At 53.3% G+C, this 243,292-nt stretch overlaps 8 protein-coding genes across 44 annotated transcripts; 5 read left to right on the top strand and 3 right to left on the bottom strand.

The window, feature by feature from the left end:
• Nucleotides 1–23,254: 23,254 nt before the first annotated feature.
• Nucleotides 23,255–49,773, bottom strand: NDUFA10 (NADH:ubiquinone oxidoreductase subunit A10). 2 transcript variants are annotated; one of them, XM_014889909.2, is made up of 10 exons: nt 49,598–49,773; nt 48,514–48,682; nt 47,885–48,100; nt 47,715–47,801; nt 46,664–46,785; nt 45,176–45,255; nt 42,144–42,198; nt 38,556–38,641; nt 33,029–33,137; nt 23,255–23,680 (listed from the first exon to the last, which is right to left on the bottom strand). In XM_014889909.2, exons 1-10 carry the CDS (start codon nt 49,697–49,699, stop codon nt 23,612–23,614), a joined length of 1,095 nt encoding a protein of 364 aa, XP_014745395.1. In that variant the 5' UTR covers nt 49,700–49,773; the 3' UTR covers nt 23,255–23,611. The 2 variants fall into 2 exon arrangements, with proteins under 2 accessions (XP_014745395.1, XP_088023698.1); XM_088167572.1 differs by having other exon boundaries at nt 49,568–49,736.
• A 1,496-nt stretch (nt 49,774–51,269) lies between these two features.
• Nucleotides 51,270–70,320, top strand: LOC106861476 (uncharacterized). The gene is made up of 10 exons (XM_014889878.2): nt 51,270–51,344; nt 54,116–54,303; nt 62,139–62,254; nt 64,568–64,657; nt 64,910–65,009; nt 65,117–65,259; nt 65,399–65,589; nt 65,911–66,020; nt 66,301–66,442; nt 66,814–70,320. The coding sequence occupies exons 1-10, from the start codon at nt 51,304–51,306 to the stop codon at nt 68,576–68,578; spliced, it is 2,886 nt and encodes a 961-aa protein (XP_014745364.2). The 5' UTR covers nt 51,270–51,303; the 3' UTR covers nt 68,579–70,320.
• A 1,241-nt stretch (nt 70,321–71,561) lies between these two features.
• Nucleotides 71,562–95,427, top strand: LOC106861475 (aryl hydrocarbon receptor-like). The gene is given in 12 exon segments (XM_088167493.1): nt 71,562–71,602; nt 71,780–71,967; nt 80,935–81,045; nt 84,438–84,526; nt 85,411–85,534; nt 85,778–85,908; nt 86,493–86,695; nt 86,776–86,885; nt 87,127–87,268; nt 87,626–89,183; nt 89,278–90,674; nt 91,082–95,427. Coding segments are annotated over 11 exon segments (2,853 nt in total). The 3' UTR covers nt 89,434–90,674; nt 91,082–95,427.
• A 5,642-nt stretch (nt 95,428–101,069) lies between these two features.
• Nucleotides 101,070–106,087, bottom strand: LOC148223104 (maestro heat-like repeat-containing protein family member 7). Its single transcript, XM_088167494.1, has 13 exons — nt 105,983–106,087; nt 105,651–105,799; nt 105,231–105,378; nt 104,813–105,000; nt 104,595–104,732; nt 104,203–104,317; nt 103,918–104,055; nt 102,660–102,836; nt 102,373–102,528; nt 102,112–102,213; nt 101,715–101,817; nt 101,583–101,639; nt 101,070–101,307 (listed from the first exon to the last, which is right to left on the bottom strand). The coding sequence occupies exons 1-13, from the start codon at nt 106,085–106,087 to the stop codon at nt 101,090–101,092; spliced, it is 1,794 nt and encodes a 597-aa protein (XP_088023620.1). The 3' UTR covers nt 101,070–101,089.
• A 27,408-nt stretch (nt 106,088–133,495) lies between these two features.
• COL18A1 (collagen type XVIII alpha 1 chain) lies at nt 133,496–152,820 on the top strand. Of its 2 annotated transcripts, none has more exons than XM_088167573.1 (42): nt 133,496–135,698; nt 139,127–139,671; nt 142,320–142,400; nt 142,491–142,550; nt 142,756–142,894; nt 142,983–143,086; nt 143,174–143,200; nt 143,279–143,449; nt 143,541–143,567; nt 143,658–143,720; nt 143,813–143,899; nt 144,042–144,095; nt 144,175–144,324; nt 144,446–144,508; nt 144,696–144,740; nt 145,636–145,776; nt 145,858–145,920; nt 146,033–146,059; nt 146,153–146,197; nt 146,319–146,381; nt 146,732–146,767; nt 146,838–146,927; nt 147,066–147,095; nt 147,205–147,231; nt 147,390–147,452; nt 147,595–147,669; nt 147,763–147,798; nt 147,910–147,963; nt 148,176–148,241; nt 148,430–148,501; nt 148,691–148,724; nt 148,855–148,917; nt 149,007–149,050; nt 149,145–149,267; nt 149,362–149,506; nt 149,660–149,733; nt 149,813–149,941; nt 150,132–150,167; nt 150,452–150,712; nt 150,796–150,993; nt 151,277–151,392; nt 151,475–152,820. In XM_088167573.1, exons 1-42 carry the CDS (start codon nt 133,640–133,642, stop codon nt 151,686–151,688), a joined length of 6,000 nt encoding a protein of 1,999 aa, XP_088023699.1. In that variant the 5' UTR covers nt 133,496–133,639; the 3' UTR covers nt 151,689–152,820. The 2 variants fall into 2 exon arrangements, with proteins under 2 accessions (XP_088023699.1, XP_088023700.1); XM_088167574.1 differs by having other exon boundaries at nt 133,498–135,008.
• On the bottom strand, nt 152,611–159,225 carry SLC19A1 (solute carrier family 19 member 1). Its single transcript, XM_014889890.2, has 6 exons — nt 159,064–159,225; nt 155,528–155,826; nt 154,062–154,809; nt 153,619–153,811; nt 153,393–153,534; nt 152,611–153,299 (listed from the first exon to the last, which is right to left on the bottom strand). The coding sequence occupies exons 2-6, from the start codon at nt 155,738–155,740 to the stop codon at nt 153,111–153,113; spliced, it is 1,485 nt and encodes a 494-aa protein (XP_014745376.2). The 5' UTR covers nt 155,741–155,826; nt 159,064–159,225; the 3' UTR covers nt 152,611–153,110.
• A 77-nt stretch (nt 159,226–159,302) lies between these two features.
• On the top strand, nt 159,303–213,691 carry PCBP3 (poly(rC) binding protein 3). 35 transcript variants are annotated; one of them, XM_088167596.1, is made up of 17 exons: nt 159,303–159,724; nt 163,795–163,885; nt 168,821–168,895; nt 170,049–170,155; nt 186,358–186,429; nt 186,707–186,730; nt 187,500–187,532; nt 187,979–188,095; nt 188,600–188,731; nt 189,003–189,131; nt 191,390–191,533; nt 193,905–193,946; nt 197,982–198,060; nt 198,652–198,711; nt 201,841–201,893; nt 204,579–204,748; nt 206,463–207,425. In XM_088167596.1, the coding sequence occupies exons 4-17, from the start codon at nt 170,090–170,092 to the stop codon at nt 206,497–206,499; spliced, it is 1,158 nt and encodes a 385-aa protein (XP_088023722.1). In that variant the 5' UTR covers nt 159,303–159,724; nt 163,795–163,885; nt 168,821–168,895; nt 170,049–170,089; the 3' UTR covers nt 206,500–207,425. The 35 variants fall into 35 exon arrangements, 34 of the variants coding, with proteins under 34 accessions (XP_088023722.1, XP_088023729.1, XP_088023721.1 ...); XM_088167603.1 differs by lacking the exon at nt 159,303–159,724 and adding an exon at nt 160,711–160,828 and having other exon boundaries at nt 170,049–170,160; XM_088167595.1 differs by lacking the exon at nt 159,303–159,724 and adding an exon at nt 160,724–160,828.
• Nucleotides 213,692–220,975: 7,284 nt separating this feature from the next.
• On the top strand, nt 220,976–242,983 carry COL6A1 (collagen type VI alpha 1 chain). Its single transcript, XM_014889889.2, has 35 exons — nt 220,976–221,213; nt 221,923–222,052; nt 223,660–223,860; nt 224,131–224,290; nt 224,426–224,548; nt 224,640–224,660; nt 224,849–224,869; nt 224,967–225,011; nt 225,305–225,358; nt 226,106–226,150; nt 226,255–226,281; nt 226,550–226,576; nt 226,672–226,716; nt 226,954–227,007; nt 227,531–227,593; nt 228,088–228,150; nt 228,312–228,365; nt 228,447–228,482; nt 228,639–228,701; nt 230,591–230,653; nt 233,879–233,941; nt 234,657–234,719; nt 234,830–234,880; nt 234,965–235,000; nt 235,553–235,615; nt 236,074–236,139; nt 236,501–236,536; nt 236,628–236,664; nt 237,417–237,425; nt 238,216–238,349; nt 240,143–240,252; nt 240,522–240,705; nt 240,907–241,081; nt 241,446–241,475; nt 242,238–242,983. Exons 1-35 carry the CDS (start codon nt 221,105–221,107, stop codon nt 242,846–242,848), a joined length of 3,072 nt encoding a protein of 1,023 aa, XP_014745375.1. The 5' UTR covers nt 220,976–221,104; the 3' UTR covers nt 242,849–242,983.
• Nucleotides 242,984–243,292: the final 309 nt, after the last annotated feature.

Below are 243,292 nucleotides of genomic sequence, written 5' to 3' on the forward strand. Positions count from 1 at the left end.
GGTCGCTGAGGATCCCACAAATCCCTGACTGGCTGGCTTGCTATCAGCTCAAAGGCATTTCAAGAACATTAGCACCAGTGCCAAAAATATCTGGGCTCGTCCCTGCGGCAAAACAGTGGCAGGGGCAGGAGGAGGATGAGATGTGATGGCAGTGTCTGAACAGGCAGAGGGATTGGGGGGGCAGAGATGTTCGGGGGCTGTTTTTTTGGGTGTCTCCCCCACTGGGAAGAGCAAACAAAAGAGTTTTAAAGTCTCCTGATAGCCAGAATTAACTCTGTCACCATGAGGACCCAATGGTTCATACGTGGACTCGAGGATCTTAAAGCTCTTTTCCCATCTTAATGATTCCACGTTTACCTCTCCAATGGATCTCAACACACAGCAGCAAAGCCAGCTGGAAACAAACCTTCAGCACACCCACTCCCCTACAAAAAACACTACAAAAATGCTTGCTGACATCATGCCCAACTCACTGGTGGTTTTCCTCTACTGGAATTTTTTTTTGCCATCTCCAGTCTCGCCGTATGGACTTTTCAAAATGAGAGGCTTTTGGGTTTTACTATTGAAATCATTGCCATGGAACAAAATTCAGTAATCAGAACAACATTCAGCAATTGTAACAAGAACCATACCTGCAAGCTTCGGTACAAATCAAGCTCCAGATGGACCTGGAATAAGAGATGTCATAACCCTCTTTCACAGCGTTCACCATTTTATTTTTGGATTTGATGTCTAAATTAAGCATTTAAAGGCCTCCATGCTGAGTCTTGGGGCTTTTTTCCCCCAAAGTCATATATCCTTGGGTATCCCATCCATACATCCCCCCCTAATATATCCTTGGGTCGAGATGGGTGCTCTGCTTCTGCTCCATGTGAGCACAGACCAGCTCTGACTGCTCTTGTCAAACACAGAAGCATTTCTGGGCACAGGGGAAAATGGATTTGAACTGGAGGGCAAGGATTATATGGGATATTGGGAAGGAATCTTTCCCTGTGAGGGTGGGCAGGCCCTGGCACAGGGTGCCCAGAGAAGCTGTGGCTGCCCCTGGATCTCTGGAAGTGTCCAAGGCCAGGCTGGCCAGGGTTTGGAGCAGTCTGGGATAATGGAAAGTGTCCCTGCACATGACAGGAGTTTGGGACAAGATGAGCGTTAAGGTCCCTTCCAGCCAAACCATTCTGTGATCTGACCCCTGAAATTCACACCAGCAGACCTCTGTCCTGATGGGCAAAGCCACCCTGTGACAGCTGCAGATCCTGGGAAGCAGCTTCTGGTCATGGCTGCCCTCCCTGCACACACAGAGCTGCAGATTGTGCAAGAGCTCCAAAAGCCGCGTGGGCCCTGCGGGGCCAGTGCCATGCTGAACCCATTAGCTGTGCTAGGAACAAATGAATGAACCCAAGCCAGTTTTGTTTGTGTGCTGAGGGCAGAGGAGCGAGGCACGGAGCAGCAGAGAGCGGTGACACCGCTGTCCCGAGTGGCACAGACCAGCCCCACACACCACCCAGAGGTGCCCCGAGCCAGACTTGCAGGCTGTGGCTGCTGGAGCGTGTTTATTTCAGCCCTGCTTCCCTGTGTGCGTGTTCCCAGCAGGAGGGGATGTAAACTGGCCCAGCCACGCCTGCCCAGCCCTCCATCCTCCGCCATGTGCCAAAACTCTTCTGCTCGCGCTCGTGCGAAGTCACATTTCTTGGCAGGGAGCTCGGCTCCTTCTCCCCTCTCCCTTCCCCCATGCTCCTGGTGAAATATGAAAACAGCCTGCCACCTGCCATTTGCCTGGCCTGCTTCTCTCTGTCTGCCAAAAATTAGCAACATGCCCCAAAGTATAATTGGAAACACTGCACCGCACTGCAGGGGTCCCATCGCTGTTGCATAGAAGAGGCTTGACAAAAAGCCAATTTAATTTCCAGATTCCCTGGGCTTCGTGTAGCTGCTAAGTGAGGAGGTAAAAAAAAAAAAAAAAAAAAAGGAAAAGAAAAAGAAATCCCTTTTATCAGGCCAATTCCTATTAGTAGATTCAGATCTTTTAACAAGCCATGCCGTAGGAATCAGCAAGCTGCCACTGCCAGCAGATTTAGGACATCATTTCTTGGAACTGGAGTCATGTGGGAGGTCAAGCGGTAGAAGCTGGCATTCCCAAACTTCAGAGCCAGGAGCTGGGTGTGCTGGGCGCAGCTGGAGGGGGCAGAGGGTTCACCAGGGCTCACTTCAACCACAAAGTCAGGGAAGGAAACTGCCCTGCTGCTCCTCCTCCCCAGCACAACTTGCACAAGTCCCAGGGGGATCCTCGCAGGAGGGATCTGGGGATGCCTCGCACACCTCTGCACTCAGGGCAGCTCTGACAGTGAAGCTCAGCACCACTGGTGCTGCCCAGGCCGCAGGCCAGCCCTGCAGAGCCAGCAGTTACCTCCTTTCTGCAGGAAAAGGGCAGGACAGGCCAACAAGAAAATATAGGGCATCTCATTCACACCATGCCTTGGCAGATTTGTGAAACCAAAAAGCAACATTTCACCCCAAAAGAGCTGTTTAGATTGTCAGGGTTGACTTGTCAGGCTCAGAAAAGAGCTGTGCCAAACCGGTTTATTATTATCTCCCTTCTCCAAAACACTCAGGGCCTGCTCCTTTGTTACAGGATGTCTGTATCCATGGAGCTGTGCTGAAATCCAGGTGCCTCGGGGACACCTGGACACACAGACACAGGGCACTCAGCCACTCTGCCAGCAATAAAGATGGATATTGGGAAGGAATTGTTCCCTGGGAGGGTGGGCAGGCCCTGGCACAGGGTGCCCAGAGAAGCTGTGGCTGCCCCTGGATCCCTGGAAGTGCCCAAGGCCAGGTTGGACATTGGAGCAACCTGGGACAGTGGAAGGTGTCCCTGCCCATGGCAGGGGGTGGAATGGGTGAGCTTTAAGGTCCCTTCCAACCCAAACCATTCTGAGATTCTGGGGAATGAATTGCCAGGCTGGAGCCAGAGCCTCACTGACCTCATGTTTCCCCTGGACTTGTGCTCCCTCCTCGACCTTACTCCAAACTGTACAGCTCACTTAGAGGATCCAAACGGGAACAATCCTTCCATCTGCTCTTAGAGAGAAAGTGCTTAAACCTGCACCACAGCACTGTTTAATACCTCCCCAAATCCTCCCTGGCCAGGTTGCTGGGAGAAGATGCACAAGGATGCTCAGACCAGGCACTCTGGGGACACTCAGCTATGGCTAAAGGCCCAAAATGGACACAGGGACAAATGGCATGGTTCTGGGGATGGAGCCTCCCAGCCCATCTCACAGAATCACAGCATCCTGAGTGGAAGACACCCACGAGGATCGTGGAGTCCAACCCCTGGCCCTGCACAGGGCCATGCCCAGAATCCCACTCTGTGCCTGAGAATGCTGTGTTTAGGACTGGGACTTGGATACCCAACCCCCCTCACGGATCTGCTGCCATCTGGGACTGCGGGCTGCCTTAATTTCAGCCTCAGAAGGGCAGGGAAAGAGGAGGCCCTGAGGAAACTCCACATTCCTTCTCATCAGGCTGATTACTGAATAGGCTTTAATAGATCAGGGAATGAAGAATTTGGTTAAGTCTAAATAACTGCTTTGAAATTCTTCAAAATTAGATTTCTTTTTTTTCTCTATAGCGAGCATGTTATGTACTAATAGGGAGATGACCCCACATTTCCAAAAACTAAAACAAAAAAAAGTCATCACAAAATCCACAGCTGCTCCCCATTTGCAATAAGCTGTTTGAAACAAAATAAACCAATACATTTTGCTCCAAGAAACACCCATTAGGCACTGGCAGCTTGCTTCCCTCATTCCTCTATCCCCAAACACTTGGAATGGAAGGAGGGGGAAACCTTGAAGTGATACATGTGTGAGAAGCCCTGAGAACAATAGCTGCTCCCCAGTTGACTCCAGAGCTGTTATTAAACGCAAGGTTCCTGTGCTGGAGGAACACAGCTGGAGCATCACCAGCACTAGGCTCTGAGAACTGCAGCAAAAGTCAGCACGGATCCACAGAGAGGTGGCATCACGGAGATTTCCCCTCCAAGACCAAAGTATCAGCAGGCTAATCCTCAGATCAGGGAGGGCAGGATTCTGCTTGGAGTCCAACGTCCCCACTGTGTTTTTAAACTGAATTTTGCTCACAACGAGGCGCAGTCAGCACCAAGTTTTGTCACAGTACAAAGTACAGCAGGTTTGTCACACCACGGTGTCTGGAAGCAGCAGTTCAGTCCCTGGACGTGTCCAGCAGGGTAGAGGAAAGTGAGAGTTGCTGTTTGCAACCAGCTCACAGATCTTGTCCCTCCTGAAAATGAGGAGAAGAATTGCAGGGTGCATCTTGCACGAGGGGTTGCTCCGAGGGTCCCTTTTCCTAGGCTTTGGAAAATGAAGTTTCTCGTGACACCCAGAGCTGCAAGTGTTTCCTCTGCTTCCCCAGGTATGGAGCTGGCCCACGGGAAGTAATGACACCAAAGGTTCCTCTGAGTTCAAAAGCTCAGAGATGCCTCTGAAGCTTTCAAGTGAAGCCTTCACCAAGGGACACCACCAGGGAGAACGAGCAGCCCAGCCCACTGTCTAAGAGAGCCTCACCCTGGGCAAAAAACAGAGATGAGGGAAGAGCTGAGGGAGGGCTGAACCACTCTGTTCAAAATCAGCTCTTCAGGCACCAGGGGCTCAGGAAAGAAGATGAAGGAAGGTTTCAAAGGCTGCCAGAGACACACCTGTACTCCCCAGCAGGCTGCACCTCTGTGCCCACATTAATCGCCTTTCAAAGGACACACAGAGGGGACATCTCACGGCATTAGCAGCAGACCTTCCCTGAGCTGTGCATCAAACACCTCTCAGCTGCCACCGGATTCGAGTGCCTGGTTCCCAGAGACCTCTGACAAACTCCCAGCCCTGCATTAACAACACCAAGCTCAGCAGCAGGATCTCTCCATCCAGCACAGCAATACTCTCACTCCAAGATTTCCCTGGAGCCACATTGTGCTGAGTGACCTCTTCTCCAACCTGATGTTCCCAGAAAGGTCGGGGAAGGGGACCTTAAAATATCAACCCCCTGCCATGGGGTGGGACACCTCCCACTATTCCAGGTTGCTCCAAATCCCATCCAACCTGGCCTTGGACACTTCCAGGGATGGGGCAAAGGATTGGGGAGCATGGGAGACTTCCGAGGAAGTTTCAGATGTGAGAAAGCATCCAGGTTCTCCACTGAGCACAGGGATGATAACACAGCTGTCCAGGAAACTTTTCATCCCAGCTGTTCTGGATTTGGGTCTTGTGCTGGTGCAGTCTGGCCTGTCCAACAGAGAGACCCAGACTTGCCATTCCTCTGCTGTTTGTCACAGTCAAGTGGAAGCATTTGAAATTTAGAGTAGGGATAAAATGATCCATCAGCATTCCTGCATAATGGCAGAGGGGAGCTCTGCCCCCCTCCCTTTCCACAGGCTCGAAGACCCAGTGGTCTGCAAACAGCCTGGTGACAACACTGCCAAGTAAAATACAGGGTATGAAGAACTAATTAAGGATTCGTTAAGAGAAGGTGTGCAGGAGGTGCTGATCTGGATCCAGGTGCACCCTTCCAGGGGGATAAGTCAACTGGAGCTTTCAGACCTTCCACAGGGAGACCAGAAATGAATAGTCCAATCAAACATGAGGATTTGGTGTCTCACAAACCCCTCTCCCTGCCAGCTGTGCTCCAGCCCCCCAGGTGCATCCCATCCTTTGCTGCTACACACAACCCTCACAAAAGCTTGTTGCAGTCTGTGCAGTCTGAGAGAGAGAGACCTGAAACGGCTGAAGCCAAGGTGTGAATAATACAAATCAGCTGCCAGGACCAGGCTGTAAATCACCTGAGAGCTCTGATGGAGCCCAAACTGGAAAATAGTCTGATTTTTGCTGCTTGGGTTGGATCAAAATCACTTAAAGTTGCAAATGCAACATCTGAAGGGAGCTTCAGGAGAACCCCTCGTCACTGCAAGGAGTTCATTTCTCTCAGGCAGAAATTCTTCCCTGCAGAGGTGCCCAGAGAAGCTGCTGCTGCCCATGGAAGTGTCCAAGGCCAGGTTGGACACTGGGGCTTGGAGCAGCCTTGGAAAGTGGAAGGTGTCCCCGTCCATGGCAGGGGGTGGCACAGGATAGGCTTTGAGGTCCCTTCCAACCCCAGCCATTCTGTGATTCTCTCATTTGGGTGAGGTTTGATTCCGTACAAGGTCTGCATGCAATTCTTCTCTTGTTGCCCCTGCCCTCGCTCCTGCAGCTGAGCTGTGACACATGAGAGGACTCTGTGCTTTCCCGGGTGGCTGTGCAGCACCTGGCGCAGGACTTGCCCTAAGCTGGAGAACCTTCAACTTGGAACTGTTCCAGGGACCCTGGGGCAGGGTGATGCTTCTGCTGATGGACACAACATGAAGAGGCTCAGAGCTGACTTTAGGTACCACAGGTACCTGTGCCCTGCCATCCTAACCCTGCTAGAAGGCAGAAATCCCAGGAGCTCTGCTTCCAGCAAGAGCAAGAACCTTTACCTCCAGCATCCCAGCAAAGCTGCTTTCACAGGCAGCCTCGCCAGGCCTTCTGCAACATTTCCTCCAGCCAGGCCTGTCCCCTGCCTTCCCCAGGAAGGAACATTTTGTTCGAAGACAGCTAATGACCCATTTACATGTGCCTATAAAACGATGTTGGGTTGTTTGTCCCTCCCCTCCCGCCTGCTGGCCTGCAGAGCCTGTCAGGACTAATCGCGTTGGCTTCTCCGTGGAGGGAGTTTTCCCTCTTCCCATGTGTTTTCTGTTCTGGGCATAGCATGGTTTCAACAGGTTTTTGAAGCTGTTGTTGTTGTTGTTGTTCCTGACAAGAGCTGCTGTTATGAAACGCATCCTCATGACCCTGCCAAGGCCCCAGCCAAGGCAGAACCAGCTCCCTCTGACGCAGGAGCAAATTGAGACCATTTGGTAGTGGGGGGCACTGGACATCTTATTCCATGTGCAAGGGAGCTGTGAGAAGGACTGAGCTTCTCCTCCCTCCCCTTCCCTTTCAGTACATTCATTTCTCCCTGCCGAAATGCACAGTTTCCCTTCCCTAATTGTATCCACATGCCATCAGGGGTGGACACGGAAAATCACCTGCCCATCATTCCCAGCAGAGACCTGAGACAAGTCCCGAGCCCTGGGGACACAGCGCTGTCCCTTGTGCCCTTTTTGCCGGCGATGAAGCTGCTGGGATGGCAGAGCAGCCGAGGTCACAGCCGGCGGCAGGGAGCCGGGAGGGATGCAGGGAGGTGCTGATGGAGCCAAGCTGTGCGGGAGAGCAGCCTGGGCAGGAGCTGCACGGCCCCACAGCCAGGGCCCCACGCTCCCTGCTCCCCCCAGGCCGCTCCCCACCGTGGCTCGTCCATCAGGGAGAGGTGCCAGCAGCAGCCGGGGAGCTGGGAGAGCTGGAGCACAGCTGTGCTCCCAGCGCCATCCCAGCGCCGCTGAGGCGGCAGGGGTACCCGGGCAGATCGGATTCCAGCCGGCAGGACAAAAGGGATGCTCCGGGAGGAGCACACTGCCAGCTGCAGGGAGGTGACCGCAAACCAGCCCTGCAGAAGGTGGCAGGGTCCATCAGCGGGCCCTGGCACGAGGGATGGCAGCACGGCCTCCTCTCCACCTCCTGCCACCTGGGACACCTCGGGGCATCGGCTGCCCCAGAAGAGAGGCTGCTCCCTGCGGGATTCCCTCACAGCCAGCACAGTGCATCACTGTGCCTTGGTCCAGCCCGCAGCACTGCAGAGCTCTGAGCTGCTCCTGGGCACCAAGGACTGGCCCTGAGGAGCCCTTGCAGCCCACAGGAGTGCAGCACTGGTTTGATTAGGGAGGAGACCACACTGTCCTGCCACTCCAGAAATGAAGAGCCATCCACTCAGGGGATGGCAGCAGCACCTTCACACCTCTTGGCCTTGCCTGCAGAAGACACCAGTGCAAAGGCTGGGTTGTAAATCATTTTCACACATTAATCCAACCGGTTTTGCCAGGGAAGAAGGGAAATAAGGGAGTACATGTATCATGCCTTTAAACACTGCATAATGGCTTCAGAGTGAAATGTAGTAACTTAAATTGGATTTTGGGAAGGAATTGTCCCCTGGGAGGGTGGGGAGGCACTGGCACTGCCCAGAGCAGCTGTGGCCGCCCCTGGATCCCTGGAAATGTCCAAGGCCAGGTTGCACATTGGGACTTGGAGCTCCGTGGGACAGTAGATGGTGTCCCTGCCCTAGGCAGGGGTGGAATGGGTTGGGCTTTCAAGTCCCTCACAACCCAAACCATTCTGTGGTTCTTTGTTTCTACGATAAAGGAGCTCCAGGAGCCCTTCCTTTCCAGGCAGGATCTGGATCTGCCTGTCCCTGCCTCATGCCAGGGACAGGAGCAGCTTTCCCTGGACAAAACTCTCCAAGGATGCCCGCTAGCACGGCTGCACTCCTCTCCCTCAGCCAGGAAGCCAGCCCAGTCTTTCAGGGGAAGGCTCACTAAGGAGCAGGCAGAGTTAAGTGACAAAGCAATCAGGCTTATCAAGGTCCAGCTCGGGGTTTGGGAGGAAATGCAGCCGCCAGAGCACATGCCAATATTGTTAATGCCTTTTGGGGCTGCATCTGAGGCTGGATTTGTTTTGGCAGCTGCAGAGCCTGATATAAAAACATGTCCTTGCTGCACAGACAGGTGGAGAGAGCCAAGGCTGCTGAGCAGGGCAGTACAGGGATGCTCCTGCTGCAGAGCCCAAGCCTCACCTGGCAGGAATCCACCTGGCTCCAGCCAATCCATTCACACCAACAGAGCAGCTGGACCCCGTTGTTTGTTTGTTTGTTTGTTCGACAGCTCCTTGGGGCTTCTCCTGCCGAATCTCCAGAATGGTGGGGTTTAGATGCCACAGGGCCACGTGGCTGTCATCAAACCATGTCAGCAGTTCAGCAAGGTGTGAGGAACTCTCCCAGAGCCAAACCTTCCTCGTAGCATCAGGATGGCTTCCTCAGCTCAGACATCCCCAAAACTCAGCAGGGATCAGGCAGTTCAAAGTGTGAGGTCTCTGTTTGTCAAGAACCATGCAAGTGAGTTTTTCCCCTTCTCCTGGTGCTTCTTCCACAAAAACACGGGTTTGGAGGGCTAAAATCAGAGCTAAGGGGGTCTCTCCTGGTTCTTGGGCAATGGGTGACAGTGCTTCCTTGATTAGTCAGTACAACGAAAGACTTGGGTTGATGACCAAATCTGAAATACATTTGCATCCTGCAGGCCAGAGAGGGGTGGGTCCAGTCCATGAGCCATCAGTGAAGGCATCCCAGAGGTGTCCTCCTCATCAGGATAATGGATCACAGGATGCTTTGCGTGCAAAGAGCTCTGAACCTTCCCTGATGCCACTTGAGGCCATTCCCTCTCCTCCTGTCCCTGCTCCCTAGGAGCAGAGCCCGACCCCCCCGGCTGTCCCCTCCTGTCAGGGAGTTGTGCAGAGCCACAAGGTCTCCCCTGAGCCTCCTTTTCTCCAGGCTGAGCCCCTTTCCCAGCCGCTGCCCATCGGCTTTGAGCATCCCGGGATTTCTTGTTTCGGCAGCGGAGCTGACATCGCACCCACCGCGCTGCCATTGGTCGCTCTCTCCGCGCTCCCCCCACTTTTCCTCCTGCCGCCCCCACTTCATTCCACATTTTTCACATTTCTGGGGATTGTTTTTCACCTCCCAGCGCTTTCTGGAGCGCGCCCAACAGAAATAAACGCAGCCTGACCATCGCTGGTGGGGCGAGGGGCAGGGGGTTACGCTCTCGGTAAATTTAGCCCCTCACTGACAGATTTATCTTCCTTAATCAGAACCAGGCGTCGTTAGCGAGGTTTGTTTTTGCAGACTGAACTTCCCCAAAGTCAGCGCGCACTCACCTCCCCCTCCCTCCCTCCCCAATTACATAAATGCTTTTAGTTAAGAGCTAATTTCCTGGAGTGTGTGCCAGTGCTCTCTCCGAGCAAACAAAGCAAAGACGACACTGAAAAGAGCCCGCGTTTGGCATTGAAAAGGAAGATTATCCTCACAAAAGGTGAGGAAGAGGGTCTATTGCCCCTTTCTCCTCCTTCACTTGCGCACGGGAGACAAAGCGCAGGTGGGGAGCACCTTCCCAGCCTGGAAACTCGGGATGGCCCTGGCAAACCAAGGCTTGGCTAGAAACTCAAACACGCCTCTCATTCGGCAGGAGGGCCTGCAGATCCATCAGCCGCTCCATTTCCACGCAGGCTGCCTTCTCCCGCCCTGTCCTCACCCCACATTCCCAGGCTGGCACCCAAGCATCCCGTCCTGCCGCAGCTCAGAGCTCCACCGTCCCCTCCTGGGAGCAGTCCTGGGGGCTGTGTGGCTGGACAGACTTTGTGGACATCTTCCCTGACGGGGCTTCTCCACGGTCTTGCTTTAACATTCCCCTTTCCTATTCTTTCCTGCCACGCCATTAATTAAGAACATTCCTCGCACGTGCCAGCCTGGAATGTGTTGTGATGACCATTTCTTGTCTTCTGTTTCAGCTTAAACAATTCTTTCTACAGAGTTCAGCCACTTTCCCAGCGATTAGGAGCCACGAGGGATTTTGGGAAGGAATTCCTCCCTGAGAGGGTGGGTAGGCCCTGGCACAGGGTGCCCAGTCCAAGGCCAGTTGGATGGGACATTAGGATTTGGAGCAGCCTGGGATAGTGGAAGGTGTCCCTGCCCATGGCAGGGATGGAATGAGATAAGTTTTAAGGTCCCTCCCAACCCAAACCATTCTGTGGTTCCATGTTTTTATGACAAAGGAGCTCCAGGAGCCCTCCTTCTTCGGGCAAGGTCTGGATCTGCCTGTCCCTGCCGCCTGCCATGGATGGAAGCAGCTTTCCCTGGACTAAGCTCTCAAAGGATGCCCACTCACAGCCCCAGCAGCCCGGGAGAAACCCCACACATCCCAGGGCAGGACAAATTTCAGTGGATTTGGGTTTCCATGATAATACCATGAACACTTTTCCCCCATTGATGTAATAACGATGAATCCTTCTGTTCCCTTGTAGGTAAGTCAGCCCCGAGGCATTGCTAAAGCACTGAGAACTGAGCTGGGCAGAAAGGAGCTAAATTCCCTCTGCTAAGAGAAATTGCAGGAGAGAGAGGCAGCAAGGCAGAGGGGAGGTGCACTGACACATTTTGTGGATGAGCACGGGCTGAGATGGAGTCCCGACCCCATGACATCACTGATCCACTTCTCTCCCCCCCACCTGGACACAGGTCCTGTTTTCCAGAGGGTGAGCTGGGAAAATAAATTTCTGTTTCTTTATTATTTTTTTTCCCCTTTTCCTTCAGATGAAAATTCCCCTCATTTCCCCTCGAAAGCGAGCACACGTGGGACTATTTTTACCCAGGTTTATTTTTAGCTCCTCTTGCCTGCGTTGCCTCTCACATGGCTGCAAGGGGAGGGATGGCAGCAGCTGCAAGGACATGTTCTCCCTCTACAACACAGCATGGCTGGGGACAAGCATGCCGGCAGTAATTACAGCACAGCCTCGGCAATCAATCACTCCTCCCAGCCCTGCTCGGGGTGCAGCCAGCGAGCTCCCATCCAACACTGCTGCCCCCCTTGATAGAGACACCCCCACCCAAGCACATCCCCATCCCGCTGGTGCTGCCCCAAGGGACCCAGTTGCTGCTGTCCCCCCTTCCTGCTGGATCCACAGCTCTGCCACTGGAAGGCAATGAGCGGCTGGAACAAGCTGAAAACCCTGGGATCTGGGTGGGAGCCGAGCCCTGGCCACAGCCACCAGCAGGGCAGGAACTGGGGCACTGCAGGGCCCCTCTGGGACAGAGTTTTCTGTGCCTGGCCCTGCCTTCCAAGTGGAACCTGGCAGACAGGCAGCCGGGGAAAGGGGGTTGGGGTGCTCAGGGGCTGCTGTGGCCAGGGAGAAGCCTGTGGGTGCTGGCCCAGGGGAGGCTGCAGGACGCTGGGCATGTTTGGTTGGGATGAGACACTACAGAGGTCTGGGTTGCACTCTTTAGGAATCCCAGCACAGCCCGAGGCCCCGTGTTTTTTCCCAGAGGGGAAACTCTGCTGCCCAGCAGCATGACTGAGCTGCCCCGTGGCCTGTGTGCTCCATCCAGCAGCAGCCAGGCCGGGAACAGCACGGGGACTGCACACATGGGGGGCACAGGTGAGGCACAGGAGGCTGCACAGGAGGTCCCACAGCTGCCTCTCTCTCACCCTGCCACCGGCTTCCACAGCATCTTCCCAAGACCTCTGCCGATTTCCAGAAGGGAAAGCACAGCCTCTCCATGGCATCAGCCCTCTCCATCCTGGATCACAGCGTGCCACGGTGCCCACGGTGCCAAGCTGGCTGTGCCAGGCTGCAGCAGGTCCCCCGTTACCTTGGCAATACTGCCAGGGTTCACATCTTCTGAATCCCAATTTATCCTGCTGCTTTATCTCCCCTCCACTCTCCACACCTCAGGAAAGGTCAGGGTGCAGCTCTGCCATCAGGGCTGTGGTCATATTGCATAAAGTCCTTGCTCAGGAGTAACAGCCTTGGATCTCCTGTCAGCACAGAGGGAAAGCTGGAATCAGGGAGCAGATACTGATAAATCCTCTGCTGTCTCTTCTCATTAGACTTAGTCACAGGCAAAAACCCAAAAGGCCTGAAACGCTTTTGTAAAGTGACGGGGATTTTTTTCTGGTCATTATATTCAAAGAAAAGCTCTCCGTGCAGAGGGGACAGCTGTGGATGCAGATCCTTGTCAGTGCTGGTCCCCCCGCCCACCTGGCCCTGCCCTGGGCATCCAGCCCATCCCAGTGTCCAGCACCAGCCACCTGAGGCCATGGTCCCTGCCCACCCATGTGCTGTTTCATGGAATCACAGCATCATTAGGGCTGCAAAAGACCTTCAAGATCCTTGAGCCTAACCCCAGCACCACCAAGGCCACCACCAAACCGTGTCCCCAAGTGCCACAGCCACATATCTTTCAAACATTTCCAGGGATGGGAGTCCACCACTGCTCTGGCCAGCCTGGCCCAGTGCCTGACCATGCTTTTGATAAAGGAATTTTTCCCTCATCTCCAATCTAAACCTCCCCTGGCCCAGCCTGAGGCCATTCCCTCTCCTCCTGCCCCCGTTCCCTGGGAGCAGAGCCCGACCCCCACCTGGCTGTTCCCCCCTGTCAGGGAGTTGTGCAGACCCACAAGGGCCCTCCTGAGCCTCCTTTTCTCCTGGTGGCCTCCATCCAACTTCTCCATAGCAACATCCAGACATTCAATATAGATCCCAAAACTGCCTTTGCTAAATGCCACCTCTCCCCACCACGAAGCAGAATTTTCAAGGAAAATCCCAGCTTGATTCCAGCCTGGGGGATTAATCATGCAATGGCAGCAGCTCACCTTTAGCTGATATTTCCAGGCTCCTTCCTACACTGACATTGTCCCTTGTGCACCCAATTCCTTTTAGCCCGTGGTGTGATAGGACACTAAGGGGCTCCTGTAGAGCTGGAGAGGGACTTTGGACAAGGGTCTGGAGTGACAGGACAATGGGGAATGGCCTCACAGAGGGCAGGGATAGATGGGATATTGGGAAGAAATTCCTCCCTGAACTAAACAGAGAGCTTAGTACTCGGAGCGATCCTTTATCCAAGCACTGAACCCTGTGGAATTGAGGAGCTGGGGCTTGGATTGCCATCCTGCCCTGCTCAGGGCTTTTCTCCTCACCATCCTTGATTTACAGGAGTGGCACTTTGGCTGAGGATGCCAGTGAGCTGATGTTGGGAGAGAGTTCTAGGAAAGGCAAATCCATTTATCAAAGTGCTCACGGCTCCTAGTTCAAGGCGGGTGAGGCACCAATAAATATCGAACAAAGAAAGGGCATCAGACTCCAAAGTAGCTTTATAAATAAAAGGCTATTAAAATATATATATATATATCTGCAGATTCTTGTGCCAACCTCTCCGGAGTCCCAGCCCAGCTCTGAATCACAGCTGAGAGTGCCTGGCTGGGTCTTCCTGAGCCGACATCCCAGAGGAGAAAGGTCCAAGGCACATTGCAGGCTGCACAGACGTGGGTCAGTGGGAAGGGAAGTGCTGTCTGGCAAAGGAACAAGCTGCTAATTTATTGAAATGCTTTGGAAAATAATTGCATTTGGAAGCCTTCAGCTGTCTTGGGTTTGTGCCTTCGTGCAGGACTGGAATTTCAAGAGATGGGACATAAAAGGGAGTGGAAAAGCAAAGAGAGCTTTGAAGCTGGGGCAGGAGAGCACTATCCAACGGAGTGAAATTCCCAGCTCCCACCCCGTGCAGGCAAAGCTCTGCAGCTCCCATGGACCAGCAGTTAGGGAACAAACCAGCCCTGTTTGTTTTCACAGAGGTGAGAAACACCTCCAAACCTGGAAGTACCTTCTGCTCCTTCAGACAGCTCCAGGGGTGGGGAACAGATCTAGCATGAAGAAAAGCAAAGGGCAGAGAGCAGCCCCAGGAAGGGCTGAGGAGGGAATGAGCACGGAATGAATACAATTCCAGCCCTGCCATCCCCAGGCCCTGCTCTGCCAGGGGCTTCCAGGCACTTTTACAGCACTTGCACCGAGGCAAGGGCAGGGGATGGACGGGACCACTGCTCCAGCAGCACAAAGAGGGGTTCAGTGCAGTTCCCGATGGAGCTGGCTGCCTTCCCTCCCTGCTCCCAGGGTCAGCTCACTGCCACCATCCCCACCTTCCTCCTGGGCCATCTCCCGGAGGGAGGGTGTCACACACAGCCAGAGCAATGGCTCTGCCTTGGAGGGATGCCCTGAAAATCGGCACATTGAGGGAAAAGCCTCTTTGGGGTCCTCTGGTGCCCAGTGCATGGGGCCATACTGGTTCCGGGACAGAGCTTGTATTCAGGCTCTGCAAACAACGGGCCTTTCAGAGGGAATGAAGGGACAGTAAATCCAGAAGTGATGAACAACAACAAAAAAAAAAGCATCTTTTCACACAATTTGCCTCGAGGACATGGCCAAGGGCAGAGACTTGTGGGATCAAACAACTGCTGAGCCAGCCCTGGGTATTGCTATTGTTCGAACCAAAAAAAAAAAAAAAAATTATGTTAAAGATGAGGAAAATTCACGGAGAGTTTCTGAGCAGCAGAAATCACTCAGGCTGCTGAAGGACCACACTGGAGAAGGCTTCCCAAGACAGGACACCTTTGCTGGAAACAGGTCCTTGGGAGCAGCCTGGATGAAGGTTGCAGGACAACCTGCAGCTTTCCCTCAGGTTCCTGGCACCAGCTGCTGAGCTAATAAAACCCCTTTGCTAGCCACAGTGGCAAACAGCTCTCTCACTGCCTTCCAGCCACTCCTGGGACATTTTCCTTACACCTGGCTTGACCCTCCTCTTCATCTCTGCACCCTGCAGTGCAGGGAGCTGCATCCACTGCTCAGACCACAGAATCATGGAGTATGGGTTGGGTTGGAAGGGACCTTAAAACTCATCTCAACCCATCCCCTGCTATAGGCAGGAACTTCCTCCACTGTCCTAGGGTGCTCCAAGCCCTGTCCAGCCTGTCCTGGACGCTTCCAGGGATGGAGATTCCACAGCTTCTCTGTGAACAGGGACTTGCCCTGGGAACTTGGAATAAAGCAGAGAAAGAGCTGCTACAGTAAAACACTACCTCCAAAAGCAAATATGCCAACAAAAGCCTTCAATTATTGAAGTTTCCCTATTAGCACTCACAGCATGTTTATTCTTCCCTTGGGTACCGGTGATGCAGACACAAGAGCACAGCCTAGGAATGATTTGGGATGCTGTTGGAGCTTTCCTTGCTGGATTGAGCCATCTCAGCACATTCCCAGCTTTTCGAGCTGCAGATATGGGGAAGAGAGTGAGGATGTCACATAACCCAACTCTGCAGCTCGGGTTTTTTGGTGTTCTGTTTCTTTTAAGCCAGTCCGATAAATGCTTTGAGAAGACACTTGGAAGCCATGGCTGCTCTCTCCAGGGAACTATCAGGCTGATTTCCTTTGACCAGAGCATGGTCCCAGGGTCAGGCTGTCAGCTACTATTAAGATTTGGACGTGCGTTACAGAATGGAGAGCACTTGGCTCTATTGCTGCTTATTAGATTTATTATGATAAATCTCATCATTAACCTGCTCCACTTGGCCCAGCTGAAGGTGATAAGGCTGGTGCTGCAGCCAGCCTAGGGGAATCCAAACCAAATGGCTTGCCCAGGAAGGGCAGCTCCATCATGGCCCTGCCAGGTCTCCCTGTTCCCATGTCCCAGTGGGAGGCACCTGCCTCAGATTTGGACCCAGGTGGATGGGTTTGGGTAATTAAAGCTCAGCCATGTGTCACTGCTTCACTTCTCCTCCTGCAGCCCCAGCGGGGCACGAGGCTGGGCTCCAGCACTGCTCCATGGGCATCACTGGGAGCAGAGGTGAAAGCTTTTTTCCCGTTTTTTTAAGGCTCACCCATGGATCAAGCTCCCTGTGACCCCTCCTGTGCCACATCCAGAGGTTGGAGCTCCACTGCAGGTGGTTTCCACAGGGTAACAGGGCTGCTGAGGACCCAGGCTGGGACTGAGCAATCCTGGCATGCCACAGCGGGGTCTGGGCTGGTGGCTTCCTCCCTGGAGATTTGGGCTAAAGGTTTGTCTGCTCCTCAGGCTCTAATATATCCAGAGCAAGGATTCACATACCCCATCACCATCATCATTTACAGAAACTGAGCAGCTCTTCAAACTCCTCTGAGGGCACATAGGTGTGCAGAGAGGCCCAGAGCAGCCACAGCTCCCTCCTCCTCTCCCAAAGGCATCCATGAGGACAGCCAGCCCTTCCCCAGGGCATGGGAGCATCCTGAGACCTCTGGCCGTGGCAGACGGGGGAGCAGTGCCGCAGCTCCCGTGGAATACTTCCCATCTTCCTCTGGTTGCAGGAGCTTATGAAGTCATCAAAGGGAATTAAGCTGCCCCTGTCTGAGGCATCCCAGAGAAGCTGCTGGAGTCATTCTGCTCTTCCAGAGCAGGGTGGAAAGGGCTTGGCACCATCAGACCAGGCAGAGCCTCTGCCTGGAAATCTAGCAGCAGCCAGGCCATGTGTGGTGGTAGCCTGTGCCACCTTTCCAGGCCCGGGCTGCACAGCCCCATCTCCATGGATCCTGCTGGGGATGGGAGATGGAAAGTAAACCCAAACAAGCATATTCTCCAAGGAATTTAGGGAGCTGGAGCAGGATGGGTCCTGCTGGGAAACACAGAGCACACTCAGGGGCAGCAGTGGCTCCCAAAAACCATCAGATCATCAGGTCTTAGCTGAAGGAGGCTACTGCCTTCTAGCAGCTGAGCTACATTTTCTCTCCAACAAGCTGGCTGAAGTTTCAGGCCCTGGATTAACTTGCCCACGGTATTTTTGGGAAGACCTTGGGATGGCAACGTGCATCTAAAGCCTTGGGTGCAGCACAATCCATCCCAGCAGAGAAGACTCTCTGGGTGGAGGCAGGGCTCTCCCAGGATGCCTCGGTAGTTTCCCATGCCCAGGGCTGTCCCTGGCAGGGCCGATGCCAGCCCCAGCACTCCTGCCTGTGTTGGGGCTGGTCCCAAACCACACACGGAGCTGCAGCCACAGACAGCAGGAGCGGCCGCCCTACTCCCTCGCAGGCACCCAGGGCTGCGGACGCAGTTCAAAGTTCCCCTCGGTACAAAAACAGGCTTTGAGGGTAATTTGTTGCAGCTTGAAAGCAGCTGAAGTTAATTACAGAGCAATGAAATATCGCACTTTAATGTTGCTTCATTCTCCTTGGCTGGGCCGCCGTGGAACGCTGCTCCATGCCCAGATCTGGAGTCGGGCACTCTCTCATCTCCAGGTGACATCCCAGTTAAGCCAGGGAGAGGCAGGCTGGGGATACACGACCCTCCGGAGCTCAGGACAAGGGGGACAAGGGGGGACGGAGCACGGGGCTGCACCTGGGGGCTCCCAGCAGGCTGGTTCTGGTCAGTGCATCCATAACCCAGCCAGGGCACCCCTGGAGCCCCCAGGCTGTGCCCTGAGCCCAGCTCCCGTTTGGGATGCAGGCCTGTTCTCTCCACACACAGGGCGCTCCCGCAGGGGCCGGTGCTGCTGCCTGGCCCAGCGGGCAGCCCGGGAAGCCCCTGGCTGCGGGCCAGCGCTGTCCAGGTGAGCTCCTGACTCACACGGCTCTGGAGCAAGAGCTGGAGCACCATGGCCCAGCGCAGTGCAGGTGTCTGCATCCCCTGCAGGCCTGGGAAAGGCTGCTGGGAGCATGGGGAGCAGCCCTGTCCTGCCTGGAGCTCGGGCTGGCTATGTCAGGCAGCCCATGAGCAGGAGCTGTCCTGCTCGCTGGTCACCCCAGAGAAGATGCCAAGTGTCCCCCTTGCCCTGGTGCGACTTGGGTGCTTTCTCCTGCTTGGAAATGACACGGAATAAAGCAACAGGGAATACCAGGGTGGACAAAGCACTTGCAAACAGAACCTGTGTAGCCCAGGCAAGGGACAGAGCTGGCCCAAGCATGGCTACAGCAACCACTACACGATACAGGGCACCCCAAAGCCACAAGGATGGGAATCTCAGCGTCCTTCTTAGTGCCAGCAGCCAAAATAGAGTTGAAAGCACAGATCTGAGAGCCCTTTGCACACACTAAAGAGCCTTGGCCGCCCCAGCCCCCCCAGAGACTGCAGCCCCTTTCTCAGTGCCGCCAGAGGAGCAGGCTACATTGCCACCTAATGGGATGCGCCGGGAAAGGCCGAGCATCCCGCTGGAAAACAGCGAGACCCTGGAGGCTCTGCAGGTGCCTCTCGCTCCGTGCACGGGCAGCTCTGCGACACGAACCAGAGGGGCAGGCAGGATGAGAGAGGGCTTCGTGTGCTCGGAGCCGTGCCAGGGCACAAGGCAGCCGCTGGTGACCCAGTGCTATCAGCACCCATATCTGTCTAGGCACACCAGGAAAAAGGCTTTAGCGGGTCCCAAAGTCGATTTCTCCTCGCTGCCTCCCGCAGCTCATAAAAGCTCCTGCCAGCAGAGCCCGTTGAACATTAAGCTCCTCGAGGAAGCAGATGTTGTCCAGTTCAAGCTGCCTCCTTGCCAAAATGCTGCATGCAGGTGGACACTGAAAGGAAAACCAGCTTCACAGGAGTTCCAGAGATGGAGGTGGGATCGAAAGCAACATGGCTAGGAGAAACAGGGGTGGTTGTGCCAAGAGAGCACAACCTCTCAGAGGGGCTGATGCAGCGTGCCCAACCCACGGCACTGAACACAGCCTTGCACCCTGCTCCTCTCCATCGCCACCTGGAGAGCACCATCTTCCATGGGACATCAATGGGAGCAGCAATTCAGCATGTCCTGAATTATTGCACTGACAAAGTCACAAAGGCACTGCCAGGAGGGTCTGCTCATGGCCCCGCTCCTGCCTGGAGCATCAGCTCACAACCCAGCCTGTGCCCAGGGAGCAGCAAGCAGAGCAGCAGCGTTGATGCTCGCTCACCTCCCTGCAGAGATCTCTTGGCTCATAACAAACACATCCGGGGGAAGACAGAAGGGACTGGAGACCCCTTAGAGCCGGTGTGGGGGCTTTGGTTTCCCTTCCTCACTAAAGGTATAGTCCTTGCCCATGCCAGCCTGACTTCCAGGACTGCTTCAGCTGCCCACTGAAGGCAAGGGAAATCTGATTTTTACCCATTTCCAAAGATAAAAGTGGAAATGAATTTCATCAAGTTCCTCCCTCCTTCAACCTTGAGTCGCTCCTGTAAGCAGAGAAACCAAAAACCAAAAAGCAGAAAATGGCTGTGTCCCAGTGGAAAATCCCAGGCCAGTTTCTGACACCCTCTACTTTTATCCCTCAAAACACCCAGAGGTGAAGAGAACATCTTGGAAGCTGCCATGGACCCTGCCAGGGCTGCACCGGTAATGCCTGCTTATCTTAGCACCATTTTGTGCTTTTTTTTTGTTTTTTTGCATGCATGCATCAACTGCTTTTAGACACCAGAAACTCTCCCGGGAGCTTTTTATTGAAGCATTTGGTTCCCAAGAAGGAAATTGCTTCGACAGTGAGCAGCAATGTTTGGAGCAGCCACATTCCCATAGGCAGGAGAGGAAGCAGAAAAGAGTAGACCTGTGCATCAGCAGCTGGATAAATTCCGTTTATCTGCAGAGGGGCCCCACTGTGCCACCCTGGCACTGCAGCATGGCCCCAGGAGCTGGTTCCTCAGCTGTGCTCCCTGCTCCAGGAGCAGACGGCAGGATGAGGAGCAGTGCCTGCCTCTCCCGGAGGGAACCCCGGCTGCCTTTGAAGGTGCTCAGCACCAAGCTAACTAAGACAAGGCTTTCTCAGGCACAGAAAACTGCAGTCTCATTTGTAGCTGCAGATTTCGCTTGGGAGGGTGCAGAGAACAGCAGGAGTGATCCCATCAGATAGCAGCAGCCAGGCTGGGCTCCAGCACCTGCAGAGGGATTACACGGCCCTGGGAGGCAACGCACCGGGCTGGGCCTCATCGGGAAGGAGTGTTTGGCAGAAAGCAGGGCTTAGAGCTGGGAACCAGAGCAAGCTCCATGGCATCCTGCCACCCACGGTGCCAGGTGTGAGAGCTCAGCAGGATCACAGGGAGCCATGTCGTCAGATGAGATCAGTGTTGGCCAACATGGATGGGAGCTCCCAGGGCCAGGCACTCCCAAGGAGCTTTGCCCAGTATCACACAACCATGAAATGGTTTGAGCTGGAAGCCTCCTTAAAGCTCAGACCCAATGCAGCTGCCATGGCCAGGGACACATCCCACTATCCCAGGCTGCTCCAAGTCTCGCCTGAGACACTTCCAGGAATGGGAAACCTGTGCCAGGGCCTCACCTCCCCCATGATGTCCTCTTCTGTCACCTTCATATCAAATGCAAGTCAACAGAAGGCTACCCAAAGGAGGAGAGTCCATCATTTTCCTTGATCTCCACACCTCCTTTTCCTCCAAGCCCTCCCTGAGCACAGATGACTTCTGGGGTTCTCCATACTCAGCTCACACTAAACCTGTGCAGACACGTTTTTGGGAAGCAGCCCGTCAGGTGACGTTGTGCCATCCCACCTCCCCTCTGCTTTGGTTGCTTCCACTCACTTCTGCACAACTGATTCATTTTGCTTTTGTGAACAGCACTGGAAGCCAGCTGGGATTTGTTGTGCACCTAAATTTCACTTGCTCAGCAGGCTCTTCCAGGGCAGGGATTTATTCCAACCTTTGTCTGTGATAAGGGAACAACAGAACTGAGGCAGCAGGGATAATATTGAAACCTCACTGCTGTTGTGTTGCCTAAAGAAGCTGTGACTGCCCCTCGGCCCCCTGAAGTGTTCCAGGCCAGGGTGGATACAGCTTGGAGACAACCTGGGATAGTGGAAGGTGTCCCTGCCCATGACAGGGGGTGGGACAGTATGGGCTTTAAAACGTCCCTTCCAGCTCAATGTCCCTTTCTGTGGTTCTGTAATTAAAACATCCAAGTTTCACTGTGAAGTAGGAAGAAGAAACTTGCTGGATCTCATAACTGCAGCCCTGGGCTTGATGTCACTGCTGAGGAGACAATTCCTCATGTAGCAGCTCAGTCATGCACAGGTATCTCCACAGCCTGGACGGCCCCAGCCAAGGGGGAACAAGTAATGGACATACTGGGAGAGCACAGACAAGCACCAGTCACTCACCTCCTCTCTTTCTCCTCTCCTGTGCAAAAGAGGTTATTGCTGAACGGGAGTGAGCACAGGCAAAGCTAGTGGTTTTGTCCATAAATGTGACCTCCAGGGAATCTGCCCTGGGAAAGCTGGCAGAGCCAAGCACGGGACATGACAGGCAAGAGGCAAACCCCAGGCAATAGGAATTTGGGATAACGGGACAGACTGCAGATGGTTTCACACATGCACCTACGCAGAAGCACGGAGAGGACTTGAGCTGTGTTATCTTCCCCAATCTAAGTAAGAACTGGAGATGGATTCATCCAACTGGCACAGCATAGCCTCCAAAACCCAAATCTTTACAGTTGGTTTGCTAGGAGATTTTTTTTTGAGTGTCGGAGTGGGAAGGAGGGAAGAGAAAAACAGCTAGCACTTCTTCCTACAGCAAGAGGAGAGAAAGTTATTTCCTTCACAGATTTAGCTTATAAACAGTTTTAAAGCAGAGTTAAAGACTGAATAAAATGAAAAAAACTGTGCTTGAGATGCATGTTGTCATGCCACAGGGCTCACCAGCATTGTTTTTCCTGACTGGAATGAAAGTCTTTTATATCCAAGGCTCAGCCCTCTGTGCTGCTGGAGTGGGTGGGGAAGGCTCCTAAAGCACCCCAGTTAGACCCCAGCATCCCACAGCAGGTTCCCCAGCTCCACCCATAGCACCAAACACCTCTCCAGATCTGGCATCGAGCTGCACACCCTGCCAAGCAAATTCCAGCACCTGGAGAAGTCGGCAGCACCGGGATGGAGCACACGTGTACAGAGCTGCACCCTCCAGAGGGATCCCAAAACCACAGCAGGTGCTCCTTTCATCCCCACAGCCCTCAGAGCTGGGAGATGGAGCTCTGGGCAGATGAGGGGAGGCTCATACTGCTCAGGATTTCACAGCACTGGCTGGGAGTCCTGAGGGATTCAAGCATCTCTTCCCAGAGGACACGTGGATGAGGCACAAAACACGGTAACAAAGAGCTACAGGATCAGCAAAAAGAGGCACGTTTCTGTCCCACTGCTCCTTCATCCAGTGTCTCATCAGGCCCCCAAGGCTCTCGTTAAGGGACTCTTTTCATCCTGGTTTTGATATGAGAAGAGGCACAAGCCCGACTGGGCTGCTTAACTCCAAGGCACTGCCCTGAATTCTGGAAGTGCCTGGCAGCACTTATCCTCAGTGACTGAAGCAGTGAGCCCCGTGCTGGAAATGCAAAATTAACTGCAGCCTAAATCTGGACAGTGGTGCTTGAACCAATGCCAAGGTACCTCATTTCTGTGACTAATACCAAATGAATCATTTCTTTTAAAAAAATCCCTCTAACTTGGGACTTTCAGGGACTTGCAAAAATGATAATTACACTTGTCTTTTATACCCAACAAACATTTGTCTCTATAGTGGAATCACAGCAAGAAGCTGTGAGTACAACTGCTGGCAATTATTTTGACTATTTTAAATAATTTTAAGCAGAGATTTTTGCCCTGTGAATTGAGATCACTTATTTCCATCTCTCAATGAACTTCTTATGCTTTGCTGAGGTCCAATCAGTGCCTTTCAGAACACGTTGGTGCTTCTAATGAGCCTCATAAAACACCACGCGTGACAGAGCAAGAAATTAACTTTGTGAGAGCCAAGAGGGTACAGGTTTAATTTCTCTTGAATCAGCAGAACAACAGTAATCCTGGATAATAACTGGCCACAGTCTTGAGGAAGAGAAAGTTCAGCTCTGATGTTGAGCCTGCCCCAGCTCACTTGGCTATCCCCCCCACTGACCATCCAACACCCCTGAGTTTCTCAGGGAAAAATAAATCAGAATGAAGTGGTTTTCCTTCCTCTGCTGGGGATAGGAAATGACTTATGCAGTGTTTCCTTGGTGCCATACAAGTGAGGTGGAACAGGCACACTGAACGTGGCTCCTCTTCCCTGAGGTGCTGTGGTCCATCCTGGCCAGGGCTCCAAGCAGGAATGGATTTCATTTCAGCCAGATCCACTTGTCCCCAACATCAGCGTTGTAGCCAGGCCTGTACTTGCGGCCAGGGAGCTAAAGAAAGCAGAAAGCTCAGTCAGAACTCTGGGCACTCCCCACAGGAAGTTCTGAAGTGCCTCATGGGATCTACAGAACATGAAATACTGTTTTTACATTGTAATGATAAAACTTACAGAAAAATCAGTCTCTCAGAAAAGACTGAGCTGTGCAGCTGAAGAAGGGACTGCAAAACCATGATAGAAAAACCGTAATATATGTAAGGAAACTAGGCCAACGATCTCAGCACCACATTCCACCTGGATTCATCCAGCTCCTCCCAGCCTGAGTGAGATGGCTCTCCTAACTGTATCATGGAGGAGAGGAACAGAATCTCATTCCAAAATAGGCACACACATTATCAAATATATGAAATACTTCATGCATGAGATACTGAGTTAATTACCACGTTAAATTAAACTGTTCAAATGAAACTGCAGATTTAGCCTTCAAGAGCTGAACTTAACTTCATTAAAGCAGAAGCAGTATCTGCCTGCCTTCATCAGCAAAGCCAGGGACCACTTTTTGATGGAAAAAGCCAAAGATTTTTGAAGCCTTTACCCAAATTTCAAGGGTAGCCTGGGACCTAAGCAGCACCCTTTGGAAGGTACTGACCATGACCTGGAATGCTAGAGATGGTGAGACCCTGGTTCTGAAAGCAGAATCCGTCTCCAGAACATCCATTGCTACCTCCAGAAATGAAAAATAAATGGGACAGAACACCTTTATGCTCCAATATTGGACTCCAGAAGCAATGCAGAAAAAAAAAAAAAAGCCAATGAGTTTGGTGAGAAAGGCTGAAGCCAGCAAAGATGCTGTAATAAAACTCTTCCTTTAAAAATAAGCTATCTGCTGGCAGCCTCTCCAAATAATTAAGCACAGATCATCTGGTCTGTCTATACACAAACACTGGTTTCACACAAGACCCCAGACTTGTCCTGAGGATTTTTCCTTTCCAAAAAAATATGTAAGAGGATCTCGTTGGGGTGAGCTGCCCCTGCAGAGAGAAGCAAGATGCAGTCTTGATAAAATCTGTACTCAGGCCACAAAAATGAGCCATTTAATAAAACAGTCTGAAGCCTGTTGTTTGGAGGAAGGGGAGTTGTGTTTATATTCACTTGAATGTCAAAAAACAGGACACTTCTTTCCCTAAAAATCAAGCTGACAAGAGGACCTGACCTCCTCCACGAGACAGTCCCCACTCTGCCTTGTCACAAACCATTTGTGATCAGTTTTTCTGAGGTTTTTCAATTAATGTCTTGTCTAAACATCAGCAGAAACCACACAGTCCTGTTGAGAGTTCCCCCCACTGAGCAAAGAGGAGATGGGAGATGAAAATAAATGATTACTATCTCTGCCCCAAAGATTTCCAGCAGTGAGCCAGGGAGGACATGAGACCTCCTGTGACCAGCCTGTGACACAAAAACAGCTCTCCCTGGTCCTCTCCAGGCAGCACATAATTGGCCCTTTGATACTTGAAGAGATTCCCAGATAAGTAGATTATTAAAGCAACGGGAGATCTCTGGGAAAATACAGCAGTTTACAGTTTTGTTTCTGGGTACATCTGCCCTCTTTAAAAAGCTACAATATCAACCCCAACTGAATTCAAATTCATCGTCCAAAACAAATTCCCTGTGTGCCTTTGGTTAAAGACATGCAAGACATCAAAGCAACTGTTATAATAAGTATTCATCCATAACTCCATCATTCACAGTGGGCCTTGGCAAAGGCAGGAGAGTTTGGGGATTTGTTACAGCTAAGCTTTCAAAATAGCCAAAAAGAAAGAAGGGAGGGGAAAAAAAAAAAAAAAGAAGGAAGCAGAGTAAACAAATCCCATATTACCTAGGAAGCAGGAGGATGGGAATTGATGTTGAGCTGCACAAGTGACACAGACCACTTCCCCAAAGCGTGCTCTTCAAATCCCACGTTTTCCTGCTGTAACTGCAGTAAAGGAGCTGGATGCTTTGGAACAGGAGTGGTAGAAGCACCAGGGAAGGTGTGGGGATGCAGGGCAAGGGGTAGGATGTACTGGTTCTGGTTAGGCTGGGGCTCCAAAGTACACCCAACTGAAATTCCCAGGCTGCTCTTGGCCAGCACAAGGGCAGGGATAGGAATCAGAGACCAGCCCTGAGGCTGCTGGGTTTCTCTAGGCTGGGCAGCCTGGCTGCAAGATATGATGGAAAGGAGATAGCAAAAAGCTCTATGGGACTTGCCAGCAGCTGAGACAACAGAGGGACTGAATATTCACCTTCTCTTGCAGTACAAGTTCCCTAGAAGCATCCCAGGCCAGGCTGGAGCACCCTGGAATAGTGAAAGGTGTCTCTGCCCATGGCAGGGGGGCTGAGATGAGCTTTAAGGTCCCTTCCAACCCAACATTCCGTGATGTTATGATCGAGAGATCCCACTAGGCAGCCTCAAGAGCTCCCCCACATCACAGCAGCAGCAGAGGCAAGGCTGAGCTCCTGACAGGTCACCAAGGAACAGATTTTTCCACCCCGTGAAAATCGAGTGAGAATGAAGACTTGGCCTGCTGCATTACACTGCACAGAGCCCAAAAGTTGGCAGCAAGGATTATTTCCAGGGGGAAGGAATAAAATCCACCACACAGAGCACAAAACTCCTGAAATGAGCTGTACCCAAAGGTAGAGCCAGCTCAAAGGCATCAAACTGCTCAACTTTAAAAGAGCATTAGGAAAAGAGACGAAAACAAGACCGTCTCATCAGTTAAATTAAGAACCTGCCACAGAAGTGCCTGTCAAAACTATAAACATGATGAAAAGCCCCAGAAAGTGGCAGAGGCTGTGGAGGAGCAACAAGAAGCTTGCTCTGGATCATTCTGCAGCAGGTAGAGCTCTGGAGAGCTCTAACCACCTGGAAAGGTTGTTGAGGAGCCTGCCTTGTTTTCCAGCCTTTGGGGAACAACCAGAATTGCTGTTCTTGCCTTCTATTGCTGCGCTGCTCTGTGCTGATAGCTGGGCTCCACAGCTCTAGGAGCTCTATAAATAGTCTGTTTGGAGCAGCACTGATCAAAGAGCACTTAAAAGCAGAGTCATTACTCTGGGAGCTCGGGCTCATTCATCAATATCCCGACCTCATCCTTCAGTGGCTGTTTGGAACAGCCACAATAATAGCCCCTTCCATCACTGCTGGGAGCAGATGACTGCTGCTTACAGAAATCCTTGCTTCCAAAGGGGTAGCAGTATTGTAGACACACGCTAAAATCTGAGAGAATCTAGGAACATGGAGCTGCAGATACTGGCAGGATTCTAGGAGGTTCTGGCTCCTGACTATTCCTCCTTTGGTTCCTCTCTGCAGCTGCACAAAAGGAGGCTGTAGCCAGGTGGGGTCGGGTCTCTCCTCCCAAGTGACAAGAGGAAACAGCCTCAAGATGCATAAGGGGACATTGGAATCGGGTATTAGAGAAAAAATCCTTCACAGAAAGAGCTTGGCACAGACTGCCCCGGAGTCCCCATCCCTGAAGGGATTTAAAAGTCATGTGGATGTGGCACCTGGGGACATGGGCTGGTAGTAGCCTTGGCACTGCTGGGTTTAAGTTGGGCTCAGTGATCCTCTCCAACCCCACTGATCCTGAGCCCTAGAGCAGCAGTTGAAGCAGGGAAGGAGAGCTGTTTTCCCCCCAAGCAAATATCTCAGGTGTGCATGGCTCAGTTCCCCAAGGCCTGGCATAGCCTCACTCCTGCCATCCCTCACTCCAATAAAACCCTCAATGCTGTCAACATCCACCACAGCCCAAAACACAAGAGCACCCAAATGTTTCACCAAACTGAGGCTAAAACAATTCCAGTTTGCTGGAATTGTTCAGTGGCTGCTGTCTTTCCCTTCATTCATTCATTAGAAAAACAGACAATAAAAATCCTTTGGAAAGAGAAGTGCCCATAAGAGGATGAGTTATCCACCAGAGAGTGCAGGGAAAAGCCAAGGAACTAATCCAAGCCACACAGCACAGTTAAACACCTCAAACTGACTCTACTTCACAGTGTAAGATCCATGGAGATGTTACCCCTCTATTAAATTATATTCCAATTAATTTTAATTTAACAAAGATCTACCCTGGGGATCACATCCCTCCACAGGTATGGGATTGAGAGGGGTTTGGGAAAGGGGGATGTGCTCCCACATAAAAAAAAAGTGTTTCCTTTCACAGGGACAGACTATAAATTGAAAATTGATTGCTTTAATGCCAGTGAGATTTGATTGTCTTTTTGATTTACAGAGGTACTCGGTGCCTGGGACAGCAGGGACCATCACCTAAAATAAAACAGACATAACCACCAAGCCCAGGACTGGAGACAGTTTCAAGGTCTGTCAGGCTCCTTCCCTACTATTTCTGGGATAGATATCCCTGCCAACTGTCCATGATACTTTTCAGGGGGAGCAGGGTGGAGAAGCTGCCTGTTCCTAAAGAGGGGCTCTCATACTCTCCCCATATGGACAGGATTGGTGAGAGCAGAGAAGTGGGAAGGTGGGAAGAGGAGCAGATCCAGGTATCCTTGAGCAACAACCGTCATTCCCAGGTTTTTGTTATTCCTCAGGTTTCCTTTGGTCTTACTGATAATACCTAGCCAGGCAACATCTTGTTACTTTAGAAAGGGCTAAAAATACTTTTGCAGAGATAAAACAGAAAACTACAAAACCTTAAATGAAGGCTTTTCTAATTTATTGTGTGTCTGCTCTCATTCCTTCCTGGATTCAAGAAGAGACAGGGCTGGGCATTACAGATGTCAAATACCTCCTTTAAAACAGAATTAGGAAAGGAGATCTTGATCCTAAAAAGAATGAAACCTTCATCAAGCCAGGAAAAAAAATGGCAGGAGAGAAAAAACAGAAGGTTCTATCAAAGGCAGCAGCTATGGCAACAATCGCAAACATGGAGAAGGAAAGATATCCTGCTCCCTCAAAGGCAAGAGTTGTTCCTGTTGTTGATCCAAACTCTGGCTTTCTGAAAGCTCAAGTATTCATTCTGGAGATTTTTATGTGAGGAGCTCCCTGCACTCTCAGCAGAGATGGGGAAATAAGGGCCCTGCCAGTCCCACAGCTGCCAAGAAGGGCCAGGGCTGCTCTCGGGCCCCTCAAACCTGGGGAGTCTTCCCTTAATGTCCTCCCTCTGGGGCTGGCTGTGATTTCCCACTGCAAACACAAGCTCTTCCAGCACTCTCGGTGTTGTGCTGTGCAACAGAGCTGACTCGTGCTGCAGGCTCACCTTCCACCCCTCAAAGTTACTGCCCTGCGACTATCTCAAACCTAGAGGCACAGCACACATTGGAGGATTTCCCCCCCTAAGGCTGCACCCTTACGAAAAAGAGTGAAGAAAAGCCTGGGAAAAGCGTGGGATTCCCCTCTCCTCTGCTTGCTGCTACACAGGACTGCAGGGCCCTGCCAGCCCCACATTCCCAAGTCCCAGGGCAGGACGGAGGAGGATGAGGAGCAGGGCAAAAAGATGAAGTTTGGCAAGGCAGCTGCGCTGTGGAAGGAGCTGGACTGCACCTCACAGGACTTTGATCTGCTCAAGCTTTCCTTGCCTCATGCTCAGAATGTCTGTATTCCAAAAGCAATCCTCCACCAAGGAAAACAGGGAGGAAAATAAAATGAGAGCCTTCTCTTACCTTTCCAGGCACAGGACAAGGAGGAATCGCCTCACACTGCCAGAGGGCAGGGATGGATGGAATATTGGGAAGGAATTGTTCCCTGGGAGGGTGGGCAGGCCCTGGCACAGGGTGCCCAGAGAAGCTGTGGCTGCCCCTGGATCCCTGGAAGTGTCCCAGGCTAGGTTGACATTGGGGCTTGGAGCAGCCTGGGATAGTGGAAGGTGTCGCTGCCCATGGCAGGGGGTGGAAATGAGACGAGCTTTAAGGTCCCTTTCAACTCAAAGCATTCTGTGATTCTTTGATTCTCTGAATTCCAACAAGCAGCTGCACTTTTATGTACACAGAAAAGCACACCAAAGAAGCCGTTTTTCCCCACTCCAGGAGATGCAGCAGGAGTGTGAAGTACATCAGCACATTATTTAAGTACACTGATTCCATTAAACAGAGCCATTTGTTTTCATCTTCACTGCAAACACATCTGCCTAAGTGCTCCAGCTTTGCAGGGCGAACACACAGAGTTTGGAGCATTATCCCTGGGGATTGTGTGCACTTGGAAGAAAGGCAGAGAGATACAGCAGTTGTTAAGGGGAAAAAAAAAAAAAAAAAGAAGGGTAGTCAAGACTTTACTAGTCTGACAGTTCCTAAAATAATGTTGCTTCCCTGAAGAATGAACATGCTTATCTCTGATCTACAGAACCTGACTGAAAGGTTGCTTCTCCCTTGCCAGAGAAGCGTCCTTAGAAGTTTCTGAATCCCTGAGCAGAAGTGCTGGACCCTGCCAGAGGACTTCATGGTGTAAGAAGGCTGCAGAAAGCCACCTCCTCACACATGAAAAGAGCCCTTACAGAAGAGATTTAGAGGATATACATTAAAAAAAAAAAGTGAGCTTCGAGTATTCAGAACTGTATGTGGCCACCTCATTATTCCATGGAAAAGAATACATACTAAAATCTTGAACTCTGAAGAGTGCTCCCTCCTCCTCCTCCGGGCTTCTAATGAATATTTTGAACAAAACCCAGCTTCTGCCTGGAATTTGTAAATCCCTGAAAACCACCATTATTAGGCAGCATGAATTGTGTGCATGGAGCTCTGAAAAGCACAGCAGTTTGCTGCCTATTGGAGAGATCAAGGATTTAGGAGTAGTTACAGGGGGAAAAAATTCCCCTACGCAAATCATTGTATTTATGTGGTAAACATCATTACACCAACTTTAAAAGCATGCATTTCCCACAAGGAAAAGTTAAACTTCTGTAATTATCCCATAATTAAGCCTTTACTTACAAGTCAGTCTAAACTTTACTTACAAGTGAGCCTAAACCCTTTATCTTCAAATGCCTAAGTGGCAGCACAGCTGTGACCATCCCTGCAGAGACATGGACAAGTCAGGGGCCTGTGATTCCCTCTTTATAGACCCAACAATCTCCCAGCCCGAATCTGGATGTCTGGAAGCTCATCTGCTCTCTGTGCCTGTGCTGGTTTGGTCTCTTGCTGGATCACCTCTGCACAGGAGCCTTGCCTGAGAAAAAAATTCAGCCCTTCATTTGCTAAACAAAGTTGGAAGGGGAAAAAAAAAAAACAATCCAGTTCTTCAAAGTTTCAGCACAAAGCATGCAATCCTCAGAACATAAAACAGCAGGTGGAGCTGGCTCTGTGCTTCTCCTTCCAGTGGCTGATGGAAAACAGGAAAACTCAGCATCTTTTGCATTGTGCACTATCCCTGTATATCCCCCACACCACTGAAGGCTGACAAGTATCCAAGCACTCAGAAGAGAGAAAAAGAATATTAATGCAGCCTAAATTTAACAGAATACTTCCTGAAACGAGCAATTCCTCCCTTTTCCAAAGGACATTATCACTTTCCACAGCACTTTCCTGAATCAGGGCCTACAAACAAGGCTGCAGAAGGGGAGATTATACTTTGGCAATATTTTTATTTGCTCAGCTTCAGCTGTCAACTAACTGGCATGGAGCAGAGCAATCCAAGAGCACAGCTTTCCTTCCCAGGTACCCATATTCCAACTCCTGAGCATCCCTCTGCTACATCTGCAAGGCAGGTCACTAATTTCTCCTGGCAGCCAGTTCCTGGATGAGCCAGGACATTCTGAGATTCCTGCCAGCACAAAGAGGAATGTGCTGCTGTACAGGCAGAGGAAAAAAGGCTTTCAGAAGTCTCACCCCTGGCTCTCGGCACACAGCACTGAGGTCACACCTAGCTGTGTGTCAGGCAGCCTCAGTAATTCCCAGTTCCACTGCAAAGGGACATCTCAGCCCAAAAAAAGCCCTCTCATCTCAGGGAAGAAAGGCACTGGCAGTGCAGATGGATGCTGTGTGCTAGAAACAAGGCAGGCAGCAGATCCTGCCCAAATCTGTGCTGCACAGCACAGGCAGCTCTCAGAGGGGAGGGCTCCAGAAATCCTGAACCCGAGCTTCAAGTTTTGGATTTAAGAATGTGACAGCAAGGAGGAGGAAATCCTGAGAGCAATTTCTCAGCTGGACTAGGGAGTTTTCAAACCCATTAGACAACCTCAGATGCTTTCTGCTGCTTTAACCTTTAGCTTTAACCCCTTTGACAAGCTGGAAAGGTCACATCTCAAATGAGGCAGAACAGTGTGAGCCCAGGAGCCTCTCCTCTACACAGCCAGCCAAGGAGGAACAAATTATGTGGAATATTCTGTCTATTCCAGAAGAAAACACTGGTAGTTCAGTTTCCAAACAAGTCCATAAATCTGTAGCTTACATTTTAATCTCAGTAAGAGACTGTATACTACAGGAAAAGAAAAATTATAGTGCTTAGATTATGCAAATCATGGTTTCTAACAATTTATATTGTATATTTCTCCCTTTGTCTTCAGGATTGCTTGAAAAATAATAAGATGCAGTGGTAGAGAAGATTTCCCAGCTGGAAAAAGAGGCTCACCTGTAACTTTGGCCATTCAGTATTAATTATCATCAGTTCCACAACTTCTCCAAGGAGCTTTTCCAATGCCTGGCCCTTAGGCAAGCCCTGTGTGGGGGGAGAGGCCCCCATGCCAGAGACCCACCGAGGAGCACCAGGGCAGAGCTCCGGGGATACTGGAAGCTGCTGTCTCCAGAAGCAGCAAGGCAGGAGCTAATTAAAACCCTGTGTGGGAGCCTGCATGAGGTGTGAGAGAGCGCTGGGCACAACAGGCTTTGGATGCATGCCCACGTGCAGAAACACTCTATTTAAAGCAACAGCACTTTGGGGAAGCGAGGCAGCATTCATTCCTCCTCAAAAAAAAACACCCCCTCCCTCAGCATTCGATAAGGAGTCACCATGGGTTTCCAATTTTCTTGTTTGACTTAAGGGATTATTTTAGATTTCAGAGGTCACAGACTCATCGGGGCATGAGAAACAGAAACAAATGAAAACCATTTATCCTTTAGTCCACATCTAAAGATCAAAAAAAAAAAAAAAAGGAAAAGAAAATCAGCTTATAAAACAAACCATTTGCTTCATTATTCCTCTCGAGGGGAAGCTGGACTTCAAAAAAGGTGGGGATTTGGGCAAAATGAAGAAGTTCCTACTAGCAATGGGCAGGAGGAGGGGCGGGCAGGGTGTCCCCAGCAGTGAAGAGCACCCTGGCCACCTCCCCTGGCTGTCTGCAATGGTGAGGAGCACCCTGGCCATGTCTCCCGGCTGTCCCCAGCGGCCAGGAGCACCCTGCGCGTGTTCCCCGGCTGTCCCCAGCGGCCAGGAGCACCCTGGCTGTGTCCCTCGGCTGTCCCCAGAGGCACTCACCGCCCGGTACTCATAGTAGATCTTGTCGAACTGGGAGCCGCCGATGGTGATCTCAGGGATGAAGCGTGGGATGGACACACAATCCAGCACTGCAGACTTGTCCTGCACACTGAGGGGAAAAGGAACACTCAGTTCACACCCTGCCCCGACAACAGCCAGGTGTTGTACCCACAGAAGTTGTGGCTTCCCCATCTCTGGAAATGTTCCGAGCCAAGCTGGATGCAGCTTGGATGGAGCAATGTGATCCAGTGGAAGGTGTCCCTGCCAACAGCAGGGGTTGGGACTGCGTGGGCTTTAACCTAAACCATTCCAGGATTCATAATCATCATTCTATGATTAAAGAATACTTTTCTGTTCAATAAAGCTTCCAGAGGTTTGGGATGTTTTGCAAACATTTATCCTTCTCCTCACAAATCTATGATGTATTGCCCCTCATCCTTGCCTGCAGTCTGCTCCTACTCCAACTTCCTGCTCCTCCATTTCCCCTCCCAGGTTCTTCCTCCTTGGAAATGTTCCATCATTCCTGGAACTCTTCTCCATAAATCCCCTCTGGCTTGTGTGCTTTCTATAAATGCAGTGTAAAAGCCAGTGGTTTTACTAAATGCCACACACCACCTTGCTAAATTCCCATCCTATATGGACCAGCACTGAGACAGTGAGAGGGTCTGGAAGGAGGCAGCACCTCCAGCATCCTGCCTGGGATGCAGCATCCTACATGGAGGAAGCTGCTGCAGCTCCAGTGATGGATCTCAGGATCCACCACCAATCCACTCTGCACAGTACCAGCACTTCAGATATCCCGAATTTAAAATGCCTGAGAAACTGCTAGAAAGCCTCTGGCTGCCTGGGGCTGTCCACAGGCCGACAGTGCCACCTGTACGTGGCTGGCAAAAACACATCCTCTCCCAGTCAGCACTGACCAAACCCTAAATTCAACACCAGAAACTCTGCATATTGGGTTGTTTTCAGTCAATTCCATTTCTCAACAAATACCGACATGCATATCAAGCACATGCCCTGAACCAAGTTCATAATCTTCAATTATTTTTACCCCCAAAACATAAATTTTGGGACCTTTCCTCCCAGCAATGAAGAGTTCCAACAAGTGAACTGGTTTGCTGACATACCCTGATATTCACACTGTAAATTACCCCACTACAGACAGATTTGTAAGGAAATCCAGTCGAAGTTTAGATGCTTCCTATAAATCGCAACATTATTTAACTTCAACAATATTAAATGTGTATTTCACATGCTGGAAGGCACAAAAGGGAGTCCAGGCACATATAAAGCTAACATTACACAAGGAAATCAGGTTTTGTGGTCACCCACTCTGCAGTGAATCCATTCCTTCCTGAATCTCAGCCAAGTGGCCATTTGGAGAGGACAACTCCCAGGCACAATTAATTTTAGTTAAGGGCCAAATGACAAACCTGCTGCTCCCAAAACTTCTTTGCACAAGAAAACAATGAAAGTTACCAATGGCTCCGCCGTGTTCTCTGCACCTTCAGAGATAATTTGGAATACTAAGCAAAAGCACACCCGAAGACACCTGCCAAAACAATGCCTGACCACATAACCATAGCCACTTACCAGGACTAATTCCCTGCTCAGCAGGAAGCATTTATAGGCACCTTTTATGTTTCTTCTGTTTTTTCTCTCTCCCCCAGCAGAAAATTAGCACTATTTATTCTTTTCTGACACTTTATCAGAATCTCCTGAAGGAGCTCTAGGCATACAGCACCTTTACCTTCCAGATTAGGTCATATTTGGAAAGGAACTGAGAGCATGTAAGTGACTGTCTGCGCCCAAGACTTGAGGAACATCAAATTTTAGCTCACATAACCTTCTTAACTATGCTTCTTCCACAGGAATCCCACATGGAAGTACCCTACAGAAATGGAAAACTCATCTCTTCTCCAAAAACACCTGTTACACATTAATTCATACACTTTATCCAGCACAACTGCACAAGCAGAAGGATGGGGACTAACACATTCCTGCTTCTTTTTAGAAGAGGAATTCCTGCTTCCCTCACAGGCAGCTCACAGCAGGACACACACCACCATCTTCAGTCTGATGAACCTTTCCAAGGGTGCAAAGTGGGGTAAGGGAAGGAGACTAGTTAGAAAAAAATAAACAAACCAGGCAACCCAACAAAAAAACCTGAGTTTGCATAGCCTGGGCTGCAATTTCTTAACACCCAATGTTGGCATAGTCACAAAAACTCAAGTGACAAGAGAGACCTAAAAGCATTCACTGGCCTAAAAGCCAACACCACAAAACAATTTCAGATAAGTTCCGTGTTGATAGATGAAATGAATATTCCTCCTTCTGCCAAAGGGAGTCAGATTCCCTCATTTGGCCAGGCAGAACACGTATGGCATGGCCAAAGTGAGGCTCAGCCCCTGCCTTGGTGAGCAAACATTCACCATCAAAAAACATTTTCCAAAATGTTCTGCAAGAAAAGGGGAGAAGGTGCAACAACAGCTTTTCAAAGCTAGCCAAGACACTGCAAAGAGGAAATCACAAAATAAGCATTTCAATTGCAGCAAAGAGATGGGGTGGACAGGGCTTGGAGCAACCTGGGATAGTGGAAGATGCCCCTGCCATGGCAGGCAGAGTGTGATGAGATGGGCTTTAAGGTCCCTTCCACCCAAATCTTTCTGGGAGTCTATGATTTTCTGATGATGAGAGAAGCAAGATACTAAAACACAGTACCAGAAGTTTTACAGTTAACAGTTCATGAGGTTTTTGGAGTCTCCACGACAGACGTTCCAAAGCCAGGTCCAAGATATCTCTTGCCAGCCCCTCTAGTCCTGCTGTTTGCAATGAGACATTAAAACAGGGACACTTCTTCCCTTTGCTAAGCAAAGTTACGCTGCAAAGCAGAGCTGCAGGGTCTCTGTCCCTCCCTCCCAGGTTCTGAAGGAGCTGCAGGGACAGACCAGATTTAGCTGTGCAGCTGTCTGATGCAACAAGCACAGCAAGTGCCCCCCTTGAGCTGACCAAGTAAGACAGGTAAGGTTACACAGCCTGCAGCTCTCCATCCCAAATGTGATTAATTTTGCAGTACGTGTGGACATACAAATGTCACCGGGAAGGGCCCAGATAAAAACATGCCTGAGACAGTGCAGTGGCAGCAGAGGAGCTCCCTGAGACACTTAAAAAGCCAGAATGGTTTCTGTTGGAGAGGAAGGGAAGATAAGAAGAACATCCTCTGGAAGACCCCTCCAGCTTCCAAGCCAAAAGGCAATCCTTTTTCACCATTTACCAGATCCCACAACCAGGCTGTCAGGGCAAGGGAGAGCACTTAAGGACAGGCAGGGAGATAAAAGGGATCATTATGCAGCTGATTGCCCATGGGTGCGGCTCACAGGTGTGATTAGATGGCTAATTTTCAGTCATCACTCAGAGGCCCTGCTGGGGTTTCCATGCATGAGACCCCACAGGTGTGCAATGAAGTTCTCCTCAGCCCTGCTCACCCATCCCGCTCCCCCAGTACAAGCTGAGTGTGGAAGGGAATAGCAGGGCTGACACAGCCCCGAGAGCTGGTAGGTCAGCAAAGAAAGCAACTGCAGGTGGAAAACCAAGCAGAGCAAAACTTGGATTGGGTACGAGGAGAAATTGCCTCACAGGAAGGGTGCTCAGGCATTGGAACAGGCAGTGGCACAATCACTGTCCCTGCAAGTGTTCCAGAGCCATGCGCGTGTGGCACCTTGGTGGTGGGCTTGGCAGTGCTGAGCGAACGGTGAGCTCCATCATCTCAGAGGGCTTTTCCAGCCCTAAGGGTCCTGAAGAGCTGCTGGAGCCTGCCAGGAACACCCAGGAGAGGGCAGCATGTGCCAGCACACAAGCACACACCAGGCACCTGCGGGAAAACCGCTTTCCAAAGGACAAACTCCAAACTCACGCAGGCACGGAACACCTGCACACCTGTGCGGACCACAGGCTCTTTGCTTCTTGGGCATTGGAAAAAGTGAGAAAAGCATCAGCTTAAGGTTCAGGAACTCACACCTGGGCTGGGGCATTGAATTCAGCATGCAATTCCAACATGGCCAGCCTGCAGCAGGCTCCCTGCGTTTCTGGAGTTACCATAGGGAAAGACCATGTCCAAACACACACATTTTTACAAAGAAGCTCTTCTCAAGTTGCCCCAGACATTGCCCAGGATTCCCTCACTCAAGGCATGAGCTCAAGATGGGCACAGGATGTGCTGTCACCCCTTTATCGATGCCCTGACAGCCTGGCACAAAGAAAAATTCAAAGGCAAACCCCAGGAGCTGGGCTCGATGTTCAATGTGAGTCTCTTACATGCAGTATATTTCATGATTCTGTGGTTTAAATAAGCAGTTTATTGCTTTCTGGGATCTTCAAACAGCGCCATGTTTTTGCCAAAAGAAGAAATTATTTCATATTACCTACAGTGACAAGAGCCTTGTGCAGGAGACTCTCTCACTCTCCTCCAGGGTTCAATGATATACTGAATCCTTAAAGCAATTTATTCTCTTCTAAAACCGTGAAACAGAATTTTCATACAGTATCTTTACACACTGCTGTAATTACAAGGCTTCCTTCAACTCCCTCCTACTCAGCACAATTAATAAACCTTTCCCAATACCTGCACTAGTGTGGAACTACAGGAAAACAAGCAACTTCTTTCCTCTTTCAAAGGAAGTCTGACTGTGATAATTTTTTAGGGCCTAAGTCACCAGATGTTATCCTCCAATTACTACAAAAAGCAACCTCATCTTTGATGCATAAAATGTACCCAAATCATGACTTGTTCTTCTCAGACATCACCCACCACTGCTCTTCTATCACTCCTCGATAGAATAACCATACAATAGGAGCATTATAGGAGGTATTTGAAGTAACAGCACAGAAAAGTAAAATGCAAGAAATATCACAAGTCTGTAAAAAAAAAAGTTTAACTTGCTACTCCAATGCCTGTAACAAAGACACAAATTTAGGGGCAGATAGTCAATTTAAAATTCTGTGTTTCTATTAACCTGTGAGACAACCAGAAAATAGTGAAAATAATGTAACTCTTAAATTTTGTTTTTAAAATGCAACTAAACTGAAATTTCCATCTGCACATTCAATCTGAAGTTGCAGCAAAATGGGAACCCTGTCTCACTTCTGGTATTTACAGCCTTACAAGTACAGCTATATTCTTTAGCTATATATCTTTGTATTTTATATAAAGAGAACTGACAAATTAAACATAGTGCACTTGCAAAGAATTAATAAAATGAAGTTAAATTCTATTCCAACAAGTCACTTTCCACTGTCTGAGTCTGATCTCTTCCAACTGGGCAGACAAGGATCTTTGACAAAAACCACTCTTAAATTTGTCTGGAGCCTCTAGTCTCATCAATCAGCAGCAAATATGCCACACCACCTTCCAATGCCAAGCACCAATATTACAAAATACAGCCCCACCTTTAAAAACTCATGGTTTTGACCATTTTCCCTGGGATTTGATGCCAAGAATTGCTCACTGGCTGGATGACATCACACTTACTGAAGTCTCAGGTGATGGAAAGAAACATCATCTTGCTCCACCCATGGCCCCTTGTCAAACTTCAGGTACTCGATGTCTTCAATTATCTGGAATCAGAAAAGAAAGTTCACTGAGGGGTGGTTTGAGCCAATGAAATAATCAAAATAGGTTATTAAACAAATGAGAAATGCTTCACTGCTAAAGCTGTAGTAACAAGGCAAATGTCTAGAGATAACATGATCATCTCCCAGTCCTATTTCTGAAAGATGTGGCCCTGGGGAGCACTGAGCACACACGTGGCAGATCTCCTAACCTCCTATGCTTTCAGCTTTAAATGGCAGGGAATAAACTGGCTGAGAGGTGCCTTGTTGCCATATTCTTACCTGATCCAAGACTTAAGCTTAACCTGCCACTGCAGCTGAAAAGCAAAGAAGGTACAACCTCACCCTGACAGAGAATTAAGAGGAAATGGAAAAAACTCTAAATTGCCTTTTTGTTACAAAAACAGAGCTTGGTCGGTTTTATGCCCAGAGAGGCTCGGTAACACATTCTCTGAGACAGGCAGGGCAGCAGGTGTGGCATCTGCCTCAGCACAGTGTGGTTCACAGCACAGAAACTTTAAAGGCACATTTCAGGCTGGAAAACTCAGGCCCTGCAGGAGCTGCGGCCATGAGTCCAAGGGCTCAGGATTTCAGCAGCCATCAGCACCCACCCATGCATGAAAGGAAAGGTAACGCTCACAGCTCAGAACCCTTCAAACAAGCAATGCCAGCTCAGCAAATCATTCCTTCAGCATCCCTAAACTTATTAACCCTGGGTTTTATTTACAGCCTGCCTCCACCAGAAAACAGATCTCTGCTGCTCCAGGAGGTAATTGCTTATCACACCTGGCTGCCTGGAGCTGAGGGAAACCTGCCCTGGTGTCAGAAGGATGCACTTCAGGTGCCTGATGAGGTGGAGACAGCACCTTGGAGCAACCTGGGAAGGAGTGGATTGTTACAGCTCCAAACATCCCTCTCCAGAGACCTTTTCCATAGGGAAAGGATAAAGCTGAGGTCACGACCAAATTCCTGATGGCACATTGTCAACCCACTGACAGGTGAGCACATGTCAGCAATGAAGTGACAGAATGCTAAACGAAAAATCCTTGTATTCTTTACATTCAATCCACTGCAATTATTCCCTGCAAACACTAATTTCCAGCCATTACCACTTAAAAAATGATAACCGAGTGCTAATACAAAGTAGCCTCGACTATAAAGATCCACTCTTACCGGAATTATGTTTTCATGGTGAGAAACAGTGGTTTGGACATCACTGAATAAACACTTTAGAGGCAAACTGCTGCAACATAACTCCAAGATGAGAGGAGTAAAGGTGTAAGGTAAGTTAGTTCAAACAGTCATTATTTCTTTCAATTATTTAATTGACAAGCTGAACAAAAGCAGTTCCTTCTCCAGTCCACTGCAAAGCTTTGGAAACTTTCTGCACCTGATAACAGCACTAATCACGGAGTTGCTACAATACAGCTCATAATGTGCTACAGGGGAAGAATCTGTATCCAAATTAGTTTTGCTCACTGTTATCATGATGTCAGAAGATCTCTCCCAGCAGCTCCTTAACAATGGCATCAGTTTCCCAACCAGGACAGAAGAACAACTTCTTAATTTACAAGGATGCCCTAGCATCCCCCAGGAATTAGCAGCAAACATCCAAGGCTTAAAAGAAATTAAACATACAGCTAACTTTGTATTCCCAGTTTTACCCTCGTGCTATGCAAGCGTGAAACATCCTAATGAAGCTCATTTCAGCACTCATTACCCCTTCAGCCACCACAACCAAAGTTAATTACAACAGGAAGCCCCAACTGACCTTTTTAGGACACGTAAAAAAATCATTTCTAAGCTGTGTATGTGTGCTCTGAGCAAACTAAAAGTTATTAAACTGTAAGGCATGAAAAAATTCAGCTCCCAAATCTCCAAGCAAACAGATTGGAGTGGGCTAATGAACACTGCTGCCTGTCAAGAGGACACACCTGTGCAAACACACACCTTACAAGCCAAAGCCCTCCTGCCAACCCTTCTTTCCAAATTTCTGCCGTGTCATCCCAAAGGGAAATTGAATCAGAATAGAAAATGGGAAAAAAACAACTGAATTCTTCCATGTACCAGTATCTACCACCAACATCTGACAATGACAACATCATGAGCTGGATAATACTACAGGGTCTTTTCCACTCTTAATCATTCTGTGGCATTATACTTTAACTTCCAAATGATAATCCTTCCCCTAGCCCAGATTTGTCCAAGCAAATTAAGGACTCCTCTGGTGCATCTGATGACCCTATTTAGAGCAATGACAAGATTGCTGACCTTGGCAGAGTCGCCTCTTGAACAATAAGAGCTTTAGATTGACTTTAAACCCCGATTTAAAGGATTAAAATCAAATCTCTAGCAATGGGGTTTACTACAAAAAGATCTATTGAGGAAATAACCTCCTTTATTCTGACCACTTGGAGATGTGTCCAGAGAAAAGGGCAGGGGAAAAACAGGCATTTAACCCCCATCCCAACTTTCCTTTAATTCACCAAGTACCCATCTTGAAACACCATGGCTCTCAACTCCTATCCATGCTTCTATGTTGTTGTGCAGAAAAAAACCCTAATTGCTCTAGATTCTCTATATGCATACCACAAGCTCAGCTTTTTCGTTCATCTCAGCCTGATTTTTTGTATATTTTTTCTATTTTTATCTGCTGTCACACTGAAGCCACCAGCCCCTTTTTAGGGGTATAAACCCACAATGCCCCACAGGTCTACTGGCTATTAATGATAACCTTTATTATCAAGTGCAGGAGCATCCAGAAATCTACCCACAACAGCAGAGGACCCAGAATGTGGCACATAACCCTGTTACAGAGGGAACCAAAAGGCCCAGAGACACATAGCAGTGCACCTATGGGGGGTATGGAGTGTTAATTTAAGGAGCAGGGAAGGCCTTATCAATATTTTCTGCTTCATACACTCATATAACCAGAACTTGGAAGGACACCTCGGGCAAAAAAGTAATTTTAGTCTAATTAAGGGTCCTTTAAATATTAAAATGCATGCTCTGAATATGCTAATAAGCTTAATGAGGTACAAGCTACTGCATGCATATATATATATACATATATATGTAACTCAACTCTCTGCCAAGATCACACATAACATAGGAGGAGAGGGAGTTTGGGCTGTGTCTAAGTGGGGTAGAGATTTCACCTCATTAGGATGAAGATCCAAAAAGCCCTTGGAGACACTGCCCTTAGGCAATTCTCCTCTCCCTCCTCCCAAGTGGGGATGATTCCTTGGCAAGTTTCCATACAGGATTATTATCATGCAGTTAACATCACATTACTGTTATTAACAGAGATCTATCCCTAGAACTGAAATGGACCCAAAAACCTGTCCAGAGTCTCAAAAACCTTGTTCCTCAGGGAACAGCAGCTAGAGAGAAAAATTAATGATGGTGAAGCAAAAGACTTCTGTCATCCCGCTAATAACCCTCCACGAGGAAGTTCACTGAAGTAAGGGAAATCTATTAAACTCACCCCCAGAAAAGTAAAACTTACCTTATCCACATCCTCAGCTGCAGTTGCTGAGTACTGCAGAACTTCACTGCTCTCGCTGCAAAGAACACAGAAATTGAACTCCCCTGATAAAAGTGTTCTACCCATCCTCCCCCAGCAAAACGGGACAGAAATTAAGTTAAAAGGCACAAACACCAAACCAGAATCATTGCAATTTTTTAGACTGCTTCCAGCTGTTGCAATAGAATTCCTGTTGCACCTGTGAGCTGCTTTTTTTGCTGGTGGAAAGTTGCTTTTAAAGGGCAAATGGCTTGGATATCTACATAACTTCAGTTGAAAAAAAACATTTAAAAACCACACATATGAATTTGTTCTCATTTAATTAATGTGGATACTTGCCCCTATTACAGCTGCCTGCCCAAATAAGTGAAATTTTTGGTCTAACCCAGAACTTCAGTAGATTTACTCAGGTTAAGCTAGCAGAATAAATACAAATGCAGGCAGCAGGATCTGTAAATGCAAAATGATTTTTAAAAGGTAATGTTTTCTGGTTACAAGATTGTTTGCTTCATCAGCCAGCAGCCTTCAGAAAAAAAGGCACTTGCAGAGCAGAGCCACAACAGGAGTTCCTACATGAACCTATTGTACTACACACACGTTCAGCCACATTCAGCAACAGCTGTTGGCAGCTGGAAAACCTGGAAGGCCCTGGAATAGCTGCCCAATGTGGACATTGTATCAAACATCACACAGTTAAGTTCAGGAGCATGGAGAAAAATTCCTAGAATCCAAGAGGGTTTGGGTGGGATAGGAGCTTAAAGCTCATCCTGTTCACCTCCTGCCACGGGCAGGGACACCTTCCTCTATCCCAGGTTGCTCCAAGCTCTGCAGAACCTGGCCTTGGACATTTCCAGGAATGGGGCAGGCACCTGGAATAAGAGATTCTCCTCAATGTCAGACCAAGGGAGAGGTTAGCCTTCAGCAGAACCTGACACCAGCAATTGCATTAAGGACGCCAATCAAATCACTTGATCCCATCTCTTGATTTGACTCTGCAGATTATCAGGGCTTCATTAAGAGAAAACAGCTGCTGAATGACTCTGCAGATTACCTGAGCTTTCCTTAAGAGAAAACAGCTGCTGAGTGGAAGCAGTGTTGGATATGAAAGAACACGATCAATCTTAAGACTCTGCTCCAGGAAAAGAGATAAATCAAACAGAATCCAAACACTGTCCATTCCAAATCACCAGGCAGTATCTGCCACAGCACCCAGCTCACAAATCACTACCAATAAAAACATTAAAGACATCCACAATAAGTCAACTAGAAAGAAAGCATCACTTTTAAAGCAAAAATCCACTATAAACTACTTTAGGCAGCATCAGGCTGCTCCAGTTAAACAGCACAAGGTAACAGTTTTGCCCAGTAACAAACTGCTTTTCAAGGAACAAGCAAACAAACTTCAACATGGAAAGCATGCAGGAGTTTGCTTAGCAGTCTGTACCAACTCCTTTTAGCTAGCCTGTTTGGACCAGATTTTGGGCATCCCCAGGAGTCAGGGAATCAAACTAGGCAGACTCAAAGGTAACAGCCAGGCGTGAACACAGCTCCCTGCACCACTGCCAACAAAGAAACAGTTAAAGGCAGCTGTGGCTTCTGCATCTATCCCTGATGGGAGCAACCCTGAGGGGCACAGAGCTGGATTCACACACTGCCAGCCCCTCGGAGCCAGGGGACAGAGACCCAGACCAGTGTGACAGGTTGTGACAGGAGCCCATCTGCTGCCAGGCTGCTGAGCAGAGTGGGTTGGCCTGACAGGGGCACTGATCAGGTACATAGGGAGAGCCAAGAGGTGAAATCCCAGCAGGATTCAGGATTTAGCCTGACTGACCACCACGAGATGTATGCGGGCTGGATGTGATGCAGAGAACAAGCAGCAGTTTGCCCTCAGGGGGATGACATTCCCAAGGCTTACCATTCCCTTCCAGGAGCCATGTACTGGCTGTGGGGACATACCGGGAGGCTGCTGGCCATCCCTGACACACACAACCCCTGCCTCCATGAGTGACAAGCTCGATATCGAGTTATCCACTTGAGTAGCTGGCAGGGCCATCACACTGATCCACCTGGGGAGATGAAGCAAGCACCAAGGGGGCACACGCAGGCTACAAAACACCTGGGAATCTACTCTGATTTCAATCAGCCTCCTGCACACACCAGAACTTACGTACTTAATTCATCTGATACGCTGAGAGTTTCCCTCCCGGAATTATAAGGGACCGTAATTCTGCTTTTAGATTTTTAGGAAGATGTTCATTTTCCTAGAGCTCTTTTGTAAGAATTGGGAGAGCTGGCAAGCTCGGTTTCATCCCAGGTTTATAGGGTTTAATTGGGCTTTTGCTTCCCAGATAGAGGAAGCCAGGGGAGCCCAGAGAGAGACCAGACACAGGGAATGGCTTCCCATTGCCAGAGAGCAGGGATGGATGGGATTTTGGGAAGGAATCCTTCCCTGTGAGGGTGGGCAGGCCCTGGCACAGCGTGCCCAGAGAAGCTGTGGCTGCCCCTGGATCCCTGGAAATGTCCAAGGCCAGCTGGATGAGGCTTGGAGCAGCCTGGGACAGTGGAAGGTGTCCCTGCCCATGGCAGGGGTGGCACTGGATGGGCTTTAAGGTCCCTCCAACCCAAACCATTCTGGGATTCTGTGACAACTGAAAGGACTTTCTGAGGAGAGAAAAGCCCTAAAGCTTTCCGAAAAGGCCAAAGAAAAGCTTGTATTGCATGTCTCTCTCCTCAGATCATGCAAACACACAGAGCCATAGCTGTGGCATTCTGCACATCACTCCTGAGCCCATTTTAATCCTGCAATGCTGGCATCAGGCTGCCGGGATGGCAGAGGCAACTACACTCAGACAGTTCTTATGCTGTGAATGCAACACCCCTTCATTAGGGCACAATAGTGTATCCTGTAGCACAAAGAGGATTTTTGCACGATTTGTTGATGTTGGCAGAGATTTTAAGGTTTGCACACATTTTTCCTCAAAGACCTAAGAGGCAAAACATTTTGCTTTGCTAACCTGATCTCTGGTAGGAAGGTCCTCTTGTAAGCATCCTCAATGCTCTGGAGATAGGAAGGAGACACCTTTTTCTCATACGGCTACAAACAAACAGAAAAAGTTGTTGAATTAACTTCCTTTATTTTCCCATTGGCATAGACTCAAAGGCCTCACTCTGGAATAAGCAGTCAAACACCCAAATGAACCACATGCCCATCAGTGGAAGTTTCAAAGAATTAAGGCATTTAGATTGTTTGGAATTCCTTATGTGCCATGAAATACCTAAAGCAGCCGTCAGCTTTCCAAGACTGATTAATCTCTGCTAACTCCACATTCCAGGCAGCTGTAACAGGAAAACAGGAGAAGACTGAGTCCACCTTCTCCATAAAGAAGCCAAATTTTCCACAGTTTCAGACAAGTGCATGGGCAAACACCCACTCCAAACTCCTGTGAAATTTAATGGATATCGTCCCTGCTGTTAACCAGCTTGCTTTCCACAAAGTGTACTTTCAATGCCACGCTTGCAAAATACCAGGAATTTCTCTGATCTACCATGTGTTCCCCAAACAAGCCCTACAGAGTTCAGCACTGCCACAAAAAGTCACAATTTGCTATGTCAGCAATTTCTGTCTAAAGGTTTCAAAAATGCCACTGATTTTCATGCTCACAAGGGCTAAGAACTCAGAAGCTCCCCCAATACAAGAACTTCTTAACTGAGAAGTTTTTTCTAATAAATCAAAGCTGTCTTTTAATCTATCAGGTTTTCCAGAGTTAAACTGCATTTCCCACAGCCTTTGAACAAGGCAAGAAAAACATCTTTTATTCCTCATAACAGATCTGCAGTTACATGCACACATCTAGATATCGAACAAAGGGAGAAAAAAAAAACAAATTACAAACCCTACTCAGATTAGTCATTCCCCAAAAGCACCCTACAGCTTTCCTGAGCCAAGACGAGTTCAATAACACAGTCATGCAGCAGTGATTTGCTGGATTTCAGGGAGTTCAGTGAACCTGCTGATGCCAGGTGACTGACACATGAACCCCAGCACAGGTGTGAGGAAGCAGTCAACTGGGAAGCAGGAGCCAGGGAGCCCAGCTGGGTTCCTGCCACTCAGGAGTAAGAAATGTCTCTAAGTGCATTACAAGCAGCACATCGCCTGTCCACCCCTCCTGAAGTAGCAGCTACAAAGCCTGGTATAAAATTGACCTGCTCTTAAAACAATTTCTCATTCCACAAATGACAACATATTGATGCAGTAACAAAAACAAAGCTGATTATTGCTTTTTTTTAAAGCAAGCATACCAGAATACCCAGAGAGTCACCACCACTACCCAGATCTCACACTTCAGAGGACAAGCACCTCCTCAGAAGCAGAATTCAGCAGCAAACCCCCCAGGACTGCCACACAAGGCATGATTACAGCAGACGTTAGCAGGCAGCAGTTGTGAGAGACAAGTAATAATAAAGGTAAGAGATAAATGGGCAATAATCAGAGGTCAAATTACCTTGCCTTTCTCTTGAATCCTCTTCTGCACCTCTGAGACAGGCATATCTACATAAATGACCAAGTGAGGTGGCAGCAACTCAGAAATGCTGATCTCCTTGATTTCTTTGTAGTGATCAAGGCCTGTGTAAAACACAAATAAATCACATTTCCACCTCTGTATTTGCAGTCTCTTCTTTTGGGCTCATAGTGCAAGTTTAGCTTATTCTGTAAACTTCCTGAATTCTGTTTGAGGAAAGGCCTACTCTATCTCCAGAGAAGTTCCATGCATCAAGATCTAAGAATCTAAATCCAATTACATCAAAGAGGGACTTTATTCCTGACTCATGTTTAGAGGAAACTCAGCTTTTCCTCCATCATTTAGAGACAGTAAGCAGCAGTAGCTCTGATGAAGATGTTTGTTCCCTAAGGATTGCAGTACAATCCAAATTGGGATTTTGTATTAAAATGTGAGCTGCTGGGCTTTGCTGCCTCAGCAATGCAGAGCAGGAAGACACACAGATCATTATAACCAGCTCTCCAAGTCACCCAGCAACTTACAGGAGGTGGTAAAAAACAAATACACACCTCTTAAATCCAACAGCAAAACCAGGAGGCAGTCAAGAAAACAGTTATCTCCACCTCAGGAGCAGCTACAAAAACAGATTTGTTCAGTGCACATAACCCCAAACCAAAGGACTCAGGTAGGGAGGAACATCCCCAAATCACCTGGTTCAACCACCCTGCTGAGAACTCCACCCACAACATTGTGAGTATATCCAGGGGGAAGATCTCAGGTGATTTGCTCCAGGGTTTGACTCCCTTCACAGTGAAAAAGGGCTTTTCCTTAAAAATCAAACATTTTGCATTTCAATTCGTACCCTTTATTTTTTGTCCTCTCACTGCCACTAAGACCAGACTGGCTCCACCCAGTAACACATGAATATAGAATATTTAAAGGAATCCCTCCTTCCAAGCAGGAATTCTTTTTTTGTTGTTTCTTTTTGAAAGTAAACTACCAGACTTCAGAAAGATTATGGCAAAACAGCTCCCTTTTGCTGGCAGAAACTCACATCTCCTGTGGACATATCCCTGCTTTAACATGGCATCCAGGAACACAAAGTCACTGTAGGGAGAGCGCTCCAGCACCACGCCTTGACCTGCAAGGGAGAACAGGCTCCAGGTTGGAACAAAAGAAGCTGCAAGGTCCCTTCCAGCCCCAAGCATTCCATGACTCCCCAACCTGTGCTGAGCAGGTGCTCCAAGGCATCAGCGTACTGCAGGACACGGTTCCCAAAGATCCAGGACTGCATGCGGTACGAGTGTCCGTCAGGAGACCTGGGGTCCGTGTAGAACTTCTCCAGGTTACAGAAACCATTGAACTTCTCAGGCAGCAGCTGCCCATCCCCCGAGATTCTGTTCTGGTAGTGGATGTCTGCCTCAGGAAAGTGCTTCATTCCTGACAAAGAGAAGCATCCCACAGCAGAAATAAGCTGTGCTCATTTGCAGCAAACACCTCCTCAGCTACTGAACACACACACAGCTGCTCCTGTTCCCAAACAGCCCTGACCCCTCTGGGCAATGAGTCCAATCTCTGAGCACTGCCATTGCCCAGGGAGAGCTGAGCTGTTCTCCAAGCACATCCACGTGGAAAATTCAAGCTCTCCAGGAGCACAGTCTGCACACCGACTGCTAGAACTGAAGCTTCACTAACAATAAATACCCATCCCAAACTTCACCAACATCACCCACAAACCCTCCCCACTCCCTCCAGCATGTCCCAATTCAGAACTGCTGCTCAGAACTCCCTCTGCACAAGAGTCCCCATCAGACTCTGTCAGCTCCCAGGGAAACAGTCTGAATGAGACATACCCAGCTTTTCTGCTAATTGCTGGGCCAGCTTGCCCTTCCCAGAGGACAGATTGCCCTCTACAGTGAAGACTTTGCTGTGCTCTGTGAACTTCTTGCTGGTCCTTTCCCCCAAGACATAGGCCAGCCACCCATACTGCAGGCTCTGCTCAGGGCTGGTGTGGATTCTTGCCTGGAGGAAAACACATGGAAATCAGCAGATTTGGAGGGGTTTTTAGCTGAAAACACAGCTTTTTCAGACATGCACACAGGACACACGCTTACACATCTAATACAAGGAATTTTTACTCAGCAACCTTAGCACTGTCATTTCAGCTTAGCAACTACAGCAGTGGTTAGCTTGGGAAGCTCTTCATGAAATTAAAGCTGAGAGGACAGAAAGCATGAAACGATTTTCAGTCTGAAAGCCAGACACACAACACACCCAGAGTTCCCAAGACAGACCTCACATTCAACTTTTGCTTGTATTTCGTGCAGTTTTGGGCACATTATAACACTAAACCCACTCTTAGGAGAGTTACACCTTTATTTCAATATGGCTTAGTGGGCAAAAGTCTGGACTTGGTAACCTTGGATGTCTTTTTCAGCCTTAACTATTCCACGATCTCTGAGAGGTGGCAAGAAGGACCCCCTGGACTGTGGGGCTGAAGGCAGGGCCTCTCTGAGCCCTGCTCAGGGCCTGCCACGGACCCGGCTAAACACTGTACAAACCTCACTCTGAGCGGTGCAGTGACCTGCCTTATACACAGGGGCGTTCATTTCTACTGAACATTCCTTTCCCCGCAGCACCACTGACCACAGCCACAACCGAAGGCCGTTGCACGCCACTCTCCCGCATTTGCTCCAGTCTGCCTCGCATTTCGCCACCTTTCCTAGATCCCTGCTGGGGATATCCCTTCCCAAGGGACAGCCCAGCCGCGGGGAAAGGCATCCCCGGCCCCAGGTTGTCTCAGCTCACCCACCCCTGGCAGGACAGAGCTCTGGACAGAGTCCTACCCAGCCTTCCCCGCTCACCCTGGGCAGGACGGAGCCCAGCCGGCAGCCCTAGCCCGCTCACCCCCAGCAGGATGGAGCGCAGCCCACTCACCCCGGGCAGGACGGAGGCCAGCGAGACGCTGCCCAGCCCGGAGCTCCCCCGCTGGCCCCGCGCGGCCGCGGCCCGGCCAAGCCGGGACACCCACAAGGACATGGCGGTGCCGGGCTGAGGGCGGCGGCGCCAGGTGATGACGTCAGGCGGAGAGGCGGTGCCCCGATGTGACGAAGGCGCTGCAAGGCCACGCCCCCTAGTCCCGCCCCTCACAGGAGGCCACGCCCACGGCCCGTGTGGGCTCTGGCGGGAGCGGGAACGGGAACAGCGGGGACAAGGACAGCGGGGACGGGGGACAACGCGGAGGACTGAGAACCACCGGCTTAGGAAGCAAGCGGGATAGGGACTAGCCCGGGTTAGGGACTAGGGGAGACCGGGAGCAGCCTGGTTGAGGAGCAGGCGGGATAGGGGAGAGCCGAGTTAGGAAGCAGGCGGGATAAGGGACAGCCTGGTTGAGGAGCAGGCGGGATAAGGCACAGACGGGATGCCGGCACTGTGTCTGCCCGCAGATCCCCGCAGGAGGGAGCCTGGGCTACGTCTGTTCCCAATACCTGCACATCAAGTTGTCTCAATTCCCTCCGCACACTGCTTCGGGTGCTTGACCAACATCTCCGAGCTTTTAGGCTTGGAACACATGCAGTAACCTCATTTAAAAGCACTGTTAAGTTACTGGGCCTGGAAAGGTCATAACCAAACGTTTCACACGTTTCCCATCACAGCGACATCAGCTCTGCTGACCTGCCACATTTGTAACACCATTAGCGGCTTCTGCTCTGCCCTCTGGCAAGAAGCAGTCAAGTTGCATTTCAAGGATTTTTCCCTGGAATTTGCAAACAGCTTGAAAAACCCAACCAAACAATCCACAAAGGATGCGTTGGGGTTTCCTTAACAGCTCTGTCTGCCAGACCCGTTGCGTGCTCCAAGCCCTGTCCATCCTGGGCTTGATTCCAGGGATGGGGAATCACAGCTTCCCTGGCCAGCCTGTGCCAGGGCGTCACCACAGCAGCTGGAGTTGGTTTTTGGGGAAGAGCAAAAGCTTTGGCCAGCATTAACTCGGGGAAAAGCAAAGTGAGAGGGAACAGGCTGGCTTTTCCTGAAGGGGCACCAGCGAGAATGTCAGGCTCTGGAATGGTGGCCCATGGGCACAGTGTTTCCCACAACCCATGTTCCCTGAGGATGGTGGCCCACGGATAAGTTTCCCAGGATTCCGTGTCACTTGTGCATAGGATGGTGGTTTAGAGTCATGGTATTTCCCAGGATTTGGTGACCCCTTGGGAATTTGGTGGCCCCTGGAAAGAATGGCTTGTGGACACGGTGTTTTCCAGGATTTAATATCCCCTGAGGATTGTGGCCCAGGTGCACGGCGTTTTCTAGGATTTGGTCTCCTCTGTGGATGGCGGCCCACGGGCACAGTGCTCCCTAGGATTCGGTGTGAGGATGGCCCTTGGGGCTCAGTGTTCCCAGGACTAGGGTGTCACCTGGCGACAGCGATCCACGGGCACAGCGTTTCCCAGGATTTAGCGTCCGCTGCGGAGCCTCTCCCACGGACGCGGCGTTGCCCAGGATTTGGTGTCCCGGGGGCGTGGCCAGTGTCCCCCGGGCGCGGTGGCCACCCAGGGGCGTGGCCGGGGCCAGTGCCCCGCAACTCCGCCCCGGGCGCGGTGCCGGCGGTGCCGCCGTTGCGGTGGGCGCTGCCGCTGCCCGGGATGTACGCCGGCAGGAAGAGGAAGAAGCCGGTGCCCAAGAGGTGGGTGCAGCGAGGGGGGCTCCCCCCGGTCACCCCGGGCAGGGCGAGCGAAAGCCGGGCAGCGGGAGCCCAGCTGGTTCTGGGGAAGCGCTTGGAGCCGCTCTGGTGCGAGCGCTGGGGGAGCGAAAGGGAGCAGAATGCTTGGGTTACTCGGTTTTAATCAGGGTTAATTGGAGCTAACGCTGTGTCGGCTCTGGCACGCTGGTGGGAGAACAGAAATCCCAAAGATGCTTGTCCTGCATCCCGATGAGGGAAGCTTGCCGGAGAGTTTGAGCTGAGCTGAGCAGCGATTTGCGGGCTGTGTTTTGGTGTCTAAGTCAAACATACGGCGATTAGTAATTACCAAAACATCTCGATTCCTTAATTATTAATCACCACGCCGCTCAGTAGCTGTTGCATAACATCCCCCTCGGTGTGTCCCCGGTGTGTCTTGCATCCCTCATGACTTCCCCAGCTCCCAAGTCCCACCAGCCTGTCTAACCTCAACTTTTCCAGGTGTAGAGGAACTAAAGGTGGATATCTGTTTCTGGGAGGCTGTGGAGGAGGACGTGGATTAGCTGAGTCCAAGTCCGGGATGAAGGAGGGAACATCAATGCTTTAAACCTGTAGTGAGATAACCTCGAGCCTCTCTTGGGTATTCATTTGATAGTGTTGTTCTGGAAACATGAAGAATAGTTGTTTTGCCACAAACCTGTCTCCTGTTCATCCTGGAGCGGTGATTCCAGCCCTCTGGCATACCAGCCTGAGGGTTTGGGCTGGATTGGTGTGGCTCAGGGTGCAGGAGAAGGTGTCTCTTTGGAGCAGAAGGGTCCTCATTCCCTTGGGCCAACCTTGGGAATGGGAAGAGAGTCTTTTTCTCTGTGATGGGTTAGATCTTGGAGCAGGATCCTGCTGGGAGAGGCCAGGCAGAGGAGGGCTGGTGGCAGTGGGATGTGCAGCCAGCCAGAGGGGATGGGGAGGATGGGCTGAGAGGCTTCTCCTGCTTCTTGCAGTTTGCTCAGGGCTTTTTACCTACTAAAGAAAGACTATGAACAAGAATTAGGAGAAAACAGATCAGGCAAATTCCACTGTCAGGAATAATCTCCCTTTGTACTTGCCAGCTTGCAGAAGGGATACACTTCCTATAGGGTTCCCGTTCAAAGAGCAGCTGGGGAAAAACAAACCCCAGCAACAGCAGCACAGCCTTGGAGCTGAGCTTTCCCTTGGCACAGGGGCCACCAGTTTCACCACGAAGCCCATGGCACAGTGTGCTTCATAACCACTGGGCCAAAGGGAAGGGAATTGAAACAGATTTTAAATGTCTAGAGCAAGCTTCACTGCTTCCATGAGGCATTTTCCTCACTGGCATCCCCCCTGTCAAGGCTGGCCATGGAGCACCCTGCATGCTGCAGCTGGGACATGCAGGAACAGAAGTGTTGGGGTGCCAGAAGACTTTAAAGGATATCTGAGGAATCTCAGATGAATTTTCTTCACTCTCTTTTTTTTTTTTTCTTTTACTCAAAGGAAAACTATTTTAATTTTTCTCCTTCCTGGTGCTTGACTGTGATTTTAAGAGTGTTTAAGCTTTGTAAAAGCCCTGTGGCCAGCATGTTTTACCCAGCTTGTGTGGACTAGTTTGGAGTTGGGTTCTGCCAGCCTCCCTGCGAGAGGGGATATCCCTCCTGATGCTGCTCTTACAACCTAGCAGGCTTGAGCTTTCCTGGGCAAATGCTGCAATTTTCTGTTCAGCCTTAAAAGACCCCTCAACCTCTCTCTGAGCTGCAAATTCATCAGGAATCTCAGTGCATCTCATTTAATGCTCATTTCCTCCTGTGTCACACATGTGAGCAGCCCTGCCAGATGAGATTGGAGAGTGGTGGTAGAGGGGAGAGCTTCAATTGCTGCTAAACACTGGCAGATCCTGTTATCCAAAGCTCCTTCCTGAAGCGAGGATGCCTGCAGAGAGGGAGTTTGTGGTTAGACAAATCACATCAAACCAAACGAGATGCCTGGTGGGGGATGCAGCCAAGTGAGATACAGAGCTGAGGGGGACTGAAGGGTTTGTTTTCAAGCTACGAAATTCAGACTGGCATTAAAAAATAAAGGACACAGGGTGACATCCAGGACTCGTTTGCAATTAACTGAGCTCTTACTGCTGTGCTGTGGTTTCAGCTGGGGTGGGTGAAATAACTGCAGCTCACAGAGACAGGATCTTGTTTAGGCTTCAAGCTGCTCTCCTGGACACTGTTCCTTCTTGCAGGCTGAGGGTTGCCTCCAGGGCCTAAGCTTGGCATCAATGCTGATTTAATTTGGAAATGCCCATCTGAAAGGGTCAGAAATCAGAATATTGGAAGAAAACAAAACTTTTTACATCTTTTTTTTTTTTTTTTAAGAGAGGCTCTTTTCAAAGTGTGGTGCCCTAAACCACCCTATGAGATATCCCTTTGTTTAAGTCATAGAATCCCAGAATGGTTTGGGTTGGAAGGGACCTTAAGCTCATCTCATTCTGCCCCATGGCTGCCCCATCCCTAGGAGTGTTCAGGGCCATGTTGGACAGGGCTTTGGAAACCTAGGATAGTGGAGGGCGTCCCTGCCCATGGCAGGGGGTGCAACAAGATGGGCTTTAGGGTCTCTTCCAAACCAAACCAGTCTGTGATTCTATGATTTCTAAGAGGAGCAAGGTGTGTGTGTAAAAATCTTAACCAATTCACTCTTGTGGCTGCACCAAAGCCAGGGCTGGGTTTGACAATGGACAATCCCAGTTTGATCAACCTCTCCCCTGCCTCTTCCAGCCCCAAACCACCCCCGCCCGAGGGTGTGAAGTCCAACCCCTCCAAGCGGCACCGGGACCGGCTGAACCAGGAGCTGCACACGCTGACGGGGCTGCTGCCGTTCCCCGAGGATGTGCGCTCCAGGCTGGATAAACTCTCCATCCTCCGCCTGACTGTGGGCTACCTGAAGGTGAAGAGCTACCTAATGGGTGAGTGACTGTGCTGGAAGGGGGGAAAAAGCCCCAGAGATCAATCCCCACTGCACAGTTTGTGTCCCACTCCAAGCTTTAGGATGAGAAGTTGTGTTTCCTGAAGGGAGCATGATGGTAAGTTGTGGGAACGGGCCCTTGGATGTGGATACTGGCAGGAAAATGTCACCATGGATGGAGGAAGCAGCTTGGGGGCCTGCCCAAGTGGCTGAGACCTCCTGCAAAGTTCCTCCATCTCATTAGCAGCCATCCTTTATGTCCAAAACCCTCCCTGTGTCACACTCCCAGTGCCCCACAGAGAAGATTAGAGAGATGGATAAAACAGTGTGTCTTGTTGAGTAGCAACATTGCCCTCATCTAACTGGAAATTAAATTAATAGTTGATAATATAATACATGTTACATGTTCCCTTTTATTGTATTTCATGTTTTGTATTTCCTTATTTATTCCATATTTGGTATTCTTATATTTATTCCATATTCCTTCTTCCTCCTTCCCTATTCTTCTTCGAGGCTTTAATATTATTATCATTATTATTACAATTACACTATGTTTCATGAATTATAACATTATGTATGGTGCAGAGCCCGGCTGGGGGGGGGTCACCACGTTCCCAGGACTCACCAGGACGTGTTCCCTCTCCAGTGACTTGGGCCTGATGGAATGGATAATGGACCCTGGGGAAGGCAGAGCATGTGAGGCAGGAAGGCAGCAGGAGCTTTTTATATTTAGAGTCTCCTATTGTGTCTTCTCCCCACCACAGACTGGATAAACTTGGCTCCCTTGGCTATTCCCTCATGCCCACTCCTCTGGGCTCTCTCAGGGCCCTCTCCAGCTGGGATGCTGGGCTCCAGGAGGAGACTTCTGTGCCAGACTCTCCAGATGGGACCTGTTCCTCCGAGCAGGAGCTGGTTCTCGCTGGATGTGCTCAGTGCTGGATGTGCTCAGTGTAGGCTTCCCTGCATGAGAGCTGATCTGGAAAAGCATTTGGCATTGCAGGGGTTCTGGAGGCCCGTTCTGCCAGGCCAATTATTCCCATCTGGCCACATGCCTGTGATTTCTTTCCCTTCCTTCCTTCCTGCCCTGAAGTTCATCTTGTTTGACTTCAGATCATCCCAGACTCATCAGGGTTGGCCTGGGTCCCAGGCGTGCCTGATGAAGACCCATGCCAGCTGCAGGTCACTGCAGCCTGCTGCTGGTGTGTCCTGTTGGGCATTTTGGGGGCACATGGTGGCACCCCTTGTGCTCTGCTTTCTGCCTCAGGTTTGCTGTCCTGTGCTTCGTGCAGGCTCCTCTCCTGCAGCAAGAGAGCATAGCATCACATGGTGAGCATCCCTGTCCTCTCCACATCCACAGCCCAAGCCCGGCCCTGTCTCCAGGCAGGAGAGAGATGGATGTTTTGACAGAGTGGTAATTGCCTTATCTCCAGGCAATTGAGAGACCAATTGCACAGTGGACTCAGGGTGATGCCCTGAGGCTCTTTTTCCCCTTATGCTGCATTTCTCCAGCCCTAGAGTGGAGCTTCCTGGTGTTGTTGGCATCTTGTCTGGCTGCTAACACCATCTGAGAAGAGGCTTCCAGCCTTCTCCACCTTCTCTGATATTTCTGAAGTGTGGGTGCTGTGTGCCTCTGGCTTAGGAACAGATCTTTTCAGTGGGGTGTAGGAAGCCAGGCATCAGGGTCTGGGGCAGTGTTTGGGGTGGCACAGAGCAGAGGACAACCACAGTGGGTTTGGGTGCTGGTGTCAGTGGATAGAGGAGAGGAACTTGTCATTTGCGTGGGATCCTGGCTTCCATTGCGGGGTGGTGACTCGCTTTGCATCATCCTTTGAATCTGCTTTGCTTTTAAATGTTCTTCTCTGTGTTTTAACGAGAAACCAGACTAATTAGGAGTTTGCTGGAAATGCCTAGAGAGGGAAGCTCTTGGAGCTTCCTCTGTTCTTCCACAGGCTGATTCAGGGTGTGCACATGTGTAACTCTCCTGTGCCTTGGGGCAAATGCTGCAGGTGTTGCACAGCTCTCTGCTGCCTGGGATCTCAGTCTTCCCTGTGCAAAATCAGGAGGCTCAGGGCTTGGTCTCCCCAAGCTTTGCCCATCAGGCCCAGCCTGTGAGCGGCACTGGATAAGCTCTGGTGCTATCACAGCCTGCCTTAAAGGCACTTCAAAGGTTTTGTCACTCGTAAACAGTGACTGAACCTCACTGCCAGGCTTGTGCTGAGCTCTGTCTGCAAACCAATTTGCAGTAGTTGCTGCTTGGACTTGTGTCTGACAGTCTCCCAGACAAATCTGGAGTGACTTTGCTGATCCCTGTCTCTTTGAGAGCAAGCGCCCAAGGAGAAAAGCTTGTGTCTATGTTGCCAACTGCTATGATGCTCTGGGCTCTCTGAGATGTGGCAGGAGCCCCACTTGCTGCAAAGAGGGAGATCTTATGGGAGCTTGGATGGCTCGAAGGGGAGCACTGTGGACTGTTTTCTAGAAGGCCCACTGGCCTCCACAGATTTTAGTGCTGAGTGGCTTGGAAAACCTCCAGCTAGCTGGGGAGCTGTGCTGGGGTTTGTTTCCTACAGTAACAAAGGAAGAAGATGTTGGGGTTGCAGATGTGACTCTGCCAAGGGTGAGCATGGAAATGGGGCTTAAAATGCTCTCTGAGGTGGAGAGGGTGTGATCAGGGAATGTGCTGCTATGCTTTCTTTCTAGGCCACCAGGGAGGGAGGTCTGCAAGAGAGAGGATCACAGAGTCCCAGAAGGAAGTTCATCCAGTGCCCCCCACCCAGTATGGGCAGGGACACCTCCCACTATCCCAGGGTGCTCCAAGCCCCAACGTCGAACCTGGCCTGGAACTATTCCAGGAATGGGGCACCCACAGCTACTCTAGTAATCTGTGCCAGGACCTACCCACCCTCACAGGGAAGGATTCTTTCCCAACATCCAGCCTAACCCAGTCTCTTTCAGAACTCATGGAAAACCCTGTCGTGGTGTGAGACCACGCTCTGGAGTCTGGCAAAGCTTGAGATCTCTAACAGCTCCTAGCAAACAGTGAACAGTGGCTACCTCCCCATCCAGCTGACCTGGCTGGGGCAGGGGCTAGGCTTAGGAGGTCTCACCACGTCCTTTCCCACCTCTGGTGCTAGTCTCACCAGTTCCCTCCCCAGTGCTCCTCTACAGCTGGCAGCAGGTCTCCTTGGGTAATCTCACTGCCACCTGTAGCCGTGGAAAGGGGTTTTAACCCTTTAAGTGTGGCAGAAATAAGATGCACAGCTACATGGTCGTCTTTCATGACAGGAAGAAAGAGACGAGTTTATTCAGAAACACACTTGGTTTTATAGCATGACTCGCAATTCCAAGCGTAGAGAAAAGGTGATTGGTTCAGAGAGAAGACACCCCATTGCCAGGGCCTGGTCACACACCACAACAGGTGTTCTATCTTGTTATTAATTCCTTTTTATTTTAACCAAATTATCACCCTGGGAGAAATTCTCCCTAGCCTTGAGCTGGACCAGCTTATCGGCTGGGAACAGAGCTGAAAAGCTCCAGCCTGGAATATTTTTCAGGCTGTAATTTTCTTACTTTCTCAATATGTCTCTCACACCACCAGCACTAAATTAGCTTTTTTATTCACCTCCTCGTTGTTTGTTGTTACCATGGGCCAGAGCTGCAGGGATCTGGGCCTGAAGTAACTGGGTCAGTGAAAGGAGTCAAGCTCAAATCTGTCCCTGGGCAAGATCCTGCAGGTCTATGTGGATGAAGGTTTGGAGCAGCAGGTTGGAGAGGCTGGCATGGATTTGGGGATGCCAGCACTCCCCAGGGCATTTCTGTGCTCCTTGGAAAATGCCAAGTGACTTTTCCCAATAGTAGTTAATCTGTGGGTTTGGCATTTGTCTGTTTCACTTGGATGGCACGAGCCTGCTCTGCTTGGCACCGTGCCTCTGTTAAACAGCTGAGGCAAAGGTTGGTGCTAATTTGACAGGGTTTGGGATCAGATCCAAGAGGAAAATGGTTGTGCGTGGCTTGGTGTTGCTGGAAGAGGTGGGAGCTCCTGGTTTTTGGATGCCAGGCACCTCTGGAGCCTGTTCAAAGAGAAGTGTTTGCCGTGGTCCAAGCTTGTCAACTCTCCCCGGTGTAGCCAAGTCTGTGAGAGGAGATCTGGCTCTGGGGTTACCAATAACCTTTAATTTTCAGTGCTAAATCCAGAGGCAAGGGATGTGTTTTAGCCTCCATGGCTGCCTTGCCATGTTTTTCTTTGGGAATGTGATGGGTAAAAAAGTGAAGAGATTAGATGACTTTGGTCTTTTTTCCTTCTTGCTGGAAGTTTTTCCTCTGTTGCAGGGCTTAGGAACCTCCTTGCAGAGGCAAGAAAGCCAACCCATAAGGGGATGCTCTTGGGGATGTATGGGGAACATCCTGATTCGTTGATGCTGGAAACTCTGCTGATCCTGCCTGGCATCTTCCCTGGCTGAGGGAAAGCCTGGCAGTCTTGGGGGATCACACCAGCAGCAGGAAACCTTCAGTGTTCTGGCTGATGTTGGGGTTCAGGAGAGAGCTGCATTTCCCCCTCCTGTCTTAAAAATACACACAGCCAGTACTTTGAAAATGTAAGTGATCGCCACACTGCTCCAACAGGTGCCTGGATCTTACCTGGTAACTGCAGACAGATTTTGCCATGGTCTTTTTCTTAGAATTATGGAATCATTAAGCCTGGAAAAGACCCTACAATCATCAAGTCCAACCATTAACCCAGCAATGCCAAGCCCAGCACTCACCCATGTCCCTAAGCACCACATCCACATGTTAATTCCCACTAATTATCCAAGATGTACTGCAGGAGACTGAAAAAGCTGGGCACAAACAGGAAAAGTGCATTGTCCTTTTACCCAGTTACTTCTGTGGTTGTGGGTATATTATAGCTTGGATACACGTTGGGCCTGTTTCCTTTAATCCCATTAATTCATGGTCTCAAGGGCTCCATTAGAAGGAGTGTGTTAAATGGGATGAATTAGCCAGCTTTTAATACAGTCCATCACCTGCTTCGTTCTGCCTGGCAACCAGTGGGGGGTCTCTTCCTCCTGCCAGCCACTGTTTCCAGTCCATCTTAGCCACTGGAGATGTGGCTTCAGCAGCCTGAGGGATCCATGGCTCCAGGTGGGATGACAGAAGGTGCCATCTCCCCATCTTGTCTCAAGTAAGGGGGATGTTTCAGGAGTGATCCCTCTCACGAGGTGTCTGTGTTGTAAATGGCCTGGGATATGATTTAAAATGTTGGATTTTCCTTTCCAAGTCAAAGAGTGCCTGGGACCTGTGGTAGTTGCATGGGTCTGGAGTCCTCTGCCTGGAAGTGCTTGGGTTTCTCTTGGTATTACTCCCAGTCCCAATGGTTCTTGGTAGTTTGAGTGAGGATGAGTTCAGAGACCTGTTTGGAGGGGGGAAGCCACAGGAACACCACGGCCTCTGACTGTGGATGGTGAGGACTGGGCTGGATGTGAGCACCAGCTGCTCCACACCACGAGTGTTTTGGTGGCAGACATCTCTGAGTTTCCTCCCCTCTCTCCACTCTCCAGACATTCTCCCCAGGTCAGGTGTGTCCCATGGGAAACAGATTCTGGAGGAATTTTGAGCTCAGCTGTATAGAAATGGACTGCTCTTTGTTTGAGAGAAGGGGAAGTGAGCACCTTTGGTGGGAGATTAAAAGCCCCTTGCTAAGATCAGTGGGAGAGGTGAAGAAATTTTGCTGGAAAGTGCAAAATGGATATTTCCTGCTGGACTCTGAAAGCCACCTCTCCCTGCCAATGGTGCTGGTGGACATTGGGAGAGAGCTGGAGACCAGATGCTCTCAGAATGTGCATGTTCTCAAAAAGTTCTGTGCCCTTTTGGATCTGTATTTTGGAAGAACTTGTTTCTTTCTGAAATCCCCTGACAGCCTGCCTCATTTCAGTGCTTTAGAGAGCAGTCAGCCCTTCAAAAGAAATTCAGTTTTAAATGAGAATCAATGTTTCATTTTGAAACTATTATGCTCCATGAAGTGCAAATTGAAGCCATGTGGTCCAGATGGGATGGTTTTCCTTGGGGATCACACCGCAATCATGTGAGGAGGCTTTTAGCTTAGTGTCTCCCTGTTGAATCTCATCTTTCCCAACCTTTCCCAGAGCCCTCATATCCCCTGAGCAGGCTGCTCTGACAGCAAAGGATGGAAAAGAGCAGAAGCTGTGTCTGGTGGAGAAGGTGGAGATGCTGCCTGAGCATCTCCAAGGAGTGCTGAAGGTTTGGGGGAGGAAGAAGTGTCCCAGCTCTGCCAGTGATGGACATGGAGGCTGGCTCTGCTCCAGAGCACCCTCTCCACTGCTATTTGTGTCACCTTATGCAAGACCTGCAGCTAATTACCCTAACCCTGCTGTATCCATGCCCTGGCTGCTGACAGCCTCCGTGGGTGGTTGCTTGTTGGCAGACAGGCTCCAGGTGTAAATGCATCCCAGGTATGCTTTGACTCCAAATTTGTTTTGGATTCAAACGTGCCAGTCCATCAGGGAAAATGCTTTTGCATGTTGATAGTTTGCTGCAGAGCAAAATGTCCCAGATCAGCAGTTGCATGTGAAACTTCTTTAGATTCCAAAATGTTTTGGCTTTGAACTAGTTGTTACCAGGGAAGAAACCAAACAAACCTTCAAAACATTTCAGTGGAGAAGTGAGAGCTTCTACCATGGAGAAAATTTAATGTATGGTCAGATGTAGGATGGTTTGAGGTTCTTCCTCATTTCCAACATTCAGAGGATCTTTTACCTTTGGATCCAGCACCACCTGACACCCAGGGGTGAGAGGGGGCAGGCAGTGCTCTCTGCTGGGATATGAATTGCACAGAATATGTGAGCTCTGTCAGACCTCAGGGAGCTGCAGGAGCTGGAGATGGTGGCAGAGGTGGGGTGGTTCCTACATGGGAGCTACTTTGAGCTTTTCTGTGATTTTTTTTTTTTTTTTTTTTTTGTGAGCTGGCACAAAAATTATGCCTTGAAAATCATCCTTTTGCTTGCAGCTGAGCTTGGATTGAGTTTTTTCAGTGATAATCAGCAGATAAAGGATCACACTGGGAATGTCCCTGGGAGCCTCTGCCCTCATTCCTGTTCCCTGAACAACCAGCTCTGTGGGAGTCCCGTGAAGCTCGAGGTCCCACGAGCAGGGCAGCAGGAGGTTTCATGTGGCTGCACCCAGGGGTGTTGCTTTGAAGGCACCCAGTGCTGAAGCATGAGGCAGTTCCTCAATCAGCCTGGGGAGGTCATGGTAGTGAGTGGGGGCCGAGAGCTCTCAGGTGTCACCGGGAGTGCCATGACCACCAGCTCTTAATCTACTTACAAGCAGTCAAAGATGGAAGGGAGAAAATTCATATGGGTGCTTTGATGGCATCTCAGGTGCTTTGGGAAGGTTTTCCTGTGTCTTTCTCCAACCCTGAAGGGCAGCAGAGCAGACAGATCACCCTAGTGGGGTGGCTGAAAGTCAACTCCAGCTCTGCCAGGCTCTAACCAGAAGCCTCCTGGCTGTGTTGGGTGGTGTTCCCCAGCCTGGGCAGCCCAGAAGCACTCAGTCTCCCTCTGTCCCTTGCATCTCTGCCTCACATCCTGGCAGGAGTGAGGTTCCCCAGGAATGGGATCAAGCAGGGGAAAGAATCTCTTGGAGGAAGCCTTGGGCAAGCTGGGCATGGCTCTGTGCTAGTTCCCACTGATGGTCTCACCTTCCTCCACACTGGGTCCATGGGCATCCAGTAGCTGCATGAGCGGCCCTGGGGTGGGGAGAAAGAGGGGCAGGCTCCTGGCTTGCCCCTTCCGCACTGATTTCTTGCCTTCTCACTTGCAGCTACTGTTCCAAAGATTGGCAACTGCCTGGATCAGCTCAGAGCCCCAGGAGGGGAGAGACAGACGGAGCCGCAGGGTGACAGGGAGCTGTTTCCTGAGGGGGAGCTGCTGCTCCAGGTATGGTCCTTGGTCATTTGGTGTCTCCCCAAGCAGCTCTGGAGCTTTTCCCATTTGTGGAGCTAGAGGAGACCCTGCCTTGCCCAGAGCTGCTTTGCAGCTCCTGCAGGCACTGAGTTCCTGGGGACAGAGACCAGTGACTGCCTGGCTGGGACATGTCCAGATCCCCATTCCCACCACTCCCTCTCATCCCACTGCAATTTGCTGCCCCTTTGATTATGTTACAGCTCATGGACATAAGCTCCATCCCAACCAAGAGGTTCAGGGATATCAAACGGTGGTGTAGGGATCGATCCCTGAGTAGTTCCCAAGGTGCTGGGTTGATTCATTATCTTTAGCAGGCCAAGAGGAGAACGCTGAGAGCTGTGGGACAAAACATCCCCCAGGAGCTCCTTGCTCTCCTGGGGCATTGCGTGAGTTCCGTAGGGATGAGTTCACAGCCTGCCTGGGATGGGAAAAGCCCAGCTTGAGTTTGTAGGTTGTGGGGGAAAAAAGAAGAGCAGCTGGATGTTGGAAAACAGTGGTGGACAAAACCAGTGGGAAATGAGAGGTTTGCTTTGTAGAAAGGCCACGTGTATCTCATGAAACATGTATCTCGTGAAACCCAGAGCACGAGGAGCTGGTGAATCAGCCTCCCACAATGCTGTAGGTTTGGGCTGCCATTATCAATGTGAGCTGGAAGGAACTGGCATGGAAAGGTCACATGGAAAGGCTGATTGCTGAACAAGCGTCCAGGCACGCCAGCTGAGAAACATGCTGCTCCCTGGGGCTGCAAGGCGAGTCTGTGCAAGACCTTCAATCATTCTGTATTCTTGGCATCTCCTGTGCCTGGGCTTTCCCAGAATCCCAGAATGGTTTGGGTGGGAAGGGACCTTAGAGTTCATCCTGTGATGAACTGCCATGGGCAGGGACACCTTCCGCTATCCCAGGCTGCTCCAAGCCCCAATGTCCAGCCTGGCCTTGGACACTTCCAGGGATCCAGGGACAGCCACAGCTTCTCTGGGCACCCTGTGCCAGGGCCTGCCCACCCTCCCAGGGAAGGATTCCTTCCCAATATCCCATCCATCCCTGCCCTCTGGCAGCATGAAGCCCCTTTGTCCTGTCCCTCCATGCCCTCTCCAGCTCTCTTGTAGGCTTTCTGGGCCTTCAGCCCTCTTCTCCCACTTCTCCAAATACCAGCAGATGGATGCTTGGTTCTCCTTAAACCTGACTTTGGTCGCTTCATCCCTGCTCCTACAGAGCCCTCCAGGCAGCCAGCAGTGTGAGCAGACCCCCAGCAGGAGCCTCCATGTAGGATTTTTGCAAGGCAGTGACTCCTGGGAGTTCAGTGTGACTTTTGGCAGTGAATCCTGGACCACATAAGGTCCCCCACGGTTCCAGCTGTGTGTGAGTGTGCCCATCAGGGAGGAGCAGCTGGATACCAGGAGGGAGCCCATGACTGCCTCAAGCCCCAGCATGGAGCTGCTCCTGAGCACTCCCCAGGGCTTTGGACTTGGACCATATGGTGGCAATTTGTTGAGCCACCAGAGCACTGGCAGGCTGGGGTGATTGAAGGCATCTGGAGAGCTTATGACGTGTTACTGTGGCAGAAATCTCCCCGCTGAGCTGTCTCGTGGCTTTTTTTTTCTTCCCCACAAAGATCATTTTAAGCATGTACTGTGATTTGCAGAAACCTCTGACTCGTGGTCCCTCGAGGGGCTGCAGCACACAAAAGGAAGGGATTGGTCCCTCAGCAAGCTGGATCTGTGTGCTAGGCTTCCATTTAGGGTGTTCTTTTCCTAATTTCTCTCCTTCTATTAATAAATTAAACATATCACAGTGAAGAGCAGGGGGCATGAGTTACTGTCTAGTGCTGTAAGTAGTGCTTTGCTTTTTGGGGAAATCAGCCTGAAATGGTCACCAGAATCACAGAATGTCCAGAGCTGGAAGGGACCCACAAGGATTATCATGTCCCAAAGCAGAGCCTCAGGAGAGTGTATCTATTCCCAGCTGGAAAGGAGGAAACTAACTCCAGATCCTCCATGAAACCTTTCCTTAGCTGTCCCTCCTGAGGCAAGAGCTGCCCTGCAGTGATAGGGGCTTCCATGGGGGGTTTGGATCCAAGCTGGATCATTGCTCATGCTGGGAACAAAAAACTCCACAGAACTGAGTCTTGCATGTTTACTAGGTGCTGTCCTCCTTTGTGGGGCTCCTTGTTGGGGAAGAAGGTGCCTTCCTGTCTGTGGACGCTGAAGAAACAGCTGAGGGATTTCATTGTTCAGCAGTTGGATTGAAGCTGGGGAAAGTAACTTTGGACTGAAATTTTGCTTTCAGGCACTCAATGGGTTTGTCATTGCTGTGACTGGAGATGGCTACATCTTCTACATCTCCCCTACTGTGCAGGACTACCTGGGCTTCCACCAGGTGAGCACCGTGTTTTCCTGGCTGGAAACAGATGGATATAGTCCTGGTGTGGGAAGGAGGTGCATATGGGGTGCAAAGTTTCCCAAAGGGCAGCAGTTCCTGTAGCAGGGGAAGGAGCTGGAGTTTGCCTGTTCTTTACACTCAATCCCTGCACTTTTAGTGCCCAGGAAGGGAAACCTTCTGCTGTGTCCTCCTCCCGACACCTCTGCCAGGCTGTCCAGGAGCAGACACTGTTCTCCTGTGTCATTCCAGTCGGATCTCATCTACCAGAGCGTGTACGAGCTGATCCATGCAGACGACAGGGCCGCCTTCCGCCGCCAGCTGCACAGGACGCCCCTGCACGCTGCTGACAGTGAGTGCCAGGGTGAGCCTTGCGGGGTTCACCTGAGCAGCTCTGAGCCGTGAGCTCAGGGTGTGCAGTACGGCTTGGAAAGCTTCCTTTTCCCTTTGCTTTTCCAGCCTTTCCCCCTGATCAGCCACTGCTGGGGGGACACAGCGCCACATCCAGCCCCCAGCACCTCCATGCTGAGAAGCAATCCTTCGTGGAGAGGAGCTTCACCTGCCGCTTCCGCTGCCTGCTGGATAACTCCTCGGGATTCCTGGTAATGCTGGGACACCCCCCTGCTCCCCCTGTGCCCACAGAGTGTTCCTCCAGAGCCACTTGTGTCCCATAGGGGTGAGAGCACAGCCAGTTCCCAGCACCCTGTTTCCTTCACACGCACGTTTTCTAATCCCTGTAAGGCCTTGAATTTCCGTGGACGCCTGAAGTTCCTTCTTGGGCAGCAAAAGTCAGCAGCAGACAAGTCCCCGGTTGCTCTCTTTGCCATTGCCACACTTCTCCAGCCTCTCTCCATCCTGGAGCTCCGGACTAAGACGCTGATCTTCCAGACAAAGCACAAGCTGGACTTCACTCCCATGGCCTGTGATTCCCGGTAAGGTATCTCTCACTTTCCCCATGGCAAAATCCCTGGTGCTGGACAGAAAACTAGACTGGGTGGGGACAAGGAGCACCTGACCCAGCTTCCCACAGCCTGATGCTTTTGTCCCTCTTCTGCAGGCCCACAATAACACGGGGAGCAGGTTAACGGGGGACCAGCACTTCTTGTCTGCTGTGGTTTGAGTGGTTTGTGGAACAGGGGATGCAGCTCAGCCCGGGGTGGAACATTGCACCACCCAAAGTGGGGGTCCGGCCAGTGGGGTCCATCTGTGGGGGCTGCATCCCTGGTGTCACTGCATTCCTATGCTGTTTTTAGGGGGAAGGTTGTCCTGGGATACTCGGAGGTGGAGTTGTGCAGGAGGGGGTCTGGATACCAGTTTGTGCACGCGGCCGACATGATGCACTGCGCAGAGCACCACGTGAGAAGTGAGTGCTGGGGGCGGGTGTTTGTGGGGTCCCTCCAGGCCCTGGCCTGGCTGTAGTATCGCTCCTTGGTGCAGTCTATCCCAGGGCTGGAGTTGCTGTGATAAAGGCTCTTCCTCCTGGATGAGCTCGGGGAGCTTGCAGAGAGACAGCATCCTGCATCTCCTGCCCCCATAGCACAGCCACGAGGTGATGCTCAACCTCATGGCATCTTGCACGTGTCATTTGTCTGCCTGCGTGGAGGAGCTCTGTCAGTGGCACTTCTCTTGTGTCCTTGCCCCAGTGATGAAGACGGGGGAGAGCGGGCTGACGGTGTTCCGGCTGCTGACCAAGAGGGGCGGCTGGGTGTGGGTGCAGGCCAACGCACGGCTGGTGTACAAAGGGGACAAGCCCGACTGCATCATTGCCCGCCAGAGAGCCCTGTCGTGAGTATTGCTGGCCCCCTTCAGCTGCTCTGGGGCTGGGGGGGCTGCCCGAGCCACACAGGGGCCATGAGGGTGCAGGAAATGGTAGGTAGGGCTGGCACTTTGCAGCATGTCCTGTAGTGTGAGTGGAACCACTCTGAGAAGGTGGTTATGCTCCTGCCTGGGAGCAGCAGCCCTTCCCTGAGCCATGCAGACCTCCCTGTGGGCTCCCCAGAGCCCTCTTGTAGCCAGCCCAACCCAGGTGGGATTCTTTCCTCTAGAAGAGCCAGGGCACGGCTGTGAATTCCCCCCTTGCTGTCAGAAGGGTGGTTTTACCTGGCCTGGAGGAGCTGCTCATGCTGTTTCCATCCCTTTTTCCCTCCACACTGAAGGAATGAAGAAGGGGAGGAACATCTCCAGAAGAGAAACCTGCAGCTGCCTTTCAGCTTGGCCACGGGGGAAGCAGTCTTGTATGGGAACGATGTTCCCAGGTTCTTGGACTCATTCCAAGCCAAGGAGGAGTTGCAGGTGCAAGCAAATTCCAACCCAGAACAGCGCTTGGTAGACCCCAACTCTCTGCTTGGGGCCATGATGAAGCAGGATGCATCCATATACAATTGCCACGCTGATAACACGCCTCAGTTCTCCCTGCCAGGTTTCCCTGCTGAGCCCGATGGGCTGAGCCGGAATGAGGACACCAGCAGTGCCAAGGAGGACAGCGACCCCCTCCTGGTGGTCATCGAAACACTCTTTGAAAAGAAGGAGGTGGCTGGAAACGTCTGCCCGAGCCTCGGCGTGGACAGCACAAAGCTGCAGCAGTGGGAGGAGGCTCTACTCAGCCTGGGGGCAGAGGACGAGCTGTCAGCTCAGGGGCTCGTCCAGAGGCCGGCCACCAAGGTGACATCCTATGTGGAGCAGATGCTCCTCAGGGAGGGTGCTGGGAAGAGCCTGGACTTCCCACCCTGCCGTGAGGAAAACAGTGTTGTGGCTCGCTCCCAGTGCTGCTGGGCAGCTGGCTCGGCGTTCTCAGTGCAGTCCCAGGCAGCGGGCACATGGAGAGGCCAGGGGGCTGTGGGCTCTGTAGCCTCCGTGGCCTCTGAGGGCAGCTCTGCCCAGCCAGAGCAGCAGGTCCCATTTAACCCAGCCAGGCTGGTGGCAGGGGCTGTGCTGGGTGTGCCCATCTCCAGCAGCACATCCTCTGCAGCACTTCAGCTGGCAAACAAAGCATTTCAAGCAGGAGATACAACCTCTGCTCCTGTAGATAACACTGCTTCTACTGCTCAGAGCCAGCCCGGGTGCCAGCTGGTGGGCTCAAACACATTTGTGACTCTGTTGCACAATGTCCCTCTCCAGGCAAACCCAGACAGTTGCCCGTCAGAGGCTTGGCTGGCCATAGCACCGAAACAGCTGGATGCTGCAGGAGCACACACAGAGTCCCAAACTCTGACAGCTGGCAGCCCTGAGAGGCCCTCGGGGGCCGGGCTGTGGTTGCCACTCCCCTCCCAATCTATTCCTTGCCCTACCCAGGGCTTGCATGACTCCCTGTTCTCTGGGGATAGGAAGCTCTATGATGCAGAGGCTGCTCTCCCTGCACCCTTAGGAGCCAGCGCACTGCCAGGGCACGATGGCTTCCCCAAACAGCCCCTGGCAGCCCATGTAGAGCCCAGCTTTTCCTGGGAAGGGGAGCAGGCAGTGCTCCAAGAGGACAAGTGGTTCTCACAGCTGTGTCTCCCGCAGGCTGGTGCAGCTCCTCCGAGGAGCCACGAGGCAGGGCCAGCACACCCCAGCGGGCTCCTGCTGGGCCTCAGCACGGATCCCGGCGCCCACCAGAGGGATTGCATTGTGCTGCCCGAGTGCCAGTATGGAAACAGCCTCTTCAGGCATGAGAGCAGCTTCCTGAGAGATGCTGCTGAAGTACCCCTTCCCCAGCAGCCGGGCGCTTTGCCTTGCCCTGCTGACAGCCACCCTGGAGCACCCTGCTCCTCCCTGGGCTCGGTTCCAAGGCGCTCAGCAGCTCTCCCTCTGAAGGTTGGTGCAAGAGCACCCCCATGCTCCGGGCAGGACCCTGGCTGCCCATCAGTTCCCTTCTCAGCTGGGCAGCCCCTCTGTGCCTGTGAGGTCCAGCTCAAGGTGAGGTGCGAGGGCTGCAGGACCTGAGGGGTGCCTGGCTCCTGTGGAGGGAGCAAGGGGTCTGCCAGGATGCAGCCACACCATCCTTGCTGGGCAGTCTGGTTTGGAGCTCACTGTGAACCAGGAGCCCAGAAAGCCACCAGAAGCTGTGAGCAGTGGTGCCCCATGCTTTTTGGTCTCTGAAGATCTTGTCTTCCAATGCTGTCAGGCAGTCTAAGATGATGTGGTTTGGACTTTTTGTTCCATGAGAAGTCTTTCAGGGAGATGCAGCCGTGCCACTGTGAAGGCTTGCAGGCTCCTGGGGTCCAGGGAAGGACATTGCTGGCTGGCATGTCCATGTGCTTGGGGCAGCCTCTTGCAGATGGAGCTGCTGTCTCACAGGCAGGTAGCACTGAACTGCTGTTTCTCAACAAAACAGCATGGTTTCCTCATCTCCTGTGTTGTCATGTTGCTGTTTGGTCCCCTGCATCATCTCTGCCTGCCTGAGCCTCTTTTCCTCCTAGGCTCTCCATCTCCTCCAGAGACCACCCAAATCCTTTGGGAGAAGTGTTACCAAGCACTTGAAGAAGCTCAGCAGCATTGAAGGGTCTCGGTGGGAGGTGGAGTTGTGGGAGTGGAGGTACCTTGGGGTTTGGGCTCTCCAGCAGCCTTCCAGGGGAACTGGGGAGAGGTGGGTACCATGCCATTGTGACCTTTCTGGGATGCAGGGCCGGGAAGGTCCAGCCCAGCTCCCCTATGGTTTGTCACTGGCTTGTCCTTGCCTTCCTGTCCTCTGCTCCACAGTGCCATGGGACAGGAACAATGGGGGTTCCCCCTGTGGTTTTGCCAAAACAGTGAGAAGGAAAGGCAGGGAGGGATGCAGTGACCACTGGCTGTCTCTCCAGTGCTGCAGCCCAGCACAACCACTTTAGTGGATTATCTTCCTTTTCTATATATGTAGCCTAAGATGTGAACGAATTGTTTTTTCCCCACCACGGAGCAAAGTCTTGCAGATCCATCAAGGAAACCCACAAAAAAAGCAATGACTGGGGAGGGTGGGGATGATTTGAGACCACACTGGCTTGCAACATTGGGTCAGAGAGATCAGAGTGCTTGGGGACATTCACACCTTCACCTCATGCACCCATCACCCTGAGCATCGCATCTGCCTTGCACACCAGTATTAAGCATTTACCGAGCAAATTAAATGAGGTAATTAGCACAGGGCTAGCAGCAAGCCCACGTGTCCTGGTGTGGAGTGGCCTCATTTCCCTGGGTTTCGTCCTTCATGCCCAACTTTGCCTCTGCTGATGAGGCCTGGGAAAGGTCAAGCTCCTTCCTATCTGCAGGCTGGGAGCAGAGCAATGCTGAAACCTGCAGGACCACTCTGACGTGGCTTTGAGGAGCACCTAGAATGGGGCAAAGAGTTGACTGGCAATGATCTGGGTCCTGAAAGCAGCAGGATGGACTCTGCTCACCAGCCTCTTGTTCTGGCACCTGTGAGAGGGTTCTGAGGTATGCCAGGAACTCCCAGGGCTTCAAGAGGTGGGCCTTGGGCTGGGGGCATTGCTGCCTGGGGCTGTGACAGACCACCGTGTGCTCTGTCACTGCGATCTGATCTCTCTGTACCTCGTGGCTGTGCAGATAAAGTCTGTTCTGGTGGCAGCATCTCATTTTCCACTCCACGATTCCTTTGTGCTGCTGGTGGCAGCTGGAAGGTGTTGAGGAGAAAAGAGCTGTCCAGAGCCTCACCCCTGTGTTTGGAGATGTATTAAAAGCGATTTTCCTTGTATGGTGCTGATGTTTGTATTGACCCAAAACCATGTCTCTTCATTTCCTCCTTGACTGAGCAAGTGCTGGGAAAAGCCTGGCCCTGGTGGTGGGTGCATGACACACTCGTTGTCACTGTCCCCAGCTACTGTGGGCATGCACGGCAGCAGAGGTGTGACAGTGTCCCCCCTTTGCACCTCCAAACTGCCCTGCGGGGTTGTGGCACTCACAGGCAGGGTTACACTCGGCATTAACACACATGGTTGTTAATATCCGACTATTAAAAATTATTAGAGATGCCTCTGCACAAAATAAGGTGCAAACGATACCACGTGCCAATGCCAGTAGTATGGATTTTTATTTAACAGTAAACGTGAGGGAGAGAGAGGCAAAGGATAGGAGAGTGGAGAGAAAGTGATAGATAAACAGACTGTGCAGAAAAAAATACCGCTACTTTGTAGATTGGAGTGACATGCCGGTGGTCCTCGAGTCCTCTCGGTGTCCTGCCGAGTGGTGACTGCAGACTACACTCATCGAGTCACGACGGGAAAGAGTCCAACACACACCGCGTCCATGGAGTTTATATTCTGCTGAAGCCACGTGGGAACACTCCCAGGGGCAGGGAGCTTCACGCCGGTGAATACTGTGGGTCCTGAGACACTCGGGGACCTGTGATACCTTCTGAGATACTGCAGCTGGCTCCAAGTGAGCATATTCAATTAATTATGACCTATCAGTCGAGATGAGTACCTTCAGCTTATGTGTGAATGTCCCCGTATTTGGGAGTTTTCACAGCTGAGCCATTACGTGAGGGAGGCCATAGGCATGATAAAGACTTCTTCCACATCGCAGGACTTCCCCATTTCCAGCCTCTTCCCTTATTTGCCAACCCTTCTGCACCTGGCAGGTCGCTCTGTGCATCACTGGCAAAGCACTAGGTGGATTGTTCGAGCCATTGGCACCCGCAGTCCGGCCTCCATCTCCTCATCAACACTCTCGCATCCCACCCACCCACAGCCCTTTCACAACCCCAAATCCCCTTCAACTCCTCATTAACCCCACTCATCATCCCTTCTCTCCACCAGCTCCCACTCCCCCTTCGACCCTCAAATCCTTTCTCAGCTCCATCACACAACGATCCTCCGCTACCCCAAATCCATCCCCCGTCTCCCCTTATCGCCGGGGGCGGGCCGCTCCCATTCCCCTCTCGCTGCCTCGTTCTCTCACTGAGGGAGCGGCGTCGGGCGCTGCCGGCCGGGCCATGTACGCGGGGCGCAGGCGGAGGAAGCCGGTGCGGCGGGCGTGAGTGAGGGCTAAGGGGGCTAAGGGGGCCGGGATGAGGGGGCTGCCCTTCCCCGGTACCGGATCTGTGCCCGGGGCGGGGATGAGGGGGCTTCCCTTCCCCGGTACCGGATCTGTGCCCGGCAGGACGGGGATGAGGGGGCTTCCCTTTCCCGGTACCGCATCTGTGCCCGGCAGGACGGGGCCGGTCCTGGCTGAAGGCGGCGGCTCCAACCCGTCCAAGCGGCACCGGGAGCGGCTGAACCGGGAGCTGGAGCGGCTGGCGGGGCTCCTGCCCTTCCCGCCCGACGTGGTGGCCGGGCTGGACAAGCTCTCGGTGCTCCGCCTCAGCGCCGGCTTCCTGCGCTCCAGGAGCTTCTTGGGCGGTAAGAGACCCTCACGGCCTCCCCTTCTCGTTTTGTGGAGTTTCCCTCACCAAAAACTTGTTTTCTTTCCCTCCTGGAATCGTGCTTTTTTTTTTTTTTCTTCCTCGCTTTCAGGAATTTCGTATCGATGGCTCCTCGAATTTTTGTGGGGTTTTTTTTCCCCCTCGCATCTTGTGTTTCCCTCCTCGGATTTTGCTGGCTTTTCCCCCCACTTGAATTGTGTGGGTTTTCCGCCCTCGAATATTTGCGTAGAGTTCTTTTTGTTTGTTTGGGTTGTTGTTGGTTTTTTTTCCTTGAAATTGATTCCCTCCTTCCGCCTCGAATTTTGTGGAATTTCCCTCTCGAGTTTTGATGCTGGCTTGTTGTGATGTTTTTCCCTCGAATTTTGGGTTTGGTTTCTTTCCTGACCTCCCTCCCTTAAATTTTGGGGCTCCTTCCCACCCGATTTTTTTTTTTTGCCACCTCAAATATTGCTGAGTTTTACCCCTTTTTTGTTTTTATTTTTTTGTCTTTACCTCCCTGGAATTTTGTTTTCCCCTCCCCCCGAATATTTTGTTCTTTATCTGCTCTAGAATTTCATCTTTTTGCCCCCCAGAATTTTAGTTTCTTTCCCCTAAAATTGCTTTTCCCCCTTGTCTAGCCCACATTTCTTTGCTGTGCCGTCTCCAGCTGCCAGGCTGGGGCTGCATCCTCCACTGGGGATCTGGAGGGATGAAGTTGATTTTGTTTGTGGGTTCTGCTGAGGTAGAAAATTTTGGGAGGGTTGCACCACAGCCTTTTTCCTCCCCATGGAAGCTTTTCCCCTCCGTTCCGATACACTCTGTGCTGGTAGTGAACAGTAATTCCTTGTGATGTGCTTACAGTTTATCTAGGAGCCTTTTATTTTTGGGAACTGTTCTGCCGCGCTGTAAACATGATTCAGAGGAGCCCTCAGGAGGGCATTGAGGCATCCGTGGATTTTCATGGTGGAGTAGCAGTGGCTCGAAAATGGTGCGTTTTCAGGCCACAGAAACACCACAATTTCTCATTGAATATATTCTTTTTTTTTTTTCCACTCTCTTTTAACCCCACTTAAAGGATTGACAAGTGGGTGAGCTGGGAAAGGAATGGCCTGGGAGAGTTCTGGAACCAGGTCATCAGGAAATTGACTGTTCTGAGATTGTCTCGTTTGTTTAGGGTTTTCCCCCCACCCCTCCTCCCTTCGGCCGTCATTCCATCTGGTTTAATTCACTGGCACCGATTTCCCCCTTATCCTAGGCTTTGGGATGGCTTTGAGGCAGGTGTGGCAGGGAAGGAGAAAAGCTTCAGCCTTTTAGATGCAAGTAGTGATTGCAGACTGAGCTGAGTCCTTCGTAATGCTTAATAATTTAAAAAGAATCCTTTACTGGAACTCTGGGCAAGCTAATCAACAAAATAATTGATTTTAAGTGCCTAATTTATTTTTCTATCCACCTTGCTTGAGCGCTTCCTGAAAGAGGATCATGGGAAAGCAAGGACAAAATTTGGGATGTGCTGCCATGGATTGTGAGGAGAAACAGCTGGAGCAGGTCTCAGGTGTTGCCCATGATTGCTGAGAGCAATTCAGCCAGCAAGTTTATGCTGGCCCATCCCCTGCCAGAATAAATAATTATCCGTTTATTAATTATTAATCAGTTTTAACGTCACTTCACCAGCTCAGTTTGCGCTTAGCTGGTGTATGGGGAAATTTGTATGGGCTTAAAGGCCTTTGATTTTTATAAGGATACATTTTTCCTGGGGGCATGAGGATTTTTATCCTTTATACAGTAGGAAGAGAAGCTGACCATGCTGCCTCTCTGCCTGCGTGGGGACACCACTCAAAGCCTGCAGTTCAGTGGCAGGAATCAGAGGATTTAAGTCTGGTCAGTGTTCTGTTGTTTAATCTTTGAAGTGGTTTAGATATCATCAGTAGCTGCCTTTGCTGGGCAGGGTTATTTACCCAAACAAGCCCTTCCTCGGGCTGCTGTGCTGGGTTGGTGGCTCTGCTGCCACTCTGGTGTCAGATGGTGGCTTTCTGCAGGGCTTTGGAAGAGCAAAGGACAAGAGCATCCTGTGTGTGTTTGTGGACTGATTCTACTCAAATGTCTCCAGTTTAACAAAGCAGGAAGCAGCTTTGGGGGAGGAGGGATCTCAGCCAAGGTCTCCTCCTGATCTGTGGCACATGGATGAGGCTCCCTTTGTGATGGGGCAGCAATGAATCTCTGTGAGATTCCCAGGTGCTTTTCCCTTCCCCCATTGCCTGACTGCAATCCCAAGGTCACACAAGTGCTTCCTTACCATGAAGGAGGGGGAGCAGGATCACGGGAGGGATGGACACATCCCTCCATGGAGACATGGAGAGCAGGATATCCAGCCCATCTGACATCTACCCTGCTGGAGAAGCAGCACTGCTCAGAACCCAGCACCTGGACCAGGAGGGCCAAAAGGAGCTGAGGTCGGCTTCCAAGCTCTCCAAACATCAGTGCCAGCTGATTTAAAGGCTTGTACCTCTTCCTTTCCCATCCAGGTCTCTTCCCCTACAGCAGTCCTCCCAAATGCCTTATTTCTTATCTGCCATGTTGAACAAAAAATTATAATTCTCATTCGCTCCTCTGATCTTCCTCCCTGCTCTGCTGGAGGCTCTTTCAGCTCATGGGGTTCAGTAGAGGTGGGACTGTGCCACAGGGAACCTTGCTGTCCCCCAGCCCGTGTGCTGCTTTCCCGGGGGTGCTTGGCAGGGCTGCTCCCTTCTAATCCCTCCCTGTTCCACTCCTTGGAGGGAGGGCCCAATGCTGCTGGGAGGGGAGGAGGTGTCCTGTCTCTTCTGCCCCTCTCACCTAGAAAGGAGAGAAGGAAAGATGCTCCAGGGGAAGGTTTGCTGTCTTGCTCTGCAGGAAGATTTGTTATCAAAAAAAGAAGATGCCTCAAAGGCTCCTTGTTATGTGGCTGTCAGGTGCCATCTGTGTAGCTTGGGCCACTTAAACTCCTGGTGAGAGGTCAACTGGCAGATGTCACAATGGCCAAGGGCAGACTTTGGAGAAGCGTCTCTCGCAGTTTGTTCCTGCAGCATGATGGGAAGGTCATCCAAACTGCTTCCCATCCTACAGCTAGCCTGGCCCTTCTAGTGTATGAGTGTAACCCGTGCTAGGCACTCACTTGCCCCTGGGGGCCAGCTGGGTGTCCCCAGGGTGCCATATGCCTGTCACAGTCCTGTGCCCGATGTTCATTGATGACCTGTGGGATTCCTCTTGATGCTCTGAATCAAGTCTAGGGTTTTTGAGAGGTAGGAAGAGGTCAGTCAGTGGTGCCAGGAGCTGCATGTTTGAACCCACAGCAATGGGCTAAGCCTGCCTTGAAGTGGGAATCCTCAGAGATGCAGATGCAACCTGCCTATGTGCAGCTTCCTGCCTGGCTCTCTGGGCAGCTCAGATGCATTGCTGGCTGGGAGGAGAGGGGGAATCATCCTGGCACATGTGTGGCCTTAGAAACTTTGGCTCCATAGGGGCTTGTTGGCTGCACAGTCTGTGACTGGATCAGAGAGTTGATTTGGGCTCTGTGTGTGTTTGAGATCTGCACTGGTCTGCTCTATACAGATGCTTAAGGTCGCGTATCCAAAACTTAAGCATTTTTTCTCTCCTCTGTTTCTTTAAAAGGGAACACCCTTGTGGATGTTGGGGGCTTGGGGATTTTCCCAGAGTCTTGTTAAAGTCGTTGGTGGCTGCTGTAGGATCGATGTGCAGTCTTGGGGCTGAACCTCATCCTTTGAACTGTGATATGAACCCAGATGGTTATTGCTGGAGCTGTAGTGGCCCAAAAAGTGCCTGAGCTGCAGTCATGTCAGGCTGGAAAAGTGCTTTTAATGATATCATTATTATAGACTAAATAACTGTGCCCCTGAAACATCTGCTTTGGGATGGGATGAGTGGGATCTCTGCTTGAGAAGGGGTGCATGGGACTAATGCTGCTCATCCCTTCACTTGTGTGCTCTCCCTCCTCCTGAGCTGTTTGCCAAGCACTGCAGAGAGCTGTAGCAGTGAAGCCTAAGGGTTGGTTTAAGAAAAGTAAAGCCTGGTCCTGTGATCATTGTGCTCTCTTAGTTGCCTAGGTAATGACCTCTGACCTCAGAGGAGCAATTTCAGGTGGGAAAGTCTTGTGACTTCCCTTAGGTAGGCAGTTTTCCTGCTGCATGCTTTCCTTGCCAAGTGCTTTTCCCTGGCTATCAGAAAAGCAGCTGGTGGGATGCTGTTGGAGCTCTCTGGGGCTCACAGTGGGCTCCTGGGGGCTGCCTGCTCTGCTGCCTACGAGCAACTGGGCTGTCTCAGGGCTCCTGCAAAGCTGGGAAGAAACTCCAGGCTGAGGCCTTGGGCTGGGATGATTATTCCTGGGCTGGTGGAAGGTATCCCTGTCCACAGCAGGGAGTGGAACCAGGTGATGTTAAAGGTCCCTTCCAAACCAAGCAGTTATATGATGGACACTAAAGCTCCTGAGGGAGGCTTCAAACAGTTGATGATGCTACAGGAAGCAGGAAAATCTGGCAGGTCCATGTTTAAACTCCTTCACGTGCTTCTCCCTTTGAGACCCAAGTGACACAACCAAAAGTTACACGTAGTCAAGGCCTTCTTGCTTCTAAAAGTGCAAGGAGAGCTTTTAAGAGGCCATCCATTATTAAGCATGAGCGTTCTTGGGTATCCACACCATTCAGGCACGGATAAATAATTCATCTGTTTAATGAAATTTTTGCTAACAGGGACCTGTGGCAGGTATAAAGTTAAGTAAAACTGTGTTATCCGTTATGAATTAACGAATTGGAAGTCAGGAAGTATTTGCCAGTGGCTGGAAAATGGGCTTGGAACAGTGTTGATGAGAACCCAACTAATGGTTCAATAAGGCAGGGAGAAGATGGCTCTGTGACCTGGTGTCAGCAAATCTCTGCCCACTTCACTCATCATTTACATGATGTTTTCTAAATATCTAATATTTTCGCTCTTACTAGCAATAAAACGTAGGAAAAAGCAATGTGGAGGGGTTGTTTCATGTGAGGAGGGTATACTGAGCAACAAAGCTGTGGGTCCCTCCGCCCATGAGCAAGGAGGAATTGGAGAAGTGGATGGGAAAGGGACATCTGGTGATCCACTCGTGGGAGTAGTGACTTTACCGTGAGGGTAAGACCAGCTCTTCAGGGGATTGGCACAAATGGCAGAGAGAGAGAGGTGGCTAAAAGACAGTTTTGTTAAGAAATCAGTCTATCAGTCCTTCCCCCAGAGTGGCTGGTACACGCTGGGGTGTTTGGCAGAAGGCTTGTAGGGAACACCATTACCAAAATCCTTCTCTCTCCTCTTTTCACAACCTGCTTAGACTGACAGTGGTGATGCAGATGGACTAGCCCTCTCCTGCAGCTCTTGAAGAGTCAGGAAGCAGTTTGGTTTCCTTCTCCTTCAATACCTGGAGCAGGCTTGGAATAGAGTTGCTTTATTTTTCTCCTTTGCAGTTAGTGGCTAATGGAAACCCTGCTCCCACCAGGAGCTTTTGCTGTGTGGGAAGGAAGGGGGCTGGGAGATATCCTCTCAAAAATGTTAATTCCTGCTTGGTGGCGCAGAGATTTCCCAGGTCTACAAAGCCCTGGCAGGTTCAGGAGTTCACTGGCAAACCTGGTAGGCAGCGAGGTGTCCCTGCAGCACCGTGTGAAACAGATTCCCAGGCTGGAAGCACCTGGAGATGGAAGGAGGAAACCCACCCCGGTGGCTCCTTCTGCTCTCCTGGTGACAGCATGGGGTCAGCAGGGAGCTGGTGAGCACCGTGTGTGAGGATGACCACGGGACAGGGAGCATTGTGAGGCTGTGGGAAGGCCGGTGTGGGCAGGGAGCTCATTGCCCAGAGATGGGAGAGATTTTCTTCCTCTCAGCTATAAGTCTCTATGTGGCCAAATAGCCTGAAGGGCTTGGCAGAAGCTGTTTCTTGGAAGAAATAGCAGGACAGTTGTGCAGACCTTGCTGCTTTCAGGTGACCAGCTTCTGTCTCCTCACCTTTCTCCCTCCATTAATAAAGGTGACACCGATGGGAGGAGGGAGGGAGCCCAGGAAAAGCCAATTCTCTCCTTTATCCTCCTCTTTTTTCCTGCAAGTGCCCGTCCCCAATTACACAGCGAGGGCAAAGGCTGCACCTGGTCTTGCTGCCCTAGGTGAAGGAGAGTGCTGTGCCTGGAGTGCATCCCACCTTTCCCGGTGCCCAGCTCCAGGCGGGATGCACGCAGCAGGGAGGGTTTCCTGCCTTGTTCTGCTCCATCAGCCTGATGTGCTGTGACAGCTGTGCTGAATTGCTGACCCCGGGGGCTGCGCAGGGCTATTTATGGACACGCAATGCTGGGGGACACGGGGCAGGACGCCAGCCTGGCGTGGCCACAGCCAAGAGCCCGTCCTCTTTGGGGATCTTTGGGTGACTCGGGTGGAAAAGGCGCTGTTTGGTGTGGGGAAACCTCGGTGGGAATTCTCGTTTACCCCTCACACCCCAGTGGTTGGTTCCTGTTTGGTGGCAGACATCCCCAAGGAGGACAGCGGGCTGTCCTCTGCTGTTCATGTGTCTCCTCTGGCCCCACAGCCCAGATGCTGATAGCAAAGCCTGTTTTTAGGCAGCAGTTGGGATCAAGATTTCTCTATGCAGGGGCAATATGAAACCATTAAACCAGAGCCCTGAGCAGGGGGCAGCACCTTTAGCTGCTCTCCTGTCAGCCAGATTTATTTTTATCTCTCACCTCCAGCACAGTGGGCTAGGAGCTCATGGAGGAGAACTGGAGACCTTGAATAATTCATAGCTCCTGCATTTTGCTCCCAGCGATCAGAAAAAGGAGTTACTGGAAGGGCACTGGTACAAACCTGCTCCATCCACAGCACAGGGCTCTGCCTGGGTGTCATGGCCTCTCTCATGCTGTTCTACCTGATGGCCTGTCCCTCTCCGAGGTTTTGTGCAAGCTCCAGTCTGGACAGGGGAGCCCGGGTGGTCCTTCAGGGTAGGAAAGAGTGAGGCCACAGCAGCCTGTGCGTGTCCACCCCAGCTGGCTCAGGCCTGACATGCAGTTTTACGAACACGTGCTATAGCCTCAGTCCTGGTGTCAGCTCATCCTTGGCCAGCTCCTGAAACAGTCTGGGCAGGCTGAGCTTGGGGAATTCTCCAGAGCTCCCAGAAGCAGCGAGATTGTTGCTTTATCAAGGGTTTTTCTCTAAGTATTAGAGAAATGGGGTGTGCTTTGCCTTTGGTTATGGAGCAGAGTTGATCTTTGGGATTGTCCTGTGCCTGGTGGAAGAACTTTGTCCCCCACAGCCTGACTCTGGAACATCCGCCTTTTGCAGTGTCTGAGATCCTTCAGGATCAGTTCCATGCAGATGGAGGAGCTGAGTTTCAGCAGCTGCTTTGGCAAAGCACAGGGAGCACAGAGCCTGGCTTTATTTGCTGGTGGCTGCTGCCTTCTGACTCGCTGTCCAATTGCTTCCAGAGTCCACTTGAAGCTCCCATTGCTTCTGAGCCTGGCAGCCCTGCAGTCCAGGGGCTGAGAGAGATCCAAGAGAGCTCTTGCTCCCTCTGTCTGCTGCCACAGTGGTGCTACAGCTGGTGTTTCACACATTTCCTCCCCGATCGCAGCAGGAGCAGCTGGTTTACCAGTGGCCAAATGCTGTTCTCGGTCCTCATGGTGCTGGCAAGAGCTTCCCCAGCTTTCCTGTGCTCTCTTTTGGACAGGCCTGTCATGCACAGGCTTGTTGTCATCTTACCCTTTAACAATTATCCACACCAAAATATCCTCAGGAATCGTTCTCTTGGGAAGCACAGAACAAAATTTACAGGCACATCCTTCAGCTGAGCTGAGTGACAGATTCCCTCGTGTGTGGATCATGCATCGACCACTCTTAGATCTTGGGTGTCTGTGTGTTTTCCATGTTGTTTTTCTCCCACTGTGAGCTGCGGCTTGCCTTAATTCGGTTGAGTAAACCCACTGTGTTGCTGAACTGTAATGAGACATCAATGACTGAGCTGTGTCCTTCAAAATGGCACATTCCTGATCCTGGGATTTGCTGTAATGCCTCCTGTGTAGGGCAGACTGCTGCTGCTGTTGCCAGCATCTGTCAGGTGGTCAGGAAGGCCGTGGTGTGGCTACAAGGCCATAGCAGTGATTGTCCTCTGTGCTGGGCATTGCTGGGGCCACACCTTGAATCCTCTGTTCAATTTTGGCCCCTCACAATAAGAAGGACATTGAGGGGCTGAAGTGTAGCCGAGGAAGGGATCAGAGCTGGGGAAGGGTCTGGAGCAGAAATTTGGTGAGGAACACCTGAGGGAGCTGGGAAAGGATGTCAGCCTGGAGAAAAGGAGTCTCAGAAGGGGCCTTGTTCTCCACAACTCCCTGACAGGAGAGGGATGGGCTCTGCTTCTAGGGACCAAGGGATAGGACAAGAGGAAATGGCCTTAAGTTGTGCCAGGGCGGGTTTAGTTTGGGTATTGTGAAAAATTTCCTCACAAAAAGCAGTCGGACATTAGACCAGGCTCCCCAGGGCAGTGGTGGATTCACTGTCCTAGGAAGTGTTCAGAAGACCTGTGGGTGTGGGAGTTGGAGATGTGGTTTGGTGGTAGTCTTGGCAGTGCTGGGGAATGGTGCAGCTCTATGATCTTTTCCCAACTTTAATGATTCCATAATTCAATGATTCAAATGCCTACCTGTCTTAAGGATCCCTGGCTTTAACTGCTTTTTACTTGTAGATTGTTAAAAGGGGGGCAAAAGCAGTGGGGGGAGGAAAAACCTCAGATCGAAACATTTGGGTGTGTTTGAAGGGTGGGGAAACATCCTCTTAACACCGACTCTAGTGAGGGGCGAAACAAAGAGCTGTGGCTGTGTGGTGGCTTTCCCTGCACTATCCAGCTTGCAGCATTCCAGCTGTTGTGGCAGTGTGTTCCTGCAGCACTGATGTCCCTTCCCCTTCCTTCGTGCAGTTGCTCTGAAGAATCCTGGTGCCAAAGAAGCCCAGAGGGATGGAGCCTGTGGCACCGGACCAGCTCCAGGTTTGGCAGAGGTTCCAGAGGGTGAGCTGCTCCTGCAGGTTAGTGCTCCTCACAAGTGCCTTCACGGGATCTTACTCTTGTCCCTCTTCCAGCTCCTTTGAGTTTTACCCCAAAACCAGGCTGTTCTGTTGCTGATGGCAGGTGATTTGTGATTTCATGTGGCGTAGCTCACTGTGCTTCTCACTGGGCAGAAGTTTAAGACCTCCAAAGGTCTTTAAGGGGCAAAAATTGTGTTGATTCTTCTCTGCTTTTCCCGTTATTACTGGAAAAAATTGCCTTTTGTAAATAGTCCATATGTAGGGAGCATTTTGGGATTTCTGAGTATGGAGATAGACATGAGGGCAGAGAACAGAAAATATCAGTGTGCCAGAGGTGTAACATGGGAGCCAAAATGAGCAAGGTGTTTGAGTGCAGTTTTCAGCATGGGCACACTGATCCTGACTGGAGAATATTGTCCAAATGCAGGTGAAAATAGGGAGGAAAACATCGTGGGAGTCTCCCCTGACCCTGAGGAAGTGATGTGTGACACTGTGCACATGAACAGGTGCTGATAGACTGTGTGCTCATCCCTTAAACACAGGGTGGGTGGGTATATCCCAGGAGCTCTGTTTTTCCCAAGTGGTCTCCTTTGGTGATGCTGGAGACGAGGCTGGTGAAGCTGTAGCTGCCATGGTTTGTTCAGAGGTGCCAGGAAGTCACCTTCTGTCCCCAAACTGTGTGCAGAGAATGGGAAGAGGTCAGGCTCTGGCAGTACGAGGTCCTGCAAGGACACAGGTCTGCTGTGCCCTGCCTGCCTGGCACCCGGGCACAGGCTGTGGCACTGTGCCCTGCCTGCCTGGCACCCACACAGGCACTGTGCCCTGCCTGCCTGGCACCCACACAGGCACTGTGCCCTGCCTGCCTGGCTGTCCTCCAGCACAGGCTGAGCGTGCTGGGCAGCCCCAGCTGCCATCCAACCGCTCTCTCAGCATGAAGTGTAATTACTGTCCTGCCTAAGAGCTGAGCATCTCTGTGTCTGGTGGAGAAGTGCTAAAGCCAGCTTGGTTAACAACCAGAAACCTGAGGGTTTTTTCTCAGGATATAGCAAATCTGCTCAGCACGGCTTACTGGGGGTTAATGGTCTACTCATCAGCTCCCCCCGCAGTTGGGTACCGTCCTTTTAGAGGTATCAAACTGGGTCTGAAAAGCTGGTTCAGCTCTCTCAGGGTCTATCTGTGTGACCCTGGGTGTGGCAGGATCTCAGAATCTGTCTCTGTGCCCCCAGGGAAACGTTCCTCCATACCTAAAAACATACTTCCACCTGGTCTGTCACCTCTGATGGCCAAACTTCCTTTGTCTCTTGGTCTGCTCTGATTCTTCCCCTCTCCCCCTCTGAAGCTGCTCAAAGGGTTAAAGTGCATTTGGCAGCACTAATTAACCTCTGCAGCAGATTCCCACACACTGAGACCAACCCCAGTAAATACAGAGAGCGTTTGTGCCTGAAATAAAGGGACGGAGAGGGGGGAGAAACTCTGACCTGGGCAATGAAACAGGAGTTGGCAGCAACAATAGCTGGACTTGGCCGAGACTACATGCCAGGCCCTAATTAATGCTGATGTCTGTACATTATGAAGGGGGGGAAGCAGGCCAGGGATGGCTGCTGTGGCTTTCCTGCCAGTTTAGTAGTACAGGATGGTTTTGGCTCTGAAAAGCCACAGGGCCCATGCTGCAGGAGGCCTGCCTTCCAGAGAGGTCCTGCTTTGTGCTGCCACAGTGTCCTCATGAGGATCTGTTGCCCTTAGGGAGGGGGGCCATGTGGTGGTGTTAGGGCAGTGAAAGCCCTTTAGCTTATGGGATGATAAACCAATGATTTTCATGGAGTTTCACTGCCTTTCCTCTTGGTCAGCACCACGGGTCTACCATGTATCTCTGGGGATTTTCAGACTTGGGGACACTGAGGCACAGAGTGATGTCTGCCAGCTGGGCTCAAGGAGTACTATCATGTGGCTGCTCTCAGCCCTGGCAGGGGGGGTGACAAGGTCTCCAAAGCCCTGGGCTCTGTGCCACAGAGGCTTGCAAGGGTTAGTGCTGTGCCTGCAGTACTTGAGGGTGCTTCCCTAGATCCTGCCAGTGCCTGTGTCAGAAATGTTCTGCCTGTGAGCTCCTGCCTGCTGCCAGAGAGCAGGAATGGAAAGCCAGGACTCCTAGAAAGGAGCTGCACTCCAAAACTGGTAGGGAAGCTCTTCTGCCCCTTCTAGTCTTCTCCAGGTGTAAAGGACACCATCAGCCAGCACCCTGGGCCCTGTTCATGTGTCCTGTCCTGGCAGTGGTGGGGTTTTTAAAAGCTATGGGAAAAAACCTAAATTACTTCCCAAATTTATTAAACTGGTGGCAATGAGCCTCTCTTGAGTAAGACAGAGGCTCTGATTGGCTCAGCCCATTCCTGCCGGGAAGCCCAATGCTCCCTTGAGTATTGACTTTGCAATCCTATGGCTTGAGGGGTGGATGGAAGGGCCAGTGAACTGTGAAATGTCTGAGTGTGTAACATTAAAAATGCAATGGAAACTTCAGATTAATGGCTGCATTTGCTCTTCTCTGTGGGGAGGGCTTGGTGCTTCAAACCTACACAGGCACAGCAGCTTTGGGTATTTATTTTGTGAAAACAGGGCGCAGCATTCGGCCCTAAGGGGTGTGGGGTGTGCATGAGCTAGGTTGTGCTCCAGAGCAAGTGATCTTGGAGGTGGTGATCTTAGAGGTGCATTGGCTGAAAGGAAAAGGTTCTCTGGGGTCACCCAGCGATTCTGTGGCTTTCCTCCAAATTCAGGCACCAGACTCAGCCTGAATTCCCTGCTGCTTTGGAAGAAATTGGCTTTTCAAAAATCACATTGGTTTTGCTGCAATTTCGAATCCAAACTCTTACGTTTTAGCTTTTGGTTTTCCATTTCCACTGGTTAAGGCCCTTTCAGCACTGGCCACCTTGAGGACAGCAGGCAGCAGAGACAGCACCTTCCTTGGCCTTGGTCCTTGCCCATGGACAGTCCAGGCACACCATGGTCCTTCTCCAGGCCACTCCTCTGGAACCTGGGATGGCCACACATGGCTGCTAAAGCCTTCAAGGCTGTTGGAAACAGCTCGTTTCCACCAGAACGGACCAGTTCCTGATGGTGTCTGCTTTCATCCTGTAAGAAGTTCAGAGGTTTTTTTATCTACTCCCTGCATGGGATAGGTAAATGTCCAAAGCTGAGTCTGAGTGAATGGTCCCAGGATGGAAGCACAGTTTTCCATCAGTCTGGATTAGGATATTCTCGGGCAACTGTATGGAAGAGCTGCATGATCTCAGAGAAGCCATCTGTGGTGGCTCAGCTGTCAGCTGGTCAGGTTTTGGGTGACCAGTGTCCTGCTGGAAAAGTGATGTGATCATGGCCTGTACCCACTGATCTCCTCTCTCCTACAAGCTCTCAATGGCTTCGTGCTGGTGGTGACATCAGAAGGGCTGATATTTTACTCCTCACATACAATCCAGGACTATCTGGGATTTCATCAGGTTGGTGGGACTCTGACTTGCTGTGGAGAGTTGATTTTTCCTTGGTGGTGAAGAATAGCCCCAAGTTCCCTGCAGGGAGGAGGCTCTGCAGGGATCACAGGGTCTTAGGGAGCTGTTTGGGGCTTTTCCTTGGTCTTGGGAATTTGGACCTCATATTGCCAGATGTGGTCACTGGTAGGTGACAAAGGTCTTCATCAGCCCATGGATATTTTCCAGCAGCTGTGCTGATGGGCATTCATGGGGTTTGTGGCTGTGGTGAGATATCTGGGGTTCCTTGCCCCGTTTGCCTGGGGTGCCCACTCAAATCCTGGTAAATCCCACAAGGCTTCAGCACTTTGGGCACCCAGGTAATCTGGAGGGCACTAGGTCAGATATACAGGGAAGTGGGACTTACGTGCAGTCCTTCAGCTGCTGTGGTTTGGTGTCACCCGCACACAGCTGGCTGTCCCCAGCACCTGGGCTAGGTGAGGCCTGTCTACCTGGGCAGAGGGAGCAAGTCCCAGAGTGTGGTTCTCTTGGGAGTAGTCTAGGGGTGGGGTGGCCTTGCTGCTGTTTTGCCCCCAAATCCATGTCTTTCATCTCCTTTCTTAAGTCAGCACTAGGATTTTGAGTTATGGAGATGTCAGAGGGAAGCTGTATTGGCTCTTTAGTCTTCTGGTGGGGGAAAAGTCAGGCCCAATACAGGCAAGGGATCCTTAAAGCCAGACATGCCAATGTCAGTTTTGGGGGGAAGGTTCCAACCTCAGCCAGGGACCCATTTGAGCACCAGGGAAGCTGGGTAAGATGAAACCAACTGTGGCTGTGACAGGCTGTTCCCAGGTGGGACATGAAACCTGGCACTGGGGACAGGCTGCAGAGCTCACAAGGTGACATGTCCCCTCTAGACAGATGTCATGCACCAGAGCATCTTTGAGCTGATCCACACCGAGGACCAGCCGGAGTTCAGGCGCAACCTCCACTGGGCTCTGGACCCAGCAGGCACTCCCAAGGGTGAGCCTTCTCCAGCAGGTAAAGGCAGGCTGCCATCCTGGGGGACATAGGGTGTGTGGCTCCCCAGGGATGCTGGGAGGCCACCTCACTGTCATCACTGCACGTGTGTGGCTCTGGCCACAGATTCATCCAAATGTTGTGGCTTTTCCCCAGTTTCTATTGCTGTGCTCTGCAAACTGCTGCAGTGCCCAGTGCTGGGGACCTCCAACCAAGCTGGGGTGAATCCTTGCTTGATCCTCTCTCAGTCCCTCTCTTCCACAGCAGGGAAGAGTCTTGGCTCTTCTGCTGCCATCTACTATCCAGAGCAGCTGCCCCCAGAAAACTCCTCCTTCCTGGAGAGGAGCTTTGTGTGCCGCTTTCGTTGCCTCCTGGATAATTCCTCTGGCTTCCTGGTGAGTACAGACCCCCAGCAGGAGAGGAGCAGGCTCAGCACAGGGGTTCATGCCACCACTGAAACCACCCCCTGGAAAGATCCCATGCTCCTTTCTGCCATGTGCAGCAACTGCCTCTCTCAGCAAGAGACTTTTCCTGTTTTTCATTGGTTTGGCCTGCACCTACAGCCTTTCCCTGTGAATTCTGTTCTTCTCCTCTCAGAAATGCTGAATCTTGAACAAAAGTGTTTTTCTGCCCTGTGTTTTGCTTGTTAAAAGCATATCTTAAGATCAAGTATGCGGTAGACATCCCTCCTCCTCTCTCTACTGGAGAGCACAGGGTGCCCAGGGAAACTATGAAACTATGGCTCCATCCCTGAAAGTGTCCAGAGCCAGATTAGACGGGGCCTGGAGAAACCTGGCATACTGGAAGGTGTCCTGGCCCGTGGCAGGGGGATTGGAATGACATGATCCTTAAGGGCATTCCAAACCCAAACCATCCTGTGATTTGATGATTGTTTACACCAACTCTGCAGACAGATGTCTTGCTTTCTGTGCAGCTCACTTCCTTCTCACTTGGCACTGAGCTGAGCTTTTCTTCCTAGGCTTTAAACCTTCAAGGCAGGTTAAAATTCCTTCATGGGCAGAACAAAAGGTCTGAAGACGGCTCTGCCCTGCCCCCCCAGCTTGCTCTGTTCGCCATCTCCACTCCCCTGCAGGCCCCGTCCCTCCTACAGATCCGAACCAAGAACATGATCTTCAGGACCAAGCATAAGCTAGACTTCACCCCCTTGGCGTGTGATGCCAAGTAAGCAGCAGAGCTTCCAGTCCTCCATTCTAGACATCCCACCTCCACCCTTCCTCTGAGCTGGGTGTGCTGTCTCTCAGGGGGAAGATCGTCCTGGGCTACACTGAGGCAGAGCTGCGGATGTGTGGCACTGGGTACCAGTTTGTCCATGCCGCTGACATGCTGTACTGTGCTGAGAACCACGTCAGGAGTAAGAGTCCCCTCCCTGGTCACTTGTGCTGATGATTGGGCTGGGGCAGCTCTGTGTGCTGCTCTTTCCCCACAGGGTGCTTCACTGTGCTGCTCCTGTTACTGCAGGAAGCTTGAGGAGGAGCGCAGTGAGGGGCGTTTAGCTGCACGGTGTCCCCTGTGCGTGCCAGCCGTGCTGCTGCTGTTTCCAGCTGCCAAGGGCAGTGTGCCATGGTGACAGCTCTCGTGCTTTCTCCCGGCAGTGATGAGGACGGGGGAGAGTGGCCTGACGGTGTTCCGGCTGCTGACCAAGGACTATCGCTGGAAGTGGGTGCAGGCCAACGCAAGGCTCGTCTACAAGAACGGCAAACCCGAGTACATCGTGGTCACACAGAGACCCCTTGTGTACGTACTGGGGCTGGCGTGGCACAACCTGGCTTTTTCCATGGCTCTGGAACATCCTGAGCAGGCCAGGATGTTGGATTTGTCGTTGCTGCTTGTGCCTTTTAAAGGAGTAGCTATGGGATTCTGGGCTTGATGCTGTTCAGCCACATCCCCATCTGCAAGGCTACCCACCCCTCAGTAGGGGTGATGCTTGGCCGTGCTGCAGATGTTTGGTTTTTGTGTGTGTGTATTTTTATGCATGCATGCTGTCTGTAGCAAAGGGGCTTTGGCTTGCAGGGATCACGACTGCCCATTGCAGAAGCCCTTGTGGGGTGGGTTTGTGCATGTCAGCCTCAGTGTCCTCTTCCCGCCCTGCAGAGATGAAGAAGGAGGAGAGCACCTTCGGAAGCGGTCCATGCATCTTCCCTTTACCTTTGCTACAGGAGAGGCGCTTCTATACCAAAGCGCTCACCCTCTCCCTGGCTTCCCTGACGTTCTCCAGAGCAAAGGGAAGCCCTGCAAGTCCAAGAAACCCTCCTGCAGCCATGTAGGGCACTCCCAGAAGAATGGCATCGACCCTAGGTCCCTGCTGGGCACTGTGATGTGACAGGATAAGGCAGTGTATGCCTCCCACCTAACTTCCACCCTAAACCCTTCCTTCAGCAGCACTTTCCAGCTCGCAGCTGTATCCTTGCCAGGTGCAGGAGGGGGTGCCTGGAGTATGGGCACAGCTCCAGCCTTTTCGAGTGGCAACAGCCTCCAAGAGAAGCTGCTGGATTTGCATCAGGAGGACCCTCTCTTTGCCACCAAGAACTCGCTCTCAATTAAGAGTGGTGAGAGCTGTTCCAACGAGCTCCTAAATGCTTTGGAGGGCTTGGGCTTGAATGCTGAGGACCTGGAGCTCCTGCTGCTGGATGAGAAAATGGTGATGGTCAATATGGGCCCAGAGCAGTCCCCATCCCTGAACAACAGCCTGGCCAGCGAGCAGATTCTCTCCTACGTGCCTAGCCCTCCAGTGGATGAGCATGAGCGAGGGCAGCAGGTCTGTCCCCTGCCAGGCACACCCCCCAGCCCACAGGGAGACACTGCTCCGTGCCACACGGAGAGCAAGCTCTTGAAGTGCCACCTGGCATAGCATGCAGGGCAGCCCAGCACTGCCCCGGGCCAGCCCCCTGTCCTGCTGCGGGAGCAGCCCCTCGGTGCTGTGCCAGGGCTGCTCCTGGAGCTGGCTGAGCAGGAAGAGCCATCCAGTGGCTTCCAGTGGAGACGACCAGCTGGGGAGGAGACTATGTTCCACTTCCTCCAGCCAGGGCAGGGCACCCTATGGGGCAGGGCCCCCAGCTCAGCTGTCAGAGCCCCCTGCCTGCAGGAGCCACCTGGGGCCCAGCAGCTGCAGGGAGACTTGCCAGCCATGCAGCCCCTCCAGGAGAATGCCCACCAGTCCTTCACCCTGCCCAGCCAGTGCCAGGACCACATGGCCCCACCCAGCCAGCTGAAACACCATCACTTGCTGATGAACGGAGTGTGTGGCCACAGCCCCAACTCCTCTCCACAGTCTAGCCCATGGCAGGACTCTGCTTGCCCGCTCCTGGGGTCTCTGGCTCAGCCTGGCTTTCATGGCCTCAGCCAAGAGGTGATCTCCCAGCCTCAGGGCTGTTTGGCCATGTCCTCACAGCCCTTCAACCTAAATGGATTAAGCAGCATGGAAGCTGCCAGCCCTGGGGACTCCTGGGAGGAGATGGCTCCACACTCCAGGTTTTCTCCCCCTTCCTACCAGCTTATTCTTGAAAAGCAGCTGAGCCCTGTTCCCTCTGTGCCCCATCACCCTTTCCCCAGCTCAGCTGCAGGACACGTTGGGAGTATTGGCAACCCTTTGGAGACTCTTAATTCCTATGGGACACAAGCCTTTGCATTGGAACAGGAGGGCAGGCACAGGGTAAGTGCGTTACTCTGCTCTGGGGCTCAGTGTTTTCTGTGCTGATAACCCCCTGCAAAGGGCCTCACCGCTGTTCTCTCTCCCTCTCTCCTAGCCCTGCAGCGCCTGTGGTTTGCCCAGCTCTCCCATGGGACTGCCCCAAGACTACTCAGTGCTGGGGCGAAGCCTGGCACTGCCCTGCCAGCCTCAGCCCCGGGCAGAAGTGCTGCCAGCTGCCCCTCAAGCCTCCAGGGAGGACTTCTGTTTTTAGGAGAGAGAGAGGGATGAACAAAGCAGGACTGTTGGCTGGGGAAGGAGCTACCTTCAAGCTGCAGATAGCAAACCTTCCCCACTGCTTCACACATCCTGCTGGTGCTATTGATGCTGGTCACTTTGGCTCCTCTGGGGGTTTTTGCCCTTTTCTCAACTTCCCACCATCGTGCTCCCTGTGCTGTTGCCATGTTGGTGTCCCTGGCCTGGGGAGGGACAGCAGCAGGGCTGGAGGACAGATTTCCCAGGGCTCTGGAACAAGCTGAGCTATGGTTGCAGGTCAGCCCATGAGTGCAACTAAAGCTTTGTATTTACATGCATGATCCAGCACGGATACAAGCCTCACAAAAGCCTGTCCTAAAGAAAGAGACAGAAGTTTTCACCTCTGGTATTAACTCTCCTGCCATCCCAACCCAGGCTTCTGTGGCTGTGGACACGTTGTACAGATACTGTCTGTTTTATAGGGAAAATTACCCTTGTATGGCATTCTTGTGTTGCTCTGGTCCTTCCCCAGCCCAGCTTTACCTGTGTCTCAGGTGTTCCCAGTGTTTGGGATCCAGGTTAGAGCTCCTGTAGCAAACACCCTGGGCCTTGCTGTACTGTACAAGACATGCCCAGATTGGCTGCTAAACTGGTTCTCTCTGAGTGCTGGCCTCTGAGATACCCTCAGACTTCAAGTCTGAGGGTTTCCAGTTAAAAACCAGAAAATTCAGTAAGGTAAAATCAGTATAATGCTACTTAATTGTAAGAACTGAGAGAGTGATATTTTCCTACAGAAAGAAACTCCACAGCCCATATGTGTGTATAATATGAGTTGACATATTTCTTTTTATGCTACTCCAGTAGAAGGAAAAAACAAGCTCTTACTATCCCAAAGCAGCATTCTATGGAATGGGATGAAGAGGTTGTTTAAAAGATCAGAAACACAGTGACCCTTTAAGAAACCTGACAAAGCTCATTCTTCCTCCTGCTTGCCCAGCTTTGGATTCATGTGAATTCCTATTGGTTTTGTTTCAATAAATGGTTTTGGAGCTCCTCCCTGCTCTTTCCCTTGCTGGTTGTGTCTCTTCCCACTTTGGAGTATGTCAGGGCTTGCTAGCTGCAGCACTGGAGCCCTGGGACACAATAGGTTGGGTTGGAAGGGATCCTGAGGAGCACTTGGAACCTTTAGGATATACATAGTCCATCTGCCAGTTCCTGCCATGGATGTTTGAAAGGAACTGGGAAATCTGTCAGAGAAGGGTGAGTTAAAAAAAAACATGTACGATATTTATATAATAATATATATTACGCATATATAATGCATACATATTGCATGTAGATATATTGAAATATAATGTATGTGTATTTATATAAAGTCTCTCTATTTAGTTTCTAGTATGTAATAGAAAACACCTTTTCAGACAAATGAGCTGATTCTCTTCCCCTGTACTGTTGTTTTTCAACCTGGAAATGAGAAAAAAACACAGGTTTGTGTTCTCTGAATGCTGAGTTTTCTAACATTCCCACCCCTACCTGGTACCTACTTTTTCTTAGCAAAACAAGGCAGTTTTGAAACGTTTCTGAATTTTTGATGAAGATGTGCTGGGAGTGTTTGATCTTTTATGGTTTCTGTGACCTAATCTGCTTTTTCCTCCCTGTTCCTTCAGAGGAGTTGGCTCCACCTGCCCTGAGGGAGATGGACGGACAGCACCAGAGCATCCCTGAGGCTGCAGCTTGGTGACTCCAACTGAGTGCTGAGCACAACCTGACCACTGCCAGGCTTCCTCCTTGAGCCAGGTCCTGCATGTGTGAGCAGCCATTCCATGACCAGCTGCCCTGATGGGTTTCTCCTCCTCTTTGCCATGTATGTCCACAGTACTGTGAGCTTCCCTGCAGCCCAGGTGACCTCGGGAAGACTGCAGCTGGCTGTCTCTAGGGCTCTGTGTTTTAGTGAGCACAGTGTGGGTTTGTCCAGCACTGTGTTTGTGTGCTCTGTGGAGTACAAACCATCGTTTCTGTGGAGGGAGGTGTCCTCCCAAAGCAAGCTGGCACATCCATAATTCATGCTCATCCTCATGCCAGCTGCTGCCTGTCCTCCCCTGGGCCTCATGGCATTGATTCTTGACACACTGGGCTGGCCTAGGGAGCCTGGCTGCAGCAAGGGAGATGCCTCTGTTCATTACCCTAGCATCTGTAGCCTGCCCTGAGCCGTGGTGGTAAGAAAGGGGAGTTGGGCAGCTGTGCTGTTGTGCTCTGGTTTGCACATCTGGAGGGAGTGATGCCTTGGGTTTTAGCTTTTATATTTTTCCAGAATCTCTGCTGCTTAGTGTGTAACTCTGAAACTTCATATTAGGTGTTAGTAAGGTCTCTTCACAGGATAGTTAGACAAAAACAATCCCTTCCTAGCTAGAGAATCAAGGACAACCAGTACCCAAAAAGCAGAAACAACTGCGAGGGAAAGGGGGCAAGCCAGGGTGCTGAGACTTCATAGTCTGGGGTTATGGTTGGATAATTGACCCCAGAATGTAGATGAAGATGAACCAAAACTTACAAAAGTGTAAAGACTGGTGACTGGGATGCATCTTGGATTTGATTTGGGTGTAGCCCCAGCCAGGCTCTTGCACTGCCCAAAGTTTATCCTTTCAATGAATTCCCATTTTATTCCTTTTGCTCTGTCTAGTCTCTGTTCCAGGTCAGCCTTTCCAGGCATCAGTTCTGGCACCCCAGATGGGACCTCAAGGCATCATTTCCCAGATGGGACACGAACCTATAATCCCTTGCTTAGGGATTGCACTCCCATGGGGCATATTGATCCCCGAGAGCTGGATGAGGCCAAGGAAGGTGTGAGGAAAGTGTGGAGAGATACAGAACCATAGAATAACCTGAGTTGTAAGGATCACTGAAGTCTTGGCCCTGCACGGGACAGCTCCAAGAATCCCACATTGTGCTTGGGTTTGGGGATGTTTGTGTAGCTGTAGGCTCAGCTCCATGCAGGAAAGGGCCCAAAGGGTGCTCCCTGCAGCAGGGTAAGATGCACGGATGGAGGGGCAGGAGGAGGAGAGCAGGGGACATTTACTGTTTGCCTCTTTTCCCTTTCCCTTCCTGCCTGCTGTGTTCCCGAATGGCAGCTGGGACAAGGACCTGTGAGACACAGCCTGCAGCAGGAGGCTCCTATGTTGAGCCAGCTGGGAGAGGTGACCTCTGATACTGGCTGCATCCGTGAGGCTGAAAGCTGACATCACAGAGGCCAGGATGTCTCCCTGGGCCCCAGGGCAGCAGAGAGCAAGGTAAATATTTCTATAGAAGCTCAGCCTGGCGTTTACTCACACCACCTCCCTGCACCATCCATTATAGATGGGGGCAGTAGAGCAGAACACGCTGTGATGGCTCCTGCATTGAATAGAGATGAAGGAGCATGTGGGGAGGTGGTGTTTGTTCACACCCAGGCCTTGTTTGCTGGCTGCTGCTCAGTGCCAGAGCTGTGCTGAGCTCCTGCTGTGGGCCACAGGAGAGCCATGGGCTGGTGCTGCAGCCTGGCTGGGGATACCTGGGACAGCAGGTGTAGAGTTAACCAGTGTGTTCCTGCAGAACAGCTGAGACACGTTTCACCTCAGTTTAAATAATTAAAAGAAACCAATTTAGACAAATCATGGCGTCTCTTAATAGGGGGGCACTTCAAAACATTGCTATTGGAACTCCCACTGCAGAGTTGAGTGGCCAGCCATCTACACAACCTTCTGTGCCCATGGTTTTCAAGTACCGTGGACTCTAGGTAGCAGTCTTCTGCCTAAAAAAATATATCTTTATCTTTTTGGTAGGTGTATCTTTTTGGTAGGTCCAAAGACTTTCTAAGCGCAGTGGGAAGCCGTTCCCTGTGTCCTGTCCCTCCATCCCTTGTCCCCAGTCCCTCTCCAGCTCTCCTGGAGTCCCTTTAGGCTCTGGAAGGGGCTCTGAGGTCTCCTTCTGTGACAGTGTTCAAACCCCAGCTGGGCATGGTCCTGTGCACTCAGCTGTAGGTGAACCTCCTTCAGCAGGGCTTGGCTTTGCCGATCTCCAGGGTTCCTTCCCAGCCCCAGCACTCTAGGACACTGGGAATGATGTCCTCTGTCCCCTGCAAGGCTGCCCAGGAATGGTTTTAGCTTCCATTTAATTATTTTATACTGAAACTTACTTCAGTTTCCTTGATGGGTTTAGAAAGTTTTATATTTTATATTCCTTACCTTCTGCTGACATATCCCTGCCCCTTCTCCTGACACAGGGGCTGTTGCTCTGCAGCTGTGAGGACTCCTGCCCTTGGTAACAGATGTACCATTGTTATTACATTGTTGATGTTTCCCAGATGTCTTTCCACTAAGCAGAGGAGCGTTTCAGGGCTGTTTGGTGTCATGGTGTCCCATCTCTGCTTTAAATTTCGCCATCCTTCCCAGTCCTTAATTCCCCTTTCCCTGGCCAGCTGTGGCTGCTAAACCCTCAAGTGGTTGCTAAACCCTCAAATGCATCTAGGAAGATTTCCAAGCTGAACAGGTGGACCAAGTGTCACATCTACCTTGCACAGTGCACTATACTGGTGCTGGATTCCAGCCCCAGCTGTTGCAGCAATCTCTAATGGGTTTGGCTCTCCAGAGGACGAAATGTCTTTTTCAAGCTTGCCCAAGAACAGTTTGCATCTCTGAGCTTGCTGCCTCCTCACAGGGTGTCTCATGCCAGAAACCCCCTTGGCTTGAGTTTGAAATATCTTCCATATTAAAAATCCCAGCCCAGGCTGATGGTGGCCTGGCCACACAAGGGGAAGAGAGCTCTTGAGGGAGAAGAAAACCCATTTGCACCTTGGCCCTCTGCACTGTCAATAGCTGGGATTACTCTGCAGAGAGCAGAGCGTGGTAGAGAAGGATCAGACAAATAAACAATGGGAGTTCTGCACACAGAGTGGAGGAGCTCAAAGGTGGATTGAGCTGGGCATGGAGAGGGGCTCTTGGGGGCTGCCTGCAAAGCAGCCCCTGTGAGACAGGGCAAGTTCAGCCTACTCTTTCCCCTCAGCAGGATTGAAGTTCCTGCAGCGAAGGAGGCTTTGAAGAAACATGGAAGGGAGGCAAGGAAAGCTGTGGCAAACTGGGAGAGGAACAGGCCGAGCATTATCCATGCTGGCTGTGCTCCCGTGGAGGTAATCTCATAGTTATTTTAGTCTCCAGCTGGGATGCTGCTCTGATTCCAGCTTTTGCAATATCCTGCCAAGCCCAGACTCCAAATCTGCCCTTGCTGCCTTCTGAGCAAGGCAGGACTGCGTGGTGAGAAGCTGCCAGCATCAATTGAGGGGAAAGACCTTTTACACTGCTCCCTTTTTGTGCCTTGCTGCCCATTTTGGGGCTCCTGGGAAGGGACTCTGGGTCTTGGAGATTTTACCCCCTCTATAATACGTGGATTTAAAGACAAAACTGGAACATTTGGCTCCATGCCTCCCTATGCTGAGGAATTCCTTGCTCCCTAATGTTGGATCCCAGAAATCTGTGGTTTTTGAGCTTTCTGTGCTTTCAGGCACTGACCCCCTGGAAAACACTGCTTTTGACCTGAGGCCTTGGGAGACAGCTTCTGAATATGAGTGGTGAAGTAGAAATCACGAGTGTGTAGTGAATTAGAAGTATGTGCTTTTACATGGTGATGGGTTTTAAATTTGAGGCTTTTATAGTATAGTAATAGGTATGGAATAACATGGAGATTTTGGGGTGTTGTCTTTCTTTGTTCATCTTTCTTCTCCCTTCTTCATGGTTTTCAGGTAATAGTTTCTGGTTGGTCAGTCAGTGTCACTCTAAGGCTCATGGGAATCTAGTTATTGGGTCAAAAGTATAGATAATATGGGTGTTAATTCTCTATTGGACTGTTTAGCCTTAAAAGACCTTGTAGCAGTTGCATCTGTGGCCATTTTTCCTCACTTCTGGCAGGTAGCTGGAAGTGCTGCCGTACTCTCTGTACTTTCTGATAATATATATATATAATAAACATCCAAACCCGAAAACGAGAAAAACTGTTTCAGTCATGTTTCTGTTAATCCTGTCTCTAAGGGAAAACAGTCAAGACTGATGACAAACTGCTAATTAAGTGGTGCAAAGTCCCCGCACCTCTGGCTACACCCTAAAACCATCCCATACAAATATGGGAGCTCTCTCTCCTGGGAGATGCCTGGTTTGGGTTTGTGTCCTGGAAATGCATGAGAAGGCTGCAGAGAAGCTCAAATCTGAGTTCTTCTCTGTGCATCAGCAGGGCTGACTGCTCCTCCAGCAGTATTTCTACACCATCCTTGGGATCTGGAATAAGTTACAAGGATCCTGGACACATTGGCTACTTGCTCTGGGTGCCTTCAAGCTCCCTGATAACCCCAACGATACCCCTCAAGCAGCAAGGCTGAGTTGAATCAGCTACAGTTGCTTCTGGTCGTCATACCCACAAGGATTTGAACCCTTGTTTCAACTGGACAGTGCTTTGCTTTGGTGGGTTCCTGGAGCTGGATCAACAGACACTCTTTGGAGTTTGGTTTGCTTCTTTGTTTTCAGGGAAAACAAAAAAAAAAAAAAGGGAAAACCCAGCTGGTTTGGGGAAAGGGTGGATGGAAAGGCCCTGGTTTAAAGCAAGCTTTGCTCTCCTAGCCAGGTTGTTTTAGGAAGTCTCCACATGCCTTGAAATAGATTAAGTGTAGCTCCAGGGGCCATTGTGGAGAGTGAGCACTGTAAAAATGCAGATTTCAGGACAAGCCTTATGCACTGTGACAGTTTAAAGTACCCCCGAAGGGCATTCGCTCAGGCAGAAACACACTTTATTTGGAGCACATTATGAATGAGACAGGGGAGCAATTTTTTTTTGCTGGAGATGGGCAGAGGATCAATTAAGCAGAGCAGAGAGCACAGAGCAAGTCAATTTGCAAAAGGGCAAAACACAGGAGGTGGCTACATCCTGTCTGGCTTCCAAGGTGTTCCCTCTGCTGGGATGGAGCTGGGGAGCCCGAGTGCCTGTGACATCCCTGGAGGAGGAGATTTGCCTGCCCTGAGTAAGAGGCTCAATGTGATGTGTTGTGGGCACTCTTCTAGAGGTATTGGGTATTCCCTTGGCCCTGTTCTTCCTCTGGTTATCCTGATCATCAGGGCTGGGGCCATTTCCCAGTATGTTGGGGCAGTTGCTGGGACTCAACTGTGCTGCTGCAGGATCAGCTTTCCAGGTGCTAACAGCTCATTTGGCAGCATGGAAATACTGGGAAACCAAACTGAGAATTTTTGGAGACAGGAAAAGGAATTATGCCAAGTCCATTTGTGGTTTTTGGGTCAAAGAGGGAGGGCTGACTGCTTTGGAATTGAATTTATCTTCTTTTTGAAGGGCAGGGACTTTGTTTAGGTTGAAGGCAAAGTGCTCAGAACTACAAAATCTTACTGGATGCCAAAGCCAAATTTTTTAAACTGGAAAAGGAAATAAAGAATAAAGGACTTTCTTGAGATTTTTCCCAGAGCAGCTGGGGAAAAAAAGCAAGATGGAAGGAAGCAAGAAGGAAGTTTTAAAACTCCTTGGGTGTACATGTTTTTGTGCTCCATGGGCTGTGCATGAGTTAACATCACAACTGTGAGGACTACCTATGTCCTGAACTTCAAATTTCATGACCTCAAAGCATATCGTTAATAACCAAAAGCATCCTTATGAATTTTGAGAAACCATGAATCCAGCTGCGTGCTCATAAGTTAATTGGAATATGAGAAGAGAAAATTGTTTCACTGTCCAGAGGGTGGTGGGTAACCTAGAATGGCCATGGGACTATTTGTGGGCACGGTTTAGTGGCGGGCTTGGCAGTGCTGGGGGAATGGTTGTGCTCAAGGACCTTAGAGGGCTTTTCCAGCCTTAATGATAACCTGATTCTGGTGCCATCTTGTGTCACGTAGTGCAGGACCTATAACAAGCACAGCTATTCTGCTCCTTCTTATCTTCAAGGACCTGTCCAGAGGGAGCTGAGGGTTTCACTCAACACAAAGAGCCCTCAGTTTCCCCTTGTGGCACCAGCCCCTAGCAAGAACCTGCTCATAGTTCTGGGCAAAAGAGTGGGATTTTTGTAAAATGACAGCTCTTCCCACTCCCTGAGGGTGCAGGTCTCTGTGTAGATCTTTGCATCAATGAAAATGTGTTTCAAATGCAATGAATGTTCATTTGAGTGTTTGTTGTTTCCAGGAAAAATGATGGCATTTTCATCAAAATAGTTATTTAAAATGTGCTTTGTATTGCAAAGGAAGCTGGTTGGGGTTTCTATGAAAAATTAGGTACTTATTTATTATATCTGCTAGGTCCTGTGTTCTAAACATGGTCTTTTTCCAAGCTGCAGTTGAAGTACTTTATGGTTTTTTAATCCTTTATTTCTGCAGAAGTGTTTCTTTTTTCTCCTACCTCACGTAAGTTCCCAAAGCTCTTCCTGTGATTCCCCTGTACTCTTTCCTAGAGTTCATTTTATACTAGATATGCTTGGAATCTCCAGGAATGTATTGTTCCACCTTAGCAATTAGAACTGCATGGGGTGCCCATGGTGTACCCACATAATCTCTCACACTCCGTTAAATATGTGCAGGGGTCTAAGAGAGTGGCACGAGAGTTTGATACCAATTGTTTTTTCCCAATGAGCTTTTGCCTTGAGATAGAGTTTCCTCAGCCCCAAGACCTGCCATTTCCCTGGGAATACAGTCAGATCTCCAGGGTTAAATGCCACACATGTGGTTTGGCCTGAAAATATCACCAAAGGCATCACCTTCACTGTGAGGGGTTGTTAAATGATTTGATAGAATCTATCCCTCTGGAGTCATCTCCTTGGAAATATCCGAAACCTCCCTGATGTTGCTCTGGAAAAGCTTCTACAGAGGCTCTTTCTGATGCTTCCCAGAGGATGAACAGAGGATGAAGGAAAGCCTAGTATGTGTTTAGATAACTCACCCCCCAGCCACATTCCCTTGGCTGAACTAGAGCTTGGCATTCCCACCACATGGCTCAGCCACTGGAGAGCCAGGGCTGAGCTTCAGTAGCTGGGGCCGAGCAGAGATCCCAGTAGAGGGGCTGGTCAGGGCCACCAAGGTTTATTAGTGCCCTCAGGGCCCTGACAGAGATGAGGAGAGACTCCTTGACAGCAGTTTTGGGATTGGCAGCTTGTGGAGGGAGCAGAAAACACAGAAGAAAGTTTTCCTGCATCCTCAGAGCAAGCTCCTTGGAAAATCATAGCTTAGAGATAAGAAATGGCTTGTGAAATGATGAATACAAAAGGAATTTAGCTTCCCCCCTTTGGAAGACCCTCTTATCTATCTTCAATATTAGTGGCTCATTCTCTTTTAGTATCCGCAGGCCAGCTTTGAATGTAAAATCCCTCAGGGATTGGTTAGAATGTAGAATTCCCTTGATAATTGGTGCAAACTGTAAAACCCCCAAAAGATATAAAAACCCCTGTAAAACAATAACCGTTGGTATATGCTAGATTGGATGCCTTCATAGAATAAACTATGGATTTGTGCCTCTCTGCATATGCTGGCCTCTTTTCCCCGCTGGTCTGAGAGCTCACCGTGAGCCAAAATTCTGTCTGGGCAAGGCTCGGGAATTTGCTTCGTCCCTGAGGGCTGCAGAAGCAGCCTCAGGGATCCCGAAGGGACCCTGAAAACCCACCAGTGACAGCAGATTGCTGATTGGAAGCTTTGAGTGAGGAAGGAAGATTGTGAGGTGAGATACGAACTCGTCTTTTCCACAAGGAACAAGGAGGAACCAGCGAGTTTGGATGTTCAACCCAAGTCACTTCACTGGAGAAGCTGCTTCTGCTTTTCCAAAAATACATCCTTGAAAAGCTTTCCAAGTTGGGCAGCCAAGAGCAAAGCCACTCAGAGCCACCAGTTGCTTTGGAAAGCTGGCACCATAGTGGAAAATGCTGCACTCACCTGGCAAAGCACACTGGGCAGTAAAAGATGCTTCCTGGAGCTGCTGTTTGTGCATGGTCTCATGTGCTCCTGTGGGTTTCCTTAGTTATTCTTGCATTGCCCTTATGACTGTTGCTATTAATTATTGAAAAAAGGAAGAGCCTGATTATATCAGGACAGAGAGGTGAAGGAGTGCTCCAAGCTGCACAAAGCCCTTCTCCCTACTCTTTGAAGACAGACCATAAAGACTAGGTGCCCTTTCCCAAGTTTCTGTGTCTTCCTTGCAGCTGTAGCTGAGGAGAACCTTAAGATATGAATATAAGAGAAGACAGCACATGGACCTCTTGGAAAGAAGGGAATGACATGAACCATTCATGGCATCTCCCTCTGATTAGATGTGACAGCAGAGCACTCTAAGCACTGTCTCAGGAAACCAAGTCTAGGCAAAATGTCTGCTTCCATCTCCCCCAGCCCGTCCCCTCCAGCTACATCTGAGGTATGCTTACAATTCACCGTGTCATATCTGGCAGAAGGGTCTGTTTTCAAAAGTGTCTAAGAGAGCTGGAAATGAATTTCAGTAATGGCTCAAAAAGTGAAAACTCAGCTCTTCTGCCTGCTCATTTCAGGCTGGTAAGTCAAGAGAAAGTAACTGTGCCCACAGTCCCCCCATTTGGCATCCCAGCTGGTGAAGATGCCTTGTTGAGCAGGTGCTGGCGTTTGGGGTCCTGCTGTTCCTGTGCACGCTCTGGTGCTGTATCTGTGGGGTACAGAGCTGCTTGGGCAGCAGAGATTAAGAAGCCCTGCTCAAGGGGACATCGCTGCCCTCTCCATAGTGGCAACAGCACTGCGGGCCAGAGCTCTGCATCAGGGGGGCCTTGGTGACAGCACCGTGGCCTGGACAGCCATGGGGGACCAGCCTAGCCTAGCCACTAGCCCTGCCTCTGCCCCTTATTGGTAGCATTCAGTCTCCATCGCAAGCCAGGCCAGCCTGGGAATCTTGAGGGTGTCCCCACCTCCCTGGTGAGGTGGTGTCCCAGCCTCGAGGGCTTCAGCAGCAGTCCTGGGAGATGCTTTGGGCAAGTGCCAGAGCAGCCAGGTTTCAGGAACAAGGCGGCTGCCCAGGGGTTGCTTACGGCCTCTGACACCCAATTCCTCAGGGCTTCCCGCCACCCCGGCCCCTCAGGCGCCTACTGTCCACTTGCAGCCTCCTGGCACACCTCACTCACACATACACCTCGTACCTTCCCACAGCCTTGTCCCATCAGGGTCTCCACAGCCCCTCATCCCTTCATGGCCTCCCAGCGCACCGTCCCCTCAGGGTCTCCCCCAGCCAGGCCAACCTGCCCAGCAGCAGCACGGCAGCCCCACAGGAGCTCCAGAGGAACCCGATCAAGAGACACCACAGAGCCCTCAGCAATCCAGCCAGCAACACCCGGGCAGGAGGACACCGATGGCGGTTCCTGGCAGGGACAGGGGTTGTGGCCATCTCCAGGCACCGGTCTCGCAGGGATCCCCGCAGCTCCAGCCCCTGCCCACCCGCTCTGTCACCAGCACAAAGGCTTCAGCACAACCACCAAAGGCCAAGGGGCTTCTGGACATTTTCCCTGTAACACTGCATGCCTGGGCAGCTTGCTGAGCACAGGCACCCTTTCCCCCTCTTCCCTGATGCCCTGCAGACCCTGGGCAGCAAAAGAAAGATCCCGGACGTCTGTGGATGACAACAGCAATTTCATATTTCCATGCTGAGATGAGGTTTCCCCTGCAGGCTCAGGTGGCCTGCGCAGATGGAGCTCCTGGGATTAGTTGTTCATAGACTTCCACAAGCTGCCCCACTGGCTTCCTACCCCCCACCCTTCTGGAAGTGGTCTTGCACCTTCTGAAACCTGAAGAATTTGGAGCTCTCTGTGCAGCTCTTAAGAGTTGCAAGGTTTGAAGTGCCAAGCTCGAGATGGCAGGGCTGATGTCATCGGTCAGGTCCTGAAGGGCTGGAAGAGAGAGGAACAGAGCCATGGGCAGATCCCAGATCTGTGAGGACCCTGTAACACCACCATGCCAGGGCCATCCCAGACTGCTCTAGCCATGCCCAGGAGGGAGCAGGGACCACCGGGATCAGCCTGAAGCTGCTGGCCACGAATCCCCCACGTGCCCCTGAAATGTCTGTGTGCTCTGCCCACGCCGACCCCCGCCCGCACAGGGAGCAGAGCCCTCCGCAGCCGGGCCAGGGCTTGCAGCTCCTCCTGCCAGGCCCCGCTGTCCTCACCCTTGTAGATGAGCCGGGTCTCTTCCTGCTGCCTCCTCAAGTACCGCCCTGCGATTCCTGGGAATACAGAGCTTGCCATGGACCCTGGCTCAGATCCTACTGTGGTAGGACAGGGAGGGAGCCCGAGCTCACCCATGAACCTGATGGCCGCCTCTCGCAGGGGCTCCTGTGGGCTCTGCAGGTACGGCAGGGCCTGGCGCAGGTGCTCGGCCGCTCGGCTCCTGTCCTCTGCCAGCTGGAGAGAGCGGCGGGAGGGAAGGGTCGGGCCGGGCTTTGTGCCCCTTTGCCAGGCGCTCCCCGCTTTGGCCGGCCCCGGCCTCCCCTGCCCGCACAGCCCTGAGGCGCGGCCAGCAGCCGCTGGGCCGGGGCTCCGTCGGCGCCCGGCTCGGGCCCACAGGAGCCTGGAGAAGAGCCCGTGCGGCTCCTGCGTGCAGCCCTGGGCAGGGCCACAGCTGCCAAGCGCACACAGTGAGCACCGCGCTCAGGGGGCTTGTCCAGGCTGAGCCTGGCGCTTCCAGGCCCTCCTTACCAGGCACTCGGCGAACTTCCACAGCTGTTCCTTCTTCACTAGCTGCTTCAGACGCCTCCTCTTCAGGAATTTGGCCGCACAAAGCAGCGTTTCCCGAGAAGCCTGGAGAGCAGCAGAGATGTGCAGATGGCACCGCAGCTCAGGGCACAGGAGCCGCGTCCCTGTGCCGAGGCTGGGAGGAGGCTGCAGCCTTGGAGGTGCCAGGGCAGGAGGCAGCCGAGCCACTTCCCAGGGGGACACCACCAGGCCACAAGTCCTCACCTCTGCCATGTGCCGATTCTCATCATGGCAGTGGAAGAAGAGTGGGAGCAGGCTCTGGCTAACATGTTTCTTCAGGGGCTTTTTTCCCTTGTCCATTACCAGCTCCATCACTGCTCGGAAGAGGCAGATGGAGAGCAGGTGCACATGGTTCTTGTCCTGTTAGAAAGGAAGAGGAAAAGAACCAGCAATAGTTTGCCCAGGCCCACCTGGGCACAGGCCTGAAAATCCACAGGGCACAAAGTGTCCGGGCCACATCCGGTGGCCATGGCTGGGACACAGAGCCTTACGTGGTCAAAGAGTGGTAGGAGCACCTCAGCCAGCTGCAGGGCGGTGGGACTGGATATTAGGGTGGCTCCGTCCTGGAGCTCATTCAGGAATACAGAGAGGATCAATGCAAGCACCTCTCCATCTGCATCCTGCAGTAGGCCTATGAGGCTCTGTGTCAGACTCCGGATGCCTTCAGCCTGTGAGGGACATAATGGTGCACTGTGAAACCATGAACAGTAGAATCATAGCATATTCTGAGTTGGAAGAGACCCACAAAAATCATCCAGTCCAACCCCCGGCCCAGTGCAGACACCCCAACAATCCTAGCTTGAGAGCATTGCCCAAACACTCCTGGAGCTCTGGCAGCCTTGGGGCCCAGCACCCTCTGTGAGAAGAACCTTTGTCTAATATCAAACCTAAACCTCCCCTGACACAGCTCCAGCTGTTCCCTCGAGTGCTGTCACTGGTCGCCAGAGACCAGAGATTGGTGCTACCCTTTCACTTCCCTTGCAAGTAAGCTGCAGATCACAATGAGGTCTCCCCTCAGTCTCCTCCAGGAGGAACAAGTCAAATGCCCTCAGACACTCCTCCTATGGCTTCCCCTCTAGACCCTTCACTATTTTCATATGCTCCTTTGGACAATCTGTCATAGTTTCATGGGTTTTTTATGTTATGGTGCACACAATACTTGAGGAGAGGCCACACCAGCCCAGAGCAGAGCAGGACATTCCCATCCCTTGCCCAGCTGGTGATGTTGTGCCTGATGCATCTCAGATGTCCTCCTGGCTGTCCAGGGCACTGCTGACTCTTATTCACCATCACAGGATCCACAGCACAGCTCTCCAGTCTCTCATTCCCTGCTCTAGCCACACAGCCAGGCTGCCTGTGCCAGGTCCAGCATCTGGCACCTGCCCGTGTTCAACTTCATATGGTTGGTAATTGCCTAGCCCTCAGATCTGTCTCTATAGTGCCTCTGCCCTTGAGGAAGTCAACAGCTCCTCCAAATGTAGTATCTTCAGCAAACTTACTTAGTATTTCTTCAAGTGCAAATGACTTGTGTCCAAGTCATTTATCAATGGCTGTGCCACCAATGCCACTCCGGCGCTGCAACCCCACCCTGCTGCTGCGGAGCACAGAGACCAAAGGCCTGTCCCAAAGCACTCGGGCAGCTAAACTGCGAGGCAGGAGAGCTGGGAGCAGCTGCCCCAGCACCCGAAGCCCAGGCAGCCCGAGGGGCAGCTTTCCCCAGCACAGCTTCAGCCGCTGCCCCCTTCTCACCATCGAGGGATCCTTGCTGAGCACCACAAGGCCTCTGAGTGCCAGGCGACGCTTTTCCTTGGATTTGCTCTGCAGGTGCCTTGAAATGATCTCCAGAGCACTGTCACTCCATTCCCTCATGTCATGGCACTCGAGGACCTGAAAAGGCACAGGGCAGAGACAAGGGACCCAGCCAACAGGAGCCTGGAACCACACAGGGCTGGGCCCAGACAGCATCACAGGGCACGGGCACTGTCCCAGGCAGTTGTGGCTTCAAGAGGGCACAGAGCTGGCCATCAGGCTCACCTCCACAAGGAATGCCAGGGCAGGCAGATCCCAGCGTGGCTTCTGTGTGCTGAGCAGCCCCAGCAGGCGGAGTGCAATGCAGGAACACAGGTGGTTCGAGGTACGGTGCATCTCCCTGGAAGGCAGCAAAAGGCACTAAGACCCTGAGCCAGCAGGGGCAAACATCTCCCAGGACTGACTCACACAGTTCTCTGTTTCCCCACCATCCTGTGAGGGGGCCTGGGCCATTTAAGATGTGGCTACTCCTGGGCACCCTCCTCTCCCAGCATTTTCCTGTCTGCTTGGCCGTCCCTCAGTGACAAGGCCCTCTGGCCCATGACCACAGGGACTGTGTGAGGCACCCTGGGCACAGAGCACAGATGTCAGGAGCAGAGGGGAGAAGGGGGTCTCACCTGGCCAGCAGACCCATGGCATAGTGCTGGGTGTCAGCACAGAGCAGCGTGTCCCAGCCATGCTTGCATTCCACTGCCACCAGTAAATCCAGACACCGCAGATGGCGGAACAGTGCCCTCACAGTCTGCACTGCAAACCTGTGTGCAGAGCAAAGCCCAGGTCATGCTGGGAGCACTGACTCCTGCCCTGGGAACATGGGAGAAATGGGATGGAGCACCTGTTGATGCTGATGGGAAGGCTGAGTTGGTCCTGGCATCCCTTCCAGAAGGTATTGACCTCCTTTGTCATATCTAATGTGCTGTCAAAAACTTGGAAGAGCAGAGCCACCAGGAGGCGGGGGGAGTATTCCACAAATGGTGCTGGGCACCAGGGCAGCCGGAGAATCTCCCAAACCACTCTGGTTGCCTGCAAAGGACAGCGCTCAGTGCCCAGGTGTCGGTGCGGCAGGGCCCGAGCGTGGCACGGAGAGGCCAGGGGAGATGCAGGGGGAGCCCCGGGCCTGGTGCCCATGAAGCTGCCCCTAGGCCAGGATTCAGCGCAGTGCCTGAGGCAGGGAGATGCAGTGGGGAAAGGAGGGTGGAGAGCTGCTGGAGAGGCGGCTTTGGGGTGAGTAAAGGCCAGTTCCAGAAACTCACAGCCAGGGCAAAGACTCTCGTTTTGTTCCCATCGGGGGTGGACACTCTGTGCAGTGGCCAGTCCTCCAGCACACAGAGCAGTGTTGGCAGCACTTTCTCCACTGCCGTTCCTGATGAGGCTATTGTCCTCCATATGATTGTAGCAGCTCTGTGGGACCAGAGCTGTGTGTCAGAGGATCTCAGCCACAGCACCATGGCCTGGGCAGCAGTGGGAGCCCAGGTGAAAGAGCCCTAATGCCCTGAGGGGCAGGGAGGGAGCATGGCAGCAGGCTGGGCAGCTGACATGCCACAGCTGGGAAACAGAAGGCCTGGTGGCTCCTGGAACTCTCTGCCTATTAAAGCACATTGGACTGGCTGTACAGGGTGATGGGCCCTAAAAGCTGGTGAGCCCTGAGGCCACAAGGAAGGCGGCTCCTGTACCTGTCACATGATGGGGCACAGCGCAGGAGGGTGACTGCAACATCAGCAGGGTGTGCCTCGGTCAGCCTCAGGATGTCCATTAGCATCCTGTCATCTGGAGGTGCATTGGATACAAGTCTCTGGTGCATGCTCCTCACAAAGTCCAGCACCTGGAGGAGGCACAGGGAGAGCTGGAGAATTGCCAGAACAACAACTTCCCCAGCTTCCTTTGAGAAGTGCTTCCCTTCCCACTGCACTGCGGTGGCTTCAAAGGCTGAGGGGGGCCCAGCAGACCCAGCTTGAGGAGCTACTCTATTCCTGGAGGGATCCAGCCCTGGCCACAGGCTGCTTACTTCATTTGGGTGGGAAACAACTCTCGCCCCAAAAATATCCAGGTTGGGGGCAGAAGCCTTCATGTTTGCCGTGCTCTGAGTGGCTGTGATGTCAGTGTTGGCCATGTGGTCAGTGTGATGTCAGGGTTTGCATCCTCCTTCTTCTCCAGGCTGTGCTGGAAGGCCCTTTGTCCCACCGAGATCTATCCCTAAGGACACGTAGCAAAAAAAATGGTTAAAGCATTGGGACAACAAGGAACAAGGTGGCTGCACAGGGCCTCCCTGTAGCACCACCCTATCCCATTGCCTCCTCTGGACACTGCGGCCACCAGCAGCTGTATCGTGATGTGTTGCAAAGGTCCATGTGACACACAGCCACGTTCCTTCCCACAGTGCCTAGCATCACAAAGGGTCCTGTGACACAATGCCACGTGCCCTGGGGCCTCCTCCAGCCCAGCCAACCTGCCCTGCTATGGGGCAGCTCTGAAAGAGCTCTACAGGAATAAAAGACACACTGATGTTTCCTGACCCCACTGGCGCAGACTGTTCTTACCCTCCATAACCATTAGGGGACATGTGGGAGCCCCAAGATCAGAGTGTTCTGCCTTAACAGATTCCAAGGGGTGATGATCCTGTACCAAGCAATGAAAAGGATCCACTGCCACTGAGGTTACTCACAAGCCAGCCCACCTTCATGTTGTGCCCATGACCTAGGCAGATCTAGTGTTGGTTATTACTGCCTGCTTGTTTGCCCTTATTGTTGATTGATATATTTCTTTGTCTCTTTCTCCTGTAGGATGAGAGGCTGGTGTGGAGATTGCAGTCTGACCCTTTGGGACAAAAAGAAAACCCTGAAGGAGAAGAAGAGACTGAGGGGAAACCTCATCAGGGTCTGCATCCTCTCCTCATGAGGAGCAGTGGAGGGACAGCTCCCATCTCTGCTCTCTGTGACCAGTGACAGCACCCAAGTGAATGCCTGGAGCTCTGCCAGGGGAGGTTGAGGCTGGATATCAGGGAAAAGTTCTTCCCCCAGAGAGTGGTGGGGCACTGACCAGGTTCCCCAGGGAATGGGCAGAGCCCAGAGGCTGCCAGAGCTTCAGGAATGTTTGGACAATGCTCTGAGTTGTTGGGGTGTCTGTGCAGGACCTTCCTCAAAACAATGCATCCCTACAATCCACATTCGTTTGGATGAACATGATCTCTCCATCAATAAACTCATGTTTATGGCCAGTGACTCTCCAGGAATAGACCCTGGAATTTCAGTCTTATTAAAATTCACAGAAGGTTTTGCTATAAATATTTTTTCCGCCTCCTTTTAAATCACGAACGGGCACTCCCTGATGTGCCTCAGTGCTGGCTCCAGGTGAGCACTAACACTACAGGCGCAGCTCGTTAGTGCATGGGCAGCAGGGTAATGATCCCGCCCTGTGTTCCGCTGGGAAAATCTCCTATTTTACAGCTTAGGCTGGTTTCAAACAAGCGGAGCGTCCTCTGGATCCAGTCCTGACTCCAGACTGTGCAAACGTGGTGGGCTGCGTGGGGATCCCTGGGAAACTCGTTCTTGGAGGTGGCCACAAACATTGTCCCAGCCAGGAGCCGCCGACTGTGTCCTGCCCATGTGCTGGAAGATCGGCAGAGGGCAGAGCAATCCCACCGAAGGATGGATGAGGACCGTTCCCAGGAGCCGGTGTCCCACTGCAGTACCGTGGGTGACACATACGATGAAGAGGAGGCCGAGGTTCCCGGTCGACCTCGTCCCCACAAGGGTGCAGCCAGCTTGGCAGGGTCCCTGGCAGAAAATAGACAGGGTGCCAGTGAAAGTGCTCTTGGGGGTGCCAGAGTTCCTTCTCGGCATCCTTTGGAAGACAGGGAGCAAGCTGTCTACTACAGCAGTGTGAGGGTCCACCCAGGAAGCAGCAGCTGAGATAATCTACCTGTCGCACAGGTGCAAGGTCCACCTGGAGACAGAGACATCAATAAACACACCTTTCCATAGAGCTCAGCCAGGACTAAGCTCAGGTACCTGGGGCTGTGACTAAGGATGTGTGGGTGGAGACCCCAGGTGAGGCCAGAAGACCCCTCAGGGACCCAGCACTTGAGGTGGCCTAAGGATTGAGAGGGGAGCAATTAGGGCCTCGAGGGCACATCTCTGCTTGGGGCTGTTCCTCAGGATGGGGGCTGGGGGGGCTGCATGGTGGTGGTGCCCTTCCCCATGGCCGGTCGTGGCCAGCCCTGTAACCTTTTTCAGTGTGGACAGGAGTTTACGGATTTGTTGGGGGTGACCTGCTGGTTCAGGAAAGGGGGAAGAGCTGTGTTTGTAAAGAAGTTCTGCCAGAGCCCAGAGTACCCCTGACACTCGGTACCTTTGCTTCTGTGAAATCCCAGGAGCACCTAGGTCACTGAGCTTTGGTAAGGGTCATTGACTGCCCAAGGCTGACTTGCTCGTGGTCTCCTGGGCGCTTGACTTTCAATGGTCCTTGGCACTTGGAATGTGAATGTGCACAGAGGAGTCTCATCCCCTGGAGATGCTCTTTGCCCTTCCCAGCAGATGGGCAGCAGAGAAAAGCCCCAACTTTCCTATCCACGAATTGTCGCCAGAGAAATGAAGCAGATAAGCGTCCAGCTGTGCTGCCGGGGTGATGTGCCAGAAAGCCAATTTCTGCCAGGGGCTGGGGGCCAGGCAAGCTGCCAGGGAGCTGCACGTTCTACAGTGGCCTTGGGGAAGGGGAGTGGAAGGCAGAAAAATTGCAAACCCACAGTCCAGATCAGCAACCTCCTTCCTGCAGCAGCAGCCATGCTCGTGAATAGCAGGAAGTATGGAGGAGGAATTGGAGATGAAAAAATAAATAAATCACAGAAGGCAACTTCCAAGAGTCCCCAGCCCTGTGGAGCACGTCAGGAGCAGAGAGGTGCCCACTGCACAGCAGCCACCATGAGGGGAGCATAGGGAGCTGCAATCCCACATCTGTGGCTTCCACCTGCTGCATTTGGGGGAGTTGTCTCTGGGACAGAACCAGCCCTTTCCCTGGGACACTCAACCCTGGCATGGGAGGGCAGTGGAGAGGGCCCCTTCCTCCCCACCTCCAGCAGGCAGCAAGGGCAGAAGTGGAAGTGAACAGAAAACCTCCAGGGGCCAAATTTGCACCCTGTTTTGCTGCTGGGGGCTAGAGGGTGGGAATTTGGCAGCTCTCCTTCTTTGGAAAGGGTCTAGCTGCTTTAGGAGAGAAATTCCTTGCATAGCTTTGCTGTGAAGAAAGTGCTGACCTGTTCGGGGGCGTTTGCTGAGCAAGTGAAGACGAGCCAAAGGCAGCTCGTAAGTGCTGGGAGAAAATGGCCCAGTTTGCTCGTCACCAGGGTCAGGCAGCAGGTCAGGCTCTCTGGGGGAAGTGGTGCCTGGGGACGATGGCTTTGTGTGCAATAAGGGAGCCCACGAGGAAGTCCCAATGCTCCCTGGCTTCACACACCTTCAGAGAAATTATCCAACTACAGCGCAGAGGCTGCTGGTGCCACACCATGACAGCATCAGAGGTGACCTGGCAGCTACATCCCGACACTGGGACCCAGGAAAACCTCACTGTTCCCAGGGATGAGACCCAGGGGACACCTGGAGAGCTGGAATCTCAGGGTGAGGATGAGACTGGGTCAGGGAGGGGCCGTTTAGCTATGGTTCTATGGGATGCCAGGGACTTAAACCAGCAGCAGGTGGCTGGGGGAGAGGGCATGGAGGGACTGAGGTGGGAAATGTGCCTCACGCTCACTTCTGAAAATGCTAGCAGGAAAACAAACAGTGTAACTGCAGTAAGTATGGGAGGCAAATCTGACCTCCTGCAGTGCCAGGAGAGCAGCCAGTGCGTGCCTAAAGGAGCATTGATTTAGATTAGATATAAGGCAGCATTTTTTTAGGATGAGAAAGGTGGAACACTGGCACAGCTTGCCCAGGGAGGTGGTGGATGCTCCATCCCTGGAAGCATTCAAGGTCGGGATGGATGGGGCTCTGAGCAACCTGGTCTAGTGAAAGGTGTCCCTGGTGTTTAAATGTCCCTTCCAACCCAAACCTTTCTAGAATTCTATGATTCCATGTTCCTTTGCCTGGACAAGGGCAAGAGCAAGGGCAAACCTAAATGTGCTCCTATATCAACACCAGACACCTAAACCAGCTACTCACGGATTTTCAATAAGGGGACACTTCAACTTGCAGACTGAAGTGTCCGGGAATAACATTTAAGTACATGAATGCAGTACATGGTGCCATTCCCCCAGAAACAGTCTGAGAATTACCAGGAAAAGTGGTTCTGCTCTGAAAATGAGGAAATGTGTCAAAAAAACCCCAAAAAATAACAAACCACACCAATCCCAACAGAAAAAAAAAAGAAGAGTCTGAGTAAAATGTGGAGCAAAGGGCAAATAGGGCAATCCTGTAAAGTCCTCACATAGCTGATGGGAAAGAAGGGGGAGTACAAGGAAAAGTGATGCTGAGGAGTAGAAGGTCTCCTGGAAGAACAGGAAAGCTGAAAAAACAAATCAAGTCAGATATAATTAGGGAAGCAAGATGACTAGGAGCAAGCTGGAGGCTTGTCCTGCTAAATGTGCTCAAACCAGTGGTGACCAGCTCAGCCAGTCTTCTGCAGGAACTGGGAGGTGGGAAGGGTGTATAAGGGTGGGATGGACACAGCAAGAAGGCTTTCCCCTGGGGGCATTCACAATCCCACCCATTTTTTTTCCCTCAAGGTGTGAAAGGCTCTTAGAATAGAAATCCTGGTGAGGTTATCCTAGAGGGGCAAGCTAAATGTCCTGGACAGTTTGGAAGTGGCCAACACCGGGATGAGGACACTGATCCTGTCCTAGGGGAGTACGAGGATCCTCACATGAGTATGGGGATCCTCAGAGGAGCAATCTTTCCTTGGGGCCACTCCCCCTCCCCAAAAGGGAGCCTGTGTATCCTGGCAAAGGGAACTAGGGCAGAACCTTAGGGCATCCAGCTGCTGAGCAGCCTGGAGAAGTTCAGTCCTCAGTGGGGAGCTGGGAATTTCCTTTTCCCAGGGAGGAAACAGCTCCTATTTTGAGCCTTGCTGGAGCAAAGGACGTTGATTTCTTTTTTTCTCTTCTTTTTTTTTTTTTTTCCAGATGAGTCAAAATTGACCATTCCTCTGCAGAGGACACGCTAAGTGCAGCATGGGAGAGAAGAGGTGACAACCTCGAGGCTGCTGGGACAATCCCCAAGGAAGCGGCAGGAACCCACCAGGATCTTCCATTTGTGGGCTGTTTCCTCTGTGTTATCTGCACACAGGGAAAGTCCGGGTGTGTTCCAGGACGCACAGCATCCCCAGGGCACTGCTGCTCTCTCATGCAGCCAGCACCCTGTCCACATCCAGCTCCCTGTGAGGCCAGAGAGCCATGTCACTGCTGTGCCTTCCAAGGTGACAGGGATGCTTTCAGGGCTGTCCCCCTCGTGACATTACTCCCTCCTGGAGGTCTTTGTCTTGCCTGGCTGGATTTCACAGCTCTTCCTTGAGCAAGCACCTGTCTTGGCAATGCAGGAAGGAGGAGGAACATGTTCTTTTCCTCCAGTTAAAAATGAACTGCTTTTCAAGTGGTCCCTCTGGAAGGGCTGGTGAGGGGAAGCAGGTATCCAGATGATTTCCTTGCTTTGTGGCTGCTGGCCTTGGCTCACACCCAGCAGTGATGAATTGGATTGAATTGGATTGAATTGGATTGAATTGAATTGAACTGCACTTTGGGGGGAAAACAGGAAAGTGGCAGGGGCACAGTCCATGGAAAGGAAGGAGATCCTGGAAAACCCATCCCAGCCAGGACTTGGAAGCTGTGGATAGCCCCCGCTGGCCTTAGGAGGGATGTGGAGCGGCTGGAGCTGGCAGCCAGGGTGTTCTAGTGTGGGAGGAGGACTCCTCCCTTGCATGAGCAATTCAGGCATCACAGAAGGTTTTGGGAGCTCTCCCAACCTTTCTGAGTTTGGCAGAGGTGAGGAACAGCTCTTTTTCCCAACGAGTCACCAGCCCTGCAGGGGGATGGGGGTTTTGGGCAGAATGTGCAGTGGGATAGGGGAAAGGGGTGGTCTCTCCATGATCTCCAACAGATCCCTTGGAAGTTTGGGGGAACCAAACCTGCACACTACACCTGGGGCGTGGATGCCCGAGGTCTGAGGTGGCTGCGGAGCTCTGCTCTCCTCCTCTTGCAGTGCCGGCCCGTGACTGCAGAGCGAGAAGGGAAACAAGTGCCATTTCCCACAGCCAGCCGAGAGGCAGGGACCCGAGGGCGAGCCGCTGGGATGAGGCATGCGAGAAGCATCCGCCGCATCCCCTTTCCCATGGAGTGCTTCTCCCGGTCCTTTCTCTGATGTGTGCTGAAGTATTGGTTTTCCTGGAGTGGATGAGTCACGGAGAAAGTCGGGAGGGAGCGGGGGCTGCCCGGACATCCCAGGTGCCCTGCCCGCTGGGAAGGCTGTGTGGGAGGGAGCAGGCACTGCCCAGGGGTGCGAGCAGAGGGCAGGAAAGATGAGCGTGAACAGAGGAGCTGGGGCTGGCCGTGCCCACACCGCACGGGGCTCCCCAGTTCTGGGAGAGGAAGGGGGAGTCCCCTCCCTTAGTCTCCCTCACCCTTGCCCGCGGAGGAGGTCACTGTGCGTAGGGGTGAGCTCCCAGCTATCCCTTTGCTGAGTGAGTGGTTGTGTCCCTGCTGGCTCCGCAGAGCTCTCACTTGCCCTTCTCTCTCGGCAATTTCATTGACAATGTCCAGCTTGGGAACGCGCCAGGCCAGCTCTGTCACGTTAGGATTCCGCCAGATGGGAGCTCTCCACAGCAGCGGCTGCGGGATGTGGCCAGGGCTGAGGTCCCCTGCCCAGCAGCTCTGTGTTGCAGCGTTCGGGGCTGTGGACTGTGCCACATGAAACCTGTCCTGCCCCTGCTGCATCGCCAAGAGGTGATGGTGTGGTGGTTCCCCGGCCCCGCTCACCTCCCTGCTGAGCCTCAGCAATTTGTGCCGTCCCATCCCACCCTCTTCGCATCCATGGGTGGGATGAGGCTGGGCTCCAGATCCCGCAGCATTTCTGCTGCCGGCCAGGTCTCCAGCCGCCCCGGGAACACCTCGTGCTCTCTGCAGCCCATCGCTAACACATCCACCAGCTCTGACTGCCGGGGCCAGGCGTGGTGCTGCCCCACTCCCAGCCCCAGCAACCCGGCCTGGCTGAGCTCATCTCCCGCCTACATGGGCAGGTAACGTGCTCCCGACTCAGCCTAGCCCTTGTGCCTGCCAGCTTTCCTCATTGAGGAATTATCTGGATTTCCAATTGTTCCCACTCCCTGCCTGGGCTGCCTGGCTCCTTCCCAAACGCCCACCTTTGTGGGTGTGCACGCTTCAGCTCTGGAAAGGAGGGATGGTTTTCACGTCGTCCCTCACCACATCCTCGCCAGAGATGTCAGCTGAAGGCAGGGCATGATGCTGCCCTTTCCTGAGGACATCCTGGCAGGTCCTGGGCTATCAGCAGACACAGACTTCTGAGCCAGAGCAACAGATGTGGCAGCAAGACGCAAAACCAGCTGCTCCTAGTGGTCCCGAGCACTCACACCCTTAGGCTGCCCCGGGAGGAAGTGGCTTTAACACGAACAAATGGCACATCAAAGTGCAGCACTAGCCACAGCCTCCCCTTAGAGATCGGCCCAAATGGGACAGCCCTGCCTGGCAGTGGTTTTCTGCTCCTTCTGTCTGCTTCAGCCTTTGTTTTTCTGCAGGGACACTCGCCAAATACCGTCCTCCGCCTTCTTGTACTTTATTGCCCCCTGACCCAATTCCTATGTCCCCCACTGCTCCCCAGCCTCCTCTCTCGGCGTGGTGACAGTGAGACTAAGCAGGTCACAGGAGCCTCCGAAGGCAGCCGTGCACAAGCCGCGTTTTTGGGCACTGCTGACAGCTCGCGGTGCCCGCTGGCGTCCCGCCGCTCCCACGGCCCCGGGTTACAGCTCCTCGGGCCGCCCCTCCCAGCCGGGCCAGCCGAGCCGGGAGGGGGACATGGGCCCTGGCCATGCGTGCCAGCCCCGGAGCCACTGCCGGGGACGCGCCGGGGCCGCAGCAGAGGAGTTTACAACCCCTCCTCTCTGCCCGAAGGAAGGAAAACAGACCGATGTCCAGCAGGGTTGCCAGGGTGACATTTTTTGGCGGCCGTGCTGTCGCGGCCGCTGAGCTGGCAGGGGCTGTGTACTGGGAGTTGGGGCAACCCCTCTGTCCCCGCACCGGGGTGCCCCTGCCCGGGGCCGCCCAGCAGCGTGGGACCAGCGGCTGCAGGATGCAGGTGGGAGCCAGGCACAGAGGTGGGGAGACAGCGGGGCGCTGGAGGAGCCACGCAGAGATGAAAAATGCCAAAGCTTTGCTGGAGCTGGTAGCCTGCGGGGTAGGAGAGCCTTTTTGGCTGGGGCTTGAGAAGTCTGGGCTGTGAGCTGCAGAGCCACCATCAGAGCACCGCTGGTTTCCATTTGGTCTGCTTTCGAAAGAGCTGCCTCCACTGGCAGCGTGGGTGTCCCCCCTCCCGCGGCGGGCAGTGTTTGTTTGCTTGGGAAAAAGATGAGCCTCATTATCTGTCCTCTGTGGCTCTCGGACTTTAAAGCTCAGCAGGAGGAGATTTTATAATGGGAAACTGGCCTGGTGTCAGGCAGGCTTTGCATGGAGGTCTGCTGGGAGGGACCACGGACCCGCTGTGGCAGTGGGGACAGCACCAGGGCTGAGACACAGGCGAGGCAGGAGGATGGCAGAAGGTGATGCACTCCAACAAGCACGGTCAGGCCAGGCAGAGTCCAGAGGTGCAGCGAGGAGGAAGTGCAGGATGTAAACTAGCTCCACGTTCACCTGCAGCAGCGATAACATCGCTGTGCTCCGTGTGTGGGGAGGTCCAGGCAGGCAGTCAGTGTAGCCCCGGGTGTTTGCGCCTCCCGGCCCCGGCAGCACTGATAACATTGGAAGGGCCGGAATTCCCCTGTGGAGCCCAAGCAGCCTTCCCAAAGCTGCCCACAGGCTCTCCCACCCCAGTGGAGCACTTATCCACCTGCTCTGGTCCAGTCCATATAAAGCCAGGTCATTTTGAACAGGCCTCTGCTATCAGGCAGGATCCTTCTCCATTTTCAAGACTTTTTTTCCAAGCACCATCCTTGCCCTAGGACTCTCTTCCCCCTTGCTCCACACAGTCCAGGCCCTGCAGCCCATCCACTCCTCCAAAATCCCTTCTCGGAAAGGTAGCCCAGTGATTCAGGGCTGCCACGTGTTGCCTTTTGTGCAGCTCAGGTGCTCCAACCTCTACCTGGATGGAAGGAATCCAGCTGCAGGAGAAAAAAGGGCTGGTAAATCACTCAGCATCCAGCTGAGAAAGCACAAATCTAAGAGTCCTGACCGCATGAAAACATTCTGCAGCCAAACAAGAGGCATCTTCGGTGTGTATTCATGGCCTCCAGACCTGGGCTGTGCTGAGGGGCTGCCTGCCTTTGGCGCCGTTGAAAGATTTACAGCCAAAATTCGGAGAGCGCTAGTGTGCCGCTGTGCGAGTGCAGAGCCGAGCAGCTGGATGTCGTGGTTTATCCTGCTAGATCCAAACTCTGCCTTAGACTAAACACGCCTCTGCCATCATTAGTGAATCACTTCTACATCCCCTCGAAGCTTCCAGGCTTTGGATTTCAGAAGCTTTTTGTTGCCGCGGGGCACTAAAATGCTGTGGAAGACAAAGCAAGGTGTGGCAGCAGGTTTTGCGGGGATTATCCCACTGGGATAATCCTGGGGCTGGAGGAAGATGAAAGCTGGAGTACGGGGAGGAGTGAAAGTGGGCAGCAGCCCCAGTTTTAATTTAACCCCTTTGCCGGCACGGGCAGGGTGAGGTGCAGGGCATTGCTGCCCTGGCTCTGGCATTGCACACCCGGGAGGGTGTGCAGGACCTGTCGGGCCGGGCTGAATTCACGGCACCATGAAGGAGGCAGTGGAGTTCCCGAGCCCCACGCACACTGTGAGGGCGAGAGAAGGGCAGGAAAGGAGAGCAGCGGGCGCCATGCTGGGCGCACCCAGCCCTGCTCCGTGCCCCGGGGCTCGGATAAGTGCTGGGAGAGGGAATGAGCTCAGCTCGCTGATTCACTCCTTCCTTCAAGACCAGACCTGGCCTGCGAGCCGAAGCCCGGGGCTTGGTGGAGCAGGAGGTGCCAGGGCAGGTCCTGCGGGCGATGGGTGCCCTTTAGGGGTGAGGGTGCTGCTCCCTGGCGCCCCGGGCAGAGGCGGAGATGCTCCTCGGGGAGGGATGCTCCTCGGGAGGGATGCTCATCGGGGAGCAGAGCTGTGCCTCTCCCGCTCACCCATCCCCGGGGAGTGCCCCCGATCCCCTCGCGGCTGCCGGAGACCGACAGCCGTGAGAGCCACGGTCCTGGGGGCTGGGGGCGGGCTGAGACCCGGCCCCGGCTCACCCGCCCGGGGCGGGCCGGCCCTGCCGCCCCTCCCCTCCCCGCCCCCCGGCCGTGCCGATCCCGCCGCTCCGAGCCGAGCCGAGCTGAGCTGAGCTGAGCTGAGCTGGGCTAAGCCGCGCTGCCGGCACCGAGCGGGCACCATGCGCACGGGGTGAGCGCCGGGGCTGCGGGGGGCACCGGGTCCCTGGAACCGCCGGGGATGGGGGGGCACAGGTAGTGCGGGAAGCACGGAACCGCCGTGGAGAGGGCCGCCGGAGGCACCGGGACCCTGGGACAGGACTAGGGAGGGAGCGCCGAGGAGGGAGGACGAGGACCCTGGGGGGCGGGGGGTCCTCGGTGTAACCGTGGCGGGACTCCAGGTGCACCGGTACCGCGGGGACACCGGGGAAGGTGGGCACCAGGACCGGGAAGCCGCCGGGGTGGGAGGTACGGGCAGCGCGGGAAGCCCGGTGCGCCGGGACACGAGGGCACTGGGTCTGGGGGGTACCGGGACCCTGGAGTCGCCGGGGCTGGGGGTCCCCGCAGTGACCGCAGGAGGACCTCGGGGTGGGGCTGGGGGTGGAGGCGCGCCCTGCATTCGGCAGGAGCGTGAGTGACCTCTCTCTCCCCTTCCCTTCCCGCAGGTGCCCCCCGCCGCGGCTGCTACTCGGGCTCTTTGTCCTGCTGGTCCCCGCCGCTTCGCAGGAGCCGGGTAACGTGCACGGGATGCTGCGGGATGCTGGGGGGGAGGAGTGTGCCTGCTGCCGTGCCCAGGATCTCAAACTTCCTGCCTGTCCTGAAGCCCCCCATTCCCTGGGAGGTTCTCCTCAGCAGGAATGGGCGCTGGAATCTCCCCTCGGGCCAAATGCTGGGCCCAGTCGTGATTCCCGAAGCTGGGGGTGATCCCTTCAATGGCCGCATTCCTCGTGGCTGCCGAGCCCGGGGGGTCCCGTGTGCTGCATCCCATCAGCGGCCGGGGATGCTGTGGAAATCCCTGGCTGCAGTTCCCTGGGAGGAGAGCGGTCAGTCAGGTCCCTGCTGGCTGTGGGACAGGCGGGATGGCGTTGCCCCAAAGTGGCCGTGCTCCGTGTTAGCGGTTTCCCCACGAGTCCTCCCTGTGGCTGCACTTGCTTGGAAGAGTTGTGAGCGGTCGGGAGCCTCGAGTGTGTGCCCTGGGGATGCAACACCTCCCACACCCTTCTGGGCTTTTTTCCCTGCCTTCGGGGCTCCCTGTAACATCCCACTTCTCAAGCTGCTGGTGCGCCGGGAGAGGGGAATTCAGTGCTGACTCAGCTCTCCAGCCCTTCTTTCCCCACGAGGCACACGAGCCGGTTCTCCCACTGCCTGTGTTTCTGGTGAACTTTACCTCCCCGACAGGGAAGCTTCCTGCCGGCTGCCAGGCGGGATGAAAGCCCTCCTCCCCTTGCAGCCGGTCTCTGGATGCGTGCCCAGTGCCAGGAGGCGGGAACAGGCTGACACAGGGAGCCCCCACTTGGATCCCAGGAGCCCCAACTCCCAAAGCAGCTGAGCTGCAAGTGACAATCCAAAAACCAGGGTAGAGTGGATTTTCTCTGGATAGTGGTCTGGCTGTCTATGGCTTGTGCCAGCACGGTGTGAAGCATCACTCGTGTCCTCTCTCCTGTCACAGGCTGGGCACGATGTTTCTGTTAGTGGCATCCCCAGGTACAGGCGAGCTGGAAGTCAGCCGTGAATTCAGTGGATTATTCAGTGGAGCAAGGCTTTATGTCATCTAGGAACAGCTCTGGCATTGTTCCGTGGGCAGCAGGGTCAGCTGTGGAGGGAAGGAGGCCGGCTGGGGCAGTGGGGATGCCCAGCACTCCCAGAGCGTGTCTGAGAACACTGGGAGAAGCTCGCCAAGTACCCCAGGCTGCATTTATGATGCTGCTTTCTGTTGCGTGGGTGCCTCCCCAGGGACCACGGGAACAAAGCTCCCCTTGGAGATCTGCAGAGATGGGAACATGATTCCCATGTGAAATCCTGAATTGGCTATTTTTGGTCCCTGGAGACTGTCCAGTGCGGACAAGCCAAGCTGGAAGGCGGGGAGCTGATTTAATAGCGGGTACTCAGAGTTATCCCTGCCCTTCCCACCCTCTCTCCATCAGCATCCTTGGGCACTCAGGGCTGGCCAGGACCCTCTGCCGAGCTGCAGGTGCATGGCCCAGCTTTGAGCAGCCACTCTGGGGGCCCCCAGGAGGTTTGCCAGGGCGTGCAGAGGGGATGAGTGCCAGGGGAGCGCAGCCGGCGCCGGTCACCACCGGCAGGGAGGTGTCCGTCTCACCCAGCTGACTTGGCCGTCTCCCAAAGGCAGTCTGCAGATCGGGTTTTAAAAGAATTCAGCGGGTTGGTGTGGTTTTTTTCCTCCTTTTCTTTTTTTCTTCCCCCCCCTCCTTCCCTTGGTTCAATGTCCAAGGACTGCAGGGCCTGTTCTGCCAGCCCGCCTTTGTGATGGCTCCTGGGGAATGTTTGCTCTGAAGGCTGTCCTGGCATGGAGATAACCTTTCTGTTTATCTGCCTGCCTTGCAAATTTGGGGGCTTAGCTGCCCCAAGCTGGGCTGGCCTCTTATCACTGGATCTCTGGGATTCCTCAGGAAGGGCACGTAGCCATGAGGAGTAGTGTGGGGATGCTGCCACAGCTCTGGTCTGGCCGGTGTGGGGGGAATCACAAATAGGGCTGTGAATGACCCCAAGTATGGGCTGGGTCAGACACTGGGGAAATCCCCATTCCCAGGTGGGAAATTCTGTGCCAGGCCCCTGGATAGGGGTGATCAGTGTGGTGGTAGAAGCAACCATGCATTGGACAGACTGCCTAGGGAAGTGATGGAATCCCTGGAAGTGTTGAAAAATGTGTAGATGTGGCTCTTGGGGAGACGGTTTAATGGTGGACCTGGCTGTGCTGGGTTAGTGGTTGGATCTTGGAATTTCTTTTCCAGCTGTAATGCTTCCATGATTCTGTGATCTTCCCTCACACAGAATTTCTGTGCATCAATTTGGGGCTGGGAGGAGCCCCAAAAGCAGCCCCAGCTCTTTGCCGTGCTGCTGCTGAGGGTGCAGGCAGCACCTGGGAATTCAACCTGCCTCCTCCCACTGTTACAGACAGCGGGTGCTGGAGCTGCAGGCTGAGAGTCTCATTCCTGATAATTTCCATCCCCAGCGGGTCCTCAGTCCTGCTGGCTGGGATTCCTCACAAGCACGCAGTGCTGTGCAAAGCAATTTACAGCCTGTGATACAATTGGTCCAGCGTCAGCACCTGGGGGGCTGGATCAGAACTTTCCTAGCATTATTTTCTTCAAAAGACACGTGGGAATTGGCTGTATGCAGCACCCTGCATCGTGGGTTTGGCTCAGGCAGGGTTGGCACCTCTCAGCTCTGACAGCATTGTTTGACTGCCGAGGTTCCCAGCAAGGGCTGGAGGAACTGGGGAGGAACTGGGAACTCCAGAAGCTCCTCACTTCCTTATCAGCTGGCAGGACTGCTGTTTGCAAAACTTTATCTGTGCCCTGGGAGCTGCTGCTGGGGAGGGGGAGCTGCCGCGGGCTGCCGTCAGCTGGAAGGAGCTGAGGTTGTGGACATCTCCCTGCAGCACCCCTGGGCTCCTGGTCCATCACCCTGGCAGGTGGATCCCATCCCTCATGCCTGTCCCAAGGAGATGACAGCATGGATGAAGTGGCTGTGCTTGGATGGTGCTTTGGAGCTGGAAATGAGGTTTAAAAAGAGGCTGAGTATTATTCCTGCAGAGTGGCTATGCTTCCTGGCCGGAGTTTGCTTCCATTGAAGCACACGACCTTTTCAAGCCCTAATCCTAATTTTTCCATTACTTCTCCAGCTCTGTACCTGAACTTGGTGCATCCACAGCGTCCATTCTCCCAGAGCTCTTGCCTTGATTTTAGGTTTCCATGCGGTGTCTACTGGCCTAGCGTGGCTGTGAGTGCCTGGGAGCTCCCTCCCCACTCCTGAGTGTCCCTGGAGAGCTGAGCTGCTCTTCCCTGTGGCCACTGGAAAACCCTGCCCGTACACTCCCATATTCTGGAGAAGCAGGCTCTTTTTGCTCTGAAGAGCAGCCTCTCAGTGACACTGCTCCCTATTTATTTTGGCCTGCGTCTGGACTAACCTCTCCTTCCAGTGTTTATGGGGACAAAACTTGTGTGCTGTTAAAGAGCAAATCAGAGCCCTTGGAGAAAACATTTTGCAATCCTGCTTCAAGCGTCATCGCCTGGCTTAAAAATCCCTTAGCAGAAAAATCTCTGCTGCTGGGAAACTGGCTTTGCTCCTGGGGGGATGTCACCACTTCTTTATAAGGAGGGAGGAGAATGTGGAGGAGCATGGGGTGAGGACTCATCTAAGGCTGCATCCCCTGATAAAGAAGAGGGAGAGAGACTTCTTACGTGAGCCTGGAGTGACAGGACAAGGGTATATGGCTTCAAACTGATAGAGGGGAAGGTTGGGTGGGATATTGGGAAGGAATTCTTCCCAGTGAGGCCCTGGCACAGGGTGCCCAGAGAAGCTGTGGCTGCCCCTGGAGCCCTGGAATTGTCCAAGGCCAGGCTGGACACTGAGGCTTGGAGCAGCCTGGGAGAATGAAAGGTGTCCCTGCCCATGGCAGGGGGTGGAACAAGGCCAGGTTTGGTGTCCCTTCCAACCCGCCTGTGACAGGGGGGTTCTGTAACAGGGACACCGTGTGTCTCTTGCACCACTCTGGCCTGCTGTGACTGTTAGGGATGATACTCTAAGCCCTGGAATAAAAATCCCAGCAAGTATGCTGTCTTTTGTCCCAAACTCTTGATAGTTTACCAAGCAAATAAGTAATTCTGGCATTTCAGTAGAGAGTTCAAAGTGCTGAAGGAGACATCTGGGATTAAGTATTGATGTATATCAGCAGCCCAGAGGTATGGGATTAATAAAACATTACAATGATTCTTCTGGTGTATCTGATGACATTTGGGAAAGTAGTGGAGAGGAATCCTTTCCAGGAGCATGCTGCATCTCTCTGACTGAGTGTGCAGTCTGGAGGCAGTGGCTTGGATGTTAGGAAGAAATTCTTCCCTCTGGAGGTGTCGTGGCACTGGTACAGATTGATGAGAGAAGCTGTGGCTGCCCCTGGATCCCTGTAAGTGTCCAAGGCTGGGTTGGAGGGGGCTTGGAGCAGTCCGAGACAGTGGAAGGTGTCCCTCCCCATGGCAGGGGGTGGGACTGCATGAGCTTTAAGGTCCCTTCCCACCCAAACCGCTCAGTGAGGTTCCGTGATGGCTGAGCTCCACCTTGCCCCACATCCCAGTTTCCTCCCTGCCAGCTGTGGTGGCGCTCTCCCTGGCTCTCCTTCAGCCACATCCTTCGTCCTTTGGGTTAACCCTCGGGAGGGTGTGCCCTGTCCTGCTGATGGGTGGGAGGTGGTGCAGGGGAAACCTGCAATGATTTCAGCTGGTGCTAAGTCCCCCTAAATCCTGGAGATTGGGAACAAGACCTTGACTTTGTGGACGGAAGAAGGGATGTGGTAGCAGCATGTGTGGCTTTTAGTGTCAGGCTTGGTTAGTCTGGGGAGCTCATTGCCAAAGATACTATTGAAGAACAAGGAGCTAAACAGGGTTAGAAAATGGTTTGGAAATTTGTACAGCTAAGAGGGGCTCTGGCATTACCTTAATATGGATCTGGAGCTGCTGGGAGAGACAGAGGGAGAGCTGGAGCAGGCTCGAGGGCAAAAAACCTCCACATCCTCAAGGTGTGAGTGTGGTTAATCAACCATTTGGGGGTGAAGGGGTGGGTCCCACCGACCAAATGTGGGTGGCTTTGACTTCCTAAGAGTGCTGGGGGTCCTGCTGGAGCAGGGCACCGACACTCTCTGGGCTGTGGGCTGGGGCTGCTCCAGGGTCGAGAGGCTTGCTGTGCTCCTGGCTCTGACCAGCAGCAGCCCTGGCACTGGGGCTTTCTCAGCAAGCAACATCTGGCCTGGAACATCCTGTATCTTAGAAAGGTTGCTTTTGTGGAATTTTTATTGCTTTTTTTTTGGCATCGCCTCCCAGCCCTTTTCTAAGATGGAAATTGGTCATTAGTGGATTTTATTGTAGTTTTATTTTATTCCCAAGCTCAGTCTGCTGGTTTCCTCCTCCCCTGGAGACTGCGAGATCTGGCTGTTCCTCTGACCCTGTCCCCAGATTGTGGGAGGCTGCTCAAACAGCCCATGGTGGAAATAGGAGCTGGGGCACCTGGAACCCAGCATCACCATCCCCATGCTCTTCCCACTGTCACCACTGGCATAAATCTCCAACAGCCCAATGGTCCTTGAAGCTCTCTCTGAGTTTATAATTCCTAAATTAGCCACTTGCCTTCCCTCTGGGAAACACAGTAATCAAACCAATTTATTATTTTCCACCCTCCCCCTTAGTCTGTAACTTAATTGAGTTGGAGATTGTTGACTTTTGGATAAACAGCAACTTTTTGATAACCCCCAGATAAGCTGGTGGTGCCCACTTGTGGTGTGGTGGGAAGGCATCTGTACAGCTTAGTCCTTCCCCTGGGGGCCCAAAATGCTTTCCAGAGGGGCCAGGACCCTTATCCTGGGGACCCAGGATGTGTGGGTGACTCCTCGTGTGACCCTGTCACTGATGCTGGCGTATCCCCAGCTGGGTTCCAAAACTGGAGAAGTGCTCTGACGTGCTGAGGGCTAAGGCTCAAGGAAGCACTGGTGGGTGGGAGCGGGTGGAGTAGAAACCTGCAGTGATTTCAGGTGGCACTAAGTCCCCTCGGATACCAGGGGGTGAGAGGAAGTCCCAGCCCCTGGCACTGTGGGTGGAGGGAGGCGTGTGGCAGCAGCACACCTGTGATTTTTGGCTTTTACTGTAGATTCTTTGAATGGTTTGGCTTGGAAGGGCCCTCATAGCCCATCTCATTCCACCCCCTGCCATGGGCAGGGACGCCTTCCATTATCCCAGGTAGCTCAGATCTGATTAACCAGTTGTTACTTCTGCTCTGGGCACATCTTTTTTTGGTGCGGAGATTACGAAGTCAGGCCATGAAGGTGGAGGGTGTGTGGGGGTCCTGGCATCCCCCATGCCTGAATGTGGTACCCAGTACTGGGCTGGGCTCTTGGTCAGAGTCTAATCCCACCAGGATTCTCCCAGTGTGTAGGGCTGGATGGAGACATCAGACACTTCCCTCTCAGCTAGAGGGTGGTGGGCCTGCCTCCCTCTTGGTTCCAGGGGGATGGGAATCCTCATGGCATCCTTCAGGGCCGGGCTGCCATCCCGACTCCAGCCTGCCCGACTCCATCCAGCCCCTGGCTGATGCTGACACTGATGATTCCTGTCCCACCTTCTCCTTGGGCTCAGCCGAAAGAGTTAAGGAAGCCACTGGAGAGGGGCCTCAAGAGGCAACTGCTGGAGGTAATAATTTTCCTTCGGCTCTTTTTTCTTTTCCCCTGCTAATTGCGGAGTTGACATCGTCCCGTCTCTTGAAAGGCTCTTTTGTCAGCCGAGTTGCTGGGCAAAGCCTGGGCTTGGCAGCAGGTTGCAAGCCCCGGGCTGTCTCCTGTACATCCCTCTCCGGCGGCAGGTCGTGAAATGACTCTTTCAGCGACCGCGATGTCCCTCCCTCCTTGGCTCCCATCTGAAACAAAACCAAACACCTAAACAGCGACAAAAGCTAAAATCCCTCCTTTTAGCCAACGGAGCCTGATTTTCGGCCGGTCCCACCTCGGCGGCGGAGGGAAAGGTCAGCCCGTCTAGACTCTAATCCGACAAGTGTATCCCTTCTCCCGCGGGTGTCCTAGCAACGGGATTAACGCGCGGTGCGGGCGGGATCCCGCTCCATGCCGGGCCGCTGGTCCAGATGTGCCGCTCCGCATGGCCGGGCAGCCCCAGAGCTGGGCTGGGCTCCGGCCCCGCTCCCTGCGCCTTCCCCGGGCTCCAGTCCAGCGGCAGGGGAATTGAGGATACTGCTGGTGGAACAGGCTTGTGGATGTTGTGATCCACCCCAGGGGGTGGGTGGGCCGTGGTGAAGCACTTCTGCCCCAAGAAGTGCTGGTGCTGGTGCGGGATGCTCCACACCCGTGGATAGGACACAGGGATAGCCTGTGTCACTGTAAATCTTGCTCTCACTGTGGAAACGCGTCTCTCAGTGCAGCCCCTGATCCAAATGCTCCCAGAACATCCCTTGCCTCCCAGTGCTCTGGTCTCCCACCGCATCTCCTCTATCCCAGCACCTGGGTCTCCCCAGACGTCCCTCCCTCTGTTCCAGTTGTACAGGGGTGGCTGTTAACCCCTGACATCCCTCTGTGGCCTCGGGGTCAGCCTCGGTGGCAGCAACACCGGTAGAAGTGTGCCTGTTTGGGTCTTTGGGTCGGGAGCAAAAATATTTCCCATTTCCTTCATCCAGCCGTTTAATCTTTTTATGTCGCTGCTGCTGCTCAGTCACCTGATGGCCCCGGTTTGCCTCCAGGTGTGACTGGTGGAGCCTCCTTGCCCGTGTGCAGCTGGAGTCAGAGCTCAGCACCCAAACATCCCAGCGAGTGCCGTTTGTACCCGGAGACCCCACATCCGTGGCACAGCTGCCTGATAACATTGTCCCATTTAAATCTTTTTCAGCCTTTCCTCTGCTTTCCCAGCGGCCCCTTTCCGGGCTTTCTCCTGCCTTCTTTCCTTGTGGAGTGGCCAGCCAGGGTTTCTCCCACAAGCCATGCAAGCCTTGCTATTCCCCCCGTGCCGCTGAGCTCTGATGTCCCCAAGTGCAGGCTGCAAAGGAGCCAAAAGGGGTTTGAGGAGCACAGTCTGGGTTTAATCCTTGCTGCCATGGAGAGGAACCCAGAGCTGGCTCCCAGGGCAGCCCCAGGAGCTCCTGCAGGTTCCATCATTCCCCAAGCAGGGGTGCTGGCCCCAGGGCAGGGCTCTCCCCGAGCTGCTGGAGCCTCAGCGCTCCAGCTCTGCATCCTGCAAGCGGCTACACGCTTTAATGAGGAGCTGGCGAGGCTGCAGCCTGAGACAAGGGGGGGTTCACTCCCCCCAAATCCCAGCTGGGTGCACTGGGGACAGGCTGCAGCTTGCCCAGAGTCCCGGAGCGTAGCTCCTGCCTACGTGGGATTTTTGTTTTCCCCTGCAGCTGGAGCGGGTTAAGTGGGGTTTTAGAAGCGTTTTCTTTTCTCTTGGGTGCTTAAAACAACAATAAATAAAATCCCAGCCTGGCGAGTGACACTGCTGCTGCTGCTGCTTCAAGGAAGGGAAGATGTTGCTCTGCTGATTTATGGGGATTTTTTTTTTTTTTTAAACTTTACAGGTCACTGCTAGCATTTGTGGAATTGGCTTTGCTGCAGGAAATACTGGTTTCCAGCATTCCCATTAGGAAGAAACTTCTACAATCGTGTAATTAAAATGCGGAAGAAAATAAATAAAAAAGGCTACTACTTATATAAAGCACTATATAATTAGATGCCAGAGGAGCTGGTACTCGTAGCTGGGTCCTTTGGAGGCTGTGGGTGTCCTCTGCCTTGTTCTGACCTTGGCTCTACTGCTTGCAGCATGTGGCAGGAAAAAAAAAGGCTTTTTTTGCACTTTTTTTCTGGGCTTTCTGGCTCCTGCACCAGCCTGCAAAAGCAGGAAAAAAAATAAATCTACATTTTGACCATGGGAATGTTTTAATCCATCTTAAGGCAGTTTCCAGAGTTTTTTATCACCTTATCTGAGCTGGGGCTGGCACCAGGATGAACTCCTGGCAGGGAATGTTGGCACTGTGACTTCTGCATCCCATAAATGAAAAATTATGGATTTGACTCATCCCCATCCTCTTGCAGTAGGACAGCAGCGCTCTGCAGTGTCTCATCCTGGGCATCCCAGCTCCCCAGAAGTTTTAAGCCGGGAAGGGAAACACTGCTTCTATAGAATTATTTTTTGGGGTTTGTTTTTTCTTTCTTTTTTTTTTTTTTTTTTCTTTTTGTGTCTTTTTTTGTGGATTTTGTTTGTTTGTTTGTTTATTTATTTGGTTTTTTTGGGGGGGAGGCTTGGTTTGGCATTGGTTTTGGGGTTTTTTGTTTGTCTGTTTCCAGAAAAGATTCACTGCTTAGACTTGGATGTTTGGGAGGTGAATATTTTTCACATGGGATGGCAATGGAGGAAAAGAGGAAAAGACCCCCTGATTTCTGAGGCACCTTGAACCCAAAGTGTGGCCATCAGGAACAAAACCATCCCCAATCCCAGAATCCCAGGTTTGGGTTGGAAGAGACCTTAAAACTCATCTCATCCCGCCCTGCCATGGGCAGGGACACCTTCCACTGTCCCAGGCTGCTCCAAGCCCCAGTGTCCAACCTGGCCTTGGACACTGCCAGGGATCCAGGGACAGCCACAGCTTCTCTGGGCACCCTGTGCCAGGGCCTGCCCACCCTCCCAGGGAGGATTTCTTCCAATATATCCCATCCATCCCTGCCCTCTGGCAGTGGGAAGCCATTCCCTGTTCCTGTCCCTCCATCCCTTGTCCCCAGTTCCTCTCCAGCTCTCCTGGAGTCCCTTTAGGCTCTGGAAGGGGCTCTGAGGTCTCCTTCTGTGACAGTGTTCAAACCCCAGCTGGGCATGGTCCTGTGCACCCAGCTGTAGGTGAACCTCCTTCAGCAGGGCTTGGCTTTGCCGATCTCCAGGGTTCCTTCCCACCCCCAGCACTCTAGGACCCTGGGAATGATGTCCCCTGTCCCCTGCAAGGCTGCCCAGCCTCCCCAGCCCGCCCCCCCTTTGAACCCTCTGGTATGTGAATTTTTGCTGGTGTCAGAGGGTCGGCGGCTGCAAAATCCCTCCCGGTTAAGGGGTGGGAATACCAGAGTGTGCAGCTTGGGATAATTACCAGTTGTCAGCAAAACAATAGTGGCATTGTAGGGCAGGAGCAAAGGGAAAGGGCCCCTGTCTTGAGCGTAATGTTACTTTTCTATTTAGGTTGCCATAGTCTTTGCTGAGAAATGGCCCTATTCTCTCTAATCCTCCCCTTTGGGCATGCCTGCTGGATTTTTTTTGTGCGGTTTGGTTTTTTTTCTTTTAACCCCTTATCATCCCAGGAAACTGCGTGTGGGTACTCATCTCGGTGGCACTGTGCTGCAGGGATGCCCTTGGCCCATGGCATTGTGCCCATGGGCTGGGCAGCTTTGCTTTGGGATGCTGAAGCCTGGGATGGTGCCCGGCTGTGGCATCATCCCTGCACTCAGGAGGGGGGAAACTTGATCTGGAATCCCCATCTTCGTGCAAGCAGGAACACAGTTTACACCCCTCCTTGTTCTTGGCACCTGTCCTGTTACAGGTGGTGAACTTCAGTGCATTAAAGTTGTTTATTGACTTTGTGTTTTGCTTTAAAACCAAGTCACTTGCAGAAAAAGGGACTAATTGGTCAAATGCTGGCTCTGGTTGTTGGTTGGAAAGGGATGATGTGTTCTGGCCCCATCCAGCTCCTGGCTTTCCCCAGCACTTGCACGGAGCAGCAAAGGATCACCCACCTGTTTGACCCCTTTACTATCCATCTCCAAGGCTGTCTGGACTTCCACAAAAGATCTAAGTTTTCCTGCTTAAATACTTGTGGAAACATGGCAGGGAGAGAGGGATTTCAGCCTTGGCTGATGTCAGGTTGTCATCGCTCAGCTTGGTTTCAAGGCGCTCAATTGATTAATTTGATTAATTGATTAATTAACACCGTGGTGTTGGGACGTGCCCAGGCTGTTCATGACCCCAGCATCCACCCCCCAAAGAACCTGCTGGGCACCTCTCCCCATCGTGTCTTCAATTCGGGGGCCCAAAAGGTCCAGCGTGGGGCACGGTGCCCCACAGACAGCCCAGGCTGGGATGCAATGGGATGTGACATCAAAGCACCATGGCCAAGGTTGGCTGCCTGGTGCAGAGGAAGCTTCAGGAGGAGCCAAAACTTTGGAAATGCTGCCAAAGTCAGCGGTACAGGCAAACTATTGTCTGAGGAGTGCAAAGAGGTGGAAGGACCATGGAGCAGACACGGAGTCTTATTACGAGCACAGCCTGGGGCTTCCAAGCCAAACAAAGTCCCCTGCGCTGCAGGAGGGCAGCTCTGACAAGAGCCAGGCTGGTTGGATGAGCTGGAGATTGCAGCTGAAATCCCAAAACAAACCCCCCTCCCGGATCCCCCTTTTCCTGTCCATTCCCTAAGAAAATAGCGTTCCTCACCACCTGGCCCTGCAGCAAGCGTGCGAGCTTGGATTCTGTTTGCAGCATGCTGTGCTGAGGATGAGGTTAATGACCTGCCGGGTGGTTTCCTCCCTGAAAATCCATGGCAAGGCTCTGTAAAGCATCCATGAGCTGTGGCAGTTGCCTCCTGCAGCAGCACGGATCAACTGGCACCCAGTGTCCCTGGCTGAGGCAGGTGCAGGATGGATGCTGTTCCACGGATGGAGGCTGGGATGCTCCATTGTAGCTTCAGGTATGACATCGCTTGGTGGCTCTTCTGTATTTTGTTTGGTGAATTGAAGTTTTTAAGCTGTGTTGGTAATTTCTTAGCTTCTGAAGTCCTGGAAAACAGCTGGGAATGGGAAACTCCCAGTTTTTTTATTGTGTAGGCTTCAACGTTGGTGCTGGTTTACCTGCCCACAGTGCTTTGTTGCTCTGTCTCATTGGAGGGTTAAAATCCTGGCATGGTTGAGGGGCACCGTTGGCTTGGAAAGTTTTGTTTGAGCTCTGTGGACATGTACTCTAGCTGAGTGCCTTGTCCTCCTCTGATTTTCCTGTTGACATGGCATCGAGTTGGATCATAAGCCCTCAATCCCATCCCTCATCTCCTCTCATCCTGCTACACAGCATCTGTCCACAATGCTAAGCGGGATGCCAGGCACCTTGATCTCCCTGTATGCCCAGCGAAAGAAGTGCCTGGGAATGGGAATGCACTTCCTCCCTGTCCCTCAGGGAGACAGCAACCAACCCCCCTCCACCAACTGCCTGTCCCGACAGTGGTCATGGTGCTGCTGGAGCCCCTCGGCTTCATGCTGAGGCAGGAATGCCAGGAACTCCGCTGAAATTTGGGGCTCCCCAGCTGAGCCAGAACCATGGTGGGAGGCGAGGAACGGAGTCTTCCCCTGTCCAGGGAGCAATTAGTCTGCAAGGTGATTTATTAACGTGGAGGAGGATGATCCAGGGGGTCGCATTCCTTCCCTCACCTTGCCTTCCCTGCCTTATCTCCGGGCTGTCTTGGCCCCGGGGAGGTGAAGTGATTGGAAGCAGAGACATGGCCCCAGTGGAGGCAGGATGAGGGGGCTACAGCTCACCCCAATCTCACTTTGTGTTTTATGCACCTCCCTTGTGTTGTTTGGGCTGTGCCCAAATATTGATGGTCCCTCTCCACCATCCATTCTCCCCAGGAAACCTCACAGAGTGGCCAAAATCACTCCAGCCTCAATTCTCTGCTGCCTTGTTCCCCTTGACCGTGTGGATGGGGCAGAGTGTGACACCAGCACCTCTTGGCTCTGCCTTGTCCAGCCCTGCTCATTTCAGGAGCAGTTCCTGAGTTCAGGAGCAGGAGGAGAGTGCAGATAGTGAGAGGGGTCTGGACACTGCCGTCCTTCTTCCCCTCCTGGGGCTATGTGATGGATGGCTCCCTCAGGCAGTCGTGACATTTTCACGGTTTATCTTATCGAGGAATTTTCCGGGAGGATGTTTCTAGCTCTCCATGAGTAAATGTTTAGGAACTCTGCGGTCCCAGTCCCGGGGCTCTGTGGTGTTGCATAGCCAGAGGCAGGGGGGAAACACTGTCCCGGAGGCAGAGCCTGGCAGAGTGGCACCTGTGTCATTTCTGGGGCTGTGCTGGCTGCTGTCACTCCTGCCAGCTCGGCTCCTGTGCATCCATGTCTCCCGCCTCCCCATCTCTCTGGCTGAGTGCCCACCATGGGCTGGGTGCCGCTGCCTCTCCAGGGACTGTCTCGACAGGGGAGGTCAGCGGCTCGGGATGTGGCAACATCCTCAGCCTGCGTCCCCAGGAGGGCCTTTCAGTTGCTGTTTGGGGCTTTTAGATGGGGAACGGATTAGAATCCCAAATGTCAGTAGGGTTTGTAGATATGATCTGCTGCTGACCCTGAATTTTCAGTACCCGTGCTCCCTTTCCAGTCCCTGTCCGGAGCTCTGTGATCTCAGGACTGGGTCCAGCAAAGCGGGGTCTCCTGAGGAAGCGTCCGCGCTCTGCTCAGCCCGAGGCTCCCTCTGCTGTCCGTCCGTCCGTCCGTCCCTCTGCCAGTCCGTCCATCTGCCCGGCGCTTGCCGGGGAATCCTTGGGCTGTGCAGGGGGAATTGCTGAGCTGGGCTGGGGCTGTCACCCTGTCCTCTCCCAAAATCCTGCAGAAACGTCGGTGTGCTTTGACCACGGATAAAAGGCTGCAGGCGTGAATCACAGGCTCTTTTTTCCCCCTGCTTTTTATCTATTTTTCCCTATTTTTTTCTTTTTTTTCAGTTCCCTTTCTTCACCTCCTTTTTTCCTTTTTTTCTTTTTGCTTCCATCTCTTTTTCCCTTCCGTTCCCTCCCCCTTCCCCCCTCTTATGTTGTCCCCTTCTCTTTGCCTCCTTCTCTTCCCCTCTTTTTTCTGTTATTTTCTCTGTTCTTTGCCCCTCTTTTCCCCCCTCCTCTTTTTTTCCTCTATTTTGTCCTTTCTCCCCTCTTTACTCTATCCTTCTGTCTCCTTTCCTACTCTCATTTTCCACTTCTTCCACTTCCCTCCTCGCACTTTCCTTCACTTCCCATTCTTTCCTTGACTTCCCCAGTCTCTTTTTTTCTCTTTTCTCCTTTCCCTCTTTCTCCCTTCTCATTTCCCCCTTCTCTTCTCCCCACTCTCTTTCCCCCCACCCTCTTCCCCCAATCTCTTTTCTTCCATCTCCACTCTTTTCCCCCACCTCTAGTTTTTCCTCTCTTTTCCCTTTTTCCCCACTTTCCCCCCCTCTCTACCCCTCTGGCCCAGGACTGAGCCCTTCTTAGGGCAGCCCAATCCCACTTTTCCTGAGGAACCATGCTGCAGCACCAGATGCCAGTTTTGGGAAGATGCAGCCAGCCTCTCTGGGAGGGAACTGGGACCAGGGTGAGGATCTAGATTTGCTTTTCAAGAAATCCAAAGTTGTGGCACGCTGGCAGCAGCGTCTCATGGAGTGTGCAAAGCACTTTTTGGGAGCCTTTAGCCCGGAGGAGGCTAAAACAAGGGGATTTCTCTGCTCTGCCAGCAACCAGCTGCCACGGCTTCTTCCTGGGGGAATACTTCTCCAAAATATTTCACCAGCTGGTGCCTTCTCAGTCCCTGCCTTGGCTGCTTGGTCAGTGGCAGAGCTGGTTGCACTGGGCTAAGATTCTCTAGTGCAACCTGTGCCACCAGCCCACCCTCAGGGCATCTATTTTGGAAATCCCTTTTTTTGGGGAAGCCCCAGCCCTTTACTCCTTTCCAGGGAGCTGCCAGCGAGGAGGTGTGCAGTGAAATGAAGATCATTGACTTAATGAGAGTGTCCCATGGGACTGCTGCTCCACTCCGTTGCCATGAGCTGCCTAATCCCAGCAGAAGGGAGAAGCGGGAATTTTTCTGGCCGGGCATCCTGTCTGCACACGCTTGGGGTACCCCAGCAGGGTGCTGCTGCTCAAATCCTCCTGGCAGAGACCAGGCAGCTCATGGGGGCATGTGATGCTCCCCACCCTGGGAGCTGCACAGCTCTGGGGTGGGAGAGGCTGCGGGAACACCGAGGTTTTCCATCCCAGCAGTGGGAATGGAAGCAGCAGCCACTCCTATCCCTCTGGGATGTGCCAAGGAGTCCTGCACCGCACCCTGGCCCCAGGGCAGCCGAGCCCAGTCGGGACACGCCAGAGAAGGTTGGCAGACACCTGGCTCCCTCCCCAGGCTGATGGGAGTACAGGAGCTCCAGGAAGGGGCTGTGTGGAAGCTCTGCCATCCCTACAAACCCGTATCCCGTGCGGATTGGCGGGGGGGCTGTTGTTCCACAGCAGGCGCCCCTGGCAGCTGCAGCCAGCTCCCATCTTCAGGGGAAAACTCACCCGTTTCGCTTCAAAAGTAGTGTGGCAAATGTTGCATGAAGCAAAATGGACATCTGAGCATTTGTCTCAGTGATTTTCCTGTATATTTTTAAACGGGAGAATCAGCTCCGGCATGTGGAGATGTCCACTCTGTAGGACCGTGTTACGGCACACTGTGACTTCCCTGGTCACACAGCCGAGGGGAGCCAAGATTGTCACCTCCCCATCAAAACCGTGTTTCAGGGACACTTCTTGAGCCATGGAATTGACTTGCCTGGTGTCACTATGGTAGTGCAGATCCTGGGAATGCTCCATCTCTGCTTGGCCGTCCCTAGGAGTGAGGGGCACCATCACGAGAGCTGGATAAGTAGATTTGGGGGTAACTTTTTTAAGCTGAGGCAAAGAACAATTGAAATTTTTGGGGTGTGGGAGAGTGCCAGCGCTGCCCAGGGGAGATTTGCATCCCGAGCTCCAGGAAAACTTGTGATTGGGAAACTTGTGATAGCTCGGGAAACTTGTGATTGCTCAGACCCGGCTTCGAGGCGTTGCTGGCGAGTGATGCTTGGGGGGGACGGAAAGCTGCAGTGCCCCCCTAGCCGTCCTGCGACAGCACCTGGGAGGTCCTGGCCCTGTAACCGAGCCGGGAAGGCAGCTTTGAACACTTGACTTTGGGGATTTGTTGTGTTTCCAGCCGGTAGAAATATGGGAAATGTTTTCTGGGATTTTTTTCCCCTCCTCGTTCAGTTTTGCTCTGAGATTATAACCTTTACCCGAGGCCTGAAGTGGGGTGTCCCACCAAAGCTGGGCATCCACGAGTCCCATGTCCACGCACGGCTCCACCATGTACAGCTCTGGATGCTGCTGATTTAACCAGAGCCACCGAGTGGGGAGAGAAGATTTAGGAATTTTCTGGGCAGGAAGGAGTTAAACATGTGCGAGCAGCTGCTGGGACAGGCAATAAATAGGGTGCGTCTGAAGGCTGGCTTGGCTCCCGGAGGTTTTGGGGGGCTCAGGCGGGTCCCCAGGCGGGCGGCGGGGTCCCCGAGGGGCCGTGCCGGCTGCGGGAGGCTGGCGCTGCGGAGAGGAGGGCTCGGCACCGCCACTCCTCCCCCTGCTCCGCTCCGGTTTGAAGGGTCGAGTGCCGGAGCTGGGGAGGAGAGAGCGATGTGAGTGAGAGTCTGGCCGGGGCAGAACTCCTGCCTCTTCCCTCCTTTCCTTCCTTCAGCCTCTCCGCTCCGCTCTCGGGAGCAGCGAAGCTCGTTTTCCCTTCCCAATGGCCCCACCTCGCTTGGCGTTTCTGCTCCTTCTGGCTTGCTGCTTCTCCTGCTCCGAGCCACAGCTTCTGGACTGGGTTTGGGACAGCACAAAGACCGCAGGAAGCCCAGCAGCACCCGGCAAGGGAATCCCGGCGTCCGAGCCGCCAACCTCAGCAGCAGCTCCGACTCCCAGCCCGTCCACGGTAACGTGGGGTGGCGAGGTGGCAGGGAATGTCACCACCCCAGGGCGGCAGGAGCCAGATCCTGTCACACCAGCGCCTGTGGGTGAGGGAACCACTGCCAAAACCACGGAGCAGTGGGACAGGAGTGCCACAGGGCCGCTGGAGAGCACGACACGGCCAAGCATCGCTCCTGCCCACAGCATGGCACCTGCCGCGGGTCAGCAGGCAGCCAGCAGCCCCAGCAACGAGCCCCAGCTCCTGGGGACAGGGAACATCAAGGACCTGCAGCTCCTGGGCTCAGAGACCTCTACGGACCCTCCCCCCTTATGGTCAAGGACCACCGAAGACCTTCAGCTCCTGGGGACAGGGACCACTGAGCACCTGCAGCTCCTGAGGATGAGGACCACCAAAGAACCCCAGTTCCTGGGATCAGTGACCCCCAAGGAGCTCCTGGGGTCAGGGACTACTGAGGACCTGCAGCTGCTGGGGTTGGGCACCACTGAGGACCCACAGCTCCTAGGGATGATGAGTGCCACAGACCTGCAGCTCCTGGTGACAGGGCACACCGAGGACCCACAGCTCCTAAGGACAGGGACCACCGAGGACCCACGGCTCCTGGGCCAGGAGACCACTGAGAATGTGCAGCTCGTGGCAATGAGGAGCACCGAGGAAACACAGCTCCTGAGGACAGTGACTCCTGAGGACCCAGAGTTCCTGGGGAACACTGAGAACCCACAGCTCCTGAGGACAGTGACCACTGAGGACCCAGAGTTCCTGGGGAACACTGAGAACCCACAGCTCCTGAGGACAGTGACTCCTGAGGACCCAGAGCTCCTGAGGAATACTGAGAACCCACAGCTCCTGAGGACAGTGACTCCTGAGGACCCAGAGTTCCTGGGGAACACTGAGAACCCACAGCTCCTGAGGACAGTGACTCCTGAGGACCCAGAGCTCCTGAGGAATACTGAGAACCCACAGCTCCTGAGGACAGTGACTCCTGAGGACCCAGAGTTCCTGGGGAACACTGAGAACCCACAGCTCCTGAGGACAGTGACTCCTGAGGACCCAGAGTTCCTGGGGGCCACTGAGAACCCACAGCTCCTGAGGACAGTGACCACCGAGAACCCAGAGTTCCTAGGGACAGGAGCTCCTAAAGCAATTGAGACACAGGTGTCCTTGCAGAGACCAACGGGTCCCCAGACAGGTAGTGCCTCTTTTCCTTTCTCACCAGGTGACAGTACCCGTGAGCGGGCGGTGCCGTTCCAGGACCTCTCGGCACGACCTCTCCATCACCTCCGTGGAGCATCACCAAACCTATGGCATGGCACCAGCCACCCGGGGTTGGCTCTGGCCAGCAGGAACGGGAGCCAGAGCCCCCCTTGGTCTGACCAGAGGGTGGATAAGGGTGTGGATCCTCCTGCTGCCGATAACTCCATCCCTCTGGACTTCAATTTACTAACAGCTACCATGCGGCTCTATGGGAGTGGGGGCACGGGGCTCCCATCCTTCTTTCCAGAACTGCTGCCAGTAGCTGGCCGTTGCCAGCCCATCCCAACCCACCTGCCCATCTGCAGTGTGCTGGGCACCAGCCACGTTCGATTGCCAAATTACCTCCGGCACAGCAGCGAGGAGGAAATTCGGGCAGCTTTGCATGAGTGGGAGGGGCTGCTTAAGTCGCGGTGCCATCACTACCTGGAGTGGTTCCTCTGCTTGCTGCTGCTCCCTGGCTGTAGCCCCTCAGTCCCTGTAACCCCTCCGCCGTGCCAGGGCTTCTGCGAGGCCATCAGAGACCTGTGTTGGACTCACTTGGCTGGTGGGCACCTGCCTCTGCCTTGCGATGTTCTCCCTGAGGAGGATGAAGGGGTTTCTTGTGTCTTTATTAATGCTTCTGCAGGTAATGTGGTGACATCCCTGTGTCGTGTCTCCCCTGCCCAGGCTCCTCCAGGAGCTGGGGGATGCTTCTGCCTTGCTGCCAAATCCAAAATCGCTTTCTGTCCAGCCTTGGCTTTTCTGAACTGGCACGTTTTGGCTCCCTCCACAAGGCCGAGCATGGCTCTCAGTGAATCACTGGGGCCAGCACAGGGGATTCTCTCCAAGTGCATCGTGCTAGCATTCAGGGCCAGTTTCCAGGTGCCACGGGGCTTTGGGGTGTCCATCCTGGCTGGCATCAGAGCACTCGGAGAGCTGGCAGCTCCCTGTAGGAACAGGGCAAGGACCCAAACTCTGTGACCACCCAACCGCAGCACCATGGGGGAGAGGAGGTTTCAAGGTGACCCTCAGCCATGCCCTCCCGCTGCCCTCTCCCGGAGCAGCCCTTTGGGATTAATGATTCACCCAATGGCGGCTAATGTTTGATCCCTGCCGCTTGGAAATGTGGGAGAGGTTACTTCACCCCCAGCTCCATCATTCGGTGGCTGTGACCTTCCAGGGACCTAGACAGGGCAGGGGGTGAAAGACAGGAGTGGGGAGTGACTGGTGCTTGGAGAAATGCAGTTGGGATGAAAGCTGGAGCTCCCCCCGCCTGCCAAAGCCTCTGAATGAGGCTGTGTTCGCCTGCTTGCCCCTGTGCCCTCGGGGTATGGCCGGGAGATACCAAAAAGGAATGCCAAGACTGGGGGCTGGCAAACCAGGGTCGCACACAGGGTCTTCTCGGTGTCAAAGAGGCTCTGTTCAGGGAGGGATGCACTGGGATGATGGGGATGCTTGCAGGGGAGGTGCATTCCCATCTGGGACTGCACTGTGGTTGCTTGGATGGGCAGTGTCGGGCATGAGTAGGGAATGTGGGGGCTGTGGTGCACCCCATGGAGTGACTTGATGTTCTGCTGTGTGTTGGGGAGGGTCCCCTGAATCCCACCTGACAGCCTGGGCTCAGGCCAGGTCATGGCAGAGGGGGAAGGTTGCTTGAAGCATCCTGGGGACCAATGGCAGAATCACTGCATCCAAAGACATCCCCACAGCCATCCCGTGCCAGCACCAAATCCACTGCAGTCCCCACCATATCTCCATGTTCCATGGTGGGTGCTGTCAGTTTGCAACAGGAACGATGGCCTGCGATATTTGGGCTCTGGATGCCCTTTGGAAAAAGCAGGCGTGGCCTGAAAGCTCTGGGGATGAGAAGGGGCACTTGGCTTTTGTAGGGGAGCAGACATTTGAAGAGGTCACCCCTTACCCCTCTGCTCCCCAGTCCCCATCCAGCGTCTGCCACGCAGGAAAAAAGTCCATTTGCTTTGGGAATTGCTAGCACCCAGGTCCCACCCGGGACTCCGGGCAAGTGGTATGTTTGAGGAGGAGGGAGACTCCCAGAGCCTGCAGTTCCAAGGAAAGAATGGTTGCAAATTGCCCTGCTAACAAAAGCCTCTTTCAGTGTGTCCCCAGTCATCCTGAGACGTGGGGGGGACACAATTACTTGTCTGGCTGCAGGAATTGCAGCACTGGCTCTTACACCCATGTGGACCCCCAGGAGGAAGCTCTGGTTTTCTTTTTCCTTGAAGCTGCTGTGAATTTGTTTTCCTCCAACTCCAGATAAACACAATCCCTGCATCCTGGCATTTGCAGTTGGAACGAGCTTGTGGGGTGCTGAGCATGAGGTGACTCAAGGGCGGGTGACAGGCTGAGAGTCTGGGGGTGGCCCACTCACCCATCCCATCAGTTTTGGTGTGGGGCTGTGCACATCTGGGAGTGAAAGGGTGCTGGACTCCAGGATCCAGAGGTTCTCCTCTAAGCAGACGGGGGATGTCCCATGGAGAAGCCTGATCCCAGTGCAGGGCAGATGAAGGGGCTAGAACTGGTGGAAGACTGGGAAGGAGATTTTCTCCCAGCCAGGTGCTCCATTTTGGAGTGGCAGGGTTGGGAGGGACTGGGGGCTTGGGGAGCAGGGTGGACATGGAGCAGTTTCAGAGGATTGGTGTGTCTGTCTCTGGCAGAGCAAAAATTTGCCCCCTCAACCATTAGTTGATGGAACTTCTTGTGTCTCCACTACTGGGTCCCTGTCATGGGGCTGGTGCTGGCATTGAGGCTTGGCAACAGGGGAGCCTGGAAATGCTCCATGTCTCCCAGGCTTTGGAAGAGGCACCCAGGTTATTTTTCATCACCATCCCAAGAGACATGCTTTCCTTTTGGGCTGGGCAAGACTGGGCTGATCTTTTTCTTTCTTTTTTTTCTCTTTTTCTTTTTCTTTTTCTTTTTCTTTTTCTTTTTTTTAAAGAGCTCTGGAGGATAATGCCTAGCTCCAGAGCTGAGTGGAGGCTCCTGACTGATCCTCCTGGGTTCAGCCTGAGATACCTCAGGATACACCTGTGATTCCCCCCACTCCCCACGGCTCACATGAAAATCAGGGATGGAACTGGCGACCCGGAATTGTGTCAGCTCCCGCTCCTGGCTCAGGCTGTGGCCGAAACTCAGCACTGAGTATCCATTCCCAGTGCAGATCCCTCAGCAGTTTTGGAGCCAGGGGTGGTTGGGTTTCCTCCCTCCCAGGAAAGGAGAGGTTAAAAAGCCTCTCCTTTGGAGCTGGCACCAGCCCCGAGCAGTTGACATAGGAGAGGAGGAATCCAGCGCCCGATGTGTGGGCGATGAGGATGTGCTGGCTGCCAGAACAACGGGAGCTGGCGGACAAAGTGCTGGCTCACCCTCACCAGATGTTCAGCTGAGCCGGGTAGGAGAGACAGTCTCCAGCAGAACTTCCCCAATTCCCTAATTCTCAATAGGAGTTGGGAAAGGAGGCGACCTCCAAATTGAGAGCATCTGGGAAGCTGAGCTGGCTTGAGCTGCGTTCCCAGGGTGTTGTGAGGGGATGGCTCTGATTTATTCCCAGCTGGGGTGACCGTAGGATCTTGTCCCGGGATGACGCGCGGGGTCACTGTGATCCCGGAGTGAGTATGGATGCAACACGCTTCCCTGGGGGTCCATGGTGCTCCAGCAGCATCTCCCTACCATGGGCAAGACCCCTTTGGTTTTATCTCATCTCAGGGAATCTGAGCAGCCTGGTCTAGTGGATTGTGTTCCTGCTCATGGCAGGGGGATTGGAATGAGATGGTCTTTAAGGTGCCTTCCCAGCCCAGTCAGGCTGTGCTTGTGTGATGACCCAGCTGTGGTTGGAGGGCCAGCAGCTGGGAATGGTGAGCATTTTGGGAGGCACTTCTGAATGATGTGATGGGAGCAGCTCAAGGTCACTGCCTTGGCCAAAGCACAAATCTTGGGGCAGGTGAGAGAAGGGAGCCACTGAAGGACAGTGTATTTGGGAGGCACGGGCAGGGATGTCCTTGCCGAGTGACCATCCTTGCCTGGCTGGTTGAGACCATGACCTGTCCTTTGTCCTCGCAGAGAGCCTGAGTGCCGAGGTCAGCCTGCTGGAGCTGATCGGGGACCCTCCGACAGAGGAGATCCACAGAATTTATGGTCCCGACAACAACCCTGGCTACGTCTTCGGTCCCAACGCCAACACGGGCCAGGTGGCCCGGTACCACCTGCCCAGCCCTTTCTACCGGGACTTCTCGCTGCTGTTCCACATCCAGCCCACCACGCCCCGGGCTGGCGTGCTCTTTGCCGTCACGGACTTCTCACAGAGCATCATCTACGTGGGCGTCAAGCTCTCGGAGCTGCGGGCGGGCCAGCAGCAGATTATCTTCTACTACACGGAGCCCGGCTCGCCCACCTCCTACCCGGCCGCCACCTTCACTGTGCCCACCCTGCTCAACCAGTGGACACGCTTTGCCATCAGTGTGGAAGAGGAGGAGGTTGTCCTCTACCTGGACTGTGAGGAGCATGAGCGTGTCCACTTCGAGCGCTCCCCAGATGAGATGGAGCTGGAAGAAGGCTCTGGGCTCTTTGTTGCTCAGGCTGGAGGGGCTGACCCAGATAAATACCAGGTAAGAGCTCGGGTCACCCCAAGGAGCATCTCCCAGAAGCCTGGGGAGATGTGACACCGCCCGTGTCCAGAAAACAACCAGCTCCATGTGTGTCCCCGTGGAAGGGGACACCTGAGATGAAGGGGAAGGTGGCTTGAGATGCCACTGATTTATTGTCTTGGGGCTCACCAAGGCAAACCTCTCAACCTGGGCTGGCAGGAGGACATGGGGTTGCCATGCAGCTCCCACCATTGCCTTTTCCCAGCAAACACATGGAGCCTCTTCAGATTCCTAAAAATACCCAGCTCCTTTAGTGGAAAAGCTGATTTGGCTGGGAAAATGTCTCTCTTACATGGAAAAAATGCTTGGGCTGGAGCATATCTTTGCTGGCTGATGGTGGGCATTATCTCCAGGAAGACTTTGGAGAGTGAGGAAGGATGTGATAGCTCAGCCCGTGCTTTGAGCAGGACTCGTGTTCCAGATAAGGGTTGTGGAAAGTGTGGGGAAAATGCCCAGCTGACATGGAAATCCCCTGCAGGACCTGAGGAGAGGAATGTCCAGGTTTATCCTGGGCTGAGCAGGATTTGCCCAGCAACAGAGGCTCTGCTGAGGGGAGTGATGTTTTCCCTGTGGAGTTCTGCAAAGCATGTTTCTGAGCTTAAACATCATCCTGATTGTACTACCTGATTCCCCCTGGATTGGCTTTGGGCAGGGGAAGTTCCCCCGGGAAGGGATTAATAATTAATGGGCTACAAACTGGTTTGCACTGGGATTCGTATTGGTCCTTTGAAGAGCAACTCTTTGCTCTTGAAGAGCAATTTCTTTGCTCTTGAACGTGCTGGGAGGGCCAGCTCATGGCCGTGGAGGAGCTCCTTTCCCCAGCTGGAGGAGTTTGGCACCATATGGAAGGCACAGCAACAGCCTGGAACAGAGCAGACCCTTTTAGCAGGTGATGCTCCCAGCCTTGGTAACCCCTGATCCCACTGCCCGCCCCCGGATTTCCCATGAGGAATAGCTGGCCATGGAGGGCAGGAGGCCTTTGCTGGGTGAAAGAGGAGCAGCATCTGACTGCCTCATGGTGTTTCCATCACTGCCCAGCCCTGCTTCGCCTTATCTGGAACTAACGAGGCAACAAGCGGATTAAAGCCTGGCCCTGGGTCAAGCCTCAGGATGAACTTGCTGGGAGGCAGCTGGAGGGGTATCCTGGCACCTCTGCTCTTTCCAGAGTTGCTTTTGTGGCTGTGGCAGGAAACTTGGAGGGGCAAAGCCTGCAGGTGATGCAGAAGCTCCTGGGACAGCAGCTCTCAAGGGAGCAAATGGGGTCTCAGCTGGGGCAGGAGGGTTCATTTGCAGCTGGATGTGGCACTTGGGGACATGGTTTAGTGGGGGACCTGGCAGCGCCAGGCTAATGGTTGGACTTGATAGTCCTAGAAGGCTTTTCCAGCCTTAGGTATTCCATGATTCTGTGGATTCACTGTAAGATCTGTGATGCTGCTGCTCTCTTTATCAGAGCAAAGAGGCTGCATAGGGCCCCTATCACCATCCCTTGTGGGACTGCCTCGCTTCAGGGCTTGGAACTGGCTTGTTTCCCATGCCTCTGGAAGGTTTCAGCCTTGCAGCCCCTGCCCAGCACCACCAGCATGTCTTGGCAAGCCGTGTGCCAGAGCTGGCACCACAAGGGCTGAGCAGAGGTAGTGGCCAGGACCCGGCCAGACACCCAGCAGAGCTTTTGCAGGAATCTTTTGGTTGTGCTCCTTGTTTTTCCTCTCCCGAGGGCTCCTTGGCCACAGCTGACTGCCCTGCCCCACGCAAGGACAGCTGGCAGGTTCTGCAGCCCACATGTTGTATTTCCTGGGATAATCTGCACTTCCTTACTATTTATTTGTGTTTTGCAAGCACCGTGCGCATCCAGGCCACCTGTTTATACAAGAAGCCACCACAAATCCTTTCCTAAGGATGCTGCCTCCAGGCAAACCCCCGTAGCATCCCAGCCTCAGCAGGAGTGGTGGTGTGGGTACCAGCCGGAACCCCAGAGCTCCCACTGCAAGCGCAGTCACCCAGCGCATCCCAGAGCCCAGCCTGGGTCCTCACAGCAAGGTGGAACACAGGGATGCTGTCGGGATGGGAGTCTGCCAAGCTGGGATGCTGCCCATCCATCTGATCCCAGTGGGGAGGAGCAGGAGACCACGCTGGGAAGCGAGTTCAGAGAGGGGAGATACCTCCCCCTTAATGTCTCTCTTTTGGGCAAGACACCTAAAATAATATTTGGGCTGGCCTGAAAGCACAGTGCACCACGTCCGGGCAAGGAGACCTGATGGGCTTAGGAAAATAAGAGGCAGTCGCAGTTCAGCCAGGCTGACTGTGACATAGTATGAATGAATTATAAGTAGATTAAGTTATATAATAAATGTGTTATAAATATATCGTTTATATATAATTTTAAAATTATATAAATTTAAAATTATATCAATTAAAAAATTATATCCTCTAACAAGCAAATGCTCCCATTTGGGTGGTGACCTCCTCCAGCTGCTCGCAGTGCTGACAGCAGATCTCATCCATCCTTTTTCTCCCACTCCACTCGGACGTGGTGGCTGAGTGGCACAGCAGGTCACATCACAGCGGGGCGGCTTCTCTGTGTCCCCCACCCATCTGTGGTCTCCTTCCAGGGGGTGATTGCAGATTTGAAGCTCCGAGGGGACCCGCGGGCAGCCGAGCGCCAGTGCGAGGAAGAGGAGGATGATGCAGAGGTGAGCGCTGGCAGCACAGCTGGGCAGGCTCGGGGGTGCCCCCACCGTGCTCCCAGCTCAGCCCTTACCTTTTTTCCCGGGCAAACATAGATCTCCGGGGATTTTGGCAGCGGGATGGAAGGTGGACAGCAGCCTTCTGGCAAGGTCGAGGTGAGTTGCTGCCTGCAGGTGTTGTTGCACTCAGGGCGAGACCCCAAAATTCTAGTGATGAGGAGGGCTGAGTGCCCTGCATGGTGCCTGAATGCCCTGAGTGCCCGGAGGTCATGGGACGTTTGATAGTGTCCCAGCAGCCGTCCCTTATGGGGAGGCACTGAAGGGTGAGCGGTGCCACGGTGTCCCCTTGTTGTTGGCGCAGGGTGTCCCAGGGCTGGTGGACGCTGTCCCTGTGACCTCCCCCCCCGTGGCGGGGGGCAGTGGCCCGAGGAGTGGCGGGGGGTCCCCACAGCAGGCCGAGAGGACCAGGGCGGAGGAGACGCTGCGGGTCTCTGCGGGAGGTAATTCCAGCAGCTTTCCCCTTCCCCAGGGCGCACATGGTGGTGTGGCCGTCCCCAGCCATGACTGGGTCCATTTCCTTTTCCACAGGCACCAGCCGGAAAGGTGAAAAGGGGGAGAAGGGGGAACGTGGCTTGAAAGGGGACTCAGGGACCGGTGGCATCATAGGTCCAGGCAGTGTCAAGGGTCAAAAGGTGGGTGAGAGCTGCTCCCTGTGGGCTCCAGGGTGCCAGTGACACGTCTGTGTTTGACACACACCTCTCTCTGTTTCTGATCCTCAGGGGGAGAAAGGAGACCTGGGCGTCAAGGTGAGCATTGCACAAAGCCCTGTCCTAGCCAGGCTGCCACTTCAGGGACCTGCCACCCATCTCCATCTCCCTCCCCAGGGCAGTGCTGGATTTGGCTACCCTGGCTCTAAGGGCCAAAAAGGAGAACCAGGTGACCCTGGCCCCCCCGGGACCCTCTCTCGGCACACTGACGGCTCGGTGGTGGAGCAGGTCACCGGCCCCCCAGGGCCACCAGGGAAGGACGGAGCCCCTGGCAGGGACGGTGAGCCTGTGAGTCAATTTCCACCCCCCTGCAGGATGTCCCCTGTTCCCCCACCCTACCCACTTGCACACTGACCTGTCCCCTCTCTGCCGTCCCTAGGGAGACCCTGGCGAGGACGGCAAACCTGTAAGTGGGGTGGATGGGGTGGCAGGGTGATGGGAGACAGCCACTCCCTTGCCTTGCCACCTGCTGATCCCCCAGTGCTCCCCTTTGCAGGGTGAAATGGGGCCCCCGGGATTCCCTGGGATGCCAGGGGAGCCAGGCCTGAAGGGGGAGAAGGTGAGTGCTGGTGCTGGGGGCAGAACGTGTCCCCCTTCCTCTCACCCCCAGCTCAGCTGCACTCCCAAACTGTGTTCTCTCCTCTGTGCCAGGGTGACCCAGGTGTGGGGCCGAGGGGACCCCCTGGACCACCTGGCCCTCCAGGACCGCCGGCACCCTCCTCCAAGAACGACAAGCTGGTGGGTCACAGGGATTTAAGGGATGGCGGGGGGGGGGGGGTGGTCCATCAAGCCATAGCGGTGAAGAGTGCTGCCACCAAGCCCCTGGACAAGCCCCAGTGCCACTGGGTCCCCTGACATCCTCCTTGTGCTTCTCTCCTAGACCTTCATTGACATGGAGGGCTCTGGCTTTGGCGGTGACCTGGAGAGCCTGCGGGTGAGTGGGGGTGAGTGCCTGTCCTGCCAGCTGGGAGTGGGGGGACACCCTCAGCCATGGCCCCCTATGTCTCTTCTAGGGTCCACGAGGGCCACCTGGTCCCCCAGGGCCACCTGGCGTGCCTGGTTTGCCAGGGGAGCCAGGACGGTTTGGGATGAACCGCACAGACCTGCCGGGACCACCGGGGCTGCCGGGCAGGGATGGGATCCCTGGGCCCCCGGGGCCAGTGGTAGGTCTATGGGGTGGCCACGGGGACCCATCCCAGGGCCACTCTGTGGTGGTGGGGGGCTCAGTGCCCACCAGCCCTGCGGGGTTTTACTGTGCTGGAACCAATTCCTGGGATCTAACAGGGTCCTCAGGGTCCTCCAGGAAGAGACGGGGAGGCAGGGCAGCCAGGGCCCAAAGGAGAGCGGGTGAGTGTCCCCTGCCCCATGTGCCCCAGGAGCATGTCATAGCAGGGCAGCTTGCCACAGGGCAGCTGGCACCCCTGGCACATCTCTGGGAGGCCCCAGTTCCTGGGCTGGGGAGCACCATTCTGCTCCTCCCAGGAGCTGGGCAGCTCCTTCACACCCTCCTCTCCCTCCTCCTCCTCCTTCCCAGGGCGATGTCGGTGACCTCGGCCTCCCTGGCCTGCCGGGACCCAAGGTACTGTGCCTAGGGTGGGGTTTTTTGGGTTCTCCATTGCAGACTGGGAGCAAGGGATGTGGCCTGGGGAAGCTATCTTGCACAGGAATGGAGAGGGGAGTGCGGCTATTTGTGCTCCTCCCAGTTCAGTGCCGCAGCTCAAAGGTGCATGGAGCTGCTGATCCCACAAAGGATGCTCACCGGGGTCCTGCCACCCTTCCTTGGCTTTGCTCCAGGCACTGCCACGTCAGGAAGTGGGCAGGAAAACCAAGGGGAGTGTTTCAAGACGCAGAGGAGAGTTTGCTTGGGGGGGGTGCCTACAACCCACTGGAAAACACTCCATCTTGCGTGCATCGCTCTCTGTTGTGTGCTTGCTCCAGCTTCTTTCCGCCCTGCATCCCCAAGGGTGGAAGTAAAGGCTTGCTGGGCTAGGATGTTGCCCCTTGGGATGACCATCCACTGCAGCCTGAGCTAGGGGCAAAACCCTCAAAACTTAAGGTTTCTTAACCTTAATTCTAACTTTCTGCACTTCTGCAGCACCCAGAGGGCAGATGGAGTGGCAGCGGGTGTAAGATCCAATCCTGTTTCTTCCAGACCCATTGCAATTCCAGGAATGCCTGCGAGCATTCCTTCATGGCACCGAAGCCAGTCCCACGTGCAAAAACACTCCCATTCATGATTTTAGACGACCCTCTGGTGGCCACTGTGGACATTACTTGGGGATCTGGTGGGATGAAGGGTGCCCGAACTGCGCAACGCCCCCTCCCACAAGGCCCCAAGACAGGGGAGCGTCAGGGAGAGCATCCATGTCCTGTCCCCGAGGGAATTTGAGAGGGGATGCTTTACCTCCTGCTTGCAGGCTCCAGGCAGCGACCACTGCCACCTTCCATCTGTCCCCTTCTTGTCCCCTTTGCAGGGCAGCAAAGGAGAAACGGGACCAGCAGGACCCCCAGGAGAAATGGGCTTAGCTGGCCTTCCCGGGCCCATCGGACCCCGAGGGCAGCCAGGGCCCCCCGGCCCCCCGGGACCGCCAGGGCCAGGCTACGAGGCTGGATTTGTGAGTGGTCACTGCGGTGATGGGGTGGGATGAGCTGGAGCTGGGGACAGACACAGCTCAGCCCCTTCTCCCTGCATTTAGAGTGACATGGAGGGCTCGGGGCTGCCATTCACCCCTGGACCACCTGGACCTGAAGGACCACAGGTAGGGCCGTTCCTGCCCTTTCCCTCCTCTCCATCCTGCGCTTCCTGGAATATTCCCTACCATCACGTCCCCTGCCATCATCCAGTGCTCATGGTCCCCTTGTTGCTTGCAGGGTGTGCCAGGACTGCCGGGGATGAAGGTGAGGAACCCTTCCAGCCTGCTCCTGGCTCCATCCATGTAGGATGCCTGCAGGAGGGATGTAGGGATGTCTCTGATACCTCTTTCCTTGCAGGGAGAGGTCGGCAGCCCCGGACAGCCTGGCTTGCCGGGACCAAAGGTAGGAGCCCCGGGAGACTGGGATGGCTTTGTGCCAGCACCTGGGTGTGCAGGGCAGTGGGCAGGACCCCTGTGCTCTCTAACCTGGGGCTGCATCCTGCCCTTTCCCACTCCCATTGCAGGGAGATGCTGGCATGCCTGGTGTGGATGGCCGCCCTGGCCTGGAGGGCTTCCCCGGACCACAGGTAGGAGCCTCAGCTCCCCAGCTCCAGAAGAAGCCCCCACTCCAGGCAGAGCACCCTTGATTGCAGCAGCTCCATCCCCAGCAGCCGAAATTCCCCCTCCCTGCAGTGGGTCCTGGCTCATCACGTGCCAGGGGTGCCCACACTTCTTAGGATCCTTCCCCCCTACCTTGCCGCCCCACTGGCCACCACCTCCTCCCAAAATCATTGCCGCCTGGCTTGTTTCCTGGAGCTGGAGGCAGAGGTGGGGTTGCCTGAAGGGTTTTTTTGAGCCAGAGGTGGGAGGGAGTCTGCACTGGTGATCCAGAGTCCGTCTCAATGTGGTGCTCACTCCCTCCTGCTCCTCTTTCCAGGGACCCAAAGGTGACAAAGGCAGCACTGGTGAGAAGGTAGGTGCTGCCAGGCTGGGGATGGGGACCAGCCAGTGGTGGCCCTGGGCTGATGGCTTGTGTCTTCCAGGGAGAGCGAGGCCAAGATGGAGTGGGGCTGCCTGGCCCCCCTGGCCCACCTGGTCCCCCTGGACAGATCATCACTGTCTCCAGTGAAGATGTAAGTGGTGGTACCTGCCCTCAGCACAGGGCAGGGGAAGGGGTATTCCAGCAGCCATCGTGAGGGAGACCTGGCCAGCAGCTCTGACCCTCAGAGACAAGATCAGGGAGAAAAGCCTCATTTTGTCTCTTTTTGCAGAAGTCCTTGGTGGCTTTTCCTGGTCCAGAGGTAGGTGCCCTCCTGCCACCTGTGCCCACTCCTCAGCTGTGCCAGGAGGGCACCCTATTTTTGGGAAGAGGGGGTTTGTTCTTAGGAGCATCTCTGCTTCTCTCTGCAGGGCAGGCCAGGCCACGCTGGCTTCCCGGTGAGTCAATGACATGTCTGGGGACCACGGGGTGGCCCTGGTGACAGCTGTGGTTGCCAGTCCTGCTGTGTTTTGCTGCAGTGGTGGTGGTGGAGGGGGAGTTTGGGGCCTGCCTTTGGTGGATTGGGAATAATACGGGCTCTTTGTCGTTCCTGCAGGGTCCGATGGGACCGAAAGGAGACCGGGGGTCAACTGGTGTCCAGGGTGCTCCAGGGTTGAAGGTAACTGCTCCAGGCCACTTGCACCCCATGGGATGGTCACATTCCTGGTCCTCCATTCTACCTGGTCACCAGGTGACAGCAGCCCTGCCACAGGAGGGAGCCTGATCCCTCTGTGTCCCTCCCACCTCTTCTTCTCTTGCAGGGGGAGAAGGGGGAGCCCGGGGTCATCATCAGCCCCGATGGGACCATGGTCACTGCCAAGGTGAAAGGAGAAAAGGTGGGTTCCTGGCAGGAATGGGGGGCACATCCCCATGAGGCAAGTGCCAGGTGATCCCAGTGGTGATGCCCTTTCCTTCTCCATTGTTTGCAGGGGGAGCCGGGGCCGCGGGGCCCGATAGGACCATCGGTAAGTCACCATCACCATCCTCCTCCTTGTGTCCCACAGGGAGCGATGGGAATGGTCCTAGGCAGAGGGGGTGCCCCCATACTGAGCATCCTCATCTTCTCTCCATTCCAGGGTCCCCCGGGACGAGCAGGGATGAAGGGAGAGATCGGCTTTCCGGGCAGACCCGTAAGACCTGCTCCCGGTTTGTTTGTGTCCATCGCCTCCACTGCGTCCCCCTTCCCATTTGCACATCCTGCACCCGCTGAGCTCCACACCCTGCCGTGTCCCTGAGGGATGGGGCGCTGCCGGGGTGCCAGAGGTGACTCTGGTGCACCAGATGTGACACCAGGGGCTGGCAGGGGGACGGGGATGAGGCTCATTGTGCTGCTCATCCGCAGGGACGTCCTGGCATGAACGGGCTGAAGGGCGAGAAGGGTGACCCTGCAGACGTGCTGGGCTCACGGGTGAGCACTGCTGTGACCCCCCAGCTGCTGGCCCTGCAAGGCAGGGCACACACCCCAAGAGTCTCCCCGAGGACCCCAGTCCTTTAGGCAAAGGGCATGTCTCCTTCTCTCAGGGGCTGGTTATCTCCCTCCACCTATGGGGGCTGTCTGCTTTGCAGGACCTTGACAAATCTTCTCACCCCACACAGGGTCCCCCAGGCCCCCCAGGACCTCCTGGGCCCCCTGGGCCACCTGGCAGCATAGTCTACAGCAATGGCAATGTGAGTATCCCCACGGTCACCATGATGGACATGCTGGTGACTGGGCCCCCAGTGTCGCCTGCCTGGAGGGCGCTGAGAATGCTCTGGTGACATCCGGGCTGGGGCTGGCCTGTGGGACTGTAACCAGCATTAGGGGGGGTCCCCGAGGATGCTGCTGTCTCTGCAGCCCCTTCCATTGCATCCCCACAGACCTTCAGTGACTCCAGCCATCCAGCGTTCCCCGGTAAGGGGGTGTCCCTCTCCCAGCCCTCTCTGGGCAGTTCAGGGAACCTCAGCAAAGCGGGGCTGGGGAGAAACCCCCTCCCTCCCTTAGAGCTGCAGCTCTGAGATGGCATCTCTGCTGCTCCCCACAGGTTTCCACCAGGTCCCAGGACAAAAGGGAGAGAAAGGTGACACCGGACCCCCAGGACCCCCAGGTAGGTGACTGGTCCCTCCTGGCAGAGGCAGGAAGGGAGTGGCTCATGCCCAACCCAGCTCCTCTCCCCTCCTCTCCTTCTCTCCACAGGCCAGTTCCCCTATGATGCAAGTCACTTCGGGACCAGCCTGAGGGTAAGCCCTTCCAGCCATGGCAGCTGAAACCCAGCATCATTTGGGGTACCCAGTGCACCTCAGCTGCTCACCCTAAGGCTGTGCCATCCCACAGGGTGACAAGGGGGATGCAGGTCCCAAGGGTGAGAAGGGCGAGCCGGGCAGCATCCCACTCTACGGTCCTGGAGTCTCTGGACTTCCAGGGCCTCCAGGGCCCCAGGGATACCCTGGGCTGCCGGTGAGTACCTCATGGGGTGGGGAGTGAAGGGAGGCGCAGTGGGGGAGGCATCCCTGGGGCTTTGCTCCAACAGATGTTCTCTCACGCTGCCTAGGGTCCCAAGGGGGACAGTATTGTTGGGCCACCGGGGCCTCCAGGACCTCAGGGTCCTCCTGGGATCGGATACGAGGGGCGGCAGGGCCCCCCTGGCCCTCCTGGTCCGCCCGGGCCACCCTCCTTCCCAGGTCCCCACAGACAAGGTGAGTACCTGCTCTACTGCATCCCTCCCTGTAGCCCCACATCCCTCCCTGCCACCCCCAGCATCCCTGCTTGTATTCCATGCATTCCTCCTTGCAGCTCTGCATTCCTCCCCATACTGCACCTCTCTCCTTGTCACCCTCCTTCCCCCACAGCTGTCAGCATCCCTGGACCCCCTGGACCACCGGGACCCCCTGGACCACCAGGCACCAGCGGGATGTCCTTGGGGGTGAGTCAGGGCTCTGGGCAGCGCTTGCCTGTGGTGCAAGCAGCCGATCCCTGAGCCCCGCCCCGGGCTATTCCCGCAGCTCCGGGCCATACCCACGTACCAGAGGATGCTGAGCACCTCGCACGAGCTTCCCGAGGGTAGCCTCATCTTCCTGACGGACCGACAGGAGCTCTATGTCCGCCTGCGCGGGGGCTTCCGCAGGGTGCTGGTGAGTTGGGGGGGGGGGGGGGAGGGCCGGAGGGCATCCGGCCGGGGCTGCACTGCCAGCCTGGGGGGAGCGAGGACAGCCCTGCCCCGGGACTCCGTGATGATTCCTGGTGATGCTCGGGGTCCCCCCACCCATGCGCGAGGAGGAGGAGAGGGGGGCAGCTGGGATCTGATATGCCATGCCCTTGCAGCTGGAGGAGCACAACCTGATTCCCAGTTCGGCTCTGGTGAGTCCTCTGTTCCCCGTCATGTCCTCATCCCTATCTTCCTTCCTAATCCCATCCCTGTCCTCCATCCTCATCGATCCTCATCCTATCCCCAACCATTCCCATGCCCAACCATCTCTATCCATCAACAATCAACTTCATCCCCTTCTCCATTAATCCCCAACCATCTCCATCCCCATCTTCATCCAACCACAACCATCTCCATCCATCTCCAACATTCTCCATCCCCATCTCCACCTGGAGCACCACGCCCCCCCCCCCTCACGCCACGTACCCCTCCCCAGGACAACGAGGTGTACGACAAGCCGCCCACCCTCCACTACGCCGGCCCCCAGCCCCGTGGGCCCCTGCACCCTCTCCGCAACCACGTCCCCCCAGCCACTGCCCGTCCCTGGCGTGGGGATGAGGTGGTGGCCAACCAGCACCGCCTGCCCGAGCAGCCCCTGCTCCACCACCAGCATGAGCTCATCAATGGCTACTACATCCACCGCCGGCCAGACCCTGCCCCTGTGGCCGCCCACGTGCACCAGGACTTCCAGCCTGCCGTGAGTGCCACATGCTGGCCGAGGGGAGCTGATGGTGGCAGCCAAAGCCGTGTCTCTCAAGCCCCGTTGTCCCCTCTTGGCAGCTTCACCTGGTGGCCCTGAACACCCCGCTGAGCGGCAGCATGCGTGGCATCCGGGGTGCCGATTTCCAGTGCTTCCAGCAAGCCCGGCAGGTCGGGCTGGCCGGCACCTTCCGTGCCTTCCTGTCCTCGCGCCTGCAGGATCTCTACAGCATCGTGCGCAGGGCCGACCGCGCTGCCGTCCCCATCGTCAACCTCCGGGTACGTGTGTCCCCAGCCCCTTCCCGACACTCTCTGAGCTCCAAGGGATCACTGAATAGGATCACACAGTCATTACGGTTGGAAAAGATCTCTTTAAGATCATCGAGACCAACTATTAATCCAGCACCACCGAAGTCTGGGATGCAGAGTATAGCAAAGCCCTCATCCATCATGAAGCATCCCCTTCCCAGAGGCTACTGGGGCTTGGAGCTTCTGGGATGTTCTTGGGGTGCAGGCAGGGCTAAACCCCCTCCTCCTCCACTTTCCCCACCCTTCCCACTAGGATGAAGTACTCTTCAATAACTGGGAAGCCCTTTTCACGGGGAGCGGGGCCCCGCTGCAAGCTGGCACCCGCATCCTCTCCTTCGACGGCCGGGATGTCCTGCGGGATGCGGGATGGTGAGTATAGGACTGAGTGATGGGGAAATGGGGTTTGGAGCATGGCAGGGCAGCAGCAGCCCCCCACCCTTCACCCTTCCAGGCCACAGAAGAGTGTCTGGCATGGCTCGGATGCCAAGGGCCGGCGCCTGCCCGAGAGTTACTGCGAGACCTGGCGGACAGAGGAACGTGCGGTCACCGGCCAGGCTTCCTCCCTGGCCTCTGGAAAACTCCTGGAGCAGGTGGCCAGCAGCTGCCAGCACTCCTTCATCGTCCTCTGCATTGAGAACAGCTTCATGACTGCCACCAAAAAGTGATACCTACCTGGCACCTCCTGAGTCCCCCATGTCCCCGGGGAGGGTCGGGCCAGTCTCAGCCCAGCACCCCTGGGCCCCTCAGCCCCCTCCACGTGCCCGCTCTCACCCCACAGGGTTTCCTTCTCCCACAGACCTGAAGCCAAAGAGTATTGCCATGGCCCCTGCCCTGGGTCGGCAGGGGCTCAGGTCTCACTCGGGGCAGGGCAGTCATGCCCTTCTCCTCCTCTTCTAACTCCTAATATTTAACCACTTCAGCTTGTTCCTCTCCCTGCTCGGATGCTCTTTTTGGGGTGACTGGGTAGAAGGATGCTCGGCAGGGAGATTTCAGTGCTGCCAGGTGGGCTGTCCTCCCCAAAAGCCTGTGGGGTCTCTCTCACCAGCCCACTGGCCACACACTCCTCACCAGGAGCTTGGAATTGAACCCAAATCCTTGCTGATGAGGCCGAGGGATCTTCTCCAGCCAAGACCCCAGCATCCCACCCAAGGGACTGTCCCGTGGCGATGCTGGGGCACTCCCAGATGGTCTCCATCCTCCCCAGATAAGGACCACCCCATCATCATCCTCACCTCCACCTCCCGGCCAGCAGAGCTCTGGTGGGGGTCCTGTCTCCCCCATCTCATCTACACACCCTGGGGTCCCCCAGCTGTGCCCCCACAGCCCAGGTACAGCCACAGCCAGCCCAGCACAGGCACTGGGGTGACAGGGTGGCCCTGAGGCGTGGCCAGCTGTGTCCTTGGCACGTGTCTCTCTGTGTATGTGCATGCTGAGCACGTGAGGTACCAAGGGCAGGCACTGCCATGCCCTCCCCGTGCCACCTTTGCTGGGCTCGAATGGTGAAGGCGCAGCAAAGCTGGTTGGAATTGGTGTGGGCAAATCCAAGGTGCTAAAAAAAAAACCAAAAAAAAAAAAAAGGAAAAAAGATAAATTTGTAACTAGCTTTTTTTGTTATTGTATGGAAATTATTACCATAAAAGCTGTGCGAGTCACACGGTCCCTATTTCTTACAGTCTACTGTATTTTGTGTAATTAATGCAGTTTAAAGCCTGTGGATCTTTATATTATTTTTTTGTCGTTGGTTGTGTCCTATAAACCATTTTCTAAAGGCACTGAATAAAGAAACATCTTCTTGTAGCCTGGCTTCGTGCCATGATGGGGATGCAGCGGGATGGGGTTCCCATCCATCCATACCCCTGCGTGGCACACAGTGGCGGCACCATGTGGATCCTGCCCCCACACCGTGCCTGGGGACGGGGAAGGGGCGTGGCCCTGTCCTCATGGAGCACAAAACGTGTCCCAAGTGTTACATCCTGGACAGAACAGCACCCAGCACCAGCAGTGTGACAGGACACCAAGCACACGGTGGCGATGACAGTGCTTACTCCGGGAGCCAAGAGCCGGCCACAGTGTCTCAGTGCCAGCACTCAGGCTCGCACGGTGCCTGCCTCTGGGCTTTTCTCCTGTGCTGGAATCTCCACTGGGAGCTGGCACGGCTCCTTGGCCAGGGCCAGCTCTACCGGCTGCCTGCGGTGGCTGTGCTGGACACCCACTCCGATGGCCGCCAGCAGGTAGACCACGGCCAGCAGCGTGAAGTAGCCAAAATACACATAAAACTGCAAAAGAGAAGGGAGAACAGCACTTGGAGCCCTCCCTTCATCCTGCACCATTCAGGGACCACCTCCATCCCAGGTCTCCCCCATCCCTACCTGGGGATGCACAGATAAGCCCAAGCCCCTCTTGTCAGCCACGATGATGGTGATGATGGTCTTCAGCACGGTGGCAAAGAAGGTGTTGACCCCGAAGACCAGAGCGCAGAGCTCTTTGGAGAGGGAGGTAGCAATCTGGAAACTGGGGAAAAACGGGAACACTGGTGAACTCCTGGCATAGACCCGGCTGCCGGGGTGGGAGCAGGTCCCCAGGAGCACCACGCACATGGCAATGGGCACCAGAAACTGGTGGGAGCCACGGAAGAGGACGTAGGCAACATAGCACAGCCAGATGTTGGTGGTGGAGTTCATGAGCAGGAGCAATCCTGCCTGGAATGCCGTCACCACTCCAATCACCAGCTCTGACCACAGCGTCCAGCGGATCTTCAGGTAGCCAGCAGCGAAAGAGGCCACAGCTCCTGGGGAGGGATGAAAGATGCTGTGAGCACCTGAAGGATCCCCTGCCCTACCTAGGGACCCATCCCAGTGATCATCACATCATCCCCAATGCCAAATCACCAAAAATTCCATAAGGACCACCATTCCTAAGGGGTACAGCAGGACAGCAGTCGCCCCTTGCCTTTCTGGTGTCCCCAGCCATTCCCACAGGAGGCAGCAGGATGTGCGTGTCTCCTCACACCCCCAGTGTCCCTATCCCAGGCAAGTTACCCAGCAGCGTGGAGGCAGCATCTACGCCTCCATTGTACACCTGGTGGTTGTTCGTGGTGAGAGAGATCTCATTCCAGAGGATGTGTGCATAGTACAGCATCAGGTAGTATCCAGCTGAGTTGAAGACCCACCACAAGGACCAGAGGCGGAGCTGGGGCTGCCTGGCCAGTGCTCCCAGCTCCCGCAGCATACGGCACAGTACCATGTCCCGCCAGCCCCGTGTCCCCCCGCCACCATCCCCCACGGCCATCCTGTCCAGCTCGGTGGGCACAGCGGCGTCGCCAGCCTCCCTAGGCCGGTTGAAGAAGAGGCTGCGCCGGGGCCGCTCGAGGAAGAGGGTGAGGATGAGGCCAAAGCTGACGAAGCCCAAGGAGATGTAGTTGAGGGTGAGGAAGGAGACGCCGCCTAAGGAGACGCAGAGCTGGCCCAGCACGGAGCTGGTGAAGACCCCCAGGAGCACGGCAGAGCGGGAATAACTGGCCATCCGCTGGTAGCGGGACGGGGCGACTAGGGAGAAGATGTAGGAGGAGTAGGCGATGCGGGCGGCCATGGTGATGCCGTAGAAGAATTCCATCAGCTGCATGGCCAGGATGGAGGTGCCCAGCACCAGCAGCAGCCAGATGGAGATGTGGCTCAGGCTCTGCAGCACCAGCACAGGCTTGTAGCGCAGGTAGTCCGTCAGCAGGAAGATGGGCACCAGCACAGCCATGTAGGAGTAGGACAGCACCGGCGTGATCACGTTGGTCACCTGCCGTAAGGGCAAGGAGGGGCTGAGCACCAGGCACATCGCTGGGGATGACCCCCAAGCTGCAGGCAGTGTGGGCTCCGGCTGCTGACCCCCATGGCAGCACCTCCTCAGAGAGGAATGCAGACTAGCAGGGTGCTCAGCTGGGGGTCTGGCTGAGCCATGGCCCCTTCCTGTGCCGGAACGCAGTGTTCCCACAGGCGCAGCAGCTGGCTGGGATCAAGGCCAGCATCCCTTGGTAGGGAGACAATGATATTGTGGCCCCTCCTTGTCTAACCCTATTGTTGCCAGCGGCTTGGCAATACACCATGCCATCATGGAAAAGTCTCCCCAGTGGGATGGGGCATGGCTTCTCCCAGCCTACCACCCTCCCACCATCCCACAGGCTGCTTAGGTGGGCAGGGGTCACACACTGCCCCCAAAATCAGTTGCCAGCCTGGGCATGAGGTTTTATGCCAGGGCCAGTTGAGCCTGGGACTCAGAGAACAGGGTGACCTCACAGCCAAGTGAGACAGGGCGCACACACACACACACACACCCCACACCACCTCCCCTGCCCAGAAAGCACCACCATGAATCACCACACTCTGCCATGCCCAGGACATGAACGATACCCTTGTCCACCCCAGAAGCACGGAGGGATGCTCTGGGCAGCCCCAGGATAGTGACCATGGCCATAAAAGGAGACACCAGCGTGGGGGACCAGGTGCCCACAGCTCACCTCTGTCTTTGTGAAGTTCTTGTCAGCCCCCAGCAGATAGGGGGTGATGAAACTCTCCCCGGGCCGGATCTGTGTCATGAAGCCATAGAAGCAGAGGTAGAAGACTTGGAGCTTCCAGCGCTGGTCTGGCATCGCCTCCGACGCCGGCTTTTTGGCACCATCACTCTTGGGCATGGCTCTGCAGCAGGACAGGGGCATTATCCCGGGAGCCATCAGCTACACAGGCTCTGCTGGACCACGTAGCCCCTCCCTGTCTGCAGGCGCTCTCGGACGCATGGAAAACCAGGGCGCTGCAGTTTCTGTGGAAAAAGCAGCATTTGGCACTGGTTCAGAATTCCTCCAGAATCACAAGGCAAATAAATACCACTACCTTCTCCCCAGGAGATGTTCTGGGAAAAAGAAAAGCAGCCGTGCGCCTCGCTGTGCAGAAGCAGGGGGAGTCATTTCGGGCGGCATTTGTACGTCACGTGCATCTGAAGCCTGGATGCACGGAGCATCTGGATCCACGGTGGGGCATCCTCAGCTCCTATCAGCTCCTTTTCCTCCCATTTAAGACTCAGTGGGGTTTTGCCGCTTCCTGAAGCAATGCTTCCCTCTGAGTTGCAGAGGCAGAGGGATGCAGACGCCCTGCGCTAGGTTTGCTCCAGAGGGGATGGCACAGGAATGTGCTGTCTGCAGAAATGAGTTAATGTGCACACCGGGCACGGGGCCACCCATGTCCCGTGTTACTCAGTAGCTGGGTGGCTGGCAGGACCTCAGCTGAGCCACAGGCAAGCAGCTGCCCTTGGCTCCTCCCGGTGGGACACAATGCCCAGCCTGGGGAGAATGCAAAATGCCACGAGGTTCATGGTCTAGAGGGAGATTAAAAGCTCAGATCCTGAGGTTTGGCTGCAAAAAAAAGGAAAGCTGGCAGTGCCAGGAGACCTGATTAGCAGTCACGGGATGAGAGCAGGGACAGAAGAAAGCCTGGACAGGGTGTCCTCCCAGCGCTCCCCACTCCCACAAGAAGTCACCGAGGTGACTTTTCATGCCATGAAATTCTACGTATGCCAATATACGCCACGGGAGCAAGGTCTAGAAACCTAATTACCCTGATAACCACAGAACAACTAATCACAGTCATTAAAAACTAAGTTCATGGTCCTTGTCTGTGTCCCACTGGATTCTGCATGGTGAGAACTGGGGGATAATCCCTCACTGCTGCCAGGTAACAGGACTGTGATAAATGTGATTCGTGCTAATTAAATTGTAACTATATTAGCAAAATTGTATTTAGATCAATAGAAGACCATTGTTACCGAGTGAAAGGGGGGGAGATGGGTGAGACAGGACAAAAGACATCTTCCAGATGTTGGGAGTCGAAGAAGAAGGTTGGAAGAAAGTCAGATAAGAATAGTAGAAGGACGTAGGTCTGATAAGCAGCATCTAGAAATACAGCTTCAACCTTGAAGCTGTCAAAAATGGAATGATTCCAAGCATGGGACTTAATTAGAGTCATGTTATGGAAAACATCTGCTCAGTCACACAGGGCGCCTGTGCTACCTGCAGGTCACACCTCGGTCACTGATGAAGATGATGAGCCTTCACCGGAAATAAGACCCTCAAAAGGATGAGAGACCCCCTAACCCATTGGTAGAGCATGCGCCGTGCAGTATAGTTACGTAGATTTTAGGAATAGAAACTAGGAGGAACTTCTTAGAAACTTTTGTAGCCTACAGTCAATAAGTGGGATTGTTAGCCCAAATGCTTTGGTACGAGAGGAAGGGCAGGCCCCTCCCCGTACCCCCGGTCGGTTTTGCTTATGCTTTATACGAACCTCAATTATACTAAAACACTTACTCTCAAATTTTATCCATCCCAAATTATACAACTGTAATACTTTACTTGGATGGTATTCAGTTTCAATAATTTTTGTAATCATAATACTTTTGATTGTATTCATTTATAATTGTTACTATTAAAATTTTGTTGTTACTTTTAATCTTTGTTGTTTGTTTAATTGGAAAAATAGAAAACCATTCATAACAGGACAAACAGGGACATGAGTCAGCATCAGTGGTGGCAGAGCAAAGCTGGTGGTGACCTAAACCTATAGGAAGCCAAATGCCCATTTGCCCCAGTGAGGACCCACCACCCCAGCAGCATTCCCGCAGGATTTCAGCACTGGTGCCAGGGTATCACCAAAACACTCGTGTGCCAGAGGTCACGGCTGGGCAAAGATCCTCCACCTGTAAAACGGATCCCTGGCGATCAAGGCAGGCACTCGCTCCCTCGCTGCCCAGCGAGCCTGTCGGGTGCTGGCTGGAGCACTGCCCCCCCGCTGTGGCAGAAAGGGCAAGGGGCAAGGAGCAAGGGCTAATCTCGGCCAGACCTCCACCCCAGCACCGTGCTGGGGCCACTGCCAGCTGTGAGTGCCTGGACTCTGCCCCATCGCCCAACAGCCAACAGCCAACCAGGAAGGGAGAATAGGGGTACACTTGAATACAAACTAGGAAATCCTGGGAGAGGGACATGTACCTTTCCTGCCTAAGGCCTGCCCTCCATGGAACAATGGCTGAGCTTTGTATGATAGGCTCATCAGTCCCCACAGCCCTCCTGTCCCCAAGCTGGGCTGTGGATGTCACCTGCAGCAGTAGCCACTTGCTGCCATGTGCACCACGACCCTTTTGGGATGTTTGCCACCCTCTGCTCCCCATTTCGTGCCATGTCCATCCAGAAGGGATACACACATGCATCCCTGGCCCACACTAAATCCAGGATGCAGCTGAATCCACGAAGCTGCTCTATTCCCAGGAGCACTGGCTCCTAACTCCCAGCATGTGTGTCCCCACACACCAAGGGACTCCAGACCAGAACCCATCCGGGCACTGCCAATTCCTCTTCTCCAGAACATCCATGGAGCTGCTCTGCTCGAGGTGAGTGGGCACGAGTCCCAGGAAATGCTCCATCCTTCATCCCTGGTGCCAGCCAGGGAGCAGAGGGACGAAGGAGCAGAGCCGGTCCCTTATCACCGTGTGAACCTGTTTATCACCGGGCTACCAGGGTGTGACCTCAACTGTCACACCGCTGTCAGCCCGGGGTCACAGGTGACACTCCCCGCAGAGACACGGCCACTGTGGTCCACAGGGGATAGCCCTGGGGGTCGGTGGCGAACAAATGACACCCTCAAGGCACCACGTGTTTCGTGGGGAGATGCCACGCCGAATGGGGTGCTCGAGTCCCTGGGGCACCTCCTTCCCTAAAAGAAGGGCTGGGAAGCTCTTGAAAACACACCCTCGCCCACCGTGCGGGCATCACTTTGCCTCCCACCGCCCAGCAGCGAGGGACGGGCGCTGCGGATGGTGTGGGGTGCATTTGGCAGAGGAGAGTGTTGGGTGGTACGCGGCACCCGCTCACCCTGAAACAGAGGCGGGGGGAAACAACACAGCACCCGACACACATCCTCAGCACCCGGGGGAAGCAACATCGCCGGCATCCCAGGGACCCCGCCGGGGCACGCCATCGCCCCGGCGACACCCACACCCTGCACCCCGTACCTGGTGGGCGGCAGGCATGGGCGCTACGGGCCGGGGCACGGCGGGGATTCGGGGCTCCCCGCTGCCAGCCGAGCCCGATCCGCAGCGATCCCGCGACAGCGGCAGCAGCAGCGGCGAGGAGGAGGAGGAGGAGGAGGAGGAGGAGGATCTGGAGGTACCTCGGGAAATGTAGTCGCGCCCGCGTACGGGGCGGCGCGGGGACTACAAACCCCACAGTGCAGCGGGCGGGAGGAAAGGGAAGAGGAGCAGGAACGGGAAGAGGAGCAGGAACAGGAAGAGCCCTGCCGCCCCTGGGACGGAGCTGTGCCGGAACCTGCGTGTCCCAGACGGGGACAAGTCCCCTCCCGAAAGCATCGGCAGAGCGTGAAGGACCCCCCCTTTCCCACTGCCCTCAGCCGGGTCAGCTCCTCGCCCACCTGCCGTGGCCTCTGGGCTGTGGGCCCCGGGGGACGCTGCCCCCGCCTTGGCTCCCTCCGCCGATTTATGATACCCATGGCTGCTTGGATTTATTTCTGCACCCCGTTTGTTTCCTGGGGGTGGATTTGTTCCAGTCTGCGCTGTGCCGCATCCCAGAGGTTGCCCGCTGTGCTCCAAGGAAAGCTCCCGAAAGTTCTCATCCCCCCGCCCAGCCTGGCAGCAGTCCCCGAGAGTTGGTTACGGGGTGAGTCCGGCCATCAGGACCAGGAGGGGCTGGAGCATGGCCGTGCACTTCTCCTGGAGGGAAGAGCATCCCTAGAGGAGGTGGAGCCCCCCGAGAATCGGGCCCTGGAGCTGGTGCCCCATCTCCCGGGAGATGACGCATCTTCCGAGGATCTTCTCTCCCCGCCTTTCCCCCCTCCCCCCTTTCCCAGCGCTCACCCTGCCAGAAGCAAATGCGAGCTGACAGAGCTCGGTTATTCCGCTGAAATATTTATATGTTCCCGCCTGGAAGTGCGGCAGCAGGATCCCAGACGTCTGGGGACTGTCACACACACACACACTCACACACATACCCGCCCCACACAAGCCAGCCTGTAAGGTCCAGGCAGCCCTGGATATTCCCACCCAGAGGCTTCCAGCCCCACTGAGCCTCCCAGGTGGTCCTGGGGAGGGTGGCCAGACCATAGCAGACGTGTCCGCCACCTCCCTGTCCCCACCCTGTCCCTCCCGCGGGCAGGTGGGACCTGTCTGTCCATCCCCGATGGCCAGGATAGTGGCAGAGTTATGTCCCTCCCTTAAACGCAGCCGGGTCCGGGTGCAGGAGCTCCGCCGGGTGTGGGTCCGGGACGATGCTGGGCACCCGGGAAATGCCAGCACCCCGGGGTAGAGTCACCCTGGGGCAGAGTCACCTGGGACTGCCCCCAGCCACCACAGGGCAGCGGCAGGGACTGGGTAGGGGCAGGAGCGGGGGCTGTAGTAGGGCGAGGGCAGTGAAGGGAGAGGGGCAGGAGTAGCGACTGAGTAGGGGGGAAAGGAGGAGCTGGGACGGGACGAGCGGTTTAAGGGCAAGACCAGGGGCAGGGGCTGTTTTAGTGACAGGACAGTGGGGCGCTGGGGCAGGAGCAGGGGCTAGAGGAGGAGTTGAGGCAGGGGAGGAGCCGGTTTAGAGACAGGAACAGGGGCAGTGTCTGGGGAGGGGAGGGAAGGGACGGGGCAGGGGCAGGAAGTCGGGGGGCTGGGCAGGGCTGGGCGCTGCCGCTGGGCTCTGGCTGCCGCCGCCCCTGAGCCAGCCCTGCCGCTCCCCGCCCTGCCCCAGCCGTCCGTCCGTCCGTCCGTCCGGACACAGGTAGGGCTTTGCCTTCTCCGGGGAGTGTTTTGTGGGCGTGAGGGGCTCGGGACGGAGCTCCTGGTCCCGCAGGGGCACCCCGGTACCTAGAGCGGGGATGGAGGGTGGCTGTGGTGGCGGCAACATCGGGGCGAGGCGGCTCCCGGTGCGGTATCACTCCGGGGAGCGGAGGGCGGGCACCCACCGACCCTGTCCCTATGTCCCCCCCGTCCGCAGGGGGTGCCCCCGTGTGCTGCCACCTTCCTGGCTGCGTGTCTCTGCCAGGCTGCTGGGAGTTTTCGATCCCTGGCTCCCAACCTTGGGAGGCTCCCGGGCTCTGCTGGAATAATCCCAAAGTGCTGTCCCTGCTTGGGGATAAGGTAGGGGTCTCAAGGAGAGTGGCTTTCTGACCCCCCCCCCCCCTCCACTCGCCACTGCAAGAAGTGTGCATGGGGATGGGTCACGGCGGGGATGTTGCATGGCTTTGGGTGGGAACATCCCGAGGGGTCCCACGGTGTGTTTCTGAGCCCTGGCTGCTGCACCCATGGGGTCTCACGGGTGACAGGCTTGTGGTCATTTATGAGCCCGTGCTTCAGGTGTGGTGGTCACCAAGTGGTGCCACAGCATCGGTGCTGGGGGGAAAAAAGGGGTCCCAGGCCTCCAAACTTCCCCTGTAGCTCTGGGTGGATATCTCCTGGGAACGCATTTCCCCAGGCAGGACTTTTCTGTCCTTCCTCTGAAATCACAATCATCGTAGAATCACAGAATATTTTGGGTTGGAAGGGATCTTAAAGACCATGTAATTTTAAGCCCCTGCCACAGGCAGGGCTGCCACCTCCTCAGTCCCTAAGCTGGTTCTTCAGCCTCGAGGGAGCAGTGGGTGTCCTGTGCTGGGGTTGCTCCCCACTGCAGCCCCCACCTCTCATCACATGGAGTGGGCTCAGGCGGGCTCAGTTTATTCAGCTCTGGCTCCTGGGGTAGCATTTATTGCCCACCTCCTTTCAGCAGGTCCTCCTGGGCTCTGGGTGAGACCCATCCTGGGGAGGGGTCTGTGCAGCAGCCTGGCCAGTGCAGCATCCTCCGACACTGCAGAGATCTCCACCCCATGCGGATGCTGCGTGGCCCCCCGGGAATTGCTGCAGGGATTCCCCCAGTCCTGCAGTCAGCCAGGGCGGATGGGACAGCTTGAGGCCGTGGTGTCCCTGGTGCTGGGGATGTGGGGGAATGCCCACTGCTGTGGCATGGAGCGGGTGTTCCAGGCTTTCCAGGCCTGGATGGTTCATGCTGCCCATCCTTGGGAGAGCAGAGAGCATCGATTCATCCTGAGGGATGCAGTACAAGGGAGCGGGTGGTCCTAGTGGGAGACACAGGACATTGCACCCGGGATCTGGGGTGGGCTGGCAGGGGCACAGGGATCCCCCAGGTGGAGGAGATGCTCAGCTGTAAGACTGTAAGGAAGCAAACTGGGGATGGGGAGCACTGCAGAAGGTGAAGAAGCCACTCAGATTCTCTGTGACCTAATCCAGACTTTCAAGGAGCATTTCCATAGCGGCCTGTGGGAGGATGTGAGAGGGAAATCCCTGTCTGAGCTCACTTTAGATGCCCTGGGCAGGTCCATGCAGATACCAAAACACTGCCAGATTGCTGGGGCGGGTCAAGCGATGCTTGGCTGTGACAGGAGGCTTCAGCCCAGGTTAGTGGGTACCAATATAACCCCCAGCACCTTTCCCTTCTCCTTTTGATGGCCCCAGGAGAGGCTGGGCATGTTTCGGGGCTCTGTACAGCAAGGCTGCAGTGCTGCAGCCACTCCTGGGTGGACCCTTTACTCCCAGCCCTGGGCAAGGAGCATCGTCCTCCTCTTACCCTGTCCCAGCTCAGTGATGCTCATGCCCACTGCCACAGCCGTGGTTTGAAGCTTCCACCTTTCCATGCTGCAGGATTAGGTCCATTGTCATCAGGTTGGCAGGAGAGCTGAGTGCTGGCACCTCTCTGCCTGCCTGCAGGGAGGAAAACCTCCTTTTAACACAGAAATTCCCACCTGTCCCCAAGGGACTGTTTTCTGTCAAGGAGGGAATATGGGATTCTCCAGCAGGCTACTTGCCCCTGTTTCGTGGAAAGCCCGTCAAATTTTGGCACATCAGATAATGAGGATCCCATCAGAGCTGCAGATGATTGGTGGGTTCCTAAATGAAACAAGGACTCAGGAATGCAGGAATCAAGAGCCTTTTCCCCAAAACAGCGAAATAAAGAGCTTCAAATTTTCCACCTTATTTTTTTGAGTTGTGTTTTCCATCTGTTGGACCCCAAACATTGTCCTGTTTGCTGGACAGGCTTTGTGGTGGGACCTGTGAAAGAAAGGTGCCGTTCCCCATGTGGGGGGTGTGGGTTTCCAACCCCATTTGGTCTGGCAGCAGCCTGTCACTGCGGTCTCATGGCATGTCCCCCTCCCTGCCCTTGCCAGGGCAGTGTTGGCACCGTGTCCACCAACCTGGTGGGTCCACACAGTGTGAAAACCCAGCACTGAGCAGAGGAGGAGAAAGGATCTGCATGGAAGGGCAGCCAGCCAGCTTCTGCCAGGAAAGGGTTAATCCTGGAGCTCCTGCTCTGATATCCTATTGCTGGCTACTTTGGGTAAAAGCTTATTTGGCTCTGTTTCAAGGGCATCAGGCTGGAGAATGACTCATGCATCCCTGCCACCAAGGAGCAAACCCTCTTGTCCCTACTCTCCCAGCACAAGGTGATGATTTCCTGAAAATCCAAGTGCCCCAGAGGCCTCTGGTCATGCCTTAGAGGACTTTGGCTAGCTGGGCTGGGAAAAGTTGCATCTAGGACTTGCTTGTCCTGAGGGAATTGAGGTGGTGACATCTCTGGCACGGGTTCAAATGCTTGCGTGGGCGTCCTCAGGATGGGGACCTGCTGTGGAGGGCACATTGTTTGGAGGATGTGTTTGACTCCCTGTAACTGCCTCTCATCCCTTTATTCCACAGGGAAGGAGGCACCTATCCAGCTGCAGCTCCACCCTCCCAGCACTGCCAGATGTGCCTCCACGTTGTGCTGTGCCTGCAACCCACTCTGGAGGTGAGCAGGCAGGACTGGCACCACCAGGGGCCTGGGGCTGTCCAGGGGACTCTTGGGGTCATGATGACATGCTCCCCCCTGGCACAGGTCATGCAGCCTGGTGGCCATTCCAGGCTGGACAGTGCTTTGGACATAGGATCACAAACATGGGCATGGGGACGTCATCACTGTGGGCACCGCCGTGGAGTGGTCCCTTTTTATGCAGATGATGATTTGTGATGAGTCTCCTGCTGCCCATTGTGCTCTGAAGAGGATTAAAGTGAGGCCTTTTGGTGGTGGCAGTGCATGAGGGCATCCAGGGAACATGTCCTCGTGGTGCAGGCAGAAAATGGAGGGCTTGGGAAAAGTTTTGAGGTTTCAGGGTCATTTCATGCCAGGCAGCCTAATCCATCTCTGGAGTGACCCTGCTCAGGGCAGCAGCTGCGCCAGAGACCTCCAGAGATGCTCGCTCACTCTGTGCCTCTAAGTTTTCCTCAAAATATGGAAACAATTCCTTATTTAAAGGCTTTTATTTGACTGATAACATGAAAGCAGAGCCCAGGCTATCTGGAAATGAAGCCCTTCCCTGGGACAGTGTGGCTCCATGGGGCAGGCAAGCCTCAGTTTCCTCACCTGGAAAACAGGATTTTCTGGGGTTGCCTCAGGAAAATTTTGGGATTTTCCCCAAATCTCTCCTCCAGGGCATGGGGATGGATTAGTGAGGGACTTTAAACTGCTTGTTTTGACTGCATAGCTTGAATGGCCATGGTCCCTGGGGACACACCAATGGCTCACCCTCTGTCCCAGGCTGTTCCTTTGGATGTGCAGGGACACTCAGAAAGGTGTCACTGATGCTGTGCCACGCTGGTGGGTGTCACACCTCATCAGGGCTTCCCCAGGCTCTGCTGGCCATCCATGATCCTCCATCCGAGGTGCAGGGTGCAGTCCAAACCCGGGTGCAATCCAAACCCAGATGCTGCACATCCCAGCCTGTACTTTTTCCGTCCTCCCCTGGGCTGCAGTCTCCTCCTTCCAAGTGCTTTTGAGAGCTCTCATGCCTGTCTTCATCAGCTCTCCCGCCTTGGAGTTTTCTGAGTAGGGCTGACAATATCTGGTGAGGCATTTGTCCCTTGCCAGCACACAGGCGGAGTTTTCCTGCTCTTAGGCAGGGAAGAGGGGACGCAAGAAAGAAAGGAGGAGAGGATAAAAAAACCACACCCCAGAAGAATGAAGGGTGGCATGAAATTTGCTGACCTTCTTACTCTCCGTGGCCTCTGGAGCAGAAGGAAAATGAGTTGGGGAGCGTTGATGCTTGTGGATGGCCCCGGAGCAGGACCAGGCTGTGTGTCCTTGGCTGACCTCCGGTTTGGGGTCTTTGGGGCAGAAACACCTTTCTGAAGGACATGGGGTGAGCGTGGCTGGGGGTGATGTCCATGGAGGGATCTGCTTTGACACTGGCACATTGTCATTCCCAATCCTTCTGGGGATGCCTGTGTTCTGGAGACAGCGTGTTTGGCTCTCTAGATCCTATCCTGTGGACCTGGACTATCCCATTGCAGTGGACTTAATCCTCCTCCAACCGTGAGGAGGGACCATTTCACCGTGGGTAATCCACCTAATCCCAGTGGCTGCTCCTCCAGCTTCCCACACCCACCAAGGACCTCTTAGTCTTGAAGAAGCCTCAGCCCTTCATGGCTGGTGAGAATTTTGGAAGTTTTAAGAGCTCACCAGACGTGATTTTCCCCACAGAGACGCCAGCTGACGTGTCTCCCTGTGCAGGACATGTAAAGCTTAGCTTGCTGGGACCTAAATATCTGCTTGTCCCCAAACCGGATCCCCACCAGGTACCCAAACTCCTGGTTGCCTTCTCCGCCCTCAGGGGTGCTGTGATCCTTCTGGGTATGCTGAGTGCTGCTGGGTTTGCCAGAGGAGGGAGGAGAAGGTTGAATGTTGAGCTTCCCCCCTTTCCAACCGATTTGTACTCTAGGAGATTAGTCCCTTCCTGGCTTACAGGGGGATTTGTGGCTGCTCCATCTGCTCGAGCCCAGCAGGTCAGCGGGTGCCAGAGAGGAGCAGTCTGAGCCCAGCTGCTGTTTGCACTCCCAGGCATCCCAGGGAAAGGGCTGCACCCTTCTTTTGGGTGGTTCTGGCTGTGTTTGTTGGAAAGGAGCAAAAATCCCTGGAGCCAGGCAGGTGAAAGTCATGCTTGTAATGGGGTTAAGACCCAAGACTGTTTATTGATGGAGCTGGTGAAAACCGTGTGGAGTAATGTCAGTGGTTTTAAGCTGCTTTTTAGGCTGGTGGAAAGGCTTGAGGATGCTCCAGGATCTCCCCTTACAGCCAGGATAGTTGCAGGGAGATGATTTTCCTGTAAATCCACTTGGTCTTTAGGAAAGCAAGCAAGGCAGGTGGGGAGAAGAGCATCTCCCTGTGGCATTTGGGGGGGAGTGGGGGTGTTTGGTGGCTCACAAGTACTTTTAGATCCAGGTTTTCCCGAGGGGAAAGCTGGGAGGTGATAGGGGTGATACAGGGCTCTCCCCTCTCCTGCTCCATCGCTCCTGTCTCATCACCAGTAGGTGGTGGGTAGGGAAGAGGCTGGAGGTAGGTGAGTTAGGGAAGAGCTTGTGCCAAGTGGACTTAGAGAGGCTGGATTTATAGGGACTGACGGAACTAGGTTTGTGGAACCATGGGGGGGCTGCTGGCTGACGCTGGGGGCTGGGGCATTGCTGAGTGCCATCCTACTCCCAGGATGTGGAGACCAGGAGCCTTTGCCTGTGCCCAGATCCCAGCCTAGAGCAGCTCTTGTGTGCTGCTGGACCCAGGAATGTGCTCCCTGCCATGCTGCTGCCTTTTCCTGAGGTATGGGGCTGAATGTGGGACCCTGCTAGACCTTCCTCAGCTCCCAGAAAGCACCAGTTTATGTTCTAAGGTGTCAGAAATGACAAACAGGGGAGATTTGGGCAGCACGGATGAGCTGATGAGATGTCAACCCCGCGGCCATCCGGCTCTCCCACCCCTGCGGAACCCGGAGCTGACCGGTCCCAGCCCCCCAGCGCCCTTCCCCTTCCCCTTCCCCTGCTGTTTGGTCAGGAACGCCGATGGAGGCTGCCAGGTGTCAGCTTGGAAATCTTTTAACTTTCCTTCGTCTCCGCAAATGGACAATGTCTCTGCTCATTAGGTACCCGCCCAGGGGGCAGATGTCAGCTCTGTTCATGGCTTTTCTCAGCTCATCCCTGCCCGGGGTCCTGACGGCTCTGCAGCGCTCGGGTCCCATCGAATCACCCGGCTTTGCCTGTGGGGCTGCCCCTCTGCCAGCCCAGCGGCTCCTCCCCTCGACCCCACCCCGGGCTCGCTGCCTCCCCCTCCTCACGAGCAGAGTTCGCAAGGATTTTTAGTTAAAAGGCTGGAAAATCACAGGCACCGGTGACACCGTGTGTGTGTGTGCGTGTGTGTGTGTGTGTGTGTGTGCTGGAATTGGTTTTCCTCACCCAGGCAGTGCCTGGGAGGAGAAGGCAGCTTTGAAGGCAGCCCTTTGAGGCTGATGCATCCCGACAGCTTGTTCACTGGGACATTAAAATCATTGCCTCTGTCTGCGTGGAACACCCGGGCAGGTGGATGATGGGAACACAGGTCAGGGGAGGATCCCTCTCTCCCTGCGCAGGCAGCGGCAGCGCCCAGAACCTCGGAACAAAGCGGATCTCGGCCGTGCAGGGGCTCCTGCATCCCCAGCGGAGGGAAGGGGAGTTCCTTCCAGCGTAAAGGGGGCTGGCAGCCTGGGGGGCAGTGGAGGTGGAGCTGTCTCACTGATATTACTGTCTGTGTCGTATACTATACATCAGGGTTTGGTGGTATGGTGAGAGAACATCCCATCTCCATTCAGATCTCATTCCATCCCATCTTATCGTGCCTCATCCCATCCATCTAATCCCATCACATCTTGTCTCATCCCTATACCATCCCATCTCATCCCATCCCAGCCATTCCCATCCACATTCCCATCCCATCTGTCCCTGACCACTGCACAACACGTCTTCCAAAATACCTTGAATTTTCCCTGGGGGGTCACAGCAAAGCCGTAGGACCTCTCCAAGCTCTCCACACTCTCTGCAGAGCTTGGACCTCCCACAGGTGCCCCACGGTTCCAAACATCCCGAGGAAGGTTCCTGATGGTCACTAAGAGCCAGGTACTCACTAGGGAGGGGGAGCCGAGGTCCTGAGTTTGCAGGAGAGGCAGGATGGGTGTCACAGCAGGCTTTGGTATTTTTGGGAAAGGGGAGTGGTACAGAGTAGGGGATATGGTATTTGGGATGGTAGGATAGGGCAGTATTCACAGGGAGTATTCACAGCCCTGTGGGACCAGGCACTGGAGCTGCTCTCACATGGAAGTACCACCAGCTCACCTGCAGCTAGGTGGGTGGAAAGGGTGGGGCATAACAAGGGGCAGAGCTGCTGAGACATGGACCCATTTTTTATTAAGAAAACTGCTAACAAATTCCTTAATGCTGCATTCCCTGGATGCTAAGCCTTGCCTTGAGATAAACTCAAACCTAGGACCTGGAAGATGAGTGCAAGTCTCTTCCCCCATGGATTTGTGGGGTGTGGGCTGATGATTTGTGCCCACAATGGCCCTGGGAAGAAGGTTTCCTTGCAACCCCTTGTCCTTCCAGCATCCCTACATCCTTGCCTGAGCTCCCTTTTCATGGGTATGCTGATCAGACTGGTGCCATGATGAGGATTCTCTCTTCTTACTATCAGTCCTGGAATCAGTGACCAGCAATTGGTACTCATTGGAATAAAACAATTACCAAGGACTCCTCTGATTTGTCTCTGGGATTCCTTGTTCCCTGTGCTGCCCTCGGCCAGGGCAGCAGGGCAGGGAGGATGCTCTGTGGGTTCCGGGTGGGGGTGCTGGGGCTGCCTGAGCTCCTCAGGGTGCTGAGATGTGCTGTCTTCCAGATCCCTCCCTGCCTCCTGCACTGCTGACCATCAGCTCCACAGGATCCCTGACCTATCCCTGCGGGTCCTCCAACGGTGAGTCACAGTTTGGGGTTTCCATCCTTTCCAGTTTTTTAGCTTTGGCCAGAACCTATGGGACTGGATGTTGCAATTGTAGCAGTTACTGGGATTTAGTTGCTGGCTTGTATAGGCTCAGTGTAGAGCAGGGAAGTCCCTCAGCGTCCATCCTGGGACCTATGCTGCCTGCAGGTGACACCAGCTGGGGATGTAGCCACTGCCTTGGGGGACATGGGGAGAACCATTGAGAGAAAAAACATGAATTCTGAGGACAGCTGGTTGCTGAGAGAGGCTGTGTATGCTCCATCCTTGGAGGTTTTCAGCCCCAAAGGGATAAAACAATGGGCAACCTGGGTCACCCTGGGCTGTGACCTTAGTGCTGATGCTGCTGCGAGCATCAGCAGCACTGAAGACTGACCTCAGGAGGTCCCATGGGCCCTCCCCGCACTGACAGATTCCTTCCCACGGTAGGGAAGTGCCCAGGTCACTGGGGATGAGCACAGAGGTTGCCGAGTCACCAGGCAGAGGAGGGTTTTCCCTCTTAACACACAAGGTGCTCCAGCACACTAAGAGCAGCATCATGTCCAAGCAAGGGGTCTGCAGCTCACCCACCCTGCTGCCCAGGGAATATTCTGGGCGGTGGGAAAGGTTTTCCTGCCCTCTGGCACTCGGCTTATTAGCGGCTGAGGCTGCTCCATTGATTGTATTGACGTGCACGCCCCAGTTAACTTATTGGGAGCAGCAGCAAAAATCCAGCTGGCACCCGCCACCCATGGCGCTGAAACGTGCTGGGTTCTTTCCACCACTGTTGGATTTTTGCAGGAAGCAGGCTCCTGACTCCACAGCTGGGCACAACCACAGGCAGGTGACCACAGAGGAGGACTGCTGGGCTGTGGTCGCCAGGGAGACTCTCTGGCATCCCAGGGATCCCCTCCTCCACAGGATGATTTGCCATGGTTAGTGGATGCTGAGGATCTGCCCAAACCTGTTTGCAATGTAGAGAAAAATATAAGTTCTACTTGCCTATCCCAAACACAACCTGGAGGTGATGCTCTTGATCATTCTCCCCTGACTCCCAGCCTGTGTCTGATTTCTCTCTGAAGTTCACATTAATTAGGTTTGGTCTTTCCTCTGTGCCGTGCCTTAACCTCTGCCATGTCCTGGTCTGCAGGCTCGTGCCGTGGACTGCTGGGCTCCCCCCCCGTGCTCAGCATGCCCTTTTCTGGTGCAGCCAGACCCTCCCAGGAATCACTCTGGAGCTCAAGGCCATCCTGTAGGGTAAGGTAAGGTCCTTTCCAAGTCATACAATCCCAGAATGATTCGGATTGGAAGGGGCCTTAAAGCTCATCTTGTTCCTTGGGGGCACCTTCCACAGGCCCCGTCCAACCTGCCCTAGAACATTTCCAGGGATGGGGCAGCCACAGCTTCTCTGGGCACATCCTGGGAGGAGGGGTCTTTGCAGGTCCCTTTGGCTGTGAAATACCTGCAGGGAGGGTGCTGAGGCCTCTCTCCTGCATCTGTGTGGATCTCCCATCCCACTCTCTCTGCCCTCGCTACCTGCTTTCCGCCAGGCTGGCCATTCCATTAAAACCAGCGAAAGAGCTAAGCTGGGAAGTGCAGAGACGGGGTGATTTTCATCAGCCGCTCTGCTTTTGTGACTAAAATAGATCTGGAGTGGCCCCAGGCCATCGTGTTGTCCCAGGCACTGACTGGCACGAATGGATGGCGGGGCAACATTTTCCATTAGTGGAGAGGAGGATGTATGTCTCCAAGGGAGAAGACAGCTCCATAAAGCAGAAACGTAGTGACAGACAGAGCCATTTCTCTTTTCTCCCATTCCTTTTCTGAGTGTCACTTGTCCCTGTTTTCTGCAACAGAAAACGTTGGGAGAGAGCGGCCAGAGCAAACTGCCTGCACCTGCAACATGAGGGTGTGTTTTGGATAGGGGGATGAAGGTTTCCCAGAGGAGCTGCAGGTGACCCAGTAAGGTGCAGCGAGGATAGAACTTGCCAAAAACACCTGTAAGGAGGTTTATCCATGGTCTCTGGTGATGTGGTGGGTACTGATTATGTCTGGTCTGAGGTTTCTGCCATCACCTGTCCAGCAAGTGTGTTTTATTCTCTGTCTTTAGTGAATACACTTTCCTGCAATATAAGGCTAAATTTGGGTGAATATCACGACATCTCATAGCTCTCATCTCCCTCGGGGAAGGTCTCTGACATAATTTTTCTGCCTTCTCATGCTCCCTGTCCACCATCCCATCTCTTCTCCCAGGAGTGTGTCCCAGCCCCTCTCCCACATCCACAGCAGGGAGAGGAGCCTGGTGCCTGTCTCTGTCCAAGTCCTCCCCAAGGCTGTGTCTTGGACCTCTTGCCCTGTGGGATTCCATCCTCGGAATTCAAGGCTGATCCTGTGTGTGTGGTATCGTGACATTTTTAAAGAAAAACTACAGCTGGGAGAAACACATGGAAGAGCACAAGGTGGGATTGTGGCCATTGTCCTGTGTCCAGGAGTTGGACTCGATGATCCTTGTGGATCCCTTCCAACTCAGGATATTCTGGGACATTACGCTGGAAAAACTGCTGCTCCACCTCCCGTCCAGGTGATGGGATGAGTGATCACTGCTGATGCTGGAAAATGGAGATTCTATGCAGTTAGCAATGTGCTCAGGTGGGAATGCTGATTCTGGAGATGCTGTGGAGTGGGATCTGTCCATTCCAGCAAGGCAAACAGCTGTGACACGAGGCTGCAGGGTGCTGATGGTGACGTCCCGCCAGTGCCAAGCCATTTCCCAGTTTGACCCTTCTGCTCAATCTGAACTTGAAGGTGAACAAGCAGAGCTCACCCATCGATCCAAACTGTGCCGATGAGTGCCATGCCCTGCGGAGAGCTCGGCCCCCAGCGCCAGCTCCCTCTCTCCCCCTTTTGTTCCTGCCTCCCCTTCACGCCTTTCCAAAGCCATTAGTCAGAGCGTAGCACTCCGGGCCGCCGACCTTGCTGGGGGCCAGGGGGACAACATATAGGTCCCTGTAGAGAGCTGTCCCACTGTCTGATGGGCTTCTGCCAGCTACCACTGCCACCTCTGCACTGCTGGTAAGCCTGGCATCTGCCTGCCATCTGCTCGGGGGTGTGGGGAGGCACGGGACAAGGCCAAGGGGTTGATGCCCGTCGTGCCAGGAGCCATATTTTTCATAGGCAGTGACGTTATCTGTCGAGTCATGCTCTGGTTCTCCCGATTTAAGGGCTCTGATGGCTTCACGTGAGCAAAATACACTTTGAAGCATCTCTCAGTCTTTAGCTAAAATGTCATTTGAGCTGACAAAATGTATTTTTTTACCTATTGGGAAGCAAAACCTGTTTTGAGGTTGGGAACTTAGAACTTGTCTTGGCTAATACGTGAAAAGGTCGGGTTTTGGGGGGAAAGAAGATGATGCACCTTCACTTCACGTCTTCTGTGCTTTAGCCATGGATTTTTTTCCCACAGCTGAAAATAACAAACCATTTTAATCTAAGTATTGCTTGTTCTGATCTTTTAATCCAGCTTGCTTTCTGTCGGCACAGCGGGCTGAAATGATTTATTTGCCTGCCTCTCTATTATATAATTATTGGGAAGATTACTGGGGAGCCAGCTTTAGCTTCACTGGGGAAGGAGGAGGAGGCTGAAAGGTGGGGCGGGGGTTCATGGAATCACAGAATCATGGAATGCTTTGGGTTGGAAGGGACCTTAGAGGTCATCTCGTTCTGACCCTCTGCCGTGGGCAGGGACACCTTCCACTGTCCCAGGGTGCTCAGGTTTCTTCTCTGTGGCCATCAGAGAACATGAGAGGGGCAAGCGGCAAGCTGGGTGCTTTGGGCTGTGGCCATAGTTTGCATTTGAAAATTTTAGTGTGGGAAGTTTCTCCCCTAATGTGTATTTGTTGGAATTGAGTGCCCCATGATCTGGCTGGAGTGTGACCCTCCAAGCCAGAGAGGATTTGGGTGAGACCCTGCACTTTTCTACACTGTTTGGGGCCTTTTATGGCTCTTCTTGAGGTTTTGGGAACAGCGTGGTGAAGCAGTCTTGCCACAGGAAGAATCTGGAATTAGGGGCTGTGCTCCTGATGCTTCCCGTCCCTGTGCAGAGCCATGGAGGGGGAACATCTGCAAGGAAGAACCAGCATTTGGGATATGGTGATGATGCCAAGAAGGGCTGGAGGTGGCGTGCTCAGCTGCTCCTCCAAGGAGCCTTAGGTGCCACCTCTGCATAAGAAGGACTTGAGCCCTTGGTTGAGGAGGTGGCTGGGGACAGCTGCTCTGCAGAAGTGACATCCAAGGGAAGATGCCCAAGGTAGATTTTGCCAGAGCTTTCAGGTAAATCCCTGGCATGGAAAGATGGCACAGCCAAGGGTTGGCACAGCCAGGTGGAGACTTGAGTTGCCAGAAAAATGCACCTTCCAACTGGTGTGACCAATGGGCTTGAGCTTTGATGGACAAAACGTGAGGATGTCTGAGGACTTAAAAAATTATTTTTGCCTTCCCCAAACTGAATGTCCGGACACTGAAGGGCTGGTACCTGCCCTGGCTACTGAGGGAACCATGGCCAGCTGGGATGTGGTGGCTCAGAGCTGGGACAGGGGGACACCCCCAGCACCAGTCAAAATCAGATACTGGGAGCAGTGGCTTGGATTTCCTTGCTCCACAGGGTCTCAGGGACCTTTTTGGGAACCCCAGAACTGTGCTGCATTTTGGGCTGGGTGAGTGCAGGGGGACACTGAAACAGCCTTTGGGCCTGGCGTGGCCATGGGCTGGGGGGAGTAGGTGGTGCCCACCCGGAGTGTGCCATGTTCCCCCCACTGCTCTTGGTCCAGCTTGCCAGAAAGCTGCTCCAGCAGTCTCCAGAGGAGGAGATTGTCATCTCTTGGAGCAGTTGTTTGGTGCGTCAGCCAGGAGGGCAGCAGAGGATTGGAACAGCTGAGGAGGGGTCAGGAGCAACATCAGGGCACGAGATCATCTGGTTTGGGTGATGGAGCAGTTGTAACACACCCCCCTTCCCGCAGGGAGCCAACTGAACTCTGGGACGTGCAGGCAGGGCTTCAGCCTGGTCCTTCCCACTGTGCTGCTGCCTCTGAGATGGAGGGTTTAGAATAACCCTTGTGTCTCCCCCAAGAGGCTCTGGCCCTGCACTGGGTGTGCAGACACCCTATAAAACATGCCCAAATTTCCCTCTGCATACGGGCAGCGCACTGGAGCTCATCTCATGCTGAGATCCTTTCTCCTCCATGTTGGAAGCGTTGGCTGGTTCACTCTCATCGCCTTGAGGCATCCAGATTTGCTCAGTGGCCTTAAAAAAAAATAATAAAAATAAATAAATCAATCAAAGCCCATGAAATGAGAAGAACATCAGCAGTGGGTACATCCCCCTTTCCAGCAAACACAGGGATTTGGGAGAAAATAGGTCACGTGCCCTTCATCCCATGCCACGTGGTGGATCTCCCAGGGCCAATGAGGTTGGGAGCCCTTCTGCGCCGAGCAGCAGAATAAGAAAAAAAGATCACTGGGATTTTTTTCCCCCCCTGTAGCATTTTTCATCCTTTCCAAACGTGAAAAGACTGGCCATCTGTCTGGATCCCCCTCCCGCCAAAGCGGTACGAAAGCGGCTCTTTGGGAAAGGTAAGGAGATTTAAAAGATTGTTGTGGTGGGAGACCACCTGCTTTAGGCAACTTTTCCCACCAGTGTAAGTCAGGGAAGGATCCTGGAATGAGCTGGATCCCGGGCTCCAATGTGGGTTGGAAGAGCTTGGAATGCTTAGGAGCAGTTTTTCGGGAATCTCTGAGGAGGAAATGAAAGTCTGTGGCAGCGTGAGGCAGGATTACAGGAGACATCGGCACGCGAGCAACGGGATCCCCTTAAGTCAGCGGCTGCTCCCCAAGTCTCTCCCGTTAGAAATTCCCAAAATATTGTTGGGAAGTAATTTTACCAAAAATTTTTTTGTTTCTGTTTTTGCAAAAAAAAAAAAAAAAAATTTGCCAAATATTTTTTAGCCAGTTAAATTTGGCAAATCTTGCCGCTAATTTGTTTTGCAAAATTGTAGTTCTCAACGTGTGTGCTTTAGTTTAGTTAAATTCCGTTTTACCCATGCCCGGCAGCCAGTGCCATAGATTGTCTCCCTGGGTAGGGAAGCGTCCATCTCTTCCTTAACCAGAATATCCAGCTGTTCCTAAATTCTGTGATTTGCAGCTCAGGCTTTGGACAGTGTCATTTGTGTGTGTGCTTGGTGGGAATGGCACAATTGGAATTGCCTTCAAGAAATGGACACTAAATTAACAGGGATGTTAATCATATCTTAGTGTGGCAACATAATAAAATCCCCAACGCTGATGAATTTGATTTTTACCTTCCATTATTTTGTTTTGTTTGATTTTAAGTATTTTTTTAGTTCCAGTATATTTCCAAATTTTAAAATATTTTTGTTTTGAATTCCGTTCTAGTTCCACTATTTCTAAAAAATCTTTTTAATTCCATTCCACCGCCATTAATTTTAATGCTGTAAGTATTATTCTTATTTAATTCCATCCTATTTACAGTAATTTTTTTCCTTTTACTGGGGAAATTGGATTTGGAGAGGGCAATCGCTTTTATTATGATGCTCGCTTTGTTTTCTGTTTGCCTTCAGATACCCATTTTCCTCAGGGTGTTGAAATTCTTCCTGCTACCATCATGTTTCTGTTATATTTTCCTTGGTTTCATTATCACTTTATAAGTAGAAAAGTGAAATACTAGTGGCAAATGTAGAGGATTTAAAAGGTGTTCAAATCAACCTCAAATTATCATCTCCATACTAAAAAGGAAAAATATTCTCAGATATGTTTTTCTCATATTCCGAGTTTTCTGGGATAATGTAATTTGAATGTGAACCATCTTAAAAAATCTGATTTTATTAATTGGAAGTCACATCCAGCTTAAACCAGAAATAGTAGCTCAAGGACGTTGTGTTTAAGTTTCCATGAAATGATTGACCTTTGTTTTGACAGATGCAAGGACAGATGCTGGGCTGCATTTTGATACAGAAACCCAACCCTGAATTTAAAAAATCAAACAAACAGGCATTCTTTCCTAAGAGCTGGGGTTTTACTCTTAATACAGAATTCCAGAATAACTTGGTAATATTTCCAAAACCATTAGTCTCAGACTTCCCCCTTTCTTTTGGGGATTCATTTATATAAATATTTTTAGCATTCTCAGACACAAAAGCAAATTTTTCTTCTTGCAGGAAATGTCCTTTTAATCTTGCTGAATTTATTCCTCCGAAGAAAAATAGTTATTTTGAGGTGGGGACAAAAGGCTACGGCTCAATGCGGAGGGAAAAATCAGTTTATAAGTGCCTCCAACATTATTTGAATGCCTTCAAAATGGCATTGGAGAAGCTGCGGGAATGTAGCGTGGGATGAGGGTCTGTTGGGATCGCTGGTGGATGGAGCAAATCCCTCAGTGGTGGCCTGCCCCCTTTTTGGGGTGGACCAGGGGGCACGGGGAGCTGCTCGCCCCCCGCCTTGAGAGATGCTCCTCTGGGTACCAGCCAGCCGTGCTGCTTTGGTGGTCCCGGGATTGCTTTTCCCAGGGGATCAATTGTTTTTTCCATGCCCCCTCTTGGTAAATGGGAGCGGAGCAGGAGGAAAGGACACTTTGCCGGCAGTGTGGCTCTCCGTGGTGGAGGGGGGGGACATGCCTGGCACGCTGGGATGAGCTCGATCCCAGTGATAGCTGAGCACTGGTAGCCCTGGCTCCAGGCTGCGTGCATCCTAGATTGAATAAAACTGTTTTTTTGGAGAGCAGGGGATAGTCCCCAAACTCGCTCCTGCAGCACGGGGGTAGGTGACTGCCCCCATGAGATCAGTCTGCTGGGTCTCTGCCGCTGCTTTATGGCGAGCTGAGCTGGAAAGGGAACTTGGAGGCTTCCCAGTCGGTGAGGGCTGTCTCCATCCACGGAGCTTTTTCCCAGCTTCCCGCTGAACGCATCCATCTCAGTGCTCTGATCGCACGCGCGCACACATGGATCTGGTTTGATTTGTTCATTTAATTTGGGGTTGCTTAGTGAGCTGGCAGCGGGCAGTGGGTGCACCCCACTGCCACCAAACCCCCTGCACTCGTGGATGCAGCTTTGGAGCTGGATACCACCCATGGCAGAGGCAGGGTATTGGTTGCACATCCCCCACGGATTTTGACAGAGACCCACAGCCCTGCAGGGATGCAACCACTGCAATGGCTGTGCCCTTGCTGCCAGGGCCAGGTCTGGGGACAGGGGCAGTCGTGACCCCATCTCCGGCAGCCCCAATTCCCAGCAGAGCCAGTTCACCCATTCCCTGGCTGGGGTTTGGCTCAGCATTGAGACCCGAGGTTACAGAGGACCTACCACAGGGAGAAGGGGAGAGGAGAGGCGGCTCTCCTTGATTGTAATCGGGGTTGAGGTTTAGCTGAAGTGAAAACAGATCGGGAGTGACAGTTTTGGAGCCTGCTGTCAGGGTCGGAGCACAGTGCGCTGGCGATCCACCCCCGGATGCCGAGGGCCCCGTCCTCCTTCTCTCCAGCTGGAGCAAGGAGAGTCAGCACGGCATGGGATGGGTCCGGCACGGCCACCACGCAGCCCTGTCACACAGCGCCCTTAGCCTCTTCCTTGGGGCTGGGGACACGGCCCTGCGGTGACCATCAGTGTGGGATTCCCCCTTCCCACCTCCTCCGGCCCCGAACGGGCAGGGGCTTGGCAAAGGAGGGATGGGGTCAGTCTGCATCCCGACCGATCCCCTCTGAGGCCAGGCTGCTTCTCCAGGGCAGGCAGAGACAAGAGTCTCCCTTCCCATGTCTCTGATCAGTCTCCCACTCCCAAAGAGCATCTACAGCCAAGGTGAAAGTCATGCGTTTGGGATTGTGGACAAAGAGCACTGGATCCAACTGGGATTGATGGGACCAGGGTGGTTGTGACTCCCCCTGTCACCCTTGCTTGATCCCCAGGTGTTTTCTGTTCTGCATCTAATCTGTCCCTTACATTCCCAGCATGGCAGCCGGGGGGAGTGGGAAGACCTGTTCCCCATCCCTAGATCAGGAGGGGCTAGGACCTGCCCCAGGTGCTTTGAGAAGTTGGGTGGCATTCATGAGAGCAGCCCTAGCACCCTGTGTTTCTGTCCAGCAGCACCTGGACAGATCCCTCTGGGGCAGCCCATGTGCTCCAAACCTCGTCCCTGTTTCCAGGGATTAGAAAAATGGAGATGGGATGAGATGAAGCAGTAGATTGCTTTGCTCTCAGGATGAAGGGATTTGTGGACTGCCCCCAGATCAGTGGATTGAAAATGGAGGGAAGTAGATTGAAAATGGAGGAAATTACGGGGATGATGCTGCCTGTGGGATTAAAGCCAGGGCAGCGAGCAGGCTCTGGAGGAGGAGGGGAATGAGGGGCGTCATGGGATGACTGCTGCTGAGCACTGTGGAGAGATACTCCTGGTTGCATCCTCATCTGTTTCGAGGAAGCCCTGGAAGGTGTGCGCTTTCTGCTTTCCCAGGTCCATGCAGGGGTTGTCCTCTCAGCTGTGCCCCCAGCTGCAAGGATGTTGGGAATGTGCCTGGAGCTTTTTGCAGTGCTGTGCCTCTCATTTCCAGAATGCTGGAGAGCAAACTGCTTGTCTCTGGAGGTCCACACACCTCACTGTGGTCTCTCCTTCCTTGCAAGCGTCCAGCATGAGTCTGTGGCCATGAGCATCATGTTCCCCAGAAAAATGGCATCTAAAATCTGCACTTAGGGGGCTGATATTTGACTCTCTCATCTCTTGGGGTGTGTTTCCAACTGCACTGGCTCCTTTGGGGCAAGATATGGGTCCTTTGGGGCTGATGTACTGCCCTGGTAGAGTATCCCTGGGGTATCTGTGGAGGCATCTCCCGTTGCAAGGTGCACCTCCTGGCTTCCATTCCTTGGCCTTTGGCTGGGAGGAAAAAACCCTGAACTGGGTGCATTTGGCTTGGTGTAAAGGTTGTAAGTGTGGTTGTTTAATAGAGATGAGCTTTTTTTGCCAATTCGTGAATGTTTAGAAGATTTAAAGAAGGATATCTGGCAGCATGGCATGGCTGTGGAGAAGCTCTTTTCCTGGACCTTCTTCAGTGCGGCTTTAGCCCCTTGCTCAAGGCCCTGTGTCACTCTGCCCCTCTGTGCTGCAGAGCCTTGATTCCCCCAGCCGTTCCCCGTGGGGCTGTGTTTGCTGGCCCCAGGGGTCTGGGGTTGCTCTCTCCTGCCTGGATCTCCTTTGAAGAGCCACTTCACCATTCCTGGTTTCCTTCTGCTGATCCTGCAAGTCAGCTTGTCACTCGCAGCCACTTTCAGGTGGACGGGGAGCAATTCCTCTGTTCCTGTGCACATAATTGCACACAGTTAAGTTCAGTATTTTGCCTTGCAAAATTCTGTCTTATTTTCTTCACATTGCCAAGCTCATTTTGGCTTCTCGCTCTGCTCGCCAAGAGCTTCTCCTACCTGGGTTGTCACCTGACATTTTAACAGGAGTGTCCCTCATCAATGTTTGGGGGGGTTTTGGAGCATTTCCTAGCCATTTTCCAATGTTTTCAGCCACTCCAGCTCCCTTCACAGCCCGCAGCTCCTCCGCTCTCCGGCGGGCTGGGTCTGGCCGCCTGCTGCAGCACTGCTTGTGGTGCTTCCCGAATCTCCCTGGCGCCGTCAGGGATGCGGGCGCCGAGCGTGGCACTGAAGCAATCGCATTCCTGGTCTCTGCAGTGCCAGGCGATGACGTTGGAGCTTTGGGATTCTTTCCCCCGGCTCTGCTTCTGCAGCAGAACCCGCCCCAGTCTGCAGTGCCGAGCCCCGTGGCAGGGTCCAGGCTGGGGGGGCAGTGCAGGGCTGCTGGCTCTGCCTTCCTCAGCCCACTGGGGCGCCTGGCACCAGCCAAGACTCAGCCAATGCTTGCTCCTCACTGGACCATCAGCAGTTCCAATGGATGCTCCCAGCCTCTCCAAAATAATGGCTTGGGAGTGGAGGGACAGCTGGTATTTCAGGAGAAAAACATAATGGATTATTATTATCTATCCTTTAATCTGCTGGCAGACCAAAGGAGAAAAAGTTGGTGTTCCTTATCCTAGGAAATGTTATTTCCTTGGCGCTCAGGATCTTGCCAAAGGCTCACAGTCATCTGATGGTGCTTCTGGTCACTGAGTCATGGGGGACCCAGCTGCAAAGAGCATTGGCTTTCAGCACCTCATAGAGGAAAGTTTCTGATGCACTTACGCAGTGTGACTTTCACTGAAAATACTGTTTTCATTGGCAAGTTGTTCCAAAAGTAACTAACAGAGTGATTTGGAAGTGGCTGAATTATAGCACGATGTTCCATCCCCACCCTGCTCACCTCAACCTTCCAAAATCAGCTTTAATTAAACTAATTAAATGAGGACCCATTATTCTTCTAATAACTCTTGATAATTCTAAATAACCTTGTTGGGGTGGTGATTAAACAGGTTCAAGCCACTGGTTTTGCTCAGGGTCCCACAATCAAAAAGCCCTGAAACCAGCCCAAACAAGGTTTTCTGGCTTTCCTAAGGACATCCAATATCCTGCTGCTACTACATTGCATTTCCCTCACTCGTCTGTGTCTGACCTCTGCTTGCAACGCTGCAGCAGCTCATGTGAGTGAATGGGAATTCTGCATTCTGTAGATCTCTGCAGATACATCTCTCAGGTACCTGAATTTCCTGGAATTAACACAAACCTCAAGGTCTTGTCTCCCACAAATGTATCAGGGCACAGAGATAGGTACTCTCATCCTGCTGTCCTGTTGGGACCGGGGCGGGGGAAATTATATTCCAGATCAACATCCTGGGGAGATTGGCAGGGAAAAACTGCAGTTTAATCCACTGATCTTCACACAGAAGATTGTGATAATGGCACTGCTGTCTCAACAAAACGAGTCGTTCTCTTGGACTGAGCTTGCTTTGGTGGAGGCTAATGCCTGAGCCCATAAGTAGGGTTCACCAGATAAAGGAGAAATCCAGAAAATCACCTGGGAATTCCTGGAAGGGAAGGCAGGTGCTTGGCTGGGATGTGGCTGAGCCCACTGCAGAGTGACTGTGCTGGAGCTCTGCGTCATCGTATCAGCGCAGACGCTCAGAACAAGAGGAAATGGCCTCAGGATGTGCCACATGAGATTTAGATTGGATATTAGGGAAAATTTCTTCATGGAAAGGGTGGCCAGGCACTGGCACAGGCTGTCCAGGGCAATGGTGGACTCTCAATTCCTGGAACAGTTAAAAAGGCACGTGGATGTGGCACTTGGGGACAGAGTTTTATGGTGGACTATGACAGTGCTGGGGAAACAGTTGGACTGGGTGATCATAAATGTCTTTTCCAACCTAAATGATTCTGTGAGGCTGTGATCTCAGATGGAGGGGAGCAGGGAAATGGGAGCAGGTGACTGAGAAAGGAGCCTCCAGAGATGCCTGCCGTGAGGGCCAGAGCAGGACATTTGTCTCCTGTACTGCTTGGAATGATCATAGGCAGGGGAGAGGCAGGAATATCCTGCTGACTGACGTTCTAGGAAGGCACAGGGCATCTTTTTTGGTTAGAGATATCTAAAATATTTCCACTGAAGCTGGAGAGTAGAGAGGAGGAAAGGTCAACCAGAATTACTACAGCTGTGGAAAATAGCAGCAGCTGGAACTGCAGCTTTGTTCCCAAATAGCATTTGTCACTCATGTCGATGGTGCTACTGCCCTCCCACAGCTTCATCTCCTGACAGCCAAAGCTCGCCAGTGGCTGATGCATTTCCATGTGGTTTAAGGCAATGCTTGGCTTTGGGTTTCTGCCTGTTTTTTTCCTCCTTCACCCCCATCTTGACCTGACCAGACTGCGCCGTTGTCATAATCCCGAGCTGGCTGCATTGCTGAGCTTCCCAGCTACTAAAACACCACAGTGGAAATCGCCAGATTAGGCCTTAATGGCAGGATCAAGTCAGCAGGAGATGAGTGGGGAGAAAGCTCCTGCTTACGCAGGTGGACAGGCAGCCCTCCTCAACAAAATGGGCTAGAAAGCCTAAAATGTCTGGAAAACATCCTCTTTCCTGGCTTCTCTGGCTTTTCCTGCATTTAACACATCCATCGTTTTCCAAGGGTCAGAAAACCCTGGTCTGAGTTTTATGAAGATGATATGGAGAGGTCAGAGCTGTTTAAACATTTCCTCCCTCGCAGGGGAAAATGCTGTCTTGAGTGGTGGACATTCTATCCCAGATGTTAATTCCTAACACGAAATTATGCCTCCCCCATTGGAAATCCTGGCTATGGGATGTCACAGCATGCTGGAGGGTTTGTGGCTGTCTTTGACACCTGTGCTGGTGGGGCTCCTGGGACACCTGAGAGCCTGGGAAGTGTGGTGGATGTTTTCCAGGGTGGCATTACCACTGAGCAACCAAGATGCTCCAGGGCGGGGGTTTGGGGGTGGTCCTTTGGGAAGGTGGCACAGCAGGGATTGCACAGACCAGGGTCCTGCCCACCCTGATCTTTACCTGCACAGGTCATCAAGGGCTCTTGGTCATCAGGGCTCTGAGCTGTTGGATTTTATAAGCCTGCACTGACCAGGAGAAGCTGTGGCTGCCCCTGGATCCCTGGAAGTGTCCAAGGCCAGGTTTGACACTGGGGCTTGGAGCAGCCTGGGGCAGTGGAAGGTGTCCCTGCCCATGCTCGGGGGGTGGAAGGAGATGAGCATTGAGGTCCTTTCCAACCGAAACCATTTTGTGATTCTGTGCTATGCCTGCAAGAAAGTGGAATTTTCTGGAGGCCCTGTGATGGGTAGGGGGGTGATGGAGACTTTCTCCTTTGCATTTGCTTGATGGTGCCTGTGAAATTTCCACCCAAACCTTTCAGGGAGGGGGTGAGTTATGCCACTGGGGCATCTTTGCACAAAGTTGTTTTCTCTGTTTGTTTTTCAACAGCTCGAACAAAATGTTGCTATATCCCCCAAAAATAACTCTAGGAAGCAAAGGCTTGCTCATATGGGGCTCGTGCACTCCCAGTGAGCCCTAGGAATGCATAGCAGGAGGAAGAGGAAGAGGAGAGAACAAAGGCTGGCTTCAGCAAGCACAGAGCCAGCAATGTCCCTCAGCCTCTGCAGGGATTTGGGCTCTGCTCAAGCTCAGCTGAGCCTCCTGCCATCAGGGATAGCATCCCTAGTAGGATATCAGAGGCATGATTCCCTCGATCCCAGCATCTGCTTTTCCAGCTCCTGTATGGAAGTTAGGCTGGAGAGCAGCATCCAGCCCAGAGCTCCATTTCCTCCTCTTGTTCTCCTTCATGTGCCTCCTCCTGTATGGGAGATGATTGTGTTACTAAATTAATTCAATACACAGTGTTCAGATTTCCCCTAATTGGAGGGGAGTCACTTGAATTTTAGGGATGTGTTGGTATTTGTGAGGTATCAACAAGCATAAACACAAGAGCGCTGGCTGAGGCAATTGATCCAACCTCTAAAAAATGGGAAAAGAGAAAAATGGGAGTGCGTACATTTGCATGTGGGGAAGAGGAGTCTTCCTGCTATTCTGGGCTTTCATTTTCCTTCCTATTTCTTGATGACTGATTCCTGAGTTGCTTTTTCAGACATAATGCATGGTTTCCTGATAGATTAAGAAAATTTCCCAGAATTCAATATATTTGAACCAAGGAAGAGCCAGATTGCTCTGAGAACTGCTGATGTCTCCTCCAGGCACTCTTGTAAAGGCAGCTGCCGTTAACAGCACTATTTATTGTGGAATGGGATCATCCTTGTCCAGCTTTGGGGCAGATTTCCCCTTGCTGCAAAAGCTTTCAGCTGCTCCCCTTGCGTGGAAAGAGGATGCTCTGGTCCTCCACCTGTGGTTGCCCAGGTGTGATGCTTGGAAGAGCTTGGCTTGGCTAGCTGTGCAGCTTTCCCTTTGGGGGCCAAGCTTGACACTTGTGTCTCTCCGTGTCTTTGACCTCTGTGGGGCTGCACCTGGTTCACACTGGGCTGGAGCTGGGCTCTCTGTCTACTCTGTCCATTGTGCTGGATGTAATGGTGTCCTCGGGGCTTTCAAGTGGGTGGACAAAGGAGCCATTTCAAAGCCGTGGTGAACAAGGCAGAACGTGATGGTGAAAAGGAAGGGGTTGAGATGGGTCTCTCTCCAGGCAGGGAATGCTCTGAAATGCTCAAAGTGGCATTTTGGGGGATATTTTTTTTTTTCCCAGCCCTTTGTCCATGAAGAATGAGGGCTGCTGGGGTAGGCCTGTGCCCATAGTAAATGCTTTGGGTCTATTGTTGCCATGCCTTCCATTGAGCTCATGAGCCCCCTATAAAACACGTACCTTTCACTAGTATGATTAAGAAAAGGCCAATGTAGCTTTCCCGAGCACTGGAGCATGAAGCGTGTTTAATTTAATAATGCTGATAAATCTTAAAGCCAGGAGCATTTGGCTAACACATGACCCACTTTTTCAATCAATTGGAAGCATTTACATAACAGCCTGATGCAGGGTTCCTCCTGTGAGGGATGTGGAGCTGGGGATGGCGAACACCCTCTCTGCCACAGGACATGGGGGAATGGCTTTAGACTGAAAGAGAGGAGGATTAAATGAGACTTTAGGAAGAAATTTTTCCCTGTGAGGGTGGACAGGCCCTGGCACAGGGTGCCCAGAGAAGCTGTCGTGCCCCTGGATCCCTGGAAGTGCCCAAGGCCAGGTTGGACACTGGGGCTTGGAGCAGCCTGGGACAGTGGAAGGTGTCCCTGCCCATGGCAGAGGTGGAAAGGGATATCTTAAGTTTCCTTCCAACTCAAACCATTCCATGATTCTGTGACGTCTCCAGTGCAGGAGTTTGTCTCCTGGCACATTGTGAGCACTGGAAATGCTGATCTCCACCTATCAGCTTATTTACCCTTTCTGGCACTGCCTCCCCAGGAGTCAGTGCACAGGAGTCAGCCTGGGGTTAACCAACACAGCTAATTACTCTTTTCCTTCATTGTTCACCTTCCAGTGGGCTCAGTCTTGAAAATTCCTGATCTTGCCTGTTCTGTTACAGTCTCTCAGCTCATTCCTGTTACTTGAGTCTCCAACGTGGTCACCTTTTTCCACAGAAATATTCTCTTTCTCCCCATCCTTAGAAGCACCTTTTGGCTTGTCATAGAACCAGAGAATAAACTGTGGTTTGCATTGGAAGGGACTTCAAAGCTTATCTCATTTCACCCGCTGCCATGGGTAGGGACACCTTCCACTACCCCAGGTTGTTCCAAGTCCAGTCCAGCCTGGCCTTGGGCACTGTCTGGGATGGGGAGTCCACAAACTCTCTGAGGAACCTGTGCCAGTGAACCTGTTTTGGTGTTGAGCACATTTAATTTCTTATCCTTCTTGTGAGGATTCCATCCTTTTTTTTCCCATTTGTAGCATGCAGCAGCAACCTCAAGCCCCTCGTTTGTACATAGGTCATAAGCAGCCTGATTCCCGGTGAGTCAGTGTCCTTTAGCTTTAGGGAATTCTATCCCCCTGCAAACCACATGGGTTTATCCATTTTGGATTTCATTATAACCTCTGGGAAGAGGTTTTGCATCAAAGCCATCTCCCAGCCACGGTCTGTGCGTTGCTGCTGTTTATCCATCCCGACTTGCATTAAAGCACTACTTGAGAACTTGTTTATCTGCTGCTTTTTTTGCTCACTTAAGTCCCTGTCTGAGCAAAGGGAAATGCCAGATGCTTGTGAGCAGGATGAAACATCTCCCATCTGATACGGACTGAGGGATTAAATATCATTGGGGGGAATTGCTCTGTATCTTTCAGCATTGCACGTAGAAGGATGCTGGCACCTCCCTCTGAGATGGGAGTGCTCTCCCCGTGCAATGGGCAGGGACATTTTATATGCCACGTTCTCTTGCAGAGGTGCATCAGGAATGGAAAATTAAGCATTTGTTACCATTCTGTGTTTTTTATTTCTTTCCCCCTCCTTGCCTTCAAAATATCAATGGCACCTCTAGAGGGCAGAGGAGGAAAGAGAGAGAATGGAAAAGGAAAACAGCATGGTTTCATTAGATGTGTGTGACATGAATGGCTGGAAGTGGTGTGGTCCACAGTCTGCCCAGCTGGGGAGCTCTCAGGTCAGGATGTGTGGCAACCAGGATGCCAATTCTGTCCTTCCCATTCAGTGCTCCTGGGGTCAGACAGACAATTCCTGGCCACTGAAAAAGTGCCTTGTGGCTTTCTTTATGCTAGAAATGGTTGAACTTTGGTTTGCTAGAAAGGTGCTGTGGGTCTTTTAAAGCCCCACTGCAGCTACTGGCCCTTGGCCAGGCTGCTGATCTGCCCTGGTCCAGAGTTGTTTTTTGGCTGCTCTGTGGGGTCCATCCCACCCTGAGGAGCCTGTTCTGAGAGCACACCTTCCCCACTGTGTCCCCAGGTGATCCAGCCAAGGCGCTGCCTGTGCCGGGGCTGCTCTCCCAGCTAACGCGCGTCTCCCGTCCCCTGGTAGGAAATGGAGTCCAAGGTCTCCGAAGGCGGCCTCAACGTCACCCTCACCATCCGGCTGCTGATGCATGGCAAGGTAAGGAGCTCCCACCCTGCGGGGGTCCTCACAGGTCCCTCTCCCACCTGCCCAGCCCCACACACTGCTCTGCCCAGCTGTGCCAGCCCCGGGAATAGCTGGCTGCCGGTGGGGAGGGTGGCATGGTGCTCCTGCTCTCTCTCATTCCTGCCCCTCAACCCTGTCCCACTGCTTGGGACAGTGTCCAGCAGGTCTTTACTTCATTGTGGGGTTGGGCTGGATTCTCATCACGTTTTCTAATGTCGGTTCCTCTGTTTTTGGCTTTTTCTCTGTGTAGGAAGTTGGAAGCATCATTGGGAAGGTAAGGATGCCTTTCATGCCATTCCTGCACCTGTTGCATGGTAGATGCTGTAGTCACCTCTTCCCTGTGATGTCCTGAGAAGTGTGGGGTGCCTGAGCTAGTTGCTGCATTTGTGAGCCAGAAATTAGGAGACACCCACAGAGGGGTCAAAGACCATTCCCCTAAAAACCCCACCAAGCACCAAACTGTTCCCAGCTGCTTCACTAGGTGATGGCTGCTGGGGGTTTACAGCCACGTTGCTCTGGTGTTTTCATTAAATAACTTCTTTAAGAGATACTAAAAATGTCGCACAGATACTTTTAAATTCTGTTTTAAGTAATTCTATAGCCCCTGTCTCTGCGGCCGGAGGACTCCATTTACCTTGTACAGAAAAGCTTCCTGAGGTGCTCTGGTGTTTCCCCAGTGGTTTGGAAAGTCCTGGCTATACAGGATTAGGTTTTTTTGGGTGGTTTTAAAAGAAAGGTTTATGGTGGCAAAGATTTGCAGCATGAACACGTTTTCCCTGTAGGCTTGGGCCTTATTTCTCCATCAAGACGTCCAGCTCTATGAAGATTCACAGTTGTGAATTTGTATATATATATATATATATATGTATATATATATATATATATGTATTTGATGATGTACATGCTCAGCTCTTCAAGCATCACAGCTCCCATGCTTCTGGCTGTACATTGCCATTTATTAAGGAGATGCATTTTCGGTAGGATTGTTTTAAAGGTAGGAGTCTTGAATTTTCATAATACCTTGATTTTCCCTCTTGTTTCAGAAAGGAGAGACCGTGAAGAAGATGCGTGAGGAGGTGAGCAGCCTGCTCTGTGGAAGATTTGTAGGAGGAAGGGAGTGCAGAGTGGCCAGAGCTGCACATTGCCCTGCGTGATATGTGCAGTAATTCCCAGGGTCAGGACAAGCAAGCCAGCTGTCTCCAGCACTCTTTGAAGATGCTTTGAGTTTGTCCAGGGTCTTTGTGCCTGCAGCTCCCAGGGAGCTGTCAGGGCAGTGAGCAAAACTCTTTGCAGCCAATGATCCCATGAGCTGGTCTTGCCTTGATCTCATGGGTTTGCTTTGCAGTAAAACATTGGAAATCCTTTCTGAGGATTGAGATAAGGCAGGGCTGAAATCACTGCAGAGGAGGGGTGGGATTTTGGAAGGTTAGATGGAATGCTGTGAGGCTGGCACAGGTATCAGGCTGAGAGAGAACCTGACCTGATTGCTTGGCTGTGGCTATTCCAAGACTCCTCTTTCCAGAGCGGGGCAAGGATCAACATCTCGGAGGGGAACTGCCCTGAGCGGATTGTGACCATCACTGGCCCCACCGATGCCATCTTCAAGGCTTTTGCCATGATCGCCTACAAATTTGAGGAGGTGAGAAATGTGAGCCAGCCCTTGGCTGGGGACAGCAGTGCCTGGTTGGATTTGCCTAAGTGGGACATGGCCTCAGCACAGAACCTTTGACACATCTCTAACTAGGGTGGATCTGGAGCACAAGTCTGATGGGGAGCAGCTGAGGGAGCTGGGGGACTCAGCCTGGAGAAAAGGAGGCTCATTGGCACCTTCTCACTCTCTACAACTGCTTGGAAGGAGAGTGTAGCCATTTAGGGGTTGGTCTCTTCTCCTAGCTAACAAGTGACAGGACCAGAGGAAATGACCTCAAGTTTGAGTTGGATTTTAGGGAAAATTTCCTCACTGGAAAGTTGGTCAGGCCTTGGAACGGGCTGTCCAGGGTAGTGGTGGTCACCATCCCTGGAAGCGTTCAAGAGGGAATGCTTTAGTCACCTGACCACAACGTTTGTGGATGTGGCACCTGGGAACTGGGGGTGGCTCTGGTGGGGAACCCAGGGCTGATGTGCTGCCCTTTTCCTTCCCAAGGACATAACCAACTCCATGAGCAACAGCACTGCTACCAGCAAACCTCCGGTGACGCTGCGGCTGGTGGTGCCGGCAAGTCAGTGTGGCTCCCTCATCGGCAAGGGGGGCTCCAAGATCAAGGAAATCCGAGAGGTAAGGCAGATTCCGTTTCATTATTGCATCTCAGTGTAGCTCCTCAGAGCTGAGCCGTGGCCAGGGGCTTCCTTGGAAAAGGGGATCCCCGTGCTGCACCATGCCATGCATCACGTTGCTTCCCAGGGCAGTCTGGCTGCTGTGGGAGCAGCATCCCTTGGGATGCCGCGTGCCGGGCCCTCGGGAGACACACGACGTCAGAGCTGGAGCTGGCTTCGGGTGAAGGTGTTCAGCTGTGGGATTTCTCCTTCCTCTCTCTTTCTGTCTCCAGTCCACAGGTGCTCAGGTCCAAGTGGCGGGGGACATGCTGCCCAACTCCACGGAGCGGGCGGTGACAATCTCGGGGACACCCGACGCAATTATTCAGTGTGTCAAACAGATCTGTGTGGTGATGCTGGAGGTACAGTCTGTAACAAAGGGGGTAATGTACATATGGAAAAAAATCCCAGCTGGCCCCACCAGAGTGCTGGGAGCTGTGGAGCGTCTCTCTCGTCCCCTTCACCGTGCGTTGTCGGACCACTCTCATTTCCTGGTGCTCTGCTGGAAACACACCCCATGTCTTTTCCCCACCATTGTCCGTAGTTTCTAGAGTCCCACACTGAAAGCCTGTCCAGTTGGGTGCCCTGAAGGAGGTGGTTTGTGTCAGAGCAGAGGGTGGCTTCAGGGCAGAGGGGTACCAGCAAGCTGGGACAGCCTGGCCTGGTGTCCTAGCAGCACCCAGGGTGCCATGAGAAGGAGATGGGGGCTGCAGCCACTGCTCCAGGCACCTGGTCTCTGGCTCACAAGGACCACAGTCAGGAGGAGGAGGAGGCCAGAGTATCTCCTGCACTGGGGAAGCTGGAATTGGAAGCACGAGGCTGTGTTCCAGTGAGGCACAGTAGGAATGGTAGTGAGGAAGGCCGGTGGAGAGCAGGGACTGTAGGGCACATGGATATATGTCCAGGGTGCCATTTTCTGGGATAAAAGCAGAGCTGGAAGTTGTCTGCCATGGAGAGATGCTGCTGTTGCTGGAGATGACCTCAGCCACATGCTCCACATCTGCACCTGCCACCTCAGATGGGAGAAGCTCCAGGGGGAAAGCCCCTGAGACACAGGATGGTGACACATTCCACTCCTGGTGCATGTTAGGGACAGACAAAGCAGGGACTGATGTAAGGCCCCTCTGCCTAGCTGCACAGCCCTTTCACAGGAGGAAGGAGCATGTTTCCCACTGGAAAAGCTTCAGAGGGGATGGCAAGGCTTGGTGAAGGTGAAGCAAAGCCAAATGGAAACATCTTCAGCTTGGCAGCAGCAGGAGAAATCTCAGGAAAATATCTCAGGAGGAATAGCCAGGAGCCACATTACCCATCCCTGCTGGCTGTGATGCTCAGGCAGCTGCACTGCTGCCAAAGGAGTTTTAGGCACCCGATGACTCCAGGTCGCAGACTGCAGCAGAGCTGAGCCTGAGGTGATGCTTGCCTTGTGTGTTAAAAAGTCTTTCTCACAAAGCAAGACGTGCTGTTCCTCTCTATAGCTCAGCCATGGGAAAGAGAAAAACCCACGAGTCTTCTTGGAGTCTGAAATCTGGAAAGTGCCCTTACTTAGTGGCTCACAGAGATGTTCTGTATCACCTTTCAGTCTTAAACAGATAATCCTGGCTTGTCCACTCCAAGATTTGTAATGCAATAAAAGAACAAGTAGTTTTGGGATGCTGAAGATGTTCTTTGATCAGCTTTCCCACAGACAGGTGCTTAGCAGGAGGATTTAGATAATGCTGCTTGCCTGCAAGTAGACATCCAAAGAATGTACAGGGAAAAAAGAACTGTCCATGAGATAGTATGATTTCTATTGCCTGTCCTTTTATAGCAGTCACTGAGTTGTTTAATTTTGGGTAGAAGCAGGAGGAGAGCTGAAATCTCTCCTGATCCCTAGAAACGTCCGTGTTAATACGTTAAACCTCGCCTGTAATACGTTCAGGATGATATGTTCAGGAGAAAACCAGGAGGGAGAGCCTGGGTGAGCAGCCCCTGTGCATCACACCAGCGCCTCGGCCACTGCAGCCCTGCTCAGACCTACCCCAGGACAGAGAGCAGCAAGACTACAGAATCATGGAATCACAGAACGGTGTGGGTTGGAAGGGCCCTTAAAGGCCATCTAATTCCAGCCTCCCGCCATGTGGGAGCACCCACAGCCCAGCTCGGATGGCAGTGGGCCACACCAAGGCCTGAAGGTGACCCTGTTCTGGCGGTGAGGAAGATGAGGACAGCCAAAGAGCTTGAGCATGGTGCCGGGTCCCTCAGATGGGCTGTACCTCCCCATCTTGCTGCTTGAGGCTCTCCTCGGAGCGTTCTGAGGAGGCTGCCTGGAGCCTGGAGCAGGCAATGTATTTTCTGCAGACCAGAGCGAAGCTGAGGGAGGCAGCGGAGGTCCAGGAGGCCGTTTAGGGGCCCATGCCTTGGCAGGGGATGGATCTCCCGTGCCCCAGGTTGTCCTTGTTGCCCATGAAACCCCTCTCTCCCCCGTGTGCTCCTGTCCAGAAATGCCGTGTTGCCTGGTGCGGGTGTTGCTGTGGCGGCCCCGGGGGCCATGCTCCCTTAGGTGCTTTCTAACACTTTTTGCCACCGTTTCAGGAAAGCTGTTCTAATGTTTTCTCTCCCTTCTCCTTATCCCTTTTCCTAGTCCCCACCAAAAGGTGCCACCATTCCCTACCGCCCAAAGCCCGCCTCCACCCCTGTCATTTTTGCAGGTGGTCAGGTAAGAGCCGACCCGCTTGCAGCCTCCACTGCCAACCTCAGCCTTTTACTGCAGCACCAGCCGCTGCCCGTTAGTGCACTCAGGTTTCTTGCCTTCTGACTTGCATGGTGTCATCCCATCCGTTGTGTGCTGTGGCAGCTGGACTGAAAGCTCTTTGCTTAGCTCCTGTGATGGGTGCCGGACAATGAGGAGCAGGGAAAGGCCAGCCTGGGTGTCAGCTCCGTGTCAGAGTGTCACACAAAGGAAGGGCTGGAATTTGCTTCACTAGACCCAAGTTCAGTGTTTGTCAGTGGTTGAGAAGGAGAGGATTAGAAAAGCATTGCTGACAAGAGGCTGTCACTGCTCTCTGGCACCTCCAGCCCAATTAAAAATACCTTTGTGTAGCTGTAATTGATCCAGGGTAGGAAGGGTTTGTCGCAGCTACTGGTCTGCTCAGGGCAGCCCCCATGGAAGAGCCATGTCCCCCTCCCTGGTGCTCAGCTGGTTTGGAGTGCTGCTTCCCCCTGTAGCCTGCTGTCACCTCGGGTGACATCGCAGCCTTGCAGACACGACGTGCTATTTCCAGCAGTGAGCCTTGGGGTGGTTTTTCCTTTGTGGGATAACCATCACGTGGTGAGCTGGAGGTTATTCTGCAAACGAAAATCAGCAGAAACAAGAGCAACTGAGCACTCGGCTGTTTCTTGGGAGGGAGCTTGCACCTTTGCTTTCTCCGTCTCATCTCCTTGTCTCACCTGGTGACCAAGGGCCTGCCCGTGGATGCCACCGTGCTGTGGTGCATCACATCCGGCAGGGAATGTACCTTCCCAAAACTCCAGCAGCCAGGTAGGGCCAGCACCACAAAACCACAGCTTACCAGAGCAGCTCCAAACGAGTTATTTAATTTCTCTCCAACCATAATAAACAGAAGGACCAACTAAGACCCAGAGCACAGGCTATTTCAGGCTGAATTAGTCACTGCCAGGATCAGGAGTGTGTCACTCCGTCTGAGCAGCTGTCCTGGAAAAGAGCTTTGAGTCCAGCTGCCTGGTGAACTGATCTTTTCAAAAGGGAGAGTGAGATGGAGGTATCAATTCTCCTGCTGTGAATGGTTCGTGCCTTGGACAGAAGTAACATCATGGGAAGAAGCAACTGTCTCTGAAATGAGAGCTCTTCCCAAGGCTGGGAGCCCTAGGGGTGGCACGGGGCGGGCAGGCAGAGGACAGCTGGTGACAGTGGTGTCAGGTGTTCAGGGTGGGATGAGGCTCAGCAGGCTGAGGGATGTAGCAGCCGATGGCAACAGTGGCAACATAAGGACCAGCCCTCAAAGGTCAGAGTTGAGTTGCATCTGTCCAAGATACCTTCCTGCCCTTGATTACCTTTTTCGACTCGATTTTTCTAATAAAAAAAACCAATGGCCAAATTAAACCACCATGACAGGCGATTCTGTCGTGTTCCCTTTGTGCTGGGATGCTGGTGAGCACTGAGACAGCCATTTTCCCTTCTCCTCCTCCATGATTTTGGGGCTTTCCTTCACACAAAGAACTTGCTCTTTGCAAACAATGCAGCAAATTTGCGGGAGGTTCCAAGGTTTTCTCCTTTCATTTTTCTTGGCAATCTTTACTCTCCCTTTTCAAAGTGTTCTCCATCTCTTTTGCCATTTCTTTCAGAATCATCTGAATTATGTGTCAACCAGTGAGATATATTTTGCTAGGTGGTTAAGTCCTAAATATAAGGCTCTCTAGTGTCTGGCTCTTTACCCACATTGGTGCTTATTTTAGTGTTATTTACAAACAAAAAGAGAAAGGATTGCTACAAAGGATGGGAAAAACACACAAACCCATTTGCCTGGCAGATACTTGCATGGATTTGTCAATCACAACTGGTGAAAGGCATGGCAGTGCAGGCAGCCCTCACCTCGATGCCTTTCCGAAGCCCTAGCAGAGCACTGGAATATACTGGGTGGATGTAAAGCATCCACTGAGACTTGTGCACCTGGAAATATGGAGAAGCTCACAGAGCTGGCTTGCTTTTTGGGATCATGCTTGGGCAGTGATGTCACTGTGCACCTGCTACATAGGTAGTTGTGGTTATCAGAGAATCACAGGAGGGTTTGGGTTGGAAGGGACACTAAAGATCATCCACTTCCAACCCCCCCACCACCACTGATCCTTATTTTTGGTACAGCAAAGACCAGCCACAGCCTGATACTCCTACTCCATGCAATGCTGGCACCAGAAAGAGCTGTTTCTTTCCTTCTGGAAAAGCCAAACTGAGCCTGAGCCCTTGAAGTCAGGTAGCTCAGCATGTTCTAGGTTGGATGGGAGGTGAAACATTTCCCTCCTGCCCCAAGGATTTGGTGCCCCAGGGAATTTAATATGGCACAGGGGGTCTCAGCAGAGGGATGGAGTTCTCTCCCCATGTCCTGCCAGTCCTAGGTAACATCTTTGTTTTTCCTTTACAGGCCTATACAATTCAGGGACAATATGCTATTCCACACCCGGATGTGAGTTTTACCCTAATTTTTCTTATACCCTTCTCTGTCACCTGCATGCTACTGTTAATTCACATAATATTAATATTAGCCAATAATATTAATAGCGTATTTTCAAAGTAACTGGCCGTGTGTAGTATCTGTAATACCTCAAGTAGCCTTTTAACCTGTTAGCACTAAACTTTATCACTTCTGAGGACTTGGCCTGATGCTAAATTGTTTGCATTATTCAGTGCTATCCCTTCGTTCTGAGAGAAACCATACTCTATGCATTTTGTGCCTCAAAATGATCGAAACGAGAAAAAAAAAAAAAGAAAAGAAAAAAGAATACTTTCCCTTCTGTTTCCCCTTGTCTTTAAAATGTTGGTAAGCCAAGGGCATATATTTAGCTGCTGAGTGCCTTGGTTGGGTGGGAAGAAGCCAGAGCTCCGGGGGTTTTGTGCTTGAAGCCTGGGTAGGGATGTGTCTTTATAAGGGGTGCTCCTTTGGGTGATGTGGAAATTGGACAAACCCCCTACCGTGTCTCCCAGAGGGATGGGAAGGTGTGTGCTGCTGGATCTCACCCTGCTGAGGGCCCCCCAGACCAGCGTGGTCTCCCTGAGTTTGGTGGCTGTCTCACTGCTGTGGGTGGCTGTCACCCGTGGTAGGGCAGCGTGGGGACAGCTCCCACTTCACCTCGGGCTCCTTGGTGCAGAGACGGGAGCTGCTCTGAGCTGCTCTGACTGAGGTTTGCTGATGCTGGGATCCCCTGGGCTCCCGTGCCTTTGTGGGGTCAGAGAGCACTTTTGTTGGGGGACAAGGAGGGATCAACAGCTGGAATGTGTGCACCTGGGATTACCAAGGGAAATGGAAAATCAGTCTGTTTGAAGGATTTCTTTGAGGAAAGCAGTGAAACTTTCCTCAAAGAAGCTTTTCTGAGGTGGTCATGGCTCTTGGAAAAAGCAGGGACTTTCTAAATGTGTTTCCAAGGGGATAGAGTACCCATGGAGTCCCATTGCAGAGGGTCCCTCCTGCTGCAGGACAGGGGTCTGCAGTGAGGCTGAGGATGTGCTAGTGGGGGAAAGTCTTCTCCAGCCATCCCACCCACGGGAAGGGGTTGATGCAGCTCAGCATTCCCCTTTCCAGTGAGTGCATTGGGTACTAAATAATGGAATTACTTTTTCCATGTTCGAGAAGTTGGTAAGGCTGTTTGATACCATGAATGCCTGCCACATATGGGAACATTTGGGAGCTGTAGGCTGGATTTTCATCCTAGGAGAAGTGGTTTCACTGGAATTAGAGGAATCCAGGCTTTGGCTTTCCATGTGACACCAGTATGTCTGTATTCTGAACAGCTTGCTGTGATGGTTAAGAAGAAATTTTCCTAATTGCGTACTCTTCACTTTTACTCCATAAGCAGAATATAACTACATCAGCTGTGTATTTAGGGTAGATCAGTGCAGTCTTGATCCCAGTTTTTCTTTGCAAGTGGTGCCAACAGCTTAGTGTTTTCCTTGTTCCTATATTCCTCTGATTGTCAGGATTAAAATACATTTGCTGGCTGCACTCTGCTCCACTCTCAGCAAATTTCCTGAATAAAGCTGTTGGTATAGGGGCTGCTCACTCCATCCTTACTCCCAGGGTGTTCTTTCAGTGATTGGTCATTTTTAACAACAACGTTCAGTGCAGAATCCAGTCTAGAATGTGCTTTTAGGGCATTTTAAACAGGTTTTGGGTGTCTGTGTTTAGTGGCTGCCTTTTGCAAAGTGGGCAGAATTTTGAATGCCCGGTGTGTGCTCCTGCCTTGATTTTGTCCACTGGAGAAACATCCCAGGACAGAGGAAGCTTTGGCTCATGAGGAGCTTCAGAATTGCCTGGGTGGTTTTGGCTGTTTGGGATGTGATGTGTAGCTGCCTGCCTTCCCAAAAGCTGTGGGATCGTAGACTCACAGAATGGGTTGGGTTGGAAGGGCCCTTAAAATTCCAAATCTCCTTAAATCTCACACCAAACTCCTGCCATGGGCAGGGACACCTTCCACTGTTCCAGGCTGCTCCAAGCCCCAATGACCAGCCTGGCCTTGGACACTTCCAGGGATCCAGGGACAGCCACAGCTTCTCTGGGCACCCTGTGCCAGGGCCTGCCCACGCTCACAGGGAAGAATTTCTCCCCAGAATCCCATCTAATCCTGCCCTCTGTCAGTGCGAAGCCATTTCCCCCTGTCCTGTCACTCCAGACCCTTGTCCAAAGTCCCTCTCCAGCTCTCCTGGAGCCCCTTCAGCCCCTTGGAGCATCTACGTGACCTCCTCTGGACCCACTCCAACAGATCCATCTCCTTCCTGTGCTGGAGACCCCAGAATTGGATGCAGTACCTCAGGTACAGTGTCACCAGGGCAGAGGGGGACAATCCCCTCCCTCAACCATGGAAGGTGAGCTGGAAGAGATGGACGTAGCAGCTTTTTCTGTGACACCTGGTTGCAGCCATCTTCTCCTCTCCCAGGCTTGTCTGTTGCTATAATTGCAGAGGCTGCATAAATACCACTATCCAAACTATGTCTGGAAGGTCTACTAGATCAGTATTAGAAAGGATTTTGGTCTCCCCCGCTTGGCACAGCAGGACCCCTGTCCCAGGGCATGGTTGGAGCCCACCAGGCAAAGAGGTTTCATCTGTAGTCCTGCCAGTGGGACCAGGTGTCACGAGAAATTCCAGAAACAGGGTGCAGCTCCAGAAAACGGGATAATTCTGAAGTTAAAAAGCAGTGGGTGCTGCTGTCCCTGCTCCCTACAGGAGCAGTGGCATGCCCAGTGTTATCTGGAGACAGCCTCGTTGTCGTGAGAACCCATCATATCACATCTTTGGCTAAAATGAGCCAAAGACAGCCAAAAAAAGCACAGAGATGTGCAGGCACCTCTTCTTGTGGAGTGGTGAGACCTCTCCCCTGAGGCAGCGGAGGCTTGGTGTCCTCATGCCTCTCCAGGCAGGACAGGGATCCCAGGGGTACCTGTCCAGGGATTTTCAGGTGTTTCACCCTTCCTGCTGCCTCCCTCCAGCCTCCCCCATTGTACGCAGCCCCCTGGGCCCGCTCTTCCCAGCATTTCCCCCTCACCGCTACCAGCCAGACCTCCCTGCTCTCCCTCCCCAGCCCTGCTGCAGCAGCAAGGAGGTGTTTGAGTCTTGTTGTCCACCAGAAACATCTAAACTGTAAGTCCTTCTTCCCCATTGTCAGGGATGATGGGCAAAACAAGCATTTTGAGTTTGGGGGTGATGCTATGCTGACAACTCCCTGAGCACCTGTGAAAGTGGGAGATGATAAAGAGCCTCCCTCCTGCTCACTGTCAGACTTCAGCCCAGTTTGGTTTGTTTTCTTTTCTTTTCCTGTCTTTTCGATTTTTTGGTTTGTTCGGTTTTTTTTTTTTAATTTGGAGCAGTAAAATCGAGCACAAAATGTATTCCAAACAAACACAGCTCTATAAAACTGCTTCCTGACGGGGCAACAAAACCTCCCCGTCACAACAAGGGATACAAGGATCTGAAATACCTACTGGTCATGACTGAAGCCCATAATTCCCCATATTCCTAATGAGCTGGCATTTAGAAACACCGTTTACCCATCTCCCAGAGGCACTTCCCATCGGAGGCACTGCACAAGAACGTGTCCTGGGGGGACAAGCAGTGACAATGCGGCTCTGGTGGCACAATGAGGGTCCCTGGGAGCTGGCCATGACGCCCACCAGCTGGCCCTGCACCGAGGCAGAGGAGCTGAACTGACACTTAGAATGGGCTTCTTGCTGGTATCGTACTTCAGACCCTGACCAAGCACTTCTGCCAAAGATTTGGGCTTTATTGCACTATACCCAGGCCAAGTCCTTTCTGCTAATGTTTTTGCCATGTCTCACCATGGCTTCCTGGTTTGGTTTTTTTTTAAGTTTTTTTTTTTTTCTATTTTTCTGTTTGTTTTCCTTTTTTTTCCCCCCCCTCTTCCGTTATAATTTTGTTCTTGCTTTTCGGTGTGACTTGTTGTACTCTATGACAATAACCTTCTTAGCTCTAATGTCCCTCCTACCCCTCAGCAGTTGACCAAGCTCCACCAGTTGGCTATGCAGCAAACCCCCTTTACTCCCCTTGGACAGACCACCCCCGCTTTCCCTGGTACGTACCCACACGCCCTTTCAAGATATCCTTCTCTTACCTGTAGAGTTTCTCTCTCTTTCTAAACTTTTGTTGATTAATGGAAATCAGCAGGGCGAGTAAAAAGTGGCAATATCCACGGGGAGAGGTTAAGGAGAGGATGTAGTGGGGGTTGTGGTGCTCAAGGGCGAGCTCCCAGCAGAAGCTGTGAGCACCATCCCTCCCTCCACGGAGGATGCAGCATCCCCCTGCCCCGTGCTGCTCCGCACTGCGGCGGGACATCCGCGCTTTCCCAGCGGAGCGGCTCAGGGCCGGCCGGGCATGCTGAGCCAGGCAGTTACAGCCCCTCGCAGTGGGAAGGAGTCGTGGCCAGAGGGGGCTGCCCTGACGGGAGGACAGCCAGCCCTGGCGTGGCCCGAGCCTTGTCCTCAAGGCCGGCTTGTTCCCGGTGACCTGGGAAGCAGATAGAGCACAGGGGAGGTCGTTCAAGTACCGCTTGGAAATGGCTTTTCTCACAGTATGTTCATCATATTTTGAGCTTCCTAGATGAAGTGACGTTGCTTATCTCCTCGAAGGGAAAAGCATTAAACCTGTTTCTTCTTTGCTCTTCAGGAGAAAAGCTGCCCTTACATTCCTCCGAAGAAGCTCAAAATCTGATGGGCCAGTCATCAGGTAAAACACAAAGCTAGAGGGAAGTAAGCAGGCTTTGGTTGAAATATATTCAGTAAATATGGACTGTGCCATTGTTGTGCTCCGAGAGGAATTATGGTATTCATGGAGAAGACGGCAGGTTGTCTCGGTGGGCAGGGAGAGATTGGGCAGCACCCTTCTCCTTGGTCAAAAGAAAAGTGCCTTGGCGTTATTGCCTGGCTCTGTGACGTTGATGTGAAACTGCCATAGAACCACAGAATATCCTCAGCTGGAAGGGACCCACAAGGATCATCCAGTCCAGTCTCTGGCCCTGCACAGACACCCCAACAATCCCACCCTGTGCATCCCTGAGAGCATTGTTCAAATGTTCCTTGGGCTCTGGCAGCCTAGGGCCATGCCCATTCCCTGGGGAGCCTGGGCAGTGCCCAGCACCCCGTGGGGGAAGAACCTTTTCCTGGTATCCAGTCTGACCCACCCCTGACACAGCTCCATGCCGTTTCTGGGCACAGAGAGCAGAGATTGGTGCTGCCCCTCAGGTGTGGTGAGGTCTCCCTCAAAGCTGTCTGCATAACAGGAAGATACCAATCATCACCCTTATTCTTGCATTTAATTTTGCATAAACTTTGCTCAGAAACAACAGAACAGTGCCGGTGGGAACAGCCATGACATGCAGCTCTAGCCATCTCCGAGCCATTCAGGGTGAGTTGCAATTTTAGTGGGACAGGACCCTGAGGAGCCAAAGTGTGGCTGCAGCCTTGGAGAAATTTTGCTGTCAGATGTCCCACGTTCATCCATGTGTGAGGAAAAGATTTATCTTTTGTTTCCTACCATTGCATAGAGGAGCTGTCCCGAGACCTGGAGGCTCACAGGCAGGATGAACAAGACTTGGGGCACACGGCCATCCCATGCATGCCTCGGTGGTTCGGGGACAGCACATAATTACAAAAGCAAGCAGAGCTCAAGCCAATAGACCCCATGAGACTGCAGAAATACAGATTTCATGACACTGACCTGTGCAGCCATGTTTTCTGCATGCCCCTTTGCCCTTTGCAGTCACCCAAGGCATTAATCCTGCCCTGACACCCTCATTAAAGCCTCAAGGACTGCTTGTACATATCAGAGAGGGAGGATCTGGAATGATGAAATACAGTCTTCAGGTCATAGAGAAGGATGTGGCCATTCCTCAAAGGCTGTGTGATGCAGGGATGTGCAGTACCATGGCACCAGGTGTCACAAGGGCTTTCAGCCCTTTCATCTGAGTGTGGGATGGAGGATGCTGCCTATGAGTCTGAGGAGCTTAGCTTATATTCCCTAAGATCCCTGGATGCGTCAGTGCTGCTTGTAGCCCTCATTAGTGTTCTGCTCCCTTCAGAGGACATTTTCTGCCACACCCAGGCTGCTGCTGAGCTGAGCCTTATAACATGGCCAAGGGGGAGGGACTCCCTCACCACAGGAACATGTCCGTGATAGGTACACGATAGCCCCTAACTGTGAGGAGGCTCAGTGTACAGGCCAGTCCAGGTGAAGTGTGTGCTGTAAAGTCAGCATTGAGCATTTCCTGTGGTGTAATACCTGGGCGGGAGATGTTTTGTGTGGGTTTTGGCATTAGTACCCCTGGCAGGGCTGAAGGACAGCAGAGGGCTGCCTGCTGGAGGATCTGCATCCTCATTCCTCATGCATTTCCTCTTCTCTCTGTGCTCCCAAGTGAAAACTCTGGTGAGGAAGCCTCCTGCAGGCAGATGTCAGCAAGATGCATCTGGGAAACTGCATTCAGGAAAGCACAGGAAGTACAGTGTCACATAATCATGGAATGGTTCGGGTTGGAAAGGCCCTTACAGCCCATCTTGTTCTTCCCCTCTGCCATGGGCACGAACACCTTCCACTAGACCAGGTTACTCTAAATGCCATCTACCCTGACCCTGAACACTTCCAGGGATGGGACAGCCACAGCTTCTCTGGACAACCAGTGCCAGGGCCTCCTCACCCTCATTTCCCAACATCCTGAGATCATGCATGAGCACATTAGAGATACCCAGAGCTCCTCTTCCTCTATGCTGAGGCACTCCATGGAAATATGTGAGGAATTGGGTGCTGCTGCTGTCTTGTTTTGCAGGACCTCTGCACTTCCAGTCTCCTTGCACTTCTTCATTCTGCACCTCCTTAACCACCCTCTTTCCATGGATACAGATCTGGCAGTCTCTTCTGCTCTTAGAAGCCTTCATCAGTGGTTTATATCATAAGGATAAGGGGTTTTTTTTCCAGTTACTGCAAATTCCTGTCAGGCACCAGACAGCTTCTTTCTTGCAGATTTGACGTAGGACGTCCCTGCTTCTGCACTGAGGTGATTTAATATGGGAAACCATGGGAGAGGCAGGCTTTGACCTAGAGCACCGTGACATGGTGTGCTCTTACCTCTGGAGCTGCATTCACAGAGTATCTTGCTGGCTCCAGCCATTCCTACTATGGAGCAGAGAGCTCTCCCTGGTCCAGGAGAGGGTGGGAAGAAGCATGCCTCTGCCTTCGCTCCTCGCTGTGCAATTTTGGAGGGAGGCAGGATCTAAATCTCCATACTGTTCATCTTGCTTTCCCTTGGAAATAAGAGGGTCCTGGGTCCAGCTAGGTTGCATGTCTTAGCAGTCTTGCTCAAATTCAGCATGAGAGTCTGTGGGGCTTAACTTGCAGAGGACTTGTGCTGCCGGATCCCGTGGGGACACCGGTTTTGGGGCACCAAGCTGCTGTAAGACCCCAGCAGCTCAATGCTGCTTCATCCAGAGAGGGCTGGAGGGTGCATGGACAGCATTCCTGTGGGGCTGGTGGGTGTCCCAGCCAGCATGTTTTCTGCTGCTTTGTGGGAAGGAGTTTCACCCACCTCTCCTTGCTGATGCTGGAGCCTTGCATCCTCCTCTGAAGCTATTCCCAGTGGGAGGATGAAGGGTGGGAAGTGAGGCACTGTGGGATGCAGGGAAGGTGACACCCAGCTCCAGTAGAGTCAGGTAGCAACCGTCTTCCTCCTCCTTGTCCCGGAGTGTGTGATCCCCTTCCCCTCCCAGCCCGGAGCAGGACGCAGCCTTGGCAGTGTTGCGGGAAAGCAGTGGAGCTCCGTCGTGTCGCCTCTGCCAGCTCTAACCATGTTCCCTTGCATCTGCCCAGGTTTGGATGCCAGTCCCCCGGCCAGTACTCATGAACTCACCATTCCCAATGATGTAAGTAAATCCAAGTGCTTCCTTGGCATGTCTGCGTGTGCGTGTGTGTATACATATATATGTTTATATATACATACATGTATTTATGTATAAGCTGCAGCCATTTGGCTTTGTTAAATACATTTAGAGATGCCCCTTCCCCATGTTCCCTCATCCATGTGCGGTCTGTTGGGGATCAACCTGCAGCACAGAGTGCCCGTTGGATTTTACTCCGTCGGTAGCTTCTCTAGGTACAATCCTTAGTGCTCCATTTCTCTTTCCAAGTGAACTCAGTGCTCATGAAACATGCCCAGTTGACAACTCTGGGTAAGGGAGAGAGCTCCCATGCCAGCCCTGATTAAACTCTTAATTGTTTAATCAGGCGGGTCTGAGATGATGTTCCAGCTCAAGAGTAGTGACGGGTGGGGTGGTGGGGAAGAGGAGGTAAGTAAGTGACGTTTCTGATGCCACAAAATGCCACATGAGCGTCTGAAGGACGGTGTGTCTCAGCTCAGTACTGCTGGCAGGCAGCTGTGGAGTCTGATAGGTGGAAGCTTTGTGGTAATGCGGGTGCTGGACTAGGATATTTGCTGGGAGGAGGCTGGAGCCGTGCTCGGCAGGGAGGAGGTGGGATGGAGAGCATGACACAGCCAGTACCTGGATCCATGAGCCTCACTTGCTTCTGGGTTGGTTTCTGTGGATTAAGACCCAGTCTATGCTCAAATCAGGATGAGGGCAAGTGGAGGGATGATATCCATTCTGTTCCCTTCTCCATCACTGACAAGCACCTTCAGCCCATCCTCATCAGGAGTCTCTGAATGGCGTCTGGTACTGTTGCTCCTTTTTCCTGCTGTTCACCAGCAGCTATCAGTGCCAGGGAAACACAGCGATCCTGGTGGCAGCTGCCGGGCACCTCTGCCAACTCCTCTGTCCACCCGAGAGACATGGCAGTGCAAGAGCCTGTGAGCACCTGCCGACTTGGAGATGCTTCGCCCTAGGCCAAATCACCACAGGAGGGATCTGCAGAGAAGCCAGTGGGGGCTGACCCCAGATGTGCTCCTGTTCACCCAGCAGGGACCCCTCTCCAGGAGGCTGCAGGGAGCTCTGCTCTGCTCCTGAGGTTCCAACAGCCACATCTGCTGAGCGTGGAGGACCATAGCAATGAAGGCATCTGCAGAAATACAAAGAGACTCCTTGCAAAAGGACTCATGTGAGAGGAAAGGATGCCAGGAGACCTCTGAGAACTCAGGAGCACTCGGAGCATTCACTCGCCAGAGACCCAGTGCACACCAGACCTGGGAGACATTAGATGTCATCACCTCTGTATTGAAAAACTCTTCCTTAGCTCTCCCCACTTTCAAAGGCTGTTTCAAAAGCTTTTAAATGCCCACTGCCACCCTCTCAGGAAGCAGAGGATAGGTTTGGGTTCCTTTAAGAGTCACCAGGCATGTTTTAGTGGTGTAGGTTGGAGTTGTGCTGCAGTGGAAGGATATCTGTTTATACCCATCTTGCTGCTTCTCTGACTGTCAGGAGAAACTTGAACACTGTTCATCTTGTGTCTAGCTGAGCATCTGCCTAAATAGTTTGGCTCCTCAGGTCTCTCCAGCAGATTTTCATTTGTTTAAGCATTTCAGAGTTATTTCTGTTCTGTGAAGACCAGGATGGGCTGAACATCATCCCACAAACCCTGGGACAGTGGATACCCTTCCAATGTGTGTTCAGGTCCATATGGGATAAACCACCATGGCAGCCCCATGGTCTGACCAAAGGATCTGGGAATATTTGGAGGAGTAATTGTCTCTGCTTGCACTGCGCAGAAATCCAGCAGCTGGCAAGAGGAACATCCCGTGTATAAAATGCCCTTGGAAAAGAGCTCAAATGGCCAAAAAGGGCACACAGAATACTGTGTTGGTCAAGCTGGATATCCCCATATGTGTTACCAACCTTTGGAGATGCTTTGAGGGAGTTGCACAAATGAGGAAAGACCATTGAAGAAATTCAAGCCGCTGAGGACCATTGAGGAAATTCAAGGGATGAACAGTTGAGGAAATTCAAGCCTCCAGCTGGGTCTAAGTTTTTCACAAGAGCATGAAAGACATGCTTTTACATAAAGTCCGCCTATTCTGTGGGTGCCACAGCTGTGTGGTGCTCTTCTGTGCCCACTGGCAAGAAGGTTGCCAGATCTGGATTGCACCAAAAGAGCTAGAGGGGGTAGCAGAGACATTGAGGGTGTCCCAGTGGGATAGAAGAAATGTGGGAGGGGGTCACTGCACCAGCTGATGCGGGGGCTCCTGGGGTTGACCTATCCCCAGGAAAGGCAGCAGGCTTGTTTCCTTCTAGTAACGTGTCCAAACCACCTTTGGGTTTGCTATGACTGGCAAGGGGATAAGTACTTGCAAAACATTGACCATTCATTAAACCATGAAAATTATTATTACTGAAATGAGCCCTCCTTGAAGCCCTCTGAGGTGCTGGGCACCGTGTGCAGACAATGGAGGTTCTTCCCCACAAGGAGCAGAGCAGGGCAGGTGTCTGAATGTGTCCCGTGGAGGACCATGCTCACACACTGGTAGGAGTCACCCCGGGCTGTCCCTCTCCTGTTTTCATGAGCATTAAGGTCACTCTTGTCTCAGGTGTGCTCGCGTCCCGCCGGTGACTGCCAGAGCTGCCGCTTCTCAGACGTTCCCTCCGTGCTTTCTTTCCTAGCTAATAGGCTGCATAATCGGACGCCAAGGGACCAAAATCAATGAAATTCGGCAGATGTCGGGAGCGCAGATCAAAATCGCCAACGCCACGGAAGGGTCATCGGAGCGCCAAATCACCATCACAGGAACCCCTGCAAACATCAGCCTTGCGCAGTACCTCATCAACGCCAGGTGAGACCCCCGCCGACTTCCACCGCCTCCCACCACGGCCGACCCCGTCCCACCACGGCCAGTCCCATCCAGCCGGTGCGCTGGGAGCAACCCACGCTCCCAGTGCCGTGAGCCAGCAGGGGCTTCCCGAGGCTGGCTGGGATGGACGGTGTCTTGCTGAGACCTCTGAGCAGGGACCAGACATCACCAGCACGACATCTTCCCCGGCTGGCACTTTGGCTGGGACCGGGAGCCGCCATGCTGCTGACACAGTGGCCAAGGGTTGCGCCTGCCCTCCTGCCACCCTTGCTCAAGGATTTTACTTGTGAGTGGGCAAAGTTGCCACAGTCTTTGCCTATGGAGGAGGCAGGGAACAAGGAGAGGAATGGAGCTGAGCTGGTGGCAGGGAGGCGTCACTTGGAACCTGCTTGCTGGCATCCCAGCATCGCTTACCGCCTCTTCCACGTGCTTCCGGGCCTCTCAAAGGCTTTCCTTCATTCAGTGAAAACAATCAGTCCAGTAAAACGCAAGACCTGGGAACGGCCTGACTGCTTCCTTTTCATCATGGAAAGCTTGGCACTGCAAGACTTCACAGAGGCCAAGGGATCCCAGCACTGCCGCCGGCTGGGGGAAGATGCAGCCCGTGCCGTGGGGGCTAGGGTCCAGTGAGGGGAGCGTGCAGGGGAGGCGTAGCTGCAGAGCTGGAGACCTGCTCCATGCAGGCAGCGAGCTGTGTCCAGGCTGCTCACTCAGACCTGTTTTCCTGTGTCTGTGGACTTGTGGAGAGTGAGTTTAAGGGGATGAGGGACCTTCCTGGTAGCTTTGCATCTGCCTGGCAGAGCCATTCAGATGGGCCCATCCCCGTGGGCAGGATTGATGCCGTACCAACCCTCCAGCAGCCCCGGATGCGCTCAGGAGGGGAGGCTGTTGGCAGCGCCCCAAGGACGGGGGGCTGCTGGCAGCGACTCTGACATTTGTTGGGTTGTGGGCTGGGAGCACCAGTAAGGTCTGTATGTGCTTTCTCCTCCTTGCACCCAACCCACCCAAGCCCCAACCCGCAGTAGACCCCTGCCATCCCATCCCACCCCGCTACCCCGCTGCCCATGCCCGTGGCACCTCTCCCCCTGCTCGGGTGAGGCACGGGGCCAGTCCCCCGCCCACGGGCATGGCTGAGTGGCTTCCCCACAGATCCTTGCCAATTGCCCCCCACTCCCTGAAACAGAGAGAGAAAGAAAAGAAAAAGAAGTGGCTCTTAGTTGCTGGGAAGGGCTGGCTGAGCTGCCCCTGTGCAGAGGCGACCTGGTGGGGTGGCAGGATGGGGCTCAGCCTCTCCCACAGTTTCCAAACCAGAGCAAAAGTAAGCAGAAGGGAAGCTGGCACAGCTGCCTGTCCCCTATAGGAGAGATGCTGCTGGAAGTGAAGCTGTGCTCTGGGATGACTCCTGCCAGCACCTCTGGTGGGTGACACCCCTGCCACGACACAGTGACAGTAAAGGGTCGCAGCAAGGAGAGGGGAAGGCAGCCAGCCATTGCACTGGCTCTGTGCTCCAGCCCCTCGTGCTCTCCTCGGGGGACCCCAGGCCACCCAGTGGTGCTCTGCCCACTCCATCTCCATGGGGTCTGGGCAAGAGGAGGAGCACTGCCCCACAGGGTCTTCGTTTTCTTTTCTGCTCTGGTGATTAAGCACTTGTTTTTTGTCTCCCTCCCACCCCTCTCTCTGCCCCTGTCTATTCTAGGCTGACGTCTGAGGTCACTGGAATGGGCGCACTCTAATTTCCACCCACCATCCTCCACTCCGCACCACCCGACCCTCTCCAGCCACCGGCACTCCACCCAGCCTGTACTGCCTGTACATTTACCGTCTTCCCTTTGCCTCCACAGATACTCTTTTCTTTACTAACGAATATATATACACATATATAAACACACATGCGCATATGCACACACCGGGACGTTTCTTTATGAGCTCTTTACTCTGTGCTCCCGAGGCTGGTCCCAAACTCTTTGGTTATGGTCCTTGTTTTCAGCATTACGGTGTTAATTCTTCATCTGCTTTTTGGGGACGAGAGAGGGGGGGAGGGGGGCGCTATTTTTTTTCTCTCACTAGCGAGACTTCAGGAGCTGGCGGGATTTCTAGTATCAGTCTAGTGTAACTACCTACACATCTGAGTTGACATTGGCGGTACTTTCTGTAGCCTATGGACATACATGATGCCACCCAGAGCTGTGCCTGCTTCAGATGACTTAACTTTTCTCACCCTCCTTCCTTTGGTGCTTCCCCCTTGCTTGTCCTGGCTCACCTTAGCCACCTCACGCCCCTGCCCTCTGGGTAAGGGCATGCTTTACACCCTGTGTTATTTGGGAAGCAGAAGCCAAGTGCAGGTTCAACCCACAGGCTTCTCTCTTGGAACATGGCATGGTCCAGACAAGCCCTTTTTCCCACTAAACTAAGGGAATCACACACACACACACACATACACACACACACATACACACAAATGCTCATGTTCTTTTAACTAATGAGCACCTGGAAGTGGGAAGAACTCAGCTATATGGGATTCATACCCCCAGGGGCCTTTGAAAGCACTCTTTTGGCAATCCCCCACAAGCAAAACCTTTGGACGATAGCTCAGGAAGCTCTGTGAGCCGGTTGTGTTTGTTGTTGTTTGTGTTCAATAAATGTCTGTGCAGCTCTGGTACCGATGGGCTCCGACTGTTCTTCTCCTGGCTTGCCCCGACTATGCCAGCCCCATCCTTCCCTCTGCATCCTTCCACAACTTTTTAGCTGGTTGGAGGGAAGGTGGGGGTTGTATGCAAGAGTTCTCCATTTTTTTATTATTATCATTATTATTGCTATTATTATTTATCATCACCATCATAATTTTTTTTTGTTTCTTTTTTTTAGAGAAGGTCCACATGACCAATGCACTTCCTGAGTGATTCCATGCTTTCTGGTTTGTTTGGGTTTTTTTTTTTTCCAAAAGGAGAGTTATTGGTTTGCATAATCCTTTGGTTTTCCTTCAGATTATTTTATAAATTATGGTGTGACTACCATCATCTCTCAGTTCCCCCTTGTCTGGACAGATCTGCCATGTGTGTGTCCCACATCCTTCCCCAAGACCCTCTCTGCCCAGCCCTGCCTTCTACTTCCAGGCTTTGCTTCTCTCTCCTACCTCTCCAACAGGGAAACACGTTTTCCATCTGTTAATTCCTGACTGTCCCTTTTCCTGGATTGCAAATGAAGGGACCATGATATACTACCATGTCCCCGAACAGCTGAAGCAGCCACACAGTATATTTTTGCACTGTATCACTTGGGAAATACATTGTTTTTCCAGGTGAGCCCCAAGATTTCCTGGCCTTTCCCTCTCTTCGACCCTCAGTACCAGCAGGCACCACTGGCAGCTTCCCACCCTTCTCCTGCCAGGATGCTGGGCCACTTCTCCTCCTGTCTCCAGCACATCCTGCTCAGCACTCACACAGGCTGTATCAGGGATCCCAGGCAATGTCACTGTATCAGTGGAGCTGAGGATGGGCAGGGGGCTGTGGGCTCCAGCAGGGAATTGGTAGGGATGAGAGCACAGCTCAGGAGCCCAGAAAGGTGGTGTGGGTGACCATCAGGGTTTGCTCTGTCCGGGTGTCTCAAAACCTGTGCATGCTCAGCTCTCCAGGGCATTCCAAGCTTCTGTGGTTAAAGGTGCTCCCAGATCCTTCATCTGGTGCTTTGCTGCTTGTCTCCAACCCCTTGCCCTGCTCTCCCTGGCACTTTGGGTTCAGCTGTGCCTTTTGGGTGGCCCAGCAGCCACACAGGCTTGAGAGCATCCCCTGGTTCCCCATCCAGGGGAGCAGGGTGCTGTGAGGAGTGCTGAGGGGCTCAGGTGGAGCTGGCAGCCTTTGCTGGCACCTCCCCCATGTATCTGTGCTGATGCTGAGGATGGAGGGAGGCAGGCACCAAACTGGGCCTCCTCCAAGTCGCCAACTGGCCAGCAAAGCACAGAACCACTTGCCAAGGTGGCGAGTCAGCTGTGGGCACTTCTCATCTTCTGTTCCTTGCTCTACTTTAGACCAAGTGTTTTATCTGCTGGAAGAATGAAATATCTGTGTGTGACACCCAGTGAAAGTAACCACCCCTGTGGCCTGGGGGGTGAGCCACGGCAAAAGCTCCACATCCCACTGCCACCACCCTGCATGGTGGCCTGGGGTGCTGTCCCCTCAGAGAGGGATGGTGCATGGGGGGAGTCAGCCCATCCTGCTGTTCCCAGTTCCTCCGTGGGGCTGTAGGACAAGCTGGAACACGAGGAGAGCTTCTTCACGAGGCGATGGAGGCATGGCAGCAGCAGAATCACGCTGACCAGGACTGAGGAATCCATCTCAGGCCAACAAGGCTGTGGAATTCAGACACCTGGGGAATGCCGGGGAGCGTGACGGCGTCCTGGACACAGAAATGGCTTTGCACAGTTCCTGCAGATCGTGGCTGCCCTGAATTCCTCTGCTCTCCCCACCTCCACTGAGACAGCGCTGCCCAAAATAGCAGATGCCAGATTGGGTCTGCCAGATGCAGCTGAGATCCGAGGTTGCTGGAGAGGAGGAGCAGACTGCAGCAATACCTCTGCACCCATCCCCACGCCAGCAAAACCATGGATAACCCTCCTCTGGGTACCATCCCCATCTCAGCCTGCTGGTATCCATCACCCAGGAAGGCTGTGGAAAAGCCACCCAGGAATCAGTGGTGAGGGAGAAGAGCCTGGATATGAGCATTGCTCTGGCATCAGGCAGGTGTCCGAGATGTCGTGTCAAGGCTTCTGCTGCCACAAGGATCTGTGCTCATGGGAGTGCTCCAGGGAATGCTGGATGCGGCCACAGGGGGACAAGGGATGGTCCAGGCAGTAGCAGTCACCTGGGTCACCTCACAGGAGCACTGCACATTTGTAGAATCACAGAATATCCTCAGCTGGAAGGGATCCATAAGGTTCATCGAATCCAGCTCCTGATCCTGCACAGGACACCCCAAAGCATCCCTTCTTCTGGCATTTCCTTTGACTTCACAACTTTTCTTTGGGGGGTCACACTGCCAAGGTTATTTTGCAAATTTAAAAAGAAAAAAAAAAGATGAAACAGCAGTGTTATGTGGGAGTCAGCTTATCCATCATCATCTGGGCTTCAGTGAGGTTTGAAGAAAGGTGTTGAAACCAATGCAGCATCTCCTGGGAGCATGTTGATCACAACAAGGATAACAACAAAATCACAAGGAATGTATCAAACTCAGCTTTGATTTCTTTGGGATGACTCAAAAGGAGATTTGCTATTTTCTTTGGAAGGAGCCTCAGTGCTTTGCTTTCATTTGTGATAAGTCTTGGGTTTCCATTTTGGATGAACTTAAAATACTGTGAGAATGCATCCACAGCCACGCCACTAGGAAAAATCTCTAATATTGGAGTGAATATTCAGTGCAAGGTGAACGTCCCACTTAATCAACAGAATAGCTTTAATACATTGCATTTCTCTCCCAAAGCAATGCATTGTTATCCAGCCAGAATGATTCGACATTTTCTGGAAGCAACCAACCCAGTCAAACTCTTTAGGAATGAACTATTTAGGGAGATATTTTGACTTTGACTGGAGAGTATTGGTCCAATGCTTTCCCCTGACCTTGGAGTGTGGGGGTCTTCATCAGAGAGAGGCCAGTTGAGGTCTGTGCTCAGCCTCTTGGCCTCTGCTGAAAGTCCCTACTCCCACTGCATATCCTTGTTGTTCTCCCAAAATTGTTTAGAGTATTGTTTTGTGCTTCCCTCCCCCCTCCCCCCCCCCGACTGTATTTGCAAATCTAGTACAAAATAAGGCTGGAAAAAAATAGACCGTTTCCCCTAAGGGAAAGTGACTTCCACCGGGGAGACTCTTTAAATTTCATACTCTCTTTGAGCTGTTATTCTGGCGTTTGTTATTGTATCCACGCTAGTCACTTTTAATTATGCTAATTACCAGTTTATGCTCCATTAGCAAGTTCAATTTCCTGCCTCCGGTGCGGGCAGAGGTAGAGTTTCTGGGAGATCTCTGTGTGATGTGGCAGAGACGAATGCCCAATCCCATTTTCTCCTTGGCCACAGGGATGGAAGGCATCACCCCAGCGCTGCCTGGCTGCACCCCCCCGGCCCCGGGGGGGCCACCCGGTCCCCATCCGTGGCCTCCTCGGACTGGTCACTAGATGTCCCCATTGCCCAGCTTTTCATGGATGCACCCACAGCCGCGCCGGGATGTGGGCGGCGCTGGCATGTCCGGTGCCTTCAGCCGCTGCTCCCGTGTGTGCAGAGCACACCCCGCGCTGCTGGAAAGGGAGCGGGCTGCTGTGTGTGAGTGTCCCTGATGGGACAGTGACAGCCCGCGAGAGGGTGACTGGCACCGTGTCCCTCTGCAGGAATGGTCTCGCCAGTGCTGGGACCTCCGCGGAGCCAGCCCACATGGGCAAGGATGCACAGCGAGCATGTCCTTGGCCATGGGTGGCACAAGCCACCCCCTTATGCTGGCCGAGCCCACTTGGGCTGGCAGAAGGACAAGGTTTTGCTGTAGAGGTCCCGGGAGTGTCCATCCCTGTGGTCCTCGGGGAGACACTCCCCAGCTGGCTGCTCTGTGCCTTGGCTGGCAGCAGGAGCCTCTGCAGTTGACTTGCAGAAAGGTCACAGTCTCCGTGCAGTCCCCCTGCTCCCGTGCTGGATGTTACAGGGAGCTGAGACTCCGCTGAAAGGGATATTTTTGCTTTCCCTTCAAAAGGAATGCAGCTGCAGATGCTGATCTGCTGTGCTATGCAGCGAGCCCCAGGCCCCCATCCAAAGGGTAACGTGGCAGTGACTTTTAGGAAGTACTGAATGTACCAAATGTGCAACTCCTTCCACTCCAGATGTGTGGCCCCCCTCCCACTCTGTCCCAGCGCCCTTGTCCTGCAAAGAGGAAGATCAGACTACGGATTGCTCCAAAAGCATCCCACAGACCAAATACAGCCAAGTGCAAAGCCAACTGACTCTGGATTCCCACACTCGTGTTTAGGCAGTTTAACCACAGCGATGTCTCTTCCCAGAAATGATGATCAAGTCCACTCTGCACATGGGGAACAAAACCAGCCAGGAGATGGGGATGAGGATGGAGCAGCAGGAGGAGGCTTTGGGTGTGAGCCCCACGCCGAACCGTGGCCTGTGGCTGCTTCAGGACACACGTGCTTTTTGCAGAAGGAACTGCTTCGATCCCGAAAGGAGGTGCGTGAGGACTGGAATGTTTGAAGCACACTTGGAGCACCGTGTCCTGGTCCCTGCAGGCAGCGTCACTATTTGTCCCTGGAGAAAGCTGTGTCTGAGAGCATTTGTGTCTGGATCAAACGCGATGAGTGGCGCTTGGCTCTGGAGCTTCTCTGGGTTTTGTTGTATCCTATGGGAATGGGTGGCACAGGATGCCCCACGGGAGCATGGGCACAGCAGGGATTGGAGATGTTCTGTGGAAGCGTGGGCACAGCGGTGATGGGCCAGCAGCCAGCTGGCAGCATGGCCAGACACACAGAGCACCAAGGGATGGGGCAGCATGGCTCCAGAACTCAGGACTGCATGCACAGCTTGGGATCAAACCACAACAGATATCCAACATGATTTCCCAGTGCAAAGGGGAGCAGGCTGTGATGTGCTCACCCCAAAGCAGTCCATTAGCGGTGTGGAGGGTTTTTGGTGGGAGGACATGTCAGTGATGTAACCTGAGGCTGCTGCTGCAGCTGATGATGTGGTTTTCCCAAGGGATGCTCTTCTGTGCTACCAAGCACGCAGCCGTGCTCTCGAATCTCTTGCGGGAGCACTGCAGAGGAAGTGTCAGTAAAAAGCCAGTTAAAAATGCAAACCTCGAGAAACTGCAATCTCTGTGCTTAAAACAAATTTTCAGTTGCAGACTAGAATTTATTCTTGCTAAAAGTAGACCTGCCTTCCACATATTTTGGGCTGAGATGTGATTTCCAGAGGCACAGGGTGATGTGAGGGATGTGTGTCCTTCCCCAGTGCTCCTCTCTCAGCTGCCCATCACCCCCAGTGCAGCAGCGTCCTTGCCCAAATCTTGCTGATGGGGTCCAGCAGAACCAGCTCTCAACAGTCACCATCCCTGCAGCCATGCGTTTGTAGGGCAGAGAAAGAGCAGATCCTCGGCCCGGCAACAGCCTGAATGTGTTCAGATGGCTTCTCTGAAGCTCCCAAAAAACTGCTTTCAGCCCTCAATGATAGCCCATGAGGCAAATGCAGCAGGCCAGGCAACCACCCGGGCTCACCTGGCAGCCCAGCTCACGCTGGATGTGTTTGGTGTGAGCTCCCATGATAAAAAAGGGAGGTTTGTTGTGGTGTGGCAGAGCTCTGTGTGGGCACTCTCTGTGGGCATGGCTCCTCCAGCTTGGCTTTTTGGGATGTGGGTGTTTTCAGCATCACGCTGGAGAGTTGCTCGGGCTGTTGAAGCAGCCTCATGTTCATGTAGCCTGAGAGCCAGGAGGCTCCAGGAGCCTCGGCTGAGCCCTGACCATCTCCCTTGCTTGCCCCCCAGCTCTGCAGACCCTGACCCCCACGGGAGGAGCACCTTCACCGCCTGACCAGAGCACCACAGCCGACCTGCTGTCAGCGGCTGATGCTTGAGCCCCCTCTGAAGACGCTGCCAGCTTCTCGCAAGCTTCTCCTGCTCCTTCGTGACACCCTTGGGGCCCCTGCCCGAACCCCCCACCTAGGCTGCTCAGACCCTGCTCCCTGGGCTGAGGCATGGGCCAGCAGTAGTCTCAGGGGGCTGGGGCAGCAGCTCGCAGGAGGACAGCAGTTTGAAGCCAGCTGTGGCAGTAGCCACTGCGAGCCAGCGCTTGCCACCGCCCCTCTCTGAGCTTCCTCATCGCCCCCCACACCCCCGCTGCTTTGTGATGTCTTTCGTGGCTTATCTGTGTCATTGCAATAAAGCTTTTGTTGCTTGAGGTGCCCTCCGTGGTGAATGGGATGAGGCTGGGGAGCAGTTTTGGGCAGTGGGGTCCCCACAGTGAGAGGGTGCTGGGGGTGCTGGGGTTGCCCCCATGGCACAAAAGCCTCGGTGCCCCCAGAATGGTTAATGAGGAAACTCAGCCCATGAAGCAAACTATGGTTTGGAAAATGGGCCTCAGAGCCCTGACTCCACTCAGAATCAGGAAATGATCCCACATGGGAGCATGGCTGCCAGGAGGGAGGAGGAACAGGACAGGGGGAGCAATGCAAAGAGAATCCAGAGCATTCCCGAAAGGCGGCAAGGACCGGGATTCATCATCCGTCAGGAGATGTGTTTATAGCAAGTATGAGTCACTGCTGGGCCCTGGGAGCAGCCCAGCAATCCAGGGGCTGCCAGTGATCCGGATGGGATGCAGGGTCCCCATCCAGCCCCACACAGGGGCAGCTCTCACACATGCCTCACCAGCCCACCATGTGCCAGCCCTGCTGGACCTTAGAGCAGCCCTGGCGCTATTTTTTGGACACGTCGAGGCATAGTTTTTCTCTGGGATGCTTCCTTTCTACTCAAGAAGAGAAGCCAGGGTACTGCCCCAGTTCTGCACGTTGCCCTGGTGCAGTGAAGGTCTCCATCTCCAGTACATCCAGCCCTGGCTGGATCACAGCCAGGAGAGGCCAGCAAATCCGGGAGAGGCCAGCACTGCCTGCCCAGACCTCTGCCTTATGTGGAAACAGGCAAAAAAAAAAAGGCATATTAACCTTTTTTCTCCATCTGGAATTATATTTTCCAAGTGCACATCACCCCTGCTCCCATTTGGCCCGATGAAGGGGTGTGGGCAGGCAGGCAGGGCAGTTCACCCTTATCTAAACCCTTGCTCAACTCCAGGGAGCAGCAGCCCCAAATCACTGTGCAACCTGGAAGTCATCCTCCCCTTGTTTGTGCCACCCCTGGTATGCCCCTGGCTGGGGTGCCCAGCCCTCCTCCCTGACAAGCCACAAAGTCAACCAGAATGTACAGCTCCAGGTCCGGCACCCACTTTTGACTAAAAACCAGGTTTTATGAATTTTTCCTGCCCAGGAATTGATTGCATGCTTTCATGTGGAGAAAAGCCCCTGTGGCTGTTTCCGTCCCATTCCCAGAGCAGCAGCGCCATGGAAATCCCCCCGAAAGTGAGGTGTCACCAAGTGAGAGCAATGCTCTGGGAAACGTGGCTCTGGGCTCCTTTCCCACCTCCCTGCAAGCCCTGGGCTGTCCATGAAGCACCTTCCATGGCCTTTCCCGAGTTGGGAGACTTTCCCAGAGCCAGAGCCAGCCCCAGATGAGAGCAGCCCTGGGGAAGGGGAGTCAGTGAGGCTGTGTGTGCAAACACCCTCCAAGGTTGCTGTGTCCACCCACCCCAGCAGAGGGCTTGAATCCCTGCCCAGGCTGGAGAGGTGGGATGCAGAGGGATGTGAACCACCTGCATGCACTGGCTTGACCTCTGTAGGAGGAAGCTTCTGTGCCCCACTGATGACATTTAAGGGTGCAGAGGCCCCACAGCCCTGTCCATTGCATACAGCCCTTCGTGCTGGCTCTAGCTCCATGGCTTCCTGCTGAGGGGGTGAATGTTTGGAGATTAAAACAGCCTGTTTACCTTTGGCTGTTCCTCTAAAAAATAATAAAGTTCTGGGGGAGAGATGCTTATCTTTATACCCTGCTGAGATTCCTCTGGCTGAAGCTTGTGCTGGGATCTGCTGCATGGAGCAGGGGAAGTAGGTTTGAGGAGACCAATCCTAGGACCACAGAATGTTTTGTGTTAGAAGGGACCTTAAAGACCATCACATTCCACCCCCTGCCACGGGCAGGGACACCTTCCACTATCCCAGGCTGCTCCAAGCCCTAATGTCCTACCTGGCCTTGGATACTTCTGGGGATGCAGGGGTAGTCACAACTTCTCTGGGCACCCTGTGCCAGGGCCTCCCCACCCTCACAGGGAAGGATTCCTTCCATCTATCCAACCAAAACCTGCTTTCAGTTTAAAGCCATTCTTCCTTCTCCATGTCTGGATGGTTTGCATTTGCTCCTCATTGTCTGTGAAAGAACCAAGGAAGATGCTCAGCACTGCTTGGAGTGGGCTGGGAAGGCATTCTTGCCAGGAAGGGTGGCTGACTTGTTTCATCCTTCTAGGAAAAGGCTGCAGCTGGATCTGGCTCTGGTGTGGAGGGAGCTGGGCTGCATGCCTTGCTGCATCCCAGGACTTCTCTGGAAGGGTACAGCCACACCCGGAGCCTGGACGGCTGCTGGGGTGGTAAAAATAACGTGTGTGAACATGCGTGCTGAATAAAAATGGGAGCAGAAACAGCCTGGGAAGGGGTTACTGGAAACCTCTGGGAGTTTGTGCAAGAGCTCCTGGGTTGGAGTGGATCGTCCCTGTGGAAAACTATGGAAAGGAATGGGGCTGGCTCCATGCTGCACTGTACCGGGAAGCCAGCTGAGATATGCAGAGGGCAGTCAGCAAGGAAGATGCTTTCTCTGGCCTTCCCAAGGCTTTGGAGCTTGATGCCTGCATCCGCTCAGGCGCAGAGAGGGGGGCTGCAATGCACAGCAGAGGAAAAGCAGGTTTTCAACCCACGTAGCCCATGCCTTCACAGTTCAGTGATGTGGGCTGGTCTCTGGGAGTGTGGGGCCGGGTGGAACCAGCGCTAGCCATCCCCCCCAGCTGCAGGCAGGGACGTGTCTGGTGGCTGCTCAGCTGTTCCTCGAGCACCTGGGGCCTGCCTTCCCCAGGGAACATGTGCCCCAGCCTGGCAGGCACGCTCTGCTGCCCGAGAATCGCCCGAGCCACACCTTGTATTGCAGAAGAATGGAAAATATTCCCTGCTCAGCTGCTGGTGGGGTTAGTGAGTGTTTTTCCACCCCATTTTTCCTGGATGTACTTCACAAGAGGGGGTTCCTTTGTCCCCTCTCCCTCCAGTGATGTCCTCAGGGCTGACATGGTATGTCCCAGCGTGCTCCCTGTTCTCCAAGAACAGGAAGACCACGCAGATGCTGCTGATCTTTCTGGTTTGAGCCAATTTTGTACCCAAACGATGATGCTCCCAACTCCCCAGACCCCACGCTTTGGGCTGTTTCTATTTCCTGAGTGTAAAATGGAGGCGGGGGGGGAAGCCCTGGAAATGAATTTTGCTGCCCACCTTCAAGCCCCCACTGTGGGACAGAGGAAGAGAGTGGGACTCTTTCACCCTGGGGTATCCCAAATATGTGACGTCCTGGCATCCCGTGGCTCCCCTGCGAGTCAAGGATCCCTGCAAGCGCTGGGGTGGCCCAGGAGAAGGATCCTGAAAGCGTTATCTCCCCTCCTCCAGCTCCCACATCCGCAATCTCCCCTCTCATTCGACCCTCTCATCTTCCCTAAGAAGCTGAGCCAAGCTTTCCCACAGACTCAGACAGCTATTAGGCAAATATTATTACCAGATGGTTTGGTTTTTTCCATAAGAACAGAGGCCAGAGTGAAGTAATGGGGAAATCATTAACCCAGCACACACCATCCTGGCTGTGGTGACGTGGGTTTGCTGCCGGAGCCGGGCTGTGCCCTGGCTGTGCCAGCATGGAACGGGTCTGCAGGGTGGGCTGGAGGGGAACACTCACACCCTTGTACATGGGAGCTGGAAATCCCGGCTGGAGTGGTGGTGACCCCGTGAGGTGGTTTGGGAAGGGAAGAGTGTAGCCCCAGCCAGCCCCAGTGAGGCTCCCCCCATCCAGCTCGCACGCAGCTGCAAACAGCACAGCAGGGAAGTTCGTGCCAGGTCAGCAACTGGGAGAAGCACCACGTCCCAGCTGGGCTGTGTCTCAGGGTGGCTTCGAGCCCAAATCAAGGGATTGGGAAGATGGGTTGTCTCTTCCACTGGGTGTTTTTGCAGGTGGGTGGATGCCAGACCCCGCTGTGGTGCTGCCTAGGCCTGCTCTGCCATGGTGAGATTCTCCCAAGGCACCTTTGGGAGAGATGATGTTTTGCTGCTCAGAGGGGTTCTTCCACTGTCTCCCCTTGCAGAGATCCACTGTGGGAAGCTAAATTATGGTGTGCAGAAGCACCAGGAGCCACATTCTTCCCAGCAGGGTTTGTGGTTGGAGCAGCTCTGGGCTTGCAGCACGGCGGCTCCTTGGTGCAGGGCTGAGCACGGAGATGGGGAGGGCGCTGGGATGGAGGTTGGGACAGACACCTTGGAGTGCCACAGCCAGTCTGGGGAGGTGCAGCCCCTGGTAACCAGACTCATGGAAACATCCATCATCCCAAACATTTCCGTCACTGAGTGCCCACGTCCCCAGCAGTAGGGAGAAGGTGACAGAGATGACTCAGGCAGGGCACTGGTGTGCTTTGTGTGATTTACAGCCAGGGAAATTTCGGTGTTCCCTAGCTGAGGCATCTCCCAGCACCATGTGAGGGGACGAAGTAGCCCCAGCTGCAACCTGACATTTGGTCCTTCCCTGCTTTCCAAAGCACCCTTTGGTTCTATATGTACTGATGGGTTCAATTCTGGCTTTTCCAATGGGAATTAAGTTCAGCTGCTTTCCATATTTCCTATGGAAGCACGATTTTCCATTTCCAAGTGAATTTGATTAAAGGGAAGGAAAGGTTACATGGAAGAGTTAATATCAGAAAAACAGAGCAAATTCATTCTTTTCTCAATCTCTGAGAGGAGAAAAAACAAAAATTCTGTCCCAGAGTGCACTCTTTTTTTTCAGCACCCAGCTTGGTCTGGAATTGGACTGAAAGTTTACTGCAGTGCTGTGGTCTGGGACTGGGGAAAGGGAACACCCATTCCCTGGAGCATTTAGGCACCCTGGAGGGGCTTCCCTTACCCATCTTCATGGCACCCCAGAGGGAGGCTGACAGATGGAGGAAGTCCCCTGCTCCTATCAGGAGAGACAGAGCCATAGGGCTCAATTTCCCTGGCCTCATCTGAAGAGGAAGGGAATGAGGACATCCTTCACAGGCACGTGTTGTTGGATTTCCAGACACGATGGTGTGCTGCTAGTCCCAGTGACCTGGGAGTGGACTTTTTTCCTGCAGAACTAGCCCACGTTCTTCCAAGGAAATGGCTATTCGATGTCCTGAGGACGTTCTTGGCTGTCGGCCGTGGTTTAGCACCACAAACCTGGGAAAGACAATGATCTAAAATGCCTTGGAAGCTGGACACTGCTCAGGTCCAGCCATCCAGTGAGATGCTCCTGGGACATCATGACAGCCCTGGGGACCAGACTGGGTTCCAGGCAGAGCCTGGGGTCCTCAGCAGGGTGGGAGGAGCTGCCTGGGCACACGGGGTCTGACAGGCTGTGGCTGCTCGGGACACTGCAGTCAGCAGGAGCCTTGCACAGGCCATACCATGATCATTAAGTCTTTGCTGGCACGGCCAGCTGGCCTCCAGCTTGCTCCAGCTCTGCAGAGCTGCTCCCGAGAGGGGTTTGCTTTTCCCTACCTACACGGAGGGGGAGGTCAGCTCTTCTTCTGCTTGGGATAATCCCCTGTGAGGGAAGGGGAGAAAGGAATTGAGAAAGCTAAGAGGAAATTACTCTGCTGAGCTGATGCATGAAGACATGTCCCATCCCAGCAACCCCTTTCTGGGAGCTGCTGGCTGGTTTTCAAAATCCCAGGAGAATTTCCTTGTGAGAGCCTGAGGAGGTGTGTTAAAGAGCCAGATCAGGTCTGATCCCCATGAAGTGTCAGGCAGCAGGACTTGTCCCTGGGCGTGTTTGCTCTCTGGGATAGCATCTTCAATAGATTTGAGATGTTGTGAAAATTTGCCTTGCAGTGCCCTCATCTCCTGGTGCCACCTGTGCAGCCCAGCCAAGCTCACACACCTCAGGGCCTGGGCAGCTGGCTGGACTCAATGGTCCTTGACCCTTCCAACTCCACTTATTCTGGGACTGTAAATTCCTGTTGGAGTGAAAAAAGGGTGCCCGAGGTTTTTTGGGTTCGTGAGGTTTCAGTTGAGCACAGCCTGCAGGTTATTTTCTGCTGGTTTTGGGTGCTGTTTACCCAAAGAATCATTATCTGATGTATCTGCTTGTGTAGAGTGGACAGGCTCCTCCACTGTTTTAACTTGTAATCAGTGAAGCTTCTGGGTTCTTCTGAGTTGTCTCAACTTGGGACACCTCCGACAGCCAAACCTGCAACATTTCCTCCTGACCATCCCCACAAAGACGCTGTCAGATGACAGGCAGGGTGACAGAGGTGGTGGCAGCCCTGCATGGTCCCCCAGTGTGGCAGGTCTCCTGCTGCCTCCATGCCACCAGCCTGGGTGAGAACAATTCATGCCAGCTGGGTTTGTGCTGTTGACTCTTTGTTCTTCGGAGCCATCAACGTTTTATTTAATGACAGTTTTTGGTGCCCTCCTGTGCTTTTGGGAGCAAGCTATAGCTGCAGCTGTACCGGGGTCAGGCCTCAGGTATTTCACTTCTCCCCCCACCCCTCCAGTCACCCACTGTGATGGGGACTTTGGCAGGACCTGGGACTTCTCCAGGACTGTCTCCAGTTCTGTCCATAAAGAGCAGATGGTCAATACCAGCTTGGGGTGCCTTGCTGTAGAGGTCCTCAGGCTCTCCTGCCATCTTACAGAGTGGGAAGATGCTCATCTCCAGATATCCCTAAGGACTTGTGCTCCTGCTACTACTTCCTGGCCTTGACAGCTTTGACCCTATTCCCAACTCCCTGCCCTGAGCATGGCCCTGGGCAGAAGGGTTGTTCCTACTCTGGGGGGACCCTACGGGTTTCTCCTCTGGAACAAATCTTTCCTGTTCTTGACTGGCTTGAGCAGAAAGCCCTGAAAGTCAGGGAAGAAAGTTCTCCAGAAATGTTGTGCCTCCATGGTGCCCCCATGCCTGGGACAGCTTCAGCTGTGCTGTGTGGTGGGGATGGCCCTGGCAGAACCCGGACCAACTCTCGTGCAGGTTGGGGTGTGATGGGAATGTCTGTCCCCCTGGAGCAGCTTTCTTGGCCAGGGAGCCGAGAGGAAGTGCTGGCAGGTGCCCCAAGCCCCCCTGCCCCAGAGAGCAGGCTGAGCTCCAGTGCTGGGCACTGCCTGCTCCAGGTATCTCTGAGAGCCTTGCAGAGCTCCCAGGCACCAGTGGCCAGGCTGCCATCGCAGGTACAGTGACATCCATAAAAAGGGTAAGGAGAAATGCTTCCTAAGTTTGACTCATAGCTGACACCCCCTGATCCCTCCCTCCCTCCGTCCTCGGGCTGACGAAGTCTCCTCCTCATCGTTACCCTCCTGCTTTCTCTTCCTCCCACGGAAACCAAGGGGAAAGCAGTAAAAAAAAAAAGAATCTTCAGCGACTCCTGCCTTCGGACCGTGGCCTCGCTTAGCTCCTGGGTTCTCCTTCTCTGCTTTTTCCCTTGGATGCGGCTCGATGGTAATCTGAACCGAGAAACATGAAGCTGCGAGACTTTCTGCTCACTCTGCTGCTGCCGGCTGGCTTCCTGTGGGGAGGCTCATGTGCTCAGCGCCCAGAAATCATCACCCAAGTCTCAAGTGCAGAAGGTAAGCCTGGAATGCTTTTCGTTCCCGGGATAAGCAGAGCAGCCTGTCTGCTGTTTCCCTCCAGGGCAGATGCCTCTACTGCTGTCCCCCCACAGATTTGTCGGGACGTTTGGGCTTGCTGAGGAGAGAGGTGTAGGATTAGAGAGGATCTACAAGAAGTACCCACTTTTGTGGTTTTTGGTTCTTTTTCCTTGGCTCTGTCTGGTCGGGAGTTACCAGTAGCAGTGGGATGCAGGAAAGGGGGATAACAGCAGATACCACCAGTCTGAACTATTCGTGGCTGGATGCTGGCTCTTACGGGAAATTTATGTTATTGCTCTTTCTTAAAATAATCTTTTTGGCAGGATGCGTCAGAAAATTTTTACCTTCTTATGGCATTGATTGCCAAAAGAGTTTCTTTTTTTGAGTGGTTCCTGCAGCTGAATGTTATTTGGTAAAAGAAGTAGTATAGGTCTTGAAAAGATATCCTTTGGATGGAAACAGGAAAGAAAGTACAGGAAAGTGTTAAATGAAACAAAACTGTGTTTTCTGAAAAGCTTATCTTGCTTACTCTTGATACCAAGGGGGTTAGGGTGTGAGAGCATTCCCCTTAGCCCAGATCCCGGGAGCCTGCTAGGAGAGAAACGGGGTGGGCAGTGCGGGAAGCCTGGGAGGGAGAAGCGATGCAGCAGGACCGCCAGCCAATTCCTGCCTCTCCACTTCTTCCCAGACTGCCCTGTGGACCTGTTCTTCGTCCTGGACACCTCAGAGAGCGTTGCCCTGAGGGTGAAACCCTTTGGGGATCTGGTTACCCAAGTAAAAGATTTCACCAACCGGTTCATTGATAAGCTGACCAGGAGGTACATCCCCCGGGGATTTAACTGGGCTGCTTGGGGATTGGAGCCTGCTGCCGGGTGGGATGCTGAGATCCCCCTGCGCGTCTGTCCACAGAAGGAAAGAAGCAAAGCAGGAATGCTGGGGAGGGGGATGGGAGCCTCTCCTCCCTCTCCCGGTCCTCGGTTGCTCTGTTTTGGCTCTATCTGTGCTGACAGCAGCAGCGTGGCTTTAGCAGGGCTGCTTGCACCCATCCTCGGGAAGGACAGGAACTGCTGGAGCAGCAGACACGGCAGACCAATCCCACCACCTCCGGGTGGCTGTGTGGCTATTATGCAGTGCCAAAGCGATGCTGGTCCCTGTGCTGAGGCCCAGAACCACCCGGGTATGTGAGTGGCAGCCTCTGGGTTTAACCTCTGGGGTTAAACCCAACACTCACAGGCACCCTGCAGAGCAAACCCTCCCTTTGCTACTAGTGCCCCTTACCCAGCCCACTCCCCAGCTCTTTAGCTACCTCCTCCTCACCCACCTCTGCAGCCACCAACGGGGGTCTGACCAAGGGGAGGCCACCCAGGGATGCCCAGGAGCACCAAAGCTTCCAGATCCCAAAGGGGATGGTGCTGGGCTTGGCTGCAGGTATGAGATCCAGGGATGCACAAAAGCACCACAAGTCCTGGAGGAACATGGGTCTTGCTGAGCTCCTCAGGGCAACAGGAGATGTGTGCTGGTGCCCAGAGGGGCACTGTGGGGATGTCCCAGTGCTCCACCAGCAGGAAGGGCAATGCCTTATCTCAGGATGGGTAGCAGGGAGTTAGCAGCTCACCTGTCCATTGCCCCACCTTGTCTATCAAGGCTTTGAGTGATCAGGAGCTTTGTGCTTGGGACCTACTTGCCAGGCCTCCATCACAGCAGCATCACTCTCCCCTTTGCAAGGCCCTGGGCTCAGTCCTGCAGTAGAATGGACAGAACAGTAGTGGATATGGCTCAGGTAGCTTTGGGACAGCTCCTGCTGGGCAGAGAGAAGATGTGCAATACCACTCCTTTGGGACTGGCTCCCACTTACTGAAAAAAGAAATCATATCCCTTTGGGATTGGTCCCCATATCCTGAAAATACCCTTTCTGGGCCAGCGGCCAAAGGACAGGTGATGCCTCTGTCCCAGGAGTCACAGGTGCTGGATGTGTCAGTGCCCAGGACAGGGTTGCAACACACACACTCATCCTTCCCCAAGTCACGGCATCCTTTTGAGGGAGGCATCCTTCTCTGATTTTAACACATCCAGCAGTGGAAAAACTCTTTGTGGAGTGTTTCAGTGGTTACCTGCCTTGCACACACACACACACACACACACACCTGGCTCAGCCCCTCCTGCCCAGCTCTAGCCCGTGCACCTCTTCCAGAAGCCCCTCTGCCAAGCTGTCTGATCCCTGCAGATGCCCACCCACGGTATGGCTTTGCCCTTCTACCCAGTGGGCCAAGCTGCCCCGGGGTCCCGTGCTGTGCTTTGCAGGGAAGCTTGTCCCGGCTTTGCAGGAGAGCAGGGAGCCCTGGCGAATTCCTGACCTGGAGAGGATTTGCATTTTCTATGCTGGTGCGAGCAAAGCGACCCCCATTGTCCCGGTGTGTCCATGCAGGTACTACCGCTGCGACCGCAACCTGGTGTGGAACGCGGGAGCGCTGCACTACAGTGACGAGGTGGTGCTCATCAAGAGCCTCACGCCAATGCCCAGTGGGCAGAGCGAGCTGAAGAACCGTGTGTCGGCTGTCAACTACATTGGGAAGGGCACCTACACTGACTGTGCCATCAAGCGTGGCATCGAGGAGCTGCTTATCGGGTCAGGCAGTGAGGCCGCGGCGGGCACGGCGGGGTGGTGTGGCTCTGCTGGGTGGAGGGTGGGAGATTCTGAGTTAGGACAGCCCTGTGCATTGTGCAGAGCTGTCCCCAGCTGGGAAAAGAAGTCACAAGTTGCTCCAGCTTTGCTGGGATGAGGCACGCCCTGGCCACAGGCTGGGGCAGTGTCTGGAGTGAGTGTCCCCAGGTGTCCAAACCACTCCTCTCCAGCTAAATCCTTTCAACATTAAATCCTGTGTTTAAACCCTTCCAGTGGTTCCCATCACAAGGAGAATAAATACCTGATTGTGGTGACTGATGGACATCCCTTGGAAGGTTACAAGGAGCCCTGTGGAGGCCTGGATGATGCTGCCAATGAAGCCAAACTCCTGGGGATCAAAGTGTTCTCCGTTGCCATCTCACCCAACCACTTGGTAGGGGCCACATAGCAGGGATGCTCTCAGCAAGGAGCCCCCAGTGGGACTATGGGACCCCTGCTGTGACAAAGGAGGGACACTCAGAGCCTGCACAGGTGCCTGCAGATCTCACTGTGCCCTCCTCACCCCCAGGACCAGCGGCTGAACATCATCGCCACGGACCACGCCTACCGCCGCAACTTCACCGCCACCAGCCTGAAGCCCACCCGGGAGATCGATGTGGAGGAGACCATCAACACCATCATCGACATGATTGTGAGCACTGCCTGCCCCCTCCCCAGCCTGCCCCCTCCCCAGGCCCCCCTGTCCCTCTCAAACCCCTTCTCCTTGCTTTCTTGTCTTGCAGAAACTCAACACGGAGCAATCGGTGAGTGTCCCCCTGTGACTGAACCTTTCCACTGTGGGTGACCTATGGCTAAGGGGGGGCTTGGTGGCACACCCCTGCGCTGCAGACAACCCCTGTCAGCCTGGGAAGCCCCCCCCAAGCAGGGTGCAGCCTGACCCTGCTGCTGCCCTCTCCACTAATGTTGTTGTGTCCTCCTTTCCTCTGTGCAGTGCTGCTCCTTCGAGTGCCAGGTGAGTCAGGCTTTTGAGAGCCCTGTCCACTTCTCTCTTATCCCTGTGGCCCCAGGCTGCGCCTCAGGCTGGTCTAACTCACACTTCTCTCCTGCAGCCTCCCCGAGGGCCCCCCGGACCTCCTGGTGACCCTGGCCATGAGGTGAGGGACTGTTTGTGGCTGTGCTGTGGGACTGGGGCAGTGGGACGGGCTCACTGGGGATGCTCAGAGACCTGGAAGCATTACATAGAACTATGAAGATTGGAAAAGGCCTCTAAGGTCACCTGTGGGCTGTGGACCCACACCATGCTCCCATGTGGCCAGCATCATCTGCTCCTTGTATCCATGGAGCGTTTTTGCTCCCATCCTCCCTGCTCTTCTTTCAACAGGTCATTGTTCTATTCCTGGGGATGACAACCTAACTGTGTTTCTGTGTTTCTGTTTCTGTATTGCAGGGAGAACGAGGCAAGCCAGGTCTTCCAGGCCAGAAAGGAGAGGCTGGAGACCCAGTAAGTGAAGGATCAGCCCTGGTGACTCTGCACAGGAACTGTTTTTTGGCTGCTGCTGGCTAGACCTCTCAGGCACATCCTCACCAGCATCACCTTGTTTCCATGGGATGTGCAGTCATGCTGTGCAGTGGGGTGGCTCCTCCTCTTGCTACAAGGCTTCCTTGTTCCTCACCCAAAATAGCCATCCCTTCTGCAGGACACATCTCTGACTCATGTGTGCCAGCCCAGGGCTGGACTCTGGGCTCCCTCCCGTGTCCTCTGACCCAACAAGCACAGCAGTGTTACAGGGAAACCTTTGGTAAATAACCTGAGAGCATGAGGAAACTATTTCCCTCCTCCTCCCTCTTTTGTTTTACTAGGCACACTTATTTTTGAGAGGCACATTTCTTCCACACGCATGAACATGCAGTTACCATCTTGTGTGTTCCCAAATTGGAAACACCATGCCCTGCATTTTTACTTCCCGAGGGTTTTCTGCCCTTCCCATTCATCCCAAATGATATGTCCCCAAACATTCAGTTTCCCTCACCTCCATGAAGAGCTGGAGATGATGAAGGTGAAGGCAAGTTCCTCTTGGCCCTCCACAATGATCCCCTGCTCCCAGACCAGGACAACAAGGAGCAGAGTTATGGGAGAGGCTCCTGTGTGAGAGAATGGCAGCTGAGCCCCATATCAAGAGTCTTGGGGGATGCTGTCCCATGGTGGTGACTGTATCTGCCTCTGTAACACCGTGTTCCTGTCCCTTAGGGCAGGCCAGGAGACATGGGACCTGTCGGCTACCAAGGAATGAAGGTATGTGGGGCTGCAGGCTCTCAGAGGTGTTTCAGAGGTGGGCCACAAGCTTTGTGCTGCGAGTGTTCTCATTCTCCCATTTCCCTTTCTCCTTTCCTCTCTAGGGTGACAAAGGAAGCCGAGGAGAAAAGGTGAGGACAGCAGGGATGTTTGGGGGAGATCTCTGTGTTCCCATGCGTGATTATCCTGGGCTGGCCCTGCAGCTGCATGGTGTTGGGGTCTGCTGTGTGCCCCCACATCCACCCCTCCTGCTGGCACTGCCTGAGCCAGGAGTGGGGATCCAGTGGGAGCCAGTGGTGAATGCCTGCACCCTCACACTGAGCTGGTGTGGGGACTGCACTGGGGGGGGATGGACCTGCTCTGCTTGGGCATCTGACACCTCTCTCCTTCCCTCCACAGGGCTCAAGAGGAGCCAAGGGAGCCAAGGTTAGACTCTGCTCTTGCACCATTTTTCTGTGTTTGATGTTTGGGAGGCATTGGGAATTTGGAAATCACTTTATGGTCCTTGTGTTCTGTTTCAGGGTGAGAAAGGCAGGCGTGGAATCGATGGCATTGATGGCATGAAGGTAAATCTCTGCTCCAGGGCACTTTGCTCGGCCTGAGCACCCTGGCTTTTGCCCCTCCAAAACCACTGTGGGGTCTGGGGATGAAACCTGTGGGGCAGTGGAGTTTCCCTCCCTGCAGGGCCGTCCATCTGCCAGCCAGAGATGGGGCTGGAATGTCCCTTCCAGGGGTCTGGGATGACGGATGGGGTCTTCCCATGAGTGTCACTCATTGGGACCCCTGCTTTGGCTGCCTAATAGGGTGAAGCTGGATACCCCGGATTACCTGGCTGCAAAGGCTCACCTGGATTCGACGTACGTACCCTGTGGGTGCCCCTTGCATGCAAGTGAACAGCTCTGCTATGATGGTGTGTGGAAATAGGGAATTGCTTAGAAATGTGCAATGCTTATCCCAGGCATGGCACTTTGGGGCTGACTCTGGGGGAGTCTGCCTTGTCCTTGCCTGAAAGCTGTCCCCAATTGCTCTGGGATGGAGCTGGGAAAACACTGACATTACATTTCCCCAGTTTCCCTGCTTTTTCCATGCGCCCGGGATGACACATTTCTGATGGCACCAGTGTCACTGTGGTCCAGCTACAGCAGCCCAAAAACACCTCTTCTGCCATTTTCCTCTCAGCTTCAGAAGTGTTTCAACAATGTGGGTGTGGCATTGCTTGCACGGCTCCATGGTGCAGGGGTCCTTTCTGGCCATGTCCTTCCTTGCCCATCCCAGCTGGGAGCCACCTGCTAGGCTGCTGGGAAGCTCAGTCCATGCCCAGTTTCCTGCAGATGGTGTCACCAGTTCAGGTTTCGGTGATGCTACCTTTAATTTCAACAGGGAGCTCAAGGCCCGCCCGGACCAAAGGGAGATCCCGGTGCTTTTGGACTCAAGGGAGCCAAGGTGAGTTGCACTGCCCAGCCTCATGCAGAGCAGGGATGCTGGGAGCCCTCTTCTGCAGGAAGGAGAGGTGGAAGTTGCTTGCACTGCTTGGGGCAAGCCTATCACAGAATCAGAATTGTTTGGATGGGAAGGGACCTAAAAGTCCACCTCATTCCACCCCCTGCCATGGGCAGGGACACCCACTAGACCAGGTTGCTCCAAGCCCTGTCCAGCCTGGCCTCTTCACTAGAGGATGGCCCCCATCACCCACAGTGTGCCCAAGGTTAGTGGGTGCCCACAAGCCTGGCACAAAGCATCCTTGGGATATCAGGGGAGCGCTGTGAAAAGGCAGCTTTCACTGAGAGTGGAGTAGGGCGGGGATCTGCTGGGATGGGGAAACACCACAACCCTGAAAGAGGCTTGGGGTGCACTGTGGCTCCTGACAGCCTCGGTGCTCTGGGAGCTGAAATCCTCTGCTGGATGCAATCTTGATGGTGCCTTGTGTTCTTGTGAAGGGAGAGCCTGGGAATGACGGAAAGCCCGGCCGACAGGGGATTCCTGGCAACCCTGGAGAGAAGGTGGGTGAAGAAGCGCCCTTGTGTGAACATCCTCTGCTCTCTGTGGGAGGACCCCTACTCCAGCCTGGGCTTTGAAGCAGAGCTTGCCCAAATCTCTTCAAGTGTGCAGGGCTTTGCTCCAAAACTGTCTGACTTCTCGTCTGCACCTTTGTGCCTTGCAGGGTGCTCCTGGGAACCGGGGTGAGCCTGGACCAGCAGGAGAGACTGGTGACGAGGTGAGTTCTCTACCTGTGATGCCCCTGCGTGTGCTTGCTGGCCATCCCCGCCCCCTGACCACCCCTCTTGCTTCTCCACAGGGTGCTCTAGGTGAGGATGGCCCTCCTGGAGAGCGGGTAAGTGAGAGCACCTGTGGCCAGGGCAGGGGCTGGTGCCCTCTGGAAGAGGAGGAGGGGGCCTGGGGCTGAGCCCGCTCAGAGGTGGGTAGTGAGGGAGGGGTTTGCCCTGCTGGGAGCAGGCCCTGACTTTGTGATGCCACCCTCTCTTTGCAGGGCAGCAATGGAGAGAGGGGACCCCCGGGTTCGCCAGGTGACCGCGGGCCAAGAGGACAGCAGGTAACTGCACCCACAAGGCAGCCTTCAGCATCTGCCTGCAAGCAGAGTGATGCTTGGGGAATAGGGGCTGGGAATAGGTGTCCAGTGGCTAACTCCACCAGTCTGTGGGCCAGCAGGCAAGCTCAGTGCCTTGACCTGCCAGTCTGGAAGGGACCTGCTGTTATCCCCCAGAAATTGCCCCTTTATTGCTGGCAGATAATCACCAAACAGCCAAAACCGAGAGGAGAGCATGCCCAGCAAGCCAAGAGCAGGTGAACAGCTGTCAATTTCTTCCACACAGCTGGAAAACTAGTTAATGGAGAGGAAAGAGTCAAGGTGTCCTCTTCTGTGGCTCGGGCAGGAGGGCACAGGTACTATCAGCAGCAGGGCAGCATGAGTGAGTGTGGATGGAAGAAGGAACATTCTTCCCTCTCCTTTTGAGTGTGAATCACTAGAAAAGCATGTTTCCAGCCTGCTGGGATGAGTCATGAAGGGCAAGCCTGGGAGGGACTGGCAGGAACCCTTAGCAGACCAGGACAAACATGTGGCAAGTGACAGCTGTGCCACACGTTACAGGGAGGGGCAAGAGGTGCTCTATGCGGGGTGGAGGTGGTGGGAACCAGGGCATTCCACACCAGCATTCTATATCTCCATCCACCATTGCACCATCCCTTGTCCCTGCAGCAAGGACAGCCAGGACCCAGCACTAGCTTGAGGGGGGAAGGGGGGGGTCAGAGGTCTACCTTGGGGAAGGGGCAGCTCTGGCAGGGGGCTTCTGGCAGCCTCCCCCTTCCTGTTTACTGCTCAGGGAGCATCAGTGATGCCACGTGGGGTGTGCAGGGCAGATGTGCAGGAGATGAAGGCACACCAGTGTCCTGCAGTTAAATTGTTCAGCAGACGATGGTCTGCTTCCTTCCAACTTTGAGTCCAAGTACGAGGCTGTGTAACCTTGCCAGAAACGTCTCAGGGCCGTTTGGAAGTTATGTTTTATATTTGCTGTTTGGCTTATGCATCTGGACGCTTCTAGGTTGCAAACAACAGCTTTAGGTCACTTGACCGCTTCCCTCAAATTCCCCTCTCCTCTGCCTCCCTGACTTGCTCGTTCCTGGCCGTGGGTCTGGATAGGGAAGGTGCTGCAGAGCCAGCCTGGGTTTGGCAGGCACACTGCCCTGTTGGGATGCGGCTCTGCTGGGTTGGTGGAAGGCTGTTCAGTGAAAGGGAGCTGAGCCATGTCCATAGGGTGTTTCCTTCCACTGGAACTGTTGGGGTGCAAAACCACTGAGACTCAGGTTATCTGCACCCTCCTGGGCTGCCAGTTCTCTGCAAACAGTCTTAGCTCAGAGTTCTGAGCGTTAGCAAAGGAGAGGGGAGAAAATTGGCAGTGAGATGTGAGTGTGTCTCTCTCTTCATCTGTGGCTTATTCCCATGGAAATCCCCTTAGCTCCATAGGGATAGCAGGCTGGAGGAAGGATGCAGCTATCCTGGAAGCTGTTCTCCTCTCCATGCACACTCCCTAGGGCAGGACCTGCTCTAGAACAGCAGCCATGAGTACAGCTGGTTTGGGTCCAGAGCCAGGCGTGTATATCTGCAGATGAATCTCTCCACACTTTTGCTTTTCTGGCACAAAATGGGCTGAAAAATGTCCCCTAGATGCAAGGCCTTCACAAGGCCTTCCTGTTAGGGCTATTTTCTTGAATTCAAGGTGGCCACACTAGCCTGTCTTTATCTCTCTCCATCTCTGACAGTTCCCTACTAAATTCCTGAATCTGCCTCAAACCCCTGCCTGTTTGGATAACTGAATTTCCATCCCACTGTGGGTGCTGCACCCCTGCTCCTCATTGCACACAGGTCCCTTTGTACCCACACCTGCTCCTCATTGTGCTTCTCATGCCCTCTGTGTGTGTTTTCAGGGAGAGCCTGGACCACCTGGTGACCAAGGGCGGGAAGGACCCCTTGGACCACCTGGCGACCAGGTAAGAGCTTGGTTTAACCTTCTGGATCCCAGATGGAAGTGGTTGGGACACCAGGGAGAGTTGGATAGGGGTTTAACTGATGCCACAACATCTTTAGCATCTTGGGGTGACTTCTTAGCATCTTCAAGACCAGGAAGCAAAGCTGGTGAAGAAAGGCAGGGATTTCTATGAGAACCAAGGATATGAACAGGGACAAAAACAATGGAGATTTGGCTGCTGGGCTGTGGGCAGAACAACCTGCACACCATTTCCCAATCCCATGGAAAAGGATGTCAACACATCTGACAGAACTGGAAACTGGCAAGTGCAAGCTGCAGCCACACAAAGAATGTTCAGGCCTGGCGCTCACCTCAGTCTGGGGTGTCAGTGAGACATCTTGTGTTGGTGAGGATATCCTGATGTGGTCCCTGACACCCTTGGCATCCTGCAAAGAGGGCCTCTCCCAGAGCCAGCATGCCTCAAGTCTTCTGACTGCAAGGTGTGGCCCTCCTGCTCTGGGGTCTGCCTGTGCCTTGTGTGCCTCAAGGAACATATTTCAGGCCACACGGGCTTGCTGGAGAACAGGGTTGGCCACCTCCAGCCTGAGGAAGGCTTCTGTCCCCTGCACAGTTAAAGGCTCCTTCTTCCCAGCTCATAACTTGGGGTCTGGAGGTGTTTCTGGTTCAATCCCTCATGGCCACGGCACTGATTGCAATGGCCAACAGGATCTTTGCACCTGAGCAACACACTTTGACATCGCCCTTGGACTGGGCTCTGTAGAACAGCTGTCCTTCTACCCACAACTTCAGAGTTTTGATGGATCCCAAGATAGAGAAATACATCAAGATAAACATTCCCACACTGGCAGAGCAGGACTCCCATGAAAGCTGGAGCATGGAGGCCAGTGTGCAGACAAATGTGAGACAGCTTTTAAACTTGGCCAAGTGCTGGAGATCCCTGGGAGAAGATCTGGAGTGCAGAACAGCCATTAAGGGGTGGCTGTTGCATTCACATTGTCCCCACCACCTGCGCTGTGCCACATCCTGGAGACAGGCCGTGCTTGTGCCAGGCTTGTGCTTGCCTGGAGCTGGGCTTCCTTTGAACGTGCCTCATGCCAGTGAAGAGCACCAAATCCCCACAGAAGGCTTGTCCAGGTCCTAGTGTTCTGATATTGTCAAGATCCTGTAGCAGAGCTGAAATCCTGCTGCAACCAAAGAGTCTGATCACTGCTTCAGGCTGCTGCCAACAAAAGAGGTTGGGACTAGAGCTGCTCTCTGTTTGGTAGAGGCACATTCCTCTATCAGGTTCAAGGCAAGAGGAAGACCATGCAGAAGACAGAAATTTGATGCAAGCGTCGTGAGGAGCCAGGCTGGGATAGATCCCGCTTCCAGCCAGCCTTTCCTGTTGGGGAGGAAGAGGAGAAAGAATGGTCTCCCTGCTGTCACTGAACCTATGGGCCACCAGTTTTCCCTCCCCACCACTGAACTTGAGTCGAACCCCTGTCAGAGAGGAAAGCATTACAAAAGCAGCTCTGGTGCCTCACCAGGCCAGAGGCTGCCCCAGCGCTCCCACGGCTCCGGGGATATTTGAAAAGCAGTTGCAAAGTGAGCGTGATTTTTCCATGAGCTGAGGAAGAATGCTTGTGTTTGGCCAAATTAAAAATAAATGCGTAATTAGGTTTGGGTAAGAGTGGGACCTTGGCAAATACAAGTATTTTTCAAGCCGTGTTATCTGCAAGCTCTGGACCTTGGAGTGTGTTTCTCTTGGCAGGGTGAAAGTGCTATCCTGTGGCTCTCTTTCATCCTGTTTTCTATCTGAGAGAAGCTGAAGGCCAGCATACTCTTTCCCTGAGCCACATGGACAGGTTTGGTGGCCCTTCTCTATTCCTAGCCTTCGTGCTCGTCCATTATGTCAGGTCCTTCTTGCACCCAGAGAAGTAGTGGACAAGATTTCCTCACCCAAAATCCTGTATCATCCATCATAAACTCCGGGGCCATGAGGGATTTGTGCTGTGCTGCTGCAGTGAGGACAAGAGTGGCCAGCATGAGCCAAGGGTGCTGTGGTTCCAGCCTTGGCTGGCGTGAAGGATCACAAGTTCCTGTCCTTCCTTCCAAGATTTCTCTCCTCTGGGCTTTCGTGCAGAAATAAGGTCACATGCCTAAGAGCAGTTCAGTGCTTTGCACTGCGCGGTTTTAAGATTTCTGCACCCACAAGGACACCTTTCCTTGGAAGAAGAAGGGTGTGTACGGCATGTATGGATGTTTGGCACCAGCTCTCTCTGTGTCCCTCTGTCCTCTCCATTGCCTGGGGACTGGCTGCACACCCAGCTCTACATGAAATGCTGCCTGAACATTTGATATTCTGCCGGAGCATCACTACCCAGTCATTGTCCACATATCCCACTGCTGGAAAGCAAACCCTGCAAAGGGCCGCGGGCACTGAGCAGAAGGTGGAGGGGCTCCCTTGGGTATCTGTGGAGCTCTCAGAGAAAAGAACCCTCCTCCTGCCTCCTCTCCCATCTCGTGCTGTCTCTGGCCAGCCCTGCAGCTGCTGCCCAGATGGGATGTGGCAGGGTGAGAGCTTTGGTCTGTTCCAGTACGTGCTGCCAGGGCTCTGCAGCTTCCTGGGGACAGAATCTCCCCAGAGCCAGCCTGGCTGTGACCCAGACATGTCCAAGCTGTGAGGCATGGCGAGGTTTGTGTCACCTTCAGGGTGATGTGCTTGCACCAAGGACTGTCCTCCAGGGGCAGCTCTGTCACGATGAGGTGCCACTGTGCTACACAGCTGTGCTTTGATGCTGGAAAGCATCAACCCATCCTCCCTGGTCCTCTTCCCACCATGTCCTCCGTTACTGGGGTGAGCTCTGAAGGAGAGGGATGGCTTTGGGGGCCTCGGCTGTCACTGAAAGCACGTGATGTTCAGCCCATACCTGCAGTGTCACACCTTGGCCCAGAAAGCTTTTGGGTTTGGTTCATGCTCAGCAGGGATCTACCTCCCACGGGGTTTTGGAGAGAAAATGGCACAAGGGAGGAAGAGGGAAAAGGAGGAGCCAAGCACAGCTCCTGAAGCACCTCTCCAGTTCAGTACTAACCTTCATCTACAGGTCCTTTCTGGGGCTGTCCAAGGTGGAGCTAACTCACTGATGTCCACCTCTACCCATCAAATCACTAAACAAAGGGACCAGCCCCTCAGGGCAGGAATGGCAGCCAGAGAAACCCCCTTTGAGACAGCTCTCTGTTTCCCTAGGGTGAGCCCGGACCCCCAGGACCCAAAGGCTACAGAGGAGATGACGGCCCCCCCGGCAGTGAGGTCAGTGCTGCTTCATCATTGCTTCTTCTGCAGGGAGGGGATGCAGGGACGAGCAGCAGGTGCTGCCCCCCAAGGCTTTCCCCAAATCCTGTGGATACTGGAACCCTATCGAACCTATTGGTACAGGCTCCAGTACTGCCTTCCTGGCAGACAGATCCAGGTGTTTCCATGGGTCCTTAAGGCCACAGCTGCCTTTTCCCCCCTCAGGCATTTCTTGGACAGGTTATAGTTGCACCACAAACCACACAGCTTCTCATCACAGGAGCTGGGGAAAATGCTCTCTGGGGCCAGCCACCTGCCAGCAGATTTGATCCCCAGGTCAGGGAGCAAACGGAAGCCAAGCACAGGTATTGGCTTTCGTAGAAATCCTGGAACAGTTTGGGTTGGGACAGACCTTAAAGCTCATGCTGTTCCACCCCCTGCCATGGGCAGGGACACCTTCCACTATCCCAGGTTGCTGCAAGTCTCATCCAACTTAGCCTGAAACACCTCCAGGGATGGGGCAGCCACAGCCTGTCTGGGCAGCCTGTGCCAGGGCCTCCCCAGCCTCTAAGAACTTATTTCTGACATTTAATCTAAATCCTCACATTGCTCTTGTATAAACAGAACACCTCCATGGTGGACTCATGTTGGTTGCTGGTTGCCTCAGAAGTCATTGTCTTGCCAGCTCAGATGATGTTATGCAATGCTTGACTCCTTCTTCTGCCCCTTCCAGGGCCCAAAGGGATTGCCTGGAGCACCTGGGCTGCCTGGGGACCCTGGGCTGATGGGAGAAAGGGTGAGTGATACTGCTGGGGAGATCCACGGTCCGAGGACCAGCATCCTGCTGCCATGCTGTCTGAGGCATCTGCATTCCTTTATCTCATCTATATCTGCCTTCTTTTCCAGGGGGAGGATGGTCCACCTGGGAATGGCACGATTGGATTCACAGGTGCCCCAGTAAGTTTTTTGTGCTGCCTTGAAACTGTAATACCATTATGTCTACTTGTCTAACCTAACACACTTCCTTTTCTGCATCCCTAGGGGCAGCCAGGAGACAGAGGCAACCCTGGCATTAATGTAAGTGTGCTGCTTCCTCGGCCCAGGGTTTGTCCTTGGTGGTGGTTTGGCATTTGGAGCTCCTCTATCAGCTGCATGGTAGAATGGGCTCCCTGAAGCAACCTGCTCCTCCAAAACCCTCTTTTCCCTCTGCCCACCTATCCCTGGTAGATGCTCCCAGCAGAAGTGTCCTGCTGTGGCTATAACACCCAAGGGCAGCAGCTTGGGCTTGGTGCTCTCTGAAGAAGTCCCAGAGCCAGAGTTTAGGGCTGGGGGTGTCACCCAGGGGAGCTGGATGATGCTATGCTGGGGGCTTGATTAAGGGCTGGGTTAATGGTTGGATTTGATCTTAGAGGTTTTTTCCAACCTAAATGAGTCCGTGTTTCTGTAGCAGTGAAAACCACCTAAGATGTTCTCTTCATCAAGAGCACTGAAATCTGGTGCTGGGGAGCCTATGTGCTGCTTTCCACCCTGTCCCAAACGAGCTTTCACAAGGTCACCACATGCCAACACCAACTTCACCACGCTGGCAGCAGCCAGTCACACAGCAATCTCAGCCATACTGTTTTTCAGGGAACAAAAGGCTATGTCGGACCTAAAGGTGATGAAGGGGAAGCTGGTGACCCTGGAAATGATGTGAGTAACCTGTGCAATGCTGAATCCTCTTTTCCTGTGAGCACAGTGCAGGAGCCTTGGGCAATGATGGGCCAGAGCCCATCAGACTTTGTAAATCTTTAGTCTTTTGCCTCTGAGCAGTGACTTATGGATAGCAAGGGGAGCTCCCTCCAGGTATTCATTTTGTGTTCAACAGCTGGCAAGCCTCCACATTTGTTAGGCTGAGGTGAGCATCACCTCTGCAAGGCTTTGTATGCTTCCAGATGGCACTGATGATGATGGCACTGGTGATCTGAGCTTTATTGCTGCCCCATGGAGGGAGATTTCCCCGGTGCCTCTTCTAAGTTCTCATTTAGCTGGGTACAGCAACCTCAGATAACACTTTAGTGATGAAGCAGGGCTCATCAGACATCTGAAGGGAAAGGTGGTGCCCCCTGACACACACAGATTTATTAGTTTTGGTTTTATTTTCATTCCAGAACCTGACCCCTGGGCCCAGTGGCATCAAAGGAGCAAAGGGCTACAGGGGACGTGAAGGTCCCCCGGTAAGTAAGGATCCTGGTAGGGTTGGCCGCAGTGATATGCATCCCACAATCCCTCCATTCCTCCATGCTCTGGGTGATCTGGGAGCAGCACCAAGCCATGCACACATTGTGTGTGCTCGCTGCCTTCCCACCTGGGTGTACATGGCACATGTGGAAGTAGATCTCCTCCTTCCAGTTCTGTGCAGCACCAAGACATCATGCAAACAAGCAGATGTCACAGCTCCAAGCCCAGTGCAGAGGCCAGAAACTGGGAAGCCAAGAGGCTTTTCACAGCTCTGCATTGCTTGGCAAGGTATCATTAGAGTACCCCACAGATAGGACTTGACTGCTCCTGTAACTCCTCTGTGCTTCTGTCTGACAGGGACCACCAGGACCTGTGGGACCTCCAGGACCAGATGTGAGTGGGAAAGGACTGGGGTGCTGATTGCTGGCCTGCTCTGTGCATTGCTTTTGCTGCTAATAAAACATTTATTTTCCTCTGTTTTCAGGAATGTGAAATCTTAGACATCATCATGAAGATGTGCTGTGAGTATCCTGTACTTCTCTTCCCTTGCCTTGCTAAGCAAGAGGCAGCTGACTTTTCCCTGTCCCAAGGGATGCCATCCATGGGCATCTTTTTCCTTTCATGAGCCACAATTAAGTCCCCTTGATACAGGGATCTCCTACTCCATCTCTAGAATAGCTCATACAACTGTGTCTCACTCGTACCTGGCACAGATTGGTTTGCCTGTGGTTCTGTACAGGGAAAATATGAGCAAGGTTGTGTAAAATCCTTGAGTGGCCCATTTTGCAATGTTCTTTGTTTTTTTTCCTAAACATCATGGTCTAATGGGAAAGGGAGGCCTGGCTTGGGGTGTCCTGCCATGGAGAGAAACAGCACATATGTCTTACAGAGGATTTCTGGCCTATGGCCAGTAATGAAGTGCTGGAAGGACACAGGGTACTTGGGGGTACTTGACTTGACTTTGAGCTCTACACTCTGGTGATTTACTTTACTTTTATTTTTATTTAAATAAGAACACATCAGCATGTGCAGAAACAGAGCTTTGCTGTGTGTGGTACTCCAGGTCAGGGTATCACAACCTGAAATGGGAGAGAATCTGGGTATTTCAACTGGGAGGGAAACCTCCATGAGCTTGGATTGTCCAGGCCAGGTGTCTGTGGGTTTGCAGAGACACAAACCTGCAGTCTGCATTAGGGTGTGAAAAACCCTTTTTGTCAAGCATTTTAATGTTCTCTCTCTCTCTCTCTCTCTCCCCCTCTCTGTTTTCCTCTAGCTTGCTGCGGTGAGTGTTACTTGGCAAAGTTGCTCTGCAAATATTTGCTAGTCCTTCTCCTTCCTTGCCTCCCTCCCTTTCCCTGCTCCTTGCCTTCTGCTATGGAGATGTAGTGAGAGCCCGTAAGGGAGAACCAGGCATAAGCCAGGCAGGGGTGGGCAGGAAGCAATCCCTGAGGGTGCCACAAGGTTTAGAGGATTATGTGGCTGAGTCCTGCAACTGGAAAACAATTGTCAAGGTGCCCTGTGCCAGCAGGGTGGGTTTTCTCCACCCTTTTTGCAGTTGGGATGTCTGTTCTGGGCACACTGTAGATTTAGCTCTGTCCTCTTCCTTCCAAATCCTGTGCTGGTCAGCAGAGGAATGTGCTGGGCTTTATTCCCTGATGCTGCCCTGATAGGTTGGGTTTGCAGTGCAAAAACTTGAAGGGACAGCCAAGGGCACATGATGTTCTTCAGCTGTAAGAAAGAGGGGAGCAAGGCTGTCCTGCTGGGCTGGGTGAATGGAAGAAGTGAGAAGGCTCATGAGGAAATGGGTTATGGACTAATTACTGGGTGGTTTAAGGGTACTCACAGCCTGGAAATGCCACATATTTTATTAGGGAGAAAATGCACATGGAAAAATTTGTAAACTGGCTCTCAAGTCTCCTGTGCAGCTATTTTTCTGCATTGTTTTACACCCTGCTTTGGGGGTGGATGGGGCATAGGCACCCAGCCGGGCAGGGCTGCAGCAAGCATCAGCTGCTTCTTTTGGAAATGCCTCCCTGCAAAACATGTCCCTCGGCTCCTGTACCTTGCTCCAGAGTGCACCTGTGGTCCCGTCGACCTCCTATTTGTGTTGGACAGCTCGGAGAGCATCGGCCTGCAGAACTTCCAGATTGCTAAGGACTTCATTATCAAAGTCATCGACCGCCTGAGCAAGGATGAGAGGGTCAAGGTGAAATTTCCACTGAGTGCTGTGATATCCTTGTGTGTACTTGCTTATTTTTCACTGCAAGCAGGAAAATGGGGAGGTGCCTCCACTCCAAAAAGCCTCCACCAGGCTTGGCTTCAAACTGGGGGTGGGTTTTCCGAAATTCATAAAGTGATGGAGATGAGACAGCAGTTTGTTGTCCCAAAATAGACATTTCACTCTTTCTGGGCAAAGAGACTCTGTTTCCTCCATGTCCCAGAGGAGATGGCTCATCGAGCATTCAATCAGCCTGATCAATCAGTGTCTCAGACTCTCCCTTGTTCTGATAAGCATTTCAGGTGTCTGAAGTGTGTTGGAAATTTCTGATGTTCAGCTCCCATGCTTGGATTTAGATCACCAGTCAAGCAGTCTACTAAAAATTACCCTTGCAGCCCAAACCTAGCAATACTGTCCCAGTAGTGAATCTTTCAGTCTGAAGAGGGACACAAACGCTTGCTCCCCTTCCTAACTCCTCCCTGGTAACCTGTGTCTGTTTTATTTACCTCTGTGATTTGAAGGGCTGTTGGGAATCCAGACTTTCCTGAAGGTATAACCAGCCACATCTAAAGCTCATAATCTGCTGATTACTTGAATACTTGTGTGGTGGGCATACTCTTTTGGGTGACAAAGAGTCAGTAATAAGCAGAAAAGGTAGAGCTGGGTAGCAAAACCACTGTGTTGGAAGAAAGCCAGGAGTCTTGAAAACAGATCTTCTCATGGAACCAGAGAATCCCTTGCGTTGGAAGGGACCCAATGATCAAGTCCAGTTCCTGACTCTGAACACAGGGCAACCCCAAGAATTCCACCATGTGCCTGAGAGTCCAGTGGCTGCAGTTGAGACCAGTGAGCTGTGAGATCTAGGTTTGGGTCTCCTTTCACTTACTGTCCCATCAAATTGGTCCCAATGTACATCCACTCCTGGTGGGGCTCTGCCTGCCCAGAATAAGGCAGAAGAGAAACATCAGAGCCTGCCACGAAGGCATTCAGGATAAATCATCAGCAGGATTCTGAGCCTCTGGGCTCCCCTGAGCTATCTGCTGTGTCTTGGTTTGAAAGACAGGTATTTTCTAAGGAAAGGCAAGAACCCCTTTCCTGAGATGCAGAGTGCAACCCCCTTCCTTCCAATTATTATAGTTTCAAATCAGAGGCTGTCAGGCAGAAGATATGGGGATAGGAATAACAGTTCTTTAACAAGGCAGAATAGCAGAAACAACAACAGCTATACAAATTTGACAACAGAACAGAACAGTATAGCTCCGCTCCAGTCCCTTTTGGCCTCAGGCCATCTCCCTGCGCTCAGTTACCGGTGCTGTGGGGGCAGGGCAGGTCCCGCGCAGTTGAAGAGGGCTGGGTGATGGCGGCCGCGGCCCAGGGGTGAGAGGGATGGGGAAAGTTACTCCCCCCTCACGGTGTCGGTCGTGGTGCTCAGCAGGGTGTCCGGAGATAGTAGGATGAAGTGGGAGAGCAGCAGAGCGATGTCCAGCGGCAGGGAGCGCGGATCTCAGCGCTGGGATGGCAGGGGAGATGCCAGATCGGAGCACGGGCGGTCCTCCTTTCACTCCACGAGCCAAGCGAGAGAGTCCAGCCCGCTCCAGACCCCTGTCCCACCTTTCCTTTTCCAGTGTCCCCCTATCCCCCACCCCCCTGCGAGAGAAAACTATTGCTACTAAGGTGTAGCCACAAATACTTAGCGTAACAATGGGAAAAATTCCACAGAAAGCAAAGGGAACAATTCAATCCCCAACATGCTGCTAACTTGTTTCTGTTGTGTCCCACAGTTTGAAGCTGGGGAGTCCCGCGTGGGTGTTGTGCAGTACAGCCATGACAACACGCAGGAGCTGGTGGCCATGGGGGATGCCAACATTGACAACATCGGGGCGCTCAAGCAGTGAGTCTGTGGGGTCTGATCCGGGACACCTACTCCCCCCCTAGCCTCCATTTCCAGGCCAGCAGCTCCTGCAGCTGCAATGATCTAAATGTCCTTTAGTGGAAGGTAGTGGCTGGTGGCATCATAAGTGGCGCTGAGGCTAAACTAAGGAGCTTGCCAGTTTTCCACCCAATCCCATGCAGGGTTGTCTGCCTGGTCAAAAGCCGTGTTCTGGCTCCTCTAGTACCCATGGCAGGGCTGGAAGGCTCACTTTGCATGTGTCCTTGCAGGGCAGTGAAGAACCTGCAGTGGATCGCTGGGGGCACCTACACTGGGGAGGCCCTGCAGTTCACCAAGGACAACCTGCTGCGGAGGTTCACGTCCGACAAGCGCGTGGCCATCGTCATCACGGACGGGCGCTCCGACACCCTGCGAGACCCCACCCCGCTCAATTCCCTGTGCGACGTCACCCCGGTAAGGGCACAGGGGACCTGCTGCACGGCAGCTGGGCAGCACAGTGCAGGCTATCCGGGCGTCTCCGTGTCCTTGCTATGCAAGGCTAGGGCAGGGGACACGGGTGTCACTAGAAGCACTTTCACAAAGTGGCGGGCATACATAGTTATGAATGCATTAGATAATAAATGCATCCAGTGATGGACTCAAACTTCCCCACAGGTGGTTTCCCTTGGGATCGGTGACATTTTCCGGAACCCTCCAAATCCAGATCACCTGAATGACATCGCTTGTTTAAGCAGACCAACCAGGCCAGGACTGTCCATTCAAAGGGACAACTATGCTGAGCTCCTGGATGACACCTTCTTGCAGAACATCACCTCGTACGTCTGCCAAGGTGGGTGAAAGGTGGTGGCTGGAGGCAATGGGAAAGATGGAGGGATGCAGGATGCCCTCCATAGTGTCTCCCCAGTCATGGTCTTTAAGCAGGTGTGAGGGAAGAGAACAGAGATCAAATTTAGTTAAATAAGGGACAATGGTATCTTGTGTCTCAGAATACTTCGTGGTCAGGTCCCTGTCCTCACCTGCTGTAGGACATGTCTGTCCACGCCATTTTTCATGCACGTGTATAGGCTTTGCGTAGGTGACAAAGGTGGGTGTTCACCTTCTGCAAGTGAACTTCTGTCCCTTCTGTGGCTTTGTGGGATAGGTGGTTTTCCTGGGCGAGCTGATGACATTAATCTCTCTTATTTTCTTATCAGAGAAAAAATGTCCTGACTACACCTGCCCAAGTGAGTATTGACTCCTCGTGGCATGTTGAGGGACTGTGGGTACTGTGATGGGGAAAGTGGGAGTTTGTGTTTGTGGGGATGCACAGCTTGGGTACTTATTGCAGTTGGAGAGGCTCCTAGGCTGGAGAGGTGAGCAAGATCTGTCAGGCACCCTCTGGGTCTCTCTCTCACACACACACCAGCCCAAAGCAGCTGGGGAAACGCTTAGGTAGTTGTTTCTCTGGCATCTCAAACCCGGAGAGGAGTCTGTGAAAGACTGCAACACTCCCAGATCACAACTGAGGTAGCAACTGATCTCATTACCTGCTTCCATTATGTAGCAGTGGAAGCATGAGCAAAATCAGCTCCACAGCAGGTATATTGGAGAATGGTGCTTGGAAAGTGAGTACAGGGAGGGTTTCAATAGAATACACCTCCAAGTCAGAAGCATATTCAGTCCTCAGAATTTCCATGGAAAGAAGGGAGGTGAGGAGGATGAAGTGGTTCCCCAGACATGCAAGGAGAGCCACTGTATTTAAACAAGAGTCACTAGATTATCTCAGCCAAATAAACACCTACAGCATATCCTAAACCAAATAAAAGAAGGAATGAATGGGTGAAAGGATAAGTGTAAGACAGCACTGGGGCAGGGGAAGGAAAGCTAGCACGAGTGGAGATTTCCTGAGTCTGACAAGGCAGGAAGCCTGTGAGACAGTCAGTGACTTCACTGGCTTTCCATGGAAGGGCCAAAGTGTAACAAGCCCTGGACTTTTCCCCTTGCAGTCACCTTCACCGGGCCAGCAGACATCACACTGCTGGTGGACAGCTCCACCAGCGTGGGGAGCAAGAACTTTGAGACCACCAAGAAGTTCGTGAAGCGGCTGGCAGGGCGGTTCCTGGAGGCCAGCAAGCCTGCCGACGACTCTGTGCGCATCTCGGTGGTGCAGTACAGCAGCCGGAACCAGCAGAAAGTGGAAGCTCAGTTCCAGTACAACTACACGGTCATTGCCAAGGCCATCGACAGCATGGAGTTCATGAACGATGCCACGGATGTGAACTCTGCTCTGCAGTTCATCACGGAGCTGTACCGGCGCTCCGCCCGTGCCGCAGCCAAGAAGAGGGTGCTGGTGTTTTCTGATGGACACTCCCAAGGGATCACTGCCAGGGCCATCGAGAGGGCTGTGCAGGATGCACAGAAGGCTGACATTGAGATCTACGTACTGGCAGTGGGCAGCCAAGCCAATGAGCCCAACATCCGTGTCCTGGTCACAGGGAAGAGCGCGGATTATGATGTGGCTTACGGGGAGCGGCACCTTTTCCGCGTGCCTGACTACACCTCTCTGCTGCGTGGTGTCTTCTACCAAACAGTCTCCAGGAAGATAGCTGTTGACTGAGCATCTGGGTGGGTTTCTGCCAAGGCCATAGCTGCTTCTGTCTCGCCTAAAAAGGAAAACCAACAAAGCAAAAAAAAAAAAATTAACAGTATTCTTGACAAACCTGAGGAATTTACATCTATGCAGATAGCCATAGTGCCACAGCCTGGCTGTACGTATTTCCCTCCCTTCTCCCTCTGCTTCATCATCTGTGTCTCTAATCTGTTAGCCTCAAATTCCCTCGCTGCCCACAGCAGGAAAACACAAGCACACCTAGCAATAAGACATCAGAACACAAATACCAACCTCATCCCACTGTGTTTTTTGCCAAGAAAGAATCAGGATGAGGACTTTTGTACCACTAAGATCTAGCCTAGTCTCTTAAGGCTGATTATACTCTTTTTAGCTACCTTGTTTTGGTTTGGTTTGGTTTTTGGGTTTTTTCTTGTTTTTTTTTTATTTCCT

The sequence above is a fragment of the Sturnus vulgaris genome, chromosome 7, assembly GCF_052056855.1.
Source record: "Sturnus vulgaris isolate bStuVul1 chromosome 7, bStuVul1.hap1, whole genome shotgun sequence".
Lineage (NCBI taxonomy): Eukaryota > Metazoa > Chordata > Aves > Passeriformes > Sturnidae > Sturnus > Sturnus vulgaris.

Excerpts from the sequence above, each read along its gene's own strand:
- COL18A1 (XM_088167573.1), top strand. The coding sequence starts at position 133,640 with ATGGCCCCACCTCGCTTGGCGTTTCTGCTCCTTCTGGCTTGCTGCTTC. Across the intron at positions 143,568-143,657 it reads CTGGCGAGGACGGCAAACCT|GGTGAAATGGGGCCCCCGGG; the intron begins GTAAGTGGGGTG and ends TCCCCTTTGCAG. Across the intron at positions 149,268-149,361 it reads AGGGATACCCTGGGCTGCCG|GGTCCCAAGGGGGACAGTAT; the intron begins GTGAGTACCTCA and ends CACGCTGCCTAG.
- LOC148223104 (XM_088167494.1), bottom strand. The coding sequence starts at position 106,087 with ATGGCCAACACTGACATCACAGCCACTCAGAGCACGGCAAACATGAAG. Across the intron at positions 102,214-102,372 it reads AGAATCGGCACATGGCAGAG|GCTTCTCGGGAAACGCTGCT; the intron begins GTGAGGACTTGT and ends GCTGCTCTCCAG. Across the intron at positions 101,640-101,714 it reads GGCGGCCATCAGGTTCATGG|GAATCGCAGGGCGGTACTTG; the intron begins GTGAGCTCGGGC and ends CTGTATTCCCAG.
- LOC106861476 (XM_014889878.2), top strand. The coding sequence starts at position 51,304 with ATGTACGCCGGCAGGAAGAGGAAGAAGCCGGTGCCCAAGAG. Across the intron at positions 54,304-62,138 it reads GGTGAAGAGCTACCTAATGG|CTACTGTTCCAAAGATTGGC; the intron begins GTGAGTGACTGT and ends TCTCACTTGCAG. Across the intron at positions 66,443-66,813 it reads GCCCGCCAGAGAGCCCTGTC|GAATGAAGAAGGGGAGGAAC; the intron begins GTGAGTATTGCT and ends TCCACACTGAAG.
- COL6A1 (XM_014889889.2), top strand. The coding sequence starts at position 221,105 with ATGAAGCTGCGAGACTTTCTGCTCACTCTGCTGCTGCCGGCTGGCTTC. Across the intron at positions 226,577-226,671 it reads GAGGAGCCAAGGGAGCCAAG|GGTGAGAAAGGCAGGCGTGG; the intron begins GTTAGACTCTGC and ends GTTCTGTTTCAG. Across the intron at positions 238,350-240,142 it reads GCAAGGATGAGAGGGTCAAG|TTTGAAGCTGGGGAGTCCCG; the intron begins GTGAAATTTCCA and ends TGTGTCCCACAG.
- PCBP3 (XM_088167575.1), top strand. The coding sequence starts at position 161,026 with ATGTCCCCCCCGTCCGCAGGGGGTGCCCCCGTGTGCTGCCACCTTCCT. Across the intron at positions 168,896-170,048 it reads TCCCTGCGGGTCCTCCAACG|GCTCGTGCCGTGGACTGCTG; the intron begins GTGAGTCACAGT and ends CCTGGTCTGCAG. Across the intron at positions 204,749-206,462 it reads CAGTACCTCATCAACGCCAG|GCTGACGTCTGAGGTCACTG; the intron begins GTGAGACCCCCG and ends TGTCTATTCTAG.
- NDUFA10 (XM_088167572.1), bottom strand. The coding sequence starts at position 49,699 with ATGTCCTTGTGGGTGTCCCGGCTTGGCCGGGCCGCGGCCGCGCGGGGC. Across the intron at positions 48,683-49,567 it reads TGCGCTCCATCCTGCTGGGG|GCAAGAATCCACACCAGCCC; the intron begins GTGAGCGGGCTA and ends GTTTTCCTCCAG. Across the intron at positions 33,138-38,555 it reads TTCCATCACCTGAGACTTCA|TGTGCAGGACAAGTCTGCAG; the intron begins GTAAGTGTGATG and ends TTTTCCCCTCAG.
- SLC19A1 (XM_014889890.2), bottom strand. The coding sequence starts at position 155,740 with ATGGCTCCCGGGATAATGCCCCTGTCCTGCTGCAGAGCCATGCCCAAG. Across the intron at positions 153,535-153,618 it reads TTTCTGGTGCCCATTGCCAT|TTTCCAGATTGCTACCTCCC; the intron begins GTGCGTGGTGCT and ends GTTTTTCCCCAG. Across the intron at positions 153,300-153,392 it reads GCTTATCTGTGCATCCCCAG|TTTTATGTGTATTTTGGCTA; the intron begins GTAGGGATGGGG and ends TCTCTTTTGCAG.